Source organism: Poecilia mexicana, unplaced genomic scaffold, assembly GCF_051168715.1.
Source record: "Poecilia mexicana isolate PSO_F unplaced genomic scaffold, ASM5116871v1 scaffold_18, whole genome shotgun sequence".
NCBI lineage: Eukaryota > Metazoa > Chordata > Actinopteri > Cyprinodontiformes > Poeciliidae > Poecilia > Poecilia mexicana.
Genome location: NW_028263387.1, coordinates 26763347 through 26972448, shown reverse-complemented (window position 1 = coordinate 26972448; position 209102 = coordinate 26763347). Strand labels below are relative to the sequence as shown.

The 209102-nt window shown below is 42.1% G+C and overlaps 19 protein-coding genes, 1 non-coding gene and 1 pseudogene across 26 annotated transcripts; 12 read left to right on the top strand and 9 right to left on the bottom strand.

The window, feature by feature from the left end:
• Positions 1-1928: 1928 nt before the first annotated feature.
• On the bottom strand, positions 1929-6375 carry LOC106928575 (uncharacterized). The gene is made up of 3 exons (XM_015004910.2): positions 6182-6375; positions 5023-6066; positions 1929-1976 (listed from the first exon to the last, which is right to left on the bottom strand). The coding sequence occupies exons 1-3, from the start codon at positions 6296-6298 to the stop codon at positions 1929-1931; spliced, it is 1209 nt and encodes a 402-aa protein (XP_014860396.1). The 5' UTR covers positions 6299-6375.
• Positions 6376-14626: 8251 nt separating this feature from the next.
• LOC106928580 (PRELI domain-containing protein 1, mitochondrial-like) lies at positions 14627-18165 on the top strand (annotated as a pseudogene). The gene is made up of 5 exons (XR_015766093.1): positions 14627-15363; positions 15678-15903; positions 16011-16124; positions 16372-16450; positions 17819-18165. The product of XR_015766093.1 is annotated as a PRELI domain-containing protein 1, mitochondrial-like (transcript).
• On the top strand, positions 14860-14931 carry trnag-ucc (transfer RNA glycine (anticodon UCC)). The gene has a single exon. It is a non-coding gene; the product is annotated as a tRNA-Gly (tRNA).
• Positions 18166-18486: 321 nt separating the features above from the next.
• Positions 18487-23775, bottom strand: LOC106928579 (lysozyme g-like). The gene is made up of 8 exons (XM_015004921.2): positions 23512-23775; positions 21957-22082; positions 21478-21495; positions 21304-21381; positions 21124-21223; positions 20932-21049; positions 20241-20379; positions 18487-19456 (listed from the first exon to the last, which is right to left on the bottom strand). Exons 1-8 carry the CDS (start codon positions 23516-23518, stop codon positions 19311-19313), a joined length of 732 nt encoding a protein of 243 aa, XP_014860407.2. The 5' UTR covers positions 23519-23775; the 3' UTR covers positions 18487-19310.
• A 4611-nt stretch (positions 23776-28386) lies between these two features.
• Positions 28387-42500, top strand: LOC106928565 (uncharacterized). Its single transcript, XM_015004897.2, has 5 exons — positions 28387-28833; positions 31382-31866; positions 33917-34078; positions 36024-36228; positions 37071-42500. Exons 2-5 carry the CDS (start codon positions 31722-31724, stop codon positions 38797-38799), a joined length of 2241 nt encoding a protein of 746 aa, XP_014860383.2. The 5' UTR covers positions 28387-28833; positions 31382-31721; the 3' UTR covers positions 38800-42500.
• A 1093-nt stretch (positions 42501-43593) lies between these two features.
• On the bottom strand, positions 43594-49641 carry cyp17a2 (cytochrome P450, family 17, subfamily A, polypeptide 2). Its single transcript, XM_088015722.1, has 9 exons — positions 48885-49641; positions 48137-48257; positions 46933-47071; positions 46063-46292; positions 45633-45719; positions 45307-45522; positions 44199-44368; positions 44025-44128; positions 43594-43941 (listed from the first exon to the last, which is right to left on the bottom strand). Exons 1-9 carry the CDS (start codon positions 49298-49300, stop codon positions 43676-43678), a joined length of 1749 nt encoding a protein of 582 aa, XP_087871848.1. The 5' UTR covers positions 49301-49641; the 3' UTR covers positions 43594-43675.
• A 4130-nt stretch (positions 49642-53771) lies between these two features.
• egr4 (early growth response 4) lies at positions 53772-55922 on the top strand. Its single transcript, XM_015004907.2, has 2 exons — positions 53772-54096; positions 54207-55922. Exons 1-2 carry the CDS (start codon positions 53970-53972, stop codon positions 55250-55252), a joined length of 1173 nt encoding a protein of 390 aa, XP_014860393.1. The 5' UTR covers positions 53772-53969; the 3' UTR covers positions 55253-55922.
• Positions 55923-61147: 5225 nt separating this feature from the next.
• On the top strand, positions 61148-73825 carry LOC106928568 (F-box only protein 41-like). The gene is made up of 16 exons (XM_015004900.2): positions 61148-62824; positions 63437-63928; positions 64285-64364; positions 65577-65649; positions 67068-67283; positions 67674-67738; positions 67844-67990; positions 69232-69392; positions 69485-69708; positions 70040-70155; positions 70395-70547; positions 70625-70720; positions 71246-71364; positions 71531-71689; positions 71771-71886; positions 72626-73825. The coding sequence occupies exons 1-16, from the start codon at positions 62519-62521 to the stop codon at positions 72686-72688; spliced, it is 2586 nt and encodes an 861-aa protein (XP_014860386.2). The 5' UTR covers positions 61148-62518; the 3' UTR covers positions 72689-73825.
• A 208-nt stretch (positions 73826-74033) lies between these two features.
• On the top strand, positions 74034-78167 carry gltpd2a (glycolipid transfer protein domain containing 2a). Of its 2 annotated transcripts, XM_015004903.2 has the most exons (6): positions 74036-74660; positions 75201-75265; positions 75384-75568; positions 76064-76199; positions 76278-76474; positions 77209-78167. In XM_015004903.2, the coding sequence occupies exons 1-6, from the start codon at positions 74567-74569 to the stop codon at positions 77435-77437; spliced, it is 906 nt and encodes a 301-aa protein (XP_014860389.2). In that variant the 5' UTR covers positions 74036-74566; the 3' UTR covers positions 77438-78167. The 2 variants fall into 2 exon arrangements, with proteins under 2 accessions (XP_087871740.1, XP_014860389.2); XM_088015614.1 differs by having other exon boundaries at positions 74034-74660; positions 76064-76474.
• Positions 78168-78603: 436 nt separating this feature from the next.
• Positions 78604-84284, top strand: LOC106928569 (uncharacterized). Its single transcript, XM_015004902.2, has 7 exons — positions 78604-78981; positions 79945-80083; positions 80245-80326; positions 80755-80855; positions 80970-81072; positions 81145-81248; positions 82375-84284. The coding sequence occupies exons 1-7, from the start codon at positions 78753-78755 to the stop codon at positions 83552-83554; spliced, it is 1938 nt and encodes a 645-aa protein (XP_014860388.2). The 5' UTR covers positions 78604-78752; the 3' UTR covers positions 83555-84284.
• A 1024-nt stretch (positions 84285-85308) lies between these two features.
• LOC106928578 (uncharacterized) lies at positions 85309-92240 on the bottom strand. The gene is made up of 9 exons (XM_088015573.1): positions 91931-92240; positions 91407-91478; positions 91212-91332; positions 90299-90495; positions 89471-89717; positions 89052-89182; positions 88004-88227; positions 87465-87532; positions 85309-86660 (listed from the first exon to the last, which is right to left on the bottom strand). Exons 1-9 carry the CDS (start codon positions 92115-92117, stop codon positions 85409-85411), a joined length of 2499 nt encoding a protein of 832 aa, XP_087871699.1. The 5' UTR covers positions 92118-92240; the 3' UTR covers positions 85309-85408.
• A 27-nt stretch (positions 92241-92267) lies between these two features.
• On the top strand, positions 92268-106638 carry LOC106913340 (uncharacterized). Of its 2 annotated transcripts, none has more exons than XM_088015556.1 (20): positions 92268-92479; positions 94038-94160; positions 95659-95755; positions 95909-96021; positions 96109-96335; positions 97136-97248; positions 97337-97449; positions 97693-97922; positions 98010-98071; positions 98167-98264; positions 98864-99081; positions 99154-99242; positions 99321-99448; positions 100403-100635; positions 100713-100777; positions 101403-101503; positions 102019-102248; positions 102354-102412; positions 103242-104644; positions 105994-106638. In XM_088015556.1, the coding sequence occupies exons 1-20, from the start codon at positions 92281-92283 to the stop codon at positions 106014-106016; spliced, it is 3924 nt and encodes a 1307-aa protein (XP_087871682.1). In that variant the 5' UTR covers positions 92268-92280; the 3' UTR covers positions 106017-106638. The 2 variants fall into 2 exon arrangements, with proteins under 2 accessions (XP_087871682.1, XP_087871681.1); XM_088015555.1 differs by having other exon boundaries at positions 97334-97449.
• A 1140-nt stretch (positions 106639-107778) lies between these two features.
• Positions 107779-114299, top strand: LOC106910478 (uncharacterized). 2 transcript variants are annotated; one of them, XM_088015570.1, is made up of 10 exons: positions 107779-108085; positions 108171-108236; positions 108792-108936; positions 109039-109163; positions 109266-109501; positions 109711-109826; positions 109898-110028; positions 110092-110336; positions 110867-110979; positions 111059-114299. In XM_088015570.1, exons 1-10 carry the CDS (start codon positions 107857-107859, stop codon positions 112464-112466), a joined length of 2814 nt encoding a protein of 937 aa, XP_087871696.1. In that variant the 5' UTR covers positions 107779-107856; the 3' UTR covers positions 112467-114299. The 2 variants fall into 2 exon arrangements, with proteins under 2 accessions (XP_087871696.1, XP_087871695.1); XM_088015569.1 differs by having other exon boundaries at positions 108165-108236.
• A 3984-nt stretch (positions 114300-118283) lies between these two features.
• LOC106910477 (transcription factor 7-like 1) lies at positions 118284-122350 on the top strand. Its single transcript, XM_088015225.1, has 4 exons — positions 118284-118400; positions 119313-119467; positions 120396-120519; positions 122099-122350. Exons 1-4 carry the CDS (start codon positions 118284-118286, stop codon positions 122348-122350), a joined length of 648 nt encoding a protein of 215 aa, XP_087871351.1.
• Positions 122351-124729: 2379 nt separating this feature from the next.
• sgms2b (sphingomyelin synthase 2b) lies at positions 124730-132548 on the bottom strand. The gene is made up of 7 exons (XM_014977115.2): positions 132442-132548; positions 127939-128607; positions 127339-127456; positions 127198-127255; positions 126985-127080; positions 126573-126739; positions 124730-125373 (listed from the first exon to the last, which is right to left on the bottom strand). Exons 2-7 carry the CDS (start codon positions 128460-128462, stop codon positions 125200-125202), a joined length of 1137 nt encoding a protein of 378 aa, XP_014832601.2. The 5' UTR covers positions 128463-128607; positions 132442-132548; the 3' UTR covers positions 124730-125199.
• A 2158-nt stretch (positions 132549-134706) lies between these two features.
• Positions 134707-140931, top strand: aimp1b (aminoacyl tRNA synthetase complex interacting multifunctional protein 1b). The gene is made up of 7 exons (XM_015011405.2): positions 134707-134831; positions 137634-137728; positions 138600-138713; positions 139054-139233; positions 139301-139500; positions 140386-140557; positions 140648-140931. Exons 1-7 carry the CDS (start codon positions 134800-134802, stop codon positions 140812-140814), a joined length of 960 nt encoding a protein of 319 aa, XP_014866891.2. The 5' UTR covers positions 134707-134799; the 3' UTR covers positions 140815-140931.
• LOC106932621 (GTPase IMAP family member GIMD1-like) lies at positions 140929-144555 on the bottom strand. The gene is made up of 4 exons (XM_015011408.2): positions 142951-144555; positions 142624-142768; positions 142283-142545; positions 140929-141572 (listed from the first exon to the last, which is right to left on the bottom strand). The coding sequence occupies exons 2-4, from the start codon at positions 142766-142768 to the stop codon at positions 141297-141299; spliced, it is 684 nt and encodes a 227-aa protein (XP_014866894.2). The 5' UTR covers positions 142951-144555; the 3' UTR covers positions 140929-141296.
• A 1473-nt stretch (positions 144556-146028) lies between these two features.
• On the bottom strand, positions 146029-150431 carry LOC106932620 (dickkopf-related protein 2-like). Its single transcript, XM_015011407.2, has 5 exons — positions 150337-150431; positions 150054-150255; positions 148486-148642; positions 148268-148399; positions 146029-147310 (listed from the first exon to the last, which is right to left on the bottom strand). The coding sequence occupies exons 2-5, from the start codon at positions 150207-150209 to the stop codon at positions 146928-146930; spliced, it is 828 nt and encodes a 275-aa protein (XP_014866893.2). The 5' UTR covers positions 150210-150255; positions 150337-150431; the 3' UTR covers positions 146029-146927.
• A 10071-nt stretch (positions 150432-160502) lies between these two features.
• LOC106932613 (calcium uniporter protein, mitochondrial-like) lies at positions 160503-175106 on the top strand. 3 transcript variants are annotated; one of them, XM_088015602.1, is made up of 12 exons: positions 160530-160806; positions 168378-168453; positions 168525-168559; positions 168694-168751; positions 170241-170306; positions 171100-171267; positions 172318-172422; positions 172496-172653; positions 173846-173952; positions 174394-174490; positions 174728-174844; positions 174936-175106. In XM_088015602.1, the coding sequence occupies exons 1-12, from the start codon at positions 160768-160770 to the stop codon at positions 175017-175019; spliced, it is 1110 nt and encodes a 369-aa protein (XP_087871728.1). In that variant the 5' UTR covers positions 160530-160767; the 3' UTR covers positions 175020-175106. The 3 variants fall into 3 exon arrangements, with proteins under 3 accessions (XP_087871730.1, XP_087871728.1, XP_087871729.1); XM_088015604.1 differs by lacking the exon at positions 174394-174490 and having other exon boundaries at positions 160503-160806; XM_088015603.1 differs by lacking the exons at positions 160530-160806; positions 168378-168453; positions 168525-168559 and having other exon boundaries at positions 168665-168751; positions 170246-170306.
• A 531-nt stretch (positions 175107-175637) lies between these two features.
• Positions 175638-185429, bottom strand: cfi (complement factor I). The gene is made up of 17 exons (XM_015011396.2): positions 185276-185429; positions 184134-184312; positions 183239-183392; positions 183086-183149; positions 182841-183000; positions 182581-182768; positions 181814-181915; positions 181623-181745; positions 180759-180803; positions 180654-180674; positions 179222-179364; positions 178655-178758; positions 177307-177411; positions 177054-177229; positions 176126-176227; positions 175907-176055; positions 175638-175840 (listed from the first exon to the last, which is right to left on the bottom strand). Exons 1-17 carry the CDS (start codon positions 185327-185329, stop codon positions 175772-175774), a joined length of 1938 nt encoding a protein of 645 aa, XP_014866882.2. The 5' UTR covers positions 185330-185429; the 3' UTR covers positions 175638-175771.
• A 3672-nt stretch (positions 185430-189101) lies between these two features.
• On the bottom strand, positions 189102-208619 carry ttc39b (tetratricopeptide repeat domain 39B). Its single transcript, XM_015011398.2, has 19 exons — positions 208340-208619; positions 201031-201065; positions 200160-200264; positions 199351-199482; positions 198574-198644; positions 198352-198419; positions 197922-197986; positions 197731-197836; positions 197201-197266; positions 196997-197105; positions 196833-196900; positions 196691-196750; positions 195430-195591; positions 195268-195359; positions 194763-194883; positions 194554-194665; positions 193887-194004; positions 193646-193762; positions 189102-192514 (listed from the first exon to the last, which is right to left on the bottom strand). Exons 1-19 carry the CDS (start codon positions 208376-208378, stop codon positions 192418-192420), a joined length of 1743 nt encoding a protein of 580 aa, XP_014866884.2. The 5' UTR covers positions 208379-208619; the 3' UTR covers positions 189102-192417.
• Positions 208620-209102: the final 483 nt, after the last annotated feature.

The window sequence follows — 209102 nt, the reverse complement described above, 5'->3', positions numbered from 1 at the left end:
CCAGAGGGTCGCTGCGAATTCCCACGCTGCATTCGCGCTTCTGTTGGTCCACCACATGGTTCAATGTTCAGCTGATACGGGAAAACAGGAGCTGGTTCTGAACTCTCTCTGTTGGGCCCAACAAGCTGAATTAGTGGCGGTAAAACATCAAAACCTTCAATTAGAGGAACCAGAAAGCAGTAAAATGGTTCCTTCAGCCTTATAAAACCGACTGGACCTTTAGGAGCCTTCCATCAACACAAACCCAATAAATTATCACAACTCTTTAATTTTCCAGATTCAAATGAACCAAATAACTTCTGGGCCACCAAGAGAGTTAAGAAGCAGCTCCTGATGTAGCAGCAGAAACGCCGCCCAGAAAAAGTCAACCAAGGTGCCGTTTAAAGTCCTTAAGGAGGAGGTAGACAGAAGAGATGGTAACAGTGACGTGGTTATTGTAGTCCTACTGAGGGGAACTTGTAGTCCGTATTAACAGTCTTGGATCACTTCCTGCTGAGGTCAGTTTGTGAATCCTCTGTGAGGTCAGCTTGTCAGCCGGTTTTGGTCAAACTGAAGGAGTCTCTGCGGCTGAGTCCTGAATCTTCCTGGGTTTTGCTACAATGGGATTAGTGGTTAGGTTGGGTGGATGAGGAAGAAGAGGAGGAAGTCTTTTTCTCCCACGGATGGAAAAGGTTGCAGGTCTGTGAGGAAATGGTTAATGCTCTTGTGTTGCTGAAAAGTTTGATACTGGGTTTTTTATCTGGACTTTTTTAGTCACTGCTAAGTTTAATCAATCAAAGCATCAGACTCCAGAGTTGTAATTTGAAAGATAAGACAGATTAGTCTGGTTTTCTCAAACAGGATGAAGATTTTCCATCCTCCCTCTGTCAAACCGAATAAAGCAACAGTTTAAAGTCTCTTCTTGTACTTCCAGAAGCATCTACGTCTCTACCAACTAGAAATGTACTGAATGGTTTAGTCAGAGTCCTTTCTGATCCCCTGAGTGTTCTTGGTCTTGGTTTAGATCCAAGACCTTTAATAAAATCTTCCCCAATACGTAGAGATGCTGAGCAAACCTCTGCCTGACACTTTGAGCATCGACAACCTCTGAATTTAGCAATGTTTACGACGTAACTGGGACAAAAACATAACACTGACGAGCCTAAAGGGTTAACTAACGATAACTTATGGTCCCACTCAGGCAATCCTGTAATCTGGTTCCCAGTAAGACTTCCAGCTGCTCCAAGGATTGATCCCATGGTGAAAAACTGATATTCAGCCTGAAAACTAGACCAGTAAGTCATGAACCCAGAGACGGTTAAGTTGTCCCAAGGGTCATTAATTCTGGTTTAATGCTGATAAATCACTGCAGTGTTTAATAGACCCATATAAACATATCTCACTAGGATTGCAAAGATGGAGCAAATCCACTTTTGCAAATTAGATAAGATATATTTCTAGTGTTTCAGGCACTGAAGCACCAGAAATATATCTGGTGACTCAATGCCTTTTGCCTCTGCATGACCAAAGGCAACGGATGCCTTTGGTCATGCAGAGGCACAAATTTGTCATTTCATGACCGGATTGGAAAAACCCAAATATAAAGTGAATAAAGGACCATTGAGGTGTCAAGATGACTTGCAGCTGATTTGAAGGGACGGTGGGCATTAATAGCTGGTGAGCACAAGACCATTCATGTGGGGAGTCAATTTGACAACTGCATCATATTTTACCTTTAAATCCCCTTTGACAAAGCATTAAACCTTTCTGATGAAGCCTTCCTACTTCCTGTGATTCTTCCTCCTCTTCCTCCACCCAGTCGATGCAGGATTTCTGGGCTATCCGCACAAAGTCCTGCTCTGGTTCAGTCCGAGACGCCAAAGTCCTCTGGCTGAATTTCATTCAGTCCAGGTGTGTCTGTGTTGGTGACTCCACTGGTGAAGGAAAGGCTAGAAGAACCAGCGAAACGCCTCACCGGCTGGGACGGAGGGCGGCCGCTGAGGAGCAAACAGAGAAGAAGAGTTGGTGAAAGAGCCATCAGAAATCGAGCCTTTTGCCTGGCACATTGCAGCTCGAGTCATTTATTCAGGTTTGCCTACAAAGGAAGTGAGCTCCCTCAACGGTTCAGAGTCTTGCTCAAGTCTTGACCCAGTTGACCAGAAACCTGCTTGACTTCAAACCCAAAGGATCAGACTGAAAGGTTAATGTTTGCATCTCTTGGAGAAAAACTTTCTTCTCTAAATTAGAGCATTCATGGAGGAGGTATTAAGTTTAAAGAGTTGTTTTTGGCCTTTTTTGTTTCGGACTGCAGGACAAAATCTCTGCTGAAGGTAACGGCGAAGTACTGACAAAGCTTTAATGTTCAGTACACAGTAAAGTTTAGGACCGAGGGAAAGTCTGTCGGGTCGACTTCAAAGAGCGCAAAGAAAGGATGAGGCAAGAGAGTGAAACCACCTGCCAACACACACATGCAGGACACACAGGTTCACACACTCTGTTTGCCGTGCACACGTGCATGGTGCTGTCAGTTGCTGTGAGGCTCCACAGGTCCAATTAGTGTGTAATTGAGGAAGATTATGGCTGCTAATTCACTGTCTTCGTAACGCACACACTCCTTGTTTTAGTGTGCAAGGGAGGGAATAATTAGAGTTAGTTGGTAGACATTCCCACAGAAAGTGTGTGTGTGTGTGTGTGTGCGCGCGTGTGTGTAAGAGAGATATATGGAGTCATCAGTGAGGTCGAAAACCGGTGTCAATGAATTATTGATCGCCGCTACTTCTTACGGCAAAGACGAGCGCTGGCACACACACCCCGAGGAGAAGGCAGATAACATAAATATTCTCCGTTTCCCGCTCTCTGCAGGCTCTCTTTATCTCTGTGAATCAGTGTAGAGCTGGTGTGTGCGTTGGTGTGTGTGCCGGTGTGTGTGTGCCGGTGTGTGTGTGTGTGTGTGTGTGTGTGTTGGCAGCCTGCCAGACCTCGGCAGGCTCCAAGCTCTCGCTTTTCACCACCCACCATCTGCACAGCACTCACACACACTCACTCAGCGGGGTGAGCGATGCCTTCCAGCCTCCCTGGCAGTCATCTGGGTTAAGTGAGCCAGGACACACACACGCACACGCACACACACGCACGCACACGCTCACACACACAGAGAACCAAGCACACACACAGAAACATGTAGAGAGAAGTAAAACCAGATAGAAATTTGGATCTGTTGCTGTATGTTCACGAACATGTGCAGGGTCTTGAAAAAGCATTGATACCCCTTGAACTTTTCCTCATTTTGCTACATTATAACAACAAACTTCAGTGTGTTTTAGAGGAATGAACAGACTGATCCAAAGTGTTGCATCGTTTTTGGAGTGGGAGCAAAATGAGGGAACATTTTAGAACCGTCTTCACTGAAGGTAAACCTTGAAGATCCAGTTCAGTTGAAGTGCGTCTCTAACTGGAGCCTCCAACAAGTTTTCTTTCAGAAATGTCAAGGATTTAGCTTCCGGTCCATTCTGAAGAGAAGAATCTCCACAGGATGATGTTGCCACCACCATGTTTCACTGTGGGGTTGGTGTGTTTAGGGTGATGTTAGGTTTCCAACATGAGAACCTCTAAAGCGCAGCTAGACTTGACTCTACCCTCCATGATTCAGGTGGTTTTCCTTTATGACTATTGGACACCTCTACTGGGTGGGACTGTGACATAGTTGGTCGTCCAAAAGGTGTGAGTGTGATCCTTATGCAACCCAACACAACCACAAAGGAGGATGTTGAAGCTATGTTGAACATTTTGCTCAGTTTGTGGCTTTTTGTCTGACTCAAGGAAGAAGAGAAGCAGCACAGGCAGCAGAAAAAGGAGTGTGAATGAAGACTCCCAGATGTTTGGGCGTACTGTATGTATTCTGTGAGGCTCCACAAACACTGTCCTGCATGGTTGAGATTTCATGGTCGAGCGTATCGATTGCATACATTTCCTTCATTTCCTCCAGTCCGAATGGATTCTAGCATGTTTGATGAGCTAGTTGCCCAATAATCTGTTTCTTGTACAACACAAAGTACAAGTACTTCTTCGGCAAAATTTACCTTTGCTCATACGTGTCCGACAGACGTCTTCTTTGAGTTCTCCTCTAGGACACGCAGGTCTCTGCAGAGTGAAGTACAACCAAATATGTGGGGGCCTTTAGTCGGTCCTGTGACTCTACCCAATCAGTGACCAATTTCTCAAAAAGAAGCTGGTACTACGTAACTTTTGCGATTGGAAAACCCTTATAGCTGAGTAGAACTGAGTCGTTCAGTAGGAGCCAACAGTGTATTGCTTGAAAGCTTAAGAGTTGATTTGACCACATCTTATCTGTATCCTGTCTATCACTTGTGTCACGGGACTTGCTTGGTTTTGTTCTTACCATTAAGATGTCAGTTTTGTAGATTGCTCAACTAATATCCGTCTTATCAACAGATTCTCTCTCTTGAGCTGTAGATCTCTGCAGCTCCTCCAGAGTTACCGTGGAGCTTCTGGCTGCTTCTCTAATTAATTCTCTCTTGTCAGTTTAGGTGGATATCAGATCTTGGTAGATCTCCAGTCGGTCTCTCCATGTTCAGCACTGTGGGAGAAAGTTTGGGATGTTGTTTGTAGATCCTAACCTCCTTTTAACTTCTCCAGAACATTCCCCTGCCGCTGTGTTCCTCTGCCTTATTCCATCATCGTTTTCCCTCCACTTCACAATAAGGACCTACTTTGAGTAACTTGGTGAGAATAAGTCACGAGTGTCCAGCTCCAGTCCTCAAGGGTCGGTGTCCTGCTAGTTTTAGATCTCTCTGCTCCAAGACAGCTGATTCAAAAGGTTCAACTACTTCCTCAACAATAATGTTCTTTAGAGGCCGGTTGATTCAGGTGTGTTGATCCAGAGAAACAACCAAAACATGCAGAATTCCTGCACTTGAGTCCAGACTTTGAACATGACTAAACCCAAATAAAACAAAATGAGTAGTGATATAAACAGTTTGTATGACTTGGTTTGTGTTTTACCCTATGTGTGCGTGTACTCACCTCCAGCACCCCACCTCCTCCTCCCGGCTTCTTCTTCAGCTCCTCACACTTCCTGAACTTGCAGATCTGGTGACCCGTCTTCCTGTTGCGGCAGGACGAGCAGACGCCGCAGTTGATCAGTCGTCTGCACGGCCCGCATACGCCACAGCGCTTCCGCTTCCTCTTCGCCACTGTCCCTGACGATGATGAAGATGACGAGGAGAGGGAGACACCCCCTGCTGTCACCCCTGATGATGAAGGGGAGGAAGAGGAGGGGCATGGGGAGGAGTTGGTGTGCTGCTGGCAGTCCGTTAGCGCCCGCTGGCCGCTCGTCATCTGAAAAGCGCTGCTGGCATCTGAAATCCCGCCACCTGCGGATCCCATTGCCATGACGATGACCCCGGGGGGTAATCCCAGCCCCCCCAGGAAGCCACCACTCATTACTCCTCCCCCATTGCAGTTGCCGCCCTCTGATAGGCCCATCATGTCCGGGTGGGCGTGTCCCTGCTTGTTCATAACGCCACAGTCTGCCCCGCCGCTGTAACCGGGGAGAAAGTTCCCGTTGCTAGGCGCTATGGGGTGATGGTGTGCTGTTCCCTGGCTAACAGGAAGTGACGCAGTGTGTCCATGTTTCTCAGCTCCTCCCCCTTCACTTCCACCACCGGTTCCTCCCCCTCCAGACCCCCCACTGCTCTGGTGCATGCTGCTGCTGTGGGGGTGCGAAGAGGTCATGTGACCTGGCGTCGCCGAGGGATGGTGGTGGTGGTGCGTTGGCGCTGTAGCTACAGGTTTGGGCCTGCCCCAGAACATGGCCGCCGGGTGGTTCATGTTCATGTTCATGTTGTCATGGCAACCCCATGGGGCTGTCGCCATGGCACCCAGCCTGGCAGCGGTGGGGGGAAAGATAGGAGCGGCGGCCGCCAGACGAGCCGCCAGTTTGGCTGATTGTGGGAAGTTTGTCACGTTCATGTTCATGTTGACGTTAGTCTTGTAGAAGGTGGCGATGGATGAGCGGTACCGGTCCATCTCAGTGGTGTAGTCGAGCATCGGCGCTAGGCCCGACACCTGCAGCAAAGACCTTCATCACTTTTCACTACGCAATGTGACTTTACATCTCAGAGACCAACAATTCACCAGCGTGGGTGATCTCATCTCAGAAATTCAGAAAACATCAACTCACCTGTCCCTGACCGCCGTAACCATGGTGATTTGGGTGATGGTGAGAGGGGGCGGAGCTTCTCTGCAGCATCGAGGAGAGGTCACTCTCTACACACACGCCGCTCGTCATTCCCGACATGACCTCTCACACACGCACACACAAACACGCATATGAACACGTTTGCTCAGGTAGCAGTTAGCTCTGTGAGGTCACTGCGTTTTGGTCTGTGGATAAAAACAGATCAGACAAAGTGCCTTTAGGAAACACAGTTTACTGATTTCTACAGATCACGATAACCTTCCATTCTGGTGTAAACTTTTTACCCAATATAAGTTAATAAAAGAGCACAATTTTTGTCTATAGCTGATATATAGACGTTGGTTTATCAGATATTGGTAATACCAAGTTAAGAAAGGATACCTCGTCTTTCTTCCAGAATATCAGAGCACCATGTGACGATACTTTTGTCAACAATGTATTCCCTCTTTAATACATTTGAACCTTTGTGTTCCCTGGTCAGCAGTATTTCCTCCTTCTTTTGGCGAGAGATCGGGGTAAGGACACCTCGCATCACCTCCGATATAAAACCAGCCCTACTCACTTATTCCAGTGCAGTAGATGGCCATATAGCGGTTTTGGTACTTGATGTTAAGCTGTTGATGCAATGTTGGAGGTCAAATCTGGGAGTGATGTCTCAACCAACCAAAATGTGTTGGCTCATTCTTATATTTCAGAAGATGTTCAATGGTTGGTGCCTATCTCCGGCAGTCATTGGGTAACAGGCAGGGTACACTCTGAGCAGATCGCCAGTCCGTCACAGGGCAACCATACACACCTAAGGACAATTTAGAGAGACCAATTAATCCACAGTTTTTGGCCTGTGGGAGGAAGTCAGAGTTCCCAAAGAAAGTCAAGCCATGCACAAGGAGAGCATGCAAACTCCACGAAAAAAAGACTCCAAGCCAGGAAATGGTGCTACAAAGTGCACCACCTTGCAGCCATAACCCAATGTAATGTATCTTCTGTAATTCACTGTGAAATGTGTCCTAATTTTTTTTCACTATCCAAAAATGTTAAAAAGACACATATACACACATGCTCAGACACGATTTAGAGTCCTGGTTCAAAGTTTTAGACAAACATGGAGAACAAGTTGAAGGTCAAGAGGAAAGGCAACACCTGCACCTCTTTACTGTTCGTTGGTTTAATCTACCTGTAACTGTAATTATTTTGGTTTGAAATGTGTACATGGTTATACACTGAAAGTATTATTTCTATTAAGTTAGCATGTAAACTGGAACAGAAAAATATGCAGCAGTTCAGTCTGATTCAGTCGCTGTATGAGCAAGTATGAAAAATGATGGATGGCAGAGACGATGGAAGAGATGGAAGAGACCGTCCTTATTCCTTTTCTGAACCATAAATAAAACAGTAAACAAAAAAAATGAGAAGGTGCAACCTCAAGGAACTAATCCTGATAAACCCCATGACATCATCATACACTATACTCTGCTGATCCCACTCTCTTTGCAACAAGCCAACAGAAATTGAGACGTGTAAAACAGTCCAACCTAGAAACCACAACCTCACCTGACAAGAACTGTACCATCATTTTGGTTGCTTCTCTAAGCCAGGATCAACCTTAAAATGATCATTAGACAGCATTGATGGTGGTAGGAAAGAGACACCATTTTGTTTGGGTCAGTCTGGGTGGCTGTACTATCCATACAGATTCAGGTTGTACAGGTGTTGGAATTTATTGGGTGCATGACCCACAAAAAATACAAACTAGGTTCTGATTGCCCCACAAAGACTGAACCAGAGAGGAAATGTTGCATTGTTCACTCTACTGGGTTCCTTCCATGATTATGATAAGTTCACCATCTCATGGTTTAGCCATCTGACTCAAAGCAGGGATGACTTCTGTACTATACCATAAGGTATGGGCTTGTATTCCCAAATCCAGCCCTGTAACTTTTAGATACACCCTTAATTCTACACGTTTGAATCAAATAGTTAATTACCAGACCTCTGCAGAGCTGAAAGATGCTTAACGAGCCATTTGGTCCAGGTGTGTTGGAGAAGGGAGGCATCTAAAGGTCTAAACGATGGTAGATCTCAAGGACCGGTCGTAGGGAATGTGCTGTACAGCAACCAACCTCTAGGTATGACTTCAGCTTACCTCTAGCAGTGGTACAGAAACCATAGAGACCCAGCGCTAGTTCGGTGTTTTCAGCAGACCAATCCCCATCAACACCATGTTTACTAGCTGCTGCGTTGTGTTTAGGTACTCCTGTGACCGGCCAGGTGACCAACTCACTGGTCCACGTCAATTATGGTGCATAAGATGATGCAAGGCTGCCTCCTCCATGTCACTCTTAATCTGGTTATATTCAGGTCCAAAGGCGTTCAAGATCCTCTGGATCAGGACCATCAGTGTGCTAAAACCACCAACTCTGTTTGTCTTCAAAAATGTATTTTGAATATGATTGGAAAAGAATCTGCATAATCAGCAGAGAAGTCCCAATATCCAGACTAAACCAGCCTGAAGTTATGCTTAGAACGGGAAAGGAAAATGTATAAACTGATGAAGTCCTACCCCAGTCCCTGAAAACTGGTAACAATTTGATGTGACATTATAATCTCTGGCTGCAGCAAGAAGGTTCTGGGTTCGATTCCCGGCCCCGGTCTTTCTGCATGGAGTTTGCATGTTCTCCCTGTGCATGTGTGGGTTTTCTCTGGGTACTCCGGTTTCCTCCCACAGTCCAAAAACATGATTGTCAGGTTAATTGGCCTCTCCAAATTGCCCCTAGGTGTGTGTCCATGGTTGTTTGTCTCTGTGTTGCCATGCGACAGACTGGCGACCTGTCCAGGGTGATCCTACCTCTTGCCCAGAACAACCCTCCCGACCCCACTAAGGGACAAGGGTGTAAAGAAAATGGATGGGATTATAATCTCTTGCAAAGTGTGATTTTTTATTCCATTTCCATTTAAGATGTAAAGATCGTTACCTGGTCTTTTTAACTGTTAAAATCTGTCCCCAAAATGATTGACTTCACCAGTATTTTAGTCCAGAAGACGTAGACCTACTCGTCCCAGTTGTGATAGTTATGTCTGGTTACCTCAACATTAAGAAAAACTCCTGATTTTAGTTTAGTTTCAGATTGAAAAAGATCAACATCTCATGAACGTGTAGTCAAGTCGTTCCAAACTTTGGGCATGAAAAGTCTAAACTAAGAAGCTAGGATTGATTAGCTTATCTGAAGTGGCCCAAACCCCCCAACTTTTCGGTTCCATTAGGGCATTTCCATGTTGACGTCTTTTCACTTTCCAGCCCATTATGCTGCTTATACAGAAGGCAGAGACACTTTTGGGGAGTCAGAACCTTCCCAAACCACTTTGGACCGGTGGTGTCCTCAGTTTGGTTCCCAGGTTCCCAGGAAATCCCGGACAGTTGGGAGAGTTGCCTGGTCTCGGACCCCATGGTGGCAGTAAAACAAACCAGCCAGGAAAGCATTCGCTGCCTTTTGTCAGTGTGTGAACAACGAGCAGACTGCGCGGTTGTGTGAATGAGTGTGAAATGTGGGTGTTTGTCAAAGGAAACAAACGCGTGCAGCCTCTAACAGAGTGTGTGCCTATCGCGTGTGTGTAGTCAGTGTGGAAATGTGTGTCGGCTCGTGCGTGCGTGCGTGAGCGCGTGTCCCACCCCCTCATCCACTCCTCCCCCCCTCTCCAACCCTCAAACTCCCCCGAGGCGTAACTAATTACCCTGTCTGGTCAAGCGGGCCGGCGCGAGCTCCGACAGAAGGTCACAGCGGCCACCGACCGCGAGGGGAAAACGGCTCTCCCACGCGACACATTAACACCTCCCCCCCTCAGGCACTGAAAGCCAAGGAGCAGGGAGGAGGGAGGGGAGGAGGGAGGGAGGGGAGTGATGAGAGGGAGGTGGAGGGGGGTCAAACACAAAAAAAGGCAGAGCCGATAACGACCGATAAATACCGTGAACACAGCATGCAGTCCGATACAGCGCGAGGAGGAAGGGAGAAGATGGACGGCGCGTGCTGCTGCTACTTACCGGCCCCGCGAGGAGGAGGAGGAGGAGGAGGAAGAGGGTGATGAGGAGAAAGAGGAGGAAGGAGGAGAAGACCGTCTGGGAATTAGCCCGCCACGGATCATGGCTGGCGGGGAAGGAGACAGAGAAAGAGAGGAGAGGAGGGGAGGGGGGGAGAGAGGAGCTCCGGGAGGGATTTGTCGGTCTGTTGGTACCAAGGAGGAGGAGGAGGAGGTGATGGAGGGAGGGATAACGGGGAGTGGGGGTTGGAGGAGGAGGGAGGAGGGGGTGGGGGGCGGATGGATAATCACCTGGGCTTGGCACAAGCGAGCGCGAGGCGGGGAGAAGGAGGGAGGGCGAGGCGTTAAATTAGCCCGGCCGAGGAGAAGGGAAGCGGCTCTGTGGAGACCCTGCAGGGGAGGAGGAAGAGAGGCGAGGAGCTCGAGGAAAGGAAAGCGAGAAAAAAAACAGCACCACGGGAGGAGAGGGGCGGGGGAGGAGGGGTGATGAATAATGGCGGAGGTTATGAACGGATACGTGCGTCGCTCTCGCGGCAGGGCGAGAAGGGGAGGGAGGGAGGCAGGGGGTCCACACGACGCTGATGTTCGGTAACAGAGAGGGGAGGCTGCGTGTGTGTGTGTGTGTGTGTGTGTGTGTGTGTGTGTGTGTGTGTGTGTGCGTTCGTGTGCATGTGTGTGTGTGCGTGCGTGTGTGCGTGCGTGTGCGTGCCTGTGTGTGTGTGCCTGTGTGTGTGCGTGCCTGTGTGTGACTGTGTGTGTGTGCGTGCGTGTGCGTGCCTGTGTGTGTGTGCCTGTGTGTGTGCGTGCCTGTGTGTGACTGTGTGTGTGTGTGTGTGTGTGTGCGTGTTCTGCTGTCGGCAGCGCCCGTGGCGGCGTGGCGTGCGGCGCGCGCGGTGTGAACGGTCTGATTGGCGCTGTGGAGAGGTGAGGAGGAAACAGGAGGCGCGAGAGCTGGCAGGTGATTGGCTGCTGGCCACTAACAGAGAGAGAGGTAGAGAGACCCTTCAGAGAAACAGGAGAGAGAGAATGAATGAGGAACTCTCTGTTTTTCTACTGTTTCCTTTAATAAAACTGAAACTCGGCTTTTCCTCACTGGTTTGTGTGTTTTTGATAAAAATGTCTTAATTATACCAACTTTTTGAAGTTGCTTAATAATAATCCTAACACACATTTATTGATTTAAAAGCACTCTTTACTGAGAAAAGTTTTATCTTTACCCACAAACACACACGCACACACGCACACACACACACACACACACACACACACACACACACACACACACACCTGCACACACACACACACACACACACACACACACACACACACACACACACACACGATATGCACACACTCTGTTAGTAGTTCAGTGTTGAAACAATGGGGTAAAAAATGTTTCTTCCATAGTGCCTTATCAGATCCAGAGGATTGAAAAGTGCTTTTACACTACATTCACATGCTGATGGTGGTGAGCTGCTGGGTTGTAGCCACAGCTGCCCTGGGTCTGACAGAGGTGAAGCTGCCATGCCTCAGGGCCCTCTGACCTCCACCAGCAGGCAAGGCAGGTGAAATGTCTTGTCCAAGGACACAATGACAGAGGCGGACGGAGCAGGAATCAAGCCGGCACCCACCAAGTGAGGGACGAACTCCTTCCACCGTCGCCCCATATAGGGGTGTAATGACGACCCACACATCTCAGTAATAAGATTCCAGTCCTTGTGACATGGTACATCATGATAACATGGTGTTGGAAAGAATCCAGTAGCGGTCTTCGGATGGAGTCCTGTCTCTGACCAACAACAGTCCTTAAGGATGTTTGAGAAATCATCTCAATGCCCTCACCAGAATCACCACCTTAAAGTGCTGGATTGGTTTGATTACCCAATCAAGTAGGGACAGAGATGAAGCTTTAGTAACTGAGGTTTGACCTGACTAGTGTCCAGTCCTCATCCTAAAGACCACAAATGCTCACCTCCAAATGGGCCAGTCAAAGGCCAGCAGCAGAGCGACAGGAAAGTGTGCCAGAGTGGATGTGCTGAATCTGGAGGTGTTTGGGATGGGGAAGGTTACCAAGTATAGTTGGACTCACCCCAACACAGCTTGAGCTCTGGATCCAAAGTCTTGGAGAGGGGATGGACCCTTTCTCACTGTGGAGTTGGCATCAGGCGGGTATGGAGGTCCTCTCATTCCTCTGGTGGAGAGCCTGGTGTTGGAGTTTACCCTGGTGAGCCAAAGGGAAGGTTCTGAGTGTTGTCTGATCTTATAAACTGAACAGCAGTCCAGAGTCTGTGGAAGGTGACCCCATAAAGGCAACAGGACATAACGATAGACCTGAAGCTTCATGCCTCAGACATTCAAGTGAAAAGATTTAAGAAACAAGAGGTCAGGGTGAACTCTGACCTTCTGGCAGAGGAGCCAGAAGGACCTCCTTATCAAATGAGGTTTCCAGCAGCTGTGGCTTGAAGGTCACTGTCATTGTTTTTATTTTGAACAGAGTAACAATGGACAGGTGATATCTGCAGGTGTCTCATTGGGTTAGTCAGCGGTCATCCTTGTTCCGTTCACAACAACACACTTCTTTGAGTATCTTCCTCAAAGGTGAGCAAACGATAGAAACCTTAATGGAAAGAGATCAGCAAGAGGGAACATGGATATTTCTAACCATGACAAACGTAGATGACAATGCTTCAGGAAAAAATACATGAGATGGACCTAAAGATCTCAGTGAAAGTGAAAGCTTAGGTTTATAGTCTTGGCATCTCAACTGAGAGCACATACTCAGATTTCTGAGAAGAGGCAGATAATCCACACTGGAGAGCCCCAAAGTAACCAGTTAAAAGAAATCTGTTCTAACTGGAAAAATGAAAGGCTAACAAGAAGCGTCTATTGGGTGAACGGTATGTTGAAGTCATTTCTTTAGGAGACAGGAAAAGAACCCACACACAGACTGTGTGAAATGATCCGTACATCAGTTCATCATCTTCTGCTGAGGTTCTCAAACTTTACCTCATAAAATAACTTAAACTTTTCAGCTTATTGTTTAATAAAACAATATAAACTCTCTATTTATTGGCACTGCATGATGCCTTGAAGGAAACACAGAGGATGATATTTAGAAGTTTAAAGTTGGAAAATCTAACAAAGTTTGTAAGAAGTCAGAACTCAGTTTGGGAAATTACAAACTTGAGGTTTAATACGACTGTAGAGCAACTAGAGCTTGGAAAAGATCCTCCTTCACTCAACTCTATAGGGTTTCAAGGTACAACGTCCAGATTGAGAATAACTTCCATTTAACTGAAGCTGAATTTGTCTGTGATTGGACTGAGTGGATTCATCCATCCATCCATCCATCCATCCATCCATCCATCCATCCATCCATCCATCCATCCATCCATCCATCCATCCATTTTCTTTACACCCTTGTCCCTCAGTGGGGTCGGGAGGGTTGCTGGTGCCTATCTCCAGCTAACGTTCTGGGCGAGAGGCGGGGTACCGAGTGAATTTCAGAAGATAAATTTGATCTGTGTTTCTTGTAAGCTGATGCAATGTCAGTGAACTGGATTTAAAGATTTGAATTTAATTGATCATTTGTTTAGTTTTCACTTGTTTACAAACTTGAGATTTTAACACAGTTCAGTGGGATTTGGAGTCATTCCCAGATCCAAGTTCAGAGGTAAATGAGACACACTGAAGCACCAATTTGTTTTGGGCGTCCTTGAAATCTTTTCCATTAAGCTCATCCTTAAAGTTAGTCTTAGCTTTTATTGTAGCTTAAGTTATATGGATCATCAAATCATCATTTTGGCTGATGTAGGGGCTAAGGACCACAGTGATTAGGTAAGATCTGAAAATACTTGAGACCCTCTCTAAAAACGCTTATAACTGGCTTGTTTAATAGTTATAGCATCAGATATATCTATCTAAAATGTTTTTAACCCAAAAAAGTATAAGAAACAACTCGGTTTTGTTTTTCTTTTTACCAAGTACTTCTTTACTCATACTTGAATGGATGACTAAATTTTATTTATGAATGAAGTGTTTCTATTACTTGAGTAAAATTTTCAGCTACTCTACACACCTCTGGCTCTGAATCGCTGTTAATTTAATATTTACTTTTTAAACCACAAACTGTATCTGGGTTCTACTAGAAACTCCCAAACAAGGTAAGAAAAACAGGCAGGCTTCTGCTCTAAAAATGACTAAATGTCGACATCTAGTGGAGGAAAGTGGGATGTGCCGTTATTGGTTTGATCTACTGGTTTTACTTGGATCTTCAGCGACAAAAACTGTAAGCAGAGGCCTTATTGTCACACCATCGGTAGAATCTTCAGTAATGCGGCTTTTATATCGTCGAGTCCGGACTTGTACACCGACCTGATCCCGCTGCAGGTATGTTAGCTCCGCTGCTAGCGGCTAGCCTCGTCTTCAGCTCCGGGTGGCCAGGCTGCCGTTAATGTCAGCAAACGGCTAATATGGATTAAACGGAGCAGAAAGACCAGCCCTGCCGCCGCGAACTGTTCGGTAATCGGGGTCAGAAAACCGAAAAATAGAACCAGCTCATATAAAAATATCATATTACTTTTCCCTCTTACAGTCAAGCAGATTCAGCGGGACAGCGGTATATGTAAGCGTTGGTGGTATAGTGGTTAGCATAGCTGCCTTCCAAGCAGTTGACCCGGGTTCGATTCCCGGCCAACGCAAATGTTGTTTTTTTTTTTTTTTTTTTTTGTTCTGTAGTGTTTATTTCAGAATTTATTAAAAATGTATATGTTAGCTATTTATCACGAGACTATCACAGTAAAATGCATGAATTACATATAAAAAAGCAGTCAAGTACATGTATTGACTACATAATACAATCTTGTTCTACCTAAATTTTATTTTTAATTAGTATTGTGGATTTTACCAACTTGAATATTATGGATACTAACATAGAAACTGGATCTGTTTGAAGTGTTCTGATGAATAAAGTACATTATGTACAGTATTATTATAACTGGAGTTCCTGAATGTTGTGTTACCTCCGGCAGTGAGTCCAGATATGGGGCGGTACTTCTACAGCGAGGCCCACATCAAGAGTCCATGGTATCAAGTTCTGCTGCTTTCTGGCAGCGCTACCCAAACCCATACAGGTAAGTCAGTTAATTTCTCTACATAGTGACCTCGACATCATAAAAACATTTAAATGAAATGTGTGAGTCCTCTTCAAATCAGGCAGTGGACATGAACTTTAACCTCTGGTAGATCACTATCACCTTCAATCACCACACAGCTCAGCTGGTGAGTGGAGGTACATCTAAAAAAATACAATAATTCAACATTTTTCTAATTCAGAAAGTAAAAATATTTTATATAATCAATTCCACATTGATTGACATTTTAAGGTTGAGTATGTTTGGGTCTTAAGCAGTTAGGAGCTGATTGGACCTCTGGTTTTCTGTGCCAGCACTCATGTCCTCACAGAGGATGTCCTGTACCGTGAGGTCACCCCCACCAACCTCTTGTTGTCACGGAGACTGCTGACCAAAACCAACCGGTTGCCAGGATGGGCAGAGCACATCTTTCCCGCCCACATGGCGCGGGCCGTCTACGTCCTGGAGGACTCCATCGTGGACCCGGAAGCCAACACCCTCGTCACCAAGACCTGGAACCTGAACCACAACACCCTGATGGTGAGACACGGCAATGTTTCTATAGAGGTCGTCTGTGTCCTGTCTGAGGGAATTACTGCTGTTTCATTATTGATTTGGAGTAAAATGTCCAGTTCTAATCCTCTCAGACGGTGGTGGAGCGCTGCATGTTTGAACAGGATGGCACTCAGCCCACATGGACCAAACTAAAGCGAGAAGCTTGGATCTTCTCTTCTGTTTATGGGCTGGCCCGGCCCATTCAGGTAACACAGAAACTCCAACAGTTTAATCAAATCTTTTAAGACCTGGACTCAGTGTCTTCAGTTTGATGAACCTCAGAATTATAGAAACAAAAAGTCTGGATAACACAGAGGTGTGCATTGTACCTGAACCTGAAAGTATCCTTAGGACATGTGAAGGTCCTGCATGGTCCTGGATGAGAGCAGTGATCCCCTGTGGTTGATGTGTCCAGGTAAGTCGTTTGTCTAACTGTCCCTGTCGGTCCACCAGGAGTTTGGCGTGGCGCGGTACAAAAGCAACCAAACTCAAGCCATGAAGGGGCTGGACTACGCTCTGACCAAGATACAGAGTGAGACAAAGATTAATATTTATCTATCTCACAAAAAGACCTCTTACTTACCTCACCAACACAATCACAAGATGACTCAACAGACGGGTGGTAGTGGACACCATTCAGAGTAGCTGCAGCTTGTTGTCATCCTCCAGATGGAGGATTCTGGTTCTGACCGTGGCAAAGTGGTCCAGACCTTTACCTTTAGTCAAGTCCTGAGCTAACTGTGGAGGTTCTGTTTTCTAGTTCATGTCTTTTGTGGATTGTCTGTACCCTTTGAGGCATTTTGATGCAGGAGCTTAGGGTACCGGGATTACTTTTACTTTTGCCTCTTGTATTCCTTCTCAACCTAAAGCAAATGTCCATTTTCCTGAAAAAGTCTTGTTTGTGGCAGTTATGTACAGGATCTCTGGGTGTCTGGTTTGGGAACCTCCTGGTCTCATATTTGTATTTTAAAGGTAATCTGGTTCTGTTGGCCTCTTCAAGCCATGACGTTCATCATGCACTGTAGCAGTCGGTGGCTGAGTGTAAAGCAGCTGGAATGAGTGTCTGCTCCTCGAACTCTTAGACTTTTTGCACCAACTCGTTTCCCACTGAGCAGTTTACTGCTACATGGTCATAAAAATTTATCTTTATAAAGACGAGTCTGGTAGACATTCGCTTTAAGTTTGCTTGGACTCTTCGCAGAGTCTTTAACTAGTAAAGCGTTGGGATCATAGGGAATGAGTTTGATTGTCTTACTAAGGAGGAGGATCTCTGGTTTTCACGTCCTGGATGCATGGATGGCACATTTTATCTTCCCTACATGCTTCCAGTTTGCTTAAAGATAAGTTAGTGACTACTCTTCTCTGTTCCGCCTGTTTGGCCCTCACCAACATGGAGGTCCTTCTAATCAGCTCAGTCAGCTGTACCACAGTCATCTCTTACAACACTTTCCTCAAGATAAACATCCTAATTTTATCTGTTGGCATTAGGTGCCATTTGTATCTCGATTTGTACACGAAGAAAATCTCTTTTAAAACCTTGCAGCTCTAGATAGTATTTCTATATAGTGCACTTCTTTAATTCCACCACTAGATGTCACTGTATGTAGCAACTGGTACCTTTAATGTCAGTCCTTCAGTTTTACCAGCATATTTCAGCTCATTTTTGTTAAATAAAAGATATTAATATACTGAAATACGATCTTTCTCCAGATATCTAAAGAATCAAATTGTTTTTAAATTTGTTCCAGTACATAAAACATTAAACCTGAAGGTGTATTTACTTATTACCACGATTGCATTTGCTCTTTAAATGTACTATGGATTAAAATATGTTCAGTATTTTACCAAAGTAATACAGCTTATTGCATCAACCAGTCTGTTTTCTATTGTCTTCCTCCAGGTGAAGAGCTTCCCCATCTCCATGGCGACCAGGAAGAGTCATCCGGGAAACACAAGCCCCGCCCACCAAAAACCCCGCCCACTCCAGCCAAGAAGCCCAATCAGTTCGCCTGAACCGGTAACAGCGAGTAAACAAAAACTGCTGTTCTGAACCTCATTGGCTGTAAAAGTTACAAATTAAGATTGATCACCTTAGATTTTCATTTTTTTATTTGAATAGTCAAGATTTAAAATTACTTTTAGTTTTATTAATTTATTGAGCGTCGTTGTCATTTTTACACAAAGAAACAAATGATTTTATATGTATTATTACAGTTCTTGTTCAATAAATGTCTTTTTTATCTACCATTTTTTATGTGTCTTTGTTTCTTGCATTCAATAAACATGATTTATAAAATACACTACTAATTCAGTCACTTATATTTAGTTGAAAACACGTAACTTTGTTCAAATTAGTTGCACTTAATATAAAAATGTAATATTAAATGCTGTGTCAGGTGAAGGCTTTGAGGTGAAGATAAATTAATCTAATGTCTGTTAGCAGCTTATCAGATTAACGTCTCTGTTGTTCAAACTGAAATTAAACTATGATAACGACGCTGTTTCCTGTTTTATGTATTCAAGGAGTTTAGTTTCACTTTGCATAAAATATGAAACTAATACTTTAACTTCATGTTTACAGGAGCATAACTTTATTCAGATATCCCTCTGGGAACCAAAGTTCACCTGAGTTGTCTTTGCAGACCAGAAATAATTCATAAAAACAACGTAAAAAGCAAAGTTGAGCAGATATCTACAGTTAATAACAAGCACTGACTTTCTTTATGAAGAACAAACTTATTTACAGTTAAAACAACTGATGTTTAAAATGAACTTTATCAGAAACAGTGAAGAAATAAAAATAAAGGAGAAAGCATCTCTATCATGACGCTGCTGAAGCAATTCACATTCTGCTGGAGTAAACTTAAACATTTGAAATTCACATTTTTATGCAACATCTTGTGTTAGGAAACTAACATAAGAATAACAGTTAACACTGAGCAAATACAATTCATATATAAAATAAAAAAACACAAAATATTTTTGAAAAAGTTAACCAAGATGTTCAAGACAAAAATATAAAATTTATTAATGAAATTATTGAAAATCGTCACAGTTAATAGTATTAATAAAGGTTATTTAGCAAAAAAGATTACCTAGCCAATATTTAACTGTGTTGTAGAACATGTAAATTATTAAACTGTTGTCTCTTATAGATATAATTTAAACTGAAACTATCACTTTAGCATTAGCTTTCACTAAATACTGTTTGTTCAGTGTCATGAATGAATGTTTGTGATTAGCGCTTTAGAGTAGTGTCGTTTTAAATTCTGTTTTGGGTGAAGAAAATCACAAGAAGCCAAACTGTGGTGGGAATAAATGGGCCGGTCCGGCCTGGTGGTCGTGATGTTTCATGGAGGAACCGCAGTGGCCTGCAGGTCTGCTGCTGTTTCTTATAATTTGTAGCCTTTTTGTTCGAAAAACTGCGCTCTGGCGATGATATCATTAGAGAAGTCCTTTGTCCGTGTCTCGCTGTCCAGGTGATCGGGCTGGTCTAGAGGAACCCGGTCCAGCCCAGTCATGTACGCGACCAGCGCTCCTGGAACACATGTAGCCGGTCTGGTTAAAGGCGACTCCATTAGAGCTGCAGTATGTAACTTTTATAAAGATGGGTTTTTTTACACATTTTTTAAAACTGTCACCGTGTCCTGACAGATAATCTGTGAAACAATCGATCTCTTCCACCTCTTTCCTGAGCTGCTACCGCTATTTGAAGAAATGCTTCGCTCCCAACCAAAACCAACCAATCACAGCAAGAAGGAGGGTCTTAGCGCTGTCAATCAATCTCTACTAAATGTGCTAATAGCAGAGAAACAAGTTACCCTTACAGGAAAGTCATTTATCCGCCATCATTAGTGGCCATGCTAAGTAGCCTTAGCATTCACAACGGGTCCATGCATCGGCTCGACACAATAAATCCGGACATAAATAATATCTGAAAATTATAATTCTGAAAATTGTGAGAGAAGTCTGCAGTTTGTTGGGTGAACAAACTTATTCACATGATTTTAATTGTGTGTCTTATTTAATGGAAACATCATAATTTGGAAATTGTGTTTTTTCTAGATAGCAGAATATCAACACCGTAAGTTTTCAGTCAGAGACTTTTAGCATCCTCCCAGTCTGAAGATACATCTTCCACTGCTAGCTTCATGTAGGAGGGGAATCCAGCCCCTCAAGAACATTAGGAAAACTATTAATGAAGACCACTATGGAGGGAATGAGAGAAAGTTTCTATTTGGAAGAAAAATCATGAAGAAACAATGACTGTACCAGAACTTTAGAACCGGTCCATCAATAATTTAAAGCTGTTAGTTTTTCACCTTTCAGCTGCATCTCTTCTGACCAATCAGGCTTCTGGATCTTCATGTCCTTGATGAGGTGAATCAGGCAAGTGCTTCCTTGATCAATGTGCTCCCTGCTGAACGCTGTTCCTTTCAGCTCATGATAGTCTTTATGGATCTGCAACAACAGGGCATGGTATGAGCTGGAAGATCTCAGACACAATGAACCAAAGTCTCAGTCCTGCCGGTTAAAGTCTCGGTTCCGTCATGTTGGGTGTGTCTCCATTGGCAGTCTGTTCCTCACTGCTTTGTGGGCGTGAAAACAGCCGGACTATGAGCGCCCAGGACTGTGGTCCATGCTATGATGTTATTTTGTGCATGTACTCTTGGGCGGCCAGTTTCTCAGAAATCTCTTGCCCTGTCCAGTTTGATGCTATATCCACTCTTCCGCCACAACTGATAAAAAGGTTTGGACATCAATGCTTCCCAAGGAATTAGTAATTTACTGCTTGCTATCTCACCAAGTAGGACAGCAATACAGAATGCAGATTTCTGTCAATCTAAATGCTTGCATGTAACACGCTGCTTGGTGTGACTTGTGTCACCCCTTAAATGGTTACGGAAAAATGGAAGAAGAAGATCTACAAATGGAGACAAACTTGACTCTGAGTGGACTGGGAACAAATGGGTAAAGCCACGGCCGTGGAGAAGTGAGTGTCACCACACAGACCTGCATGAGTCCGAAGCAGACGCTGTCAAGCTTTCCGTAGCCCTTACAGTCCAGGGTTCCTCCGGCGCGGGACTGTTTGGAGATGATGGCGGCGATCAGAGCGGGATGAAGACGAAGCCTGAAATGTTCACATGAGTCTGTCTGTTTATATCAAGGACACAAAGCAACAACTTTTGCAGTTTTGAAACTTACGCTTTTCCCACACTTTTGATGTCCTTTTTGTACTTAGACATCAGCTCCAGATCTTGCTGTGCCAACATTTTGGACACTTCAACGCCAGTCATCCTGTTTTCTGCAGAGGAATGTCATTCATGAGATGGTACTTTAAATCAGGCAAGCCTTTAAAACCTTTCCTGAGTGAAGGTAACTCACTGTCAGGGTTGTCAATGTTTCTTTCCTTTGTGATTTTAGAGGCTCCAGTCGTCGTCATTTGGCTGAGGTTCCTGTACTCTGAAACACAGCAGGAGAACAGGAGGAGCAGGAATGACTGGAGGTCTGGTTGGATGGTGAATGTCTAGTTCTTGAACCAATAGAAACCATCCTTACCTGTGGGGGTCTCATTACCTGAAGGGGAAACAACAGAAGCTGGTTTTAGTCACATTGAACACAGTCAGTGGCCGTTGTTCCTGAGCACCAGGGTGGATAACCACGATCTACATTACTGACAGTTGGATGGTGCCTCAAGGTTTATCGTTCAGAATGTTAATGCTGGCTTTTCACATGCTATCGAGCAGAGTTTCTGTTCCCAACCTCCGGGTTTTGGTAAATCTGCACATTGACTAAGTCAGTCTTTAGTTGGAACATTTAACAGGAAGCAAAGGCTCAGCAGAAAGGAGGAAACAACATCATCAGGTCTTTGTCATCTGAGAAATCTGGTCCATAAAAAGCAAACCTGCAGAAGAAACTCATCTTGTAATTCATCTTCTTTCTGTCTCCTGTTAATCAACACTGGAAGTCACAGATGAAAGTCAACTCAGACTAAATAAGTCTTCACTTTGAAAGGAAAGTAAATGCAGAAGTCCCACCTGACAGAAAACCTTTGAGCTTGTCGATCAGGAACCCAACAAGAACGCCCATGATGAAGGGTGGAAGGATGGTTTGAATCATGTAGGAACTCTGGAGATCCACAGCACCAGCAGTTTTACCATATTCTGTAGAACCAAATGAGTCAGAGATGCCATATGCAGAATATTATTCAATCTCCGTCACATTAATCAACCTCAGTCCCCACCAACCATGCCAAGGCAAACCCCTGGACCAGATGGTACAACTTCCCATGTTTCAGTAAACCTGAAACTCTTCCAGTTTTCTCGTGTGCTGGTCAGTAGTGCGCCGCAGAACAAAGTACCATCAGATCTCAGGAGCAAAATAACCTGTAAATACCTTTTTAACTCTCTCTAGAAGTTTCAGGAAAGAATCCTGAAATTTTCAAGAAAGTGTCAGTGAGTTCCAGAGAGCACCCTTTACTCTTTACGAAGCACCCATAAGAAAAAGTACATAGTACTTTACTGAGAGTATTCTGTAAAGACTGAGAAAGTAGCCAGGAACTATCATTGAACTACGGGAAAGTTATTTCACTTTGGTAGTAATATTCCAGTAAAGTTCCCTGTAGGTTCCATTGAAAAACATGTAAGTTCCAGTAAAACACCAACATGTTCCAGTAAAATAATCCCAGTAAACCCTGTGGGCACCAGTAAGGTACTCTGTACTCCATGCCGCTGTTTTTTAGTTTTCAGCAGTTATGAGGCACAAACCTTAAACTTCAACAACAGGTTGTTGCTAGGTAACCAAAGAGCGAGTGAGTTAGTTGATGCCACCAACCATTGAGCCGTTCCTCTGCCTACATTTCCCAGAATGCTGTGTGATTCTGGATCAGAGTTCAGGGAAAGTGTTGAATATTATAATTAACATACTTTTTATTTGTGTATGTTAATTTTAATAAGATCACGTGTCTATTGCAACATATATTGTTATTGACTTATTGCCCAGCCTTCAGCTCCAGTAAAGTAACTTTTAGGGCTCCAGACCTGCAGATGCAGAAGTTGATCTGTATCATCTTAGTTCAGTATTTTTGGTTTGTTTTTTGTTTCTGCATTTTCAAAAATTAACTTGTACAAGCAGTAGATGAAGCTGCTGCAGAGAAACAGGAAACAGAAAGTCTTGTGCATTTTCACACCAGACTGAGAGTTCAAACACCGTGAAGGTCGTTTACAATCAGAAGCATCAAAATGAAGAAGCCTTGTGGCAGGAAGGAGTCGCAGATGAACAAACACAATGGATAAATTCATAAAAACCTTCATCAGATCATCAGTTTTTATCTAATCCTTCTGACACTGAATGCTGTTTACTGTTAAAATATGTCGAGATAAAAGTAGCTGCGTCTCCTCTGGAAACCAAACCCTGTTTAAAAACTGTCCGATTTAAAATCGACTCCAGAATCAGCAAATTGATTTTTAGTTTAGAAAATAATGTTCACATTATCTACATACAATAAAGTTAGTTCTTTAATTCGGCTGTAAAGTTATGCATTGATCTTTGGTGTAGCAGAAAAGCTGAGTTAAAAACCAGGGTTTGTCTCACCTTCCATCAGCAGAGCAGGAGACGTCTGACCTGATCTGCAGAGATTTCCTGCTGTGTTTGGGTGTTTTCCTCACAGCAATGATGCAATGATGTCGGCTGACAGTTTCACACATTCAGCTGCTGCCCAAACCTGCACATCATCAGCTAAACATCAGCTTAGATATCTTATTATTATCAGAGTTACTATAACTGTGAAGCACTCTGTGAAGTTTTTTCTGTTTTTGATCATGCAATAAGTATAAAGTTGAGTTGGTGAATAAGATGCAGCAGAACATGGGAAGTAAACGAGGTGAGACTTCCTGCAGTTGAACTTTTTACATGAAAAGCTGAGTAAACAACACGTAGCTGCTCATCTCCAGTAGGCACAGGAAGCAAAGTGACGCCTTGGGTTTTTACATACACAACCACAGACCTGGTTGAATCAGGGTTTAATGTGAGCAGCAGGTCAGGCTTTGCTTCTTGCAACTTCTAATCTGATTAGCTTCCCTGTTCCTGCTGAGCGATTCGCTTGTAGGCCGTAACGGACCGCGATGCATCGTTTTCTGTTAGTATTCTGCATTAACAGTAGTGGGGATGTTCTTTTAGCTCTTTTAGCTTTACTTAACAAATACATGCAAAAATCCACATTTACAAATAATTTGGAGTCTCATGTTCTAGTCTGTGACAACCACACGAGGTTGTCACAGAGGAGAACATGATACCCACCATTTGGAGGGTATCCAAATGGTGGAAGTTAGCCCTTTACCATTAAATACCAAGTTTTTATAATGCTTTAGCATTATCCATCCATTTTATGTACACCCTTGTCCCTAGTGGGGTCAGGAGGTGCTGCTGCCTCTCCACCAAACCTTCCAGGCGAGAGGCGGAGTCACCTGGACAGGTCACCAGTCGCAGGGCAACACAGAGACAAACAGGACAGACAACCATGCACACACACATTCACACCTAGGGAGACTTTAGAGAAACAAATCAACCTGACAGTCATGTTTTTGGACTGTGGGAGGAAGCTGGAGAACCCGGTGAGAACCCACCATGCACAGGGAGAACATGCAGACTCCATGCAGAAAGACTCCGGGCCAGGAATCGAACTGTGCAGCCTGCTTTAGCATTAGCTTCCGTTAAATATCATGTTGGTACAGCACTTTACCATTAGCTTAGCTTGGCTAAATGCTGCTTTGATATAGAACTTTACCATTGGCTTCTGCAAATTACAATGTTGGTTTAGCGCTTTAGCGTTAGCTTCCGCTAAGTACCATAATGATATAACACTTTAGTATTCTGCTAAGTACTATGTTGGTAAAGTGTGTTAGTCAGTGTTGTGGTACTCGAAGTTGGTCTTGGTCTTAAGACCGGTCTTAAGACCATTTTTTGATGGTCTCGGTCTCGTCTCGGACTCGACCGCATTTGGTCTCGGTCTTGTCTCGGTCTCGGGCGCTGAGGACTCGGCATTTTATTTCAAGACCAGTCAAGACCGCAACTGTGAAAATATCACTAAACGTACAGCATACTGTCCAGTTTATTTGTTAACATCTTTGTTTTCAGTGGATGCAAAACGCCGATTAAAATCCAAGCAACTACGTGTTTCTGTTACTCCCCCCACCCTCCCCACCTTTTACTCTCCCTCCTCCCCCCCTCCCCACCTTTCACTCGCACGTGGCGCTCCAGGACATGCGCAGTGGTTTCCTTTCAGCAGCAGAAAATGTTTGTCTAATCGTCAGTAATATAATAGCGCTGCATAAATAGTAAGAAATCCGATGGCCACAGCTAACTCAGCAGCGCTTCGCTTTCACAGACGGTGGGGACAACGTCTAACTTTTTTCGTCACTTAGAAAAGTAGCTCAAAGAAGGTAAGCTCCATTAACGTGATGTTATCAAAGCTAGCTGTACAGAGACACATAAGCATTGTGATGAAAAATGTTATATATGAATGAATAATGAATGAATAGCATACATGCAGTGAGTACCATGCCAGCGCATGCGCATTAAGTCCGACCGTCAGTGTAGTTGTCAGTATACGCAACAAGTTATGACGAAAATAAGTCATTAAATTGTTTATAATATGACATAATGTGATAACTAGATAGATATACATGCGTTGTCGTGGTTTCAAAGTGTGTTTAAAGCAGGTCTGGCTGCAGCTGGATGCCATACAACTGTTAACAACCAAGTGTATGATGATCTACGTCATGATTCTATGTTGCTGATTAAATAAAATCATATGGTAATGACAGCGTATGCATATCTAAGCTAAGCGTACGACTATCTGACAACATATGCTGATCTGACAGAACACCATGATCTGACCTGACAGAACACCCGTTCTTTGTTCTTGTAATGCTCTGTGTACACTGCATCATTATTTAATTTAATTATGTACGTTGATATTTAAATTAACAAATAACTAAAACACAAGAACGAAAGAGCACGCAGAGCATGCACACTGCTCTTTGATTGTTTTTGTTCAAAGTGGCAGCTGTAATGTCTACCATGGTGTCAGACTACCTGGCTTGATGTACTGGGATAGAGAGTGAAAACAGTCACGATGAGCACCTTCTGTTTGGTTACTTCTTGCTTGTTGCTCCTTGGTCAGTGTTCATGGTTGAGCATTATTTACCGTCAGGGCATTGCCTCAATTGCTATGTTTAATGGTGCAGACAGTGGTGGTTTCTTATATGAGCAATATGGGCAAATGCCCAGGGCGTTATGTTTTTAGGGATGGCACGAGACCATCACACTTTTTAGCACATAAATGGAATATTTAATATTGGTAAAATGTATTAAGTATTTAATATCTAGGTGTTTTATGGTAATATGGATCTTTCAGATTATTTTGAGAAGCAATTTCGATCATATTTTACATTTTATTGTGTCATGTAGCACGGCCGCTGGTCTTGGTCTTGACTCGGTCTCGACTTCCCTCGGTCTTGGTCTTGACTTGGTCTCGGACCCCAAACGTCTTGGTCTTGTCTCGGTCTCGGGTTAGGTGGTCTTGAACACAACACTGGTGTTAGTATTAATGGACTTAGTGTTTGATTAGTGCCATAGGATTAGCACAGCTAACATTTTAGCACTACAGTGCCTTAGTATTCAGTGATCCTAAGTTGATTGTTGAACTTTATTTTTCACTGAACTCAGGTCTTTTAGTGAAAATTTTCTACCAGTTTTGATGCATCTTTTCTTTGTAAAACATCTCAGGTTCAGTCAGACTGGATGAAGAACAACTGCGAACATCGTCTTTCAAACCTAGTTTTTCTCCTGTGTAAACACACACAGAGAGAAGAGGTCATGCTGAGTGCAACAGGTTCTTTCTGCAGTGAAGTGGAAACCGCAAAGAGCTTCTCATCAGCCGCACCCGTCTCTGCAAACTTCAGAAGAGCAGGAAACCAAATGTTTGTGAGCAACTTTCACTCAGGAGTAACCCCAGAGAGCATCTTTTTTTATCTTATCACAGTCACTAAAACGTCTCATCAGATTTGACTAGGCTGAAATGATCCACTACTGCAGTTTGCAACTCAGAGACGCAGAGCTCAGGGCTGCATTGGTGTCATTCCTGTCGCTCTCAGAGAATTAATCTGAAATAAAGTTCAAAAGCTGAACAATGATTCTCTGTTAAATCAAAATAACGAAAAATAAGATCGATAAACGCAGCTATTGCCAGCCCGTGAAGGGGATCTGCTGCCGCCTGCTGGCTTTATCATGTAACTCATGTTTTCAGTCAAATATTGTTACCTCATAATTCCCTTGAATCACATAATTTACAAAGTACTAGAGAAAAACATCAAACAGCAGAAAGAATCTGGACTGTAAGACTAATTAACTGTCTAATAATCAGTGAAATAGAAACGTAAGTACACATTTTAAACGCTTTTTTTTTCTCTTTTTAGCCATTATTTACTCCAAATGAAGTTGAGAAACCGAGGAAAATGAAGATTTATCCACTTATTTATGTTCCATTTATGTAAATACTCTGTAAGCGTATTGTTCATTATAAACAACAATGACTAATAAGCAATAACCTGTTGAAGAGCAGAAAACATATTTTATAAACGGGAATTTGGCCTTTTAAGAGTAAATGTCAATTAAATCTTCTTATTGCAGCTCCAGCTGTTGACACACGGTCTAAAAAAGGTTTTCAAACACCCTGAATATCTCACATTTTGTTCTATTAATATTTTTCAACTTACAAACATCGTTATGAATGAAATACTGTAAATAGGAAAGAGATTATTTAAGTAACTTTATTAGACAGAAATAAACAAATGAATAAATATATGGGAACTTTTCAGACTCATTTTGCCATTTTTATGTTTTCTGCTATGAACAAAATCAACATGTTGCTAGAAGTTTTCCGACATAAATCAAGAAGTTTCTCCCTGTTGCTAGGAGCTGCAGCCTTCCTCTGATTGGTCCGCAGCCTCTCTGCTCGGACCAATCAGAAGCCAGAGCGCCCGTCATCAGAATCCATAATCTGTCTGTTTTTATCCTCATTTTCTCCGTCGGTGACTGGTTTCTGGCTCCGCGGCTGGTTTCTATGCTTGCTGGCTGGATGTTTGGACAGGACCTGCTGGCTGAATCCCGAGCAGAGGCTTAAAACCGGCAGACTGATACTGCGGGATCTGCTGCTTCTGCTGCTGGAAGTCCAACTATCACAAACACACACAGCGAGAACTTCCTGTTTACCGTCCTCTTTTGTCAGCTTTACAAAATAAAAGCTGATTAAACCATTAAATATTTGTATGTTTTGTCAAATATAATCATTTTACTGATAGAGTTCAAATCTGTGACTAAATTTTAATTAAATTCAAATTCAAAAGTACTTTTTTAATCCCAAAGGGGAAATAAATGTAATTAAAAATGTTTCAGCTGTTTGTTTGTTTTTATTCATTTACTTATATTTATATGTTCAATTAGTTAATTTTTAATAACAAATTATTGATAGTAATTTATTTAGTTTCGTTTTATTTATATGTTTTTGTTTGTTTTTATTTATTTGTGGCTTTATTTGTTTGGTTTCATTTTTATTTATTTAAGTTATTTTGTCAGTGGGTGTTCAGATTTAAACTGTTTCCAAATCAACGTGTGAAAAGTTCGGTGCTTTTACTTTGAAGGTCTCCCGCCAGACGGCGGAAGTGCTCGGCAAAGAGCTGCGCGGGCTTCACGTGCCGCTGGCGCTGATGGCGGCGGGGCTCACGGAGGGTCGCACAAAAGCGGGAGCGCGAGGAGGCGGGAGACAGACGGCGGAACCGAGCGCCGACGCTCCGCCAAGCCAGCCGTGAGCACACCGAGTCGCGCTGCAGGGAGGCCCGCTGACTGAATGGAGGGGTACGGCTGTTTTTGTGTGAATATCCCGGAGGGGTGGTGGCTGTCGGCCGCTGGAGGGGGGCCGTCTGCTGGCTGGGCAACCCTGGACACCAGCGCCGTTATTTTTAAAACGCACCGTCTGCGTGTAACCAGAGCCCGGTTATTTGGCCTTTATGTGGCCTACGTGCGTGTGTTGCGTTCACTGACCGTGGGCCGTCATGTTTACCGGGCTGCAAAGGGGGTGCGTGCGTGCGTGTGCGCGTGCGGCACTGCAGCATGCAGACAGAAGTTGGCCCGGTGAGGGACGCCACGCCGCCGCGGCCCCGTCAGTGCGGGGACCACCGGCGGCTTGGGGACATCTTGGTCCGGGCGGCTGCTGCTCCCTTCAGGGGCCAGCCGACTGCTAAAAATCAGAGGAAACGTCCCGATGAGGGCCGAGATTCTCTAAAACTGTTCCTCTGGGGAGCCAGACATTCCTAAACATGTGTGGCGTTAAGGAAGGAATGCTGGGAACATTTTGTATCTAGGATTACAGTGTGGTGAATATTTACTTACGCTGTGTTGTTCAAATATCACTGAGATTTCCTCTTGCATTAATGTTATCAACGTTTCATGATATTATTGACCCTCTGAAGCACAAACTGCAGGAACCAGGGGTGTTTTTTCTGCCTGACTGAATGTTCCCAGGATTTTGTTTTAGTTGTTTCTCAGTGTAAACTCCTGGTTTTAGTTTCTATTTAAATACATTTAATCTTTAAACATTTATTAAAATGTTAAATGAAGTACAGTAGACATCCTGTTTTCACAAGAATTTGGAACAACAACCTCCCTTAAATAGCTAAAATCTACAAATGCTTTAGACTCCCCCTAAAAACGCTTATTCTTGTGTATTTTCACAGTTTAAACACTAAATATACGATAAATATGCACTGATGTGCACAGTGGAAACTGTTATGGTATCAGTTAACGTAAAATTAAAATAATTTATATAAATTACAAAAAATAACAAACTCAAGCAAAAGAAAAAATTTTCCAAATCAGTTTTTTTTCTCAATAAAAAAAAATGTCTGAAATTTTAACAAAAGTTAAAGTTTCAAATTTTTGGTTAAAACGTGTTTGTTTTTCATTCAGTTGGTGTAGAAAATGCAGAAATTTTACTAAAATGAGAGCAGAGATACTTCATAATAAAATTACTCAAGTAAAAGTAAAAAGTACAACATAGTAAACATATTCTAAAAGAAAATTTTTTCAAAAGAAGTTACTCAAGTTATGTAACTAGTTACTAGTACCAACTTTGTGCCCTTCTAGGTTCTGGGTGTGTAATTAAAGAGGTAGGTGCAATTGAAAAGATTCTGTAAAGATCAGTGTCTATTGGGGCTGCCTCCGCCAGATAAAAATAAATAAAGGTAATAAACTTCAGATAACTAATAAATGGCTATTTTTAAGTCAGAAATGTATTTGTGAAACTGGATTTGCAATAAACGTCTTACGGTATCTCAACAGTACTGGGAAATATTTGGAATTTTTCCAACGGAGAGCAAAAAAATTGAAGAAATTCAAAATTAAGTCGGAAAACAGAAAATTTTAAGTCGTGTTGGCGCCCCCTGATGGGCTACCTGCTCTACGCTCTGACCATCTTAAAGGAAAACTTACATTCAGCTGGAAGTAATGTATTGTAATAATTATATTTATGTGTTTATTTTATCTAGTTATTTTTATTATATATTTTTCCCTTTCTCCACCCTAGTTTTTCTTTAAGCTAATCACATTTCAGTTTGTATCATAACTTTGCTGGATCTGTGTTTTTGAAAGTAAATCAAAACTGACATTTTTATGTAACCTCCAATAGACAGGTTGGATGTAATGTGAAATATAACCTGATCAACAGGAGCTGACGATGTCGTCACAATATATGTACGTATTGTTTACGTCCTGATTTACGACGTCTGGCTTTTCCTGGTGCTGAATTATGTTGCATGTCTGACGTCAGTTATGTAGAAAAGTTGGATAAAATGCAGCGTGACCCTTCTGGCTCCAGACTCTTTGAGAACCATCGGAAACGTTTCCCATTTAGTTCCACCCATGGCAGTGGCATAAAATTTACTTTTTTGAGGACGTGAAAAGATCAGATCTTATTTGTTTCGCCTCAAAATTGTATAAAAATTCTGATTGTTTGAAGAAAACCGAACAACTTCTTTTGTTTGGTACTTTATGCATCGATAAACTTTAAAAAGAAAATAATTTTTAACTTTCCTGAAAATGTAGAGTCTAGGAATAAGTGGAGACATTCAGATTTATTTTCTGCAGCTTTTCCAGGACGGGGGCAGAGAGTTTACTGGTGTACCCATAAACATGATTTCCAACCTAGTCTCCAGAAGTATAGCTAAACACGTATGCGTGTGTGGTTGTGTGGTTGTGTGTGCGCGTGCGCGGTGGACAGAGTGGCTTCATTGTGTCTCTCGAGGTTAAGTCGGTGCAGAGATGAATATCAAACAGGCTGTAGTAGTGGCTGTGTGTCACGCTCTGTTGTTGTTTATCAATAAAGCGTTGTTTTCCTCTCTCTCCGCAGTCCAGGACGTCCTATTGGCCGTCGTCTCGTCTCGCCCCACCAGCCGCTCCTCTCCTGCTACTGCGGCAGAAGCGTCTTGGTGGGATTCGTCTGAAAAATGACCCCAATACTGCCAGGCTAGCCGCAGCTTCACTGTGATCTCTGTCCTGCAGCTCCAACCTGCCAAGCGTTTAGAAACAGCCAGAGAATAAAAGCAAACTGAGATTTGGTTAGAAACCAAACCACTTCGAACATGTAGGTGGACTGCGACCAGCACCAGGTAGCTAACGGTGAGTTAGCGGCTTGAGGTAGACGGATAGCGGTGGCTCTGGCGTAACAGAGGGTGATCAGCGGGGGTGCGATGGAGTACCACTCCGGTGGCAGCCTGCCCCTGCTGGGGAGACCGCGGTACTGCCCCGGAGCCAACGCTAACGGAGGATATCTGTGTGAGACGGGACACTGCTGCGGAGAGACCGGCTGCTGCACCTACTACTACGAGCTCTGGTGTAAGTTTTCCTGACATAAGAGCTACACTTTTGATGTGAAAGTTTAGCTTTACATCAAAATTAGCTAAAATGCTAACATTAGCATCTGGGCTATCAATAGCAAGTAATGTTCCCCACTTAGCATACAAAAAGCAGTGTGTAAACTAAAACAAATGAAAATTATAATATTAGCTCATATGCATTTCTCTAAAAGAAATTTTATGTCAAAATTCTCTAAAATGCTAACATTAGCAAATGCTAATATTAGCTTATATGTGTTTTTCTGCAGGAGACATTATTGCTTAAAGTTTTGCTTTTAATTAAAGAAATGCTGAACGACTTATTCTTCAACAAGGCAGCAAAACTTTTAAATAAACATTTACTCTTTCTTGAAGTACTTTATGTTACTGTGCTTTGTTTACCTCTTCAGATTTCTGCTATTTTTGTTTTTTGTCACTGCTAATATCAAACAAAGATAGTCTGAGTAAATAAAAATAGATGATTTCATTTATTAGGGAATAAAACTTCCAGTCAAACCAACCAGGTCATATTCAAAAACATACTTTTACCCATTAAAATATAAATTACAGATTTAACTTCAGGAAAAGAAATGACTTCAAATCAGTCTGACATGACGTAAGCTCTTGAATAGGGCTAAAATGATTAATCTGATTAGTAGTGATTAATTGATTATTCAGTAAATTAGTAATTGTTAACTGGAGCATATAGACCGGAATAAAGGTACCGTATTTTCCGCACTATAAGACGCACCTAAAAACCTTCAATTTCCTCAAAAGCCGACAGTGCGCCTTATAATCCGGTGCGCCTTATATATGGACCAATATTGAGCCACAACAGGTCCAGCAACGGACCTTACCACAGGGGCCGCGTTTCATTGGCTAATGCCCATTTTAGGTCACAGTGCAGCTACCACGTGCGTGACCGTCTCACAAACACAAGCTACAGTAGTAAACATATGCTAATGTACATTGTGGACCATCAAAACCATGAATGCCGACTTACCCAGCCTTGCAAGAACAATAGGCATCAGTGATCTTGCCCACAGCTATATTCATGCTGAGGGTGTGAGGATTTGCTGTTTTCCTCATCGACCGGTAGCTTTTAGCTGTGACGCGCACAATGTTGGAGGCATCCAGTGGCTCAAACACCTTGATGTCGTCCAAAAAAGATGACATGAACTTGTTGGTTCCCCTGTCCATTGTCGTGGCTGATATGTTGTGAAAATCCGGCAGAAATGCTACGCTAATTAACTCAGATCGAAATGAAAGACGTCATGTTTACACAGACATGCAGTAGGCTGCTTACGTAGTTGGTCCACTACGGTAAGCAACCGCCAACTTCTTTTTCCCCCGTAGAAGAAGTAGTGCGCGGTGCATGCTGGGATAGTTGTCAGAACACTGGTTTGTTAATAAAGTTTGATAATACATTTAAAGGGGGGGAGGGGCAGGGGAAGAGAGACAGAGACTGCAGCGGCAGCGTGTCGGTTGGTCTGTGTTACCCAGAAAGCAGTTGGGCATAATATCGCAACACCAACACCGTGAGTGAAACAACGACTGGGCCAGCCTACTATATAAAGTACTCGGGGACCATTTCTTTATTAATGTGGATGTGTAATAATAGAGTATGAAGCGTCTATTCTATGCGCCTTATAATGCGGTGCGCCTAATGTATGAAAAAAGTCCTAAAATAGGCCATTCATTGAAGGTGCGCCTTATAATCCGGTGCGCCTTATAGTGCGGAAAATACGGTAATTTGCTTAAAGATCAACACAGTTAGAGCAGTTTATTTGTTTCATTGTGTCAGGATTTTTTTTGTATGTGCTTTTCTGTTGTTTAATATATTAATATTTTATTTCATAAGCTAAATATTTACAGTGTTTTGGGATTTTCCTTTAGACAATAAAAATACAACATTATAAACATTAACTTCATCTCAGAACCAAAATGATTCACTTTTTCTTCTGGATTCTCATTTATGAAGCTGAGTTAATTCAGCTTCGATGTGCCTGAACCAGAACTCTGAGCTGTGGTTCTGTTCTGACCGTCCTCAGGGTTCTGGCTGCTTTGGACCGTCCTCATCCTGTTCAGCTGCTGCTGCGCGTACCGGCACCGGCGGGCCAAGCTGCGGGTTCAGCAGCAGCAGAGGCAGAGAGAGATCAGCCTGCTGGCCTACCATGGAGCCAACTCCTTCCCCTCCTCCATGCTGGACCTCAGTGAGTCCAGCTGCTGGTTCTGACCCACTAACACACACAACGCCTCTGCTCTGGACTCCAAAAGAACCCTTATCAAACTTTTCAACATGATGCTAAAGCATTCACACCTCATTTTATCACATCAACACAACAAAGTTTATTAAAGTTTAAACGATTAATCTGATTAATCACGATTAATCGATAAATGAAATATAATATGAAATTGATTAATTGTTAACTGGAGTATAAAGACTCTAAAAAAGGCCAAGAACAACAACCATCAGAGCAGTAATTAAACCAAAACTGTACAAAAATAAAGCATTTTGTCTTTAATATATTAAAAACCTTCATCTGAACTCCTCTGTTGGGAGCTTTGGCTTCACCTGGTTCAGATTCTGTTCAGTAAAACCCTTTTAAGCACCTTTTGCATCCAGTTGTTAATCAGTTAATCAATAATTAGTCACCAGGTCAGCCCTGTGCTGTACTGATGCTTTTCACATGTTGTATTTTTTAGCTGCAGATGCATCTTTTACACTGAAGGAATGACGTTATGGCATTTTAGGAAATAAAATGTTTATTTTTTTATTGAAAAATTTATTGAATTATTTTAATATTGCATAAAATAATCTTAAGTGGTTGAATGAAAAATCAGAATGAACCATTTTTTATCTGATTAATCAATTAATCGTCAGAATTATTGATTACAAAAATAATTGCTTTAATAGAGACTCAGACTCTATTAAAACTTTGTTTTGCCACAGATTCTCAATTGAAGTGAAGCCAGAACTTTGACTAGGCCATTCTAGCCTTGGTATAGTTGGGCTCAGTTTGCTAGTTAGTTGGTGGGTCCATTGGATTTTATTTGGAGCATAATTCAAATACATCACATTTTATTTGTGATAAATATTAAAACTCAGAAGGCATTTATCTGCTACTTCCCAGTTATGCACCAGTTTGTGCTGGTTTAACTCAGAAAACTCCAGCAAAACGGATAACGTGATAAAATGAGAGAATACTTTTGTAAAGGCTGAGCCAACGTTTATATCGTGAGTTTGATTGTTTTCTTCTCAGCTGGCAGACCCGATTCCTGCTGCACCTTAGAGCCAACAGTTAACATTATTTCAGCAGACGATCCCTTTTACTGGAAATAGTTTGCAGGATTTCCAGCGTAGAGAAGATGAGAGGCTTTTTCATCCGTCAACACAATGAAGCCGGCTCTTGTTTTGTCCTTTTGTTTGCTGCTGACGCTCAGCTGATGCTTCTCTAATCTACTTCAGTGACGAATCGCTGGAAATTTCCAGCTCAGCTTTATCGATCAGTCAGCCAAACTTTGTTTATGAAGCCGTTCTTGTGCAGTCGGTGTAACACAGCACAATTTACAGGGGCTAAAACGGCACTGACTCTAGATTAAAACAAAACACTGGATTTGTTCAAATGTAGCTTAAATTACTAACCAGTTCCATCACTGTTTTTGGTAGAAATGTCTACATTTTAAATAATTCACTAGTTGGCGTAGTAGAGTGGTAATAAAACACCAGACGTAACATGCATGAGCTAAATTTATAAGATAATAAATTACAAAACTATGGTTAAAAATAAAAGCCTTCAAATGACAAATGTCCAAAAGTAAAAAAGTAAGAACAAAAATCCTTTCAGTTTCACAAAACCAGAGGGAATGATTGTCTCAACCTGAATATAATCTGTCACACTGCAAATTTACAAAATCTTTCCACATATTTTTGGTCCAGTTTCTAGTGCAAATATCTGAAGGAGAAACTTTTCAACAAGATTCAGGAGTTTGTTTTAAGTAAATAATTTCTTAATATTGATGAAAAAGTTCTGGTTTTATTGGCCGTTTATTTCCCTAAAAACAAGACATTTTTCCTATAAGTGTTAAAGCTCCAGAACTGATGAGAACCAAACTACCGTCTGTCTTATCGGTGGTTCTGATCCGGTTTCTCTGCAGGTTTCCTGGCGTCGCTAAAGCTGCCGTCCTATGAGGAGGTTGCGGCCCAGCCCTCCACTCCTCCTCCACCGTACAGCTCTGTTTTTACGACCCCTCGATACCCGCAGCCGCCGCGTGCCGCCGACCCGCACCTGCTCACGCAGCACGGCCCGCTGCTGCACCGACCGCTGAGCGACGGCCCGTCCTCCTTCAGCTCCGACAACAGGTAGACGAATCTTCAAAGCTGCAGGATGCAACTTTTATTAAAAAGGTTTTTTACATATTTGTTAAAACTGTAACCATGGCAGGTTGGTACTTCCTCCCTGAGCTACTATTGTCCTCTGAAGAAATGCACCAATCCCAACCAAAAACAACCAATCAGAGCCAGGAGGAGGGTCTTAGCGCTGTCAATCACCCTAGTGTATGTTCTGCTAAATGCGAAAATGTTGTAATTTACTGTTGCAGAAAAACCTTTTGGACGCCATCGTTGTTGGCTATGCTAGCTAGCATTAGCATTCTTCTATTGGGAAGAATCTGTAGCAATACAGAGACCAAGGGGAAGAGTGTGAGCAGCGCATGATTGATACCGTTAAGATTGATATCAATCGCAATAAGCAATAAATTGATTAATCGCATCATAAATTAAAAAAAAACTTCATAATTCATCTTATTTGTTGTTTCTGTTGTTTTGTTTATTTATTTTGGATATTTAAAATATCTTCCAGTTTTAAATGTTCATTAGAATCTAAAGTTAATTAATTTTTAGAATGTGATCTTGCATTATTTTGCCATTAAAAATGGGCTGAAAACCATATTACTGTTTATAGCGATAACTTCTGGGACAATTTATCATCCAGAAAAATTAGTTATCATGGCAGACAGACTAAGCCCCTCCCGCTGGCTCTGATTGGTTGTTTCTGACTGAATGGTGTATTTCTGTAGTTACCACTGGAGCAGAATCTGTCCTCCATGGTGGCAACATAGTGACATTTTTAACTAGTACGTAAAAACATATTTAAACTGCTGAGCTGATTGTTGTCAGACGTTTGACCTTTGACCTGTCTGCAGCTCCAGCTGTTCCTGCGACTCCTGCTGCCCCTCTTCTCCGTGTAGCTCTTCGCTCTCAGCGCCCATCACCTACGAGACAGACACAAGCCACGCCTCCACGCCAAGCGAGGCCACGCCCCTCACCCTTGATGTCACCATGGAGACCATAGCGGCTGCAGCCAGCTGCCTGGCGGCCAGCGAGGCCCGGTTCGCTTCTGACAGACCGGCCGCCGCGGTGGCCGTCGACATCGAGGGCGCCGAAGACGTCAGCGCTCAGGAAGCCTCCGCCACGGACTCTTCCCTCCCCAGCCAGACTGTTACCGTGGCGGTGGTTACCAGGGCAGCGCCTCCTCAGCCCTCACCTGGCTCTGAGGTCACCCTCACCGTTGCAGCTTCGTCTCCTGGAAAGCTTGACATGCCTCCTCCATGTTCTCCGATCTTCAGCACCGGTAGCTCCAGTCCACTCCCCAGTCCGAGGCTCGATGCCATCCAGCTCCCTTGCAGTAAAATCACGAGAACCGGAAGTCTGTCAGGGCCTCCCACGCCAACAGCTATCCCCTCTGACTGCTGTGGGCCGGTCGAAGCTCTGGAGACTCTTGATTCTTCGAGAACTTTTGATCCACCCAGTGCTCCTTCGACGCCATCAGCACCGTCTCCAGACGTTCTCAGAACTATGGCCTTGAAAGCAGACTCTGCCAGCCGTCTAACTCCTGATCAGGATGTTAGCGTTGTGCCAGCCGATGCACCTGTAACCCCGACCCAAACTATAGCGTCTCCAAACCCGACAAAGGACCAAGAACCACTGCTGTCTGATTGTACTTCAGCCATTATTGGCGCCCCTCTGATTCCAAAACCAACACATTTAAATCTCACCCCAGGTACGATTACGCAAGCCGTTTCATCTCCATTGACTCAAAACTTAGAACCATCTCCCGGGTCGGGTTTAGCCCAGATTCCCTCAAGCCCTGGGTCAGGGCCTTCCCAGCACTCTTGTCTAGTTTTGACTGTAAACGTTTCTGGACCGAGTCCAGAGCTGCGAGGTTCATCTGAGTCAAACCTTCTCGCACCATTGCCTTCAGATGTTCAGGCTAGTTTTAGCTCTGGATCAGGATCGCCAACCCTCCTTCCGGTTCCGGTAGACGGCGCTTCTTCTTGTCCAGCAATCACGATCGAGTCTGAAACTTGTTTCATGTCTTCTCCGTCGCCCCTTGCGGTTGTCTCTCCATCCTCATCCCAATCTCCTCTTGTGGCACCAGCATTACTCCTGGACCCCCTCACCGCTCTTCACCCGTCCGACAAAGGCGGTTCCTCCTCCGGCCACGCATCCTCCCTCTCCCCGTCGCCCCGCGCTACTCAGTCTCCACCGAAACAGACCGTCTTCTCGCCGTGCGTGGACGTCTTCGAACCCGGACCCGCGTGCTGGGAGGACGGAGACGAGGAGCAGGCCGCTGGGGACAGAGAGGAGGACGAAGACGATGACATGGGAGCGGATGAGAGCCAGTACAGGCACCGTCGTCTTACCGGCGACTCTGGGATTGAGGTGTGCAGATGTCGAGTAGAGGAGGAGGAGGACGAGGATGAAGAAGAGGAAGAGGAGAAAGACGGAGACACGGACGTGCATGATAGCGTGGATTGTCCCGCAAGAAGTCAGATGAGCACAGGGGACGAACTTACGCCGTGCAACCCCTCCACCTCGGTCACCACGTCGACCCCTGAAGAGAAGGTCATTATCGTCATGGAGACAGTGTAACCGATGATAGTCGATGGTTCAGTTCCTCGCTCTGACCTGGAGGACGCCAGGCAGCCATCAAATTTAGAAGATGCTTCTCGAGCGTCGTGGTTGTGAACCTAGACGATGAATGCACCGGTGTTAGAAAGATTTGGTTTGGAAGTCATTTTATGGGCTTTGGTGCCACGTTCACCAGATCTAGAGGCGTCCGTTTCATTTCAGGATGATTGAGCTAAAACTTAGCTCTTCTTCCTTACCTAAGAGATCTCCATGTCCTGCACACTCTTTAACACGTATTAAATCACACTGTAACCCAATCTTTGTTGACTCGCATCAACAAATTTTAATAAATCCTCTTAACAGTCAAATATGGTTAGCATCGATCCAACTACATAAATTTGCACACAAGGGGGAAATAATCTCCATGTGACGCAAATACGGCATAAAAGCTGCACACGTGTTTGTCTGAGGTTGAAATCGTGCCCCTGCAGGCAATGACGCTTTCCGTCTTTTGCCCATAAATGAGCATCTTTAAAGAGTCGAGCATTCAGAAGGCGGCGATACCTTCCACTGCCGTCTTGGATGATGACGGAGGTTTGGAAATGTGCCGGGAACAAGTTGGCTTGCTCTGAAAAAGGAAGAGAGCCCGGTGTAGGTGGATGATTCACGGCGCCTGATTGACGGAGGGGAGACTGATTCACTGGGTTTGATGGCTGGGTCTGTCAGCAGAGCAGAGTTAGGTTTGCAGTTAGCGAGTGGAAAACTTCAAGGCGGACAGCTCGGCTTGGCTTGTGTTGCGTCGACATCTCAGCAGAGAAAAGCTCTTACATGAATGTAAACAAACAATGGCTGCTTTTAGAGCGAAACAAAGCCCCAAAGAGAGCAGAGGCGGAGCGTGTCATCGCCCCGTCTTTGTCTCTTTCTCGGAGTGTGAGGTCAGATCAAACAATACGCCGTAGACGTCTCGATCTCCGTCACTTTCTGGGTCTCTTCATTCATAAACGCCCCTCCTTCGTCCTTAACTTTAGCAGATTTGAACAATAGTACAAAACAAATTGCAGAGCAAACAGAGACATTTCAAGGCCTTTTAAAAGAATAAGTCACGGCAAACGTGTTTAAAGAGTTTGGTTTATTTTTAGGTCGGTGTTTCGTACGTTGTGAGCTTGATAGACAAGTCAGTGTACATATTTTGTGACACACAGAGATGGAGTATATTTTATCAATGAAGCAGTTAGTAGTTGTTTTGTACATGCTGCCGTGTTTCAGCTCACCGTAGGATCTGGAATTGGAAGTGAGATGATGAGCAATATTTTTATTCTAGAGAGTAAATAAACCCAGAGAAAAGTGAAAATACAGCATCAGAAACGTCAGGATGAAAAAGTTTACTGTTGAGGGTCAGACCGATGTCTTTAGCTGATGAAAAGTTTTTAGAAGCAGTTTTGAGCAACTCTGAAAAGAAAAACATTTCATCGTGTTGAAGGGGGTTGGTGTTTATCTTCTACGGTCAAATGATAAGAGACGCATCTGAAGCAGGTTCCCAGTCCAACACAGGGTTAAGAAATGTGTTGATATAATCCAATCTATTAGGAAATGATGCATCCATCTATCATCTATAAAAGGCCAGGAGGGCCTAGTGTCTGTCTCTCCCTGTCAGTGTGGGGACCAGGGGTACACCTTAAGGCTCCAGTCCACCACAGGGTCAACAGCTACCTGCACTTTACTGGTGACTCCCAACGTTTTTCAGAAAAGTTGGGGGTTGTTTTCTTGGTGCAAAAAAGTTTACAAATGAGGCTGATGAAAAGTGTTTAGATGCATTTTTGTTCAACTGAGGAAAGACAAAATGCTCCATCCTATTGTAGGGCATTGGTCTCTTGAGGTCAACGGACAAGAGACACCTGAAGAAGGTTCGCAGTCCAACACATGGTCAAGACATAATCCAGTCTATTAGGAAGTGACACGATCCACCATCTTCTTTACAAGGCCATGAGGGACAGACTGGTGTCTGTCCCTACCGGCCACTGAGGGCACAGGGGTACACCTTAAGGTGCCAGGCCGCCACAGGGTCAACAGCTACCCTGACTTCACTGGTTCTGTGAATATGTGGTATAACGGTAGGTTTCACCATTCACCAGCCTGTAGGAAGTGCTTTCCTGTTTCAGAAACGTCCATTTGGGAGAAAGATCAGTGATGTCAGCAGATTGATGAAACATTTAGATGTTTCCTCCGGCAGTAAAGCTAAACGGGCCTGTGTTTGAGGAAAAGTGAAGGTTCTCATCACCTCATGAAATCATCCACCCAACCGTAGTGAATGGAGAGAGACTCAGCCTGGTTGATTGGTCTTTATACCCTGTGCTCATGCTGCATTGATCCACACTTTCATGCATAACTCAACAGAGCCACTGATACATGATGCAAATGAGCGATAAGCTGCTAGGACTCCATTAAAGGCACAAAGTCCTGCCACAGAAACGGTTTGAGACGGATCCAGATATCTGGTCCTGGGACTTTGACAGACCAAGCGAGATGCTTCTGGTCGAAAGTCGGCACCGGTGGAGTGAGAACGACGAGTTCTTAGAGGCTTCTAGAGCGACGCCCAGTGTTGATGTTGTAGTTGATGTTGTGGTTGACGGTGTTTTTTGTTTACCTGAACTTATAACGTTATATATTTCATTGGTTTCCGAGTGCCATTTCTACTTGACTACTGTTACTACTTAGCATTATTTAGAGCTGTTCTTGCTCTGTGTGACTGTGGCTTTATAGCAGAGTGACCTGGGAGTTGTTTGAATTTGTCTGTACTTTGGTTCCCAAAGGCTGAGCAGACCTGAGATCAGCTCGAGATGATTGGGGTTTGATTAGAAACGCCTTGGAGCACCGATATTTAACGGAAAAGGATTGAAACAACCTGAACCATTGGCATCGGTTGCGTCTCTGGAGTCATTGTCTTTTCTGTCTTGGTTTTGACCAAAAGCTCTGAGGCGTTTTTAAGGTAAAGTTACAGCTGATTCCAAGCCTTCCTGCTTTGGGAAATCCTGTCTTTATGTCTGTGTTAAAGTCTAAATTACTTATTTCTACTGAATTATGTCACTGAACTATGTTACTATTTCCACATTGACTGGATTTTCACTGAAAATGTAGATTTTTTTTCTTGAATTCAAGGCTAAATATAGTAATACCTGACTGGTGCTGCTGTGCAATGCCTGTTTTCTGTTATTCTGCGTCAGCAGGTGTTGGGAGATGATAAATCTAATTTCCATTTTCTAAAGAATTACATGGAAGACACCAGCGCCCAAACTGGATGAGAAACTAAAGAAATAAACATTTAATACAGTTTTTGGATTAAATGTTAATTTGTTTGATTTTAGAGACTGGTTTGGTTTGACTAGGCCAGTTTCTTGACCTTAAAATCCAAATCTAGTCAAACCATTTTGGATCTGATCTCTTTTCGTTGACCAGGATTATAACGCTGTCCAGTTCCTTCCCTGTTTACAGGATTTTAACTAATTTGTCTTTTTCCACCTTCATATCCTCACTGGCGTTTCTGTCAGTCGGTGGGAGAAGATTTAAAAAAGATTAAAATCCTGTAATATTCAAATGACAAGAGCACTAACTAGTATTATTAGAGGTAATAGTTGGTGTGTGTGAATGTTTGTATGTATGTGTGACATAACTAAACCAGCCTGTTCTAAAAGTGTGGAAATATAATAAAACTGTTGAATCTAAAATGTTTCTGTCTGTAAGTTTAATACTGAAACATTAAGCACCACATTTATACCAAAGCTAATTTTAATTAAGTGCTAAATTTTAAACTGATTAGCACATTTAGCTTCCCCTAAATAAATAAAGATAAATTCTAAAGTGTTAATTTACTCGACTGTTTTGTAAACTTGCAGGTGAAAAAAATTCAATACAGTTTTGGTTATCGACCTAAAAAATATTCAAGTAGCTAGAACTTTATACTCATGCTCTTATTTTGAAGGGGATGACTGTTTACGGTAAAATCACATGCAGCCTACCATTTAATTCAATAAATGTTTGATAAATGAGAATATTATTGCAAAGTTCAATTCAGTAACTCCATCACTAAGCAAAATAAACAGACTGATGTTTTCACGCCTTTATTTGTTGATTATGATGATTTTGTGCTTATGGCTAATGAAAACATGACATTTAAGATTAGAACATTACATCAGAATAATCTATATATTTTAAATACACAGATGTGGACTTCATAAAATATGTCTTTAGTACCTAGGTAAAGGTTATGTTCAAAAACAGGACTTTTAATCTGAATATGACTGAATTTAATGTCAAATTAAAGATTTTTTGGGGGACGATGGATTTTAATATTGAAAAATAAAGAACAATTCACTTTTTTAAATTCAGCACAACCAAATTTAAGAAAAAAAATTTTTTTTAAGGTTTTGTTGGCTCTATTTGATGGTAGTTTGACAGGAAGGAGGGTTGTGAGAGAGGGGAAAGATGTGCAGCAAATGTCACCAGACTGGGAATTGAACCTGTGACCACTGGCATGAGGACTCGGGCCTCAATGCATGGGTGGTGCTTTGCCCCTGCACCACCACAGCACTCCCTCAGATTTTAAAATTTTAAATATAGGAATGTTTTACAGGGATGTTAGAAACCCTGATGAAAGATGTGATGCTAAATAACAAGTTAGCTGAGAATTAGTAATTTAGTCTTGCTAAGAAATATTTTACAAAGCAAAAATATATATATTTTAAGCAACCATTTGTTAGAAAGTTGTTTTTTTTACAAAAAGAAATCAGATCATTCTGACTGTAAATCAATGAGAAAAGGTTGTAATATTTATTTTTCATTTATTCAGAAAAGGGTAACTAGAAAGTAGTTTTATTTTCTTGGCTGTAAGCTCCGCCCCCTTTCATTTAGCCCCGCCCTCCCAACCTGGGCGGGGACTGACTGCCGCCTTATAAGGCAGCGGCTGTAAGACCACACCCAGACGCCCCTGCAAGTTGGGTGGGGAAACCCCGTCTGGCAGCCTGAAGCTCATTCGCTGGAGCAGAGAGGACAGGAAGAGGAAAAGCTCCAGCCTGGCCAGCGATTCGCCGACGCAGACCCGAGGTCCCGCCCCAAATGGCAGGAAGCAGGTGGGTGTGGTGCGCTGACCTTTGTCGTCAAGGAAACGATCTATGTTAGGAGAGAAAAAGGTTTGAATGATGTTTCTGTTGCGTTTGTTTTGATAGATCTGTTTGGGTTTTCCTGAGGGTCACCTGGGTTGAACAGGTCCGGTTTGTCCCAGAACCGGGGGTCGTGGTGAATCGACCACATGTTGACCAAAACCCGAGTCCCGCGGCGCACAGCGTGACCGCCAATGCTGAGAGAGGAAACGGGTTTTTAAGAAACTCTTTGAGCTTTTCAACGTTGCGCCATGTGATCGGACCTACCTGCTGTCGGTCATGGCGGTGTGCGGGATCAGAACCGGGCTGACCGGTCGGATCCTCATGCCCTCGTTGATGACGCAGTCCAGGTAGGGCAGTCGGCCGCGGTCCGACACGCTCACCGCACGATCACCGCCCATGTTCTCATCCAGCTCCCTCTGCACGCGCTCCTGGACCTGCGATGGAAACCCAGAAGTAACGACCGAGACCTGAAGGGCGTCCGGGTCATCATCGGTTTCTAACCGACACGAGTTGATTGGGAACGGACTGAAACGCTACTTAGCTACCTGAAATCCACCAACTAACAGTATTTGTGTTTTTACCTATCCTTGACCAAGTTAGGATGGATTTATGGGCTACAAAACATGTTCATTACATTTTTTTCTCAGCCCAACTCAACCATTACACTCGCATATGAAAATAGATGCATGCAGATGCGTAATTACACCACTTTGAAAGGTAGAAGTGTAGCCTCCTGCACAACCAACAAGTGGTTTCTGGATGATAAATCAATAAAGAAACGCTTGTCTTTTCCAGCAGCCATTAAGCAGCACATGCAGTGGGAAAACCAGCTGACCAGAGGTGCTGGAGCTCAGCTTGGGTTGCTTGGTAACAGGGCAACCCAACATGACTTAACAATTGGGAGGATTTTGAAATTGCACCAAAAAAACGTTATCTTGTTGCCAAAACAATGGCTGGGTGTTTTTTAAGCACTTTGGCTGGCAGTAGAAGTGCAAATGGAAAAAGAAAAATGTCCAAACTGTGAATTTTGCATCATTGGTCCCCTTTAACCATGTATTATTAGGCTACAGAAATCAGGTGTATCACATTTTCTTGAGTTTTTCTAAAATCCTGCATTTTGTTTGGTGATTTCTGTCACTTCCTGGAGTATTTTGACTTGGACGACATATCACCTTTTTGGCCGTTTTGGTGCTTCATACACAAGGAGCGACCGAGTTTCAGATTTTAATGCTCAACACTGTAGATTATTGTTTGCTTACATATGTGCTCACATCAGTTTCATGGCACGCTCTGATTGGTGGAACAAAGACAACACCACAGAAATGCTGTGTTTGAGCAAAACGTCATGAGAAGTGACGTTTTGCCCTCTGACCTCAGGGTGGTGCAGCAGGTAGGCCAGGATCCACAGCAGAGTGGTGGACGTCGTCTCCACACCGGCTCCAAACGCCTCCGCTGCTGTCATCAGGACGTGGTCGTCTGTTATCCCCTCTTCTGTTGACCCATGTGACCTCTGACCCCGCCCACTGCCCGTCTGGCCCTTCAGCAGGGCCTCCAGGAGGTCACGGGGGTCACCGTCACCCAGTGCCGCCTGCAACCCACCAGATAGACGATGGAAAAAGAGAAGAGCTCAGAGCTGTAATGAGCACTGCGGCCTGTAGGGGGAGCTGTTGGTCTCTGGTGGTTTTTAACGGTTTTCACCTTGTGCTCCTCCAGTTTCCGGGTCAGCAGTCGGTCCCTCACGGTGATGCACTCCTTCAGTTTACTGAGAGACCTGTTAGGAAACACCTGGAGGACAGACAGAGGCTGGGAGTCAAAGGTTTACAGATTTAATGGAGGAAAATTATTAATAAATGTTTAAAATTCAGCCAAACTTTCACTGAGATCCAAATCATCAATCAGTTGGGGTTTGTTTTTATGGATTTTAATGAGGAGTTGTAATTTACTCTTTTTATTTTTAGAAAATTTCTGTGAATTAGCTTCAAAATTTCTACCTTTTTAACTTTTTCTTTCTTACTTTTTGTTTGTATGAAAAGAAATAATGCTGTCATAAATAATCTGACATGCCGTCATATTATTTTCTCTTCTGCCCATGGATAGTTTTGGTTTTCCTCTGGCTCCCCAGTCGTACCTTCATCCAGGGGTAGATGTCCACCAGCCCGCCCCTGGCGATCGTCTCCACGATGCCGTTGTTGTAGCTGATCACCTCCTGCAGCTCGCGGTCTCCGGGGCCGTAGGAGCTGCTGAACACCAGGGTGCAGACCACGTTGGTGACGGCCCTGGTGATGGCGGCAGACGGGTCGAAGCCCCGCGACCCGTGGGACAGCAGCTCCACGCAGAGACCGTCCACCGCGGACAAAACTGCACAGAAGTTTATGTTACAGTCGCTGCTGGGGTCTAAATACTTAAGGATAAAATATCTCAAAACACTCATGAAAAGTTACTAACTTTAAAAGACAATTTTCTTTGTTTCTAAATGTTTGAAGTGTTCTTGATGAAAATCTTTCCAGGTTTTCTTAAAACGCTGGCTTCCTACATATTTCATAACGATGGTCCAGGGACATTGTGAAAAACAATGTATACATTTCCACCAAAAACTCACAAATTTTTAGATTAATCTCAGTCATTTTCCTGGAGAAAAAAGGAAAATTCTGAGCTTCAAAAGTCTAAAATTTGCAAGAAAAAACTAAAATAATTTTGAAACTTATCTCAGAATTCTCTAAGATAAACTTTGAAATTTTCTGAGTTCATAAAGTCAAAAATTTTGGACAATTGGAAATTTTCAAAGTTTCAAAAGTCAAAAATGTTGAACCTTTGGATCTCAGAAATTTCCATGTTATTTCTAGAAAATGTTTGTGAATAATCTCAAAATGTCAATTTTTATAATTTCAATAAAAGTGTTGTAGGTTATTTTTCCACAGAGCAGTAATGGTTAAAATCAGTCGCTGTGGCTCCTGAAGCTTGTTTTTCTAATCAGAAACGTGGTGGATCTGGACGGTACCGATGTCCTGCAGCCGGCTGGTTCCCTCTCCAAACAGGGTGAAGGAGTTGTGGACGAGGCGGCGGTGAAACCTCCACAGAGGAGAGTAGTCTGAGAAGGCGATGTCTTTTCCTCCCCGGGTCAGCAGGTTGGTGGTGACCTGTCCAGAATACAACCCAGTTCATAACATCAGGTTTTTAGTCCATAAGTTCATTTTGATGTGTCATTAGAACCTCTAGAAGAGCAAAACAGTTTGATTTAGTCTCTCTTTGTATTATATTTAGGTTAGATTGTTCAATTTGTTCACTATTATTTGTGAACTTTTACTTCTAAACAACGACTTCCGGTTAACCAGCTTCGCTAATCCGCCATTTTTATTTCTCGCAGCGATTTTGCAGTGACGACAAAAATTATTTTAAAAACATCAGTTTGTGTGCCATCTGGACCCAGTCGTAGTTTTGCTAGCAGTAGCACGGGCCTTCTGCTAATGGTAGCACTGTGTGCTAGCTGTTAGCATCTTGAGTACACAACGTCCTGTCTTTTTTAATAGTTTTATTACATAAAGACTTTTTGTTCTGTAAAACCTTCAGCAACATTATTGAAGCTAGCATTAGCTAACTTTCTAATTTAAATGTGAAACAGGGATTTAAAAACATGTTATGTCCACTTTAACACATTTTATACTTACATGCATACTCAGTATTTTTAGCAAGCTTAGTAAAAACTGGCTCCCAGGTTGTTGATTAATAAGATCCAAAAATGGAAATTAAATTTGCTCTTGTTTTTTAAAATTAGATTCAGCTTTTTGAACGTTTTCTGTTTCCTAAAAGCTGGAAACTCCAGGCTGTAAATGAAAAATGAAACAGTAGCCCTTATAAACAATTACTGCTATATTAGCCTATTAGAATTATATTTTAAGGAGTCAAAACCTTTAAAGTCCCATGTTGAGACACCAGGGGGCGCTGTAGGAAAATGTTGTAGTAAAGGAAAAGAAGAAATGAAAAGAGTGATTCACTCCACAGGGAAAAATAAAAGTCTTGCTTACAATTATTTTTCCTCAGAGTTAAAAACCTAAATTTATTCTACCTAAAATATCCAATATAATCAAAACATTTCCAAAGAAAAGTGTCTGAGACGTGACTCTGGTCCTGAGCAGAGTTTCAGGTTCTGCAGGGAAACATTTCGGTGTGTTTTCATTAAGCTGACGGCTGCTGGCGTTTCTGACCATGTCGGGACGCCCAGCGAAGTCCTTGCCCCTCTGCAGCAGCACCTCTCTGGCGTGTTGATGGTTGTTCACCACCAGGGTGTAGTGAGGGCCGAGGTAGAGCGCAAACAGAGGTCCATACCTCAGAAACAAGCACAGGGTCAAAGGTCATCATCAGTTAGAACCAGATTACCGTCCAGGATTAGAGTTTTCTTCCTGAAAATCTCATAATCCACAAACGGATCCGTTCAGATTGAAGAATCCGGACCGTATCTTCCTATCAACACATCTTCCTTCCTCCTCTGCATTAAATTCTGTTTTAAGAAGCTAACTAGTCTTACAAATATTAAATTAAACATGATTCAGTTCAGATCCGAGTCTTAACTCATCGTTTTGAGCACAAACTACTAGTCATAAAGGCTCGTTAAGGAAATCTACCAACCCAAAGATAACTAGTAGTCTAGTTGTGGCATTATCTAGAATAGAGTCAACAAAACAACCAGTGTTCAGATGTCAGCTAATCAATCTGTACACATTAATTGGTCAAACTAAGTCAAAGACTGATTAATTTTATACATTTTAACGTGTTTATGAAAATTAATTAGTACTTCAAAATATGATAATTAACTAAACACAAACTAGTCCATTAAATATTAGTTCAATCCAAACCCAAAAAGTCATTCCTCTGGCTAACCAGCATTCCCACTGATAACTAGTCCTCTCTAAACCCAGTTGCTAACCAACCCATCCTCCAGCGTCTCAGACTCACCTGTAGGTCAGCTGGGTGAAGAGCAGGTGAGGAGGAAGGCCTCCGCCCAGCCAGGGGAGGCTGCCCAGGACCGGGAGGCGAGGCAGGCAGGGGACGGGCTCCTGGACCGGGCCGGATCCCTGGACCGGGCTGGATCTCTGAACCGGGCTGGATCTCTGAACCGGGCTGGATCCCTGGACCGGGCCTGATCCCTGGACCGGGCTGGATCTCTGAACCGGGCTGGATCCCTGGACCGGGCTGGATCTCTGAACCGGGCCAGGGCCCCGAACCGGGCCGGATCCCTGAACCGGACCAGACGAGTTCTGACGTTTAGCTTCCTGACCGGACCGACGGGAGAACAGAACCAGCAGAACCACGATGAAGAGGAGGAAGAGGATGAGGAGTGGGGGGGCAGAGGCCAGCAGAGTGGAGAGCATGGCTGCAGCGAGGAAGAGGAGAATGAGGAGGCGACGAAGAACCCTGACTTTAACCAGCCAGGGAGGAACCTTGGAGAGGTCAGAGGTCACGCCTGCGTGTTGTTATGACAGATGTTTGACCATGACTGAGAGTGAGTGTGTGTGTGTGTGTGTGTGTGTGTGTGTGTGTGTGTGTGTGTGTGTGTGTGTGTGTGTGTGTGTGTGTGTGTGTTTTCCTTCATCGGGTGGCCTTGGTGTTATCAGGCTGAATGCCACGGGTTGCCATGGAAACCTTAAAGGAGAACAGCCTGTCGACTCTGACCAGGTTTTCTTTCTTGACTCAGTGAAGGAGACAGTTTAGGTTCCTGTCAGAAGAACTTTAGACCCAGTCTGACCCGGTTAGTCCTGGACCGGTTCTGGTCCGGTTTATCGGTTCATTCTGGACGGTTTTTGACCCATTTTAGTCTGAGGTGTTTGGTTATGGCCTGATTTGCCTCAGGAATAAATCAAACTCGTCATGTTTGCTTTATTCTGTTCTGAAGCTTAGTTCTTGTTTTATGTGTTATTTTGCATCGTGGTTCTGGTCCGTTTTGAACTTGGTTTTATTTGGTAAAGGTTTGATGGTTTTAGACTTTATTACCTGGATTTGGACTTAATTTAGCAAAACTTTGAAGATATAAATGTTGACCTCATTTTCAGCCAGCTGAAATTGTTTTAGACAGTTTTTCTCTTCATGAAGCATAAAAACTGTTTCTGGAGACATTTCATCTATTTATCAGAAGAACCTTACATTAGAACCGTTCTGACCCGGTTAGATAGTTGAATGGGTCTTTCTCTTCTGTGGTTCTGGTTCAGGAATCTGTATCAGCTCTGTTTCAGCTGGAGCGGCATCAATCTGATATCAATAGCTGTATTGATCCTGATACTGAAAAATATTCTAGATTGGGTATCAGTGACAATGTTCCTGATCTATAAGTGCAGATCTATTCAGTCAAACTCTATGCTTTATGTCATGATTTATTATTTATTTTACATTATATTTGGGATTCCTAATTTAACTTTCTGAAACATTTGAAAGGTTTGTTTCAATTTATTTTCATGTTTCACCAAAGTAGTTAACGTTTTGTTTGTGTCAGATTCTTCATTTTTTATTTTAAATTTGCTGTTTTTGTCCTAAATTGTCTGAATAAATTAAAGTTTTACGTGTCTGACCAGTAGCTTGTCGTTAATTGTGCTGCACTGATGCAGAGTTATTAAATAAATTGGTAATTCAGTACATTTATGTTTCAGTTTAAGAAAATAAACATTTTAAATGAATTCAGCTGTTTTTCTGTATCGGTTCTGTCCGATGCTCAGATATCGGTATCAGAAGTGATAAAACTGGATCGCTGCGTTCATAGTTCAGTTTGTGTCTGGATATTTCTCAGTCATGATGCATTCCTGTTGAATCATTTCAGACTTTGTGAAGCTGATATTTTGGGTTTTCTGGCCGAGTTCTGCCTGTTTTGTAGCTAAATTTAGTCCAGCCTGAACATTTGCTCTCTCTCTCTCTCCTGCTGCCGTTTCCCTGATGGCGGCCATCTTAACGTCTGAACTGATCCATTAACTTTAAGAAACGTGTGAATCAGCGGCGCGGCTGACGCCACCAGAGTCCCAGCGCTTCAGCGTCTCGGTGGCGGTGTGTGTGCAGCCGGCGGAGGCACGCCGCCATGGTAACAGCGCCCACACACACATTTCCCCATCATCTGTCCTGATATAGCGCGTTGACACGGCGAGGCGAGCGGAGCGGTTCTGGTCCGTCTCTCTCTGGCAGAAAAACTGACAACAGGTGCTGCTTCAACGTCTCGGCTAAAAAAATCCCCCTGGAGGTCAAACACACGGCGCCTCTGATGTAAAACCCTGGAAGAGGAGAAAGAAACGCTCTGCTTCATGTTTCAGCGCCGGGTGCTTCGCAATCTGTTGCTTTAGTTAAAATAATCCTGGGAAAAGTGAAACATAAAGGCTGGTTTCAAGGTTTTAATCTGCCAAAAACTGGACAGTTTGAACTGCTGGAGAGCCACAAAATTCAATAAGAAAATGCAAAAATTAGTTTATTGTAATTTCTTTGGGGGCGTGGGGTGTTAGCTTTACCTCCTCAACAGTAACGTTTTCTAAAATCTGTGCATCATTAAAGATCCAAAGCATAAAACTGTTTTTTTATTTAAAAAAACACAATTTCTTATTATTTTAGTAATGCGTTGCTTTCTATTCAGTGGTAAAAAAATTTTCCATCCTGACTCACAACTGATTTGTTTTCAGGAGCCGAACAAAATCATTTTCATGGCCACAAATGGCCCCCGGACCGCACTTTGGACCCCTCTGGTCTAAATGAAGATCTGATGCAAAGTTTTACCTTCAAACCTCAAAAATCTGCCAGAAGTTTTCACATTATAAAAACCCAGAACATCGTTTATCATTTATGCTGATAAAATTTACTATAATAATTTAATCATGATTAATTCCAGTTAAGGATATTAAAAGTCTCCAAAATGTCCACATTGTCTGGATTGGTAGTTTCACTATTTTCTCCACTGTTTGGTCAAAGAAAGCATCAATAAATTTCGAAATATGATTAAATCCAGCTGATGCAAATCAAACTTTTTATATGATTGTTGTCCTAAAGATGTTTATTATAAACAGGAATGTTTTTCAAGTAGCATTTGTGTTTGTGGGGCTATAAATGCTGTGACACACAGTTACCTAAAAAGTTTTGATAATTATTTTATCTTTATTGCATCGCTAACCGCTACCTGAACATATTTTATTGAGGTTTTATGTGATCAATTAACACAGAGCAATGCAGGAATGTGAATCACAAAGAAAACCAGACATGATTTAAACATTTTCTGAAAAGTGTGGTGGACATTTGTATTTCACTCTTTCTCTGCAGATCCAGCTGGTTGGTCTCCACCAATTAGCTGAATGTTTTTTTCTCTTCTTTACAAAACAAGTTCAGTCCGATTGGATGCAAGGCACCAACAAACGTCAGTTAAATCTATCCCTAGACTTTGATTAGGCCATTCTGGCATATCAATTTCATTTGATCTAATCTGTGTTTCCATTAGCATTTCATTTTGAAGTTTTGCATTAGAAGTTGATAGAAATGCCAAAGCAAAATAAAATAAAAAAAATAACATTTTGAAGAAAAAAAAGTTTTACGCTCATTTGATGTGATTTTTGGTTTTTCTGAAATACTTAACGAAGTAAAGATGAGATGGAAATACATTTACAGAATAAGTTCTGATGTAGCGAAGGGTTCCATCAACTGGAAAGAGCAAAGATGAGGAAGGTTTACACCGATCTTTTATTAATGGATATTTGGGGTCTGAACTGCTAATAGGCAGGAATGAGTGTTTTAAAGAGGCTCTGCTCCTAACCAGCCCAAATTATCCACTGTAGAAGACATTTTTAAAAATTATAACTTATCTTTTATCAAATTGTTGCAACGTTTGAAACTCTGAATTAGCAGCTATGTATTTCTGACACATTATTGTTATTTTTAAAGCACAAACGGCTGTTAAATGCAGAAAATGGTGACTAGAAATTTTCTGCCATCGCTTCTGGCGCCCCCTCTGGCTCGGCGCCCGCATGCATCGCATTTAGAGCGTACAAACATTTACAACTGAAACTTTGGGCCCCTGATGCCTTAATATTATATATTAAACGATGCACAAGATTGAAAAGTTACATCTGAGCAAGTTAAGGGTTTAAATTTAATTTTACTGAAATAAAAATGTATTTTTCCATGTTTTAGGGGAACAAATAGACATGGAGGGCAGCTAAATTCCTTGTTACGTAACACTTCTGCTTGTTTTGGTTTACATGGAGGGATGAGAACGGCGTGAATCTCAGAGGACGATCCCGACGCTCCGAACAGAACCAGGGGGTTCTGCAGGTTCTGATGATCCAGCTCCTTTTATGTAACGCCGGCCTGGATCCTCCATCCGTCTCCATGGCGACTACATCCCAGCAGCTGCATGTGGCTGTGCAGGAATGTCACATGTGGGCCAGTGATGCTTCTGCAGTGCTGAACCGGTGGCGCAAAAAAGTTGTGATATGCACTAAGCGGGCGCCGCTCTGGAGGGGGCGCCATAAGCGACGGCAAAAAATTATTTCTAGTCCACATTTTCTGTGGCTTAGCAGCTAATTATGCTTTGAAAACCACACTTTGTCTGTGTCTGCTCGGTGTGAGCATCTCTAACTCGAATGTTGCAACAAATTAAACAAATTTGGGTCTCTGGAGTCCCATGAAATGCGCCAAAACCCGCGATCTGAGTCTCCCTCCCGTGTTTCCTGTCTTCTCCCGGTTGTATAACCTCTCTCTGCCGCAGTGAAGGAAACCCCTCTCTCCGCTCCCCGACGACGCTCTGCCGCCTGTCCTTTTAAGGCATGGGGGATACCCGCCGTCACAGCCGGAAGCAGCCCAAATTTGGTCAGCTGAAAGGGGCACGGCGGGGGGAATCCCTCGCGCCGGTGTCGACCAATAAAGGCAAGACGGGAGTTACCTTGGAGACGGAGAGTATAAAAGGGAGAGCCGGAGAGCGCTCAGCATCCTCAGCCTCTCAGCCCGGCAGCAGCCGCAGCTTAAACTGGATTAACGCCTCGCTTCTTAGGGGGAATCCCGGATTTAATCATAAAACCTGAGAAAAAGATGCTTCTGGAGCGCGACGACAGCTTCATGTCTGAGTTTGAGGACGCTTGCAGCGCCTGGGTGGACAGTGTAGGGTCCAGCCCCAGCGACGGCGCGGACTCTGACGTGGGATCACCGTTCAGCCAAGGTGAGTCTCCAGCATCCTGCTGCATGTCATGCAACCTGCATCCTGCAGCTGCATCTTCATGGTGTTTCTGTCATTATGCAATAATAACCCCCTCCCCTCCCTTTCTGCAGTTTTCTCTCCGGGAACTGACGCCTCGGACTCAGACTTCTTCTCCGACTTCAGTGACTGCTCCTCGGACACTCTCTCTCCATCGCTCGGCTACACCGGAAGCTTCTTCGCGGAGCCGGAGCCCACGGCCGCGGGGCTGAGCAGCACTGCCGACGCGATCCTGAACATGATCACGGAAATTGTGGGAATCTGCACCGAGATGGAGCAGCAGCAGCAGCCCGCCCCCGACTTCAGCATACCTCCTGCAGCCGCGGAGCCGCAGCCGCCTGCAGCCCCCGCTTCAGCTCCAGTGGTGATCAAATCGGAGTTCGGGAGCTCCAGCTGCAGCAGCGGGTGTTCACAGCCCTCCACGCTCGGGAATGACGCTCTGTTCCCGGCTGCAGCGGACTCTCTGCTCCCGCTCATGGCTCTGGAGCAACAGGTGGACATGGCTGATTTCATCGAGTCTCTGCTGAGCTCCGAAGCCGGGCAGGGCGAGCTGAAGCCCGGCTGCGAGGTGAAGCAGGAGCCGCTGGAGCTGGAGGACTGGCTGAAGGGTTTACCGGTAACCGGCGGGGAATCCGGTAACTACGTCATCAGCAGCACCCCCTCCACCCTGGACGCGCACCTGCTTTCCTCCCTCCTGCAGGGCGCGTTCCCGATGGTCAACATCAGCAGCGTGCACGCGCCCGGAGCGCCCAAGCAGCAGCGCGCAGGGCGCAGAGCGCACGCGCGCGGCGGCGTGAAACCAAAGCCGTTCCCGTGCTCCGTGCAGGGCTGCGAGCGCCGCTTCTCGCGCTCCGACGAGCTCAACAGGCACGTGCGCATCCACACGGGCCAGAAGCCCTTCCAGTGCACCATCTGCGCGCGCAGCTTCAGCCGCAGCGACCACCTGACCACACACACGCGCACGCACACCGGCGAGAAGCCCTTCTCCTGCGACGTGTGCGGGAAGAGGTTCGCGCGCAGCGACGAGAGAAAGCGGCACGGGCGCGTGCACGTGAAGCAGCAGCTGCGTGCGCAGATGATGGCCGCCTACTCTCTGGCCCTGAACGCGCCCGGCGTGTAAACACAGGCACGCGCTCCCTCTACGCGGAGTTTTGGAAGCTTTTCGGATTTGAACCGACAACCGGAGAGACATGTGACGTCACACCGGTGTACAGGTGCTGGGAGGCGCATGCGTGTATGCGGTGCCTGAAGGTTCGGGTTCGGGTTCGGGCCTGGCCCGGCAGCCGACCGGGCCTCCGCCGCCTTAAAGGGGCAGTGCGCCCCCTGCAGGACGGATCCTGCTGTAAAATAAAACCAGTTTCTTCTGCATGAAGCCGTAAAGAGACTCTGTGAATGTCGACGTCAGAATGTGGTGCTTCTGTTGTTGATATTTCCATGTAAGCAGCTCTATATTTGAGGAGTTCCATGTTTGTAACATATCTCTATTTTTCTAGACGGACTGTCTACCTCTCAGTGTCGCAGTTTTACAAGCAGGGTGTGAATATTTTAGAGATGTTTCTCTGGCACATGAACGTGAAACACGATGTCACTTTTTCTATGAAACGACTGTACGCATTCCGCGGACTCTGAACGAACCCGTGTGTGCAGGTCCAGCTGCACCGGTGCATTGTGGGATATGTTGTCCTGTGTTCTGTGGTGTGAGATCTGAAGCACACCTGCTCAGTGAGAGCTGAGCGCTCAGTAGCACACATGGCTGTGCGAGTTTACTGTTCCCTCATTCTGCATGGAGGCTGTTGTTGCTGTTAATAAACAAAACAAAGCAGATCCACTGAGTCCGGCTGTTTCCTCTGCACCAAAACACCAACAGAACCCCTCACCTTTCACACATTTAGTCATGCTAGTGAGTAAAAAAGTATTTCAGATCATTTTTAATATCAAAACGTTTCCATTAAAACTGCATTAATCAACACAGAGCCCTGAGGGTCTACATTCAGATGCCACTTCAAGCTTTACGGGGCAGAAAGGAAGTCTCACCCTTATAGCTGCAGTACCTAACTTTTATTTTAAAGGTTTTTGTACATATTTGTTTAGCCTGTCACCATTTTGCACAGCTTGTTATGAGACAGATAACCAATGAAAAGATCACTCTGCCTGAGCTTCTATTGTCGTCTGAAGAAATGCACCGCTCCCGGTCAAAAACAACCAATCAGAGCCAGGAGGAGGATCTTAGCGCTGTCCATCATCCTCATGTACTCGCTGCTAACTGTGCTAAAGGCACAACTTACTGTTACAGGAAAACTATTTATCCAACGTCATCGGATCAGATCAGAAGCTGCAGGAAGATCAGGGGTTGAGGGTGATTGACAGCACTAAGACCCGCCTCCTGGCTCTGATTGGTTATTTCTAGTTAACACTGGCAACTTGGTTGTTTCTCCTCTGGCCTCTGGCAAAAGGCAGAGGAGATCCATCTTTTCACAGATTATTTGTCTCAAACTCACAACATGGTGACAGTTTCAAAAAAAAAAATAAAAAATATATATATATATATATATATACATATATATATATATATATATATATATATATATATATATATATATATATATATATATATATATATATATATATATATATAATATCAAAACGTTTCCATTAAAACTGCATTAATCAACACAGAGCCCTGAGGGACACCATCTGAAGTCCCTCATATATATACATACATATATATATATATATATATATATATATAATACGTTTTATAAAAGTTGCACACTGCAGCTTTAACTAAAGGAGATTAAAAGCTCTTCACAACAATCTGGCAATGTGTGAAAATATCACAGCTCCCTTGATAATTCATGATTCAACTATGATTAAACCACATTTTATGGTGCAATTTCACTCATAAACTAGACCTGATTATGACCAAATTTGTAAAATAAGGAATTCACTCAAAGTGAAACACAAAGTAGGCAAATAGAGCTAAAAGATATGTTTAAATATGTGTATGTGTTTATGTGTTTATTGACAAAAAATATTTAATTTGGGTCGCATTCCCTGTTGTTTGAACAGACTTATTCTGACGAGAGCTGTGACGTTTATTCATGTTAAACCTGTCCCTATAGTTTTAACATAAATAATTTTATTGTAGGTAGAAATTATATGAAGTAAATTTCAGTGGGAAAAAAAATCTGTGAAATTTTCTAGAAAAAATGACATTTTTTTAGTTTGAAAGTCAAAAATTTGTTAGAAAAAACTCAGATATTTTAAGATTAATATCAAAAATTAGGAAAAAAATCTTGAACATTTCTGAGTTTCAAAAGTAAAAATTTTCTTATTTCCAAGTTTTCAATAAACTTTCTAAGATCAATCTCAAAATTGGCAGAAATTTACTGCTTTATTTCCTGTCTGCATTGGCCCTAATACACTGTAGTATTTATGTCTTCAGCTGTGTGAATACTTTAATCAGAAGCTCATCATCACCTTAAACTAGAAGAGACAGGACAGCAGCATCTATTGTGGAGACATGATGGAGGCTCAGGAAAGAGTGGGCCGCCGGTTGCCATGGTGATCCCGCCATTTCTGGGAACAAAACTGTAAGTCGCAGTTGATTTTACGTTGGAGATTAGACCGGTTTAAAAAAACCCCAACAACCCAGAGCTGAAATATAAGGAGTCTGAGTGAAAGGCGGAAGAAAGATCCAGATATGAGGATCAAACGAGTTAAAATTTAAATATTTCTGAATATTTCACAGGATCAGGGAGTGAGACACTTCAACTGGCGCCTAAAAACAGCTCTTCATCGGTCGTCTTCATCAGAGAATCTCCGTCCAGCCTTCTACAGGCTGCGGTTGCCTAGCAACAAACGATTCCATTAACAGTTCGTCAGGTGGTATGAACTGCGAAGGCCGAGTTTCCATGGTAACAACGTTTCACCCACGTCGCCGCTGAGTTTTTGTTATTTTGTTGTTGAGTTTCTGAAGGAAAGATGTTTAGAAACCTTCATCGCTGCAGCTGATGATGATGATGATGATGATGATGATGATGATGATGATGATGATGATGATGATGATGATGATGATGATGATGATGAGAGTGACTTCTGGTCAGGTTGAGCTGTTTCTCTGTTCATGGACGTCTTACGCCACCCTGTGGCCAAATACTGCAACTGCAACTCCTCTACAGTAAAATAAAATAACTATCTTTGAGTCGACTGAGATAATGAAGCTGATGCTAAAGGTCAGAGGTCACAGCATCAGTTAGAATAGAGAAGCACAAATAAATATAACAAATAAACTACATTTTCTCATGTTGCTGCCATCTCCAGTTAACAAAAACTTGTTAGAGTACAAAATATGCCGTAAATATTTTAAAAATTCTCCCTTTTCTTCCAGCTTTTTCAATATTTGCTGTTTAAAATAGAGGATTTTGTACATGATCTGGGTTTAAGGCAGTTAAAATGAACATTTCCTAACATCAAAAACATTCAGCCTCATCAGCAAAAATGTAAAAATGAGTGAACTGATTAAAAGCAACGTTCCTCAAAGAAAGCCGGAGGGAATTTCAATATTTCTCCAGTGCAAAACATTAAAACCAGTCAAGGAATAAGGCTTTGATCTCCTCTCTTTTATGCATCCTTAAATATCATCCATCAATAACACTGGTCAGGGATTACTTTCATTTTTATTTGATCAATACATTTAGATTCCAAATCTTCATTTTCAGAAAGTTTCTGACTCCTATAAGATCCAATACAGCGCCTGAGGGACGCCATCTAAAACTCTACAGTACAGATCTACATTCAAAAATGTCAAACTCCTGCTCTTTCTGAAGCTCCGCCTCCAGGCAGTCGTTTGCTAACGGCTGCTGGCTAGTCTGAAGGAGCTGAAAGTAGGAGGAGCTGCGTCTTGAAGGCGGAGCTACGTCCAACCAAGACACTGTGTACAGCTGAAGGGTTGCCATGGAGATTGAAGGATTTCTTAAACATGCATGAAGGAATCAAATCAAAACTCCAGGTTTGTTTTTTATACCATGATGTACGTAAAGTTCAAGTTGATTTTATATGATACTGCTCTTTAAAATTTAGTCAAAACCAACTCTTTTGAGAAAATAGCAATAAATTTATCTGATAAACATACTGTGTATAATTTTAACATGTCGGCGCTCAGAGCCCATTTGTGTAAACAGAAATGTGTCGTGACTCCCATCATGACCAGGCAGGTTATGAATAAACTTATTTAATGAGAACCGGCTGTTCAAGCCTCTTCACAGACGACACAGAAGCTCTCCTCTTCATCACAGATGAACTCAGCTGCTGTTCATCTTCAGCTGACATGGTTTACTTCCTGCTGCTGCAGAGCAGCACAGCGCCAAGTGGATTTTTACATGTTCTGAGATTTCTTTATGTTTTGAGGCACTTCTTCAGATAGACTTGATTTATTTTGGTTAATTTCAGTTAGTTTTTATGGATAACAGAGGAGTGAAGACATAGCAAAGTACGGCAGATAAAAATGGAAAACCCTGGAAAAAGTTGTGAGTTTTGACACATTCAATGCACAAGACTCCACTCCTGAAGAAACAATCTAATGAAGTTTGATTAAACTGAAAAAATAATTTTTTGGATGTGATTCTACAGCCAATTTTCTGAAACAGAATGGTTCTTCACTGGCTTCAGAGAAAGAAAGTAAAACTTCAAGAAAGACAGACAGTCGGCTGACTCTTATCCAGCCGGAAATATCTGGAAAGAGATTTTATTATTATTAAAACAATAATTAAAAAACATTAATAAAAACAAATTGACATAAAAAAGACACAACATAACTATTATTATTATTATTATTATTATTATTATTATTATTATTATTATTATTATTATTATTATTATTATTATTAAAACAACAACAACATTAACACTAATAAAAACAGGGAAAAACACTAAAAACGCTGAAACAAGCCTGATTTATCAGCAGTGACACGTCACGCGGCTCCTACGTCATCAGGAGCACGCGGCGGCTGCTCGCTCTGACTGTGCGCGCGGGGCGGTGGTGCATCCGGTTCTGTTTTGATCCATCCTGCAGCTCCGAGAGCCGCTGCCGGTACCGGACGGTCCGAAAAACCCAGACGACCAAGAGCAGGAAACCATGACAACGGGTTCGTTTGGAAAGGAGGCGAGGAGAGAGTGACGCAGCGACGGACCAGCAGCTGATCAATAATCAGAGGTATCGATTGCTGTTAACTTGGGGGATCAGTTCCCAACTTTAATGTCCCTGAGGGGGAGAAAGTTTCTCTGAATTAGCCTCACATCCCAGTCAATCAGTTATCAATCAATCGATCAATCAGCTGAAGATTTTCATTCAAACTTTGAGTCATTTCAGCTTAAATCTAATTAAATTAACTGTAGATCATTGAGATCAATATTTCAATAAGATGTGATGTTGTAACTAAAAATATAATTATCAGGCAAACTGTCATCTGATCAGCATGCAGTGACATTTAACTGAGTAATCTGTCTGTTAAATGTGTCATTTTACTGATATCCTGGAAATATTTTAAATTATTTTGAGAAAAATGTGAGTCATGAAGCCCCTGCAGTTTTATGGGCATCATTTATAAAATAACAGTGAAAAATTAACAATAACTTGGATTATTATCTTATTGCTATAAAAGAGTCACATTTTCACCATGTTATTAGTTTATTTAAATTCACATTTATTGCAAATTGTGATTTTTTTTTCACAATTCAAAAATAAATATTTAGTATCAAAGTAAATATTTAACTCTAAACATTTAGTTAGCATGTCAAATACTTAGCATCAAACTTGATATTTGGTTAGAAAGCTGAATATTTAGCTTCAAACTAAATATTTTGCTAAATTTATATCTAGTTCATTTAGCTTTGAACTAGATAATAAATTTAAAGCTAAACATTTTCCAAAATACAGAAAATATTGTATTTACTGTATAAATACAATATTTATACTAAATATTGCTCTACCTTGCTTGCTCTATAGTTGCTATTTAGTTTGTAACGTTGACATTTATAAGACAATGAATCACTAAGTTGGTGAAAATGTCACGTTGAAAAATTAACACACATTTTGTCATTTTGTCTTTATGACAGACTAAATAACCCCAAATATTGTTGTTAATTTTTGACTGAGCAACAAATGGACCCGGATCAGATCACTGGGAAATGTGACCATTATCCAACTCGATAGCATCCACTGAACCGGACAGAACCGGACAGAATCCGGGTCAACCGTATAATATTGAATGGAAGTGGATTCCATTCATTATGACATTATGAATTTATTTAACATAACATAAATTCAACAAATGTTACCTGCAGGCTCTTTAGAAGGTAAAAATGTGCCGTTTATATTTAATTTATTCAAATCATTGCATTAACAAACAACTGAACATGGCAAGACCATTCGAGCAATAATAAACCCAGAAATAAAAATGAAGAAACACAAAATAAAAGTCAAACATCTGTTGATCAGGACAGAAATAGAATCACAGAGTTACCCATAAACTTTTATAGTTACTAAAAATAGACTAGAATTTTAATCTAGACCTGAAAATATAGAAAAATTTACATAAAATGTAGGAAATATCGGCCACAAAAATCAAACTGTTTTTTTTTTTATGAATGTAAGAATGGAAAAAGAAAGAATTATCAAAAAATATTTCTGCGTTTTCTTTTTTTTTTTTTGAGCATATCTTGCCTGTAATTTCAACTATTTTGTCCCAAGTGTGTGAAACGGCAGGGTGGATCTGGCCCCGCCTTCGAGAAGGAGCTCCTCCCCCATTCAGCCCCTTCAGACTAGCCAGCAGCAATTAGCAAACACCTGGTGGAGCTGCTGAGCTCATTATAGGAGCTGCTTGTCAGTGGAACACTGCTAAAAGCGCTTAAAGGGTTAATCGAGGAGCCATGTTGGGATGACTTCCTGAAGGCGGAGCTTCAGACAGAGCAGGAGTTTTTAAAGAGACAGAGGCATTAAATTATGAAGCCAAATTTCTTTTAAGTAATATATAGTATATTTATAAGAACTGAAGGTAGCAAATTGCTATAAAATGTCACTATGTGCCTGGAAAACACATAAAAACATAATTTCTGGAACAGCTGTAGTAATTATAGGAAATAAAAGCATTAAACTCATTTTGTAGAGCATCTTTAAACTGTTTGGTTTTTTCTAATGTAAGGAAACCTTAAAATTACCCAAAGTGTGTGGAAATGCTGAGTGATGGTGAATAAAAGTGAATCTGTGGTTAGCGGAGCCGTCAGCTGGAGGGATGTGGCGGCTCAGCCTCCACGCCCAGACGCTCCTTTATTCCTGCTCATCCATGCATGCTGACGCTGCTCTCCTGCGCGGCCATCAGCGTGGAAGATGCCGCTCCGCCGCGCCCTGATCCCGGCAGGAGCCCGCTCCCCCTCGGGCCTCAGAACCAGCATCCTCTCTGATCCGTCAATAATCAATAACAGCAGCTCGGAGTGCCTGACCCAGTTTTCCTCCGGCTCCAGGTCCCGCTGCTCCTCGGTGATCATGTCTTCCTCTTCCTCCTCCTCCTCTTCCTCGCCGCTGCCCTACTTCTGCCCCCGCTGCGGCGACCGGAGCCGCTTCCCGTCTGTGGCTGAGCTCCGGGCTCACCTGGTCAGCAGACACACCTACGAGACCCTGCTGGTCCTGTCGCAGGTCAGTCCGCCCAGCTGCTTTAATGCTAAAGGGGAAAATTCAACTTAAACTGAAAAATCTGGGTTGTTCTGCACTGTAAAACAAAACAAGTGGAACTTACTATTATAAAATGTAGGTGAAGTCACTGCTTCTGAACTTAAAACTGTCACAACAAATCAACTAATAGTGTGATAAATTCACATTAGTTCTATATGTTGCATTTGCATGATTTATAATTTTTCTCTCTTCTTTCTTTAAGTACATTTTCCAACTGAAAGCTTAAAAAACAGCCAGTAAATTAGCGTTAAACACTATTAGCAGAAGTATGTCGTGTTGCAATAAGCATATTTTTATATTTTCTCTCTACCAAAAACTGGATTATATTTCTTGGATGGCTGCTCTTTACTTTTACTGGAGTAAAAATAATTTGTGTTACTGAGCACTCTGACCGTCTGGTGTTATTTTTATGCTTTCCTGCATGTTTTCAGCATATTTTGATATTTTTTATGTTATGTTTACAGACAGACTGTTTTAAGAGATTTAGTCTGTTTGGAAGGATCAGATTCCACATTTGTAGAACATTTTGATATATTTTTACTGTTTGGCTCGTTTAAACTCGTGGTTCTGGTCCAGGCCCGGGTCAGGCATTCTGGATCTGCTCTCCTGCCTCTTCCTGGACCAGCAGCGGCCCAGAGCGAAGCGTCTCCTCCGAACATGGAGGCGCAGGGTTTCCCCCTGCCGCTGGCCTGCCTGGACCTCGCCTCCTCGTCGGCCTCCGTCCAGCTGCTCCGGGGAATCTTCGGCCCACCGGACCGGGCCCGGCCCGGGCAGGAGCCCTGCACCGCTCTGGCCCGGCCCGGCTCTCTGGTTCCGGGGGCTTCGGGCGTCCTGGACTTCAGGCTGACGGTGGACATCGGCCTGGAGGAGCGGCTGGGACTGGGCCTGGACCGGAAAATCGCCCGGACGTTTGCAGAGGTGGAGGAGAAGGTGAACCGGCGCGTCGGGCGGCTGAGGGCGGAGCTGCAGAGGAGGGAGGCGGAGCTGGAGCGGAAAAGGAGGGAGAGGGAGCGACTGCGGAGGGAGAAGAAGGAGGTGGAGGAGAGGGCGGCCTACCTGTCCAGACAGGTGGGTGGAGCTGCTCGGTACCTTGAAAACACCTGATCAGTCGATTCGTCTCATCAGTTGTTCAATTTTGACAAAATATTTTTTTTGTTTATATTTTGTTCTCTACTGTCCTCATTTTATATTGTTCATGTAATGCTTTTTGTTTTGAATAAAGTTATTGGTGAAAACGTGAAGACAGGAAACAAAACTGCAGCGTTTTCAAAGTTAGCAAAAGCGCTAAGGCGGTAAGCTAAAAGTTAGCTCTGCTGTTAGCGGATTAGTTGCTATTAACATCATTCAGGCAGTAAGTTAATTACATAATTGTTTTTTTTTTAAACAGATTTTGTTCCTGATATGTTTCTGTTTTCTCCTGGCAGGTGTCGGCCGCCATGGAGATGATGGAGCGCCTGAAGACGAACCTGGCAGAGAAAGAGACAGAGCTGAGTGAGCGACACCAGTCAGTATCCTTCAGGGCTTTTCTTTTGGTGGGGTTATGGTTTGTTTGATTTTGCCAAATCTTTTCTACCTCATCAAAGAGTCTCACAAACTGCTGATGCCTCACTCTGCAGCTTTTCCTGAAAACAGGCAGAGTGTAAACAGCTAAAAATACCCAGCCTGAGGCTTCGGTTTGAACGCCTCACTGTGTAAATGTGGGCAGATTCGTTTAATCCAGCAGCTTGAATATGCATCATGTGGTTATAAACAATGAGACCCCAAAGCGGTTAATGAAGGTCAGGTTATTTTCTGGACTGAAGAGCAGTAAATAGCAGCGTGGCTGTCAGATGGAGGACACGCCATGTTTGGTTTGCATCACTCTGACACGCTTTGCTGCGCCGCTTCCTGTGATGATGGATGCAGGATGACAGCGAGGCACAGCGGCCCTCAGGCTGCGTCTGAGGTCAAACCAGTGGCTCCAGTTTCCTCCCAGTGGCTTCAGTTTCCTCCCAGTGGGGCCTGTTACCTCCCAGTGGCTCCAGTTTCCTCCCAGTAGCTCCAGTTTCCTCCCAGTGGGGCCTGTTACCTCCCAGTGGCTCCAGTTACCTCCGATTGGCTCCAGTTCCCTCCCAGTGGCTCCAGCTTCCTCCCAGTGGCTCCAGTTTCCTCCCAGTGGCTCCAGTTTCCTGCACTGGTTTAATTACTGTCAGCTTCACTCATCACTGACTCTTCAAATGTTGCTCTATTTGTTACTCAGAGTTTGGTATTAAATAGTTACAGTTACTTTGGTAACTTTTTGAAAAAATCACTTTTATTAGTATTTTTACTACACAGTACTTGGGTAATTTTATTATGAAATATTTCTACTCTTACTTGAGTAACATTTATGGATTTTTTTACCCACTGAATAAAAACAAACCACACAGAAAGGCAGATCCTGTTAAAGTTTCTGAAGTTTTTTATTGGAAGAAACTGATTTAGAAAAAAATATTTTGCCTGGTTTTGTTATTTTTTGTTAAATATTTGAATTATTGTCATTTTGGTTCTTAAAATACCAACTTTATAACTTAACTTTATATTTTGGTCCTTCTGGTTATGTAATTTTTAAATATGAAATGATTGATAATCTGATCAGTTACTGTTTTACTCTTAATTGAGTACAAAGTTTATGTTGTCATTTTTACGTTTTCCTGAATGTTTTCAGTTTTTTGACATTTTTGACGTCGTTTTTCAGGGAGATGGCGGACATCGAGCTTTTTCTGAGGCAGACGGCAGAAAAAGAAGCCGAGGCCAAATCCAGACTGCAGGTGACGACTGGGAGAGTTTAACACTGAGATTAGATCAGATTAGATTAGATTAAATTAGATTAGATGAGATTAGATTAGATTAGAATAGACTAGATTAGACTAGACTAGATTAGATTAGATTAGATTAGATCAGATTAGATCAGGTTAGATTAGATTAAATTAGATTAGGTTAGATTAGATTAAATTAGATTAGATTAGATTAGAATAGATTAGACTAGATTAGATTAGATTAGATGAGATTATATTAGAATAGATTAGGTTAGATTAGATTAGATCAGATTAAATTAGATTAGATTAAATTAGATTAGATTAGATGTGCTAAAATGGGTCTTTTCCTCACCAACATTCACATTCGTCTCTTTATGACGTTCCAACCTTACAGGTCAGACGACTGAAGAATCTGCTGTTCCTGTTTTGTAGTTATTAAAGCCGCAGCTAATGATTATTTTAGTAATCGATTAATCGGACGATAAAATTGACCCACTCTGCAGATTTCTCAGTTAACCACTGAAGCTTATTTTGTATAATTTTAAAATTACATAAATATTCGATAAGTACTTGTTAAAGTTTAATAATATGGAACATCTTTTCACAAGCTCCAGTGTTTCATGGTTGTTTCTGTAATATTTTACAATCAAAATCACTGGTTTTTGGTGCTCATTTTGCGATATCTGTATGACAGTAAATTTGACTCTGCTTGCCGTATTAATCACAGACTTTAACTTGCAGCAGTGTAGGGAAGTAGGAAATATCGCCACCTGCAGGTGGGAGCCAGCATCACTTAAACAATGTTTTTACCGTTTTCAAAGGAAACGTTTTTACCAAACTCATGAAATATGTGAGGTTCTGTTGATTTTGAGTGGATGAAAAACTGGAGGAATTGATTGATGTAATTTGGCAGCGTAAAGAAGCTGCTTTGATTTTATTGATAAAATAAAATTGAAACATATTAAAGGTTTTATTCATGTGTCCCTCTGGAGCCTATGGGCCACATATAAAGATATGGCGGGCCATATTTGGCCCCCGGACCTCGAGTTTCATGTGATGTAGATGTTATCTTCAGCTGTGATACTTAGACGGTTTCCACTGAGCGTTTTAATGTATTTTAAAACATATTTTTAATTTCAAATAAGCAATTATCGGTTGTTTTTAGAGGATTTTAGTCGTTCTCAGGCGCTTCTTGTCCCAAATCCCAGCGAATACTGGGTGACGAATGTATTACATTTTTTTACAGTGTTGTTTTTAGTTTGTTTAAAAATAACTGGAAGGATCCTGTAGGGTTTGGTTTTGTACCTTTGAGGTTAAATAATTTCAGATAAAAACAGATGAAGTGCTTTAAAACCCTGAAAGTGTCAGAAATCCCCTTCGATCTGAAGTGTCTGGCGTCGGGTTGAAGGAGTCGTCTGTTCCTACGGCAGGTGTTCATCGAGGCGCTGCTGGAGCGAGCTGACCGAGCAGAAAGGCAGCTGCTGCTGCTCAGCAGCAACCACTTCGCTCACAACAGGTTCGAATACGGCGAGCCGTGCTCACCCTCTGAGGTTTACTCACCTGAACCCGGACGGGCCGGACGCAGCCTGGACGGCAGCACCGATGACATCATCACCAGCAAGATGCAGGAAAGCCTCGGCAACAGGGTGGGAGACGCCAACAGCTCTGGTTTTACTGGGGCTGCGCAGAAAATACACTGAAAAACTCCAAATCATCTTTAGTGCAAACATCTTAATAAACCTGAAATCACTTTTCAGCAAGATGTGAGAGTTTTATTAAATCAATAATTCCTTAATATTGATTTAAAAGTTTTTGTTCCATTGGCAGATAATTAACTTATAAGAAGAAACTTTTTGATAAGTGAAATAATCTGCCAGTTTTAAGGAATTATAAACCTAAAATAATCTCCTATATGTTACTGAAAAGTTATTTCTAGGTTAGTTTTGTCTTATTTAAGGTGGACGAAGACATTTTCACTAGAAACTAGAAATATTTATAATAAGTTGTGACTTTTATGTCCAATCTTTCTGTTTCAGAGGAGCTACAGCGTCTCCAGTTCCTACAGACTGGGAGAGCCGACGCACAGCCTCCATCACTACAGGTAGCTCAATAAACTCCCGTCCAGAACTCACAGATTCAGGCGTTTCTGTATTGTTCTCACAGGATTTCAGCTTTTTTCTTGAAATGGTGAGTTTGTGCTTTTCAGTGGCCTGAGTGATCAGATGCGGACCTTGTCTCTGGGCTCGGGGGGCTGGGACTGTGAGGGAGGACTGGTCCACTTCCACCCGTCTCACTGCGCCGCACACTGGACTCCGCCGGACAGGGACGGGTTCAGGCGGAGGGAGAGAGTCTGGTACGAGGAAAACCTTCAAAATGTCTCCCTGAGGCGAAGCAGCGCAAGAAAAACAGAAGAAACTGAAAAAGTGAAGAATTTATTATTGATTAAGGATCATGATGATCAATTCCCCAAAGGATTCAGACTCCAAACGTTTCCAGAGGCTATTGTTGTTGAGGCCTTTGTGTAAACGTTCAGCCTTTTAACGTGTTTGATGTTTTAAACCAAAATATAAATTAGCTCCATTTCTTCAGAAGAACAGCAGATAATTTCATCTGAATGCACCAAGTAAAGATGGAAATCAACCATTTCTGAAAAAGATGTTAATATAAATCAAGTGGTAGTGAGCTAGCACAGCTAATATCATGTTTAGCGCTTTAGCCTTCTTGCTAATTTTGATAAAATTTAACGCACTACTCAATTATTCCAGATAAATTATAAAGCGTCGATTTACTTTCCTGTTTTCTAAACTTTCAGTTTTTCAGTTTTGGTTACTGACTGCTAACAATTCCTCAGGCAGCTACACATCCATATTCATGCTCTTATTTTGAAGTGGGTAAGGACTGTTTATGCATGCAGTGATAAACTAGTGCTTTAGCATTAGCTTCTGCTACATGAAGTGTTGCTAGTGCTTTAGCATTAGCTTTTGCTACATGAAGTGTTGATAGTGCTTTAGCATTAGCTTCTGCTACATGAAGTGTTGCTAGTGATTTAGCATTAGCTTCTTCTACATTAAGTGTTGCTAGTGCTTTAGCATTAGCTTCTGCTATCTGCAGTGTTGTTGGTGCTTTAGCATTAGCTTCTGCTATCTGCAGTGTTGTTGGTGCTTTAGCATTAGCTTCTGCTATCTGCAGTGTTGTTAGTGCTTTAGCATTAGTTTCTGCTACATGAAGTGTTGCTAGTGCTTTAGCATTAGCTTTCACTACATGAAGTGATGACATGGCTACAGTCGTGGTTAATGTTTTAGGATTAGCACTCCAAACCTTTTAGCTAGCTGCTCACCAGTAGATTTGAGGCCAAATCGAAATGGCTGATCTTTTTTCTCATTTTTAACCAATCATGTTGGATCATTAATGGTAAAACGTGCAACCACCCTTAAAAACTTAATCACCCCTGTTAAAAGCCAGGTTGATATCACTGCATAAAGGCATCAGTCAGGAGAAGAATGTAAAAAATGTCCAATGTTACAAAAATGTGGCATTTTAACAGGGGTGTGGACTTCAGAGAATCAGAATGTTTTTCTCCTTTTGTGTTTTCAGGGTCGGAGAGGAAGGATGGGGAAGAACCTGGAGCAAAAGAAACCTTCGTCACCACAGCACTGAGGAAGAGGAGGAGGAGGAGGAAGAAGAGGAGGAAGGCCTGTGGAGCAGCGCTGAGATGAGGCGCCTCATTCTGGCCAGGAAGTACACACCTGGATCAGGTAAAGACCCTCCTCCTCCCCCTACTGGCTGTTCCAGATGTTGTCTCCTCTTATCTGCTCTTCTTCCTCTTCCTGTTGCCTTCGTCACCCAGACACGCCCTCCTCCATTGGCTCCACCCCCTCCCGTTGTCATGCCAACAGGACGCCAGGCGCGGACACCCTGAAGATGAGGGCGGGGCTCTTCTGCGTCTTCCCGTATCTGGATGTTCGCTCGCTGCTGCTGGCGGCCGAGGTGTGCTGTGATTGGCGGTTTGTTGCTAGGCACCCAGCGGTCTGGACTCGCCTGCGACTGGAGAACGCTCGAGTGTCGGCCGAGGTACAGCGGCTTCACTGTGTCCTCTACACCTTTTTAAATTATTAATTCAGACCTGTTACTAGAGAATATTCTGATAATTTATCAAAGCAATATCAGTGTGATGCAAAGAACTGGCTAGTTTGCAGTTAGATAATTATTTAGCTAACTTTAGCTAATTATTTAGATAGCTTTAGCTAATTATTTAGCTAACTGCATTCAGGGTCTTTTCACTCCCAGATGATGTTTGAAATTCAGACGGTGACTGAATTTCAGAGTCTGAAGCACCTTTTGTGCTTTTAAATATATATTTTTCCTTTGCTGTCTGGATTAAACATTAGTTTTGTGTGTTTAGTTCTTGCAGACTCTTTCTCAGTGGTGTACTCAAACTCAGTCTGTCATCCTCAACAACCTGAAGCCGCGAAGCCGCCGGCCCGACGAGACGCGAGAGGATTACCACAAAAACACTCGGTATCGCACACACACACACACACACACACACACACACACACACACACACACACACACACACACGCACGCAGCGGCAGCTCAGAGGGATTAACACTCAGGGAAAGTTTAAACATTCTTATCTCTTAGTGAACTGAAGGATGTGCACGTTGCCGTGGAAACGGTTTTAGTCCGTCTGTTTTCTGAGCTCAGACCATTTAAAGGTCTGCAGGTGTGCTGACCTGGAGCGGTGTGTGTCTCAGGGGCAGCGTGGAGCCGGGCGTGGAGGCGCTGCTGCGGTCAGCAGGGGGCAGTCTGCTCCTCCTCTCCGTCTCCCAGTGTCCCCACATCCTCACCGACAGGACGCTGTGGATGGCCAGCTGCTACTGCAGGAACCTGCAGACGCTCACGTACAGGTGGGACTGAGGAGGCTCCTCCTGCTCCATGGCTCACCTGGCTGGCTGAGTGTTCACCTGAGTGTCTCTCCCTGCAGGAGCTCCTCAGACCCGGTCGGTCAGGAGGTCCTGTGGGCTCTGGGTGCCGGCTGCAGGAACATCAGCAGCCTGCAGGTCGCGCCGTCACACCCCAGGTGAGTCAGTCAGCTCTCAGCTACTTCACAGGGAGTAGAAAGTAAATCTTAAATGTAAAAACATTTTTATTTTTGCTTAACCTTTTCAATAAAAGTAATTTATTAACTGTGGTGGGTTACACAGCTGCTAGTGCGCTAACAGAGGAGCTAAGTTTTAGGTCAGCACTTTTGCTAACGTTGAAAATGTTTAACACATTTAGCTTCTTCTATGTTACATTTTTTCAGATATATTTTAGAGCGCTAATTAACATGACTATTTAGTGAAATCTGTCAATAAAGTTCAACATTTGTGTTGAAGTTTGGGTTAGCTTTCAAAGCTTCCACTAATTACTATGCTAATGTGATGCTTTAGCATAGCTTTTATTAATTACTATGTTGGTGTAGCGCTTTAGCGATAGCTTCTGCTAAATATCCTGCTGAAATAGCGCTTAGCGATAGTGGAGCTGATTAGTGCTAACTTAGCAAAGCTAACTAAAAAGCTAGCTTACTTTTATCTCATCTCATATTCGTGTTTTCTGGTTTTAGCCAACAGCCGACTCGTTTTGGAAACCGGTGCTTGCAGACGATTGGTCGATGTTGGCCACACCTCCGTTGTCTCAGTGTGGGCGGAGCTGGCTGTAACACTCAGGGATTGGTGGCTGTTGGTAAATAAAAAGACGATTTTGATGTTTCCTTAATAGATATTAACAGTTTATTGTAAAATAAACTGTTAATAAAAATTAACTTAAAGAAAAATATTTTAACATGACATTCTGAGGTTTGGTATAAAACAAAACAAACACTTTTTGCCGTTTTCATATTTTCATGCAGTGCGCAGCTGCACTCACCTGCAGGTGCTGGAGTTGGAGCGCATTACCGACCTGAGCCTTCAGGTGGCGACAGAGCTCTGCAGAGCCGGACTGAAGAATCTGCAGACGCTGATCCTGACGCACACGCCGGTCAGCGGCCAGGCCATCCTCCACTTCCACAGTGAGATCCGGTTTCTGCTGCTTCCTGTGCTCAGACCCAGCACTGTTTACGGAGGGATTAATGTTCTGTCCACCTGCGCAGGTGTGTGCAGCAACATCAGGTCCATCGTGGTGGCCGTCTCTGTGTCGGACTACTTTGAGGAGCCAGATACTCAGGAAGCAAAGCACCTGTTTGGAGAGATTCTCAGCACCCTGAAGGTCAGAGATAATACTGTTAAATGAGTCAACATATCACAGTTCGATTGGTTTCTGTTTGATTGTTTTGTTTTCTGCAGATGTTTTAGTTTGAAGCTCCTTCCACAGAAAAACATATCAAGCTGCAGCAATGCAAATGTTTAGTGGCGCTAACTTGTAGGTTAGCGCTTTGGCTAATTTTGAAAATGTTTAGCACATCTCTAAAGTGCTAATTTACTTGTCTTTTGTAAACTTTGAGTTAATAAAGTTAAACATTAGGTTTGAAGTTTTGTTCTTAAAAAGTATTAATAAACACTTTAGCTCTTTAGCTAACTTAGAAAACATTTAGCTTTCACAGAAAAAAGGCGGTGATGATGTCAAACATTGTAGGTTTTTGTCTATTTGAGTACCTAAACCCCAAATCAGCTTTTTTTGGTAGATAAACTGTATAAATGAGTCCTTAGTGGTGCTACCTTTATGTTACTATAGAAATGTTGACATTTCTGTGTGAACTTGTGTAATAAGACATTTCTAAACTCAAACACGAGGCTGACAGCCAAACTGGGCTAATAGAACCAAAAGGAAAATTCCTCTGCAGTACATTTATTTATTTTGCATTTATTTAGTTAATAATCAAGCAGATAAAATTATATTATCTGCGATAAACTAATCTTTTGTCGCCCAGGTCCATTAACTTGGACGTTTCCGGTTAACTGTGAGTGTCTGTTTCTGAGCGTCTCTCCGGTTCTGGTTGTTTTCCCAGGTTCTGCAGACCCGACCCGGCCTTTGTGACGCCCTTCAGGTCAAAGCTGAAGGATTCTCCTGACCTCAGCAGCCGTCACACGTTTCTACTTCCAGGATCCGACCCGACAGTCCTGACCTCCACGTCTGCGTCTGACGATGCAGAAAAGGGCAAATTTTTCTCATTTACAGCCAGATTTCATCAAAAACCAACTTCTTACTGTGTTTGATAAAAGAATATATTTCTTTCACTTACAATGTCATCTAAAACAATATTTGTTTGCTGAACATATTTTCATCAGGCTGGATGGAAACATGAACAGCGTCAACAGGTTAATTTCATGGCAGCTCATTCGTGTTTAATGACAGAAACTGATGGAAAATCGCAAGAAAATATAACTTCTTTAGCTTCCAAAGTATAAAATAATATAAATAAAAAGATCCACACCACAGACACAGTGGTACAAATAACTTGCATCCAGCTTTAACTAACTTAATTGCACAATTTTAATTCAAATTTAGGACTTAATTGCACAGTTATAGTTTTTTACTAAAACTTCAGTCGACGTTTTAAAAGTAACATTTTCTGAATCCAGGGTTTTATTTTAAACAGGATGAACTTTTTATTTGCTTTTTATGACTTTCCAAACATTTGATGATGAAATTCAGAGGATTTGTTTTAGGAGGTTTTGATCCTGAGGAAAGTTTCCAGCATCCTCCTTCCAGATGCATGATGGGTAAAATCCCAGAGGAGCGTAGCGTCGTAGTTATGGTAGTTATCAATCCACTGGATTTTCCCTTTTCTTCCACACTGAAGCCCTTTTAGCACATCTGAACTGAATTAGCTGAACAGCACCTGATTTATGCAAACCCTTTTTGTTTTTACTCTATTTTTATATATTAACTCTGAAAGCACAACTTTCTCCTTTAGCATCCCTTATATTTATACTTTTACCTTGTAAAACTGAAGACCTGTGTAAACCTGAAAGCCATAAAATCCTCGTTAGTGATAGAAAATCCTTCGGCTTGTTTCCTGTAGGTTAATTGAAATGTTACCTCAATAAAGAAGCACAAAAACCTTTTGCACAAAAAGTGAGGCGTGTCGCGTTACGCACCAAAGACGGTGATGCATGAATCAATCAGTGTTGGTGGAAAAACTAGTTTGACATTTGAAGATGATTTTATGTCAGATATTACCATCAATAAATTCCTTTCTCATCAACTTTTTCTCCGTCTCTTGCTACATCTGAACAGGAAGGGGGCGCTATTTGCAAAAAGAAACCATTCATATTGGAATTATATATTGTTAGCTTCTGCTAAATACTCCGTTAGCATTAGTGAAGTACTGTGTCTGATTAGGGTTTGTGCAGCTAATATTTCAGTTAGCTGTGTTTCAGTATATGTGTACACAGAAACAAGAGGAGATTCTGTTTCATTTTTCTGTTTCCTTTATGAGTTTAAGGCAACAACGTTTCCATCTCCAGCTCCGTTTGCTGTGACGACATGCTGCTTATGTTCAAGGCGTTTTATTAGGTTTGTCCACAAGGGGGCGCCGGAGTCTCAGACGCAAACAAGTTTCTGTGCTCATTGAATCTTCATTAATCTGCCTGTTATAGAGTTAATCATGTTAAAAACTTTTAAAGTGTTGCAGTGAGTGATCAGGAGGAAAAAGTTATGCACAGAACAAAATGAGAAGTGTTTATTTTATCTGACAACCTGGAATTAAGGTAATAAAACCACATCCCTGCGTCTCCAAGTCAGTTTGTTTCTGATATTAAGAGTCTCGGTCCTTAATCTGCTCTGAAGTCCAGAACGAGAATCTCCCACATTCCCCACAGCGTGACTGCGTGTTTGCTTGAGATAAACCAGGTGAAGAGGACAAAGGTCAAGTTCAAAGGTCACTCAGAGGTGTGTGTTGGAGTCCAGGAAGCATGTGAAGCAGCGACGGCGGTTTGTTGAGTGGATGATGGTTTTCCTCAGGCGGACGCTGCTGCTTCGCTACCTGCTGCTGTCCACCGGGCTCGCTCTCCTCCTCTTCCTCACCTCCTTCTGGCTCCGTAAGTTTCCTTCGTCACGCCGGCCGCTCCGCCATGTTGGCTCCGCCTACTGCCAGCGGCATTTAAAGAGACACGCCGGGTTGTAATCACCTCCAGGTTGAACTCTGCTGCAGAAAGAAAACCCCGAGGTCTTACAGGGCCGGCCCAGGCCTTTTTGGGGCCCTAAGCAGATTTCCATTCGGGGCCCCACATACCAACGTGTCCACATCAGATGCTTCATCAGTCCTGAGCTGCTCTTTCTGTATAGCATACCTGCTATCATTAGCATCATTTGAAATTAGCTTACATTACGCCAGTGCTACTGTGATTAATGATTTTCACCTTATTATTTGGGATATGAAATATTACTTTAGCAAAACATCGACAAAGCTTCTAATTGAAACACAGTAATTGCTTTTCTGACTGTTTTTCTTTCTTTGTGAACATCAGAACAAAGATTAAGATGCAAAAACGTGCTTTTTAAAATAAACTTTCAACTAAATTAATTGATTATCTGTTATTTCTGGTAACCAGTGATTAGATTTCTTTCTGCTTGTTCAGCTCAGGGTGAACAGAGAGACTGCGGCTCAGTGTGGCAGCCATGTTTGACGTATTACATCCAGACGGTACGACTAACATATTCACACATGGTGATGGGGAATGAAATACAATGAACTACAGCAAAAACAAATGTAAAGAACATGATAAACGTTTTAGAGTAACTGTTAGCTAACTTTTTTGTAGCCTCTAGCCCCGCCCATCCTGGATGAGAGGGCGGAGTCAGACGAAGCCCCGCCCCTTGTCAAAGAATGTCCTGGACAGACGTTTCAGGCCCGGAAGCTGCTGCAGTTTCTCCGGTCCAGCCTGGCTGAGGACGGCGAGGACGTCCTGCTGGAGCCGTACCTGCTCAGCTGGGACCAGCTGCTCAAGTAAACAAGCTTTATGTGTTTAAGGTCTTAAGACCAAAACCACAAACAAATTTATACAATGACAACTTCTGAAAAAACTTCTTGAACTTTGTAGAATCCTATCAAGTACCTTTCTGTGTGTGTACTTTCTGGAACATACCTGGTACTTTCTCAGAACTTCAAGATGCAGAATTTTGTTGATTGTTTTAAACTTGTAAAAACTGAAACTATAAAACTGAAACCATAAATAAAAGTTTTTTTCCAAAGAATCACTTCCTGAAGCGCAAAGCGGACGGGAAGGTGTGTAATTTCAGAAGTGAACCTGCAGGGGGCGTTGTGTTATGTTGTAATACATGTTGTGTCATGGTACTTAATGGGAATTTAGCTCCCATTAAGTACCATGTTATTCTAGCTCTTTAGCATTAGCTATAGTGTATGATTAGCACAACTAGCATTTAGCTAGCAGTGTCCACCAATGAACTTCAGTTAAACAAAAGCCTCTTTTTTCATTCTCAGCTTCATGGAGTCTCTGGGAACGATGGTGAGTTTCTTTTCTCAGAAAGTGAGAGAAAAGACCGAACTGATCCGACAGCTCTCCCTGAAACGCAGCTCAGAGTCTCAGGCAGCCGGTTCCTCTGGATTAAGAACCGGGGTGAGGGCTGCCGTTCCCGTCTTCAACATGTCAGAACTTCCTTCCCAGACACGTTTACTGACATCACTTCCTGCACAGGCGTATCGATCTGTTCGATCCATGGTGGAGGCGGAGCTGCAGGCCGGAATGGTCAGCTTCTCCCGCCGGACGGACTCAGGCTGCCGGACGCTGCTGCGGCTGCATCGCTCGCTGCTCTGGCTGAAGCTGATGCTGGAGGGTTTGTCTGAGGGTCCAGACGCGGAGGGACGATTCAAAACGCCCGGAGAGCTCAGCAGGTAACGGGATCATCTTCTGAATACTTAAATGGTCATTTACAAACATTGTTCTCATGTGACGTCACACTTCCGTGAACTTTTGACATCACATAGGCAGTTGCTATGACAACAATAAACTAGCCACAAGCTTAGAATTAGCTCTCGTCTCGTTCCCATCTAACTTTTAAACAATATACATGATGTATGAGAACTGTACCCACCTCTGTGATATTTACTGTAGTATTTACAGGCCAAGTAGCAAAGTTAGCTTAGCTAACGTAGCTTTGCTAGCTAAGACGGACATGTAGCCTACGTGTTTGTTGCTACATGTACTGACTCTGCCAGTCACAGAACCTTGTTACTCACCTGAACAGTTCGTACATCCGTCACAAAGGTGTTTAAACTCTGATTGTTTGAACCATAGATTTTCAGGTGAAGCTCCTCCGTGGGGTTCGCACTCTTCCTGTTCACTAGTAGTTAATTATATCTTAGTATGAGTTCGGAGGCGGCTTCTCCACATCGTCTGACATGTTTTCCATTCTCCGTCTCATATGGGTCGATCCCAACAGCAGCCATTTTGTTTATGTGTCTTTCTCTTGGTTAAGAGTTTCCACATATCTTTCTGTTGGTCTCGGCACCATGGGTCCGCTATGCATTGCGCATGCACTTGCCTACTAAGATGGCGCAGATCACTTCCTGTTCAGGCTTGTAGGAACTTTGTATTTGTCTCATATTCACTTGTTTCCTTCGCCCAGAGACGCCTACAAGGTGGCGTTGGCCCCCCACCATCCCTGGATGCTCCGCCAGGCCGCAGAGATAGTCTTCCTCGCTCTTCCTGACAGACAGTACTTCCTGCAGCTGGTGTGTGTGCAGAAACAGGAAGAGGCAGCACCCGTGCTGCGCATCATCATCCACGCGCTCTCGGTGGTCCACACACGGACTCAACGCCTCCTGGCGAAGTACAACATGTTGGAGCTGCCCTGAACAGGAGACTTCCTGTCATTACCCAGACAGACAGGAAAACTCCAGCGAGTTCAAATCACAGAGACAGAACCTCTGAGTAGGTGGATACTGCAAAAATATATCTATCAGTTTTTATTAGAGGTTATTTATGCTAAAACATCACAAGACAGAAAATTGTGTCTCAGTCAATAATTGAGACCAACAGGAGGAAAACTCGACTCATTCAATAGAACAGTAGAATAAACAATATAAGTTTCTGACACTTATCTAAACCTGTTAAGTTTCATCACAGCACTGAAGCAGCTCTGGTCACTGAGGATCATCTGATGATGGACTTGTGTCAGTTCTGGTTCTAACTCAGCACTCCAGGGAAACAGGAAACAGATGTTTCAAAGGTTTAATTTGTTCTTGCTAATGTTAAATCTTCCTCACATACATGCAGTAATAAAAATCCTGGACCTGAACCGAGTGCCTGATGAGCTCAGGTCCAAAAACCAGGCTGCTAATCCCAAATTAGCTGCTTTACAGTCCCTGTTTTAAATTAAATCACCGTCGGTGTGCAAAGCTGGAACATTTCTCATTTATTCACAGGAATGAAAACATATTTCTCAAATCAAAAAGGATTTGTTCACAACAGAATAAAATCAACGCAGCGTCACAGGGGCGTCTCATTCTGTTGACTTTCTAACATGATGAGTTTCTGCATGTTGTAAAATGTGGTAACAGTGAAATAAAATACTTTCTCATATTACAGTCACAAGTTATCTGAGCCTGTTTTCATCGATCCATCTGCTGTGAATGAGTCTTCCAGCTGAACGCTGGCAGAACCAGATTTAGTCCAGTTAGTGGTTCAGTTCTGGTTCTGTTAGCGTTCAGAACTCCATTTGAACACATATTTAAAAGTTTTAATTTGTTCTTGTTAAAGATAAATCTTTCTACTATACATGCAATATTAGAATAGAAATACTGGTGTTCAACTGAGATTGATAATCCCATTTTCGCTGCCTTACAGCTCTGACTTATGAAAATAAGTCACACATCAGAGTATGCAGAGCTGAACAGTTTGTGTTTTCAGTTTCAGATTATTTTTCTTCTTAAACTTTAATTCTTTGTTGCCATGGTTACACATCATAACTGTCTCAAAATAAAAGAAAAAAAACGCGTTTTTTATGTATGGTGAGGTGAGGGATGTGGCCAGCAGGAGGCGCTAGAGAGATCCGCTCCAATTAAATTCCGAAGAAGAAGAAGGAGAGTCTTCCGTTTCCAGGGACAACAGGAAGTAGGCGTATAGGGAGCAACGTGGGGAAGATTTGGATCCAAACAGGGAGAACCCGGGATGTTTTACTGCAGCAGCAGCGGTTCCGATCCACTCAGCATGTCTAAAAGCGACTTCCTGAGAGGAATCATCACCGAGAAGCTGAGCGCCGCCGCCCAGGAGATCCTAGCGGCGGTGGAGCGGACCGTAGCCGGGTACGAGGAGGAGGCGTCGGGCTTCAGACGGGAGATCGACCGCCAGAGGAGGCAGCTGGAGCTGCTGCAGCCGCAGGTCAAGCTGCACAGAGGAGGTCAGTGGTGGACTGGAGATAAATATTAAATACTGACATTGTTCAAACTTAGAGGTGTTGAGTTAAAAAACAAAAAACAAAAAAAAACAACAACTTTTTATTAAATATTCAGACTTGATTTTTCTGTTCACACAAAACTTACCATTAACGTCCTGCGCTATCACGCTTAATTAAAATGTTGCATCATAGAAAGTCTGGAATTTCTCCCATTTTCTCGGATTGTCTCCGGTAGAATTTCGTCCTAGCCAATCAGCGAACAGAAGGAGAAGTTGTGATCTATGACGTAATTGTGGAAATAGTCTGCCTGTAGCTTTAGCAATGGCAGCAGAAGAAGTGAATGAAGCCCTTAAGTCCTTGTTGGTCAGGCCTCCAAATACTGAATTAAGCTCTTTTTTCAGTGGAAGATGGTTGTTTACAGCAAAGGCAACTTCCGGTAAGCTTCATAGCAGGTGACTGGGAATTACATACCTCATAGGCAGACGTATAAACAAGGCCACGCCTCCAGGAAGCAATCTCAACAGCTGAGAGCACAGAAAAAGCAAACAGTGTAGGACAGTGTTTCTCAGTTCTGGTCCTCAGGCCCCTTGATCTGCAGTGTTTATATTTATAGTGTTCATACACTCATTTGACTGAGTTCACAACAAAACAGGTTTGATGCTAATCGGCATCATTAGTCCAAAAGGGGATAAAAGGATCATATTTTAATTCCAGCAGAATTTCTGCTTATTCAAAAGTTAATAAGCAGAAACTATAGATACACTAATTAATTAATTAATCATCCAGAGTTCAGAATCAGGCCAATGCTGAAAAATCTTTTTTTTTGTTTTAATTTCCTAACTTTTGTTGGATTCATAACTACAGCATCTACAGAAGAACATGTTGTCATTTAATCTGATGAGTTAAATCCTTAAAATGATAAAAACGGGTAGAATGCAGCTGTTCAGACTCTGTTGTTGTGTCCAGATGTGGAGGCAGCTGAGAGGCACAGACTGACTGGGAACCACTCTGATGATGATGAAGAGGAGGAGGAGGAAGATCCAGTAGCAATCTCCAAGCTGATCCAAGAAGACCTGAAGGACCCAGATTATGAAATGCCGCCAAGGTAACGGCTATACAAATAAATGAATAGATTATTCTGCCAGTGTTAGTTTTATTCTGGTAATATTATGATTTTAATCTTCTAGTAGAAAACAAATCATAACCTGGCTGTAAATCTTCATTATAGATTTAGCCAATCAGAGCTGACTTGCTGTCTTTTTGTAGGTCCGGTTTCTCCAGAGTCCAGACCGCCAGGAGGAAAAGAACCGGCCCAACTCAGGTCAGCGACTCTCAGAACCACCTGAAGGTAAACGCAGCTCGGTTCTTCTCAAACTGGATTTTAGACCAAATTTAAAATGTTTTCATGGATTGTAAACAATCATAATCCAAAAACTAAATAGAGTTTGGCTGTTCTGATTTGAATCGATTAATTTTGTTTATAATTCATAAACACAGTTCAGTTCAAAAGTTTGGAAATGAATCACTGTTCATCTGGTTTCTGTTAGAAATGAATGATTCACTTTTTTCACTGAAATCAGCCGATACGATACATATAAATGTAACAAATTACACATTAATGTGATAACTCTGCACAGTGTCTGTGTTTATTTGAAAAAAGGAAACGTTTTAAGTAATTTGGGTCGGTCTCGGCCGATACTAAACCTCAGATATCTGGACTGTGTTCTGTGAACTGCACCTTGTCCAGTTTGTCATTTCTGAGCTCGTCTGTTTCAGAAACCGCAGGTAAAGATGGAGGCTGGTCAACATCTGCCCTCTGAGTCTGCAGCTACCGACCCGGTGGTTCTGAAGAGCGATGAAACCGGGTTCCATACGAGGTGACTACATTCATTAGAAAGCAGCTAAAGTCCAAAGAAGAGCTCTGTCGGAACCGCAGAAAGCCCGGATGGTTTCAGATCCGTTAGCTACTGAAACCCGTTTTCCATTTGCAGCTTTGTTGGCGCCGTTGACGGGTCCATCAGCTCAGCAGACCAACACCAGGAGCAGGAAGCCGATCAGAGCAACACGGTCGCCATGGAAACCCAGGTCTGCTGGGTGAGTGCTGCCGACGAAGCGAAGTTCTGGGTCCGGGTTCTTGTTTGTTAATTTGGACTCGATCTGTTTCAGAACCAAGTTGTGAAGGTGGAGGTGAAGCAGGAAGAAGGTTCTGTGGCTCAGCTCACGTTGGATCCTGATCCGACCGACGACGACAAATCAGGACTACGAACCAGGTAAGATGGGAGGATTCACACACGGCCTGTTTCTAATCAAACTGCAGGGTGAGAACTGCTAACTAGAAAGTTAGTCATGCTAACCCTAAAGCACTAATCATAAACATTAGTTTTGCTCATGCTAAGGTGCTAAACCAAATGGTATTTAGCAGAAGCTAATGCTAAAGCTAAAAACAATGTTGAACTGCAGAGTTACACTATTATATCTTTAACTTTCTGCCAATGAGTTGACCAATCATGCCTTGTCATGTAACACTTAGCATGCTAATAGCATCCGTTCGGCTAACCACCGTCGACCAATCATGCCTTGTCTTATATATTTTCTTTTGGGAGGCTTTATTCAACCGAAACTTTGCAAAACAGCAAAGTAAATTTATGCTTTACAATTTATCCAGAAAAATTTATGTATGGGAAGCTAAGTGTGCTAAAAGTTTCAAAGTTAACAGTTAAAGCGCTAAGCTAAAAATTAGCTCCGCTAGTAGCAAATTAGCAACTCCAGTTTGGCTAGAAAGTCTGGTTTGTTTGGGGAGGTGTGAATGTATATGTAAACGCCAAGTGGACCTGAGACCTCTCCAAAAGGAGGAAGTGGACTATATCGCAGTGCATTCTGGGTAAACGCCACCAAAACAGAGAAGACTCGTGATGTTTTACCAAAGAGAAATCTTCCAACTGCTAAAATCTGACTCCATTTTTGTTTACATTTTTGAAGGAAGTTGTGATCAGCTTCTTCAGAGAGTTTTGTGTCATTTCCTTCAGTGGTTCTTGGTGCAGCGCCCCCACAGGCGAGGAGGGGAACAAGTTGCTCAAAGGGTTTGGTTGGTTTAACTCAGAGTAGAGAGAAAGAGAACCACAGCAGCTGGAGATGGAACAAATGTTGATACTTTGGTTCCCAGTCGAACTGAAACTATCAGAACTGAGACTATCAGGTGTGAAAACATCCGTAGAAACAGGAGGAAGGGTTTTTGGGGAATTATGACCCCAAATGTCAGAAGAGTTCAATCATAACAACAGACATATATTTAAAGAAGAGTGGCAAAAGTAAATGAGGTGGATTATCAGAGCTTCCCAACAACTGCAGCATTTCAACACGTCTGCAAGATAATTTAAATGTTTCCCTTGTTTGCAGCTCTCCTGAAGGTGAATCAGATCCCGGAGGAGATGCTCTGTCCGTCAGCTCTACGTCCGAACTCGACGACCTGGAATCGGACGATGACGATGACTCCAGCGACTCCAGCAGTGACACCGACGAGTCTTTAGACGAATCTGTCAACAATAATCAGGACGTTGAGCCGAAGACACGGAGGAAAACCGACAAGCTGACATGCAGAGTGTGTGGGACTTGGTACAGGCAGCTGGGAAGTCTGATCAGCCACATCTGGAATCACGTCAACGAGCCTCACGGCGTCTGCGGCGTCTGTGGAGAGAAGTTTGAGTCTGTGGAAGCGTTAAAGCAACACCTCCCAAGTCACAAAAAGGGCTACAGCTGCTGGATTTGTGGGAAGTACCTGCTGTCCAGCGTCACCCTCAACCGCCACATTGCCAAGCATGTCACAGACGCTCCGATGAGTCAGGTGGCGGAGACTCGGATTAAATGCAACGTTTGTAGCAAGACCTTCTCCACCATGTCAGCCTTAAACGGGCATAGCCGGGTCCACTTGGAGAAACGACCTGCTAGGTGCCATCTTTGTCCAAAATCGTTTGATATGAAGTCGGATCTTGTAGCCCACACAAAGGGCCACGGCGGCGTCTACGGCAACGCCTCGATGGGAACCCTGGGCTACTCCTGCAAACTCTGCGGGAAGACGTTCGCGCTGGAAACCTCCCTGAAGACGCACGAGAAAACCCACACAACGAGTGACTGCCCATTCACCTGCCAAATCTGCCACAAGACTTTCCAAACCTACCAGAACCTGATGAACCACACGAAGACTCACGGCACAGACAGCTCGTTTGTTTGCAGCCTGTGCAACATGAGCTTCCTGTCCAAAGACACGCTGAAGGTCCACATGATCGTCCACTCCAACGAGACGGCGTACAAGTGCTCACAGTGTGGGCGCTGCTTCAAACGGTTGGCCTACCTGGTCAACCACATCAAGACACACTCAGCCATCCAGCAGTGTGTCTGCACCATCTGTGGCCAGGTGAGTAACGGACAGGAGGCCCTGGAGGACCACATGAGGATCCACACCGGAGAGATCCCCGTAGAACAGAACCTTCACCTCGACCCGTGGTATGAAAACACGCTGGAGGAACCACAGGGAGGTTCACTGATGTCTGGAGGACAAGACAGCCACAGTATCATTTAAACCTGCTTTAAACCATCATCCTGCACACTCTGCGGGAAAACCTTCACACTGGAAACCTCACTGATGGCGCATGAGAAGATCTGTGATATGAAAAGAGAAACCACAGGGATGTTCACTCTGAGAGCCACTGGAGGGTGACAACCTAAACACTGCAGCATGTGGTACGGCATTGGTCGGTGCAGTGTGGTTCTCTATTTTTGTCGATTTCCATTGTAAAATCTGACAATAGAACCGACCCTGGCCCCTTTTCTGCTGTAGGATAAGGGTAGGGTATGATTAGGGTCGAGCTACTGGCATCCATTGATTGGGGGACAGTGATGTTTTGTCCCCCAATCAATGGATGATATTACCACTTACTGCTGTTGTAGTAGCAAGGCGCCACGCCCAAGAAGAGTACAATAGGCGGTAGAAATGCTCTCCTGATGAACTCGCCGGTCCTAAAAGTAGCGTACTGACCCGAGCCGTACAGCTCGTTGCACCACAACTCTGTCCAGAACGAATTGAACGAGTTTTCCTATCAGTTCAAGTTCTACATCCAATGTTTTTGCTGATTATCTTGATGCGCATTAGGGACGGACGTTTATCATATTGTTTTTCATACAGTAAAAAGTGATAAGAAATTGGATTTGATGTGTCGATAAAACCTCTAAAGCTGCGTTGTTTAAATGGTTTTCTATATTTTCACTGTTTTCAGCATTGATACGTTTGAATAAATTTGAAAAAAGATTAATTGTTGTTTCTGTGTGCAGTTAATCCCACGTCTCAGTCAGTGGTGTCCTGATGAAGCCGGTTTAAAATCAGATGATTTATTGACGTTTTGTGTTTGTGCAGTTGTGATTGGACAACACACACACACACACACACACACACACACACACACAGCTTTTCCAGCCGACTCTCCCCTTCATCCATTTGATCCTCCTCATTCCCCCAGGTTGTTTCTGCATTGATTTCTACTTCAATGAACTCTGGTTAAATCTACGGAGTGCTAGGGGTGACAAAATTAAATAAAAATAAAGAAGTCTACCACTAAATAATTAAATGCATTAGAAAATTATTAAAACCATTATTTGATTTACCACAAACATCTACAAAAAAAATGGTTGGAGTTGACAGAATATTTTATAACAGCTCTCTCACTGGGGCCATGAAATAGAAATAGAGTGAAATAAATATATTTTATGTAAATTTTCTTTAAAATGTTTTATTTCAAATAATTATTTAAAAAGGTAAATATTATTTTTACTGGACATTTAATTATTTAATTGCATATTTAAAAATATAATATTTATATATTTAATAATTTAATGGTATACTTAATGATAGTGGTAAATTTAATTATGCAATGAGTTTAATTATTTTATAACTTGCACATTTCGTAGTATATTTAACTTTGTCACCTCTGACCCTCCATACAATTGAATGGCTGAATGTTAATCAAAATGACTGTTCTTGGGCTGAGCTAGCGCTGCAGCTAGCAGGCCATTTACAATATGACCAGGATTCCTCTGAAGGAAGTTTTGTTTTGAGAAAAAAAGAAAAGAAAAATGTTTTATTCTCTGATGTTTGGCAGCTGGAACTTAAAAGTCTTCAAGAATTTTTAGTGGTTAATTTGTCAGGCACTACGGATAAATAAAACCAACTATCGTCAAGATGAAAATGGAAATTTTTAAATAATTGCACCAGGTCCGAGTTCTGCGCTCTGCGGTTCTCCGTGACTAACTGTAGGGCAGCTGAAGGAACTGGGAAAGCACTCCAGTGATTAACTGTTTTATTTCATTTTTTTGTCATTACAAGTTAATCATTACATGTAAAAGTCTGATAGGAATAAAGTCATGAATTTAAGGTATCAGCTCAGGTTTCTGACGGGTCCAGAACCGGGTCTCCTTCCATCTCGTGGCTCTGATGCGGGTCCAGAGCCGGGTTTTCGTCCATGTCTTGAGTCTGGGTCGGGTCCAGGTTTCCCTCCGTGGGGTGACTCTTCATGTGCGTTTTCAGACAGTGGCTCTGGGTGAAGGCCCGGTCGCAGACGCTGCACTTGTAGGGCTTGTCTCCGTTGTGGGTCCTCATGTGGACCTTCAGGTGTTCCCGTCGGGAGCACTCCTTCCCACACTCGCCGCACACAAACCTCTTGATGCCCATGTGGATCTTGATGTGGCTGTCCAGGTTGGCCTTCTGCTTGAAGCGGCGGCCGCACTCCGAGCACTCGTACGGCGCCTCGTCGGAGTGGATCCTCATGTGCTTCTTCAGGTCGCACTTGAACCAGAAGCCCTTGCTGCAGACGGCGCAGACGAACGGCCGGACGCTGCTGTGGGTCTTCAGGTGAGCCATCAGCGTTCCCTTCCACAGGAACGTCCGGCAGCAGACGTGGCACAGGAACGTCCGGTCCCTCTCCGTGTGCGTCTTGGCGTGGACCTTCAGCGAACCCTCGAGCTTGAAGCGCTTCCCACAGACGTCGCAGGCGTACTGCTTGTCGTCGGAGTGGGTCAGGCGGTGCTGGGTCATGGCGCGGCGAAGCCGGAACGACCTGTTGCAGACGTCGCAGACGTGCTTCTCCTTGACCGTGTGCAGCTTTTTGTGGGACATGAGGTGCGACTCCAAGCCGAAGGTCTTGAGGCAGACGTCACACTTGTGTGGCTTGTCCTCCACATGCAGCCACTGGTGGTAGTTCAGGGAGGCCATGTTGGTGAAGGTTTTACTGCAGACGCCGCATCTGAACCGACTCTCTCCGGTGTGCTTCGCCTCGTGGAGGGTGAGGCTCTGGACGGACACGAACGTCTTCCCGCAGTGCTGGCAGCTGTGGACCTTCTGGTGGTTTCGAAGATGCTCCTTTAGCTCGTCTGCAGACTCGAACTTCTCTCCGCAGGCGCCGCAGATGCCCTGCGGGTCGCCTGCGTGGTTCCAGACGTGGCTGATCAAACTGCCCAGCTGCCTGTACCAGGCGCCGCACACCTTACAGGACCTCTTGCTCCCCAAGGTCTTCTGCGTCGCCCTTTTCTCCTTCCGTTTCCTCGACCTTTTGGCAGTCTGCGGTTCAGGATCAGGGCTCCAGTCGTCATCTTCAGCCTGAAGGCCTGGGTCGGCTTCCTCACTACTGTCAACAGGGCTGCAGAGGCAACAACAAAAACAAACATGTTTGAAATCATGGCTGCCCACAGCTAAATAGCTGGATGCCTCTCCGCTCCAACAGATTAATGAATCAATATCCAGGATGCCATCAAGTCTGGCAAAGCTGAGACCTGCAGCAGGGTTGACCTCAGTTCATGGCAGCTGAAACCAGGTTGCACAGCTAGATGGCATCTGCCACCGAAAAGTTGCAGGCAATTATGACTCGTGTCTCACATTAATGACGTAAAAGTCAGAAAAAAGCAACAATCACCGTTCAGACTGCAGACATTCCCACATGTGGAACTACAGATGGAATCAATCTTCAGGATGCCGAAGTGCAAAAGAAACTCGGCCTGAAGAGGAAGTTAGGTTTTAGCTTCTACAGGAAGTTTTCCACTTTGAAAAACTTCCTGCAGTGATGAAACTATCACGACTAGTGCAGCTTCAGAAAGTTTCTTATTGTGACGATTTCCCTACATCCAAACTGGTCAGACGTGCAGCATTCCTGGCATGTAGCGTCTGGATGAACTGGACGTTTAATTTCCAACCAATGATTGCGAGCCGCTGCAGCTCAGTGCAGCTGCAGCGGCTCGCTGGGCCGTGGCTCATGATGCCGACAAAATCTAATTTCTTTGTCTCTCAGAAGCTTTCAGGGAATCGTTCAGATAAAAACTAGAGAAAAACATCTGTGTTTTAGTTTACAGTGTAGTTATGAGTAGATGAATCTTTTGAGTATGAACTGAGAACGCTGCCGCTGAGCTCTGACTGGACCTGGAACTGAAAACTGATATCAGTCGTTTACCAGGTATGAAGGTCGGATTTATCTCTCTTCATCGCCGCAGCATCGGATGAAGATGGCTCCTCGCTTTCCTGAAAGAAAACAAATTAGATGAAGCTTCACGTTTTCATGACTCAAACTGAACTTTATCTTATTATTTTAAAATTAAACAATTTAGGTAAACAGTCAGTTTTCTCCCTCACTTATTGGTCCAGATTTACTTATCGGAGTAAAATCTGTTTAAAAATGGTGACGATCGGCCGACATACCGTAAATTTAGCATTCAGTTTGTTTTTTAAGGGAAATTAAAACATGGAGCTGAATGAGTGAAAATATGATGGAGTATTAAGACAGAGAAAAAAGTTATGAGAATAAAATTCTAATATTGCCAGAATAATTGTAATAATACAGAAATAAAGTTGCAAAGTTATGAAAAAAATCGTAGAATTACAAGAAAAAAAGTCGGAAAGTTACGAGAATAAAGTTGTAAATAATGAGAATAAAGTCGTATTAAAGAGAGAAGCCAGGGGGCGCTGTTTGGACCGGGTCGGTTCTGGTCGGACCTTCAGCCGGATGTAGAGCGTCGGCTTCCCGCCTGAGCAGATCTGCTCCGGCGTCAGGCTCTGCGCCGCCAGCGGCTGCAGCCGCCGGTTCTTGGCGGCGATGAAGACGTCGAAGGGCCGTCCATCCGCCAGCAGGGGGCAGCGTGAGCGCAGCAGGTCCAGGAAGCCCGGCTCCGACAGCCCGCGGGGGCACTGCAGGTCCAGAACCGCACTGTGCTGAAACACTGACAGCAGCACAGCGTTAGTCGGCAGAGCTCCCAGCATGCACTGGGAGACAGGAGAGCTCCCAGCATGCACTGGGAGACAGCAGGGCTCCCAGCACGCACTGGGAGACAGCAGGACTCCCAGCATGCACTGGGAGACAGCAGAGCTCCCAGCATGCACTGGGAGACAGCAGGACTTCCAGCACACACTGGGAGACAGGAGAGCTCCCAGCACGCACTGGGAGACAGGAGAGCTCCCAGCACGCACTGGGAGACAGGAGAGCTCCCAGCACGCACTGGGAGACAGCAGAACTCCCAGCACGCACTGGGAGACAGCAGAGCTCCCAGCACGCACTGGGAGACAGCAGGACTCCCAGCATGCACTGGGAGACAGCAGGACTCCCAGCATGCACTGGGAGACAGCAGAGCTCCCAGCATGCACTGGGAGACAGCAGGACTTCCAGCACACACTGGGAGACAGGAGAGCTCCCAGCACACACTGGGAGACAGGAGAGCTCCCAGCACACACTGGGAGACAGGAGAGCTCCCAGCACACACTGGGAGACAGGAGAGCTCCCAGCACACACTGGGAGACAGCAGAACTCCCAGCACGCACTGGGAGACAGCAGAGCTCCCAGCACACACTGGGAGACAGGAGAGCTCCCAGCACACACTGGGAGACAGGAGAGCTCCCAGCACACACTGGGAGACAGCAGAACTCCCAGCACGCACTGGGAGACAGCAGAGCTCCCAGCACGCACTGGGAGACAGCAGGACTCCCAGCATGCACTGGGAGACAGCAGAGCTCCCAGCATGCACTGGGAGAGTTGGTTCTGGGCTCTCACCGGCCTTGGACAGGACTCTGGTCCGGTAGTCCTCCAGGATCCGGACCCGTAGCGCCAGGTGGTCCGCTGGGCTGCTGAGCCGAGGTCTGCCGGGCCGCCGGCCTCCAGGATGACCTCTGACCTGAGCCGACCTGCAGCGGGACGACAGAAGGTGAGCTTTGTTTGGCCGGAGGGTTCAGAGGTCAAATCTAGAGGCGGGTTAAACTTTTGGACACTTTAAAATCAGACAGATAATCTGTGGAAATATTTTTTTAGCTTCTGCAAACAGCAGAACTGAAAACCTCAGAAACGACCAATCAGATTGAGGAGGCGGGGAAACGTTATGACATCATCACCAAGAGTCTTTGCTCTTATTACAGACTCACTATTTGACCAGTTCTTGTTGTTTTGTTGGACCAGCCCGGTTCTGGTTCTGTTACCTTGATGGGATCTCGTAGTCCGGGTCCGTCAGGTCTTCTTGTTTCAGCCTGGAGGCGTCTATTGGCTCTTCATCACCACCATCGTCTTCATCATTCAGCGGCAGACCCTCCGCTCCATCCACACCTGAACCCAGCAGTTGGTCTGATTGGCTGAAGGTTCTGGTTCTGGTTCTGGTTCTGTGTGAACCAGTGAGCTGCTGCTGCTCCTCTTCCTCAACGACGACCTCCACTTCCTGGGTCGGCACATCTGGCCGCAGCAGACGAGGCAGAGACACAAGAACCAGAGTAAAACTATTTCAAGTATTTGTTAAAAAATCAACTCAAGGATTGATCAAAACGTCCTTTAATACTTAAACATTACATCATCAGATGGACCAAAATATAAAATGATGTGGACATTTTTTGCATGATAAAGACATAGAAGCTCAATAATTACTTAAAAAAATAAAAAATCTCCCACAGGCAGATTATTTCAAGATCTTTTCCCATGTTATCAGTTAACTAGAAAATTTTGTTCATATTATGAAATAATTAATTTACAACAGGTTCTTGCTGAAAAGTAAAATTTAAGTTAGTTTGTTCTTATTTAAAGATATTAGCAGTAAAAACTAGACAAAATACTTGGTAAGATTTGGTGTTTTTGCAGTGCAGCAGGTCGAACATACAGAGATTTTACTTCAGAAAGAGCAGCGATAAAGTACAATGAAAACATTCCTAGAAACATATATTTTCCCCAAAAAGCAAGTGAAGTAAAGGTGACTAGTTCCTCTCAGAATCCCAGCTGCTCTGAACCAGTAAACCCACCAGCTGTGACTGGTTTCCACTGACCTGCCTGCTGGTCGCCGACCTGCAGCAGCTCCAGCTGCCTCCTCTGGCCGTCGACGTCCCGCCTGAAGCTCGACTCGTCCTCCTGGCTCCAGGCCACGGTCCCCTCCACCGCCGCCAGCACGTCTCTGGCCGCCCGTTTCAGCAGCTCCGTGATCATCGCTCTCAGATTGTAGAATTTAGACACAACGAGTCGCTTCCTGAAATAAAATGTTTTCTGCTGTCAGGAAAAAGTTACAGCTGGAGAAACGGAAACCCGACACTGGAAATGAGTTTATCTGAACACAGAAGAACTTCCTGTGAGATAATCTGAGTTAATCACATGAGAAACTGAAATGAGCTCAATAACTTAAATTCTGACATATTTTTATATTTTTGAAGGAGAATTTTATTTACAGACGTCAGAATCAATTTTATTTCTGGTTTTGTGGTTTATATTTAAAATATCTTCCAGTCCCAGTGTTCATATTCTTCTACTTTATTGGTCTTGCAGAGGGTGAACTTGCATTATTATGCCACTTTATCAATAGATAAATGAAAAATGGTCTAAAAACAATAATATCATTCATGGCAGTAATTATTAGGACAACTAATCCTCCAGTGAATGTTAACATGACAGAACGTTCTAGTGGAAAACAAATATCTCTTCGTAGCAGAGATATTTATTTAAATGTCCTGGAAATATAAACAGCTAAACATCGAGGCACTGGGCCAGGAGTACTTTCTGTACTAAAACTAAAAATAGAGAACATAAGTTAAAATGAAGATTTAAACCAAACATAAGTTAAAATGAAGATTTAAACTAAACCAGGAGAACCTGAGAAAAAACAGGAAGACGGCTCTGGATACTGGCAGAGATGAAGTGGAGTTACTACAGTCTCAAACATGAAGGGCTCAGCCCATTAAAACCAGTTACCTTGGTGGTTTCCCATAATGTTTGTCCTTCAGGTGTTCCTGGTTTAGCCTGAAGGTCGTTGTTGGCTCCGCCCCTTCATCAGAGAGGTTCCCAGGTCGACTGTGACTCTCAGCCGCCTCACCTGAACACAACAGTAGCAGCAGAGTTCTGATCTCTGACATGATCCAGTACCTCCAGCCTGGTTCTGGTTCCTACCGCTGGGCTGCTGCTCCTCTTCCTCACCGCCTTCCTCCTCCTGGCTCTGCAGATCTGGGATCAGCTTGTTGGCTTTTCAGGCAGAAACAAACAAAACCTGATCATCATCTGACAATCTTCACAAAATGAAGCTGAAAACGGATAAAATAATTTATGGAAGCAAAACGTGAAAATTAAACAGCAAACAGATCAATGTGAGGCAGACAAATCACAGAACACCTGTTATTCTGCTTAATGAGTGTAAATCTCAGGAAACTTCAACTTTTTGCTTCCTTTCCCATCAGTCTAAATTATACTAGTTTATTTTGATGTCACTCCTTAAATACATGAAGATCTGAAGAAATTTCAGGGGTTGGAAATTTCCCCTGAAATTTCCAACCCCCACCCCACCCCTCCCCCTTCTAGGGCTCAGGGCCCCATGGTTCCAAATCTTAAGGACGCACCTGATTCACTATAAATACTTGCCGCTCAACTAAAAACCATCGTATTTATCTTTTACTGTGGACCTCCAGTCCACCACTGACCTCCTCTGTGCAGCTTGACCTGCGGCTGCAGCAGCTCCAGCTGCCTCCTCTGGCGGTCGATCTCCCGTCTGAAGCCCGACGCCTCCTGCTCGTACCCGGCCACGGCCTCCTCCACCGCCGCCAGCACCTTTCTGGTCGCCGAGCCCAGCCGCTCCGTGATTATCCCTCTCAGATCACTTGTATTCATGTTTACTCTCTCTCAGACTGATCTCCGCGGAAACATTCTTTGCTGTGTGGTGGGAATCGTTCACTTCCGGGTTAACCGATTCCCTCTCTTCGCTCCAGCTCGTGTAACTTCCGGCGGAGTGACCGCGCCAGTTTGTTCCGATGTAGCTAGTCCTACGGATTACATGGATTACAACGCGTCCAAAAGCCGCCTGACGGGCGTCATCACGGAGAAGCTGAGCACGGCCGCCTCGGAGATCCTGGCGGACGTGGAGATGACTTTTGTCCTGTACGAGGAGGAGGTTTCGGGCTTGAGGGAGGAAATAGACCGTCTGAAGAGCCAACTGGAGCTGCTCCAGCCTCGGGTTAAAGAAGAGCCCACAGGTCGGTTATCTTCCCGGAAGCCTCGTTGTCAGCCAGGTTCAGCAGAAATATATGATGTAGTTCCTGACGCCCTGCTGAAATTCAACCAAACTTTTCCAACATTAAGCCGAAACCAGCGAGCATCTCTTTGGCAGCTGCAGTAAAGCCGGGGAATTTTCTGTTTAATTTCTACAAAAATATAACGGAAATTTGTAGCATTTTTGTAAAAATGCAACTGAAACATTTTAAATAGATAACCGCTCCTGGAATAACGGTTCCTATTCAAACGTTGCAGGTCTGTTTATTAGAAACACAGAGATGGTTAATTGGTGCTAAACAGCGACTCCTAGCGGAACCTGTGGGTAAATTATCTATCTATCTATCTATCTATCTATCTATCTATCTATCTATCTATCTATCTATCTATCTATCTATCTATCTATCTGCAGAAACAAAATCATGTCTTTTTAATTTTCTTGTTTTGATTGTTAAAATTCTCCCATATTACGAAATGTTAATTTGGGGCAGTTCAGAGCATTTTTAGAAAACACTTTGTGGTGGGACTAGATTAATTTTTAAAATTGGGTTAATTGCAGGATCTGGAGGTAGGTAGGTAATTTTATTTATATAGCACATTTTCAGCAACGAGGCAATACAAAGTGCTTTACAGGAATTAAAAGGAAATACAAACAAAATAACAAACAAAAGGAAAGAGCAAAATAAAAAAAAAATCTATTAATGTTGACCTAAAGCAGTGGTTCCCAAACTTTTTCTGGCCCCCCGTATGGATTACAAATAGAGAGAGTTAGAGTCTGGTAGTCTGGTTGAACGATGTGTCGGGGGTTGGGGGCGTAGAGAGATTCTTAGAGACTCCCTGTTATACTCTTCCATCCACTCGCACACAGCACACATTGTTTTGGTTTTTTATCCATACCGCTTCCTGCGGCCCCCCTGCAATGGCAGGGCCTCCTGCAGAAGTCCGATAAAGGTGTTCTTATCGGACTTCTCTGAAGGCATGATGTCCTTGGGAGCGCTCAGCTCCACAGCTGCACAGATAACAGGAGGGGGTGAGGAGGGAAGAGCGTTATGTTTGCATATCTTCAAGGATATTAGAAATATGCAGCCCTGCTGAACGGACCACAGTTGGATCATTCTTGAGACACATTTGGGGGGCCGCACAAAATCAGTCCAAGGACCAAAAATGGCCCCCGGGCCGCACTTTGGACTCCCTGCAGTAAAATGCTTGCAATGAAATAAAAACGGGTCACGTCTCTGCTGCTGGTTTAGAAACGATTTAAGAGGAAAGAGAAGCAGATAGAGGCGACGGTTTGATCTGCATCAGACCGAGGTTAAACTCTGAGAGGGTCCTGATAACACACACACACACACACACACACACACACACACACACACCTACACACACATTCACCTACACACACACATCAACACACACACACATACACACATCAACACACACAGATCAACACACACACACTGGATTATGTTCTATTTATTGATTGAACTTTGTGTGTTTTGTGTTCAGTAATATTAATGATCATATTGATTATTTCTGATCCAGACGACCAGATGCTGCTCCCTCTGTGTGGCGCTGAAGGAGCTGACGGATGGGGGGACGGCGCTGACAGATGGGGGGACGGCGCTGACGGATGGGGGGACGGCGCGGGACAGACGAGTCAAATAAGTACGACTTCATCAGACAGACGGATTTTATTTATAAGAAACGGCTTTGATATGTAAACCATTTAAAACACAGCATTAATACACAAATATCGTAATTATTAACTGTTTGATTTCACTTTACTATTTTTGCCTTTAGTTCAGTTAAATAAAACGAGAGCAAAAATTTTTAAAAAGCAAACGTCTAACAAAAAAATCCAACATAAATAGTTTTTATTTTTAAAGGGCCACAGTTGCATTTCCTACTTTTAGATTTTCAAATAAAGATAAACATTAAACTTGAATGAAACCTTTGCCTATAGAATGCTGATTTTTGCAACAGCAAAAATGTAAAAAATGTTTAATAGTTTCCAACATAATAACAAAGAATGGTTGCATAAATAAATTTTTTTATTTAATTCTGTTCTGGAAATGTGTGCAATTATTCAAAGAATAAATATCTGTATTCTTTATGAAGTCATTTAAGTTAATATTAAGCTGCAGAAAGTTTTAGTTCTGTTGATTTAAACACACGTGAACGACCCACACAGACAACGTTCGTTATTTACCGGTGAAACGTCTGCAGAAGGAGAAACACGGCGAGCCGCGTCTCCAAGCCGCTCTGCGTGATCTGAAAACCTTCAGTACGTCTCCTTCATGAGCAGGAAGGGGCTGAAAACAACTTCCTGCCCTCACAGCAGGGGGCTGTTCAGGTTGGAGACGAAGAGCGGGAACCAGAAACTAAATTTACACCCAGACAGTTTTACAGCTGGAGAAGATTAAGACACCACCTGTAAAAACATGCTGAGGTTCAGGAATCCTGTCTTCACACAGTTTTAACAAATTCCTCCTCTGGATGAAAAACATCTAGTAACATAAAGCTGCTGATGTAAGACTGATAACAAAACAATAATTCAAACTGTAGTTTTATTTAATGAAGTCTGAAAACAAGTTTTATTTGTATTTTTAAATAACATTTTTCTTTTTAGTTTAATCATTTACAGATAACATGGAAAGTATTTTAAACATCTTTTAAAACTAATTTTAAGTTCATTTATATTTGCACATATATTTTTGACTTTTCATGTTTCTTGTTTATTTTTTCTGTTTTACAAAATATAAAAATTATTTTTTACATTTTATGTTTAATTTATTCATATTTTGTTATTGTGGTTAGAGCTTTTCTTTTTAGTTTGATCCTTTAAAGGCAACCTGAAAAACTTTTTTTTTTTTACTTTTTAATTAATTTATTTACATTTTTTGGGTTTTTCCTCCTTACGTTTTTAGTTTAAATTATATTTTTATTTGTTTTTTTTTTAATTTTCTTAATTCAGTAGCTTTTTTATTCATTAACTTGCGTATTAACATATTTTTTTTTGTAATAATAATCATCCAATGATCAATAAAAGCTGTAGAAACCCTGTGATTTTGCTAATCGTATTACAGATGTTAGCTTCTGGTTATTCTATAATATTTTTCCATGTATTATAATTCTGTGGCTGTTGTTGCTGACTTGTGTCCAGAGCTGGAGGATCCTGAGACCCCAACGATCGTCTCCTACACCGGGTGGCTAACGGACGACCAGCCGGACGACAGGCCGGATCCTGACGAAGCCTCGAGGTCAGGAGGTTAAATCTTCCTCTGATGAAAACGTCTTTATCTGTTTCACTTTAAAAACTTTAAAAACTCTCCAGCAACCTGCAGATGGTGTCAGTAGTCTCCTGTCCAGATGAGTCAGTCTGTCCAGGTTTTAACTGTGTGTCCTTTGCTCAGGTTGACTGATGGGACCAATATGGTCGCCTCTCATCTCAGAAACCTGGAAAACTGTGTGGATCTTAAGATCTGCATCCTGACCGACTGGACCATTGAGGAGGTCTCAGACCAAGGTAGGGATGCTCTTCTTCCCCACGTTCTGTTTCTGGGCTTGATTGCTCTGGTCTGAGCGGAACATGGCTGCCGTCTCCCCGCTCCAGTGGATGATCAGTACTCGGTTCACGAGATGAAGTTTCGCTCAGGGCAGCAGGAAGCCGACTTCTTGAAGCTGCTGAGGTCCTTCTTCCCTCTGCTGGCCCCCAGCACTCCCTTTGAGTTCTTGATCACCGACCCGACCAACCGGCTGCAACCTCTGGAGGTGCAGTCCTTCACACCGGAGCAGATCTGCAGCGCAGCGGGAAACTCTGCCCTCTACATCCGCCTGAAGGTACTGCACCCAACCATAAAGCAGAAAGCTCCACTTTCATTGACCAACAGGTTGATCAGTGATGGAAAAATTAGAATTATAATGTTGGAATGTCACTGTAGCGTTAGCTTCTGCTAACTACTCTGTTGGTTAGCCGTTTAGTGTTAGCTTCTGCTAACTACTCTGTTGGTTAGCCGTTTAGTGTTAGCTTCTGCTAACTACTCTGTTGGTTAACCCTTTAGTGTTAGCTTCTGCTAACTACTCTGTTGGTTAACCCTTTAGTGTTAGCTTATGCTAACTACTCTGTTGGTTAGCCATTTAGTGTTAGCTTCTGCTAACTACTCTGTTGGTTAACCCTTTAGTGTTAGCTTATGCTAACTACTCTGTTGGTTAACCCTTTAGTGTTAGCTTCCACTAAGTACTATGTTGGTTAGCCCTTTAGCCTTAGCTTATGCTAACTACTCTGTTGGTTAGCTGTTTAGCATTAGCTTCCACTAACATCTATGTTGGTTAGCCGTTTAGCGTTAGCTTCCACTAACATCTATGTTGGTTAGCCATTTAGCGTTAGCTTCCACGAAGTACTATGTTGGTTAGCCATTTAGCGTTAGCTTCTGCTAACTACTCTGTTGGTTAGCCATTTAGAATTAGCTTCCACTAACATCTATGTTGGTTAGCCGTTTGGCGTTAGCTTCTGCTAACTACTCTGTTGGTTAGCCATTTAGCATTAGCTTCCACTAACATCTATGTTGGTTAGCCGTTTGGCGTTAGCTTCCACTAACTGCTATGTTGTGACAGAGCTAAAAAGCTTTCTTCTCTCTTAGTGTCCAGTTGAGCAGGAAGCAGGAAGTCGTCAGCAGCCTATGCAGACCAGTGATGATGACTTTAACGATGAAGATGCTCCGCCCATGGAGCTTCAGCCTGCACCCGACGCCAAGTGAGAAAACACAAACACTGTAAACGGTGAATCGTCTAAGTCTGCATTTCACCTAAAACTTTCGATCTTTTCTGTTTCCCCGTAGCAGAAACGAGACTCTTCAGGAAAGGCCGGTTGAAAATCAGCGTGGTCATAATGAGGACATCATTCTGAAGGTCCGCGTTATAGAGGATCCCCGTATTGTGGCTCTGTCAAAGACCGGTAAACATTTACTGAGTAATTCTAATAATTACTACATTGCTACAGCGTTTTAGCATTAGCTTCCACTAATTACTATGTTGTACAGCACATTAGCTGAAGCAGAAATAATGTTTCTGATTAGTGCTTTTGGGTTAGTGCGGCTAACTCTGTAGCTCGCGGTGCTCGCCTCTGGCTATCAGACGCTACAGGCTAAACCCAGAGTAGGTCTTGGAGGGTTTCATGTTCCTGATTGCTCCGTTTCAGTGCTGAAGAGGTACAAGTCCAAGAAGCTCCGGTGTCGCCGTGGGATGCAGGAGGCTGAGTTCCTGAAGCTGCTGACGTCCACCTTCCCCCAGCTGGCCGCTGCAACGCCAACGTTTGAGTTTTTAATCACCAACAAGACCAAGAAACTGCTGCCTCTGAAAGTGGAGTCCTGGACGCCTGAACAGATCAGCAGCGCTGCTGGGAACTCTGCCCTCTACATCCGACTGAAGGTACTGCAGCTGGCGCCAAAGCAGTTCAAGATGGCTGAACAGGAAGCCATCTTGCTCCGGTCTCTGAAAATGGGTTTTTCTCTTTAGTCTGTAGGGGGAAACATCAAGTCCAGACTGAAAGATCTGCTGGCAGACGCACCAAGAAAAAAGTGACTTATTATAATTTTTTTACAATAATTTTCTGCTTCCTGTTTTTGGCTATTTAAAGCAATGTTTAGTTTTCTAAACGTTGTTTTTTCCTCAGAAAAGAAAACAAACCTCAGCTCAACGAAACAGACACCCACATCAACCTGAGGATTCACGTCCTGGAGGACTCCGGCATCGACGTCGTCACGTCAGAAGGTGAATTTAAGCTCAGGAGGCCGAGGAGCCTGGAGGCGTTTACTCGTTTTATTCTCTGTCAATAATCAATACTATATGAGCTGAGCATAAACGCCACAGCTTCTGATTCCAGATGAACACGAGTTTTTAAGTTTTTTTTTTTACGAATTTGATAATCTGTCAATAGAAAGATGAAGACATTTTAAAATAATGACTCAAAACAGATTTTATGATTAAACAAAGAAATGGATTAGCTTTAATTTTGTTTATTTTTTCTCATCTTCTCTCCAACTTTCTGAGGCTGTCACTTTGAAAAACGCTAAAATTCACAAGAAAACTTTATTATTTTCAATGTTTTAAGTGCATGAATATGAAATGGATTCACAAAGCAAATAACTGATTCTGCTGGACAACGGAGGAGGAATTATTTTTTATTCATACGTTCTCTGGTGCAAAGCTCCTTTAGTACATGAAGCTTTTTTTTCTTAGCTGAGTTTTTAGCATAAATATACATTAATATGTTTCTATTTTCCCCTGAACAAGTTTGTGTTACCAAATGTGTCTTTATTAATTTGTGTGCCGTTTCCCTCCCTGTCCTGCTGACGTTGTTTGTGTTTCAGTGCTGAGGAAGTATCGTCTGAACAAACTGGAGTGTCGCCGTGGGATGCAGGAATCGGACTTCCTGGACCTGCTCAGGTCCACCTTCCCACAGCTGGCGCTGTTTGAAGCCTTTAGGTGCGACCGCAGCGGGAAGCTGCTGCCTCTCCACCTGACGTCCTTCACACCTGAGCTGATCTGCAAGGCGGCCGGGACGTCTGCCCTCTACCTGCGGCTCCAGGTACTGCAGCAGGGCGGACTCAGCCAGAACCCCTCAGGTTACCTGATAACTTAGGAAACATTTTCCTTTCAGCATCCAGAGGAACCCAGTGATGGAGCAGAGGAGCCTCAGCAGAATAACCAGGATGGAGAGCGTTCACATCCAGCCACGCCCAGCAACAGGTAAAAACCTTTCAGTTTCCAGACAATCTGATCGGTTTCATCTGATCAGCTTTTAATCCTCCTCTTTCTGTCCTCCAGAAATGAAAACCCCGACCCAGCAGACGACGACGCTCACATCAACCTGAACGTCTGCTACCTGGAGGAGTCCCAGATGGATTCGTTTTCCTCTCAGGAAGGAGCTTCTTCCACCTTCAGCCCGCAGCTCCGTAATTATTTCTGCCCTTTTCTGTTTCTGATGCAGTTTAGAGAGGCAGAAATCTCTCATGTGAAAGTAAAATCAGAAACACAGCTTTCAGAGAAAACCTGCGAGCTCTCGGTTAGACACCATGACGGTGTGACGTTACAGTTTAGTGTTGAGATGAACTCTGGACGGTTCGGTTCGTTTTCCGTTACAGCCGACAAACGATTTCACCACCATCACAGGCACAAGGCGACAAAACACGGCAAACAGGCTGAAAATATTAAAAATTAAAAGAATTTAACGTGCAACAGCAGATAATCGAAGCATGTAGCTTCACACAGAGAAAAATATAAAAGTAAAATAAAACTAAAATACTGCACAGTAACACAAAATGTCCAAAGCGATCAGTAATCAGATGCATGAGTTAAGGTTACAGCAGCAGCACTCCTCTAAGATTTCCAGAAACTTCACACAAATCTGCAGATTCTCATTTATTCTCATTTATTCCAGGAAAAGCAGCAGCTGCTTGTCCTTCCAGTGACGAGGTTCACTGCATGCAAACAAGCTGCATCCCCAGCTGCTGAATTTAAACTGACGTTCCCCCAGAGGCAAAATATGCTTCAAGTTTAATGAGAATCTGAAAAGAAAGATTTCCCACTCTATAAAAACAAAACAAAAACATTTTGCTCATTAAGGATGGATCCCAAAGACGGTTTGAGAGTGAGAACTGGACCGGACCAAGCATGGAGCCTTGGGGAATCCCATATTTAAAGGAAATGCTTCAGTTTCTTTTTTCAGCCTGTTGTACTTTAACTTAACGATTCAGAGTTAAAAAGCTCCAGTAATCTCATCTCAGTAGTTAACTGTAGTTTATTTAAACTCCTGGTCATTTGGTAAATAATCGTTTTCTTAAAAACTTACAATAGAGACAGAGAGGTTAGCTAACAGCTGACTGGCTGAGTTTTCTTTGTTTTCTCAGTTTTGCAGAAGTTTCCGATCCATGTGCTGACATGTCCCCGAGGTCTGCAGCAGCCGGACTTCCTGGCCTTCCTCAGATCCACGTTTTCTCAGCTGGCTTCAGATCAGCCCTTCAGGGTTTTTGCTCTTCAAGGCCAGAAGATGCTGCAGCTGAACCTGAACAGCGTGAATCCAGAGGAGATCAGGACGACCATCGACTCCCTGGAGGCTTCGGTCATCTGCGTCCAGCAGCTGGTACGTCAGCCGCCACCAGATCCCTTCACACACCGGAGACATTTAATCACACTCTGTCGTCGTTTATGAAACTCTAGAAGAATCCTCCTCAGAAAGAAGCCGCTGAATCTAAAGATCCTCGTCCAAGAACTCCACAGGCCAGGTGAGTCAGGAACAGCCGGTTCTTTTGGAGAACCGGTTCTCTAAAAGAACTGATTCTCTACAGGAACTGGTTCTCTATAAGAACTGATTCTCTACAGGAACTGGTTCTCTATAAGAACTGATTCTCTACAGGAACTGGTTCTCTGTAAGAACTGATTCTCTACAGGAACTGGTTCTCTATAAGAACTGATTCTCTACAGGAACTGGTTCTCTATAAGAACTGGTTCTCTATAAGAACTAATTCTCTAAAAGAACTGATTCTCTACAGGAACTGGTTCTCTATAAGAACTGATTCTCTATAAGAACTGATTCTCTACAGGAACTGGTTCTCTATAAGAACTGGTTCTCTATAAGAACTAATTCTCTAAAAGAACTGATTCTCTACAGGAACTGGTTCTCTATAAGAACTGATTCTCTACAGGAACTGGTTCGCAGTAGTTCAGTTTCTTGGACTCGTTAAGCTGCTTGCTTAACGGTTCTGCTGATCGGTTCCCGTGCCATGTGCCGTATTTGCGTGATGACATGCAGTGATATTGGAATCGTATTGATTTTTTCTTATAAATCTCCATCCCCAGTTAAACTCTTTGATTTCTGACTAATTTCTCCATTTCCTCTTATTTTGTCAGAACTCAGTCACCCAGCAGGACGACCTCTGACCCAGAAGACCTGGTGGAGCTGAAGATCTGCATCGTGGCCGACCCCATGATAGACGTTGCCTCTCCTCTAGGTGAACTCAGAGCTTTCAATAATCAATCAAGTTTATTTATATAGCAGGTTTCAGCAACATGGCAGAACAAAGAGCTTTGCATCATAGAAACAATTTAAATATGACATTTTGTCGTTGTTACACGTCAGGTTATTGATTAATGTTTCATTGATTATTAATCACCTGGGTTTTAGTCTAGATTTAAAGGCTCTCGGTGTTTCAGCAGTTTTACAGTTTTCTGGACGTTTGCTCCAGATTTGTGGTGCATAGAAGCTGAAAGCTGCAGGAATCAAAGCCTGGATGAGACTTTAGTCCTCCGGTCCTGGAAATGTTCTGCAGCTGGTAGAAGGCCCACTGTGGAACCCGAGGGTCAGGTCAGAGGTCAGAGGTCAGCCTGATCTCTGGTCTCCAGCTGGAAGAACTCTATAACTCTAGATCTATGACTGGATCGTTCCTCTTCAGGTCCAAAGAACAGTTTTGTCTCTGTTCGGCGTGTTCAGGTCTCCATGGTGACCAGCTGTCTTTATTCCTCCCAGTGTTGCAGAAATGCCCCATCCTGAGGTTTCAGTGTCCCGGCTCCCTTCAGGAGGCCGAGTTCCTCCGCTTGCTGCGGACGACCTTCCCTCAGCTGGCTGGAGAAGCGTTGGACTTCCTGACCGGTCTCGGCGGCGACGTGAGGCCCATCAACCTGCAGAATCTGACGTCGGATGACATCAGCAGGACCCTGAGATCAGCCAGCGGGTCTCTGCTCTTCATCCGCCTGAAGGTCAGAAGCCTTTTCTCTGTCCTGTGAGGCTCCAGCAGCGCATGGCCAGGCCTCAGTGTTCAGGTGGGGAGGTGTCGGCTTCATTCGGGTCTCAAACTCTTCCAGGAGCAACGTAACGCCCAGACCAGCGAGAAACGGAGTCGCGTCGACGTTTCTCCTGCCAGGTAAGTCCTGAAAATCAGTCCAGGCTGTAGTCGGATCTCTGTGGGGATTTAAATATGAAACGAAGCGTGAAGATGCGGCGCTCGGTTTGCAGAGGTTGAGACCAAACCAGGCCGGGGTTTGTCGGGGTTTACGTTCGTACTCGTAGAAGAGATTCAGATTCGGTTCGAAAGCTGAGTTCTGTTCAAGAAAAATGTTTTTTTCCTTTAATAATTAAAAAATAACCTTTTCAAAGGTTATAGGAACAAAATCTGCATCTTCAGGTCTGAGTTGTAAACTTTCAGTGTTGGACTCACTTCTGCTAACAGTGGAGCTAATTTTACAGTTAGCGCTTTAGCTAACTGTTAGCTAACACTTAGCGCTAAATCCTTAACTTAGCACTTCGCTTGGCTGTTTTCTCATCTTTCCGTTGATAAAGTTTGACCCTTTGTTGAAGTTTTGGTTATTGACTGTTAAGAATAGTCGATAACTTATATTGATGCTCTTATTTTGAAGTAGACGGACATTGCTTACGCAGCAGGTCAGTTTCCTGTTTACAAACAAGAAACATACAGGAACAAAAGAAATGAAACCAGACAACAAGATACAGACATAAAAATCTAAGTCAACTGTAGACCATTTAAGTTGTGTAAGAATTAAACGGATGGCTTGGCGCGTTAGCATTAGCTCCTGCTAACCACTGGAGTGTTTGATGGTTTGTGAGGCGGCTGCAGAGCGATTGTTTCCATCTGGTATCTTATAGGCAGGGCCTCTTTAATACGCTGTGGACAGACATGTTTCATGTTAATGCAAAGCTTCCTTTAGCCATGCTAACTTATGTTTCACCTGCAGCAAAAATAGAATAAAACGAAGGAAAACATCACAGAGTCGGTCCAGCGGAGCGTCCAGTGAGGACGTTGACACCGAAGACAGTGAGGACAACGACCATCAGAGAAATGTGAAGTCCACCGAAGTCTTGGGTCTGGAGACCGTTACGGCCAAACAGAGCGGTCCTCCTGTGCAGGAGACGGACAAACATCCTGAACCCACGGCAAACACGGACGACGAGCGGACGGACGACAGCGACGATGAACGGTACAACCAACATCCTCTGGTTTGCAAGCTCTCTCTCGGTCTCCCGCAGCCGGGGTCGTCTGGGCAGAGTTCAGCGCCAGAAACAAAGACTGAACCTGCAGACCCAACGGGACAGAAACCTGCAGCCGAGGCGGCGAACAGCCAGGGAGACGATGGCGAAACGGAGGACAGTGAGGACTACCACGACCCTGGAAGCGCAGAGTCTTCCCGACTGTCGTCGTTTCACCCCAGGAGGCCGGAGAATGAAATGAAGCAAGACACGAGCAAAAAACGCGTGAAGAAGAAGAAGAAGGAGAAGAAGAAGAAGAAGGAGAGAGAGAAGGAAAAGAGGAAGGACAGAGAGAAGAAGGGGAAGAAGAAGAAAGAAATCAAACTGGAAGTTGGATCGACAAACCAGAGGATGGAAGCGGTGCAAATAGTTGATGGTGAGGATGGAGGTGATAAAAACGCCACAGTCTGGTCTCTGCAGCCTTGGACGTTTGGTACAGATGCAAAGAGACAGACAGGAGCTGTGGAAACGGCAAAGAAGAAAAAAGTTGAGCTTTCACCAAACAAAGAGACGAACGGCAAGACAGAGGAGGTGGAAATCATCGACATTGAGGATGATGATGATGGAGACGAAGCATCTTCCCAGCCTCAGGTATCTGGTCAAGACGCAAAGCAGCAGAAAACCAGAACGGAAGACGGAGATGAAGAGGAGCATGCAGCAGCGAAGACGATGGAGAACATGGCGGCGGTGGAGATAGTTGATAGTGACGATGGAGACGGGGATGAAGACTCATCGACTCCTCAGCCTCACGTATCTGGAAGAGACTCGCAGCAAACCAGCGCAGAGGCAAGGAAGGTGTTGGAGAATTCAACCCCCGGGCCTTCAGCTGCCAACACAGACGGCAGTTTGCCTCCAGCTGTTCAGAAGCCTCAGCATCTGTGTGAAGTGTGCCAAACGTACCACCAGTCGAGGGGAATCCTGATGAGACACATATGGAGGAGCCACGTCAACAACCAGGGCCTCGTCTGCGGAGTCTGCCGCCAGCGCTGCGACTCCAACGCTGCACTCAAGGAACACCTACAGACTCACAAGAAAACCTACACCTGCAAGATCTGCGGGAAAACGTTCTTCACCAGAAGTGGCTGCCGGAGACACATGATCCGACACAAAGGTAACGGCTGAAAACACAAGACTGAAGCCATTATATTCATGAAAACACCAGAATAGTTTCACTGTTGGCTGGAAGAAAATCTCACAACGATGAGAAAAATATTTAAATTTGAGAAAAAGCTCAGATGGACTTGATGGGATCAGCAGCTCTGGGTCTGTCTGTGAAACTGATTCAGTCGTTTAAAGAATCGTTTCAAAGTCCTGCAGCTCATAATCATTTAATTCTGTTTAAAGAATTTAATCATTATAAACCGCTCACAATAACACAGTTTTCTGGATGATAAATTGACCCAGAAGTTATTGTGATAAATGATAATATTGTTGTTTTGAGATAATTTTCAACTAGTGTAGTGGTCATAGCATCATTTAACATTTAACACTGGAGCAGGAAGACATTTAAAATATGCAAAATAAACAAAACAACAAATAAAATGAATTATGAAATGTCTGGAAACCAAAGGAACCTGAGTTTATCATCCAGTTTTCAGGAGAAAAGGAAACATGACAATCATGCAAATGGAAATTATTTTAATTTATCATATGATTAATTAGTTTTTTATGACAAACCATGATTCACAAGACACTCAGTATTTCTCATTTTAACGCAGTTTGGTGTGGAGTGCTCATGGAATTACAACTTTATGCTCATATTAAGAACAAAAACAAATAAGAAACTTCCTCATTTGCTCCTTATTCTCATCATAAGTAACTGACTGAAGCTCGCAGAGAAAAGCCAGAAAAGACGACAAGAATTCACTGCAAACGCAGAATGTTCTGCAGCTCCTCAGTTCTTCTGATGAGTTTAAACATAAACAATGTCGTTGCACAAGATGATAAAAAAAGCTTATTCAAAAAAAAGCTTTTGAATAAGCTTTTCAAAAGCTTATTCCTTTTCAAAATATCTTTTGAAAAGGAATAAGCTGAAAAGCCGACAAGTTTTGAGTCTGAAAACACTTCAGTGAATCTATTTCTGTTTTGAGAATCACAAACTGATCGGTCGCTTTCTGAGTTTACTTTTACAGCAGCTGACCAAATGCTCCACAATTTACCAAACATTAAAAAGTTCACTGAGCAGGAAACGGAAAACGAGTTCAGGAAAATATCAGAAAACAGCCTGGATTAAACGTCACAAACTGGATTAATAAACTGAACTTTGAAATTATTTTGAAGCTCAAAATTATAAAATGATTTTAAACTTTTTACATTTTAAGTCAATTTGTTGTTTTCTAATTTGGCAGAAACTGAGTTAAACCCTGAAAACACTTAAATACGGCTTAAAGCCATTTAAACCTGAATTAAACAGTCAGAATATGAAGCATCATTGAAAGTGTGTTGTAAATCCGTCTGTAGGGGGCGATCCTGAGCAGAAGTAGCCTGAAGCCGTCTGGACGTCGTCTGCAGAAGAAAACTCAGGAAAAACGGCAGCAGAACCACAAAAAACTGAAAAACCATAACAGCAACATCTGGATATCAACTCCTGTTGGCGTCGTTCAGCAGAATCCAGGTACAAAATGTCAGAAAAGCGTCCGCTCAGGCTGAGTTGGGTTTCCGGAGTTCTGGTTCGGTCCGGCGCACTGAGCGAAGGAGGAAACGTTTTTCCTTTGGGTCCTTCTTGTTCCTGTTACAGCTGGTTTGTTCGTTTATGTTTGAGGAGGATTTCCTCTGCTGCTCCTCGCTGCCGTGTTGAAACTGTGACCAACTGACAGGTTTTGGTTTTGAAGCTCTGTGAAGTGGAAGCTTCTCTTTCCTGGGAGTTCCTCTCACTTGGGACATTTCTTAATAAAAAGTGACAAAACGGGTTCAGCATAAATTCCTGGATATTATTGAGTTTTATGAAGATTTCATATTTTTAGGGTAATTTCTGGAAACCGTGACTTTTTTTAAGTACCCAGACGATTTGAAGCTGACAAGAGTTTTTCTTGTTGTTTTGAATTCTGTTTGAAATGTTCTTTATGTTAATATTTTAAATAAATCCTTCAGTTTTTAGTTATTGTATTTCTGCCATGCTGTGGTTTTTTCATTTGGTTCAACGGTGTACTGGACCACAAGAAGTGGCATAAATGAAGGCACAATTATTCACAATTATATTCTCAGTTATCACACTTTACAAGCTGTGTTGTGTGTGTACATTTAAAATATTGTAATCAGGCTTGAAATGTATCAAAATGTGTCCAAGGCCACTTTTTAGAGCCACCTGGCATTTCTGTGAGTGGGAGTTTGGGTGAAGGAGTCACCAGGAGGGCCTGATCAGCCAATCAGAGGCAGCCCTCAGAAAGCCTGCACTGGACAGACGATTATAAAATAAAGGCTTTTCTACTACACTCATTAACAGAGGGACAGAGAGTTAAGGAAATAAATTAATTAGTCTTATTTTGATATGAGACACTGTTTCAATTAATAAACAAATCCAAAATAACACAGAACGTCTTCAGATGCTTTAATGAAAGACCACTGAGACTCCTGGCAGAACCCAGAGTGAAGAAGAGGTGAAAGCTTTTAATATCCACCAGCCCTCCAACAGAGGGGAGAAAACGGGAGGTTCCCACCAGTTTCACTTTAATTTATAACTTTGGTATTTCAACCTGCAGACTGTGACCCTGGAGAGTTCAAACCCAGTTCAGAAATACCAGTTATTATGCGTTTCCAGCGAGCCTCCTCCAACATGAAGGGAGCTTTAGAGATAAAATTGATTGCTTAAGTTTTGCCGTATAACAGTCACAGGAGGAGGAACGCTGTCATATGTGTAGAACTGCAGCTGCAGAGGTGAAGGCAGACTGATGTTTTCAGCCATTAAGTTTTTCCTCCCTAAGTACCGGAAGTCAGATGGCCGTCCAAAAGCTTTTGATACAAACAGAGAAAATATTTTTTATTGTCACAAGAGGGGCAAAGCTATAATTATGTCTAGAACAGCTTTAAAAATTTGGCTAAAATTAGACAAATAAAGAATTAAATACATATTTTAGACCATGGTCTAATGAAATTAATTTAAATAAACCGAATTAATGTATATAAAATGTTTAACTTGTTTGTTTTTTAGATTAATTATGATTAGATTACGTCCTAATTTCGGATGCAGCTGTAGAGGCGAACGCAAGATGGCGCCACTGATCCTTTCTGCCAGTTTTCAGCCGTTACGTCTTTCCTCCCCAAGCACCGGAAGTAGATCTATCCAACGGCCGTCCAGAAGTTTTTAACAAACAGGGGAAATCCAGGATGTTTTACTGCAGCAGCAGCGGTTCCGATCCACTCAACATGTCTAAGAGCGGCATCCTGAGAGGAATAATCACCGAGAAGCTGAGCACCGCCGCCCGGGAGATCATAGCGGTGGTGGAGCGGACCGTAGCCGACTACGAGAAGGAGGCGTCGGGCTTCAGACGGGAGATCGACCGCCAGAGGAGGCAGCTGGAGCTGCTGCAGCCGCAGGTCAAGCTGCACAGAGGAGGTCAGTGGTGGACAGGAGAGGCGCAGTTTTGCTGAATTGAAGCAGCTGGGATGTTAATCAGATGTTTGTTTGTGGGAAGCCAAAGCGGGGCTCCCGGACCTGCAGAGCCATGAGGTGGTGGTTGTAGGTGAGGAGCAGCGGCAGCACGCAGGTAGGAGCAGCTCACTGGGTTTAACGCTGTTCATATACCGAACTGAACTGGTTCAAAATTAACGTTTCTTTATATTTATCACAACAAGAAGTCTTGAGTTACTCATTTTAATCGCAGCTCTTTGTGGTTTAGGTTTAGATTGACTCAAACATCAAATCATTTTTGCACATAAATATCTATAAAAAGAAACAGATATAGAACAGCAAACGGAAAACAAGTTGAATAAAAATATTATAAAGCAGCAACTCAATCTGAATTAAAACCAGTGAAAACCAACAGTCTGGATTAAATGTAAAAGATGAATAAACTGGATTTATTTGATAAATATGTAGTGATAGCTAAATATTTCAATGAGATCAAACAATTGGTTCACTGAAATATTAAGTTAATATAAAAAATTAATATAATATAAAACATACACTAGCTGATATTTTAAGTGGGATAAATTCTGCGACCAGGTGAAGCTCATGTTTTAGAAAACTGATAACACAGATTATCGTCTGGTTGTTTCCACACACCAGTCCAACCAAACTGCGTTTTTTTATTTTCGTCCAGATGTGAGGGACTCTGGGAGTCTGGACTTCCTGTGGTACGGTGATGATGACCATGATGAAGACATTCAGCCTGTGGTTCAGGTGACGCCGCGGTCCAGACCCAAACGGGAGGATCTGACAGACCCAGACTATGAGATATCACCAAGGTTACACATCTGTTATTCTACATCTACGGACAAAATGATTGATTCATCTGACAGATTTCATTTTAACCAGAAGTTGTTTTTACGAATGTCTGACTTTTCCAGGTCATTTCCATCCCGAGTCCGACCTGAGAAGAGGAGAGCCAGTAAACCTCTGAGCTCCCTGACCCACCTGGACTTCCGGGTTCGGGTTCTGGACAACCCTGAGACCGAGGTGCTCTCCAACAACGGTACGCTCCAGACGAACCGTGTGCTGGGTTCTCCTGAGGGGAAATGTTCTGAGGTCGTTCAGCCATCTGACCGACAGCTGAAGGTTTGGTTTTCTGTTCCAGTGTTTCAGAAGAGTCCCGTTCAGGACTTGAGCTGTCCTCGGGATCTGCAGGAGTCGGACTTCCTGGACCTGCTGCGGTCCTCCATCCCTCAGCTGGCTGCAGGAGAGCCGTTCGACCTGTTCATAACCGATACCAGCAGGAAGCTGCATCCGCTGAGGGTCAGCAGCCTGACCCCTGAGGAGATCTACAGGACCATCAGGTCCAGCGGGAACTCCGCCCTCTACGTCCGCCTGAAGGTTTCCGCTCCAAACCCGTCATCACTGATTCAGCAGAACATGTTGCTGTTATAGTGTGTTGGCCCTTCATAATGCCGGTTTTTGCAGTGTCTTCAAAGTAATAATATTTATTTTAGGCCTTAAATGTTCCCATATTTTCCATTCAGGGTCCTGGATCACATTTAGCTGGATCCTAGACATGGTTCTTCATTTTGTGTGAACATTTGCAGACAGCAGTCAAGCCTCAGAGCAGCAGCAGCAGCAGTGATGTTCTTCATCAGCTGGATGAGGAGTTGAGCATCAGCTCAGCCACGCCTTCCAGTGATCAAACCGAGGAGAACCTGAGGTAACCGGATCCGCTCTCGGCTCCCTCTGCTGCCTCCAGGGTTTCCACACACCTCCTCTGTTGTCCTGCAGGTTGTCGTCTCCCGTCGATCGGCCTCAGAGGCGGCGGCGGGGCCGGCCGCGCGCCGGGGAGGAACCAGCTCATCACTTCCTCAGAGTCTGTGTGTTGGAGGACAACCAGTCAGACGCTCCCACAGAAACCGGTGAGTGTAAAGCTCTGCTTCATGGCGGTGAAGCTTCTCCAGCTGAAGTCGTTCCTGTTCCAGAGCTGCAGACGTCGTCGGTGCAGGAGCTGAAATGTCCTCGAAGGATGCAGGAGGCTGAGTTCTTGGACCTGCTGAGGCTCACCTTCCCTCAGCTGGTTGGAGACGACAAAAAGATCAACATGTACAAGTCGGACCGCAGCAGGAAGCTGCAGAAGCTCAAAACAATCACCCTGACGCCCGAGGAGATCTACAGGAGCATGAGGTCCACTGGGACCAAGAAGTCCGTCCTCTACGTCAAACTGAAGGTATGAAAACTCATCTGTCGCTGCAGCAGTATGAACCCGTCTCTGCAGAGGACTCAGAGGAAAGAAACCAACATTTACTAGTCATTAGTTAGGACAGAACAGCCCAACTGTCTTTGTATACCTGCTGGCTCAGCGCTTTAGCATTAGCTTCTGCTAAATACCATGTTGGTTTAGCGCATTAGCAGAACTAATGTTTATGATTAATGCTTCAGGGTTTTCTGCAACCAACTTTTTATTTCTTGAATTTCTGGTTCTAGCAAAAGTTCTGTCCATGTGATTCAGACGTTTTCCACCAAATCTACTGCATCACCGGCTCTGATGCAGCCGACTGCAGCTTCATGTGAACTGATCCCTGGAGAGGAAACCGAGACCCCCGGCTGAATCACCAGGGTTGTTGGGCTGATCTAATCACTCAGTCCAACTTTTAGGCCAAACTGCCCTGCAGATAAATTCAGGAACCAGGAAATAGTCAGAATGAAACTTTGAACTGAGTTTTGAAGTGTCGAAGCTTTTGTTGATTTCCTCCTCAGACAGGAGGAGGCGAGGAGAGTGAAGACGAGGAGCAGAACCTCCAGCTGGTAAAGGACGAACCTCAGCCCACTGACTGTGTGGTTCTGGAGGATGAAACCGCTCCGCTTCAAAGGTAACCGCTGACAGCAGAACCGACCCGTCACCAAACCCCGGAGGGAGCGGACCTGTCCTAACTTGTTGTGTCTCTGCAGCCCTGAGGATCTGGACCGCAGAGGGTCGGGGCATGCAGCGGCGAGCGACGTGGGTTCTGGAGGGGAGAACGAGGCGTTGCGAGACGACGACGATGAGTGGGAACCAAACGCCGAAGATCTGGAGGAAGGAGACGATCCACAGCCAAAAAGAAGGAGCTACAAAGGCCCCAGGCGATACATGGAGAACGGCAAGGAGAGCAAGGTGCTGTGCCAGGTGTGCGGCGTCTGGTACCGGACAGTATCGGGTCTGACCAGACACGCCTGGGCGCACATTGGAGACCCCAAGAGCGTCTGCGGGGTGTGTGGAGAAACCTTCAGTTCTGCGGAAGACATGAAGGTACATTTTGAAGTTCACCAAAAGATCCATGACTGTTCGTACTGCGGGAAGGGGTTCTTCACCGCCTCGGGCCTCAAGAACCACGTCTCCCTGCACACGGGAGAACGCCAGTTCAAATGCAGCCACTGCAGCAAAACCTTCGCCGTCCAGTCCGCCCTGAACGTCCACCTCTGGGTCCACGTGGAAGACCGGCCGCACAAGTGTGACTTGTGTCCAAAGACGTTTGGACTCAGAGGCCAGCTCACGGCTCACAAGAAGAGTCACGTGAGTCGGGACCGGTACCTCTGTAACATCTGCGGCCGGTCCGTCGGCGACCTCAGGTCTCTGACTCGCCACAAGTTGACGCACTCAAACGAGCGCCACTACGGCTGCAAAGTCTGCGGGAAGCGCTTCAAGCTGGAGCATACCCTGAAGGAGCACATGAAGGTCCACACCACCAGGGACCGGATGTTCCTGTGTCACATCTGCTGCAAGACCTTCCTGTCCAACAACGCCCTGATGGGGCACATGAAGACCCACAGCGGCGAGCGTCCGTTCGTCTGCGTTGTCTGCAGCAAGAGCTTCTTCAACAAGTATGACCTCCAGAAACACATGCGGGTTCACACCGGGGAGACACCGTACGGCTGCTCCCACTGCGGCCGCCACTTCAAGCTGAAGAGCACCCTGAACGTCCACATCCAGAGCCACCTCGGCATCAAGCGCTTCAGCTGCGGCGTGTGTGGCAAAGCGTGTTCTCGACAGGAGCACCTGAATGTCCACATGAGGACCCACAACGGAGAGAGACCCTACAGATGTTCCCTCTGCGACAAAGCCTTCACCCAGAGCCACTGCCTGAAAACTCACATGAAGAGCTACCATCCCGAGCATGTCCTCTTCCAAGAACCGTCGACTTCCTTCATCCAGCCGCTGGTCACCGAAGGAACGACCGAATTAACGACCGACGGAACGACCGAATTAACGACCGACGGAACGACCGAATTAACGACCGACGGAACAACCGATGGAACAACCGATGGAGCAACTGAAGGATCGACCGAATTAATGACAGACAGAACGACTGAGGGACTCTAAGGTTTCTGTCTTTGTTAGCTTGGTTTGTTTGTGCCAATGCTGTGGCCTGTAAATCTAGAAAACAAGCATCTTAGCAGCTTTGTTTGCATAGTTGATTTCTTAATCCTGTTGAAACTGTTATAAGCCATTATCTGGTTAGCATTGCAGAAGGGGCTGGGTCAAAGGTCGTGGTCGGGCCAAAATGGAAACCTCATGAGAAAAGAAGTATCCAATTTAAATATCAAAAACCACAATAATAATATTTTTTCTGGTTTTCGTTTAACTGACTAACTTTTTTGTTGACAAGAAGCAGAAAACATTCCAACGTTTTATTTTCTCACATTTACTGAGCTTAACGGTTTAACTCACAGCAAAATGTCCTCAGGGTTCATGAAGGGCAATAAAAATGGTTTCCTATCAGAATCTGGTTTTTTTTTCTTTATTAGCTTAAAGTGACTAATTTGCAATAGCATCAACACTCTTCGGAGTGGAAGTTGTTGGAGGGGAAACCCAACCAAAGGACTGTAAGGCTTTTATCTTTGCTAGCTTAGTTTGTAGCCAATACTGTGTCCTGTATCTCTAGAAAACAAGCATTGTAGCAGCTTAATCTACATAATTGATTTCTTAAATTTGTTGAAACTGCTTTTTGCTATCATCTGGTTAGCATTGCAAAGAAAACATTGGGTTAAAGGTCGTGGTTCAACTTGAACAGGCTAAAATCCAAACAGATTTAAACATCAAAAACTACAACGATAATCTTTAGTCTGGTTTTCTATTGCTTTAGTTCTGCTGTGAACATTTTGTGTTGACAAAAGAAACAGAAAACATTCCAGCTGTATCATTTTGTATCATTCTTTTTGAGGACAACAACAAAATGGTTTCTCGTCAGATTCAGGAGATTCTTGTAGCTTAAAGTGGCTAATATATGCTAGCATCAACACTCTGGTGTGGAAATTATGGGGAAGAGATGACGGCTATTACAGAGAGTATAACTTCAGCAGATAACAAGAAGGCTGAGCAGGGTAAAGCAAGATTCATTTCAGTCTATAAAAATACATTCAGAAATGTTGGCAGCGTTACGGAAAACAAATCTCCATTTAGGCACTAATGCTAACTGCGCTAGTTATGCTAAAGGCTAATTTGTTAAAAATATAACTTTTACTTTTGAAATATTAAACTCCTGTTTTACTGCTGAACAACTACTCTTCTGTCACCCAGTGTGACGTCTCCTCTGCTAAATTAGCCATTTAGCTAACAGCAAATCTAATGCTAAATGCTAACTCAGACCAATTTCAATCCCTTCCCACCACATTTTGTGTTTTGATTGGTTGATTTTTGTACGGTTTACAAACGATAAAAATCACATCAGAAGAAAAAGAAAATGATGGAATCCAACAGCAGAAATAATAAAAACGGTAATTAAAGAAAAGATTTAGCCAGTTTGACATCCGATGGTTTAAATTCAGAATTCTGTCAGGAATTATTTCATGGAACGAATGGAAATGGGACGAAAACGGATTTACTCTGATTTTCTGAGAAATAATTATTTCATTTTGCTTTAAGCTTTTCACTGTAAAGAAGATACATTTAATTTACCGATAAAGAATCAATTATCAATAATCTTCTGTTGTAAACTGTTCTGTGTGTAAAGCTGGAAAACAAACTGACCTGGACCAGCAGCCCTGGTCTCTGGACAGAGGTCATACGGTGACATTTTTAGGGAAACTGACCGATTTTCTCCTGGTGTTTTTGTTTTTCTGTTGCTTCTGTGTAAACGGTGAAAACCGGTTCTGATGTTCAGTTCTGTCCTGTTTTTGTATCGACCCGTTTCAATAAAACACTAAGCTTCTCAAATTTTTACGTTGCTGTTATTTATCTTTTAAATCTGGATCTCCATTAGCAGTCAGCGCAGCAACTAACCTGAAGAAGCCTCTGACTTGAGACTTGCAGTAATGACAAGCTAACAGCTGAATATCCGGGCAGCAGAGACGATATTTGGCGATTATAGTTAAGAGTTTTTTAGTTTTTTTCCGAATTCTGAGCTGGGTTTGACGTCAGCGTTCCAGTTAATAAAGTCGGGATTTCAACATGGCGACGCCCAACGAGCCATTGTTCGCTCTTACAAACATTGTTTGAATTTTTTTCCACATAAACTCCATGTTGGGCTGCGGTTGCCACTGAACACATCGTGTTTATAAATTATACCGTTTTCTCTTCAGTGATTTTATATGTTGTTTCTTGGCTTCACGGTTGTGTCTTTTTGTTTTTTTCTCTCTTTCTGCAGATGCAGAAGCAGACTTCCAAGAACAATCGTTCTCTCTTTTCCGTCTCCATATCCGTTGTGTTTGAAATAAAAGCTATTTTTATTGATGTTTCATTTATAAGAGGAGCATCAAAGCGAAAGCCAGACAGTGATTCTGTGTCCCACCCTGCCAGACATGGATTAAAAACGAAGAAACATGTTGGTAAAACCCAAAGATCTGCAGGGATGTGAATACTTTGACAGACTGTCAGCGTTACCATAACATCGCCTTTCACAAATATTTACATAGATCCTCTCTGCTAAAATTATAAATGTCTTTTTTAAATCTTTTTTAATTTTTGCCTTAAAAATAAAAACCAAAAGCCCAAATTTCCTGGTGCAGTAATAGGAACCGCCAGCAGGTGGCGCCATCCCGCCTCACCTGGGAGGACGGAGGTCAATCATCAGCTGCAGGTGAGCTGCCGTTTCCTCTCCCAGCTGCTCTGCTGTTGATTATTCATGTCTAGTTAATAATAACTAGACATAATTATTAAAGAATAAGAAAGTCTGACGGGAATCTACCGTGTTTATCCTCATCCAGCTGCTGCACAGGACTGTAGAAGAAGAGACGACCAGCTGCAGATCTGAGGTGACACTTCCGGCCCTGCGGGTGTTTTCATGGCGGGCTTTGATTGTTCCCATTCTGGCTCCAACAGATTGGAGTTTGTTAAAGCTGCAGTAATTAATATGTAAACTTTAATTTAAAAAAGAAAAAAGTTTTTTATATGTTTGCTAAAGTTACGTTGTGACGTTTTAATACTGTATAAGGCAGATAATGTGTGAAAAACCTGAGCTGCCTTCTCCCAGTTCTCCCAGTACTAACTGCAGAAATGCACCACTGAGTCAGAGTCAACCAATCAGAGCCTGGAGGAGGGCTTTAGTGCTGTCAATCACTCTCCCTCTCCCTTGCTCTTTGCTATGCTACAGCTAGTTCACCACAACATAGTCTGTAACTAATGCTAAGGCCTTTTAGCATAACCACCAACGACGGCTGATAAACTGTTTTTCTGGAACAATAAGTTGCTTCTCTGTTTTTAGCACAGTTGGAAGTACATACATGAGGTTGATTGACAGCGCTAAGGCTCTCCTCCTGGCTCTGATTGGTTGTTTTTGACTGGGGGCAGCGCATTTCTTCAGACTGCTAGCAGCTCAGAGAAGAGGTGGAGGAAATCGGTCTGTTCACAGATTATCTGTCTTATATTAAACTGTCACAACATGGAGACAGATTTAATAACTATATATAAAAAGCATTTTTTATAAAAGTTACTGCAGATTTAAACATGCTGCAACATTTCCCAGTTAAAATCCTTGACTTGAGTGGATTTAGAGCCACACGACTAGTGGATCAACGTTTGCTAGCAGCTTCTTTGCATCTATAATGGCTGAGTTGTAAATTTGTCTCCAGTTGGCTGAATGAAGTTTGTACATTTCTGAGGACATAAAGTCTTAAAATCCTGTCATAACGGTTGAAAAACGTCTCAACTTGAGTTGATGAAACCTACAGAAATGTAATTCTGCTCGATTCAAATCGACTGGATGGGAGCAACTGCAGCGTTGAGTAAAACATTTCAGAAAAGTTGCTTTTCCACTTTTAAAATGGATAAAATAGAAACATCTTCTACTACAAAATACAACTAAACAGTTAATATAATAAATGATTTCCTAGCAGACGTTGCTAAGATAGTATAAGTTTCTGATTGTTACCGTTTGAAGAACTTCGTTCCAACCTCCAGGCTCGTATCAGGTCTATCAGAGCATTATAATATGAAACTTTCACAGTTATGATCATATTTGAGTTAAAAATGATACTTTATGTGATCATTTATGTAAACTCGTATTCTGGCCAGATTCTTTTGGACAGAATACGTGTTTTGTTGTGGGAAGCAGCAGGAAGAGGAAGTGTTGCCGTGGAGACTGTTAAAGTTGCCCAGATTGTTTCTGTCCAGCTGATGTGTATTAGCTCTGATTTGGTTTGAGGCTTTGCAGTAAAACGTTTCTGACAGCCGCCGCGGCAAATCCACAGGGCAACTCAACCCTGACACGACCTGTGACCCTCCTGGGGGAAGAGGAGGGGCGGGGTCAGAGGTCAGAGTGCCACGAGGTAAAAGAGATCTGCAAGGAAAGCTTCGGATGGAAACGGCTCAGAGTTGGTACGAAGAAAAACCAACATTTCAAGAACTTTGGCTTCTTTATTTAGGCTTCTAAGATTATGGCCCAAGTCGTTTTTTCCTCAAAGATGTTTGAGGTAAAAAAAAAATTAATGCAGGTCATTATTTTTAATCTCTAACCAGGCGGGTTTTAGTCTAGATTTAAAGGAACTCAGTGTTTCGGTTGTGCTGCAGTTTTCTGGATGTTTGTTCCAGATCTGTGGTGCCTAGAAGCTGAAAGCTGCATGTTTGGTGTTTAATGCAACAATAAGATGTAAAATCAGCAACGATGATTTCAGAGAAGCAGCTTTTGCTTCGGCCCAACAACAGGAAGTTCACCTGATTAAAAACCAGCAGATAATAGTAGCTTCATCCAGGAATGTTCTGGATTTAAATAAAAACTTGAACCAAACCTCCTGAATAGAAACACTTGAGTGTTTTGATGCTGCAGTGAATATTTGTGCCGTCAGCGTAACGTGATGTGATGGTTTTTGGCCGTCTGAAGGACCAGAGGCAGATCCTGGCAGTCGGCGCGAAGCTTTAAAACATGCTGAGCGTTTCTGTGTCTGATGGTCCGGCAGACTCCGCTGGTCGCACCGAACCGAGTTTATCCGTTTGTTTCACCTCCTTCTGCAGGATGGAGCAGATTCTCACTGCAGAAGTAAGTTTCCTTCATTATTATTTACTATTAAATGAATAACCTAGACTGCAACTTTTGACTTTTTTAAAGAAACTTTACAAATAATATCTTATTGTTTAATTTTAGCTAAGGTGAAGATGTGAGTTTTAAAGATTTTAGTTTTGATATTATTAATCTTGTTGGATTTTCTGTAAAAAGTTTCAGGTCATCACACAAAGTTAACCTGAGTAAATCCATAAAAAAGCAGTTTATGAGTTAATTCATCACAGGAAGAAAATCCTCATCATCAGCCCTCAGAAGAGATGTCAGTGTTTTATTCAGGCATTAGAGCAATAAATAATTATAAAATCATCAATTAGCAGGATTTTATCTTTGTTCAGAAAATCTTAATTAGTTTGAGGATTTAAAATGTGAAGATGTGACAAAAAATAACAAATAAGTGTGCATGCAGTTACACCCCAACTGAGGAAAAAATGAATTGAAATAATCAGGAAAACAATTTTAATAATGAATAAATGAGAAAGGACTATGGTTCCAATAATTAACTAATGGAAATTAAACATTTACATTTAAAACAATAAGTACATTTAAAAATAATAAAATGAAGTGTACCTACGCAGTTAACTGACTTTTTAATTATTGATCTTATTTTAGGAGATGCTGTTTATGAGTGGACTGAGTGGAAATGTTGCAGAACCGAACTATGGTGAGTAAAAATAAATTGAACATGAATAGCAGGTAATGTTCAGATGTTTTCATGTTTTTCAGATAAACAGCCCTCATTCGACTGGCCTGCTCAGGAATCCGAGCTGCAGTATTGCAGTCTGACCAGCAGGGGGCAGATCAACTCACACGCCGCCGCTGCTGTGAGTTTTCCCGCCTTTCTTACGTCATGGGGACGGAGACGATACAAGTCCCTGAAATGTTTAAGCTAAAGCAGTTTTAACATAAATAATGTTTCATCCTGTGATATAAAGACTGATTTATTTATTTCCAGGTCAGAAAGAATCAGTCTGTATAAGGGAATAGTTTTTTCTGTTTCCCTTGAAGCCAATATGTTCCCTTTCTGACACAATCAGTGTTAAATCCGGTCCAGGAGGCGCTGCGGGCCCTGAGGCCGCATGTCTGACAGGATGACCGCACTGCTGAGTCCGATGGCCTCTGAACGGCTGGAACATGAAACCGCTGCAAACCGTTTTCTCTTCCTGTTTGTCAGATACTCACAAACTCAGGGGCAAAGGTCAGAACTGGTCCAGTTAGAGATGGGGGGGAACTGAGTTATGCGTTTTTATTGCCTTTTACCGCCATCCAGTGGCCGTGGTTTTAACTGCAGCACAAGCTATGGGCCTTATTTGTAGCTATAGATTCAACAAAGAATTGAATCTTCATTCATTGAAATGAATCTTCGTTCATTTCAAAACAAACACATGTTTACCTGATAAAGCAGAGTATTAGGGCCATACTAAGAAAAATATGGGAATAAAGTCATAATATTATGACAATAAAGTTGTATTATTTCAAGAATAAAGCCAATGTTCAATGTATAAAGTTATATTATTACTTTATTCTACTAAAATTATGACTTTATTCTTGTGAAATGAAGTAAATTTTTAAAAGTGCTTCATAAGGGCAAAACAATTAAAAATAAGACAAAAAAAACTTTTATTTTTCATTCTTGTCATTTAATGACTTTATTCTCAAAATGTCATTGCTCCGTGGAACCGGACCGAGCGGTCTGTTTCTGCTGTTTTTAAACTAAAAGCCGTTTATCTGTGCAGACCTCCGTCCATCCTCTGGTCCCCCTCCTCCTCCACAGCGACAGACACCTCCCCCTCCGCTCCCCCTACAGCCAGCCAATCAGCGAGCCCGTTGCCCGGCAGGCCGACCCTCCCTCCTGGACACGCCCCTGTTACCACGGCAACAGCGTTTCCAGGCGAGTTCCGCGTCATTGAAGCAGAAAACCAGCAGAGCGGGAATCATAACCTTTAGTTGTTTTGTTCTTCTGCTCATTAATGATAAAGGGAAATGTCTCCTGATTTTATTTATATATATCAGCTAGTTGTAGTTTTTGTCCAAACGTCTTGGGCAGGAAAAGTTTAAGACAGTTGTGGATTTAATCACATCTGATCAATTTTTCCTAAGATTTGATTGATTTAAGGAACATTTAGTACCCTAATATAGCAGGTAGCAGTGCTGAGCACATTTCTGCTAATGTAATTATAGCAGAGCTCGTTTCTTTGGTTTAGCGCTTTAGCTAGCTTTGAAAACTTTTAGCGCACTTAGCGCTAATTTCCATTAGCGCCAGAGTTGGGTAGTAACTACACGTACTACTACATTCTTTGACTTTTTGTAAACAAAATTTACTTTTAGGAGTATTGTTACTGCACTTTACATTTTACTTTAGTAAAATTATTATGAAGTATTTCTACTGTTACATGAGTAAAATTTCTGGATTTTCTACCCACTGAATGAAAAACAAACATGTTTTAACCAAAAATTCACCACTCGGACACACAGCGGTTTTTGCTAACATCTCATAAGTTTTGTACTGAAAGAGTCTGATTTGGAAAAATATCTTTTCTCTTATTCCGAACCAAAAATTGAGTGCAATTTGTGGTTCTCTGCCATGTCTAATTGGTGCTAATGGAAAGTGCTGAAATTAACAAACTGAACTTTATTCAGGAGAATAAAGTTTGACCTCTGTGTTGAAGTTTTGGCTATCGCCTGCTAAGTTTCCTTCAAGCGCATTAGCGTTAGCGTGGGCTGTAGCGCCTGGTCGATCTGGTTTCTGGTGTTGGTCTGTAGCTGCTCTAGCGGCCGTAGTTCTGGTGTGCAGGTCCGATCTGCTGTGTGTTTGTCACCAGGCAGCCGGTGAAGAAGCCGCTGAACGCCTTCATGCTCTACATGAAGGAGACGCGACACCAAGTGCTGCAGGAAGGACGGGAGAAGGAGAGCTCTGCCATAAACCGCATCCTGGGACGCCGGGTGAGACACCTGATGATGTCACAGTAGCTGCATTTCCATTCACTGTAAAATTGTGCAAACTGATATTACGAAAATAAATCGATAGAAACACAACAATAAAAAAACACTCAAGTTTTTCGATTGAACATTTTTGGTCGAGGTGGTTTTTCAGCCATACAGAAACACTTTTTTTCTCATCAGGAGTCATGTGATCAGATGTTACTACTGGCAGAAACACCAAAGAAAATGACAGGAAGTGGTAGAATGTTTGTTTTTCTCCGGCTCCACCAGAGCTCTCACAGCATCACACAGATCATAAAAGGCTGTGTGTCTTTCCAGCGTGTTGAATCCGTCACTTTTCTGTAAAATGGCCGACTACAGTTTCCCCAACATGTAGCCGCTCCCAAGTAGGAAGATTAAAAATGTTGATATTACATAATGCTGCCCCTTTAACGGTAATGCCACAATTGCAAAAATTTTATTTGTATCTTTTTGTTACACCAATAGAAAATGGAGAAATATTTGCCCACATTTTCATCAGTTTCTGGTGTCTGGTGAAACCAGACCGAGGTGTCGGCCTGGTTTCTGGTGTCGGCCTGGTTTCTGGTGTCGGCCTGGTTTCTGGTGTCGGCCTGGTTTCTGGTGTCGGTCTGGTTTCTGGTGTCGGTCTGGTTTCTGGTGTCGGTCTGGTTTCTGGTGTCGGTCTGGTTTCTGGTGTAGGTCTGGTTTCTGGTGTTTCTGGTGTAGGCCTGGTTTCTGGTGTCAATCTGGTTTCTGGTGTCGGCCTGGTTTCTGGTGTAGGTCTGGTTTCTGGTGTCGGTGGTCTGGTTTCTGGTGTCGACCTGGTTTCTGGTGTCGGTCTGGTTTCTGGTGTAGGTCTGGTTTCTGGTGTCGATCTGGTTTCTGGTGTAGGCCTGGTTTCTGGTGTCAATCTGGTTTCTGGTGTCGGCCTGGTTTCTGGTGTAGGTCTGGTTTCTGGTGTCGTTCTGGTTTCTGGTGTAGACCTGGTTTCTGGTGTCGGTGGTCTGGTTTCTGGTGTAGGTCTGGTTTCTGGTGTAGGTCTGGTTTCTGGTGTAGACCTGGTTTCTGGTGTAGGTCTGGTTTCTGGTGTCGTTCTGGTTTCTGGTGTAGGTCTGGTTTCTGGTGTCGGTGGTCTGGTTTCTGGTGTAGGTCTGGTTTCTGGTGTAGACCTGGTTTCTGGTGTAGGTCTGGTTTCTGGTGTCGTTCTGGTTTCTGGTGTCGGTGGTCTGGTTTCTGGTGTAGGTCTGGTTTCTGGTGTCGTTCTGGTTTCTGGTGTAGGTCTGGTTTCTGGTGTAGGTCTGGTTTCTGGTGTCGGTGGTCTGGTTTCTGGTGTCGTTCTGGTTTCTGGTGTAGGTCTGGTTTCTGGTGTCGGTGGTCTGGTTTCTGGTGTAGGTCTGGTTTCTGGTGTAGACCTGGTTTCTGGTGTAGGTCTGGTTTCTGGTGTCAATCTGGTTTCTGGTGTCAATCTGGTTTCTGGTGTAGACCTGGTTTCTGGTGTGGGTCTGGTTTCTGGTGTCGGCCTGGTTTTGGTGTCACTGCGTTTTCCCGGCCGGGCCTGATGTTTGTCTCTTTGGGTCAGTGGCACGCTCTGCCTCGATCGGAGCAGTCCCGGTTCTACGATCTGGCCCAGAAGGAGCGACTGCTGCACATGCAGCTCTACCCCGGCTGGTCTGCCAGGGACAACTACGTACGTACCAAACTCATCCTGCACATTCACAGCACACACCTCCAGGAAAAAACTCAGGTTTTCCTTTGTTTCCAGGGAAAGAGGAAGAGGAAGCAGCTGGCAGGAAGCTCTTCCAGGTCAGAGGTCATCTGCAGCCTGGTGTAGTTCATTAATGTAGCCAAGAGTCAGACAGCAGCTGCTTGTAAACATTTTATAGGTGATGATCTGAAACTCTGTGCTGCTGCACTGTAAAAATTTAATGTTTGGGAATATTGCAACGTTAAGAACTGATGTGATGATGGCAACGTTCTTTGATGTTCAAATAATATTAGGCAGATATTGATATTGAAAATCGGTCCAATATTGGCCAAAAAAATGAGCATCAGATTAAACTGGAATGGATCGATAATCCCAGACAGAAGCAGTCCGCTCCAGATTTTAGTCCGCTCCAGATTTTCTGTCCCGGTTCATAATAAATGGGTCAGTTGTTTTCATACCTAATGTTGTTGACCATCATCATTGGTTTGAGTAATTTTAACTGAAGAGTTTTCTAACTTTTCACAATACAAAATAAATAAAAGATTCGTCCTGATATATTATCGGGTAAATATCGGTATGATCACAGCTGCGATATTGGTATCGTATTGGAAATGAAACTATTTTATCGGAACACTTCTCCATAATATCCTGTTTAAATCCAATGAGTGTAACCCATGTGATCGATTTAAATGTTTTATTTTTATAAAAATTCACACTTAATTAAATGTTTTCAGATCAATTCATGTAATCCAAATCATTTTCATTCCCGACAGGAATACAACCAACAACCTGAAACATTTGGATGAACATTTTGTTACTTTGGGTTTAAAATTAACCTGAACAGGCTCAAAAATATTCATACAGCTCTACTAAAGCTTCTCCACATCCTGGATTTCACCTACAGTATTCCATCACTCGCGTCTTTCCCACTCCAAGCCAGAAGGTGGCAGTGATGCACCTGCACTGGTTGAAGAAGTTAAAGAGCTTGGATGCAGCAAAAATGTTCAACTAAGAAGCAGCAGGAAAAAAAACTCTTTCCATGACAAAGTCCTGGATGCCATCTTTTCTCTGTCCTGTGAAGTGAAATTTTATTTTCTGTTTTTTTTTTCTGAGTTTCCTCCTGACCTGAATTTTTCCCGTAATTAGAGGTAGTTTGGGTTTTATATGTTGTCATCATTTGCTTCCTCCTGTGTGGATATTTACTGTGAAAATAAAGAAATTTCACCATCTGAGACTTGACTGATCGATTCAATCTTCGTCATTTTTGACATTCAGAAGAGAAAATAACAGAACAGCAAGAAAATAAAATGTTCTGCCTGATCGAGTCAGAATACAGCCATCATAACAAAGAGAGACAAATCTGTAAAACAGTTAAAGTTAAATTCATGCCTCAAACCTTCAGCACTACAGCTGAATATACGGACGACTCGGAGGAGTTGGGTCTGACCGATCAGAACATCGATCAGAACATCGATCAGAGCCGAGGTGTCCAAACGGTTTGCTCTGTTGGCCAAAACAAATAATTTAAAAAAACTTAACATTGTAAATATTTTAATATATTTAAACAATTACATATTTAAATATTTGCATTTAAATTTTTAATATTTTAATACATTAATATTTTTAATTATATTAAAAATACAAAAATTTGTTTAACCAGCTCAACACTAAACTACTTTTTATAAAATCTGAATTATTACAGATTTAAAACATGGATTCAAACTGTTGCCTTTTTAAAAGAAAATAAATAATTTACACATTTGTTCTTGACTTCTGGTCAGGCTGAACAAAATTAGGTAACACTTTATTTGAAGGGGTGTGAAAAAGACTGACATGACTGTCATAAACATAAAGAAGTCTTTATGAATGTTTGACAGTTGTCATGAAGTGTCATTCGGTAAATAATGACACTTTTAATGCAAAGTTGCTGTAAAAGTTGCATTGAAAGTCCATTAAAAATGCCAACTTTGCATTAAATTATCATAATTTACAAAATCATGCAAAGTTGGCATTTTTAATGGACTTTCAATGCAACTTTTACAGCAACTTTGCATTAAAAGTGTCATTATTTACCGAATGACACTTCATGACAACTGTCAAACATTCATAAAGACTTTATGTCTATGACAGGTGTTATGTCATGTCTATGACAGGTGTTATGTCATGTCTATGACAGGTGTTATGTCATGTCTATGACAGGTGTTATGTCATGTTTATGACAGGTGTCATGTCATGTTTATGACAGGTGTTATGTCATGTTTATGACAGGTGTTATTTATGTCAGTCTTATTCACACCCCTTCAAATAAAGTGTTACCCAAAACTATTTGACAGGCCACAAATGGCCCCCAAACCACACTTTGGACACCTCTGCTCTATAGCCAGGAGTGTCTTGAAACGAAGGATGAAACAGAAGAGTGGCCTAGTCAAAGTATAGGCCTGCTGATGAGTACTTGCAGCCAGAAGGAGCAGCACCAGGCACAGACTGGGTGAATAAATAAAATCATTTGAAAACTGATTTTTGGTTTTTAATTCAGGTTCTTTGATGAACTGAAACATTTAAAGATCCACAAAGAGAAACGCCACCAGTCAGGGGGCGAATACTTCCCCAAGGCACCGTTAAAGTCCAACAGAACCGAGCTCAGAACCGAGCCTGGAGAACAGGAGAAACATTGAGGTGAAACTTTCTCTGTAGAGTCCATCTGCAGTGTCGAGGAACAAAGTTCGGCCAGCAGCAACGTTTCTCAGCTTCGACCAGAGGAGAACCACCCAGACCCCGGCCCGGAAAGGTCCGTTTGGGTTCAGCACGCCTTCTGCAGGAGCAGAACTCAAAACGTCTTTCTGCTCCTCAGCTTCAACATCCAGAACAAGTTGGGCCAGCAGCCTGGAACATGAACAGCTCCAGCTGCTGAGCAGAGCGGTACCAGGTGGGTTCTACGGTCCGGGTCCCGGTGGCCCGCCCACCCTGTCCGGTCCTCACTCATCCCTCTCGATGCCCATCGTGTGGTACCTCTCTTTGCAGGAGGACAGCAGGGCCCGCGGCGACAGGAACACGACTGGAACCGTCGTCTGGACGTTCCTCTCCAGGAAGTTGAAGACCGGGTTCCACCAGACCCGGGTCAGGCAGCTGGTGGAGGCTCCGCGCAGATCCTGGACCGACGCCACAAACAAGAGTAAGACACACACCAGGCTACAGGTGTTAGCTAGCAGATAAAAGCTACATCAGCTAAGCTAATTCTGCTAGCATCAGCTGTAATGTATATTTATTATAAGTTAAACAGGAACGAGGTGAGAGCTAGTTCTAAGCTAGTGGTTTGTTTATTGTCGTCATAGCAACTGTTAAGGCAGTTAGTTACGGTGCCTACCAAGATGGCCGTCAGCTACAAAGTTCCTGGAAATTAGTTTCTACAGAAACAGGTTTTAGAAAAGTCAAGAAAAAGAATCAGAAACATCACTGCAGTTTGGAGAAACGACTGCAAACCCAAAACAAAAATCAGAAGTAAAAAGCTCAGAAGATGTTTTAAAGTAGAAATGTTTGAGTCACAGACAAATAAGAATAAAACACTACATTCAAAATAACAATTGCTGCTAAAATCACATTTTAAAAACCATCTGATTCCACCATGAATCCAGCAGAGGGCGCCGCAGCACAAAGTCCTGAACATTTTGCTTCAGCAGCAACAAAATTAAAGAATTTTATTTGGACTTTACGTAATAGACGAAGAGAGAAGCACATGATGGTGAAGAACTGCAGACTAACCATTTAACTGAAAAAACAAGTGAATATAGATCGACTTTGATAACTCAAAGTTTAACATTCAGGTGTTTCATTTTGTTTTAGATTTATTTTAAGATATTTTAATATATTTTTAACATGTTGTGTATGAAGATGTGGAGTTCCCATGATGCTTTGCAGGTTGCTCCACTTTACCTTTAATTATGTTGTGTTTAACTGGGTGTTGGTTCAGTACAGAAACTGGAGTTTTTAATGCATTTCCAGTTGTTTTTGACATGGAGGGTCCAGCTCATTTGACCACTGAGCGCTGACTGCATGCTGGAGCTTTTTGGACTGAAATGAGTAAATAAATTGTTGTTTTCTATAAAAAAATACTAGTAAACCATCCAGGAAGAGTTCAGGTTAAGTATTTTCTTTCATAAGTTGATTAAGTTAGAAAATGTGGGTGTTGAGAAACTTCAGTTATTATTTACATATTAAAAATAAAGTGTAACATTTAAGTAATTACAACTTAGATGTGTCCATCCATCATTTTCCTTCCCCTCCCCAACAGGTTGCTACAGCAACCGGACTGAGGCGTGTGATCGGTTCTGCTGCGACTGATCAGACTCACGTGATTGTTGGCCATGGTGTGGTACCACCAGAAGACCCTGGTGGTGACGTAGTAGGCGATGACCACGTCGATGCTGTAATGCTCGTGACCTATCAGGATGCAGACGACCCCGGAGGCGCTGAGGATCCAGCAGGCCCAGCGGTACCACCACATCCAGCGGGGCGAGTCTGGAGAACACACTTCAGGTAAAAACAGGTAGGATCTGCCTTTTACTGCAGTCAGCTAATGACCAGAACCAACCCTGGTTCTGGTTCTGATGCCAGAACCAGGAAGTGACTCCAGAAAATCGCGCACTAGCCAAATGTATTGATTTTAAAGGTGGTATTTAAGCAGTTTATTGTTAAACTTTGTGTGAAAAGCTGCTGAAGCTCATCTGAAGCTCTGTGGGAGAAAACCGTTTCTGTGGACTCACATTCCTGAATGAAGAGGTAGGACAGCGTCAGCATGACCGTGTGGCCGCTGTACAGGAAGTCGCCACACATGAGGTGAGAACTGGTCAGAGACAAACCTGGAAAATAAAGTTTGATTAGCTTTTGATCAGATAAACTGATCAACTCTGCAGGGATCAGCCAATCAGAAGCCAGCTTCATAACAATCAACCAGTAAGCCGTTAGCATGTTGCTACCTCCTCCTGAAATGAGCCGGAGGATCCTCCAAATCTTCCCCGTTGAGTCGTTGTAAAGCTGCAGAGAAACAATCGATTATTGGCTCTAAGCTTCAGCAAACAAACTGAGGATGAGGAGAAGAAGTCAAGTGTCCAGCCGACCTTTGGGGCGCAGACCATGTGCTTCCCCGGCACCGGCAGCGTGGTGATGTACATGGTGACGCAGCGATACATGTAGAGAGTCCCGATGAGGAAGAAACACCGCCGGCCCACGATGGCTCTGCAGAGAACCAATCAATCACCGATCAATAACGGCTTTAAACAACAAACACAGGATGAAATGGAGGTCATGGAGCCAAAGAAATATAAATGCTGTAAATACGTCATTTGCTTCTACATCCATTATTACTCTTATTAAATGAATACCATATTCAACAACTTGTTTTTGTAGCACCAACCACAGCAACCCCAGCATCCCCAATAACCCCAGCAACCTCAACATCCCCAGTAACCCCAGCATCCCCAGTAACCCCAGCAAACCCCAGTAACCCCAGCAACCCCAATAACCCCAGCATCCCCAGCATCCCCAGTAACCCCAGCAACCCCAGTAACCCCAGCAACCCCAGTAACCCCAGCAACCCCAATAACCCCAGCATCCCCAATAACCCCAGCATCCCCAATAACCCCAGCATCCCCAATAACCCCAGCATCCCCAGCATCCCCAGTAACCCCAGTAACCCCAGTATCAGTCAGTGGTCGTACTTGTGTTTGAGCAGCAGCCACTGGACGAGCCAGAGCCCGACCAGGATCAGCCCGTTGGTCTCGGTGATGGTGAAGGCCCAGGGGACTCGGTCCACGTAGTCGAAGAACTTGTCCGGCAGCGGCGGGCTCACCGACTTGTCCGGCACTCTCTCGTGGACGATGGTGATGACGACGGTGGTGAAGACGAGGTTGAAGAAGGCGTAGAGGAAGGCCACGCCGGTCTTCCACCACTCGCTGGGCAGGCTGTCGCCGGACTCCGCCTTGGCGCCGCAGATCTTCTCGTAGTCGCAGCGTCTCTTCAGCTTGTTGTTCAGAGACTCGATCAGCATCAGGCTGCACAGCCCGCCGCGCCTGTCATTACCGTCATGGTCGTCTAGGGGGGGCGACAGCGTCGAGGCGTGGCGGCTGGGGTTACCATTGGCAACCCTCTGTGGATGAATCTGCGTCGGGGAGTTTGATGAGGTCACATTGACTTCTACGGGGATCCGGACTTCCTCCTCCTCAATTAGCTCTGAAGCGGCCATCGACCAGACTTTATCAACCAATCAGAGTCCTTCCAGTCAGGCTGTTAACCAATAACAGGCCTGATCAATTATCAGGTCTGGTGTTTGGTCTCTGAGCTCACAGATAAGGCAGAACCAGATAAGGCGAGTCTCAATCAGCAGAAACCTGAAAAACAAACATTTACATTTCATTTAGAGATCAAACACTCAGTTTCACTGAGGTTAAATGTGATTTCTGGTTTCCACTCCTCAAAACAGGAAAGACAATATGGCATCTAAACAGTCTACACAAGCGTTTAAACATCTTCAGATTATTTTTCAAACTGATTTATTCAAGCAAACACAGCATTATCGGTAACCAGACAGGCTGGTGTCCAAAGTTTAACCTCCAGGTATTTAGGAACCTGCAGCTGGATCTGATCTGTAGTAAACTTTTAAAACACGGCTCAGCTGAAATAACGCCTATCAGGATGATAAGGAGATGAAACCCTGTCTTTATAGATCGGAATCGGTCAATCAGCTGTGAACCAGCCAATCATTTCCCCAGAAAGGTCTGAACTCTTCCTGCGATCAGATGATTCATTTCGCGAGTCATTCTTTTCATCTCATGTTTACTCCCGACAGGTCGTTGACCTTTTCACACACACCCCATTGTGTGTGTTTAAACAGCCTGAGCGCACATGGACCTGAAATCATTTCCATATTTAAACATCCGGGTTTTATTACAGAAACTTTGCTCTGATTACAGAAACGGTGTGTTTCTGTGTGGAGGAGTCGAGTTTCTGCAGGTTTTCATGCATTTTTCTCCCCAGACTCTGAGCAAGAAGCGGTTTGACTTCAGGTAACCTCAGGGAGACACTCCCTCCACCGAGACGTCCTGAGAACCAGTCTGGTCGCATCCACCAGGAGGAAGAGGAGGAGCTTCCTCAGTATCGGCTCAATGACAACAGACACTCGTCTTAAATGAGAACGACTTCCTGTTACCCAGAAGTCATCAGGACTCACATGAAGACAAGTTTCAGCTAAACACTCATTCCTGATTCAACTGATTATATTATTTCAACTTTAAGAAAATTTAATAAATGTTCAAAAAAAATAAAAAAAACTATCATATAAAATTTAGGGAAAAAAATACAAGTATGCAGAAATATACCTGCAAAAAGGTAAATATATAAATTGTAAAAAGAAAATAAGTAATCAATAACAGAAGTACACAAAATTAAAAATATAAATACAATTGTAATCAATAAATGAATAGAATAAAACATATAAAACAATCTAATGGACATAAAAGGCCAGAATAACTGATCTACCTTTGCTGCAGCTGTAAAGCTGCTTTGATGTCTGTGGAGTGATTTAAAAATTCAAACCGATTCCATAATAAAACTTTCTACCTTCAGACACAAAGTCCTTTTATTTGCTCTCCATCTGTGGAGCTTCACACATTTGAATATCAAAAATATTTTCTATCCCTCTGATGAAACCAGAGGAGGAGGAACGTTTCCGTTTGGACAAGATGACCAACAACTGCAGCGTAAATGATTTAACTCACAAAGAGCTGAAGCTGAACGGCTCCAGAGGACGCAGTGAAAAGGTTTTGGCCTGCAGCTTGTTCCACATGAACCTGCAGCAGAAACACTTTATCGTCACATTAAAATGGAGCTGTTTAGAGAAATCAGCATCAGGTTTCCAAGCCTAACAACGCGGCTCCAGCTGCCAAACATGGCGGTGGCAGCTTCATGCTGTGGAGATGTTCTCTCAATGCACAATTTAAATTCTTCAAAATAACCGTAAATCAACAGCTGGGTGACTGTTAGAGAGACTTTGCCACTACATTTAGTGACTTTTCAGAACCTCTAGCAACTTTTTTCTGTTATGGGAGATTCATGGAAACTACAGAGCACCAATCATGATCCTACCATAGGAGCCAGTAGGAACATTTAACTGCAGCAGCCAACAGCGAACCTACAGCAGACCTTTTGCCAGAAGCATGAATTTGTCCTGGATGAGTAGATGTTCTGATCGGCTCTAGAAAGACCCCGACATACTTATGCAAAGCGCCGAAATCGGTTCTCATTGACGAGATAAACATTGCATCATTTTGTTTCTGAACTCGACACCAGGCCGGGTCCAACTATTTCTACAGAACTCAGTCCGAAGTGTTGTCTGATTGGTCAGAAGTTTGTTGCTGAGTTTTATGCAGACGTTGCTCAGACAGACATGTTGACATTTCTCTTCCACTATCCGGTTTCTGTAACCGCAGGAGACATAGAAACTTTTATCTGACGCAATGAGGAATTATGTAAACTTTTATGATTCTTCACTGACTAACTCTTATAATAATATGACTGGTGAATGGTTAACAAGGCCTGGATGGAAACTATAACATTGTTCATGGATTAGTCTGTTTCCAGAACGTCTGCGCCGTTGTATGGGAGGTGTGTGTAAATGCAAACATGCAGGAACCGCATGACTGCCTGCTTGGATTCGGATGAAGTATGTGGGAGCCTTTAGGGTCCCATCCAGAGCAAAGGGGTTTTCTATGGGCAGCTGGACACAGAGCTGGATCAGGGGAGACCTGAAGGGGCAGCAGGCTGCAGGAGGGTCACATGGTGGGTCTGCATCCTGCAGGACCAGCACTGTAACACCACTGCTCTACTGAGGCTCTGCTGCAGGACATCTAGCTCTGGTTTTAGCATTTCTTCTTCATTGGGTCACCTGTACTTGTGCATCAGGACAGACGTGTGCAGAAATGTAAGAAAAGTTTGTTTCAGATGTAGTGTGTGCGTTAAATGCCTCCTGCGCCCGCTGACTCCCAGGAGCCTATGTGTGATGTTTACATGTGATGGCCGGTATGTGAGCTTAAAGCTAAAACCTGTGACCACCAACTCATCCAAGGGGATTAAGGAAACCATCCCTGGTTGATCATATGTCACAGAAAAAGCAAACTCACCAAGGCCAGGCCTAAAACCTGTTTCTAGGCCGTTGAAACTAATGTTACGGATCAAAACTTTAACAGAAAGCTGTGCTCTATTCCAGCTGCTGTTTGGACCCGTTAAACCTGGAGAGTTTCTCCTCTGAACAGACTTTCTGTGCGTTTCCTGGCAGCATCCTGTTTACGGAGTAACGGGGAATTAGGCCTAATGAAGTTAGAAACACGGGAATTCAATTTCCACAGATTAGAGCTGATTCATCAACACGAGGTGGGAGAGGAGGAGCTACAAGCCTGAAAACAGATGTGATCCAGACACACTCCAGATTATCAGTCAATGAAAGTCAGATTACTCTCAATAAAGACTGTCAAACGTTAACTAAGCTTCACATGCATGATGCAACCAGCTTATTCTATTCACTAATAATAAATAAACCATGATTAATCACATTTAATCACATAAATACAAGTCTCATAAAGACGCTTAGGTAAACATTCTTAACACTAAAATAAAACACTAACAGATGTCAGACAAGGCTATTAAAAATGTTATGCATCATGTTTTATACGTTTAAAATAAATTAAGGAAACTTGCTTTAATTTTAGAACTTTAACATGCAGATATATTTCACTAAAATATAACATGACATGTTTAAACACTTTTACAAACTAACAGAAAATAAGTAACAATATTCACTTTCCTAACTGCCTGAAATGCAAATGTAGTTCTAGAGCAGGAAACCCATTTTTACTGTAAAAATATTTACCTCGTTTTCAAGCTAGCTCAATCAAAACAGTCTCAAACTTTTACCTTCTTTAAAAACTGCCTCCAAGTCAATTTATCGATCGCTCAAGGTTTGCTCGGAGACTTTAAACTGATTTTTTGTTGTTTTTCTGAGTTTCCCTTGAGTCCTTCATTTTGAAATTACGACATGAAGCTGAATCCAGGAAAACACCTGTCGACCACAAAACCTAACTGTTTGCGCGGGTTTCCTCTCCACTAACTGAAAAGATCTAGAATAATTCAGGGTTTTCTTCTGGTAATAAGGTAGACAGAGATGTACTCACCGCTTTCTGAAACAATTTCACGTCTTCTTCTCGGAAACGTGTACTTTCCTCCAGCTTCCCCTCCGTCCTCCCTCCTTTTCTCCGCTGGCAGTGAAGGAAGAGCCCCGCCCCGCGGCTCGTGCCCGGCGTTCTTCCATGTTTAGACTCCAAATATGGTTCGCTTACTTCCGCTCCCAGGCAGCGCTCTCTCTCTCTCTCTCTCTCTCTCCCTGTCTCCCTCTCTCTCTCTCTCTCTCTCTCTCTCTCTCCCTCTCTCTCTCTCTCTCCCTCTCTCTCTCTCTCTCTCTCTCTCTCTCTCTCTCTGTCTCGGATTCCGCCCCGCTGACTCACCTCTGCGCATGACTCACCTGAGCTCGGTTTCACTCGAGACTTTCCGGAGAAAGCGGAGAAATACGGAGCTAGCTGAAGCTAGCAGCGAAGTTTGGGCAGATAAATCTAAAATATTTGTCATTACCCAAAATGATTTGTTAAACTTGAACTTTATGGCTCATTTGGAGTCAGTATTGTAAACATGGAAACATAAGCTTTTACCTGAAAATGGTGTGTATTTTTAACTGCCTGATTTAATAAATATGAAAACGGAATAATTAAAAAAATATTAAACCATCTGACAGTAAAAACAATCTGAATGCAGTTTTCCTCTCATTCGTGTCTCATTAATGGGTATTTTCATTCCAAACAATCAGATATTATTTTTTAAATGGGTTTGAAAAATAGTTCACTGTTATTTTTGAACTTTCAAAATATTTTTTCAGTTTCTTATTTTCTTATGGCTGACTATTTTTATGACGTCATAGACAGAGGTGGGTACCAAAAATGTGTACTCAACTAAGAGTAGCACTACATCATCATATTTTCACACAGGTAAAGTCGTTATCCAAGATATTACTCAAGAGTAAAAAGTGTTTGGTAAAAAGGTGACTCAAGTTGAGTAACTAACAGATCTGAACATCTGATGTAATAGTTAAAAATGATGTCATCCTACAGACAAAAAGTATTATGTGCAACTTCTGGTATTTTAAAGATTAAAATGGAAAAAAAGAATGCAAATACGGAATGATCATAATTATAAAATAACAAATTTAGACTGAAGAAACACTTTCCTAAATCAATTTCTTTCAATATGTCAGAACAGGGTAGGCTACTCCCAGTCATATATGGTTTACTGCAGCTTCTTGATCTTAAAATGACACAACAGGCTCAGCAGATTGAAAATAACATTAGAACAAAGCTTGTGAACAAACAAGAGGTGCAGCTTTTTAATGCTCAAAAGGCTGTAAAATAGCATTTTATCACCTCCTTAACTCAAAACAAAGCAGAAACAAATCTTAAATAATCGTAAAACCCAGGCTGTGACTGATGAGTTAAATGAAACACGTCAACTGTAACATTCAGACACGCAAGAGGTTCCCTTCAAAAATATAATAAAATAAAACTTTGTGTAATTTAGAGCTCTGATCTGCAGTCATTGGTTCTTCACCAACCCTGACCCCAAAATCCAACATGCCGTTTAACTGCAGTAAGTTGTTTGTTTGTAGTTAAATCAATGACATCTATGCAAAACATTGGTGTAAAACATGCTACAACACTGTTTGAATGCCAACATGCAAAAGAGGGTTGCTAATGCAAGTTAGCTTGGTCAGTTGACAAAAAAATTTGACGTAAAAAACCCCATAAAACTAACTAAATAAGTTAAACTAAATCTAAATTAAAACTGGAGCACAAATCTCCAGATCCAACTTCTTACTCATCTCCACCTGTTCACTGTTTGTCATCTGACTAGTTTGGGGCTCGTAGTTTGTCCAATTCTCCACTAGGTGGAGCTAATTGTTCATTAAATCAGTGCAACCACAGTTCAAACACATTCATGTCCTGCTGACCTTGCCTTAAAAAGATCAATACAAATGTTATTTATTAGCAAAGAAAACTGTTTATTAGTGACTTATGCGGTTGAAATATCAGATAAATACTTTCATTTCAGATTGTATTGGAATTTTATGTAATAGACAAAAATGAAAAGAAAGTTTTATTCATAAAATAAATATTTTATGAATAAAAAGTTGAAATCTGAATTAAATGCACTGATTTTTGTGGTTTTATTGACTAAATGTGAACAGGCCCAGGGGTGTGAAGACTTTCACAAGGCGCCGTTCATCATGCAGTTTGTTTTCACTCTGTTCAATGAAATACGGTGGATATCAAAACGTAAGCCTCTGATTCTCCTGTGGTTAAAAGTGGAGGTATGTGACCTTTGACCCCTGGCCACAGACGGTGCTGATGGAGGCAGACAGCTGACAGAAGGCGGACCGGAGGAGAAGCTCCACGCGCGTTCTGCAGCGGAGCCAGCCGAGCGTCAACATGGACAACATGGAGAACCTGTTCAACCCCAGGTACCAAACGCTTCTACGGCTTCCTCTATCGACACAAACCAAGCGCCTCTCACATCAGGCTGCTCTGTTTCATTCCCAAATGTATCTTAAAAAGTAGCACTAGTTCACCTTTGTTTTCCAGATTAAGTCTTAAAGTAGAAACATTTTGGTCAACATTAGAGCAACAGCAGATCTGGGTGTCTCACTGAAAGTTTAGTCATTTTTTTCTGAGTTTCTTCCTCCACTTCATGTGTTTCCCAGTCATTTATGACTCTGTTGTCAGTGTAGCTACTGTACGTTCATGTGAGTGAGCTCCACTAGCTCCAGGTATTTTTAGCATCAGGCCTGTTGCAGCTGTTGTGTCTCTGCCTGTCAGGAGCTGAGTGGGTTTGTTTAGCTGCCGTGGGAGGACACAGGAACGGTTCCCACAGGACAAAAACACGCATCTACAGCGTCAGCAGCAGCCGTAATTAAAACAATATTCTTATTAATCACCAACTACATTACTCTCTGTTAATTCGAAATGTTAATAAACAATAAACATGCATGTTTATGGAAGTAAACGTGAGGTTTTGGCTTTGTGACCTTTACTGTTTTATTCAGTTTTCTCTCCAAGCTGCTGTTTTTTTTATCTTTATGCAGTTATGAGGCACAAACTTTAAACTCCTGCTGTATAAGTTACTCAGTAGGTTGTTGCTAGGAAACCAAAGGCTAAGTTGCTAAGCAACCGAAGAGTGAGAGAGTGAGTTAGTTGATGCCACCAGCTTTGCTTTGCTAGCTGTGAGAAGTTAAGTAGCTAAAGCCTTTCCTCTGTTTACATCTCCCAGAAGGCTGTGCGGTTCTGGATCGGAGTTTAGTGAATATTCTATCAGACTTATTATGTATTGATATTTATATATATTGTTATTTATTTATTTATTTATTCTTAAATCTGCTTTTGAGCTCATCTTGCCTAAGTAAAAGAAGCTGCCTAATAATTATGTGTAACTTATTTGTTCATCTGAGGTCCAGTAGGTTCACTTCACAACAGACACACACAAACACACAAACAAAAAATAAATAATAATAAACGTAATTGTGAAACAGATCTGAAACAAATACACATTCATGCAAATTTCACAAGGACAAATCTGAAAAATGTACCACTTATTTAACTCCATTTTCCTTAACCACCAGCAGTTCTTACCGCGTGCTGGACGTCAAAACTTTATGTGCTTTGTTTGCACTTTACGTATTTTAAATAATTGGAAAGCTAAGGCTCTTGAGGTTCTAACAAATTATACAAATCAAGGACACAGTAACTGTAGACAGTGAACTGTTTTGTCAAACAACTAAGAAATGCAAAATAACGTCCAACTCACCGATCAAAGTCTCCATCATTGACAGAACAGAAAAATCTCGAACAAAATCTGTCCTTTTACGTCCGCAGTGGTCCAGTTAATCTAATCCGGTGAAGTTTGTGAGTCCACAACAAGTCTGACGTCCACAATCTAACATAATCTGCCGCTGAAACCATTAAAAATTTCCTTAGTATCTAACTTTCTCTCATATTTTAGCTAATTTCCGTTAGCATGCTAATTTGTCTCTTTGAGGATATGGCAGGCCGATTTAACATAAAATCAGTTTCACCACACCAACATTCCAGACATCTGAAATTGGTTTGACTAGATGTATTTGTAAATTAAGATCTAATTACATTCTGACTAATATAAATGAGATCGGATTTACCATTAATTTGTATGGAAGCTTTAATTCAACATATCTGCAATTAATTATTGACCATCTAAAATATAAATTTCAGACAATTTCAACAATTATATTATGAGTAGTCAAAGTAAAGTTACAATATCTCACTTTTTATCTGGAGCTATAATTTCTACAATTATAATTACAACTATAATCAAACTGCAATTTTGATTAGACAAAATTCTCCAAATTAATTCCCGATATTGTTAATTAAACGGCTTTTCTATGAGAAATATCTGGAATGAAATTTCAGACTTGTCACTGATGTCTTGAATTTGTATTCTGTATCATCAGAGTGTCACAGATTGATGTATCATTTTTAAATATCAATAAAATAATGAAACATGTAGAAAAATGTAAAAATATTTTTGAAAATGTTCTATTTGCAGTTTGTTAATGAGTTGTCTGTACGCTTAGCTTTTCAAAGCCGTTTTTAAGTTTGTTGTGTTTGTCGGAGATGAATAAGTAGGAAATTATTTGCCCATTTCTGAAACAAACTACAAAGTTTTGCATTGTCTGCATGAGTTCTTCTACATTGTACCATTTTATGATCATTTCATGCAGGAAGCTGTTGCACTCATTCATGGTTTAATAAAAACAAACTTTTCTGGTCCATTAGCTCTGACCTTTAGCTGTGTGTGGCGCCCTGAGGCAGGCGGCGGCTGCTCAGATCTCATCTAAACATAAACATCTGATCCGATCGTCTGGGACGTCATTGTTTCATTTGAATAATGATGTTTGACTGAATGTTGTTTCTGTTGGTGTTTAACCAGACTGATGACATCTGAACCTGACAGAAAAGGGCATTTTAAATAGACATCTTTCCTTTTATATAATAAAAAAAAATATTTTTTTTGTTCAAATACTTTTATTTTAAAATAAAATTATAAACATTTCAACCACTTCTACAAAAATTATCAGTTTATTTCTTTAACAGGGAAACAATTAATGCTAATAACAACAATCTGAAAACTGTTGCTAATATTTCAGATTGGCAGAAAACCTTTGACCTCTGACCTCTGTCAGCACATGGTTTGTTTTATTTGATGGTTGTTTTTTTTGTTGTTGTTTTTTCAGCCTGGCAGCGGCTCTGAAGAAACTGGACCCGGATGATGGAGAGCAGATCATGGAGTACTTTAAAACCCACGCGCTGCTGAGCAGAGAAAAAGCCTGTAAGACCCCAAACCCTGAGAGCATAATGACATCAACAGGTTAGAGGTCAGAGGTCAGCTCAGACGTGTTCATTATGAACATAATCCCACATTAATTTCAGGCTTTTAAAGCCTTTCAGCCGGGTTCAGGTCACCCAGAAGCTGTTGACTGAAACCAGTTTGGTTCTGGTTCTGTTGGGACAGACGGGTCCAAACATGTTGGTTCTGGATGTTGAAGAGTTTGAAGGCATGACCAGATATGTTTGGTGATTATTCACCAGTAACTCTGGTAACAAAACAGCTCTAACAAAATGTTTTACATTTTAATTGGATTTCTTGCTTAACAAGAAAAAAAGCAAATTTGCTATTTTTTTAAAAATCTTTTGCTGAATATCAAAGATGTTTTGAACAGATTTGTGGTTGAAACTTGGCTTCTGTGGATCATTTCTAAAGACTCACAATTGATTTAGTAAACTTTGAAGACTGACAGTAATGTTGTTCCGTATAGGATGTAATGAATTCCTGCTTCATGTTGTCAGACAGGAACTTTTCAACCAAACCTTTTTCATTCTGCAGGTTTGGCATTTCTGCTAAAATGTAGCTAATCTTGAGCTCTGTTTCCCACCAACTGTCATGCGAATTTTGAGCGAACTTTAAAATGTCACAAGAATGAAAGTGCAAAAAAAAAAAAGTGCATTTTGTAGGTGCTGTGGTGGTGCAGGGGCAAAGCACAACCCACATATTGAGGCCTTGGTCCTCGTGATGGTGGTCGCAGGTTTGATTCCCAGCCTGGTGACATTTGCCGCATGTCTTCCCCCACTCTCATAACCCTCTTTCCTGCCAAACTACACAGCGCCACCTTGTGGATGATACGATATTGTGTGTGTTGCAGTGCTGCAGGCGTCCGTCAGAGAGCAGAAGAAGCTGCTGGTTGAAAACGCCAAACTGAAAAAGGACATCGACCAGCTGAGGGGTCAGCTGCAGGACAAGCAGAAGAGACGCACCGGTACGGACTCTGAAAGAAACTACCAACGATTCAACAACTTTAACGCTTACATCACCCTAAATAACATCTTAACTCCACCAGGTCAAAAAATGATCCAATGTTTCTTTAAAAGATGTTCTCATTGGGGACTGAGGAACGGTAAAGTTCTGAAGGATTGTTATGGAAATGTTTTTAACCTCTTGTAAACACGGCGGACAGCCTTAGACTGCGTTAGACTTGATATCTTGCTAAACTATAAGTTACTCAGATGCATTCAGTCGTCATTGGTACATAGTTACTGAGCTCAGGATGAATTCTTTCATCGATTTCTTGCTGATTTAACATGTTTTCTTTCTTCCAGCCAAAGCGTTGTTCTCTCAGGCTCCGCCCCCTCAGAGTGTAAGCCCCGCCCACTCCAACCCTGATCCCGCCTCCCCTGCAGGAGCAACAGCTGCTGTTCCTCCAAACTGTCCTCCTCCCTCCGCTTCCTCTGGCGAGAGCAGAGACCGAGCAGGCAGGCGGAGGAGAGGAGAGAAGAAAGGTAAGAACAAACTAAAATAAATCAGCGGAAAATAAAACGACAGTCACGTTTTGTATCCGCCTTGTAGCTCGTCCGGTCTCAGACCCGCTCTCTTTGGGGGCGGAGTCTCGCATCGACGCGTCACGTCTGGATCTGCGTGTCGGAAGAATCCTGAGCGTCCGGCGCCACCCGCTGGCGGAAGCCATGAGTGTTCAGGAAGTGGATGTGGGAGAAAACGCTCCGCGGACCGTCGTTAGCAAACTGGGAGGACTGCAAGATCTGGACCAGGTAAACGCTAAGAAACCCAGGAAACAACATTATTATATTAGATGTTCTGAACGAAAACTGACTTTATTGTGTCACTATTTTAGCTTAATTTTCCAAATTATGAAGTTAAAAGTTTTCATAACAAAATGTGACTTTTTTTCAAACCCTTTTCAGTATGCCTTCAAATATTTCTGTGTATAAAATATCATTTTGATTTTGAAGGATATTCAAAAATTAACCTAAACTATCAAAATAATAGGAAATTCCACTCAATTCTTTTACTTTGCGCTATATTTGTTTTTATTATAATGCAAATGTAAAAGATGAGCATTTCATGTGAATGATTAGATTTTATAGGTGTATTTTTAAGCAGTGAAATGAAATATTTATTTAAAATTTATGCTGTCAAGTTTCCACTGGATCAAAAAACTGAAATAAATAAAAACACATAATTAACTAATTAATAATATTTTGAAATCAAAATGTATTTTATTAAGTTTTAAGACTTAATAAAAGTCTTAAAACTTATTAATTCTTTAATATAGAATTAATTCCTATATTAAAGCTTTCCAAATCTAGATGCAATAGTTTCTTGTTTAAATAAATGAAAAACCTGGATTTACTTAACTAGATTTTACACAAATACAAGGAATTTAACTTAATTTTTCAACCAATGTCAAATTTGGAGTCATAATAAATCAAAATATGTCTGAAAATTGCATTTCTCTAGTAAATCATGCTAGCAGCTAAGCAGAGTCAAGCTAACAGCTAATGATAAAGATGCTAACTCTAAATTAGAGAAAAGCTAACTTACTCAGGAGTCAATAAATAGTCTGTACTGTGGGATTTGTTCTTGGCTTGTATGTTTTCCAATGCTATCTTTTATTATTAATTTCCCCTTGGCAGCTGCAAGGCTCTCTTGGAGTGTTTCTATGCAACGTGAAGGCCTCTAAAATGAGGGGCGTGGCCTCGCATGGCCGCCTCCTGTGTTGCTGCGCCTCTGATGTCATCACTGAGCTGCTGGCGCCACCTTCAGGCTCGGCCCCCGGAGACAGAATCACCTTCTTGAGCTATCCTGGTAACTATGGCAACAGTGTTCAGGTAATTTTTAGACTTTGTGAAGCTGTTTGAACAGGTACCAACGTTAGGATCCGCCATGTTGTTTTAGGTGAACCGGATGGTGAACTTTCATCCAAACAGAGGATCTGGGAGCTTCTGCTGCCTGACCTGCAGGTGGACAGTAAAGGTGTGGCCAACTACAAAGGCTGTGGGTTCGAGGTGAAGGGGAAGGGGCTCTGCAGGGCTCCCTCTCTCACTAACTGCACCATCAGATAGAAAACTGCCCCCTTCTGGATCATTTGTGTAAAAACTGCTGGTACACGTTTCTGCTGTTGTGGCTGCAAAAGAACTGACAGACCAAAGGAAAAATACTTAAATAAACAGACAAAATTATGTTTTTTCTTTTGCTTTTTAATTATTTCGTGTTATTATTACTTTCATTATTTCAAATGCTGGTTATAGTTAACATAGCTGCCACTAAAGTTTTTTCAAACATGTTGGAAACTAAAATGATTATTTTGCACTTTTCAAAATATGCATATTTTTAGCAGTGAAATTTAACATTTATATTTGAAATATCTTCCAGTTTCAGTGTTGACTGTACCTTACAAAATTAAAGTTTATTGGTCTTTCAAAATACTACTCTAAAATGGTCTTTAAAATAACAATATTATCAATTATCGCAATAATTACATTTGTTGTTGTTACAGACCTAAAAACAACATTAACATTGATGGTTTTGGTCCTCAGAATTTGTGTCAGAGTGATTGGTCTGACCTAAATTGCAGAGCTTCGTGATGGTTCTTCGCTGAGAGGCGGAGCAGTTGATCTCTTATTGGGCGGCCCCTGATTGATGGCCAATCAGAGCTGTTGTCCAAAAACGAAACCCCGCCCCCAACCTCTTCAGCCAGAGAGCTCAGCCAATCAGAGGTCTGGGTGAGGAAAGTAGGCGGCTGAAGCCCCGCCTTCTCCAGGTGATCAGCGTGTGTGAAGACGAGCATGGCGTGACGACGCCAGTCTGGACCGAAGAGGCTCTGAAAGGCAACAAAAAGTTTTTAAAAAGTCTTAAGTTTCTGAGAAGAAAAATTAGAAATGTGGGTTATTGTCCCGATCAGGAAATGCGTTAGAAACCGCTAATGTGGAGCTACTTTTTAATTTAGTTAGCAATTTTGCTAGCTCTGAAAATATTTAGCACATCTAGCTTCTCCTATATTAATTTATTGGATAAATTCTGAATCGCTAATTTACTTGGCTGTTTTGTAAGCTTTCTGTAAAGTTCAACATCTGGGTTGAAGTTTTGGTTTTTCGACCATTATGAATTATTCAAATAGTTAGACATTTATATCAATCAAGTTAATTTGTATGGCTCATTTCAGTTAGTTGACAGTTAGACTTGGAAAAAAGAGATCACACTAAGCAAACATTACCACTAGCTTGTACTAGAACCAGTTGTTGGGAGAAATCATTTTATTTATCCAGATTATTTGACAAAATAAGTTGCTACTGAGTAAGATAACGTTGATATAAAATGGTATGTTGGTGCACATTAACTAATGTCTCTCCAGGAGAAGCAGACATTTTTCTATCCCAAAGGTACGAAAACACAACAGGTAATGGGCCATGAAACCACCACTAAGTAGAAATAGGTTGGAATGAAATTCAGATTAATACATTTGTGAAAGAGCACAAAACTTAAATAAGACAAAGACGATAATTAAATGAAATCTAAATGTTTGTTTTGTACCTCTGTGTGGCTCAGCAGCTGTGAGTTTTCGTTCAGCTGATCGACTCTTATGACGACCACCAACACGTGAACGCCACCGGGGCAGAGCTCATGCAGGCTCTGTGGGCGGAGCTTCACGGGGGGCGTGTCCAAAACTCTGAGCACGAGGTCAGACTCCGCCCCCTGCCTCCTGAAATACGCAGGAAACTTCCTGCTCAGGACCCGGACATCTGTCGTCATGGAAACGCCAGAAACGCAGGTTCCCGTCTGAAATTCGTCTCCGCCTTTGACCAGCGAGAAACGTCGTTAAATTCAGATGAAAAAATTAATCTGAATAAAATTCTGCTTTTTAAAGGACTGACCAATGAGAGCGTTCCCCACAGAGCTCCGCCCACTCTGCCTGTCTCCTAGCAACAGCACATTTAAAACAAGAACATCCCTTTGTTCGTCTCTTGGTTTTATCAACCGACTCAGGATGTTGTCATGGAAACCAAGTTTATTGTCCATCTGGTAAAACAACAACAACAATATTTTTCAGTCTGCAAATCAACAACCCAACAAACTGACAGCTTCTGTCTTCTAACGCTCTAAAAGTTGGCTTAACTTTGATCTAGCCTGCTGATAAGCCCTTTGAGTCATCTTTACTGTCCTTCATGACGATAAAAACATTTAATAAAACGTATTCTCACCTGGTCGTACCTGAGCAGGCGCAGCAGACAGAGACCGGGTTCCTGGTCCGGTCAGCGCAGGAAGCTCAGTCTCTACAGGAGTGGCTACAGGTTAAAGTTTAACCAGCCTCACTATCTGTCGCTCCGCTCAGGATTTATTGCCCCATAAAAGTGATAAACGTCTCTGCAATTCCTCATACTTCAGCGCTAACGACTGTGTCACCATGTGTTGACTTTTATCTGCTTTTATGTTGTAATAAAACCAAGAATAAAATGTAAATTTATCGATTTAATCATGTGACCTGCTGTCAGCGGACGCTCAGAGAAGATATCTCAACATCTGCTCTGACTTTCATCATTAAAATGTTGTTTTTTACTGTGGTCATGTTGCTGTGATGTTGTTCCAGTTAGTCATAAACTTTACAGTTATTTAACCTCGACTTCCTCTGGCTTCTCTTTAAACAAACATATCAGGCCCACATTCAGGAAGAAGGTTGTCATTAATGAACAGACAGGACTGAGCATACTGATTAATGTTTGATGCTAATCGAAACATTAAGGATGCACAGACACCATAAGGTGTCTGTGCATCCTTAAAAACTCTTAAATTCGTTACTAAAATGAAACTTGGCCTTAAATTCGTTAATCACAGGTCTTAGATTTTGTCGTGGCAGGATTATTCAATCTCATATAATCAATGTTTTATTTGTTTTTTTCTTGTAGGACTTTTATGTTAGACAAAAGTTTGATTCGACATCTTTACTTTCTGAGACTAGAGGCAGTTGATGCTACTGCTAACTAGCTGCTAATATAGCCTGTCAAGCTAGCCAGTTAGCTCTTTGGTGTCTGTAATGGTTAAGGGGATTCCTGGGCCTCTTCGGTTCAGGACAACGTTCCGGTTATACTGAATCAAACAACTGAAAGCTAACCTTCAGAGTTTTGTCCTTGTTCTCAGATCCAAATCAGAGCCATGAAACAAACCTGTGACATTAGCGAAACGGGGAACCACAGATGTAAATGTGACGACAATGCAGATTGGTGACCTACTGCGGACGTGCCTGAACGGGGAAACTCTGCCGGAAGCGAACGGAAACGACCCGGTGAGCTTATCTTCACGGCAGCAGAGGTCAAAGTCAGGACAGCGATTCCTCACAAACAGGGAAGCTCACGTCCTCCTGCAGAAGATCCCAATCAGATCAGGGAAGGCTGCAGGAAACATGAGCTTTTCCACATATCAGATATATAACTTAGCTCATATAAACCTAAACCTTGTTTTTCACAGCAAAGCTGTTTAAAATATTCTGCTGGATAAATGCTGGCTAACAGCTGGAGGTTTTAGTCTGAAGACTTGTTTGGAAATGTAAATGTTTTATTTTTAGCTACAAGAATAATAATACACTTTTCTGCACTTATCTTAATATTTTTTACTTCTAAATTTTGTAATTTGGTGGTTGGTTGGAGTACGAGTCAAACTGACTTAAAATTAAATAAATTACGGCTGTGAAGGTGTAAATGACCTCTGGGAGTTGAACAGATGGACCAAGTGAAATATGGTAATAAACCCAAAAACAGTAGTGAATTAGAGAGGAAATTTGAGTTAATTAAAATGTAACCAACCTCTCTGAAAGCTAACAAAAAGGTCAGAGCCAAAAACACACGGCCCACTGTGGGGATTGTAACCTGCCTCGCCACCAGGGGGAGCCGTGTGTCAGATGGTTTTATACTGGGATGAAGTTTTAACAAACTGTGCCACTCTAACCAATAGAGTGGTTTGAGTTTGCGATTTTATCCTAATCTTTACATTAAAGTGAGATGAGACCCATTTGGGCAGAAAATGTGCTTAAACTCGGATGTTGTCCACGTGTGGGACCCATGTTGGCTGTAGAGGTTTGGATTTTTATATTTTGAGCTCTTTCATACGAAGAACTACCCTGGTGGTTCCCCAAATGGATTTTGTTTAATGAACCCAGTGGGTCCAAATATCCTGGGCCGACCAGAACCCACCCAGCCTGAACCAAACTCTGGTGGGGCCTCATGCAGCAGCTGGGTGTAAATTTAGCTTAACTTCTTAATCCTGCAGGACCGGTTTAAGGGATTAAATACAAAAACACGTGGCTCTTCAAAATGTCAGTATTTGAATCTCAGTGTCTAATTACAACTCTGTAGAGTATGAATGAAACTGGAGTTGTTACGAAACCAGTTATTGATATGGGAGCTCATGTTTGTGTTTAAACTTTTAAATCTAACACAGTTTTCCAGATGTAAAATATTTTAGCTATATTAGTCTAGTCAGTTTGTTATCGCAACTTCTTGATGGTAATATTCCCTGTAATATGTTAAACGTTCAATCCTTTGTTTTTCAACCACATCTATAAATTTCTTTTCCACTTTTTAACAGCTTTTCCCCTAATCCTGACTGGTTTCAAAACAAACTTTGATTTTTATGTTTTGAAATTAAATTTTTTTATCTTTCTGACTTTTTGCGCCTGCTACCTTCAGTACATACTTAGATAAGATGGTTTCTGCTGTCCGAAGTCTTTGTATTTTAATATTTATACATCACATAAAGTGCATTTAAGGAAAACTATGGCTCATAAATAATGTAAGTTAAAACTAGAAATTACAAACAGCTTAGTAAATGACAAAAATATGATTTTTTAAAATCTTTTTTTTATTTTGTGTATTATCTATCAATAAGCTGGACTTATTTATCACAATAATATGTTGAATTTCTTTCATGTCTGATTATTATTTCTTCTTTTAATATATTATTTTTATAATAGTTTAGTTCATATAACAATCGAAGATCATAGCATTTTAGCTAGCTAAGCTAACAGCTACTACAAGCTAGCTGCTAGCAAAAAGATAAAGTCAAATATAGATAAAATATAGATAAAATCAGGTGTGCTTGAGACCAACATTAGATCTTTAACCCATAATGTCAGCAGTTTGAAGCTCATGACTGGAAATGTTTTAATCCAGGGAGAAACTGTTAGCTAGTTCCTTAAATGTTCTCAAGGGGCCAGCTAGCTTAGTCAGCTAGCATAACATCTATTGGTAGAAATTAAGCAGTAAAAAGGTAAATAAGGTTCAGAGGTCTTGTGTAGTAAGTGTGCTTTTACTATTGTACAAAACAGAAAACTATAGCAAGAAGCAAATTTAATCACAAAACATTTTTAACTTTCAGTTAAACTGAATAAATGTGAATAATTACACAGATTTACCACAAAATACAACATTTATATAAAACTAACTCTTTCAAAATGTCAGTGCAATAAAACATATGTAGTCTAGAAAGAATTAATTCATTTATTTAGTTTTTACTCAGAGAATAAACCCAGTAAAATTAGCTAAAATGTAAAAAGTTTGACAACATTTACATAAAATGTTTTTATAAGTTTAAAACAGATATACAAGTTATATGAAAGGACTCTAACAATGGTGAACAGCTGGATGGGGTCAGAGCGATAAAACCTGTTTACATGTCTGTGGTACAATGTTATAAAGATGGAATATTTAATCCAAATTTTTAGAAATGTTGACTAAATTTGGTTAATATTTTATTTAACTCACCAAACATCATTAGCTTAACTTGGTTTCTCTGGGTTTGACTTTTGGACCTTGTAGATTTACTGATGAACAGATCAAAAGCTGAAACCAATGTGTGAATTACATCAGATATGCATCAACATTTGCCCCTGTGTCGTTGGGGTAGAAGGGGTCAGACTGGATTTCAAAGCGGTTTGGCTCGTCCAGACGCCCTGGAGGAAATCACACCTGAACCTCAAAGGGTTTCGTGTCTCCTTCAGCTGGCGTGACAGGAAGCCGATGACCTTCCAGATATTTAAGGAGACGCTGAGGGTGTAAACAGGAATGTTATTCACTCTTTCTTCTACAAATCTCTCTGCCTCCCGTTGCCTCCGGCCTCGATCACAGACAGAGGAGCTTTTGCTCTGTCCATCCTTCCATCAGTCCGTTTTTCTCCCTGTTTGTCCAACTTATTTCCTCTGACACACATGGAGTCTCGTCTTTGCCGCCACTGAAGACGACGAGGTTGCGGCCAGCATCGAGGTGTGGGCAGAGGCGTGCCGAGACAAGGAGGGGGAAACCTCAAACTTTGGTTTCATGGTTTGGTCCAGCAGTGAAAATGGCTGCAGTGGATGAGTCTGGCTGTTTGGGTTCGGAGCGGCCCGGCAGGTGAGTCCCTCGCCGCAGGAGCAGCGCTGGAACAGCTCCAAGCCCTGGTGGCCCTTACGCCGCTGACGCGTGCAGACCTGGCCCTCCCGCAACACCGGCTTGCAGATCCGGGCCCAGAAGTGGCGGGCGCAGCACAAAGTGTCCGAGCAGTCAGAGGAGCGCAGGCACGGGTCGCCCAGCTGACCTGGAACCAAAAAACTAAACTATTATTCCGCTTTCATCAAACTCCAGTCTGTTTGCCGAGAAAACCCACAGCTAACTGTCGTTGAGTTAACAATCACACTTCCTGTTTGACTTGATGTTTTTTTATGCTTTACTGAACTGGAAGCTTGCAAAACAGGCAAGTAAATTAGCGCTTTGCAACTCCAGAGAAATTTATTTAGGGGAAACTAAATGTGACAAATGTTTTCCACTAACCAAAAGCACTAAAATTAGCTTCATATTAGCGGATTAGTGGAAGTCCAGACCATTTGTCTAAAAAGTTTGGTTCATCAAACTCTGATGCAAACCATCCGTTTGCCTGGAAAGTCCACTTGGTCCGATGCAAACCGAAAAAGCAAAACCTAAGCTGGGTCGTTGTGTCGACCGATCACGTCTGCTCTTTGAGCTTATAAAAAAGCCACCAAAATAATTATTTTTTGTAGGCTTTACTCAACTAAAAGTTTACCAAACAAGAAAGTAAATTAGTTCTTTACAATTTGTACAGAAAAATTAATTTAGTGGAAAAATCCAACCAAAACAAACACGCTAGCCCAGCGCTAGCAGGAGAAATGGCTCCTTTTCTTTTACCAAACCACTAAAATCTGACATCACTCTATTTTTGTTTCCATTTAATGAAGAAAGAAGTTGCATTTAGTCTCTTCAGAGGTGTTTGTGTCGTTTCCTTCAGTGGTTCTTGGTGCAGCGCCCCCACAGGTCAGGAGGGGAACAGGATTTTTTAAAGGGTTTGGTTGGTTTGACTCAGAGCAGAGAGAACGAGATCCACAGCAGCTGGAGATGGAATAAATGTTGTAATTTTGGATCCTAATTGAACCGAGTCTACCGGACCATCAGCTGGGAAAACAACCTTACTGATGAACACAGAAAACCGTCCTCTGAAGCTTTTTACGACAACATCACTGAAATAAAAACTTAAATTCACCTCTACCAGACGACCCTTTAAGGTTCACCCTCCCTCGTTTCCTCCATCCTCTCTTAGACGGCGGGTTCACGTCTCCATCAGCGTCCAGGACACTCTGAGACCAAAAACCGTCCAGCTCAGGAACACAAATGTCTGCAAAACAAGTAAACAAAACAATCTATGTTAAAATTCTTCATATTTTCCAACTATATGACCATCATCTTAAAAGCAGGTCCTACTGCTGCTGCAGCGGTTGCCGGGGCAACACATGCTATCCCTGAGGCAGCGCCTGCTCCTGCGGCGGCAGGCGTGGCAGCGGGAGTGGGCGGGGCCTCTGGTCGGGACGTGGCAGTAGTTTCCCTCGGTGCACTCCAGGTCGCTCATGCACTGGAAGAGCTGCACAGAGACACACAAACCAAGGATTATTCAGCAAGTTTCCTCCAAATATTCCAGACTATTCAGGACGTTTGGGCGATGAGGGTCAGGAGGTTTCAAACTAAATATTGTGATTAACCTGAAACTTTGTCAGCACATTTTAACAGACCATCCAGGGAAGGATGGTTTTATGCAACTTCTGGTTTGTTGAAGTAACATTTTCAAATGCAACATATTTAGAACAGAGTTACAAACATTCAGGCAGTTTGAAACATTTTAACAGTGAAACATTGTAGCAGAAGTTTTGATCCGATCTAGAATAGATTCTTCAGTATATTTTAGAAACATTGTAGCAGGATATTTAATGAAACTGGAAACATTTTAAATGGTTTGTAGGTAAAATTTGAAACATTGTCGCTAAGCTGATATTGTTAGGAACACTGAGAAGATTTATTGATACATTTTAATGTTTAATTGTTTAAATTATTGAGTAGCTGCAGATAAACAGATCAAATCTGAAGCACTGTAGCAGATTAGGATGTAGATTAAGAAACTTTATGATGGAGTCTGAAGCATTTTAACATGTTTGTTGGAGAGACGTAGCATCCATCCATCTGCACTTTATTGACTTTAACCAGGATGTTGGTCATGCTAACGTGATGTAACACAAAGATAGATATAAAGACTAATAACTGTAAAACAGAGCAGATAAAAGGAAACATAACAATCAGAACAATGGAAGCTGCTAACAGGAATCAGAAATCAGACACCAACCTGGTTAGCGTATGCTAACTGTGAGAATAAACTAAAGTACACATCAAGTAGGAAAACAACCATCTCCAGTCATGATCAATAGAGCTAAATGCTGAGAGGTTTTATTTTGAAAATCTTCTTTTTCTCTTGGTTATTCTTTGTTAGTAAAAATATAACATTCAGTTATTGTTGTTCAAGTTATTCTAAGGTTTTTGAGCCTCTATTTTTAATGTTAACTCTTTAAATTTAACTTCCATTCTATAATCAGGTTGCTGAAGTTATTTTTTAAAACTGAAACACTGAAATATGTCCCAAATTAGAAGAGGAATCCTCCAGATTCTGCCCTTATTTGTTAATTTGTCCTGTCTTGCAGTCTTCTCTTGGATTTTGGCTGCTTTTCCATCCATTTCCTATAATATTCACACACAATCGATGTTAGGAAAATGTTTCTCAGGATTTAAAAGCACGAAAACAATAAACTCTCAGGGTTTTGCATAAATTTAACTAAAGAAACTGGAACAAGCTGAAAGTCAGTAACTTAAAAACCCAATCTAAAGTTCCTTCACTATTTTCACTCTGTGGTTGATGTTTGGGTTTGTTTTACCTACATTTTGGACTCTGCCGTCTTTAACTTTGCAGCAGATCTCGGATATCTACAGTTTGTGCTGGTATCACTCACCGTCAGGTCCACGCCAGGACCCCACGCGCTCCTGTTCACGGGCAGCGCGTGACCTTCCGTCAGGATCACGGTTCTGATGGAGTTCAGGCGGACGCGCGCGTCCACGCGGAGGAGCGCGGCCCCGACGCCAAACATCAGCACCAACTGGAGGCTCATCGCTGCGGGACGCGACGATCCTCAGATTTATCTCCAGGTTTAAGCGCTAAAATCACAGAAGGGTTAGCAAGAAATGATAACAACAGACACACCTGTGAGCGCGTGCGGGTCAGTAGCACAAACACACCTGCTGCTGGAAGATGCTCCGGTTCGCTCAGGTGAGTCAAACCCGCAACCTGATCCATTTATAGGCTGCCCGGTCCGCCCCGCAACCCTCCCCGCCACACCTCCCGCGCGCATCGATACCTGCAACCATCGATACGGAGGCTGCAGATGGACATGTTTGGATTAGGACGTTTTGGTTTAACCCCAGCTGCACTGAAAAAAGAGAATGTAGCTCCAACTTAAAAAAAAGTTTGTTATGTAATCAAATGAAGCTTGACATGAAACTTGACAATTTAATAAACTTATTTGTTTAAACTTAATTTGATTACTTGTAGCAAATTAACATAATTTTTAAAAGTTGGTTCTCCTGTTTTCAGTGTGGATGGATGAGAAACAGGAAGCAGGATAATGAAGAGCTCAGACTTTAATTCAGAATAATCATAAAACTTTGTGTAAATTTCACTGTGTCTCATAAGTGTTATGTCTTTACAAACACATTAACAGTAATCCAACATGTAACTAATTAAAATAAAACTTTGACTGAAATTATAGAATCAGTGATAAAAAGTGTTGAATTATATTCAAAGTTATGCTTTTTATGCGAAAACCCATTAATAGGCCATCACACTACAGATAAGCAACCATTTCAACTCAAAAATCCTTTTTGTTGCTAAACTATTGAATAAATCAACATATGAGCTGAGCAACAATATATTTATAGTTTCTAATCTGTTATTCAACCATCAGATTGATGTAAAGTGTTTCAGGAAGCCCTGATCGTTCATGTGACTCATTTAGAAACGTGGGCGCTGAATTTAGCATTAGCAACATGGCTAGCATTGAGATGCTAGCTTGGATAAAGGCTAATTCCTTTTAGCACAACTTCCATCCATCCATCCATCCATTTTCTTTACACCCTTGTCCCTGGTGGGGTCAGGGGGGTTGCTGCTGCCTCTCCAGCTAACGTTCCGGGCGAAAGGCGGGGTCACCTGGACAGGTAGCCAGTCTGTCGCAGTAGCACAACTTCAACACAACAACAATGTTTTCCAGCGTCCAGTCAGATCCATTAGAAGCAGGAATTATCCTCCAGTTTGCCGAGAGAAGCAGATTCATCTTCTGTTGATGTTTTCTTAGGGATGTGCGTCAGATTTACGGCCGTACTAGAAACACGAGAGCATGACAGTTCCGCCCGGAACCTTTGTAACAAACAAACAAAAACAAAACTTTAAAAATATGATTAATTGGCCTAAAAATGTTAAAAAATTAAAATCTATCAGACAGACAGACTTAACTTGAGATATTTTGAAAATAAATATTGGCAGAAATTTCACCAGCTGCATCTCTTTATGTTGGGCGTAATCCAGGTAAAATTTACAGGCACCAGAAATATTTATGATTTTTTGGTCCATTTGAGTCAAAAACAAGAAGATGTCAGACTTCAAGCAGAGAGCAGAGAAATAGTTAGTATGAATCCTAACTGGGTCATCAGTTATTTAACGTCCCAAATATAAAAAACAACACAACAGATGAAAGGTTTTGCTTTGAAGCTTATTTTTAGAACGTTTCCATCTTTGCGTGAAAGGTGACTCTGTAAACAGTCGAGTCCTTTCTGTCTGTGACCTTTGTGAGAAACATTTAACATTTCCACAAACGACGCCCACGACACCTGAGGCTGCTTTCAGAGTCCGAGCCGCAGCCACTGATCACAGATAAGATAATGAGCTGGAAAAACCAAACCGCAGCGAGCCTCTACTGCCTCATACACACACACACACACACACACACACACACACACACACACACACACACACACACACACACACACACACACACTTCCTGTTGCACAGAAAACCACGGCTGCTTTCCACACACGTGAGAATCTGAATGTCTGGATGAAAAACTCGCTGATTCGTCGTTGCAAGCAGCTCCAGTCTGATGCAGAACATCTGTGATCAGCTTTCAAGTCTGAACTTAGGCCTGGACTTTGACTGGACCACTCACATCGTAGCATTAGGTGTTTTTGGTGATCGTCCTGATGGAAGATGCAGCTCCAACAAACTTTAACCTGACTTCAGTTCAGGTGTGTCTAAAATGAGGCGCGTGGGCCCATTTGTGGCCCTTGGAAGGATTTTTTGTGGCCGCTGTAGGAGGTTGATGCAAACTTTTCATTTAATAAAAATATTGATGTTCAGTTTATTGTTGAGGAGGAAAAAATAAATAAAAATAAAACTATTTTTGCTTTATTTGATGAGTAAAAGTATCATTTGGGAAAAACTGATTTATCTGATCATTAATTCTGACCTGCTTCCCTCCAGCATGATGCTGCCACCACCGTGTTTCATCACACAGGCTGTGAGTTCAGATCAATTCAAAATGGCTTCATCCAAGTCAACGGTTCATTGCATGCCACACTTTTCAGATTTTCAGATCTTTTTCACACTTGGTCTTTAGTTTGTAATTCAAATTAAAGTTTCTGTGAAAACTTCTTTATGTTTGCAGTTAAACTCTTCATCACCATCAACAGCCCCGACTATTCAGACCTGATCTAAATAAATTTAATCTTTATTTTCAATGATCACATTGAGTTTTTTTTTTCTCATCTTGGATCATTTAATCTGTGCAGCGTTAATGAATTTACAGCAAATTGTTGGAATATTATTGATTTAAAACAAATTCAATGTGAAAATGTGAGTTATCTTTTTAAAGTTGTGTTGCTATGGTAACTAATGTTTGCGGGAGCACATGAAACGTTTTTGTCGTCGCCTCCATGTGGAGGAACTTATTCGTTACCGTGAACTCTGTGTCTCTAAGGTGAAACGTGGTGGTGGCAGCATCATGCTGTGGAGATGCTGGAGAGACACAGAGTCTGGATGGAGCAAAAAACAAAACGATCCTGTTGGAAAACCTGTTGGATGGTGAAAAACACCTGAAAAGGGAAAGTAATTCAACAAAGAATAGAAGTTATCTCTGGGTGTTCATATAAAATCTGTTTCTAGATGTGAATCTTTAGTAAATTTGTCCTAATAGTGAAACATTGAACAATTTAACTGCGTTGTTCAGATGCGGAAACAGATGGACAACAGCGCCGCGCGGTGGATTTTCCCTGCAACTGCAAGAACAGAAACGTTAGAATGACAGCAGCGATAAAAATATCAATAAAATATTCAAACTCGTTTTTAACTTAAACTGAAACACCGCAGAAAATTATATATGTGATTTATTTATTTTAATAAATGCTTAATTTACTCAGCTTGTGTCAAAGGCAAAAAAATAAAATATCGTTAAACATTTATATATAAAAAATACAAAAAAGTAAAAAGTTATTTTCATACATGAAATAGTAAATTAGTGGAATTTCTTTTATTTCAAGTCAAATGTTAAAGATCTTAAAGATTTGCCAAAATATTAACTTTGTTGTATTTTAAATTCAGTTTATAATTTGAGTCATTAAGGACAAAAAGGTCCTTATTAAAACGGCCAATAGCCGACTAATAAACTAATCACCAGTTCTAACGGTTTAAATGTCAGTTTGACTTTAATGTTTAATTTAACCACAAACTGGAAATCTCCAACAATAAATCTTCAGTTTCTTACAATAAAATAATATATTTTTACCACACCATTATGCTTTCTTAGCATTTCTTCAGTGGATAAACGAAATGTTTAAATTATATAAAATATATAACTATCAGAGTACCACAGAAAAATAGATATTTAAAAAATGGAGGAAAAGAAGCTAAAAGACAAATAAACTAAAACAGTTCAGATATTAATGACAAGAAACAAAGTTTTAAAGAAGCTCGTTCTGGTTTCACAGCCAACTTTTGGATTTTAAAAGCATTTCTACTAAATAAACGTACTGAACTTTGAATGATGTTGTTTAATTTATTTATACAGTGAAATCAGTTTCTATAGATCAAAAATGGCTGAAAAATACTGAGATTTTATAAATTTACTGGGTTTTTAAAAGATGGAAACACGTCAGGTTTAACTGCTACTTTTAAAAGAGGATAGAATAGAACATAATAGAATAGAATAGAATAGAATAATACAGAATATTCTTTATTGATCCTCAGGGCCTTATATATTGACAGCTACTCCATCTAAAGTGTTAAATATTTTTACATACAAATAAAACCATACACAATATAAAATTTATAAAAAAATATAGACATAATTGTGATATTGTAAGTGATTTGAATATAAATCTAAAATAAACATATTAAATAAATACATAACTAGAATTCACATGGGAAATATAGTAATCTATGAATATAAATATAAATAAATCTATAAAAAGTTAGATTAAGGTCAGTCAGAGTTGGGAATCGTCTTCTGACTCTGGTGGATTTTGGTTGATGGAGCAGTCTGCCATGTTTAGCTGGAGAAGATCACAGTTATTGATGGTTTATTAGTCATAAATAAACTAGAAAGTAACTTTTTATCATTTCTGTGTGTCTTGGTTTGGTTGTTGAATCAGTTTTCTCACTCCTGCTTCAGTGGGTTTGGCTTGGCGTGTTAAACTATCACAGATGTTTGCTTGGATGTGATGGTCAAACTGGAGCACCCGGAGAAAACGGTTCATCAACAGGGAACACCCCTGACCCAGAACCAGGTAATAGAACCAGGTTCTGGTTCCTGTAAGACCCTTCGGTCTTCAGAAGGTTCGTCAACATGGCAGAAATGATCCTGAGTGGAAAAGCCAAACAAGTACAGACTCTCCTAAGGGAAACTTAGGGAGACGAACTAACCTGTCACCAATGGTTTTTGGATGTTATTGGTTAGAATATAAAAGGCAACAGAGTCACAATAAGGGCAAATTAGAGAGACCAATGAAGCTACCATGGATGTTTTTTTGGGTGTGACTGTCAAACCGGAGCGCCCGGAGAAAACCCAGAAGTTCAAAAGTGACTTCCTCCTACAAGCTGCGGAGGAACGCTTCGTCCCTCTCCTCCGCTCAGAAGAGGAAATTCCACCAGGACGCTCTGCGTCCTGGTGGAGTGCCTGTCATCCTCCTAGAGTACGTAGCTGGTTGACATTTGCAGTCTTTGAGTGAGTCCACAGATTCTGCCCTGGAGCTTGGACGTTTCTCTATTAGCCTTGGTATGACGGCTTTTTTCTTCTGCTGGCTGTCTATTGAATCCTCTGTAGACGTCTTGCTTCTAGGCAGGGCTTCAGCTGCGGCCTCTGGACTATCCCTTGACTCTTCCTCCCAATTGTACCAAGCACTTGGAAACATTCCTGTTTGTTTCCTTTCCTGGATGGGACTCCTTGAAGCGGTTGACTCTTCAGTGATGCTCTCTTCATAATCTGAATCACTGGCAGAGTCACTGGAAGACTCCTCTGATTTCTTGGATTTAGGAGAGTCTCTTGTTACATCCGAAGAAGTTTCTGCTGCAGCAGCTGCAGCTTCTGCAGCAGCCTCCAGTTCCTTCATATATGCCTCAATGTCTGGTTGGAAGGCTCTGTATTCCTTCTGGAGAGAAGTGATTTTAGTCCTGAAATAATTCAAGCGTTTGGTCAGCTTCTCTCTTTCCTTTTTCTCCTTTGAAAACGAGGAAAACATGGATTTGGTCCCAAGCTTTGCGCTTCCTTTCAATTCCTCGATCTTCTTCAGACGAGCAGCCTGGGTCTGCTGCAGATCCTTGACCTTCTTCTCCACGTCCTTGAAGGCAACCTCCCAGCCAGTCTGATCCGAAAGCCTTTCCGTCAACACCAGAACCTCTAGTTCCAGCTCCCCGTTGAGGATGCTGAGCCTCCGTTTCTCGTCGACTGCGCAGAGAAACTGATATTTCAGCATCGGCACGTTGATCGTCTGTTGGCTCAGTGATTTGAGCATACCCTCCAGTTTCTGGTTCTTTCTGAACGCTTCCTTCCCGCTTTCATCGTCCGAGGTGGCTTTCTTCTTTACAGTGACCAAGTTGTACATTTTTAATTTCTGCCTGATCTCTCTGAAGTAGTTGTCTTGAATCGTCATCATCTCTTTGTTTTCCCTTTCTTTCTCTGTGAATTCTTCAAATAGCTTCGTTTGTTGAACAAGTTGTCTTGACAAGATGCCAACATTTTTTCTTAACTCTTTGTTAAGAAACATCAGCCTATCCTGACGTTGTTGGGCCCCGTCGTTCAACGACTTCATCATGGGTTCCTCAATTAGCTGCTCATTCGTGTTTTTCAACACATCGAAAAGCATCGCCCTTCTTTTGCATAAACTATCCAGTTTTTGTTCCTCGTCTGCCCAGATGTCAAATTCCAAGTTCAGCTTGTAGAGCCGCTTCTCGCATTCTTTGAAAAACACCCTCTCATCTTTCTCCAGCCTCTTCCGATTTTGATAGCGGCTTCTGCGGTCCGAGGCGTTCTCCAGGTCTGCATTGGTCTTTACCAGCTTCTGGATCGCCTTGTTGTTCTTTTTGCGCACTTTCTCAGCATCGTAAAAAGCAGTTACTGCTTTCTGCTTCTCAACTTTGTACATTTTGAGGTTTTTCTAGCAGCTTAAAGCCAAAATTGTCAGAGCAAAACGTAACGTAGGTCAGACAGCTTCGAGGTCCAGAGACAAATGGAGAGGATTCTGACAAGTCATAGCCAGGGGCTGTATCATCAAGTGATGTCACTGATGACATCATCAGGCGGTGTGATGTCACCGCCTGATGACATCACACCGCCTGATGTGTGTCATCATACCCTCCCAGCAGGGTTCTTTTTTGTCACAATAACAGATTCTCATGGATGATAAATTGTGCCAGAAGTTACTGCAATAAACAATAATAATCTTTAAGTAATATAGCGGCTTAGTAATACAAGAACAAATTCAAGCAATTGTGAAAAATGGTATAACAATAAAAAATACCCTGAATAAACTTTAAATTTGAATGTCTATTGACGTACAAACCCTCCAACAAGGTTGTGGTGACTGGCAGAGTAAGTTCATGCAGCAACAAACACGTACAGTAGGCAACATGTCCATCCTGCAGATAAAAGCTGCATTAGCTAAGCTGATTTTACTGGTTCAGCTGTAAATATCACCAATGTTTATCTAAGTATTACAGCGAGTTGAGTGGAGTTTTCAAAAATCGTGATCAGGTAATAATTATGTACTTATATTGTAGGTAAGTTACCTGCCTACCAACATGGCTGTCAGTTACTGTGTGACGTCCGCCGGACCACTTTTTTCAGTAACGAGTAATCTAACGCATTAGAAGCCATAACTAAGCTGGCAAAAACAACTTGGAAAAACAATTTCCATCCTTCCGGTCCTCACTTCCGACGTTCATACTGGCGCCTAGAGTGATTAAGTGACGTAGTTGTAAAGAAAGTGTCAACACACAAAAAAATCTGTAAACTAAAACCGTTATGTTTGCAACTTTAAATATAGTCTAAAAATAACTCTAGTTTTAGTATACGATGAAACAATTTTAGTTGCTCAATATTAAAAACATGCTCATTTACAAAGTAAACATACATTTTATCAACTCCCGACTCTGTTGTTTTCGTTAAGCTGCCGTTCAATAATACAAAACCGGAAATTTAATAGTTTTTTCAAAAATAAAAGCGTTAAATCTAAAACCGGAAGTTAATTATAGATAAATCTGATAAAACGAAGTAAAGACGATAAGCGCTCAAAAGGAATACAAACAAATAAATAACGTAATTTGGGGTTATTATAATTGCCATTGGTCTCCCCTTATTAATTGTATAAAATAGTGAATATTTATACTGGATATTTGGCTAGTTATACTTTTAAAAAAATATTTTTTTTTACCATAAATGTATGACTTCATACCGTTTACAAGCAGGTTGCTAGTTGGGGTTTTTGGGCTTGTTTTCATAGCTGGTTGCTGGTTTTTCTATCAAGATCTGGCAACACGGGGCTCCACGGAGCAGCGGAACCGCTGAGTGAGGAACCGAGGCTCCAACGGCCCGTTTTAATTTACCGGCTTCCGTTTTTTTCCGGCCCTGTCGACATTTCGTAACGGTGTTCTGGAGGCGAAACCCGAACCGGAGAAGATGGAGCGTGGAGGCGGCGGTGTGAGGAAATGTAACGGTGTTTCCGTGACGTCGGAGCGGCAGCTCCAGCTCCGGCGGGCCGCTGTCAGCCACGGCCTGTCCGGCGCAGGAAGCGCTCTGCCTGGGTGTGAAGACCGGAGCGCAGCGCTGCCTCTGAATGCTACGTGAGTCCCGCTTTTATTTTTACTTGAGGTTTACTTTCTGCTGTTTGGTGTCAGCTTGTGGTTTGCTGCTCTGTAACTGTTATCTCAGCTGCTGTGTTTGTCACAGCGACACTTTCTTACATAATTATTATTAGACTCTAATCTCTAATGTCTCAGTCGGACTCTGTCCTTCAAGATAGTATTGTTTTGACATTAAAAAGTTATTCCTTGTATAAATTCTAGTGTGTTTATGGTTAATTCAAATTAAAAAAAAATTTCATTAATCACTGAGGGAAATTAAATGTAATAATTCAAAAAGGCTCTCCGGTAGCAGTCAGTCTTCCAATGATTTAGAAAAAGCCTCTGACTGAAGACTGTTGCTGTATGACAGTCTCATGACACGCCAACAGCAGAGATGATATTCCACAGTAACATGTCAAGGGCTACACCATCAGTTGTTGGTAAGCGCTGCTAATCCACTTCCTTTGCTTCTGCTGCCTCTTTTTTAAAGGAATCCTTCATTAGTTGTAACAGTACTTCTTATTTGAGAAACATATTGCAAATTAACTACAAAAAGGCAAAAAAAAAACACAAAAAAACCCTTCCTGATTTTTTTTTAATGTTGTTGCCATGCTTTTTGTGCTGCAATGCATCCTGGATAGATGGCATATGCTACTTGCTAAGGCGCTAGCTCCGTCCATCCAGAACAGTAATTTTTGCACATTCAGTAGCATTCAGACTTTTCAATTTGAACCAAAACGTGTTGAAACAGAAATGCATAAATGACAGGAACAAATGAAAACGAGGAGAACCAAAAGGTTAACGATGAATGAAACAGCTGCTGCTTGGAAATGCTAACCTGAAATGTTTATGGTTAGCATTGGGATCAAAACATTTTCTCAAATATATTGGAATGATGCTACAAAAACTAAAAGATGCTTCATTGTCACTTTAAACATCAACTGTTGCGGTTTTGCGTTAGCCTCTGCTAATGGTGTTAGCCTCTGCTAATGGTGATAGCTCCTGCTAACGGTGTTAGCTCCAGCTAACATAGAAAACGTTAGATTATAAGCAAATCATGTTTATGTGTTTCAAGACGTCTTTGCTGTGTAATAGTTCATTTTGAGGCAGTTTTCCTCGATCCAGATGTTTTGTGGGCTGCCCTTGTTAGCCTAAATGTCCTTAATGTCTGAAGTTTTGTTTCAGGCTTCAGTCCATCTGCGTCATCAGCCTGGGATCTGTCACACAACTGAAAACATTTTGACCTCCATAGCAGAAAAATACAATATTTTTTAAGTAATTATGAGTTTTTACATATAACAAAACGTACAACTTTAGGTTATTAGCTTCGTTTTGCTAGTCGCCTTTTGTTTGACAGGAACACACAACTAATTAATATTACTACTGAACATTTGGAGAAAATGTAAAATGGAGAAGATTCGTAACTTTGACTGTAAATGTTACAAGAGAATTAAAGAGGATTCTTGCAAATTGATTTTTAGCAGCATGAGAATAATTAGACACCTTGAAGCTAACAGGCGTAAATCCTTACGATGACAACATCCACCATAAAGACACCGGTGAAAAGAAAGCTTAAATGATCCGAGGCATCCATGTCTGCAGGAATACTTTTCAGTTTGACTTTCAGAACTTTTATTGTTTGTGGAGCATGATCACGATACATTGTGCTAAATGATTTATTGTGAAATCTGTTGAAGACTCAATGAAATAATTAGTCGGGTTTTCTTCAGGCTGAAACGTCCAACGTGTTCAATTCAGTTTAGTTTATTTCTATAGCACTAATTCACAGCAGATATACTCTGAACGCACTTTACAAGAAAATGTTTTTCAGTTTAATCACACACATTCCTAACAGCACAGTATTATTTAAAGAAGATTAAAAAGTATTTGCAAACACTAAGGTTTGTATTTCTACCCATATTTGGACTCTGTTGATTTCAATTCATTCTAAGTGCATTTATTACCAGTATAATCCTGTTCTTAATCCAAACCACCAACCCTAGAAAAGTAAAGTTTGCTGCATCATTGCCAGCCTTCACACAGTGATCCAACTGTTAGCTGAGTGCCAGCAGTGAGTCAGAGGGAGCAACCAGGATCACACAATGAGCCTGTGTTGGTTTAGAGACAACGCCCTCCTGCCAGCAGACCAAACAGACCCCAGTCTCAGCGGAGACGCGGCGCTGTTGACACAGCAGCTGGACTCCAAGGCCGGGGAGAAGAGGCACAGGGTTTCCTGAAACGGCTCAAACAGGAACAGGAAGCGGATATTTGTTGTCAACGCCTCTTGCATGTCTGAGGAAAGTTGGCCTCACTTCTCACTTTCAGGGGTGAGATTTCTGAGGACTGTTCTGCTTTTTCAGCCCACAGGATCTCTGTGAAAACTTTCCTTTTTTTAACTTTCCTTTTTTTAGTTTTGAGCTTTTCTGCTGTGTTTTGAGCCATTTTTGTGTTTCAAGGCCCAGTTCTGCTTCAGCATTAATGCTTTTTGGTAGAAGTCATGGTGGGTCCTGTGATGGGAAGCTGGTCAGGTCCTGATCCAACTCAACGCTTCCAAACCATGGCACTTCCACCTCCAACCACAGTTGGTATGAAGTTCTTTACCTGGAATGCGTCTGTCCTGGTGCCAAATAATTCAGATTTAGACTCGTATTAGTCCAGAAGTCTTTCTGTTTGTGTGTTTCTTAAGGAGCAAAAGTTTTCCAGTTGAAAACTCTTTATAACGGTCAAACTTGATTCGTTTTTTGATTGGACAGTCGTGATTTTTTGCATCCACAGTCGCAGGACCTTGCTGTTGGTCCATGGTGACATTGTCGGAAACTGTTTTTAGCATCTTGCAGTCAGCTTTACTCATGGATTTACATCAACAACTTCTCAACCAACATATTCAATCTGTGATGAGACCGTCGTACTTTGTGGTGATCAGTAGCTCCAAGATCAAACCCTGACGTTCAAACCTTTTCATCAATTGTGGTGGAAGATGATGAAACTTGTAGATTTGCTTTCTGATTGGACAGTTGTGATTTTTTGTATTAACATTATCAGGACCTTGTTGGAGGTCCATGGTGACATTGTTGGGTTTTTGGAGACTGCTTTAGCATCTTGAGCCAGCTTTCAGGGTAAAGAGGCGTTTGCTGATGGAAGTAAAGCTCAGCGATGTTTGGAAGAGAGATTGTGAACAGTGTCTCTTTGGGCGTCACCATGTTGAAATCCTGACTTCTCTGCCTGTCTTAGCTGGAATACTGTCGTCAAACCCAGCAATGAGTTTCAACTTCCAAGGCATTAGTTAAAAATATAGGGTTAAACTTTGCTTGCTCCAGATTCAAAGTTTAAACAAATCTTTATTTTATCAATAAAAGTCAAGGCAGTTTCGTCCCACTGTGGATTTGAGTTTATCACCAATGCAGGGCATAGATGGCATGTTTTTGGTACTTTGCCGAGGTTGTGGCAGATCTTCCGTCGTTCCCTCTGTTTTTGTCTAACAAGGCGGTCAGATGGTTGCCTGAACTGGAACAAACCCACGTCGTCTGCCTACGTTAAGTTTGAGTCAAACCCAGAAGACGGCGACCTTGACAGAGGCGTCTCATTCTTGCATCTGATGGTTACACACCAGAGGAGGGTTACAGTACAGGAGCCAAGGAGCGCAGAGTACATTGCATTTCCACAGGAAGCGCAGAAACCCCGATGGCTTCCTGTTGACTTCCGTGGTGGCGCAGCTGCCAGTAAACAAGTCGTTGACGCACGTATCTAATGTTCCAGCAACTGATTAACTTTTAAATGCAGAACAAATAGGCGGAAGTTCGGTTCAGTCCTGATAGTCGGGCTGTTTCTCTGACCTTCAGATTCCTCGTGAACTCTTTGTCAGAGAGTTTCTACTGTTCAGATGGAGTCAGTAATTATGGGAAGAAAAGCAATCTGTGTATCTGAAGAGAATCAGTCTGATGGAGTTCCACAGGGCCGTGTGCTCGGATCCATCCTTTTTACTTTTATATAAGCTTTTCCTCTGTTGTTTCAACATAAAAATATGGTTTTCAGATAAAAGTCAAAACAAATTACAGCATCAAATGTCCAAAATGCTGCGTGGAAAGTTTTTACTGGTACAATTTGAAGTTAGATGACTTGGATTTGAGTTTTTCTTCCCTGGCAACTTTCAAGCCAAAAGGAGTATTTTAAACGCTTCTCCTTCCATCTATTTGTTTTATAGCTGGTAGAAATTAACTTGTTTGCTTTTCCAGATCTTATTTGAATATAATTTTATGATTTTGTACTTGATAATCATCCATTTAAAATGGATATCTGTAACATGAACTTGGAAGTCGTTTGACGTAAATTGCAGCTGTTTTATGTAGGTAAACGATTTAAAATGTGGGGATTTCTCAAGACGAATAATTGTGTCTTTTATCGCAGACTTTATTTTTGACGTAGAGTTGTGGTTTTTGGGGCTACACAGTTGAAACTGTTGCTTGGCAGAATCAGAACAAATTTTTCCCCTCTACGATGTATAATTGTTTGTAGATTAGAGGTGAATCCTTTATTTCTGGTGATATTTTAGGTACAGCACAGACTTCCATCCCAGTTGGATGCGTAATATGTTTATTATCGAAGCGTAAATAGTTTGGATTCTGGCTGCTGACTGCTGGACTGGAAGGTTTACTGTTTAAACTGGGAATGTGAGGTTTGTTTTTTTCTTCTCATAAGCTATTTTTGTACCAAATTGAAAACAGAGGCTGGTATCGACTTGAGGCCACTGCGCTGGGTGTTTGCTCTCCTCTGGAGTCTGGATAGACTCCTAGAGCTAGAGCACATGGAAGTGGCTATTTCCAATGGTCAAGTAAGGCAAACGAGCCATAACTGCAGAAAATGGCTGTGCATCCAGGACGGGGTGGGTGGGAGCGTGTATATTTTTCAGCCGGTGAAATGTGGGAACCGTTATCCAGAGGAAAATGTCTGGAATGTCAGCTGCTGTCTGCTGGACTGGCAGGTTTTCAGTACAAACTGGGGACCCCGACATTATTTTTTCAGTCTGGTGGCCTTTACAGACTGAATGATGACAACGCTACCACAATGTGACTAAATTTTATTAAAAATTATGATTTTATGTTTCTTTTCATGTCCTTGAAACCCACAAACTTCTGAATCCATTTCCCTCCTGTGTTACTGTTGATCCCCATTCAAGGCAAAGAGCCTCTGGATTTTAATATTTCGTTTTGTTAGAAGAAAGTTGATATATTGCAGTTCAGGCTGGTATTTTTCAGAGACAGACCTCAGCTGAAGGATTACCAGCTGTGCTCGTAAACTCTCTCCGCTGACAGTGTTTTCTCTCCGTAAGCGTTTTTATTGAGTCATAAACCTTTGCTCCGTTTATCAGGATATTTTCTCTGGTATGTTTGGGATCATTTGCTGCGTTTCTGTTACAAATGTGCACAAAACTTCTGACATTAGACAATTTCACAGTTGAGGTGTCTCCATTAAATAAGAAGTGTAATTAAATCACGTGATAATTGTTTAAAAATCACGTGACAGACGTAACGACTAACGTGAGATATAATCAGGCATCAGAAGAGACGTCGGCGTCTTCATCCAAACAACAAGCCGTCTGCTCCTGGCTGCGAATAAATGCAGCGTTTTGGGGAACTGTTGGTGATTTCATACGTTTGTCTCCACAGTTGTGTGATGTGGAGACAAATGTTGGGCAACATGCAAGATTTTCCCACAAGACTGGAGACCTTGTTTTAATCTTGTTTTATATTTGAAACCATAAAACAGGTAGTGGAGCAGCAGTAACCAGGATTAACCAGGAGAAAAAACAGTTTGTCACTCGTTGCCACTACGGTTATTATTTGATTAAATGTGTTTTCTGAACGGAGGATACCGGCTTCCTGTTCCAAGTTTGACTAAATAAATCACTGCTGCACTTGGAGCCACTCTGGAAAATAAAAACTTTGCTTGCAGCTGGAAGGAATTTGTGTTTGCCTTTAAAAACAACATAATTTTTCCAGGAACTGCATCTTTTGTCTTCTGTTAAGTTTTGTGATTATCGTAGCTAATAGAGTAATTCATAGCCCCCCAAAAAATCACCCTTAAAAAAACAACAGACAAAGGACGCAGAATTTCGTCGATGATTGATAAATTTGTCCAGTCGTCCAACTTTAGTGGAGACGACTGCGAATTGTCCAGAGACAGACAATTACAAATATGAGCGTTGATTGTTTGCCACAAACTGCCATGCAAACTCCTGAAATACGATAAAAATGTTTCCATTTCTGTTTCCCAAACGGTTGAAAAATTACCTCATCGAACGCAAAAACGTTTAATTGAAAAACGTGAGTTTCTCAAAATTGGTTTGTTACTATTAAGCAAATTTATTTTCGTAATTCCATGATTTTATGCTCAGTAGAAGAGATGCTAACGGCGATTTTCCTTGGTGCTTCTGCACGTTTGAGCTGCTGCAGGAAAACCCTGAAATAAACTCAACTGTCTCTTTAAAGAGTTGTGATAGAAAACGATAATCAAACTCTGATCAACGGTTACGCTAGCAGCTAAAACCTGATAATCGCTGCAGATCCGTCATGTTGATGGTCAGGTGTTTGCTTTATGACCAATGAACTCTTCTTATGTGTAAAATTAACTTAAAGAACCTTCATTCTGCATAGCATAATGCTGTTAAAGCACGCCGTGTCCTTTTAATGGTTAATTCCTGCAGTGGTGCCATAATTTCCCCTCAAAGCAAATGATTAGGTGTTCAGATTATTCTTCATGCTTCAGGTTTTGAATCCAGAGTTTGTAAATGTTATGGGAGAGATGATGTGTTGGTTTAAACTCCGATAAACATCATAAAATCCACAGTTGGGATGAAACCTTTGACGATCCCATCACAGCCGAACTGATGAACCAAACGAAGCTCGTTTTCATGGTTCCTTTGGATTTTTGATCCGATCAAAACGAGCTGCGGATCCCGGCGTTCCCAGCCCGTCAGACAGCAGGCACAGGGGGATTCTGGGAAAAACCCCAACAATCAGTAATCTGTGAATGTGAATGCAACAAGGAGAGAAATCCTGGTGAGGAAGAGGAGAAATCTTCATAGGATACGTGTTTGTTTCGCCACAATCGCCGATGTGATGAAACGTCCAAACAGCCAGGTTTCCTGTGGGATTAGAAAGAATCGGGCTGGTTGTGTGTAAAGAAGCTAAATAACTTCATAAAAAGCCACTTTCACATCCCGTCTGTTGGCTCTTCATCACAAATTATTGAGGAAATTTCCAGCTGTGGTCAGAGGCTGCAGTCCAGCAGGCAGCAGGGCTGCTGCTATTTATATCACCACTGATTACATTCGGATTTAAACGCGACTAACGCAGAGACAGTGGGATATCCGAGGGTCAGAGGTGAAGCAGATGGTGGCGTGTTTAAAGTTTGGGTCGGTGGGTTTGTTAAGACGAGAGAGATAAAAACACCAGGCCAAGTGAGGAAGAGGAGGGACCATCCTGACGGAGGAACATCCTCCAGCAGCGGGACAGCGATGAAGATGACGGCTCATTGCCGAAGACTGAGGAAGAGTTCGTTAGCAGCAGCAGAGACTCGCTCCGTTTGGGACAGGATGATCCGGTTCTAGAGCGGGCCGGACCCCGGATCCCACCGGCACTGAAACCGTCCGGAGAGACGATCCGGCTGGGCTCCAGTCCAGCCGTAAGCAGAGCTTCACTTCATCATCAATTATTAATTATTCCAGCTGAAGACGGGAAGCTTCATTTCACCTGGAAGTGAGCCGAGACGTTCCAGACCAAAGATGGAACGATCCGAGCTGAAGCGGTCCAGTCCAGCTGATAGCAGTCGGACCAACATGTGCTGGGAACCTTCAGGTGGGCCCAGCGGGTCATGAAAACCAGCAGAACCAAACAGCTGGAGCAGCTGGAATGACGGCTCACTGCAAAGAGGTTCTGACATAATTAATATTTACTTTTTATTCTGGCTCCGTGTTCACATCCTGAAACGGCGGCTGCTCCGGTACGTTGGCAGTACCAATAAAAACACTTTTACCTCCAACCGTTTTTAAGTTTCCTTAACTGCTAGCGAGCTCAGAAGGTTTATAACCGGATTAAAAAGTGTTAAAGTGACTCTGCTCATATTTACAGTGGAAGGAGAAGCTGTCTGACACCCTGACTGAGTGTGTTTGTCCCTGCAGCTCTGAGACCCGGTTCCCGGCCGGGTTCGGCTCTGCAGTCACATTCCTGAGCCGTTGAGCCATCAGCGGTTCCCTCCGACCCGCCTGCTCTGCACATGGTCACAACCGGCTGCAGCCACGGAGCATTTTAGTTATCAGATAAAAACTAAAAGCTACATTCTGCAGACTGAAACAGTTACGCCTTTTTTGAAACAGTATCAGAAAATTCCTCTTTTAAATAAGAAAATACAGATTTCATTGTGTAAAATGCAGCAGCAGCATTCCTTTAGGGAACATTTCATAATTTGTAGCAAAGCATGAATCTGTAGCTAAAAACTCCTAACATGTGAAAAGTTCAGCTGTTTCTGGTCGACTTTTTGGATGAACTGATTAATAAAAGTTGCTTCATACATTATTTTTATTTTTGTTTTTTGCAGAATTTGAACTGAGTGAAGCTAAAACTTCAGGAGTGAATTTTTTTTATTCTAAATGTAAAATATAAATATTTTTTGTTTAGTTTTGGTTTAAAGTGTAATTAAGGTGGAAGATTAGCCCCGCCCCCTGACAAATAAAAAAAAAATCCAGCAAAGTGGGCGGAGCCAATATACGCTAACTTTGCATCTTTTCATACCTTCTAGTGACTTTTCATCAAAACATCTACTGGCATTTCTAGCGAGTTTTTCTCTTGTGGTTGGAGACTTTTATCGCGCCGACCTTCAGCAGTGAGTTCTGCTGAGAGCGTTTCCCGGTTCCTAAACACGGCGGTCAGTCTGATAGTCACCTGATAAATACCACACCTTCGCCAATAGTCAGAGCAGAAGAGACTCTGTCCACATTGCAAATCAATCACACATTTGTAAAGCAGAGTAAAGCTATTGATCAATTCAGTACTCGTTATACCAACATCGACTCGCCACCAGGAGGCGTGTGTCTGCGTGAGATGGTTTTGAAATTCAGGGGAGGCAAGTGAAGCCTGGGCGCTAGGAAAGTAAAACCTGGTGGGTAGGCAAGTAAAGCCTGGCGGGGAGGCAAGTAAAGTCTGGCGGGGAGGCAAATAAAGTCTGGTGGTGGAGCAAGTAAAACCTGGCGGGGAGGCAAATAAAGTCTGGTGGTGGAGCAAGTAAAACCTGGCGGGGAGGAAAATAAAGTCTGGTGGTGGAGCAAGTAAAACCTGGCGGGGAGACAAGTAAAGCCTGGCGGGGAGGCAAGTGAAGCCTGGGTGCTAGGAAAGTAAAGCCTGGCGGGGAGGCAAGTAAAGTCTGGTGATGGAGCAAATAAAGTCTGGTGGTGGAGCAAGTAAAGCCTGGCGGGGAGGCAAGTAAAGTCTGGTGGTGGAGCAAGTAAAGTCTGGTGGTGGAGCTAGTAAAGCCTGGCGGGGAGGCAAGTAAAGTCTGGTGGTGGAGCAAGTAAAGTCTGGTGGTGGAGCAAGTAAAGTCTGGTGGTGGAGCAAGTAAAGCCTGGTGGCCCTCCAGGCTTATAATACACTGTGGGAAACACTGGGAGTTAGTTACACTTGAATTACGGCTCTGACTGCATTGTTCTTTTTTGACGAAAGGCCAATTTCCTGAAGATCTAATTGAATATTATTAATAATCATTAATCATTTGCTCTAGTTCAGACATTTACAGTCTTATTCCTCATTTTATCCCTGAGGAAATGTGTTTGCTATACAAGGAAAACCTGATTTTTGGGTTTGTCTCTTATGTAAGAACTATCTTGAAGGTATTTCCTTCTTCCTCTCAGCTCCAGAAGCCCGTCTGTCTTTGCCTGAAGGACGTTCCAGACTGTCAGGAACATTCCTGCCCCATTCCAGAGCCAGGTAAGAGTTTTTCTTATTTTCTCTGACTTCCTGCTGTGACTCATTGTAAAACCAGTTTCCGTTTTCCTCAGGCGACTCCCTGGGAGATTCCAGCTGCAGCAGCAAGGTGAGAGTTAACCGTCCTCCTCCTCCTGCTGTACCAACCGGTTCCTGAACGCCTGCAGCACATGTCTCCCTGTGAAAGGAGGACTCAGCGTTTTGTTTGCAGCCGGCTAAGCCTCTGATCATGTTTGCTTCCAGAGTTTTCTGCAGATTCGGCGTCGGTTTCTGTCAAAGGGCGCGACCCGGAGTCTACACGGTGAGTTCAGCCTTTAATGAAGCCGAGCCGCTTTCTCTGTTAGCCGTTTGATTAAAATGACGTTTCAGTCGTAAACATCTGGAAAGCTGCTGGTGTTTCAGTGACAACTCTCCATGTCTGCAGCTGAAGCTGCTCTGTATGTCGACGACGTTTAATTTTATAACTAAATTACTACACAAGTTTTTACAACTCTGCAGCTGGTGGCAACATAAAGCGTGTGTGAATTTATCTTCCTGTGTGAAAACCTTCCTAGTCAGTGAGAATAATATCAGGAAGTTTTTAGCTTTTAGCTTCATTTTTACTATTTACAGTTCAGTTGAAACCTGAGTTTCTACTAGAGACCAGCAGATTGAGCTCTAACGTGTTTTATATGTTGCCTCATAAACTTCTGTGTCTTTTCCTGGGATTTTATACGTTCGATCAACAAAGTCATTCATTTTCTACATGCTTTAGTTTTCTCTGTAGAAACGTTGAACCTTCTTTCACTGCGGCTGTTTGTATAGTTTTACTTCAGATTTATGACCTTCATTGTGTTGATTTGTGTCATAAAATCCCAATAAAACCTGTTTTCAGTTTATCTTTGGTCGGTTTAAATCAGGTTGTGAATATTTTTCAACACTGCAGGAACACAGTGACTGGATCTGCTCTTCTCCTGCCTGTAACAAACATGACACCATGCATGTTTTGCTCATGTTGCGACATGAAGCGGGCGTTTCCTAACTGTGTGACTCATGTTGCCGTGGTAACAGCAGGGTTAGCACATCGCTAACACATCTGAACATGTCTTTCAGCTGAAGTTTCTCACTTCGCTGCGCTGGGTGTGTAGATGAATCTGACGCTCGTTTCAGTCACAAACTAAACTTTGAGTCTTGAGACGTTGGGCTTCACTTGGACTCGTGATCTGGGACTTGAGTCCCATAAATATCTATATAAGCCAAAATCAAATGTTCTCCAGTGAAGGGCTGAGTTTGATTTATTGTGTAAAGCATGCTGCTAACCTCTTAGCTACTCATGCTAACTGCAGCTCCATAATATAAAACACATTAAAATCTATCAAACTCTGTTTTAAGTTGCCTCAGACCAAAGAACCGTCTTCCTACATGATGCTACCAAAAAGAAACTTCTGACCCTTCAAAGTAAAAGCCCTTCCGTTTGAGTTTGTTTTTAATAAAAACATATGAAAAAACATGTTTATTGTTTAAACATGACTACAAAAGTTTATAATTAAAACTCACTGCATAATAATTTAGAACATTTTCCTCATAAAATAATAGAGCACCAACGTAAACAAATAGTTTAGGTGTGAAGATGAAATTACTACAAACACAGTTTGTCAAAAATAATAAATAATTTCCTGTTTGTTCTTTAACTTGGTGTTTAGTTCTCGTTGTGACTACGTCTAAAAACACACAGAAAAACTAAACCCTTCAGTTTACAGACTGAAACAACTGTAGTTTGTAAAGTTTTCTATGTTCTTCTGGTCTTTCAGTCCAGTCCAGTCCGGTCTGGTCCGCCTCCGTCTTTTCCTGCTTCAGCAGTAAATCTACGTCCACAGGTAAAGTATAATCAGAATATTATCACAACATCATCTGCATAACGATTGAGAATAAACTCAGTTTTCCTTAAATAGAAACAACAGATTATCTCTGGAGACATTTAACAAAACATGATTTGGTACAAAAGCTAATAAATGTCTTTTAGCGACGTTACAAAAACAACCTGGTTGGTTGTCGCCTCAGTGACGGACTGTGTTTCCTCACCTTGATATTTTTATTTTTAGGCCTCCTGAACTCTGAGTGACTCCTTATCCTGTTGAACAATCAGAGAAACATAATAAAAACTTCATAAAATGAATGTTTTCTGTTATAGTTTGCCAGGTTTTCAGGTAGATTTGGTCTTGCATTGAAATAAAATGAGCTGAAGTTACATTAAGCATTCATGTTAGCATGTTAGCATTGCTTATTGTCTGTACTTTATATAGGTTTTAATTATGCAGATGATTAAAAATGTAGAAACATCAGAATTAATGAAGTCAGTCAAACATTTTATCTGCAGGTGAATTTTATTTAAAAATGGTGCTAAACCGTCTTTTCTCTACGATACGCCTGAAATATCAAGACGGCAAAAATAATAATTATTAGAGTTAATTCTGATTGGAGATGCTAAATAGCAGAAAAAAACTCACTAAAACACCTGAAAATGTTTTAATTTTCCTCTGAAACACTAAAATGATTCAGTTTTAATGATTTTCCTCTGGTAGCCAATAAACACGACTGTTTTCTTAACAGAGAAGCTTCTTGTTATCTGAACCATGAGCCTTGTGCCTTATTGAACTCTTCGTGCTGCAGATGTGTCTGTGCGCTACAGCTTCGGGCGGCCGGTTCTGTCTCTGCGGCTGCCGACGGGCCGGGCCTGCCGCTTCACGCTGACGCCGATGCTGACCACGGTGGGCGACCTGCTGGGCGACCTGAAGGCCAAAGACGGGTCTGTGGGGAACGCCGCGCTCTTCAACAGCGGTAGGAAACGCTCCCGAACTCAAACTGGAAGCTCTCTGCGCTTCCAGAGAGCAAATCTGAAGAATTTGGTCATTTGGAAATTATCCTCATGACTCTGAATGTGGATCGCAGAAACGACGATCTGATGCTAACAGCTTCCAGGCAGCAGAGACAGTACTCCACATGTCCTACATCAGGGTGTCCAAAGTGTGGCTCGGGGGCCTTGTGGGGCCCTTGGAGTGATTCTGTGCGGCCTTTGGCACCAAGTCAGAAGTCAGACGTAGCTCATCTTTTATCACCAGTCTGTTGATGGCGACACGATTAGCACAAAATAAATGGATATTAGGCAAATTAGAATAGATTTAAAATAAAAAAGAACAAGAATATTTTTTATTTCATTTTAATTTAATAGCATCAAAAACATTGAGTAACTCTTATTTTAAAGTATTTAACCCAGGCTGGGTTAAATACTTTAAAATAAGAGTTTATTATTAAGTTTATTACTAAGTTTATTAAATCTTCCTAATTATAGGAAGATTTTAAACTTGTATCATTTTCTTGTTGCCTAAAATAAATGAAACTATTTATGGATCCTTTCCGATTAGAAATGAAGCTGTAATGTTTAATCAGAATAATGTGTTTTAGTTTGTTTTGTATTTTTCATAAACAGACGGCGACACTGAACTTCACGGCTCCATCAGTTGTTAGCTAGCGCTGCTAATCCACCTCCTTTGCTTTTGCCGCTCCTCTTCATTTCTCTGTGTTGGAGTAGGGGATGCCATCGTTGCTCAGAGTTGGTTTGAGCAACCTCTGCCTCCAGTTATCCTCTTCTTCAGCTCTCTGAGATTTGGGGTCAAAGTTCAGGTTTTATCTGAGATGCTAATCGGCTCCTGGTTGTAAAAACAACACCATGTTGCCACGGTTACGCATGCTAACATCTGTCTAAATGTAAGGAAGTCCTTGCAGCTGCACCTCACCCAGAAACTTTTCCCTCATGTTCATCGGTCTGACCTGTAGGGGGCGCCACAGCGCCTGATGTTATTCAGACTAAATGTTTGTTTTGTTCCTCAGACGGACAGAGGATCTCCTCCTGCACTTTGATGGAAACGGTTCTGAACAGCGACTTCCAGATCCAGATCGATGACGTCATCTACAACGTTCGCTCGCTGGGACAAGGTAGCGCCTGTTCCCGTCTGCAGGGGGCGCTGGCGGCACCGGGCTAATGTTTTCTGCTCTGTTTGTCCGTGAGGCTCGTCCAGCGAACACGTGTTGGGTCTGGACGACATGAAGCACACGGTGCAGCTCCTTCACTCCGCCCTGAGTCTTCCTCAGCAGCTGCACCTACAGCATGCGGGGCTGCTGGCGAGGAAGGAGACGCTGGCTGAGCAGCTGCAGCCGCTGGAGAACGTACGAGTCTCATTCTGAGCTACTTACCTCGCATAAAGACGGCGATGATGCTGGATTTAGCTAAAGAGGCTAATTTAATCTGTAATCCTCTAGCAGGTCGTTGGAAGAGTTTAAAAAGTGCATAACAACGTACCTGAGCTGTGATTTACAACAGATTTCAAAGTGTAGCTAGAAGTAGCGTAACTTACAGTAAACATTTCTAATAAAAATCAAAACAAGTAAAAACTGTAGGAAAAAATATAACGTAAAAACTGTTCATTTAAAAATGATTCAAAACATGAGTGACTTATGGTTGGAAAGCTGCTGGAGGAGGGGATATGCTTCAGTGATTTCCTGAAATAACATGTCATAGTTTTTACTTCTAATGTTTTCCAAGAATTTGAAGCCCAAACAGGAAATAACTGATTGAAAAACTTTTACTAAATTGTGTTTTACAGCCTCCTCTACTAGCTGCTCTGGTAGTTAAGTTTCATTTTAAATTAATTGGAAAAAGTTTTTTAGCTTGAAGGACTTTACATAGATCTGTTGCTTGTTATTGTTTACATGGGGAAAGTTTTTGCAGGCGCACAACGCTGCAGGGTGAAAATACGATTCTGTTACAGTTCTACGTGCTGCCGCCGTAGAACTGTTAACTAGATGAAACTAAACTAAACTGGTGATCTGTGAGAGCTGGTGTTTAGGCCACATTTCTATAAAACTTTAACTGAACCGAAACACAAAAAGTTCCACAGCACATCTAAATGTTACGGTTGTCAAAGTCAAGTTAGCATAACTGAACTACTTCCTTCTTCTTTGCTTTTTTTCTTAATTAAAAGTTTTTGCTGAACTTGTTACCTCGTCATCGTGTTGACAGAGCGAAGCCCTGCGTCCCTTTTTGTTTTGTTTTATACATCAGATGTACATTTAAGATTCAGCGTTTTATGTTGATAACTATGCTAGTCATCGTTAGCGAGCAGCTTTCTAACCTCCAGCAGGGATCTGAATAAATGATCATGTTCTCCCAACTCAAAAAATAAAACCTGTCATATTTTACAGCAAATCTGTTGGTTGTGACATGAGACCAACTCGTCCTGCTGTAGTTTATATGAGGAACACATCTAAATATAATGCTGAATTCCTGATACATTTAGAAATATAAACATTTTATTTTACTTCTCCTGCTGCTTCCTGTTGATGATGTCGTTGGTTTCAGGTCAGAGTTCAGCTGGCGAAGGAAGCAGAGAGCCGAGCGACGCTGCTGGGGTGGGCGGGGCTCGCCTACCTGTCGCTGCAGGGGGGATTCCTGGGATACCTCACCTGGTGAGCCGCCTCACCTGCCTCACGCATTAAACCAATTAATCACACGATCAAATGAGATCAGTCCATTTACAGGATTTATCGTTTTCCCTCTTTTTCTACCAAAATCTGGATGACAAAAGTCTTCAGCTTTGGTTTAAATTTTAATTTATTTAGTAAGGATATTAATTAACATTTATGTATTATTTATGCATTATTATTCCTTTATTACCATTATGTTAGTCGAAAATGGTCTCAAAACAACAACATTACAGTTTATTGTGTTTTATTTTGGATATTGAAACTAAAGTTAATTGATATTTGACAGGATTAACTTACATTATTATTGAGGTATTGGCTGAAAATGGTCTCAAAGCAACATTATCATTTGTTGGGATAAAGTTTGTGCTGCAGCAGCATCGGTCCTTGTGGCCGGCAGCCTCCCTCAGTGTGGCTCTGTTTCAGGTACGTGTTCGCCTGGGACGTCATGGAGCCCGTCACCTTCTTCATCTCCTGCGCCACCAGCATGCTCTTCTTCGGCTACTACCTCCTCACCAGGCAGGTCGGTCCGCTGCTGCTTCCTGCCTCGTCGCGTCACAGCAAGAAAATCATGTAGCGCAAACTCAGTGCGCTAACGTCTCAATGCTAGCTAAAGCAGTAAACTTTAAGCTACATGAAAGTTTAGCGCTACCCGTCGCATGTCAGGATATTTAATTTTATTAGATTTATTTTTCTTCCCTGGGAGTTGGATGGTTTGGGTCATTTGTTGTTTTGAGCTTCAGAGTAAATTTGTCTGCAGGATTTCGTCACGACCGACGTTCTGGATCGTCAGTTCCTGCTCCACTTCCACAAGAGGGCGCTGGGGAAGAGGTTCGACGTCGACAGATACAACGAGCTGAAGGACGAGCTAGCTAAGGTTACTGTTTAAAATCTGATTGGTCCATCCTTTCCTCTGTTGCCATGGTGACGGTAATCTGACCCGGTGCGGCTGTCGGGCGGGTTTCCAGGTGGAGAACGACCTGCGGAGGCTGAGGGGCTCCATCCAGCTGCAGCTGCCGGTCGATCACATCCAGCCTCAGAGAAGCTCCTGATGATCCCAGAGCAGCACTTTCTACGTTTCTCTTTCAATAAAAGATGTTTAGTTTGTTTGGTAAATAAAGTAAAACACTGGGAAAGCAGCTTCTCTCTGTTGATGCCTTCATGTTCTGGCAGGAGAAGTTTTCTGATTTAAAGAGAAACTGAAGAAATTCAGAAAATATTTAATTAAAATCCGGTAAATAAAGGAACATGCTAGTGATGGGATTTTAGATAACATTAGCATTCTAGCTAAATGTAGCTGTTTGCATAGGAGATGTTAGTCAACATATAGCCTTCATGCTAACATTAGCATTTTAGGTAATGAGAATAGATTAAATTTAATCTAATTAATGAAGTAGATCAATAATGGTGAACCTGCTAGTGATAGCTGATATGTTAAATAACCTCTAGCTGTTGAATGAAGTAGGTCAGTCGTAGTAAACATGCTTGACAGGATTTTAGGATTTCTAAATGGCTCATTTTCCAGACACCATAAAACATAAACTTAGCCAGAAAACGGCTGTTTCTCAGTTTTTATGATCAGCAGAGACTCGAATGAAAAAACAAAAACATGAAATGTTTTGACTCTCCAAACATTAAAATAAGGTTTAACTTGCCAGTAAAAATCCACCTTTTTGTCTCAGGACCTTTTTATTTACTTTATTGAACAGCAAAGAGGAACAATGTTTTCTGTTTTTATTACCAGGTGAAGGTTGAGATCGCAGGAAGGTGAGAAAAGGTGAAGAGTTAAAACTAGCCGCTTTCTTTAGGAGTTAAATCTGGTGACTGCAGGCCAGCCAGTGTGAAGCCGGATCCACTCAAAGTAATGAGCGACCTGCCGAGAAGAGAAACCAGTTAACTGGGTCTTTAAGGCTTGAACTGGAAGTAGAACCAGTTGTACCTGTGTGTAAACCCCTGGGAAGCCCTGATGGCCACACCGCTCCCCCCAGCTGACGATGCCCCACAGGTAGGAAACCCCCAGTTCATCCTGGCAGACCAGCGGGCCGCCGCTGTCGCCCTGACACGAGTCCACGTGTCCCTCCAGGTCTCCTGCACACAGACGGACCGGGTTCAGGCCGGCGACCCGACGGATCGGCTCGGGCGCCGCGGACGCACTCACCTGCGCACATCATCCCCGGTTTGAAGCGATGCTTGTAGGAGGATTCGCAGCCGGAGATGAGCGACACGTTGGCCCAGAGCAGAACCTGAGCCGACCGGCCGTCTGCACAGAAACATCAGCTTAACGGGAAACAAAGGACTGGGCGGCTCATGGACCCGACAACAGCCCGGATTACCGGATTAATTCACTGCACCCAACAGCCAAAAGAGTATTTACTGGTAGAAAACAACCAGCTGAGGTCTGAACGAACTAAAACTACATTTAGTCCAACAGTTCACTAAACATCTAAAGACCAGATTATGTCTGAGATTATCTTGGATTAAAAAGTCGTTTCAGTCAAACACTTCCAACATAAAACTTAATGCTGCACATCAACCTAAATAATCTCCAGTTATTATTTTTACAAATATCTTCAACTCCATCAATTCACATAACTGTCAGTTTAACTGTTTTTAAAAATGAAATTTAAAACAAAAACTTATTTCTATCTGTTTAGTTTTCCCACTTTTCTCTCTTTTCAGATCCCATCTGATAAAAAATAAGTTATAGAAAAAAATTTCTGAAAAAATATCCTCAGATATTCAAACAACTATTTTTGTCCCTGGAAGTTCAGCATCATTTTATTATAATAATTTGCATAAACCCAAATTCAGGCCCAATAAGGTCAGGAAACATTTAAATGATAATATCTATTGATTGGCTCCTCTTCATCTTCTACTTCTGTTTAATGTTGGTAAACAACTTAATGGGGCAGTGCTGCCACCAAGTGGTAGAAAGTGAGAACCAATCAATCCCCCTTCACCTAAAAACATTTAATATTTAATCCTCCAAATGTCCTGGTAGTTCTGCCTTCCTGAGTGTTTCTGAGACGAACCGACAGGTTTAGTTTTGGGTGTGGTTATTGTTTCAGGTGTTTGCAGCGCCGTACCTGCGGTCCGCCCCCACCCGGAGATGCTGCAGGTGTGGTTGGGCGGGAACAGCTGGGTGGTCCAGGGGACGCAGACGGCCCGGACGGCCGGGTTGTCCTCCAGGCATTTATCCGTGAACGGGAGCTTCTCCAGCTGCACCAGCGCGATGTCGTTCTCATACGTCGACGCCACGTAGCTGCAGGAAGACTGGGAGTCTTAGCTTCCTGTGTGACTGATTTAAAATCAATAATCAGCGATCAGGCGGGTTCGTACTTTGGGTGGATGCGGATGTCCGCCACAGGAACAATGTCCGTCGTTCCCTGAGCCCGAAATTTCTTCCAGAGAGAAAATTTAACTTTGAACGCAGAAGGATTCGGCCTGTTGGAGGAATGTGGGGAAGGAACTAGTTACCTTTACTCAGTTACATTTACTCAGTTACATTTACTCAGTTACCTTTACTCAGTTACATTTACTCAGTTACTTTTACTCAGTTACCTTTACTCAGTTACCTTTACTCAGTTACCTTTACTCGGTTACCTTTACTTAGTTACTTTTACTCAGTTACCTTTACTCGGTTACCTTTACTTAGTTACTTTTACTCAGTTACCTTTACTCAGTTACCTTTACTCAGTTACCTTTACTTAGTTACTTTTACTCAGTTACCTTTACTCAGTTACCTTTACTCAGTTACCTTTACTTAGTTACTTTTACTCAGTTACATTTACTCAGTTACCTTTACTTAGTTACTTTTACTCAGTTACCTTTACTCAGTTACCTTTACTCAGTTACCTTTACTTAGTTACTTTTACTCAGTTACATTTACTCAGTTACCTTTACTCGGTTACCTTTACTCGGTTACCTTTACTCAGTTACATTTACTCAGTTACCTTTACTCGGTTACCTTTACTCAGTTACTTTTACTCAGTTACCTTTACTCGGTTACCTTTACTCGGTTACTTTTACTCAGTTACAGTTACTTCACCAACCTTTTCGAAAAAAAGAATTACTTTTAGGAGTATTTTTACTATGATGTACTTCTTACTTTTACTTGAATAATTTTATTATGACGTATTCAAACTTTTTGTAGCTATTTTAACTTTTTGTAACTAGTTTTTGTTATATGAATTACTGTCATTTTGGTTCTTAAAATACCTAAATTTCCACTTACCTTTATATTTTGGTGATGTAATTTTTAAATATTAAGTGATTGATAATTTGATCAGTTACTCAGGACTTGAATAGACCTTTTACCAAATACTTTTTTACTCTTACTTGAGTAAAGTTTCTGAGTTCTCTGCCTCCTCCACTGTTAGAAAACCAACTACAGAAAACAAACAGCTCCTGTTTGTGTCCCAACAGGAGCTGTTGAAGCTGTTGTTTGTGAGCATAAAGTTGATCAGGTGTTTTTTACTTTCACTGTGTCATTTTAAGAAAAAAACAACTGTAGTGAAATGAAAAGCTGTCCAAGTGATTCTCCAGCATGTTTAGCTACAATAATTACCCTCAGCTGTTCAGTTTTTCCTCCGTGTCTGAGCCAAATGAATGAGCGTTTGCCTGCAGCTGGGTTACATTCGAATGCTGCTGTAATCTAACGACACGTTCTGGTGCTTCTGGGTCGTACCTGACGCAGTGAGCGGCGGTGAGGACCCAGCAGCCGCCGATGTAAGCTCCTCCACAGTCGATCCTGCGGTTCTCCTCTAGCGCCACCTGCCACTGGATCTGAGTCTGCAGCCCAGCAGGAAGAGGAATCACCAGGTTACCTTCAATCGTTACTGGGAAACTCTTCAGAGTAAAGGCGGCCATGAATAACCTCTAAAAATCTCACTTCAGGTGACAGAAATACAGATTTAAAAAAATATTTTGATAGCAACAATATTGAGTAATAATTAATTAATAAAGTATCAATATTGCTGCTCAATAACTGTTTACAGAAGGAAAATGTTTCCTCTGCAGCTAAAACAGACGAGGTTTTTAGACTAACTGTTCAAACCTGCAGTGATTGAAATTATTGAACAACTTTCATCATCACTGATCTCCTTTGACTAGTTATTTAAAATAAATCAATGAATATAAATACTGTATATTTGACTATTTAATTCCAGTTGTATCTTTTTATTCTGGATAAATTTATCCTGTTTACAAGCAGGTTGCCAGTTGTTTGGATCTGGCAACCCGGGCTGTGACTGACCGGATTCGCCGGGATTCCTCCCACCACCCTCTTCCTCCGGCTCCTTCTTCCTCGGTTGTCCGGCTCCGTGTCGTCCACCAAGTCCTTGTTGGGAATCCCACAGGACAGCTTGGCCTCCAGATGTTTCCTGTTGGCTCTGGTTTCTGGAAACAAACAAACAAACAAACAAACAATATTTATCATGCCCTAAATTAATATTTATGGAATAAAACTTACTAGTTGGGTAAAGTTTGACATCTGTGTTTAAGTTTTGGTTGTTAGGAATTCTTTAAGTAATTAGATGTTTATATTCATGCTCTTATTTTGAAGTCTGTTTAGGTAGCATTTCCGTTTCCTTTCCTCAGATTTTGGCTCCTTTTACCCCAATAACTTTATTTCAAATAAGAAACAAAAGAGGAACAAAATAAAACACAGACAGAACAAATATAAAGATAAATACTGTGTAATGTTTCATATAACATGCAAATTAAGTCAGAATTAGTTTGGTAATTAAGGACCGTAGTGTTTAGAGGGCAGGTATAAAGTTAGCGCTTTAGCATTAGCTCCTGCTAACTGTGATGTTCAGCTTTAGAGGGTGTACTTAATTCGTTCTTAGAGGGTGTACTTAATTTTCCATCAAGCTCACAGTGACATGAACTCTTTCTGCTTCAGGTAGAGGAACCGTTTCTATTTATAACTTCACAGAAACTCGTTTTTAAAATCCAAACTCGACTTTAAGGTCAGATAAAAACCATAATTTTGTCACAAAACAAATTTTCTTTTAGCCTTTTTAGGATTTAAAAAAAATATTTTTATTACTTTTCAGAACATAGAAGACAGAACAGGGTGTAAAATAATCTAAATAAGGCTAAAAACAGGTGAAGTGCCTGAAGGGAAGCTTAGAGAAATGACCTGCTGAGGTTCAGTTAAAGTCAGAATCAGCACCACGGACAGAGACTCACTTCATTCAACTCAATATCAAAGTTTTATTCATTTTTATTTTCCTCACACTTTCAATAAGTCTGTAAAATATTTCAGGATTATTTATGTTAATATTTGTTAAATATAAATTATAAATTTATGTTTCATTTCTTTATTTTATATTCCTGAGAAATTATTGATTTTCAATCTTTTTGACGGGTTAGGGTTAATATAAAGAATTAGTGTTTTAAATGTGTTTTTGACAGATTATAAAACTGATTTTTTACATTAATAATGTGTCTCAGCTGTGACACTGCGGCTCCGTCTGAATGCCGACTCCAGAAACTCAACGTTTCCTTCTGATTCCTTCATGTTAAAACATTTAGTCTGCAAAAACCAGCTGGATGAGAAGGAAAACACTGGAGATTTATCTAAGATTTAACTTTTAAAGTAAACCTTTCGCTGGTTTTTTACTCAAACGAGGGATAAAGTTTCCTACCTGCAGTGGAAGAACCAGCTGAGGGTTACCTACCGTTTTTACGAGAGATGTACTCTGGAATACAAGCAGAAGACATGAATGTGATTTCTACCATTTAAAAAACATCCAGATTTACTAAAAACTGAATCTATGTGTTACCTGAGGGGTTTGGTGCTGAGGTAGCATTATCTGACGCTGCTGACGCTGCAGGAAACAGAAACGTTGAGACATTCAGCTGCTGTCAGAGGCAAAGCTGAACCGGACCAGGATTGAACCGGATCAGGGTCTGAACCAGACCAGGATCTGAACCGGACCAGGATCTGAACCGGATCAGGGTCTGAACCAGACCAGGATCTGAACCGGACCAGGATCTGAACCGGATCAGGGTCTGAACCAGACCAGGGTCTGAACCAGACCGTCTGCAGGGTCTGAACCAGACCAGGATCTGAACCGGATCAGGGTCTGAACCAGACCAGGATCTGAACCGGACCAGGATCTGAACCGGATCAGGGTCTGAACCAGACCAGGGTCTGAACCGGACCGTCTGCAGGGTCTGAACCGGACCAGGGTCTGAACCGGACCGTCTGCAGGGTCTGAACCGGACCAGGATCTGAACTGGACCCTCTGCAGGGTCTGAACCGGACCAGGGTCTGAACCGGACAAGGGTCTGAACCGGATCAGGGTCTGAACCGGACCAGGGTCTGAACCGGACCAGGGTCTGAACTGGACAAGGGTCTGAACCGGACCCTCTCCAGGCTCTGAACTGGACCGTCTGCAGTCCAGAGGGTCCAGTTCAGACCTGGTCAGTCTGTCTGTCCTGAGAGACTCTGCCTGGCTGATAAATGCTTGTTTTAGTGCGACTACCCAGGTTTCCTCAAACCTTTATTTAAGACTGTCTGCTAAAAACTGTTTAAAGTTTTGCCTTCACAACAAAACAACTTTAAATTAAACTTTCGTATCAGTGTTTTAAACTTTGTCAGATGATAAATAAACCCAGCTCTTTGAACTGATTTGCCGTCTTACTGAAAGCTTCCACTCGTTTCTGAGCTTCATCGGCTCCGTCCAGGCAGTCGATCAGTTGGTCGCCGACCGCCTTTCTGTGCAGACAGACGCCGGAGCGGCAGTGGAAAGCTCCGTTCCTGCAGCCTGACAAACAACGTCGCTCAGGAAAACCTCTGCATGTTTGTTTTTTAATCTGTGTGTTTGGGTTTTACTTTTGCAGCACATCTCATCGCTGCGGTCGCCGCAGTCGTCCACTCCGTCGCATGTCTGGTTGCGGAAAATGCATTTCTGGTTTGCACAGGTGAAGCCGCATTCTGCAGCAGAAACACAAACAGGACATGGAGGCGGTAACATCGCTTCAACCTTCACCTAAATATTATGAGTAATTTGACAGGATTGCAGATTTTATTGTATTTCATGACTTTTTCAGCATTTCAGATAAAATATGTGGGAGCCTGAAAGACGCTCAGTGACCAACGTCCGACTAAAGAAACACACAGCAAACTTCAAAACACAAAAAATACAAAACGAAAATGCTGCAAATTTGCTCCACAAAGTCCTCCAGGCCACCAGGGGGAGTCGGCCACCAAATCATAAGGAACCAGGTTTTAAGCAAAGAAGAAAAAGAAAATTAAAAGAAGAAAGAAAATATGTCCCAAACTTGATCTTTTACAATGTTATAGAACAGCAGAACATTTATGCAGGTAATATTGATGACTCCAGACTCCCCCTAGTGGGCTGGAGGACTTCTGTTTTGTGAAGTGAGTTAGCAGCATTTTATGATTACTGTTGTTTATAGCAATACCAGTTAAACTCTGAGTTGAACGACAGGTTAACTCCTGAAGAAGACGAAGTGACCAAACAGTGTCAACGTTTGTCATTCTTTCTCCGTAATGAGCGAGGCAAGGCGATTCTTTGAGAAACCTCTCTGTAAGGCAGCTTCCAGGTGTTTTCTGAACCTTTTTGACCTCAGACTGACCTTCAGGTGTTTCCTTATAGCAGGTCGCTGCGGCCACCATCCCGCCATCAGCCGCCATCTTGTCGTAGATTTCACACTCGGCCAGAGACATTTCGTAGCCCTGGCAGTGGACGCTGACGCAGTGGCTGGGCAGATCTGTGTTGAGCGTCAGGGAGTTGTAGTCCAGAGAGTCTGCAGACGCTGCCCCTCTGTCACAATAAACGATGGTTTGGTTAGCTTGCTGTGCCTTCATGGATGTAAATGTAGATAAATCTCCTCACAGTGGGTGTTTGTGCTCCCTGCAGGCCACGTTAGCAGCTGCCATGTCCCAGTCCTGCTGGCACAACAGTAAGTTCTCTCCTCCTCCGGTGGCGTTAGGAAGGAAGATCCTGATCAGTCCCGTGTCTTTGTCCAGGAAGCTCTGGTACTTGGGAATGTTCACTGTAGTCACAAAATAAAGAAAATATCATTTATTAGTATGAAAACCAACCGAGGTAAGGCTGTAAATGTATCTGTGAAGCAGAACCTGTGCAGACATTTCCAAAGTGGGACACTACGGGCTTCTTGGTCCGGCATGAGGAAGCCATTGCCTGGGAAACAAATCAGCATTTCTTAAAGCAAAGAGTCTCTTATCGAGTCTTCAAACGAGCCGTAAAGAACAGTCTCAGTCTGGTCTTACCTGACAGTACGACGTGAAGGTCCTGTGGTTCTGCCCACAGACCGGTTTCACACCCTCAGTGGGACACAGGTAGGGAAGTTTGCAGGTACACTGACCTTCAACGCACCGCTGCCACGGAGGGCAAAACACCAGGCCACACGACGCTCGAGTCAGCCTGAGGAACACCAGCTCCCTGTTAGCAAGCTGAGGCTGCTAGCAAACATTTCTCTGACTGAACGGCCTGTTAGCCATTACGCTAGACCAGTGGTGTTAGCCATTACGCTAGACCAGTGGTGTTAGCCATTATGCTAGACCAGTGGTGTTAGCCATTATGCTAGACCAGTGGTGTTAGCCATTACGCTAGACCAGTGGTGTTAGCCATTACGCTAGACCAGTGGTGTTAGCCATTATGCTAGACCAGTGGTGGGCTCTCTGATAGCTAAAAAGTTAGCTGTGCTAACCCTAAAGCATATAAACATTAGTCCCGCTAATGTTAAGCACTATACCAACATGGTATTTAGCAGAAGCTAATGTTAAAGCGCTAAAACCAATTATGTGTCAGTAAAACATGTTATATCGCCCCCCATAGGGCATCATTTGTATTGTTTGTGATTCAGAAAGATAAACAGATTTTTCATTCTTGGTTTCAGTTTTACAGAGTTTTGCTAACTGTGGTAAGAAATCACAGTTTAACTATGTTTTAAACTGTTTACTCTGGAACTGTAGAAGCTAAGTGAGCTAATTTTTTGAAAGTTGGCAAAAGCTCTACTGTGCTTAGCAAAACATTTCCGTCCACTATTAGCCTAACAGCTCATTTGCCAATAGTTTAATTCCCATAAACCCAGAAAGCCTGATGAACTATTGATTGAGACCTTTGTTAGTAGGTTACAGAAACTTTGGTGACTCTCTAACTTACTTTTTGTCCAGACATTCCTGTGGACCCAAGAACTCGTCCGTGTCGGGTGCTTTGGTGGTTTTTGGGGCGGGCGTTGTGGCCACCGGGGTTGGTTTGGGTTTCGGAAACTTCGGTTTCTGTCGGCTCTGTTCAGGTTGCTGCTCTATGGCCTTTGGCTGCTCTGAGTCTGATGGATTACTCTAAAGATTACACAGATTCACAAACAAACACATCCCAATAGCTTAGCACAGAAGCTAAATGTTAAGCATTACGCAGATGATATTTGATTATTTTTAAAAGCAGCTTAGACGCATTATTAGCAACATTTCATAGATATCCTGACAAACTAAATAAATATTCTTAGGTTGTGAAAAATATTGAATCTGGAGCAGTTTTTTTAATAATAAGTTGTTAATTAGTATTTAAATAATATAAAGCATCTAAATACATTTTACAGGACTCAAAGACAAAAAGTCCAGATAATTAATTGATTTTGTGTTGATTGTTTTCAAAATGTGTATTTTTATACGTTGGAAGCTTTTTTTTTTAGCTATGAACTAAAGAGTTTGAGTTGAATCAGATTTGTTCCTTTAAAATCGACATAAACTTCAATACAGATGTTGAACTTTTAATCTGCTGAAAGTTTACAAAACTATTTATCTGGAAAATTCATTTAAGTGACCTAAACATTTTCAAAGTTAGCAAAAACGATAACATGCTAACAGAGAATTGGCTCCACTCTTAGCGGATTAGCGCATTAGAATAAGTGTGACCACCTCTGATCTGAACCCGTCATCCCCTCAGTGAAACACGGTCACACTGTGCTGCGGTCAGATGAATTAATGGGTCTATTAAAGGACAAAACCTGCAATTAAACCTCTGAGGCTGGGGTCAAAGTTCACCTCCCAGCAACTCAACGACCCTAAACATACAGCCAGAGCCACAGGAAGTTCAGTATATTTAAATGTTTTAGAAGCTTCACATCTCCACATTACAACAATAGGTGAGGCAAAAACAAGTTTTATAGCTTCATTTGTCCTGAAATATTAATGATCAACCTTTAATATGGAAAGGAATAAAATTGATAATCTGTTATATTATAGCTTGGGTAATTTTATAATTATTCTGTCTGACCTGAACGGGAATAAATCAGCCCAACTCACCGCCTGAGAGCCAACGATGAGGAGAAACAGCAGGAGGAAGGAGTCTGATCTCATCCTGATGGTTCCGAGGATCCAGCAGCAGCTCGTTCCTGTTCAGATTAAAATCTGACGCTTCCTCTGCTGGCTCCTGGTGTCTCCATCAATCATTAGCTCGTCCCGTCACTGTCAACACATGATTGATCCGTCTGTCGGGATGAGGGAGTGGGACACCCACCCGTCCGATGATTTCATCCGGGAGTTTCTGAAGTTTCAGAGCTGCTTTGTTTACAGTTAGCTGGATGCTAACTAGCTGGATGCTAACTAGCTGGATGCTAACTAGCTGGATGCTAACAGGCGCAGTATCGTGGATTTCTGTTTTGGCTCAAATTGTTTTTAACCAAAATATGTCACAGAAACTTCATTAAGACTTAATGGAAGCTGGGTCAACTCCTAGAAAACAACAACAGAATCATGTTTATTTGATCAAATTTGGAACAACCAGAGGTTTATATTTACTACATAAAACAGCTAAATTAAAACTCTTTGGATTATTTGAAGTAGCTAAATGTTTGAAAACTGACAGCATATTGCAGTACAACGGTGGATTACAGTCATTGTAGGCAGAAAAAATCAGTACAAAAAAACCCCCTCAGAAATTAAGCTCTGGGATTTTCTAGAAAAAGTTTTGGGAATTTCAAAATTCAAAGAATATTAGATTTTTCAAACTGAAGTTTCTTAGTTTTTTCTTGAAAACATGAGTTTAAAAAGACACACATTTTAAACTTTCTGAATTTTTTTAGTTTCAAAAATCAAAAAGATTAATCTCAAAATTATAGATATTTTTTTGGTAAATCTTTTTTCGAACTCAGAAAGTGCCATGTTTTTGTTTTTAAGCAGATTTGAGATAAATCTCAAAATGTATTAGTATTTTCCTAGCAAATGTTTTACTTTTCAAACTGTTTCAAATTTGCACATTTTTTTATTTATTCTGTTTTTATCATGTGAAGAATTTAAATGTTTTGTTGCTGAAATATTTTATAGAAATGAACTTTTTGCTCTTGAGTCAAAACTTCAGAAAAGTTCCTTCCTGCTTCTGGAAGCACAAATAAAAACCTGAGATTTCCTATTTATTAAAAAAAAAACAGATTTAGTTACTGTAATGTTTCACAAACATGAGTCTGAAACATCTTCAGTCATCGTCATGAACTTTCTTCATACTTGTTCTTTATTTCACATCAAAAGTCTGAAATGTTTGTGTGCAGCTGCAGCGTTTCCTAACCCTGACAAGCAGGTTAACGTCCAACGCTGAATAAATAAAGACAATTTCAAAATCACTGAGACGCTTCAGCTAAAACAAACAGCTGCAGCTGAATGCATGAAATCCTGTTTCCAAAAGGATTGAGACACAATTCAGAACATTTTTTGAAGGATTTATTAAACTTTGAGACATTTGAAGAGGTTTTTTTTTATTTTACTCTTTATAAAGTTTATGCATCTATGCTGATTTTACCACAGTTGTGACCAATGAAGCTCATTTTGACTCTTTAGACTGAAGGAAAATACACAATTAAAGAATAAAAGATCGTTTCAGGTGTAAAAGTCACAAAATGTGCAGAAAATGTTACAAAAACACACAAAAAAAAGAGTCAATATGTGTTCAGATTAACTGATTTAATTTAATTTCATGTTTACAGCTCAGAATATAACAAATTATGACAGAATAACAGTTTGTGAAAGTTTTGCATCCTTCACCACAATTAAAGGCTAAGCTTAGGAATAAAAGATAAAAATAAACATTTTTTCAACAATTAGCTCAGAAATCTTTATAAACATAATTTAACTGGAAAATAGACGATTTTTAGGTTAAAAATCGAAACAATGAGCTCAAAACCATGCAAAAATATTCATATAAATCTCTAATATTGCTTAAAAAATAAAGAGTTTTCTAAGAAATTGAATTATTTCAACTAATAAAACAACAACATAAAAATGAAGGAAAGAAGGAAGCTTTTTGTTAGATATAAAAGCAACAAGTAAAATGTATGGCTTGTAGCACGTTTATAATGTTAAATATGTCAGAACATAAAATGAAACTTTTATTTACACAGAATAAAACACCAACTCTGGTGAGAGAGAGATAAATAACCACAGGAACCTTAAATTAATTAGTTCTGATTGTCAGCAAAGCTTCACTAAATTTACTTTGGCAGTTTTTACATAATGTTTCCTAAAAACGCAGAACTTTTCTGTCCCTGGTGTCGAAACGCTTCCTGTTTCTGTGACGACTCGATGAATCCGACGAGTTTTTAACTCGGACAGTTAAAACAAAATCACAGCAAAGTTTCTCCAAATGTTCAAGAGTCTGGAAGAGAAAAGCAGGAAAACCTGTGATTTACAGTTTAACGTTTCCTTAAAGGAGGAGTTCGGCTTTTAACGTGGGGTTCTGTGGAGTCAGTGTCAGCAGGCAGTAGCTTATCCACAGGAGATCGATGCATGAGCAAGATGAGGCAGAGAAACTTTAATTTTTAATATATTACTGCCGGCTACGTTTCCGACAGTTTTCAAATCGTTTAATCTGAAAGGATTTTATCCGACTTTTGTCACAGACATGAGAAATTTCATCATAATTCTGCAACAGAAGCAGCCAGACAGTGAATCTGGATGTAAACAATGGCTAAAAAATATAATTAGAAAATTATGACACAAGTTTGTATCAGTGAAACAAACCATCCGCTAGATGATGTCATCGCCTAATTTGCATATTTGGTCTCATGTGATTCAAACAGTGAAACAAATTCAGGTCCAAAGTGATTAAAAATACAAAAAGACTTTATGAAATTATTTAATAATGTAAATACTTTGCCTGAACCTACACTAAATAAATCAGTTTTATATGATATCAAAATTAGCCAAAACAGGAGATGAATCAGTGAATCAAATCAGGAGTTTATTTAGATGCAACATTTTCAGAGAAAGAAACATTAAAATTCATATTTATGAGTCAGACTGACTACATCCACTTGTTGCTAGCTGCAGAGTGATTGGTAATTTCTCGTCTTGCTAAAGTCTCCAGTAATATGAAAATAAAAAGATGCTAGACTTGTCACCAGTTGCATTTTTGGGAAAAAGTCACCAGTGGGAACTAAAATAGTTGTTAAATTTTGTGACACAGTTTGCAGCCGTGGTCTGAAGATGTTCTGGTTCATGAAAGTAATTTTAAAAGTTTGAATTTTGCTCCTGAACACCAAATCTGGTTCCTTCTGCACTGTGACGTCGCCCTGCGTCTCGTTAAACCGAAGACAAAGAAACATGGCGGCGACCACTGGTGGAAGAGGAGCGCAGGGCGTCGGCCATCTTGATACGACGGTCTTCTTCAGTGTTGATGACAGATGGAAACAGGTAAGTTCTCAACAAAACACCAGAACCGAGCTTCTTTAAAAGTAAAGGCACCGTAGGATAGTGACCGCTCACAACCTCTCCACAGAACCCCGGTTAAAGCAAGCTGTGATTCGCTGGAGTTAAAAACGATCCGCTCTGCGAGGACGGAGTCGCTTCGCTCCTGAGACGTTCAGCTAACGGAAAGTTCTTCAAACTACGTTGGATTGTTGAGCAAACGAGATAAAATGTGTTTGATTATCAGAGCTGCAAAAAAAGAGAAATTTATCATTCAAAGTCTTTTTTCAATCTAGATTTTCTCCCAAATTATCAAATCATTAAGATAATTCGGTTACCAACATCTATGGTTTTTGTTTCCAGATAAATGTTTCTTCTGTTGCTCTAGTTAAACCTCTAAAAACGACACAAACAATCAAAAGAAAGAAAAATAAAAACACCAACACACACGAACTGAACAATATTCCTGTTTCCACTTTATTGCACCAAATGATCACCAGAGTAAAAGGCCTTGATGTCAACAGGAAAATAAAACAAAGATTAGATTAAATAACATGCAACATCCTGGAAGTGGAGACCAGACACACACAGAGGTACGACGTTTATCACCGGACAAAACACCAAGAGACACTGACAGGAGTCAAAGGTCGTGGCAACGAAACGAGTCAAACGGAAATGAAAAAACATTTAAAGCTGCAGTACGTCATTTTCATTAGGACGTGTTTCTGTCTCCTCTCTGAGCTGCAGTCTGAAGAAATGCACCAACAGTAACCAATCAGAGCCAGGAGGCGGAGCTTAGCGCTGTCAATCATCCTCATGTACGCGCTGTTAAATGTGCTGATGGCAGAAAACAACTTATTGTTACAGGAAAGCCGTTCATCTGTTGACATCGGTGGCTAGGCTAACTAGCATAGAGAGAGGCAGATGAGCAGCGTTACACAGAGGATGATTGACAGCGCCAAGACCCGCCTCCTGGCTCTGATTGGTTGTTTTTAGTTAGCACTGGGAGAAGGCAGGGAGATTAATTAATTTATGTTTAACCGATTATCTGTGTTATACTAAACTGTCACAGCATGGTAACAGTTTCAACAAAAATGTAAAAATATTTATTTTTTATGACATACTGCAGCTTTAATGTCTCATTTTGAACAATCTTTACTCCACTGGTTTCCAGGAAGCCGTAATTATTTAGGCTTCATTTCACTTCCTGATAATTTAAAATCATTTTTATCAACAAAGAGGCGATTGAAGATGAAAAACTTTGCTTTACCAGTCAAACTGTTAACTTCATAATTTTCTCCCAACCGCCATCAATAAACCATAAATTATCCTCAACTCATCATTTAACCACAGAAATCCTGTTGTTCAGCATTTTGTCTAAAAAAATAAACAAGATTTTATGACACCATTTATTCTAAACCAGACAGTCAACGAAAAACTTCTATTGGTTAAAAAAAGGAAATAAAATATCCCATCAGTTTTATCACAACGGAATTAAAAATAAAAAACTGGAGTTTGCCCTTTGACCTTTCCTGTTTCCAGGAGCATTTCTCCCGATGTTCACTGAGACTCTGTGTTCGTTGCCACGACTCCTTCATAATCACTACGAACAAAGTTTTCAACGTTTTCTGCAGTTGAAGCATCGAGTTGTTGAACATCCAGACGTTTACGACAGGAAACAGAGACACAGGGTTTGGTCTCCAAACATTCAGAGGATCAGCGTCTCTGACGGTTCAAATGGAAGCAGAAATGACTTCAAGCTCACGGAAAACGACAAAAAAAACTACATTTTCATCATTTCTATTAATCCACAAACCTCTCAAAGCTTTTCCTCCCTCACAGAATAACCATAATATAATTATTATTTTTGATCCATGTTTTTGGAGAAAATAGATTGTGCTTACATTTACGACACACTATAAAGTCGCTCTCCATACTCCTACGCTTTTGATCTAAACGTCTGTAGGATTTACAGCAAATTTCAGGCTATAAAGCAACAAAACAGAAAACAAAAGGCAACGTTCATTTGTTCAAAAGTTTACAAAAATAAAAGAAAATTAAAGCTTCAATCCTTCGAGGGCTGAGCAGCCAGAAGGGTGACGGTTATGGCTTCTCAGAGACAGAGCTGCAAAAGTGTCAGTTTTAACTAAATAATCTCTGAAGTGATAAAGAATCAACATCCTGTTGCTCCATAATCTAAAATCAGGAGTTTTGTTCTAAAACATGTTTCCTAAAAGGCCTCTGAGTTTCTTTGTTCCCTGAAAATATAAGTTTTTAATCTCGTTAGTCAAACTTCCTGTTATTATTAGTATTTTCAATGTGCTGATCAGAGTAGATTGATTGTACCATGTAATACTGAGCCGCTATAACGACAGACGTTCTGGTACCAAGTAACACTGAGATGCTTCTCGTCTGTCATTAACCGTCATCGACTCTTCATCACTTACTTAAAGACAAGTTGGTGAGCTTGTCTGGGGAACTGTAATCTTCTGTAATTAAATTATAACAGAAATTTAAATATTTATTTAACCTTAAAATGTAAATTTAAAACATAGCGTACCGAGTACACAACCTTGTGGAACTCCACATTTAAACATATTAATGTTAATGCTGATGTGTTTGAACTAGTAAAGTCAATAATGTTGGGTTTCCGACATTTATAATGTTACCGAGGTCCTGGTGACTAAGAACTGGTGTTAGCCACCTCTACAGCTAGCTTTAGCCAAGCTGGCTTAGCTAGATGCTAAGCTAACTAATGGTGCAGAAAACCTTGACTGAATCAAAAGCTGCTCTGTATTTGAGAAACTCAACAATAAATCAAAGCCTTCAGCTTCTCAGCATGAACCCAACAAAAACTTGACAAATCATCCAATAACAAGAACATAAAAATCTTCTATTGCTGCTAAAAATGTGCAATTACCGCCGTTTGTGTGTGTAATCTCCTTCAGATGTGCGTAGCAGCTTGTGTGTGTGTGTGTGTGTGTGTGTGTGTGAGCTTGGAATGAGTGAATTCAGCTGCTGCGTTTATTTAGGCCACCACTGGTGAAAAGGCTGTGACTGCATGAGGCGTTTCTACAAAACTAAAGCAGTTAGAAATAAACGTTTCTCCTGTTACAGAGACTTTAGGGTTTCACTATCTGTACTGGAATTTAGCAGCTTATCCCAAAAATACATATTTTATTATTAGTTATTGTAGTGTAGGGTCATGATTTGTGTTTTTAAAAAATAATTAAAGTAAAATAAAGCCAAAGACAGGCAGTTAAAATCCCACTTGTCATTTTCCCAGAAGTTTTGCTCTTTTTTGGAATAAGTTTGGTTTTCACTTTGTGCTTTTTGGTGAATCAAAGATGCAGCAGAAACATTTGTGAACAAATTCAATCAGACTTCCTTAATGGATCATTAACTTCTGAATAAACTGACAATGAGAAAGCTGAGCCTGAATCTAAAGCTTCATCAGGCTGACGGGTTTATGGAGCGGAAAGCGATCTGTTGGTGTGAATGCTGAAGCGATCTGTTGGTGTGAATGCTGAAGCGATCTGTTGGTGTGAATGCTGAAGCGATCTATTGGTGTGAATGCTGAAGCGATCTGTTGGTGTGAATGCTGAAGCGATCTGTTGGTGTGAATGCTGAAGCGATCTATTGGTGTGAATGCTGAAGCGATCTGTTGGTGTGAATGCTGAAGCGATCTATTGGTGTGAATGCTGAAGCGATCTGTTGGTGTGAATGCTGAAGCGGAAGCGTGACGTGAACCGGACGTTTTCCAGCTGAGGTCACGGCGTGCTGACAGGCGAGCCTTTCAGGCTGCTGAGCGCCGCGTGGATCCTGAAGTGAAGCCTGGACTCCATGGAGTAATCCTTGTAGTTCGTCCTGACGGAGAACAAACGTCAGTCACTGCAGATAAACCTATTCTGTGATCCTAAATATGCATTAAAAGCTGCTACTTCACACGGTGACTCTTTCAGGTCAAAGTTCAGATGAATAACTTTTATATCTCAGTTGTTGATGTTTTTGCAGCAGTTTACTACAGGAGCAGGACAGAGATAAGCTGCAGAGGTGTGTGGTTTTACGTCAGAGCAAAGGCGACCCAAGGCTGCGTTCACATGAGCCCTCTGTTCAAACTCTGGTTCATTTGACTAGAAGATCCGGTTCGTTTGGTGCAACTAAAACAAACGTTAGCGAGTCTAGCACTAGCGGGAGAAACGGCTCGTGGTTTTAGCCAAAGACTGAAGACAAATCCTCCAACTGATCAAATCTGACGCTGCTCCATTTCTGTTTATATTTTGTGAGGAAGGACGCTGCGTTCAGTGTCTTCTTCTAGGGTTTTGAGATGTTTCCTCCAGTGGTTCTTGGTGCAGCGCCCCCAGAGGTGAGGAGGGGAACATATTTTTCAGTTAGTTTTGATTGCTTGTCTCAGTGCAGTGAGAAAGAGAACCGGGTCTCAACTGGACTATCAGGTGTGACCCTAAGATGAAAGATTGTCTCATATGACAAACTGGAGCGATTTGACATTTTGAAAATAAATTAGCTTATTTATTTCTAAAAAACTCTTGTTTTTTATATGTTTTATTGATAAGATGAGGTGTTTTTTTTTTGGCCGTATCAAACTTGGTTTATTTCTCAAACTGTAGTGGAAACACTTTTTTCACATCACGAGTCATAATCAACAAGCAGATATTGCTTCTGGTGAAAACCACAAAGAAGACAACAGGAAGTAGCTGGAGGATGATGGCGCAGAAAGTTTTTAAATGATTTGTCGAGTAAAACTTCTTCACGTGTTATTTTTGTTGAGTTTCTTATTTAACGGAAACATTGCATTTGTGAAATTGTGTTTTTGCAAAACATTGACAAAATTTTGTACACATTTGTAATGGAAACGCAGCTCATGTTTGTTTTTTAAGGCAAAACTGAGGATTTATTAAAGCAAAACTTGTGTTCATTTAAAACATGTTAACAGGTTTTAAATGTAATTAATGTCTGTTGAATCAAAGATGAACTTACTTGGCTTTCTCGATGTAAGAGGCGGCCTTAACGAAGTCGCCCTGTTGTTTGTACAGCAGACCCAACTCATAGAGGGAGAACGGGATCAGGTAGTGGTCGTACCTGATCCGACTCTCGCTGCAAACACACACAGATGTGAGCTTTACCAGGAGGACGTAAACAGCAGCAGGGAGAGGCTAAACCAGGTTATCTGTGTGTGTGTGTGTGTGTGTGTGTGTGTATGTGTGTGTGTGTGTGTTACCTGGAGAGGACCTGTGTGAAGCAGAGCTCAGCCTGAAGCAACCTGCCCAGATGTTTCAGGCAGAGACCCTTCAGCATCTGGACCAGGCCGCTGTCATCTGGGTGGAACTCGGACGGATCTGAGAGACGGAAAGCAAACTGTTAGCATGTTAGCATGTTAGCATGCTCATAAAGACTCTGACGTAAAGCTGGATGATGCTCCGTTTGAATTTTACTTCCTCACGTCCTCAAAACGGCTTTTGTGTGTTAACTCCTGTAAAGCTTTCAAAAGTTGATCAGCTAATATCGTTTTTATTCGGTTAATTTCACTGTAAAGTCAGTTGAGACCAAAACACCAGACTGAAAACTTTTATCATCCAGATTTTGGTAGAAAGACAGAAAAGAGAAAAATAATAAACCATGCAAAAGGAAATGATTGAGTTCATTTTAATTTATCATGTGATTAATTGATTTATAGTTCATTGCAGCAGGGATAGCTGCAGCATTTTGAGCTGCAGCATTTTGAGCTGCAGCCTTTTTCTGTTGCATTTATTTTTCTGTTTTGCAGTTTACATCGCGTCTGCCATGTTTTTTCTCTCCATAGAGGAGAGCAGATCTGGTTTTCATGTTTCCATGGGTAACCGTTACATCACTGGATGTTTCTACCAGAAGTGAATTGTTGAGCTCACTTGTGTCGTTGCGAAGCTGCTGCTCAGCTTTCTCGATGGTGACCAGCAGGGACTCGGTGTAGTCGGCTCTCTTCCCAACGATGTTGAAGCCGTTCCAGACGTACATCATCTCCTACAGACAAAAACACAAATTCATCTTTATGACTGAGAATTTTTCCATTTTTCTCCGTCTGTTCCCAGTTTCAGTGGAGCTGGTGTTTGTTGTGTACCAGAGCGGGGATGACCAGCGGGACGGGCTGAGCAGCTTTGTAGCGTCTGGATTTCCTCACTGCAAATTTCTCCATGGGAATCGACTTTCCGGCCAGCCGCTGTTTCAGCCCCTCCACCTGCCTGCACACAGAAACATCTTCACACCGCTGAGCCTAAAAAACGTTCAACCCTGCAGCAACGACAAACAAAACCTCAACAGACACATTTTTAGTTCCACTCCAGCCACAAATTATGGCTGAAAAAGAGGTTTTCAAAATGCTTTCACTCACGATTTTAAGCTTATTTTTCCATACATTGAAAGTTTTTACACCATCAAACAAATATCTATTTCTTTATTTAATCTTTAGAAAAAGTGATTTCATGGTGAAAACCCTTTTCCAGTTTACTTCCAAACATGTCTGGCCTTCGTTAACTGAGACAATTAAAACATTCCTGCTTGTCTTTGAGTTTTCTGTTTGTTACGACGGATATGATGACGGCTTATGGATGTGGAGTAAAAACAACCTGAAGACTTCCACGATGTCTTCTCCAGTCTTCCTCACGTCATCTTCCGCCATCATGCTGAGGATCGCTGCTTTCTGGTACATATAGATCGCCTACAAACAACAGACACACAGATGAGCCTCTGAGTTTGTTCAGGCTGTGAGGACCTGCAGCAGGGCTGACCTTTGACCAGCGGCTCTCTTTGCACAGCAGGTCAGCGTATCGGTACGCCTGCTGCCACTCCTGCTGGAAGGAGTGAGTCCACATCAGCTCCCAGTAACACAGGTGGTGGATCTGCTTCCACTCCTGCTGGCTGCTGATGCACTCCTCAAACCTGGACCGCGCCTTCAACAGAGGGCGGATCTTTAAACATGCGGCTCAAACATTTTAAACAACGAGCTTAAAGTAAGTTACACAACAAGCAGGGAGAAACCAGACGCATCATCTGAAATGTTCTGGGAATATTTAGCTTGAAATCTTACAAAAATGATGAAAGAGTAAATAGATGTTTTTCAATATTTCTTTAGAAACATGGTTTTAAAAAGAAGAAACTTTTTTTGCTATATTGGTAAAAACGATGATGTGTACTACAAGTAAATACTTTAATATTTGGAGAAAGTTGTGTTTTGGAAGCTCAAGTAAATTTTAAACATATATAGCTACATATCTAAGCCATTGTTTATGCCGCGTCTCAGTGATGACTTAAGTTGGATGAAATGTGACTGAAGACACTTTGAAAACTATAAGATACGTATCAAATTTAATTCCACATATAGAAGTGGAAAAAACATCTGATTTGTCTTCGTTGAAAGATTCGGGCCATTCAGGCTGCAGTGAAACAATCGGATGGACCTGCTGTACGAACGTGGAATAAAACTTAAAATGCCAAAGATCTAATATTTAGAGGAAGGTGTTATTAAAAATAAAGTTTAAAAAGCTTTTAAAAGTTCAGGAAGATGAACTTCATGCCAAACTTTTTCTGTTTTGCTCTCACTTCTGTCAAAAATAATGTAAGAATGGAAAATACAACAGTAAATAGATTAAATTTACAAATGTAATACTTTATTTAGGTTTATGTTAGAGGTGAGATCAGTGATGGGGAAAACGTGGATCATGATATGAATATTTTCTAGATAAGAACAGATTATTTTAGAAAACATTACAAACTAGCAGGTTTTACAAATATCACCTTTCACTATCGAGTCTTTTTTCCTGTTTGTTTCATAAAAGTGTCAATAAAAATTAGGGATTGAAATCAGTCGTCTTCTAAAAACTGCTGGGTTTATTTTTGGGCTCTGATTGTGAGCAGTGACAGATTAACAGCCAAAACAAAGCTGTTATATTTTGAGTTTCAGTTTTTAAGGTCACTTTGCAATAAACGGATCAAGATGTTGTAAAAATAAACGTTTATACTGCACAGCTCTGAGAGTCTAAATGAACGAACCTTGTCAAAGTTTCCTCGCAGGGTGGCGACGCGAGCGGAGTAGAAGAGGATTATGGAGCCCTGAAAGAAACAAAAACCATAAATCCATCTATCAATCCCAATGGATCAATACGTAATCGAACAGAGTCTCTGTTGGTCTCACTTTGGGGTATTTTTGTTGGTACGGCTCCAGCAGAGCTTCGGCCTCCGTCAGGTTCCCCTCCCCAGTTCCTTACATCAAAAACAGAAACAAGCAACTGAAAACCGATGAAGTGAAATATTCAGGTTAGGACGTCAAACAAATAGAGATTTGTAGAAATTTCCTACCCAGGATCAGCGACACGTATGTGTTATAGAAGAGCAGCGTCAGCACGCAGATTATCGAGCGCAGACTTTGGCTGGCTGCTCCCTCCCTCAGCTGAGACAAACCAAAACCCTGCAGGAGAAACGGGCAGTGAGACGGCCACCTCTCTTCCCGACACAGACATTCGGGTCCTGCTTTAATGAAATATCTGCAGACGAAAAACTCACCCTGTTTCCTGAGAAACCAATAAACTCCAACAACCTTAAAATCTTCTGAGGAAGGAGAGACAACATCTGGAACAAAGAATCAGATTCAAAGATTCATTAACAAAGTACAGCTAAATATAATTTATAGTGTATAATTTAAATCTTTTAAAACTTTAGGAATGTTTGCCGATATGCTGATGATACAGTGACAAACGCAGCAGAATCCAAAAAATAGGCAAACATTTAAAGACCCCGTATGTGTTTGTGTTTAAAAACCCAATAAACTCCAACAACCTTAAAATCTACTGAGGAAGGAGAGACATTTAAAATAAACAAAGAAATCAAACTGAATGAATTAATTAATAATGTACACCTAATTATAATTTGTATCCTTTGTACTGTAAAACTTTAGGAATGTTTGCCGATATGCTGATGATACAGTGACAAACGCAGCAGAATCCAAAATATGAGCTTTTCTGTGTTTAAAAACAGAAACGCTTTAGAAAACTTTCACATCAGTTTAAATTAATTTAACCATTTTCTTCACCCACCAGGTTAAACGAGCCGATGCCCAGCTTGACTCCGCCCTCAAACTGTTTGAACGAATTTAACTGCTCCGCCTTGTCCTGGCTGATGTTCAGCAGGTTCTGACAGTCCCTGACGAGAAGCACAGAGCCTGACGTTATATTATGTAAACCATGTCTCTGATGGAGGCAGCTTCAGCTGTTCCTTCATCACTCACTTGTAGATTTGGTAGCTTGTTCGAATCTTGATTCCTCCCTTTATGAAACTGATCATGTTCTCATCCTGGAAAATAAGGACAGAAAAGACGAGTTTATTTACACTAAACTGACATCAGCAGCCGTTAAATCTTAGGTTTTCCTGTCAGATTTAAAAGTTGGCAGAACCTTCACACCTGTTGGCTTTAACTTCAAAAAACATTTTGACTTTAAGAAACGCTACACAGAACAAGTGATGAAGCAAAGTGGACAAAGAGGAAACTTCCACAAAAACTACTGCAAGAAAACCACTTAATTTACAAAAATTCATCCTACATGAAGGAGAGTTTATTTATTCATTTATCAGTGGGTAACATGTTGTCATCAGTGATTTTATTGAGGGATGAACATGATTCAAATACGTTGAGCTGATTTAATACCAGCGACTCTGACCTGTATGAAAGTGAGCGTTGCTTTCTGCAGAAGGCACTCGGCGTAGCAGAGCTCTGCGTGCATTTCCTCTGCAACACAAAGACAGGCCACGGTTTTCTACGGCTTTCTGGTTCTACTGCCCAGTTAAACCCAGTAGTTCCCAGTTAAACCCAGTGGTTCCCAGTTAAACCCAGTGGTTCCCAGTTAAACCCAGTGGTTCCCAGTTAAACCAATGCTTCGTACCTTCCTGTAAGCTGGACTGCTTGCTGATCAGGCTGGACAGAGAAACGACCACCGAGCTTCTCTTTCTGAACCTGCAGAAACATTTCAGAGTCTTTGGTTCCTGCTGCAGGTTTTCTGGTCACATGAGACCAAAATGTAACATTTTTATCTCGGTACAAACTCAGAGGTACGGAGGAGTCGACCCAGTGTCCCTGAACACACCGTCCAGAGGCTGAAACATGGTGGTGGCTGCATCATGCTGGAGAGAAACCTGCTAACTGACTGCAGACTAGCATGAAGTCCAGATTTCCAGCAGGACAACTGGTGGAGATTATTATTGGATGGTTTAATTCAGAGCATCTTCATGCATCAGAACGGTCTAGTTAAAGTCTAAATATAAGTGGAAACCTGTGAGAAGCCTTGAAAACTGACATTCACAGATTCAATCCAACCAATCTGACTGAGCTTGAGTGAAAATGGCGCCGCCTAGTGTCACAAATATGTACAACTCTGTGTTGGTTCCATCAAATCCAAACGAAATGCAGTGAAGTTTGTTTCTGTAACCAAAGATGTGAAAAAGCTTCAGACGTATAAACGTCAGAGGAACTGGATGTAGTTCACGATACTTCAGCCAAACTGGGCCGACTCACCGGTACCATCAAACCCATCAGATGGAAACCAGTTCAGGACTTTATCAGAACACAGTTCAGCTGAAACTGACCCACAGTTCTGATGCGTGTTGATGTGAAATGTGACGTTTGTTCCTGGCGGCGGTCAGGTTAAAGGCGGCCATCTTACCGGTGGCAGGTCTGCAGCGCCTGCTTGATGGTCTCCATGGCCGTCTGGATGTCCTTCTGGTCAAAGGTCATGGTGGCCTGCATGACCAGGATGCTGCTGTAGCCCAGAGCGTGGTACATGCTGTGCTTCCACCTGAACACACAACGGGTCGGTTAGGACCGCAGAACCAGAACACAGCGACCCAAAACGGGACCGGAGCCGGTTCAGGGACGGAACGACGACCAGTTCTGATGGAGGGGAGGAACCAGTGAAGAACTGGTTTGATTCCAACCAGGAGAGGAAAGAAAGGAGGTGACAGGACGCAAGGAGGGACGGAAGGAAAGGAGGAATTGTGGCAAGGAAGCAGAGGAGAAAAAAAACAACAAGATAAACAACAAAGAATAGAAGGAAGGAGAATACAATTTAGGAAGAACACAAGGAAAGGTTTTGAATAAGGGATTTAGGATAAAACAATAGAGGGGTAGAAAAAGATGAAAAAATAAAGACACAAGGAATAAAACAACAAGGAAGTCAACAGGATGCTGAATAGTTTAATTATCTAATTATGGAAGGTGGGTGTCTAGTTAAATCCTGAAAACCTCCAATGGGTGAATTAAAACAATTCAGCAAAGGAGAAGTAGAGGAAGAAGAATGTGTTTAAATTCCTTTCACAATAAAAGCCTCATTGTTGGTCATCAGCTGGAAACCAGTAATTAGATTAAGGGAAATTTATTTTCACACAGGATTCCCCCTAGAAAAACATCTGGGATTTACTTTAGGTTATTTTTCCGACATCAACACGAGTTTGACGAGTTTGAAAAGAGCCTCACCACGGCTTCAGCAGGTCCAGAGCCTGAGAGAACCTGTTGTTGAGGACGAGGTTGAGAGCGCACTGAGTCTCCTGGATGGCAGTCTGCAGGTCCATCTGACAAGCCCTGCACGCACACACACACACACACACACACACACACACACACACACACACACACACACACACACACACACACACACACACACACACACACACACACACACACGGAGATAAATGAAACCAACCGCACAGGAAGAGTCTGTTAGATTTTATAACCCTCACTGCTCTCTAGTGTCTTGTTTTCTAACAGTGATGGGGGGAAGGATCTGTGATCTTTGCGTCTTTGTGCACCCGGACGCAGCAGCTCTCTAGTTCTCAACATTCTAGGATATATTGGCAAACACAAGAACATAAAGTTTTAGAGTCAGACTAAACACTAAAACTTTATGTTTTAAGAAACAGCTCTCACTGCTGTATGCATCATTTATATGCAGTACCTGGCTGACCACCAGGGGGCGCCCACAGATCACGGTATGTGTAAAACTCAACAATACTGAGAAACAACGCTTTTATAAACGTGTGAAAGGCAAAAGATGTGTACTGCACATAACTATTTGTACTAACATTGTGAGTAAACCTAAATTTAATTCAAGACTTTGACATAAAATAACAAAATTACAAGAAAATACAGTTTTATAAAAGTGGCCCAGTTGGTCTGGTCAAGTTCTGGTCCTCACATGACATAAGAACAAACACACACTGACCAATCAACACCGAAAGTGACAAAGCAAGAGACAGAAGGAGAAACTGCAGCCTGACAGGAAGTGAAAACGACACAGAGAGACATTTTCAGCTCTTATAACACTGTGTGTTAGTAAGTGCGTACTTACGAAGGTATCCGATCGAAGGCATCCTCAAAGCAGTCCTGAAACAGAAACACTGAGGTGAGCTAGCTGCTCTGCTTCACGAAAAATCCTCACAAATGGATCAAACACTTTAGATACAGGATCATCACAGCTCAGCACAAACCCTCTGCTACAACATATTTTGGTGAAATGTTGAAACACACATTACATTTTGATAACTTTTAATCCCTCACGGTGTCTAAATATCAAAAAATACCAAAAATAACCCTTTGAACCAAAATGGCTGCCTCCCTCTACAGTAAAACCTTTGCTTTGCAGCATTTTGTAACAGTTTGGGTGTGCAGGGTGTCGGCTGGAGACGTGGCCTGGTCCGGAAAGCAAACCGCTAAAGGATCTGCTATGATGCAAATTAAGCAAAGCTCGTAAACAAAGTCCTCAGAAAACCAGAGTCTCACATTTCAAATCTTAGTTTTCACTCTTAGAGAGGAAATCGTTACACAAAAATATTCTGTTTTGCTCAAAACTAATCTGCATTTCATTTTCAAATACAAAACCATCCTGCCCACCTCCACCTGTATGGATTTTCCCAAAGCATATTTGTGCGGCTTCAACATGAGTAAAGTAAACCTCACAGTGTTTCTTCAGAGCCTCAGTAACAGGCTAATAATAGCTGTCCAGCAGCTCCTTACATAACCGCATCCAGCTGCAGCCACAGCCTCATAAAGAACAACTCTGCCTGCAGGCTGCAGCCATCCAGCCTCCACCGTCCAGACCAGCCGCACTGCACAGCCGGCCTGAGCCATCAGCCGCGCATCGAAGGGAAACACTCAATATGAATCTGCTCACTGTGCATAAGCAGGTCAAACTGCAGGGAGCTGTGGACATGATGCAAGCAGTACGGACATTTCTAAACCTGAGCTCAGTCAAGATTAAACACATAATTCTGAAAATGTAAAGACACAGAAAACATTTAGCAAAGAATAATGTCTTATAAAATGGTACAAAAGCTACAAAAATGGAAATAAACACAAAACTTACATTTTGATAAATAAAAAAACCTAAACAAAACAAAACAACCTGCAAATCAATCAGTTGCAGCTCTATAGATTAAAAATAAAGGATTTATCTCTACAAAGGTATTTAAAAGTTCTTACAAAACACATAAAAAGAAACATATTTGGTAATTCACTCAGTGAACAGAGTGAAGGAGGAGACAGTGAATGTACGTCAACTAGCTAAACGTAGCATTTAAGCTAACTTTAGCCTCCATGCTAGCAGGAGTAAGTCAGAGTTAGCCAACATGCTAGAGACAAAAACAGCTTCAGAAATAGAAAACAACCAGAAAACAAAGTAAAGCAACAGCAACCTAAAACATGCTCTCAGAAATGTTTCTAAATAACTGAAGGACAAATTAAATAAAAGCAGAAATTATATTTTCTATCTTATCCTGGTCAACGGGTTGGTAGACAAAATATGTTGGGTTTAAAAAGCAAATAAAATATGTTCTATATGCTCAGTTAGAAAGAATAAATGTGCTTTTGTGTGCTACAATTAGCTTTATTTTGTTGGACTGACCATTAAAAACAAGTACAACACACACACACACACACACACACACACACACACACACACACACACACACACACACACACACACACACACACACACACACACTTCTCAGAATACTTTCAGGAAACATTAATCATAATTCCGTCCAAACAGTCACTTTCACACCCTCGTTTCAGACGCATCACTTCCTGTCTGTTAAAGCAGACTCTGTCAGGTTTCAGTCTGCTTCCAGCATTCACAGCATTCCTCATAGCAGCACCATAAGCTCCTACTGTGTGCGTCTAAAAACAGGCAACTGTTGTTGAATCAGCCAGGCCAGCATGTTACAACACAACACAAGTCTCTAACAACCGGACGCTGATGACCTGTGAGCAGGACAGGGAGGAGACGACGAAGCTCTGATTTAGGTGTTGGTACAGCTAGATTAGCAAGTATAGCTAGTTAGCTAGATATGCCAGTAGGACAGGCAGGTAGAAAGCAAGATGGCCAGTCAATGGACAGGTAGGCAGCTACTGAGCTAGGTGGCCGGGTCAGGGGGTAGATGGTCAGGAACCAGCTAACCAGGAGAAAAGGTAAGTACCTGTCTTCCTTTGAATGGGAAAGTAACAAGGTCAAAGGGTAACTAGTCAGGAGATGGAGACAGCCAGGTCAACGGGTTGGTAGCCAGGTCAACGGGTTGGTTGCCAGGTCAACGGGTTGGTTGCCAGGTTAGGGGGCAGGTAGGTCTGACCTAACGATCTACCAGGGGGTAAATAGTGAGGTGGGTAGGTAGAGAACTAGATAGGCTGGTAATGAGGTAGTTTGGCAGGTAAGAAGGTAGGTTATGAACTCATTAATTCATGCATTCACAAAAGCGACTGCATCGGCGCCATCAGGCCCTCTGACCACCAACATCATGCCAGGTGGGTGGAGCTGCAGACGGTGCACAAAGACTGAGGCAGACGGAGGGGGTTCCAACTAATTTTTAATTACAACAATAATTTAGTACTTTAACTCTGCAGAAGTGCAGAACCGGTAAATTCACACATCTAAATTCTTTCATCTTTACATATGAGCTTTAAAATGACCAGCATCCCTCTTAAAGTGTCTAAGCATCAACTGGATTACTAACTAGTAATCCAGTTACTAAGTAACCAAGATGGTAACTATGAGTTAAGACCAGAGAGGAAACAGATAAAACCAGGCACTGCACCTTTAGAAACACGGAGCGTTCAGAGACAGACAGGTTCTCCAGTAACAGCTGCACCTTTCATTAATTAGTCAGGACCTTCATGCTGCGTCCGATTACCGGCCACATGCTCTATAAACCACCAGGAAGGACCAGAAGCAAAGACTTCAAAAGCCCAGAGGAAACCAGACAAAGGTTTTATTCTTCCCAAAAGAGGAATAAACTTTCTCACACATCCGGAGGAAACTTTGTCCTGTGTGGTGGGATTTTATTGACCCATCTGAAGGATTAAACACTTGGTCTTATCTTTAAAAACCGTCTAATACTGCAGCAGACGTATCTATTCTTCTCTTCACTGACAGAAAACCAACTCAAACTCAACACAATCCAAGGTACAGAATCAAACAGGAAACTAAAGGATGTTCTGCTAAAGAAGCCAAATTCTGTCACCATTCATCACTTCAAGCTCTCTGTCTGTTGACAGTAAGCTAAAGTTTTCTCTTAGCTGTTAATAAGAAGTAAAAAGGACTAAAACAGAAATAAAACGTCATGTTGATGCCATGCATGGATGTTTCGTGTCTCTGGCAAAGAGCCGTCAGCGACCGGGAGCGTCTGCGATGTCAGAACTTATCCAGCATTTTCTCTTTATTGTATCGACTCTTTTTCTGAAAAGTCAACAAACAAAAAAACAAATAAACCTCTCAAGCGACAGTAAAAACCTAAAACTGTGAAAGTTATCTTTGAATTTTGTCATTTCAACCTTTTCTGCTGCGAAACGTCAAAATGTGAATAAAAACGTCGACGGAAACACGTCAGCCTGTCTCGTCATTTTTCTATTCCAGAGAATCTCAAAGTTCAAAAAGCAAATTAATGTCAGTTCAGGGTTTAATAATCCTGCAATATGAAACTAAAGTCTTTCTGCCAACAACTTTACTCAGAAAATCTCTACAAACACCAAATTTGTGGTTTTTAGAAATCTTTTATTCATGGAATCCACTAAAAATGTGAAGAAATAAACGCAGCTAAACACATTTTTAAACATTTTGGCAGATTAACAACATATAAAATATAAAATATTGTTTTCAGCAAATTTGCACCAAAGTTTTTCTGCTGCTTTTATGAGTGATCATGTTTTTCACAGATTTTGACTCAACCTCATATTTCTGTCATGTCTTTAGATTTATAAGTCAGTTGTGTAGGTAAAGTGGCCTGAGTTGGCAAAGGGTCAAAGGTCATGGCACTTTGTGCACATAGTTAATTGGTGTCTTTGTGTTTTTATGGCGTTTCTGCGCAGCGTCAGCAACGAGAACCTTTATCCCAGTTTCCATAAACTCAGTTAGTCTCACATTCCTGAGCTTAACGAGCGTCAGCTGAGTTCCCCCGAAACGCGACGAGCCTGAATGAAGCTTCCAGAGATCAGATTAGAGCCGAGCTGAAGAAAAAAATATCGTTCTGTTTCTGGCTTTTTATTCTCGTTACATTTCACAGGCAAATAAAATAAACTTCATTCTAACAAAACAGAGTCTGGATCTGAAGGCAGATCACCAGATAATCCAAGATAATCCAAGACTAACATCATAAAACCTGCAGCAAAAAGAGACTTTCTGCAGAGTTAAAGCCACAAAACGTATCAGAAATATTTCCAGTTTGTGGAAAATCGTTTCCAAATGGAAGAAAATACTAAGAGATAAACTAAAACTGTTCATGTGCAGGAATGTATCTCCGTAGCCTTAAGGAGGATTTTATGTTTTCAGTTTCTTTTGGTTATATTTAAAACTAGATTTTGTATTTTCAGCTTAAAAGTATAAATTGAATTCAAATTTTACCTCATTACTTGAGATTTATTCTGATTTTAACATTAATCCTGTTAAAATATAATTGGTGGTACAGATTTAATCAAAACAAATATTAATATTGTCTCTTAAGCTTCTTAGACGATCCTTTAATTCAGACATAAGTCTAAGTAAAGACTCCCTCTAGTTTATAATTAATGTAAAAAACCACGCCGGCGCTGAGGTGAACTGGCACACCCCCAGTTTAAACAGAACAAAGCAGCTGGGAAACCAGACAGTCTGATAAAACCAGTTAAACTTTAATCCTTCAGTTTGAAACATTTCTCAGGTTCAGACAGGATGAACAGGAAGACAACAGGAACGAGACGCCATGTTGTTCTGATGCAAACAGCTGGTGGCTGGATCAGCTCTGGTATTTACACACACACACACACACACACACACACACAGCCAGGACCTGACACTATCACTGAAAGCTGATTACACGCTGCTGATGGATCAGTTTAATAATCGGCTGGCTGTGAACGGCTCACCTGAGCCGGATTCATTTCAGCAGCTCTCAGTGGAAACAGGAATAAATGAGCCACAGAAGAAGAAGACGGAGAAAATAAGCACAGGAAACGATCCTGATGCAGACGAGGGGCTGAGACACTGCGCCTCATTTAAGCTGTAATAAAACCTAAAGATGGGAGGCCGGACGCTCCGGACGCTCCGGACGCTGCATGGACTTCGTCCAAAGAGCCAACCAAGACTTCCTGTCAGTCTTTTATGAGCTCTATGAGGATCGATGCACAAATATGAAACCCGGCCGACAGAAGCGACTTTCCACTACAAACAGATCTGTGTCTATATTCTGCTGATGATTGTGGTGTTTATAAATAAAAATGACATGACTAAGTTTGTTCACACAATAAGTCTTCAAAAAACGTCACAAGAGAACCTGAACATTAAACCCTCTAATAGGAGCAGAGCTGCTTCTACATCCTTTCACTCAGTTAAAGTAAAAAGTAATCGTCCAAAAAATAACTGAAAAGGTATTTGGTAAAAAGTCTATTATACTGCTACCATTAAATATTTAAAAATTACATCATCATACAGACCAAAGTGTAAAGTTAAGTGGAAATTTTGCTATTTTAAGAACAAAAATGACAATAATTCATATAAGAAACAAAAAATAACATCAGGCAAAATAAATGTCAGTTTCTTTCTTTCAATATAAAACTGGTGAAACTTTAACAGAAGCTGTGTGTCTGTTTCTGGTGGATCTTTGGCTAAAACAAAAATTTAACTCGAGAAAAAAGTCCAGCGTTGTGTAATAACAAGACATTATCCCTCATTATAAGTGAAATAATCTGTCAGTGGAAGTAGTACTTTTAAAAAATCGATATTAAGGAATTATTGACTTAAAACAATACCTTACATCTTGATGAAAGCTAATTGTAACTTAGATTTGTCTTATTTTCAGTGTAATAAGATATTTGCACCATAAACTAGACTGAAAATACTTGTTAGGATTTGGTGTTTTTGCAGTGCATTCTTGTGATTTTTCATCTGTCAGAGATTTTGTGAAAAACCTTTTACTGATTCTTCCATCCTGTTTTTGTTTCAGTTCTTTTATTTTGAGTTGAAGTTCTATGTACAGTATTTCTGTCCCATATATTTTAGTTTTTCTGCATGCACGTTGCTAAGCGTGGTCAGTCACTCCGCTCTCGTCTGAACCGGGTTAATTAGAAAAGAAAAGCCTCCTGGGTCGTTTTTCCTCGGTTTTCCCATTTTAGCCCTGCGGCTGCAGCTAGAGCACAACTACACATTAAACCATGGAGAGAAACAGAAATATGCCCTGAATCCTGCTTCAACGGGCAGCAGCCACAGAAAACATCTCAGCTTTTCTGTTACATGTAACCATGAAGAGCTGTGCAGTCGTTTCTGACTGACATTGAAATAGTAAGTAGGTCAAGAGGAAGTGGAAAATCTTGATTCTAACGAACAGGAAAGAAGTGAATCAGATAAAAAAAAAATCTTTCTATTTAAGTTAATTTCTCCAACTTAATAGAAAAATGTCAGCATGTGGATTTACAGAAGAACTCTGGATTATTTTGAGTTTAAACGCTTCTAAATGGATGCAGTATTAGCATTCAAGCAGCCATTTTGTAAGACGTTGGTGACAAGGATGTCTTCAAACCTTAAAGTTAAATCGTTAAAGCAGAAACAACCAAAACGTGACTCAGCAGGAATATTTTCAATTAATTTTTATCTAATAAAACGTTTCTACTATTCAGTCAGTTCCACATTGATAAGTGGAGGGAATTTAACCTGGAGTAATGTACCATATTTACCACTAGAGGGCACTACATCTGTCACACAGCACCTTTAATCCAAACTTAATTAAATTGGGTGAAATTTGCTACAATTTCAAGTGAGAATCTGTGATTATTTCAGTGTTTTTACAGTGGAAGGATATTTGTGTTTTTTCTATGTACCAAAGAATAAGAAGGTGTGACATTAAAGGAAAAGGTGTTTCAAAACCAGCCTGGTCAGGTTTACGTAACTCGTTTAAAAAGGTGTGTATTTTCTTAATCAGTCTGGTTTATTACCTCGTTATTTACATTTAAACGGTAATATTTGACAGAACATGTGAGGCAGAGCAGCTGAAGACGATGAGTGAAGGTTTTGTCAGGAACAGGATGTGACATCCCGGCTCCGGAGGTTTTTGGGAGAATTTAAAGGAGGAAACCAGCCGGGATGTAACCGGAGCCTCCGGAGGTTAGGGACCGGCTGAAACGTGATAGCGGCGGGATCTCACCTCCTCCTCGGCGGCCGCCCCGTTGCCGACGTGGGCCATGTCTCCTGTCCGTCCTCCCGGAGCTGCGCTGCGGTCTGCGCGGCTTCAGGAGCGCCTGGCTGGCATGTCGCTGCGCCGCCCGGCCAGAACCCGTCCTGTGGCCGCGATGGGTCCGTCAGGGTCCGGAGTCAGGGGGTCCCGGTTCGTCCTTGCGCCTGTCGGACGCGGAGGTTCGGAATCTGCGGCTCTCTTCCGTGAAGAGCAAGACAGACACGCCTCCCACTTTTCATTTCTCCGCCCAGAGAAAGAGAGAGTGAGAGAAAAAAAGAGAGGGAGAGAGAGATAGAGAAAGGATGAGAGGAAGGAGAGAAGGGATGAATCTGCATCATTATTGCATAAAACACTGAATATCAATCTGCTGCAAATCCAAACTAAATCCAGATTTCTATTTGCAGGTACAACAACAACAACAACAACAACAACAATAATAATAATAATAATTTTCAATGATTAGGGGAAGAACTATGGAGAACCAAAACTGACATAATTAAGGATAAAAGCAGAAATTAAATCATTTTATTTTTCATTTATTTTTAACACATTTTCTTTAGCCTTTTCCTCATACATGCACTTTTGACAAGAAATGTATAAATATTTAGTTTTTCCTGTTCTTATCGATGCATTTTCTTAATACATGAATGTAATGAGAGGCTCCATCTGCTGATTGGTTGGTTTGGATCAACCAATCAGTTCGGATCTCTGCTTGGCTTCAGATGATCAGCAG

Excerpts from the sequence above, each read along its gene's own strand:
- LOC106928575 (XM_015004910.2), bottom strand. The coding sequence starts at position 6,298 with ATGTCGGGAATGACGAGCGGCGTGTGTGTAGAGAGTGACCTCTCCTCG. Across the intron at positions 6,067-6,181 it reads GTTACGGCGGTCAGGGACAG|GTGTCGGGCCTAGCGCCGAT; the intron begins GTGAGTTGATGT and ends TCTTTGCTGCAG. Across the intron at positions 1,977-5,022 it reads GAGGAGGTGGGGTGCTGGAG|CGGCCGCCCTCCGTCCCAGC; the intron begins GTGAGTACACGC and ends TTTGCTCCTCAG.
- LOC106928579 (XM_015004921.2), bottom strand. Across the intron at positions 20,380-20,931 it reads TCTGCTTCGGACTCATGCAG|ATCCATAAAGACTATCATGA; the intron begins GTCTGTGTGGTG and ends CTGTTGTTGCAG. Across the intron at positions 19,457-20,240 it reads AGAAGAGATGCAGCTGAAAG|GAGCGCTGGTCGCGTACATG; the intron begins GTGAAAAACTAA and ends CATGTGTTCCAG.
- LOC106928565 (XM_015004897.2), top strand. The coding sequence starts at position 31,722 with ATGGAGTACCACTCCGGTGGCAGCCTGCCCCTGCTGGGGAGACCGCGG. Across the intron at positions 31,867-33,916 it reads CTACTACTACGAGCTCTGGT|GGTTCTGGCTGCTTTGGACC; the intron begins GTAAGTTTTCCT and ends GACCGTCCTCAG. Across the intron at positions 34,079-36,023 it reads CTCCTCCATGCTGGACCTCA|GTTTCCTGGCGTCGCTAAAG; the intron begins GTGAGTCCAGCT and ends GTTTCTCTGCAG.
- cyp17a2 (XM_088015722.1), bottom strand. The coding sequence starts at position 49,300 with ATGCTCTCCACTCTGCTGGCCTCTGCCCCCCCACTCCTCATCCTCTTC. Across the intron at positions 47,072-48,136 it reads TCGCTGGGCGTCCCGACATG|GTCACCACCAACCTGCTGAC; the intron begins GTCAGAAACGCC and ends TATTCTGGACAG. Across the intron at positions 44,369-45,306 it reads ACCTGCTGCACCACCCTGAG|GTCCAGGAGCGCGTGCAGAG; the intron begins GTCAGAGGGCAA and ends TTTCCATCGCAG.
- egr4 (XM_015004907.2), top strand. The coding sequence starts at position 53,970 with ATGCTTCTGGAGCGCGACGACAGCTTCATGTCTGAGTTTGAGGACGCT. Across the intron at positions 54,097-54,206 it reads GGGATCACCGTTCAGCCAAG|TTTTCTCTCCGGGAACTGAC; the intron begins GTGAGTCTCCAG and ends CCCTTTCTGCAG.
- LOC106928568 (XM_015004900.2), top strand. The coding sequence starts at position 62,519 with ATGCCGCTCCGCCGCGCCCTGATCCCGGCAGGAGCCCGCTCCCCCTCG. Across the intron at positions 70,548-70,624 it reads CTGCAGACGCTCACGTACAG|GAGCTCCTCAGACCCGGTCG; the intron begins GTGGGACTGAGG and ends CTCTCCCTGCAG. Across the intron at positions 71,690-71,770 it reads GGCCATCCTCCACTTCCACA|GTGTGTGCAGCAACATCAGG; the intron begins GTGAGATCCGGT and ends CCACCTGCGCAG.
- gltpd2a (XM_088015614.1), top strand. The coding sequence starts at position 74,567 with ATGATGGTTTTCCTCAGGCGGACGCTGCTGCTTCGCTACCTGCTGCTG. Across the intron at positions 75,266-75,383 it reads TGACGTATTACATCCAGACG|CCTCTAGCCCCGCCCATCCT; the intron begins GTACGACTAACA and ends ACTTTTTTGTAG. Across the intron at positions 76,475-77,208 it reads ACGCCCGGAGAGCTCAGCAG|AGACGCCTACAAGGTGGCGT; the intron begins GTAACGGGATCA and ends TCCTTCGCCCAG.
- LOC106928569 (XM_015004902.2), top strand. The coding sequence starts at position 78,753 with ATGTTTTACTGCAGCAGCAGCGGTTCCGATCCACTCAGCATGTCTAAA. Across the intron at positions 78,982-79,944 it reads GGTCAAGCTGCACAGAGGAG|ATGTGGAGGCAGCTGAGAGG; the intron begins GTCAGTGGTGGA and ends TGTTGTGTCCAG. Across the intron at positions 80,327-80,754 it reads ACTCTCAGAACCACCTGAAG|AAACCGCAGGTAAAGATGGA; the intron begins GTAAACGCAGCT and ends CGTCTGTTTCAG.
- LOC106928578 (XM_088015573.1), bottom strand. The coding sequence starts at position 92,117 with ATGAATACAAGTGATCTGAGAGGGATAATCACGGAGCGGCTGGGCTCG. Across the intron at positions 90,496-91,211 it reads CATTATGGGAAACCACCAAG|GAAGCGACTCGTTGTGTCTA; the intron begins GTAACTGGTTTT and ends ATTTTATTTCAG. Across the intron at positions 89,718-90,298 it reads GGTCGGCGACCAGCAGGCAG|ATGTGCCGACCCAGGAAGTG; the intron begins GTCAGTGGAAAC and ends TGCTGCGGCCAG.
- LOC106913340 (XM_088015555.1), top strand. The coding sequence starts at position 92,281 with ATGGATTACAACGCGTCCAAAAGCCGCCTGACGGGCGTCATCACGGAG. Across the intron at positions 102,249-102,353 it reads TGCTCTTCATCCGCCTGAAG|GAGCAACGTAACGCCCAGAC; the intron begins GTCAGAAGCCTT and ends AAACTCTTCCAG. Across the intron at positions 102,413-103,241 it reads GTCGACGTTTCTCCTGCCAG|CAAAAATAGAATAAAACGAA; the intron begins GTAAGTCCTGAA and ends TTTCACCTGCAG.
- LOC106910478 (XM_088015569.1), top strand. The coding sequence starts at position 107,857 with ATGTTTTACTGCAGCAGCAGCGGTTCCGATCCACTCAACATGTCTAAG. Across the intron at positions 108,237-108,791 it reads GGAGCAGCGGCAGCACGCAG|ATGTGAGGGACTCTGGGAGT; the intron begins GTAGGAGCAGCT and ends ATTTTCGTCCAG. Across the intron at positions 109,827-109,897 it reads CAAACCGAGGAGAACCTGAG|GTTGTCGTCTCCCGTCGATC; the intron begins GTAACCGGATCC and ends GTTGTCCTGCAG.
- LOC106910477 (XM_088015225.1), top strand. The coding sequence starts at position 118,284 with ATGTTTTCATGTTTTTCAGATAAACAGCCCTCATTCGACTGGCCTGCT. Across the intron at positions 118,401-119,312 it reads ACTCACACGCCGCCGCTGCT|ACCTCCGTCCATCCTCTGGT; the intron begins GTGAGTTTTCCC and ends TTATCTGTGCAG. Across the intron at positions 120,520-122,098 it reads ACCGCATCCTGGGACGCCGG|TGGCACGCTCTGCCTCGATC; the intron begins GTGAGACACCTG and ends TCTTTGGGTCAG.
- sgms2b (XM_014977115.2), bottom strand. The coding sequence starts at position 128,462 with ATGGCCGCTTCAGAGCTAATTGAGGAGGAGGAAGTCCGGATCCCCGTA. Across the intron at positions 127,457-127,938 it reads TGGCTGCTGCTCAAACACAA|AGCCATCGTGGGCCGGCGGT; the intron begins GTACGACCACTG and ends GGTTCTCTGCAG. Across the intron at positions 125,374-126,572 it reads ACACCATGGCCAACAATCAC|GATCTGCGCGGAGCCTCCAC; the intron begins GTGAGTCTGATC and ends GCGTCGGTCCAG.
- aimp1b (XM_015011405.2), top strand. The coding sequence starts at position 134,800 with ATGGACAACATGGAGAACCTGTTCAACCCCAG. Across the intron at positions 137,729-138,599 it reads GCTGAGCAGAGAAAAAGCCT|TGCTGCAGGCGTCCGTCAGA; the intron begins GTAAGACCCCAA and ends TGTGTGTTGCAG. Across the intron at positions 140,558-140,647 it reads CACCTTCTTGAGCTATCCTG|GTGAACCGGATGGTGAACTT; the intron begins GTAACTATGGCA and ends ATGTTGTTTTAG.
- LOC106932621 (XM_015011408.2), bottom strand. The coding sequence starts at position 142,768 with ATGGACAATAAACTTGGTTTCCATGACAACATCCTGAGTCGGTTGATA. Across the intron at positions 142,546-142,623 it reads TGTGGGGAACGCTCTCATTG|GCGGAGACGAATTTCAGACG; the intron begins GTCAGTCCTTTA and ends CGCTGGTCAAAG. Across the intron at positions 141,573-142,282 it reads AGCTGCTGAGCCACACAGAG|AGCCTCTTCGGTCCAGACTG; the intron begins GTACAAAACAAA and ends GTTGCCTTTCAG.
- LOC106932620 (XM_015011407.2), bottom strand. The coding sequence starts at position 150,209 with ATGAGCCTCCAGTTGGTGCTGATGTTTGGCGTCGGGGCCGCGCTCCTC. Across the intron at positions 148,400-148,485 it reads CGGCAACCGCTGCAGCAGCA|ACATTTGTGTTCCTGAGCTG; the intron begins GTAGGACCTGCT and ends CTTGTTTTGCAG. Across the intron at positions 147,311-148,267 it reads TAAAGGGTCGTCTGGTAGAG|GTCAGCTGGGCGACCCGTGC; the intron begins GTGAATTTAAGT and ends TTTTGGTTCCAG.
- LOC106932613 (XM_088015602.1), top strand. The coding sequence starts at position 160,768 with ATGTCTGAGGAAAGTTGGCCTCACTTCTCACTTTCAGGG. Across the intron at positions 172,654-173,845 it reads AGCTGCAGCCGCTGGAGAAC|GTCAGAGTTCAGCTGGCGAA; the intron begins GTACGAGTCTCA and ends CGTTGGTTTCAG. Across the intron at positions 174,491-174,727 it reads ACTACCTCCTCACCAGGCAG|GATTTCGTCACGACCGACGT; the intron begins GTCGGTCCGCTG and ends ATTTGTCTGCAG.
- cfi (XM_015011396.2), bottom strand. The coding sequence starts at position 185,329 with ATGAGATCAGACTCCTTCCTCCTGCTGTTTCTCCTCATCGTTGGCTCT. Across the intron at positions 183,150-183,238 it reads CCTTCACGTCGTACTGTCAG|GCAATGGCTTCCTCATGCCG; the intron begins GTAAGACCAGAC and ends TTTGTTTCCCAG. Across the intron at positions 179,365-180,653 it reads GTACATCTCTCGTAAAAACG|AAACCAGAGCCAACAGGAAA; the intron begins GTAGGTAACCCT and ends GTTTGTTTCCAG.
- ttc39b (XM_015011398.2), bottom strand. The coding sequence starts at position 208,378 with ATGGCCCACGTCGGCAACGGGGCGGCCGCCGAGGAGGAG. Across the intron at positions 197,267-197,730 it reads GCATCGGCTCGTTTAACCTG|ATGTTGTCTCTCCTTCCTCA; the intron begins GTGGGTGAAGAA and ends TCTTTGTTCCAG. Across the intron at positions 194,005-194,553 it reads GCAGCTTCGCAACGACACAA|ATCCGTCCGAGTTCCACCCA; the intron begins GTGAGCTCAACA and ends TCCGTCTCTCAG.